This window comes from Oreochromis aureus, linkage group 7 (assembly GCF_013358895.1).
Source record: "Oreochromis aureus strain Israel breed Guangdong linkage group 7, ZZ_aureus, whole genome shotgun sequence".
In the NCBI taxonomy this organism is placed as follows: domain Eukaryota; kingdom Metazoa; phylum Chordata; class Actinopteri; order Cichliformes; family Cichlidae; genus Oreochromis; species Oreochromis aureus.
In genome coordinates this window covers 30567777-30856134 of record NC_052948.1, presented here as the reverse complement: position 1 = coordinate 30856134, position 288358 = coordinate 30567777, and the positions used below count along the sequence as shown (strand labels likewise).

The following is a 288358-nucleotide window of genomic DNA, read 5'->3' as shown; positions in this document are numbered from 1 at the left end:
CTTACCATGGTAGTGTAATTCGGCTCCTCATGCTCTGTCTCTTTGATTCAGTCACTAGACCTGTTTTAGCCCCGAACTAACCTTACTCTTTTATGCAGACACTTTGTGTGAAAGTTACCAGTTAATTCCAAAAAATACCATCTCACTATCAAGTCCTGTCAAACTCTGTGACCTCAATAAACCCATTAAGCCCTTACTCCTGTACCTTGTGCTTGGGCCCTGCTCAAGTTCAGTTCCTTGAGACTGCTACAGTAGGCGGTTTTGTTCTCTATGGATAGTTTGGCCCTTCATAATTACTCTACAGGGGTGAATTTTATCATTCATTCAATTGGATACTGGTAAAGCTCAAAGTTAATGTGCACAGATACCTGCTAGGTGTCTGCTGCATTTAACCTCAGCTAACTAGAGTCCCTGAACTTGACCTCTGGACTCTTTTTGTGCTGCTGGAGCATTTTCAATGTAATTAGCTGAAAAATAATATGACTTCTGTGCAGATAATTATCTTAATCAACTGTTAAAAAGCATGTGCTTCAGTTGTAGTGAGTGAAATTCTAAGCATTACCTGTAACTTAGCATTAGTCTGTCTCTGTGTGATGCACCAACCCAGATTATGGTGTATTTTGTTATGTACAATGGAAATAAAAGTATAATCTATTCTATTCTATTATGGATGCAGCTTGCTACCCAAGTTAACTAATAATGACTCAAAACTTTGTGCGCCAAAGTCTCCAGCGTAAAGAATGTGGTAAGCTAGACTTAAGTTTGAAAATAGATGACATTGCAGTCTACACTGACTAACACCATGGAAGCCTAACGCATTCTGTTTACGAAGGGCAGCCAATCAGCGGAAAGATAACTTAGAGGGGTGGAGCTAAAACAACTTGCAGTCCAGTGTAAGATAAATAAAGATTATTTTTAGCTGTGAATCATACAAAGCTACTCCAGTAAAGTCCAAGAATAATAAATAACTAGAGCTGGAGCAGAGCAGAGTAGGTCGCCTTTAATGATCTTGTGATCTTTTCCTCTAGCTCCACCTGCAGGACAAACCTTATATTTATGTCCACCTTCATACTGCAATGAATAATAAAGGCAGCACATTAGCTCTGAAAGTTGCACATCCCATTTTTCTGGTCCATCATTTATTCTCCCGTCATTATCTCTCACTGAACCCCAGTTATAATGAAGCCTCGTCCTCCCTCTTCCTCCTCTCTGAGACTCTTCGTCATATAAAAACATAAAAGGTTCTTTCCCTGCTGCCAGTAGAAAGAAAATCAGTTTTTTTTTTTCCCGTCTGGGTCCCTGCTGCTTTGCTCTGCTGCTCCCCACCCCTCCTCCTCCTCCTCCTCTTCATCCTCCTCCTCCCTCCCTCCCTTCCTCTGCTTTTGCTGGCTCTGCTTTCATTCCACCCTCCTGCTCCCCCCTCCTCCATCCCTCCCTCCATCCCTCCGTCTTCCCTCTGGAGAATAGGGGTCATTGCACAAATGATTACTCAGACCCCGGTCGCCATGGCAATGCTGCCGTGTAACGGGCGACAGGCATGCAGCACAGCAAAGACGCCGATTAGTGAGCTGGCGATGGAGAAAGCGAGCGCTGCCTTTGTGTGGCTTCGTTTTGCCTCCATTTTTTTCCCCTCTCCAAACAGCCTCTGTTTTTCTGTGCGTCTCCAGCTAACTGGGGTGGAGGGAATGAGGGAGGGGAGCAGTGAAACAGAAAGAAAAGCCTGCAAACATTCTGCTCACAGCCCTCCAGCTTTGTCTCCTCTTTTTACTCGCCTTCTGTGCCTGAATGAAGGCTGCCGTTGGCTTATTTCAGCAGCCGTTATAACGGTTCTGCCGGCATATATCAGTATATTTGCTTGCAGCTGTTAGTCAGTGTCTTTCTCTAACATGTGTGGTGGGGATGTTTTTGAAAATGAATACTTTATGTTTTTGTGCACCACTACCATTCAAATGAGTACCCAGGTACCCAGATATAACCAAGAGGATTAATTACTCATCCATCGTTGTATTAATGAAGCATAAATCAGCAAAGATTGAATAGGCGACCTCTAGTGGTCATGCAAACTTTAAAACCCCAAAAGTTTTTGGTGCAGATACTGGAGACTATATATAAAATACTATCTATATACCCAAGTTATCTTAAAGGCTGTTATCATCCAGGTGTTTCGGAGCCAAGTGAAATCTGATTTGGTTACATTAAAACTACTTTAAGACATGTTAAAACCATAGACTGTACATAAAAGACAGACATAGCAAGCGTGATATTGCGTATTAGTTTTGAAACATTAGTACCAGCATTTTTGCCACTGCCATTGTAGGTTTTTGGAGCCAGAAGTGACCATACTTGCATGAGATTGTGGAATAGTAATACATCAGCTCAAAGTAGCTAGCTTTGTCAACAACTGATCAGTATTGTTATCCAGTAATCCTGGACTATAATTTGCAAATGTGTTATTAAAACCTCCACAAACAAAGGAAGTGCTACTCCGCAAATATTTCTACACAATTATGTTACTGCATCATTGTCTGGATTTAAACACTATCACTGTGGGACAACAGTGCCACCATCAGGCCAGACAGGCCTGATGTTATAGGGTGCCCCTCATAAACAGAAGTGGGTGGAGCTTCTGTGTGTCTGAGATGACCATATTAGGAATACCTAGTCTTTATGACATCAAACAGATCCAAGAGTTGGAAAAAACAGTCTGAAACTAAATTATTAGATTGGTGTGAAGCCTGAGCTTTTTACTCACATGGATTCATTCTATAGACCTTTGATAAGGTTCAGTATTATCATGAAATTGAAACAGGAAATGCATGAGAGAAAATGAGGAAAGTCGTAGCAGGTCAGCTTTAAAGGACATATCAGGGAGCTGAGTACTTAACTGGAAATAAAGGGTGAATTTCACAGGATGCTGTATCTATGCATATCAGGGTTAAGTATACTTGGCAACACAGTAAAATATTCAATAGCAGAAAAAACTGCTTCACTGCAAGTGTATAGAGGAAGAAAGAAATCATCTGAATGTCTCTATCAAACATAGTCATTATGCATTATAGCCCCATTGAAAGTGAAATGTTATCATACACAGAATTACTGAATTATCTGTGAGAGATAGGGACACCAAGGGTACCAAAAATAGAGCTTTGCCCTTAGTGAATGCCTGCAGGAAACATTTGTGACTGTGGCTGATACAGGCTGTTTGAAGCTATTCCCCATTCACAATCCAGTGCACTATATTTACCCCGGGCAGTTTTATTTGAGCGCCTGAATTCTGAGTGTGAAATTATGGTGCTAGTGGAAGTGTACAGCACTTTTTCATTCTATTGTGGCACTATCTGGCATGGGTGCTACTTTTTGCTTACACAAAGACATTTCCTGCATTTTCCAGATGTTTGCAGGGCTTACGAATGGTAGCTGTACTCTGTGAGTTCACAGAGTGAGAGAGTGTGTGTGTGTGTGTGCGTGCATGACTCAGATTACCACTGAAACCGCCTGAGATAGAAACCATTCCCATACTGTCAGGACACTCACTGTTATGTCTGGACAGCTGTTTTTACCCCCTTCAGATGCAGACAGAGATCGTCTGAAATATATGTGTGTGGAATTCAGTTTGGACAGATTTGAACAACAGTTACAGGGAGTAAATTTTATTCTTTATTTGTGCTCTTTTTTTGTTCAAGAATAATGGTATCCTAAGACGTGGATTTAATAATACATACGCCCGTGATTAAGCTGACTTGAAATAATTTCCCGCAGACTATCCCAACATTAAACATATTTTATTGCCAGCGTCTAATATGCAATGTAACCTAAAAAATTAGTCCTTTGCTGAGTCTACGCTCCATGTTCTCCATGCGTTCGTGTGACATGGCTGGTAGTGGTTCCTGGAGGTTACTAACAGGTTTCCACTGTTGCCTTCAGTTTTTCGTTTTTATCTGCAAATACTCACTAACTCCTAGCCATGTGGTAGTAAAGTTGGTTTAACTCCAATACAAATTGGAAATGGAGAAGGTTTGCCTTCAAAGTCAAAGTTGTGCTTCAGTGCTGTAACCGACATATTTCAAAGTGTGCAACTTTTACTTTGAAGGAAAACAGTCTCTACAACTCAAAGAGTATTTGGAAAAAGTCTGTCAATGACTAAGATATTAGCAGTGTTTTTCCCAGCAACTGCCATTAGCTTCCAGGAACAACTTGTAACTGGTTGGAAAATATACATTTTTTCCTCTTGACCAGTGGTTGGCAATCGATTGTGGACCAGTTCATATTCCTGTGTCCCTGGGCCTTATTCACTTGAACCTATGTTGTAACATCTCCAAAATGGCAGACTAGTTAAAATATGTATCATCAGTGTTTACATGTCTGCAAAGCCTCAACATCATGGATTTGGGATTGATTTTGCTTAAAAATTTAAACAATGTGATTCTCGTGTTTGTTACCGTATGTCTCATGTCCTATCTTCTACTCCCAGCATCAACGGTGAGCGAAGCTAGCTAATGTTAGCTTAGAAATGGAGTCCACTAATCACTTGTGTCACACAACATAGAGCCCATCACAAACTCCAGATAAGGACAAAAAAGTAATAAGGATTTGGACAAGGTAAGTCTCATACATTTGGATGCTACAGTTTTTGTGTTAAGTGTTTTGGGTGTTCCAAGCACAGGAAATTGAAGTAGACATGCAAAATGTTAACCTTAGATTAATCAACATTTAGGGTCAAGTCTTTCAGTTAACAGCAACCCCTTTGTTACCTGTTTGGAACCACCTAACAAAAAAATTTTTTACCGCAAAATCTTTAGCATGTAGCTAAAACCCAGAACCCAGCTGTAACACTAAGCGGGTCAGTAGTGACTTAGTCGATGTCAAATTGGACATATTGCATTATACCTAAGAGCTGTTGGATAAGGAGAAGACAAATATCTGAAAGGCAGCCAGGAGCTGAAAAAGGTTTACCTGTGGAAATCTTTTAAATGACCATTCGGAGTGATCCATCCAAGAAGTTTAAATTTATGTTAAAAAGAAAAAATGTCCAGTTTGGGGGGACGGAAGCAATTTCATGGCTACCTTGGTCCTGGATGACATTAGTTGTGACTGAAGTTGTTGCTGTTGCATCATCAGAGAGTTGTGGGCAATGAGCCGGGCCGGGCTGGGCCGGGCTGGGCCGGGGTAAATGTTCCATTATGATTCAATTACCCTGCGTGGCCAATGGTGAGTTAGCCACAGTATGTGAGCTGTGAGTCTTGCCAGTCAGGTGTGGAGGTCACCAGACAAGTAGGAGGACGTTTTGTCCATCAGCTCTGCATCTCCAAGGACATTCAGGCTCTTACACAGAACAAGACCTTGAAGAAAGGAGACAGGAGGGGGGTTGAAGTACTCAGTATCTGTGACTACCATATAAATACCAGACATCAACCCTATTTATTTTTTATAAGAGGGCACTTAAAAGTCAAGTTCATTTATCCAGACCTCCAGCTTGTAGTGCAGACTCTTGATTATTGCTCTTTCTGACATTATATACATTTGAGATAACAATCAGAGGGTGTGTTTAGTAGCTCTTTTGGAGTTTCTGATACAGTCACATGACTGTAATCATAACATAGGCTTCCCAGTAGACTGTACGTCTTCTAATGTAAACTTTTCATCCATGTTGTATTAAAATCTACTGATGAAGACCATGTGATATGACTGAAACAGTATCTGCCGAGCTGTGATCTGACCATTTTCTAAGCTCTGTTTCAAGGTCAGTAAATTCATATCCACTGCATTTCATCTGGAACAGGATATTGTAAAATGTGCAGAACTTTCCACACCATATGTTTTTATTTTTGCTTTTTCTTGCTGTTAAAACGAATCTTTTTAGGTTTGCCCAATTTGTTCTTTTATTAGAAATACCAGTCGCATGAGTTACAGATGTGAGGATTAGTTGGACCACTACACTGCTGAGTTTTTATCTAGTGCCACCATCAGAACCATCTAATAATGCTGTTTTCATCACTGGTTAGATTAGCATGCTAATGGAGCCAGGTTGGGTTGCTCTGGCGGTAACGGTGAGAGGAAGTTGATAGTGACTGGTCATTTACTGTTTCTTTGGCAGAACATGCACGTATGCTGCTGTAATGCTTTGAGCTATCGTAATAGGTAATTAATGCAGTTATTGATGGTGAGAAATCATTGATTGTATAATATCAGGCGAACAGTGTCTGCCTGTCAGCTGATTCAAGATAAACGTAAGGGCACAGTTCACTTACTAGTACTGAAAATGGTTTTGTTGCATGTCAGTATTTGGGTAATCCTTGGTAATATTAGTTAATACATCCCCTGCAGCAACCTCAAATGTTCTTCTTTTGAATTTTCAGAATTTATTAGGATGAAATTGATATATTCCCCATGAAGCACCACACACCCATGGATGTTGTTTTCTAGACTAAATCAAGATGCATTCATGGCCTTTTAAAAGGATGTGCTTTCAAGTTATTACGTTATTAAGGCAATTACAAAGATGTGAATTCAACCTAATTACATTCACCAATCACATTCAGCCACTGAGCAATTTTCTGCTGATTAGAGGTCTAACAACTGTCCAAATGGCACAAATAAATGGTTCAAATTTGGTTCAAAAGGGAAGGTTTTGCTTAGATCACATTGTGTTGGTGATCCAAACACTGGTTAATTTAGTTGTGATCAAATGGCCACCTAATGTTCTGTGGGGTTATTTTTCATTATGAGCTTCTTCCCAGCAGTAAAGACTGTCTTCTCAGTTCAATTCAATGTAATTCAATGTAATTCAGTTCAATTCAATTCAGTTCAATTCAATTCAATTTAATTCACTTTTATTTATATAGTTCTAAATAACAACAATAGTTGCCTAAAGGTATTATATTGTAAGGTAAAGACCCTACAATAATATAAAGAAAACCCCAACTATCACGCAAGCTCCTTTTACCAAGCACTTATCATCCTTTTAACAGGAAGAAACCTACAGCAGTACCAGGCCCAGGGAGGGGCAGCCATCTACTCCAACCACATGAGGGTGAGGGGAGCAAGATGGGACAGTGTCTGGTCTTGGTTGAAAAATTGTTTGAAGATATAATGTGCCTTTCCTGAATGTCACCTAGAAGTGATTTCTTTGCTTTCTTGGGTTTCCTAGCAAGGAGAAGCTTTTGTTCTATAATTATTTGTTTCTTATCAGAATAAAAACAGTTTCACAGTAAAACAAATGAGGCATCTTCTGAAGTCTCAGACATCATATTGGTGGTAAACATATCCCTACCATAACCCTGAAAAAAGAAAGGTGAATTTTTTTTCTTTTTTTCTTTTTTTTTTTGATGTGACAATTAGGATGACTATTTCTTTCATTCTCTGAGTTCATTAAAAACAAAAATTACATATCCTCATTAGTCTTGATCCATGCTCAATTATCCAGGTAAGGAAATCCCAGAAACTTGATTCTGCTCATCTGGACATAGTGTTTTCAGTGGGAGAAACATTTCGTAGCTCATCCAGGTGACTTGTTCAGTCTCAGCTGAATGCAGGTTTCCCCAACCTTTAAAAAGTACACTTGCATAATTGCTGAAACTAGCTCCACTGATTAACAATGGGTCGTGCGGTCAGTTTCATGATCATTAATATGCAAATTTTAATGACCTTTGATCAACAAGCACTGATCAACGACCGTTGATCAGTGGCCATGAGTACCATTCACAGAGAGTTGGGGAATGGCTGCAATCACAGCATTGTAAGATTGTGAAAGATGTACCCTTAGGCCTCCTCCTCGATTCAGAGATGGTCTTTCCCTTTTCATGTAAATGGCCTCCTTGACTCCCCGCTCAAACCAGCATTCCTCCCTTTCCAGGATGTGTACATCCTCATCGTTGAAAGAGTGGTCACTGGCCTGTAGGTGTAAATAGACTGCAGAGTCCTGGCCTGACAAGCTTTTCTGTGTTGTTCCATCCACTTAGCCAGAGGTTGTTTGGTGTTCCTCCTGGAACTTAGCAGTGTACACTACATTACTCTGATTATACCAGGGTGGACCAGCTTTGGGGTGGACAAATTTTGGGCGCAGCATGTTTTGGGGTTTGAAAGCTACAGAGATGCGGTGTTTAGAGAAAATGCGTCTCAGCTGTTCTGATACTGCTGACACATAAGGGATCACTACGGGTTTTTACTTAGGCAGCAGCTGTCCTTCTCTCCTGGATCACCAGGAGCGTTCTTCAGGTGGCTTCCCAGCTTTGACAAATGTCCAACTGGGATAACCATATTTACACAGAGCCTTCTTAATATGATGTTCTTCTGCTTTCCTGGCCGCTGTATCTGTGCATGTGGATCTGTGTAGTTACCAAAAGAATTGGAAATCAGATTTTGTTGGTTTGGAAGGATCTGGGTTAGAAGCTGCTGATCATGAGGAGTTTGCTTAAATATCATAAAGCGTATCTTGGATGACGCGAGAAGACTTTTCCTCAACATGTCTTCAGATGTGTTCAGTTTTTTTTCTGTAGGACTCAAATGCAGGTGAACAATTGTTATTAGAAACTGATCATTGGCAGTTTGAGAAGGATTACATGTGTTTGACCATTCTGTCAAATAACATGCACCTGGCTACCTGTGACCTATTAAGGGTTAGGATTAGATACACACATACCCAGTTGTATGGAATTTTCAACTATTTTGCATATGCAGATAAAAACCTAAAACCTGTAAAACCCAAATATCTGAAACCTTGATGACCATGTGGCTAACCTAACCTACCTCTTAACATACCACTAGGTGGTTAACTGATAACCAGGTAGCTGTTAACCTCCTAGCATTTAACCCTAGATAGATCATAGGCAACACAGGCTTCAGTTTAATTAATACCATCCCCTGTGATTAGTGCCTAAATTAATGTATGATACCTAGATTGAAAGAATAAAAATGTAATAGTTTCTGAAAATCTGTCTATTTAGCATACATCTAAACAAACCCCAGTCCTAATCCTACCTCTATAGACAGGTTTCCTGTAACCTGGTGGATGATAAGACAGTAATCTATCCCTCACAAGTCCCCTGAGATTATTGGAAGTGCGATACTTGATGAAGTATCTTTTTAAGTGGGTAATTAAAGTGATCCAGAAACAGGCTTTCTTCTCTTACTGAAATCAGGGGTGAGGGAGATAGGAAAATTGAACTAATGAGTGGGAAAGATGGAGGAGGAGTGAGGAGACAATACTCAGTGTTCCTGCAAGAATCCAAATGCACCGCACCGCTTTTTTCACATTTGCTGTTTAGTGCAGCTTGGTGTATTTTGTCTGTGTGTGGTTCTGTCAGCTTTGTCCCTCAAAGAGCTCTTTCTCCCCCCACACTTTTCTTTTCCTAGAGAGGGAGAAAGAAAGACACACAGAGAGAGAAAGAGATGGAGAGGGAGGAGGAGGAGGAGGAGGGAGGCTGGAGCCAGCAGTCTGGAACAAGCATGACAGAATTTGAATTATAGAAGCAGCACAGCAAAGAGGAGAGGGAGCAGGGGAAGGAGGGATTGGGGTGGTGGTGGTGGTGGTGGTGTTTCCAATGTGTGTCTCTTTCTGTGTGGCAGGGAAAGAGAGAGAAAGACAGAGAATCGTTTCAGCGGCAGAGGCTGTTATTTTCAAGGCATTGTTGAGAAGCCGCTTCATAGCAAATTTATTATTTAGATGGGGCTTCTTCTTCTTCACTCTGCCATAATACGGAGTAAAACATGAAACCTAAGTGTTTTAGTAAAACAGATTTTACAACAATACTGAAAAAAACCTCTTAATATTGCCCATGTAAACCTTAATCATGCCAACATCTGACAAAGTGCTGAACTCCCATTGTTAGATAAGACCAGCGATCACACAGTGCAGATGTTGAATGCAATGACAAGCTCAAGGATAAAGGTGATCTAAGAGAGACAGTCCACTTCCTTTTTATACTATTATATTTAAAATGTCTCCAATTTGGCTGGCTGTACTGCAGGGGGCGCTTCTGAGATCAGTCCTCAGTGAGTAAACTGTTAAAATCATTATTACACACAAGGACACACATAAAAAAGTGTGTTCTTGTGTTTTGGTTTTAATTTCACAAATCCGCAAATCTATTAATGTCTCCAAACTGAAGTTAAAAAACAAACAGGTTCTTCTTACAGGGAACTGGAAGAAATAATCATGCTTATTGGTTATTAAAGGACACAGTCAGGCGATGCCATTTTCCATTTGTTAACTAGATGTTTCTAGTGTAATTAAATCCCAACAGACACTTCCATGTCATTATAAAGGGGCATCTACAGAAGAAGAAATTCACACGTCCTTTTGTAGCTAATGGTCACTTGCTAGCACACAATCCTGGCTCTGGTTGCCCAGGTAACCAGTAATGTTCAGTGGTGGTCAGAGGTTTCCATACACTGATCATGGCTATGAATGCCATGGTATTTTGGGGCTTTTGATGATTTGTTTGAATTTTTTCTTTTTCCAGGATGGAATGACTGTAAAGCATAAGTCTTTCATGACTTAAAAAAACATGAACTGGTTTGACTTTATTTTGGATTTTCTTTAATCCACACAGGCTCAAATATATGCATACCTGAAGTGATATTTGCTTAAATGTCCCTGAGCAAGTTGCACCTCGACCAGATGATTTGGTAGTCATCAACAGACTTATGGCATGAATCTGGCTAAATATTTCACCAATCCTCCTGTCAGAATTGGTAGAGTTAATTTAAATTAGTTAGATTAGTTAGTGGATCTGGCTTTTAAGCATAGTCCACAAATTTTCAATAGGGTTGAGGCTGAAAATTTGGGAAGGCCATTCCGATGCCTGCTTTATCTATTCCAAAACCAAATAACTCAGTTGTTGTCTTCTTTGACCATAAAACTTCTCCAGAAGGCATTCAGCTCGTGCATGTGAATAGCTGCAAATATCAGTCACCCTTGAAGGTGTCGTTTTTGGAGCTTCTTTCTTGATCAGCACCCTCTTAGTCCATGTCGGTCTGAAAAACTGGCTTCACTGTAGACGGTGACGCTTGTGTTTCAGCAGTTTAGAGTTCATGGCAGGTTTGAGCCTTGGTGGTTCCTGAAAATTATGACTAACTCTCACTTGAGGTTGACTGTTTGGGCCTTCTTCCAGACCTCGGCAAAGGAGTGACACATCGGGATAACTTGTACTTAAGTATAGTTGTTTGATCTGATGATCTGGGAATCTGTAGTTCTTTAGAAATGACTCCAAGAGACCTTCACAAATTGTGTAAATCTAAAATTCCTTTTGGATATTCATTAAGTTCCCCTTCCCAATAATGAGACTGTCCCATTGTTCTGAGTACTGGTTAGTTCAGTAAGTGCTGTCAAAAAAAATTATTTTTATGTTAGCAAAGTCAGTTTACCAATTTTAGTCAGTCATGAACAGTACTAAGAAGTTCACAGGTCTTAGCCTTGTCAAGTTAAAAGGCATTGTAGATTCTTCAGCACCACTTATTACAATATTTAAATGAGTGTACGACTCTGTGAGGATTAGAGAAAATCCAAAATAAATTCAATCTTGTGCACCCAATTGTTTTGTTGTATAGTAATTAAAGTTTGTCTGTGAAGGTTCTCAGTCATCCAGGTCATCGTAGTCTAAGGAGCTTGTAAAGAAAAGCGTCTGGACTTCTTTAAGTGGCTTGAAGACGTTTCACCTCTCATCCGAGAAGCTTCTTCAGTTCTAAGGGTCAAATGGCGGAGAGTCCCAGATTTAAGCCCTGTGGGAGTTTCCCCCCAAAGAGGGACAAAGGACCCCCTGATGATCCTCTACCTAATCACATGAGCCAAGGTGTGAAATGGGTGTGGGTCACAACCAGCCAGGGTTTCGGGTGAGCTCATTGTGAAACCTAGCCCCACCCTATCATGTGATTTCCTGAGGTGAGATGGCCCAGGGTGTGAGTGAGCGTTAAGGCGTCTGGGAAGGGATCTCAAAACTGGATTATAGATGGCAGACAGTTGGTGTCGTAAACCACCGCCGCTGTTCAAAGATGGTCACTCACAGTGGACATTAATGGCTTCTTTCACTCCTCTTTCAAACCATCTGTCCTCTCTGTCCAAAATGTGAACGTTGGCATCCTCGAAAGAGTGACCTTTGTCCTTTAGATGCAGATGGACTGCTGAGTCTTGTCCTGTGGAGGTGGCTCTTCTATGTTGTGCCATGCGCTTGTGAAGTGGCTGTTTGGTCTCTCCAATGTAGAGGTCTGGGCATTCCTCGCTGCACTGTACAGCATACACCACATTGTTATGTTTGTGTTTAGGAGTTTTGTCTTTGGGATGAACCAGTTTCTGTCTGAGTGTGTTGCTGGGTCTGAAGTACACTGGGATGTCGTGCTTGAAGAAAACTCTCCTGAGTTTCTCTGATACACCGGCTACATAGGGGATGACAATGTTGTTGCGTCTGTCTTTCTTATCCTCCCTCACTGGTGTCTGATCTTCTTTTCTGTGCATCTTTGCTGACTTTATGAACGCCCAATTAGGATAACCGCATGTTTTGAGTGCTTCCTTTACATGTGTGTGTTCCTTCTTTTTCCCTTCAGACTTAGAGGGAACATGTTCTGCCCGGTGGTGTAGGGTCCTAATTACTCCAAGTTTGTGTTCCAGAGGGTGATGGGAGTCAAAGAGGAGGTACTGGTCCATGTGTGTGGGCTTCCGGTAAACTTCAATGTTGAGGTTGCCATTCTCTTCAATGTGCACAGCGCAGTCCAGGAAAGGCAAACAGTTGTCCTTTGTGTCTTCCCTGGTGAACTTGATGTTTTTATCCACGGCGTTAATGTGCGCAGTGAAAGATTCCACTTCTTGTGTTTTGATTTTGACCCAGGTGTCGTCTACATATCTGTACCAGTGGCTGGGTACTCTCCCTTTAAAAGAGCCAAGAGTCTTTCTTTCCACTTCCTCCATGTAAAGGTTGGCTACAATAGGTGACACGGGGGAGCCCATGGCACAGCCATGTTTTTGTCTGTAGAAACCCTCGTTGTATTTGAAGTATGTAGTGGTGAGGCAGAGGTCTAACAGTGTGCAAATCTGATCGGGTGTGAAGTTGGTCCTGTCTTCCAAGGCGCTGTCTTCTTGTAGTCGTTTTCTGACCGTCTCCACTGCCTCCATGGTGGGTATGCAAGTGAAGAGAGAGACTACACCAAAGGACACCATGGTTTCATTAGGACCCAGGGTAAGTTTCTGGACCTTGTCGGTGAAGTCGGTGGAGTTCTTGATGTGATGTGGGGTGTTCCCCACGAGAGGTGCTAGGATGGTAGCAAGGTGTTTCGAAATGTTGTAAGTGGCTGAGTTTATGCTACTGACAATGGGTCTGAGTGGGACCCCTTCTTTGTGGATCTTAGGAAGTCTGTAAATGCAGGGTATGGCATCCCCTGGGTACAGGCGGTGATATCTAAGGCGGTCAATGATTTTGTCCTTTTCAAGGTCTTGAAGGCAAGCTATAACTTTCTTTTTGTAGCTGCTTGTGGGGTCTCCCTTTAAGGCTTCGTAGGTGACCTCTTGACGTCTTCAAGCAACTTAAAGAAGTCCAGACGCTTTTCTTTCCAAGCTCCTTAGACAGTAATTAAAGTTGTATGCCAGACAATTATTCCACCCTGGAAAAAGAACAGTTAAAAGAAATAATGTCAGATGTTGGCACAACTTTCATTTTTCAACTTTGTTTTTGACCAAGACATCATAAGAAATGATTAACTGATGGTTACATCAAAATGTCTGCTTGGCATTCCTGAAACATCAATATTATCTTCACTGTCAGAACTGGTCATAGCATGACGGCAAAAAACTACACCTTAGAGAAACTGACAGTTCCCACAGACAACAGAGGTCTAATTCGGACATCTCTTACAAAGCAGGAAATGTTGTTGATGTTGCATTTTTTTTTAAAAAAGCAAATAAATGCGTCTTCATTTTTTAAAAAATGGTATTTGGTGGGCAAAAGTATTTGAAATGTTTGTAAGCAGATAGCCATATAGCATCCACTCCATGCTCACAGACATGATAAAGCAAACATTTTGAATATAAACATGTTTAGACTATTTATTTATCTGTCTTTTGTCTGTCTGTAAATGCTTTCTTATATGTTCCATGGTAAACATGCTGTTTTGGACTTACAGTCTTTAAGCTAATTGGCGTCATCATTATAAAAGTGGTGTGACTTGTAATGGTAACGTTACATTTTCAACATCAGCGTAATTTTCAGTTTGGCACTATCAAGTCAGCCGATGGTTATTCATCTCAAAAAATGTTTACTGGGTATCAACAGAGTGCGTCGTCTAACACAGCTAGTGCTGGAGCTCCAGCTTCCTTCAGAGGTTAGGTTCAGCAGATCCACTCAGTAGGTACTGAAAATAAAGTGTTGCAGTGTGTGGAGAGTTATTTCAGGCGCCCCTGGTCCCAGAAGTAAAAGGACAATTTACCAGCTGGAGATCTTGATGTTGATCTGAGGTCAACTTGAAACTCCTCTTGTGCAATCGTCAGTCCAAACTGTATTAAAGATTTAAAAAAAAAAAAAATAAAGTCAAGGTTTTCAGGGAAGAAGTTAAGTATGACTTCCAAAATGAATTTTGTGAGGAAAGGTCCAAGCTAGAGAATTTATAATAACCTAGTCATTCTGCCTCTTACTGGTTTCCCTCTCCACAGAGCTCAGCAGAGCTCACTGGTACTGCAGTATTTAGTACTGTCGTTTTTTTTTCCTCTCACAAAATGTAGGAGGAAACATGATATCTCAAAGACAAAGTGCAAATAATTAAAACTCCTTATCAAATGATGATTTAGCCTCTGGGGACTGTTGCCAGTGTCTTGGTAGACAGAGGACGTACTCGTCTCCACAGAGACTGTTTGTGTGCATCAAATCAAAGCCAGCTCAAATGTAACTAGTGAAAATGAAAACTAGAAAGGTCCTTCAAAAAGAAAATAGATGGATTTGGGCAGGTGCAGCCTCAGTGTTTAACTCTTCTCTCTTTACCAGTATTATGAATATTTTTGAAAAGGAAGGGTATGTTTAAACCGGTTTGCTGTGCAGTTAATTATTAACTTAGGATGTCTTAGGTAGATGTTACTTAGGACTCATTAGCAGGAATCTGCACATATCTGATGCACCCATTCTGTGGAGATAGTTTACTAACCAAGCATTCACATTTAACTCTGCACTTCACCCGCTCATTGTAATATGGTCATTTGTGACTCTTAAAAGTTAACATTGCCCACAAAAACAACAAACAATATCAGAATAATAAATAATTTGAAGATGTTGTGATGTAGTGTGGGATCTCAGGAGGGGCTGTACTGAGGTGCAGAGGTGCAGCCACTCAAACACGACTAATGCTGCTTTCTCAGTTGTAATTTTCATCTGGAACACCCCCTCAACTCAGATTTCCAACTTGAAAAGTCGTAGCAGCCCCACCAGCCCAGAGTTAACAATCAAACATGGCGGCACTGAATACAGACAGTAATAAAACTGTAAAAATAAGCCATTCACGCAGCACAGTTATCTTCATGCTGGAAGAAATTTTAAAAGGTGTTTTTTTTTTCTTGCTTAAGCCTGAGGGCTTGCAGCCTCCATTTCTACCTGTTCTTGTTTATAAAGTAGAATAACTGAGGCAATCGCCTGAAAGTCTCTTTGTCTGGTTTTTAAACTTCGTTTTGTGTTCATACATAAAAATGTTACGGTGTGGATTTGTTAGTGTGTGGAACTGTAGCCTTATGTTTATATTGTCAACAGTGTTGGGGAGTAACGGAATACATGTACCGGCGTTACGTATTTATAATACAAAATATGAGTAACTGTATTCTGTCCGTTTAAAAAGGTGGTATTCAGAATACAGTTACTTTGTTGAAATAAATGGATTACACAGCGGTATTTTCCTGTTTCATATGTTAGGCTATGCCCTCTCTATTTTGGGTAATTCCACGCAGATGGAAACCCAAACAAAACATGCATAAAGAGGTTCTAATGCCTGTGTCTCAATCTCGTGGCCCATGTCACCTCTACTTGCGACCTGCATAATGACGTGAAGAAATATTTTTTAAAATTATTATTCAAAAAATTATTTAATATGAAAGCAATAGGCAGAGTGTTACAGCCACAGCCCTAAAGAATGTAGCCTCATGTGCAGTGTAGTCCGTGCTGCAGGGAGAATGGACTACCATACCCGTTATGTGTCTGTGAGGGAGTGAGGAAGAAAAAGGAGAGTTGAAAAGTACGAGTTGTCACTGACCAGAAATGGGAGATGGAAGCATGTAAATATAATAATAACCACTGCAGCCAAAAAGAGTGCCTGACGAGCCCAGTTGTAAATAAGCTATTAAGACTCGACCGTACACCGTGTTCGTCCTTTCTTCCAAAACCTTTCAACGCCTCTCTCTGTCTCTCGCTAGCAAAGTTGACCCAGACAACAAAGTAAAGCTAGTTTTTGGCTATGAGCCCGACGTATTAGGCAGAGGTCCCTTTACTACAGTTCGGAGCTGCGGACCTGTTTTACATACGTGCGGAAAAGTGCAGCCTTACCTAATGTCCATCCTACTGTTACTCCTTTTATATTAAGATTTAAAAATCTAGTTGGTATTGGTATGGCGAGTAACCTTCAGTAATAGTAATAAATCACACAGCAATAGTACATTCATGTAGTTGTAAAAAAGCATGATAATATATTAAGTAATCCAAAGTATTCAGGATACGTTACTCTCATTGAGTAACGTAACGGAATACGTTACAAAATACATTTTGGAGCATGTATTTTGTAATCTCTAGTGGAATACATTTTAAAAGTAACCTTCCCAACACTGATTGTTAACTGGTAATTATGAGACAGTGTTATTCAGGTCATTTTACAGAGTAATGAGAAAGTTATGTAATGAATGATGAAACTAATGACTTTCTTGCTGTGTAATTAAGTAATATACTGGATCACTTTTAAGAAAAGTAATGAGTAATGTGTAATCCATTACTTTTTTTGAGTGATGACCCCAACAGTGTCCATTAACAACAGATAACACTAACAGTAGCTAATAATATCCATTAGTTAACTATGATAGGTTGTATATTTTTTAAAAAGTTCAATATATGATGTTTGCCTCTAAAAAATTAAAGTGGAGCTACAAATTCTAATGTTGAGTTTTCAAAATGTGAAGTACAAAAACAACAGTTGCTACTTTGATGTTTTATATAGACTTATTTTAACATGGGGGTCTCTGGGGGAGGGACGCATTTTTGGAGCCACCCTCAACTGGACATTAGAGGATGTGCAGTTTTGGTACTTCAGCGATGTCTCCTTCTTTTGCCTCTTTGCACAGGAAAATGTGCAGTTTTAGGATGCAGGTCATAAAAAAGGCTTTGAATGCTGATTAGCTTTACTTCGTAATACACCAGCTTAGCTACAGACACATCTGTACCACCCCTGTATGTTTTATCATCTTTGCCCTGACAGAGACGGATGAGGAGTGAAGCAGCGAGGTAAACAACTGAACTCTCTCCCTCCTCGTCTTCCCGCTTGGCTGTTTGACTCTCCCTCAGTCTCACACTATCTATTCACAGTCAATCCCGTCAGCGCAGCAAGACAGAGCCTGCAGTTGTTTCGCCGTGGTTATTTGCTGGTATATAATCAGCAGCAGTAACACCCTTTAGCCTAAGACACACAGACACACACACACACCCGTCAGACTGCTGTGATTCCACCAGCTCCCCAATTCCAAAGCTATTTCCTCACAGAAGACTTTCACACAGGCGGAGAGACAGGGAGGGAAGGTGCTGTAGGTGTGCGCAGTGTGCTGGAGGAAAATTCCAGAGAAAGGAGACAAAAAGGGAAAGAGAGAGGGACAGATATCATTGTAATGACTGCATGCAAGTCGATACTCTTGCATACTGAATATTCCCCTAGAGGGCTTTTTCCATTACCCCAGAACGGGGGGGTCGTTTAGCTGATCCAACACAGCTTTTCCTCACTTTCTTTCTTTCTTTCTCTATTTCTTTTTTTTTAGCACTCCCTCCCTTCCTCTCTCTCTTTTCTCTGCTATTTTTTTTCACAGACACATTGTGCAAATGTAACCTTTAGCAAGCCCCCAACCCTCCTACCCATCCACCCTAACCCACACCCCACCGCACCACACCGCTCCCCATCCCCAGGAAGTTGGCTAGCCACTTTGCTGCCAAGAAATATGAAAAACTGGCAGGCTGCCCGTTTCATCTGCAAACACACAGCAAAAAAAAAAAAAAAAAAAGAGGGAGGGGGAGGATGGAAGCAGCAGGAGATGGAGGGGAGAGAGGGCGGGAGGAGGGAGGGAGTGGAGGTGACACAGAGGAGAAGGAAATGCTGCCGCCGCCGCTGCTGCTGCTTTGCCACGAAGAAGAAAAAAGGCTGAAAAGCAGAGCGAGCAGAGAGAGAGAGCAGGCAGCAGAGAAATAAGGATGAATTTTACATGCATGACAAGGGGCGGCATTACTGAGTGAAGATAAATCATATGTGGACGTTTTCTCAGTGAGCTGGGTTCACACATGAACATGCACACACACACACACACGAATCCTGCTCTGCATGCCACGTGTGTGCAGAGCGAGACTCGTGTGGTAGGGAAAAGTAAATGAACCCTTTGGAGCCATATTTAGGCTGGTTCTTTAACTTTGTGGGTGCATTGCATTGACACAGATACAATTTAAAGCTATTTATTAACAGAGTAATAAAATACTAGATTTTTCCCCATCATAACTGCAGTGCAGACTTCTGTTAGTACAATTATCTGGACTTGTAAGTCATTTTATTTGCATTAAAAATGTTCCAAAAGGCACCAGCGTTGCAAACGCATGGGAGATGTTCTGTTCGGTGAGTTCAATCAGCTGAAATGACAAAAAAGTAAACTTTGAGTTGAAAAAAGAAACTACATGTTGTAAAGTTGTTATAAAGGGAAAATTAGCTCTAGAGTACAAACCCATTTTTGTTGCATGTTGCAAATGTGTTTATTTCTGCTGTGAATCTTGTCTTTTTAACATGGGATTCTAAAGGGACCAACTCACTTTTGGAGCCAGCCTTCAACTTCACATCAGAAATAAACATATTTGCAGTCAGATTTGTAGATTGTTCGTATTTCCGCCTCCATGTATTTGCACCCTGTGTTGTTTGAAAGGGGTCTGCTTCTTTACTTACTGTTTTGTTTTGAAGCTTACTGTCTGATTGAATTCACTTGTTCCTTATTTACCTTCTTGTCCTGATGTTCCTATTCTCTCCAGTGTATACCGCCACCTCTCTAGGCTCTCTTTTACCCGCTCCCTACAGACGACAGTATCATCTGCAAACATCATGGTCCACAGAGACTCCTGCCTGACCTAATCTGTCAGCCGCTCGATCACTACTAGAAAACAAGGAGGTCAGAGAAGATCCCTCTTGTAATACTACCCTACCTTGAACCCATCTGTGACCACACACCTCACCACTATCTTACTATCTTCATACAAGTCCTACACCGGCCTCCCAAACTTTTCTACCATTCCTGACTTTCTCATGTAGTACCATCTAGTGTGTCATGGAGTAAAGCATTATGTTCTGCATACCAATGTTGAAGCACAGTGGAGGTACCATGATGACTTGGGGTTGCTTACCTGTCTTAGCCTGAACAGCTTGTCAGTGTGGAGAAGGAAAGAAGGAGGTGTTTAACAGGGTAATGTAAGGATGGCCATGTGAATGTGCTGTTTCTGATTCCGAATACAATCATCTACTAATCAGAAGGTTGGTGGCATCCTTGGAAAATATACCGACCCCAAGTGGCTCCCAGTGCTCACTGTAGTGTGAATGTCAGATAGGCGACACTTATATGTAGAAAAAGTGCTTTTGTGAATGGATGAATGAGACATGGATAAAGCACTTTGCGTGCTCAAGTAGAGTAGAAAAGTCCATATTTGCTGTACCCCAAGTCAAGTCCACCTCATGACTTTTAAACCATATTTGGCCCATTTCCTAAACTGCCCAAATATGCCTGCTAGTTTGGACTTGAGATCAAAACAATAACAAAACACATAGCTTAAACAAGCAGTCTTCACTAGCCATCCAAGTGAAGATATTTGTAAGGAAACTAAGGAAGAATAATCTTCACGGCCAAGTTAATTTAATTATACTTTCGTCATATTTTCATCTCAGTTATTATTACATTGAATACATGTATATATTTCTTCTGTTTTAAATACTGTGAAAACACCTTGGATAGTAAACGCGCATAAGTCAACAGAATGTTAAAAGATTTTGTTATACTGTTAATTTTTTGAAAATCGGCAGCTCCAATTTGCCCACCTCATGTGGAACGTGGAGCTAAAACCTCCTTCCACTGCAAACCAAAACTCAAAATCTAAAATACAGCAAAGTGTTTACTGACATACAGGAAATAAATGTATGATGACTGAAAACAAGAATTATGGCTGTCACAGTCAAGTCCTGAAGTTGCTGTGGGGAAACGTGTTTTGTAACCACTCTGACAGTCTGACAGGTGTGGAGCTTATGGATTTCATAAGGTGTCACTGATGAGGACACTCTGCTTTTTGGATTAATATTATTTAAGCGAAACTTTGCCTGCAAAATAAACTATTTCCTATTCTGAAAAAGGAAGGCTGAGGTCAGCTTTAGCCTGCTATATTAGGGTCCACTTGTAAAACTGATGCAAGTGTAGGTGTAGCCCACAGGTTAGAAAAACTTGCCCTAGAAGGCCAAAGGATTGCCAGTTTGACACCACATACTGCAATTACCATTTTATACATACCAAACAGCCATTTTTTAGCCATAGTCATTTTTAGCCATTGTGATGTCTCCCAGCGTCTGAGGACTCTTCATTTTAAAGCCTCACTTCAGCATTTTGGCACTATCAATCTGCTAGAAATCATCATGTTCGACTAGAGGTTAGGGTGAAAAGCTTCCCAAACATTCGGTCCTTCAACTAAAAGTCCCCAACTAAAGTTCTCAACCATCTATCCATTTTCATCAACTCCCTCTTCCCAAACACCTCCTCGAGTTCTTTCAGTTCCCAAGTCAGCTGAGAGACATCTTTCAACCTCACCTATGAGGTATTTCAGGCATGCTGCTCATGCTCGAGGATGCTCTGAGACCAACTAAAGATGGCTAAAACCTAATATATAACACACTAATAAAACACAAATCACCAGGTAGAGGGTGAGGATCTCGAGAAGGAGACAACAAGGTGGCCATAACTAATCAAAGAATGAGGTAATAATGCTTCATTGCACTGAAAAACATATGGTCATAAAACAGGCAGGGCATCAAAACTGAAGTAGGATCTAGGAAGACAACTCGGACTCGATACAAAAAGATGTCCTCTTTTTGGGACATCATCTGGACTCCACATCTTTCCCACTTGCGTCATATTTGGACATGACGGTGTGTGATACAGATACCTGCTAGCTAGTGTTAAGTACTATCCAAATAGAATATCAGACAGAATGTCACATAATTGCCTTAAAAAGGCTCCAACAGCACAAACACGGTCCAGAGGTCCACTTCAGGGACTCCAATTTAGCTGATGTGAAGCCTAGCAGACAGCTAGCAGCTATAGAATAGAATAGAATAGAATTCAACTTTATTGTCATTGCATATGTCACAGGTACAGGGCAACGAAATGCAGTTTGCATCCATCCAGAAAGTGCTTTAGTCGTGATACAGATATATTACAATATAAATTAGCAATAATAGAGATGTGTAAGTATATTACAGAAATGGGTCTATTATGGTATGTTATAATGTACACAGTGTGAAGTATGTTATGAATATTCTATAACTAAGTATGTACAGGCTGTAGTGAGTACAAGCTATGTACAGGCTATGAACAGGATATAAATATGAAATAAAAACTATACAGAAATCTGAGATATACAGTTATACAGAAATGTGAACTATGTAAGTTATAAACAGTTGTGGGATTAAAAATTATCGTATGTACAGAATGATTATCTACACAGAACTATACAGTAGTGGTAAAGTGCTAGTGGTTGTGTGTATGTTCAGTCCATGAGTTTAACGTGGGTCAGATGTCAGGAGGCAGAGTTCAGGAGTCTGACAGCTGTGGGGAAGAAGCTGTTCCGGTGCCTGGTGGTCTTAGTCCGGAGGCTCCTGTAGCGCCTCCCAGAGGGCAGGAGGGTGAAGAGTCTATGTGATGGGTGACTGGGGTCTCTGATGATTTTCCCAGCCCTTTTCAGACACCGCTTCCTGTAGATGTCCTTTATGGCAGGAAGTGGTGCTCCAGCGATGCACTGGGCAGTTTTCACGACCCTCTGCAACGCCTTCCGGTCCGAGGCAGAGCAGTTCCCGTACCAGACTGTTATACAGTTGGTCAGGATGCTCTCGATGGTGCAGCGATAGAAGTTCACCAGGATGTCTGAGGACAGGTGGTTCTTCCTCAGAGTCCTCAAGAAGAAGAGGCGCTGGTGAGCCTTCTTGACCAGCTTGGAGCAGTTGGTCGTCCAGGTGAGATCCTCGGAGATGTGGACTCCCAGGAACTTGAAGCTGCTCACACGCTCCACAGCCATCCCCTTAATGTGGATGGGTGGATGTGGGTCAGCATTCCTCCTGTAGTCCACAATGAGCTCCTTAGTCTTCTCGGTGTTAAGCAGCAGGTTGTTTGTGTCGCACCACTCAGCCAGACGCTCCACCTCCCCCTGTAGGCGGCCTCGTCGTTGTCACTGATGAGGCCAATCACCGTGGTGTCATCTGCAAACTTAATGATGGTGTTGGAACCATCAGCAGGTTTGCAGTCGTGGGTGAAGAGGGAGTAGAGGAAAGGGCTCATCACACAGCCCTGTGGTACACCGGTGTTCATTGTGATTGTTGATGAGCAGCGGTTATCCAGTCGGACATGTTGGGGCGGTTGGTCAGGAAGTCCAGTAACCATTTGCAGATGAGGGAACTGATGCCCAGGTCTGTCAGTTTCCTGATGAGTTGTGAGGGTGGATTGTGTTGAATGCTGAACTGAAGTCTATAAACAGCATTCTGGCGTAGGTGTTGTTGTTGTCCAGGTGTGAGAGGACAGAGTGCAGTGCGATGGAGACTGCATCCTCTGTGCTCCTGTTCTGGCGGTATGCAAATTGGTGGGGGTCAGGGTGGGGGAGACAGGATTTGAAGTGTGCTAAGACCAGCTGCTCTAAGCACTTAGTGATGATGGGGGTGAGGGCTACTGGGCGGTAGTCATTGAGGCTAGATGGGTTGGAGTTTTTGGGTATCGGGACGATGGAGGTGGATTTGAAGCAGGCCGGTACCACAGCGTGGGCCAAGGACAGGTTGAATATGTCTGTGAGCACTCCTGCAAGCTCCCAGAACACGCTCTGAGAACACGCCCGGGGATACCATCAGGACCTGCAGCCTTGTGGACATTGATCCTGCTCAGCACCGCTCCCTACATCGGTGGGGAGAGAGTCAGAGGTTGGTGGTCTGGCGTCATGTCTGTTATGGTTGTGGTTGTGGGGTTCCCTCACTCAAACGAGCATAAAAGTTGTTGAGCTCGTTGAGGAAGGAGGCATCAGAGGATGTGGGGAGGGTTTGGTGGTCCTGTAGTCTGTAATGGTCTGGAGTCCTTGCCACATGCGTCGGGGTTGGAGTTGGAGAAGTGTTCTTCTACCTTCTTTTTGTAATGGTGTTTGGCTTTTTTGATGCCCTTCTTTAGATTAGCCCTGGCTGTACTGTAGGCGTGTGCATCGCCTGACCTAAAGGCGGTGTTGCGGGCCTTCAGGAGGAGACGAACATCCTGGTTCATCCAAGGCTTCTGGTTGGGGTACATGGTGATCCGTTTCTGGGTGGTGACACTGTCTGTGGTTTCGAGATGTAATCCAGTACAGATGAGGCGTACTGGTCCAGGTCTGTGTGGGTGAACATATTCCAGTCTGTGTTTTTAAATCTGTCCTGGAGCACTGCGTCTGTCCCTCTGGCCACACTTTAATTGTCCTCACAGCAGGTTTCACACGTTGGATGAGTGATGAATACCTAGGTGTGAGGAACAGGAGAGATGGTCCGATTGTCCAATGTGGGGAGGGTGTTGCTTTGTAGGCTCCAGCCAAGTTGGAATAAACATTGTCTAAAGTCTTGTCTCCTCTGGTGTGGCAGGAGACATGTTGGCGGAATCTGGGAGGACTGTCTTTAAGTTGGTGTGGTTGAAGTCGCCAGCAACAATAAAAGCAGCCTCGGGGTGTTTATTCTGGTGTTTGTTAATGGCTGCAGAAAGTTCTTTCATGGCCAACCTAGCATTAGCGTCAGGGGGGATATAATATAATATATATATATAATTTAATATAAATGCACAAACCTCCACCTCTGGTCTTGCCGGAGTCATCTGCTAGCCTGTCGGCTCGGTGTGTGTGGCGTCCTGCTAACTCGATAGCATTGTCCGGCAGCTGTTGTTCAACCATGTTTCGGTGAAAAACATGACATTTGAGTCCATAATCCGTCTGTTGTTAGTGATGGAGAGCCGTATCTCATCCATTTTGTTTGCCAGAGAACGGACATTGGCGAGGAAAATACTGGGTAAAGGCAGCCGATGTGGTGTTAGCTTTAGCTTAGCCCGTAGCCCTCCGCGCCTACCTCGCCTTTGTTTACGTTCTCGGCGCCGTCTGCGTGCACTTCCGCCCGGCCGGGGAGAGTGGGCAGCCTCCGGTGTTCTGGAGATCTCTGGGATGAGTCGGAGATCGGCGATAAAACTGTTGGAGTTATGAGTCCAGATGTCCAGAATCTCTTGTCTGCTGTAGGTCAGCAACGCACAGCAATTCTGGATGAATAATCCGGTTAAAAGTAGATAAAAAACCGCTAAATAGCAGATTCTGGAGAGACACTGAGCCTCGCGTTGTTCACGCGCCGCCATCTTGGTGCCATTAGCTGCCTGGTTCACCATCCACCTGCCAGTCAAAGAGGCCACGCCCCTAATACCATCAGGGCAAACTGGAAGCCTTGATAATATCCAGATGGATGGATTATAACAAAAACAACCCCCTGATTTTAAAATGGGAGTCTATGGGGATTGACTCATATTTGGAAACAGCCTCAAGTGGCCACTGGAGGAACTGCAGTAGTTTGTTTTGTCAGCTCGATGGTGCGATTAAATCAGCTTTAACAGATCAAATGTGCATATTTTGAGGGATTTGGGGGTTTTCATTGTTCCTTTTAATCACATTCATACTACGTGATACACTTATGTTGACACTATTTTAAAGATCATGCCAGTTTCCTTTATCGTTAAATTTGTTTTCATTTAAGGAACAGTGCATTATCCTTTGTTGCCAGTTTATTCATTATGGACTCTTTCAGCCCACTGCTGTGCTGGATATAAATAACAAAGCATTTGCTCCCATACACAGGATGAGCTGTGCTGAATAAATTACCAAATCTGAGTTCCTCCTCATTGTGTTTACATTTGCTACGGCCCAAACGTCCTCCTTGACATCTTTCTTGGACCCCGTGGCATTTCCCATCACGGAGAGAGGCGGTTTTATTCGACTAGACCCTCGATGTTTCATGGCACATCTGCGTGATGCGTCTTTCTGTGAGCTCTTCCTGTGGTTTTGACGTCTCCAAGTGATGCTCTTCCTGTCTGTTGCCTGGCAACAGAAGGGGAAAAATAGATGAGGTGATGAGTGAAGGTGAGCCCATGGGAGATAGGAGGAGAGAGAAAGAAGATATGGGAAGGGAGGGGGAGTAAAGCGCTGGTTGTTATTTTCTTCTTGGTGAGCACTCGTGGATTGCTCTGTTTCTGTTCTGTACCGTTCATCTAAAATAAAATTAAAAAAACAGAAGCAAACCGCTGTTGAATGTGAGATAACATCAAAGGTTAACACATGTCAGGAGGTGGATTTTTTTTAAATTACATTTTAGTGCGTGAAGCAGGGTTTTGTGCTGCTAACCACTATAAGCATGATAAATATGTCTTGTTTGTGTAGCTGTAGTTAGATGCATTCCTTTTAAATTAATCGATCCAACTGTACAAATGCACAGACTACAGCGTATAACTGCCGGAGCATGCATTTGTTTGCCTTTTTAATATAATATGGCTGTGCACTCTCCCTGCGCTATACTGTGTACTGTTTACAAGTGACTTTCAGCTAATTTGCAGTTAATAGATTTCCTTTATGTGCATTTTAAAACATCCTTATAAGTTTTTTTTGTTTTGTTTGTATGCTGTGCAAATGAAGGTATTTCAAAGTTTTTCTTTAGATATTGGCTGCTTTTTCACACTTTGTACCTGACAATTTTAAGTCATAACCCAGACTTATTACTCATTCAAGCATTAAAAAAGCACCTAATTTGAGGGATGAACCACTGTTGTGTCTACATATAACAGGAAATTTGGCATAGAACCAATTTTAATTTTTATCTTTAGGTGGTTTGTTGCAGTGTGCAGCAAAAACACATAATGTGGTCTCATTTCTTTAATTGAATCCAAGAAAAATGCCAAAGGCAACACAGTTTGACAGCCATAAAATAGCTTTTCTGCATCAACAAGGCGATTCCCAAAGAGCTCTTAGCTGAAAACCTGGCATATTTCAGCATGGTGTGCAGTGTGTCCTTAAAAATAATTGAGGAAACTGGACAATTGGAAGACAAAAGAAGAAGGCAGACCTGCAAGTGCTATCTACAGAAGATAAATAGTATCTGAAAATCAGGGGGGGAAATCCACTAATAACACCCCAAAGCTCTTCTTTGAATGTTTCTGTGTTTGTTCCATTCTTAATCAGGATGATCCCACACTGCATCTGTAATGTTGAGGTCGGGGCTCTGGGGAGGCCAATCCATGACTGGCAGTGTTCCACTCTGTGTTTTTCTATCCAGATATGCTTTTTCTGCACTGACAGTGTGTTTGGGTCATTACCATCAGTTTCATCATTCTAAAATGTAAGATGTTGCCCTTCCTTAAAAATGGCTTCTTGACAGCTGTCCTTCCACTGAGACCATTTCTGATGAGGCTTCAGTGAACAGCATATGGATCAGCTAAAGGACTAAATGATCTCGGGTCTTGTGTCAGGTCTTTCCTGGAATTGTTCCTATTTCTTAAGGACATGACTTTCAGATCATGTTCATCTGCTGTAGATAGTTGTTTGGACCTGACACTTCTTCATTGTCCAGTTTCTTCAAAATTTTTAAGTACACAGTGCACACCATGCTGAGATATGCCAGACAAACTGTTATCTGTTGAAAGAATGCAGGTTTAGGGTAGTTTCATACTGGTGTTACCTGTCTTTTTACATACAATCTATGTTCACAATAGACATTTCACATAGTCATCCACCCTTCTAACCAAGATGAATAAAATGTGTCTTTCATGTTTTTTGTACTGATCTCTATCTATTGTGTTTGGGTATTAGTTGAAAGTTTACTGAGTTAAGTTTAGTCTTTCCTGTTTTATTTTGAAAGAGTTTGTTTAGTATTCTCATTGACTGTGTTTTCATCTACTTACAGCTGTGTTTGAATGGCAGGCTTGTTGAGGGGCTGCAGATCTGATGTCGCCCTCGCAGACTCGTCACAGCAGGAGCTGCTGGCACGACAATGGAGCTTGTCTGTGGTGGTGGCTGTCAAGTCGGCAGCTCCTTTAGTTTCATAAAAGTAAGCCAAATCCTCACTTCTGTCACGCTTCTAACCATCCTCAACCACCATTGTGCAAATGTTCTAAGATTTTTGAACATTTTAAAACTTTATTGTTTTTACTGACTGCTTTGAGCTACAGAGGAGCAGTGGTGCAGAAAAATCTGAACTTCTGTTAGTCCATGTGTCCCTCCCAGTGAAACTCTTGGAACTTATGACATTTATAGAGAGACCTCCCACATCACATTGTTAAAAGTGAGAGGACAGAGTTCAGTCTGATTTTCCTCCACTGAATAAACCACGTTCTCATTTCTGGGAACTCAAACTGTCTTGTCAAACCAGTGGCACGTTGCAAGTTGTCCTGTGCCAGGACATAGTAAACATGACGTGAGCCAGTCACTCCAAGCTTGTTATTTTTAAGGTGCAGGGTTACCGTTTCCTAAATCTAACAAAGTACGTTTTAGGATCTAGACCTAAAGAATGAGTAAAAGTAGCCAGCAAACGTGTGGATGCTGAATAACCATCTGCTGGCAGATTACTGCAGTGAAGGAGTTTCTTGATAGACGTTTATTCTGAACATTACAAAAAAGTGTAATTCATAGTTTGTAAATGCAAAACAAAAATAGCCAATATATTAATCAGTTGTATATTTAAAAAAAAACTTCAATTTTATCCTTAAGAGAGAGTAGGAAAAATATAAACATAATTACAGCCCTCCTTTCTGTCTATATTCATCTCATTCTCTCGCCTTTGTGTTCACAAATGTAATATATCGATATATACACACATATATACATGTGCACCCATACTCAATTACCTACAACACATAATCTTTCATTTATTAGTAATTTAATAGTTTTAATAAATAATCCTATTTATATAATAATATTTATTATATAAATATATTTACTTTTACACGTGCATGTATATATATGTATATACAAACACGTCTATCTGTATACGCCTACCTACAAATATCTATATGTGTATTTACACATATGGAGATTCAAATACTTCTTCTACAATAAAAAGCTATTCTATTCTATTCTATTCTATTCTCAGTGCCTGATAAAGTCCTTCCTCATCCAATTTCTTTGTGAAAATTGTTTCTTTTAATAAATTTGTTAAATAACAATAACTAAGTTAGTCACCAAATGGTCTCGTGCTGGACATGCTGGACCATTACAACGTGAAATATTTCATATTTGTGAGGGGAGATTCTTAGCTCAGTAAGATGATTAGTGGTCCTCAGTGAGATGAGTGAGAGAACAGCTGCAATATACATATTCTTTTCTTGCTAGCAGGTCTAATAGGGATGGTCAGGTAATATTCAATGACTGCGTCGAGAGATCATTGCGACAACCTCAAGATCCCATCGATTTTGTAACTACTTTTATTCAGCGTTTTACGGAAGAGGATTAGGGCCACTGGAAAGAAAAAAAAAAGAATTCTGACTTTAATCTCAGAATTCTGACTTTTTTCTCAGAATTCTGATTTTAATCTCAGAATTCTGACTTTAATCTCAGAATTCTGACTTTTTTCTCAGAATTCTGACTTTAATCTCAGAATTCTGACTTTTTTCTCAGAATTCTGACTTTAATCTCAGAATTCTGACTTTTTTCTCAGAATTCTGATTTTAATCTCAGAATTCTGACTTTAATCTCAGAATTCTGACTTTTTTCTCAGAATTCTGACTTTAATCTCAGAATTCTGACTTTTTTCTCAGAATTCTGATTTTAATCTCAGAATTCTGACTTTAATCTCAGAATTCTGACTTTTTTCTCAGAATTCTGACTTTAATCTCAGAATTCTGACTTTTTTCTCAGAATTCTGGAAAAGAAGAAAAAAAACATGTGCCCACTCTCTTTTTTTTTCCCCAGTGGCCCTAATCCTCTTCCGTAGCGTTTAAATGTTTGCTGGGTCCAAGAAGGATATGAACTGTGGTCTCCTGGCCAATAAACCACTGACCCTCCAACCTCCTAAAATGGAGTGACGCAGTGGCCAATAATGTGACAGCTGGTGACTCACACACTGCCACCAAAGGACACTGTTCATTGGCTAAAAAAGGACCCTCTCAAAGTGCATTGGTTCAGCGCAATGCTAAAGGAATCCAAGTAGATGGTGGTTTCTGTTTTTGTTTTGCTCTGTGAACACTATCACACTTGGAGTTCATTTGTTCATTTGTGAAAACTTGTAGATTTTGTTCTGGTTTGGTTTCCTTTCATGCAGAGAAAAATACTGAGCAAACGTGAGAACGTTCAGTCTTCTCATTGGCCAGAAGATTCTGGGGTGGGAGCAACAGAAGTAAATACAGGAAGAAAGTGCTGTGTTCTGGACTAGTAGATAACATCTAGAGTTTACTCCTAATATTTGCATTTATCTGGGCAATATTTCAGGCAAATCTGTAGTCTGGACGTCTGCCGCATCTCAAAATGCAAAGCATACCTGGTTGAGTGAAGGTGTTTAGCTTAAACTTCGAGTTGCATTGAAGTTGCATCACATTCTCACCATCAACAAACTGCTCTGGAGTTCTTTTGGAATTGGATCCAGACTACTTCCTCCAAAGGGTCTGGGTGTGGTTGTTTTGGTCTGAACGAGCATAATGTGCACAGCGTGAGCAGACAATAACATAAGTGCATTACATGAAGGACAATTCTCAGACCACAGTGCACAGTGGGACTACCATAGAATGTATAGTAAAAGTGACTGTGACCACTGAGACATGATCCATTAGTTTTTGAAGCCTCAATGTTAGCATATAGGCCTATACTGTTTTGGTGTTTTAATCCAGCAGTGGTTATATTTGAATGAGCGGGATGAGTAATAATTAAGCGATAAGGACTCAAAGACAGATGTGAATAAATTACTTACCAGGTGGAAAGCAGAAGTCCATTAAAAAAGAACAAAGTACTGGGGAACAAACGCAATGCCTGATCCAAAATCCAAAACATATTCAAAACACACTGAAGGGCAGATAAACAGATACTCACACAAAGAACAGAGGGAAATAAAATACAAAATACTATGATAATGTAAATACTCTCAGACACAATGAGCGCTAATCAGAGAGAGAGGAAACACCTGGGAAACAAGACACAGCTGAAACTAATCAAGGACAATGAAGCGGGAAAGTAAACCTGAGTAAAAAAACAAGAGACGAAATGATTGTCAAAATTAAACAGTAAGCAACTAAACATGGAAAAAAAACAACACACAAATGGTGACTTAAGCAAGAGGAGACAAAATAAAAATGAAGAAACATGAGAGATAACAAACCAAACAGAAACCCACAAACACGACCGTAACATCCAAATAAAATCCCACTGAAACCAAAGTGCAGATGGACGGTCTGTTAGTACAATTAACTGCACAGCAAGCTGTATTATTTTCAGATAACTGCATTAAAAATTTTCCAAATGGCACCAACAGCACAAACACAGTCCAGGCGTCCAGTTCAAAGACTCCAGTTGACCAGTTATTTTGCTAAATAGGCTTAATTATCAACTGTACTACAGCCTAAATTTCAAAGTCAAAGTTTCTGGCGATTTAGTTGGACCCCCAGTTGCCATAAAAGTTGAATATATTATAAAGTAACACCAAACATGCAGGATTTGATTTATATTGAATACTCAGTTCAGGCTTCAAAGCTCAGCTCTTTTAATTAACAGATCATGGCTCATTTTTAGACCTTAAATATGGTTTTAATAAAGAGGTAACACAGTAGGAATGCCAGCTGAGCTGACAACAACACTCCCATTCAACAGTGAGAGGCTCGACTGCTGAAGTTCACACAAAAGGTTTGTTGTAGAGATTAATTTGTTGATATAGCGAGCATGTCTACTCTCAGACTGCCTCTTGCTTCCAGGAACTTTGGGTTTTGTGTAGCTGTGAGCGATACACAAACGCACACACTGTGCTCAAGCGTCCATGAGTCACCACAATGACGCACGCCTGCTGAACATTTGCTGTGTGCTTCAGCGTTTCATATGTACACGATGGCAAAGGAAGAAAGAACTGCAGGGCTGAAGGGAGAAAAACAAGCCTTGAACATTTTATGTCCATATGTTCCTGTGTTGCATTCATGATCGCATTTTAAGGGGAATTAAATCATCTGTGTGTTAGAAAATACAGGCTGTGCAGAGAAGTCTGTGCTTTAAGCTGAATAACTAAATGTTCCATGTTTGTAGTCTGTGTTTGCAGTGCTCAGTTTTGAGACTTTTGCAAGACTTGATACAAAAAGCAGGCACACTCACGTCTGTCAGATTTATTACGGCTTATAAGAGGTTAGCAGCCTTGGTTAGCAAGCTTCATCCATAAAGCACCAGCAGCACAAACATGGTTTGGAGGTCAGCTACAGCCGCCTGTGTCACCATCCACCTGTGGGAGCCAGCCTCAAGTGGACATTAGACGAACTGCACTTTTTAGCACTCCAGCGCTGGCTTCCTTTCTTTAAGCTCCAAAGTTTAAAAGTAGGCCTCCTGCTGGCCAGTAGGAAGAATGCAAGATTGAATGTTAAACTGTGTGCCAAAAAGCCTTTTGAGAAACAAGATTACATTAAATAGTGATTTTTAATGGGGTTTTTTTTTATGTTTTTCTAGAAGAGTTACACTTCATGTGTCAGACAGAGAAGCATGTCTGCTAGGTCATATTTTTCTAAACCTAACCTTAGCTGGATGAAATGATATTACATCTTTTATGAAAATGTTCTTTTATTTTCATAAATTTTGTCTTTTCCCACTGAGTCTTAATTAAATATACACCTAAGTATAAAAAGACAATAAGGCCAATAATATGCTTCTATATCTTCCCAATTAATAAAGAAATAGCTTTTCAGAGCACATATAACTGACTAATCTGAAGGTGCATCAGTTATTCTCTCCTCACGTCTCTCCTTATGTCCTAAGTGTGAGGATGCAAGGGGTGGAAGCAAGGATGCATAAATGAGAAGAATCCCAGTCGAATGAATCTCAAGAGTCAGAAGGACTAAATGAAAGCGAAGGGAATGTGTGCAGAGCCAAAGGAGGAGGGGGAGGAGGTGCAGGATCAATATCTAATTTCAGTGCTGAGCTCACTGTAGAGGCTTTTCCAATAAGGCTGGGATGGAACAGCAAAGTTTGAATAGCTGTGTATCTCTGTCTGCCTCTTGGTGCATCTCTGTTTGTCTCTTTGTCTTTTCCTTCTGTCCGTCTCTCCATCTGCAGCCTCATGGGTGGACCACACCTCCATCTATCTTTAGGTCCAATGTGAGTGGTGTGGACTGAGTAACACAGGCTCAGAGGGTTACTTTTAACATCTTAACATCCACCAGGTCACTGGATTAGAGGATTTCTATTAGGTTAACATCCAGCTCTTTTTATGGACACAAACAGCAAAGAGCCAAACAAATGACCAAAAATACCCACATGAACTCATATTCTTTCACTTGTTTAGCTAACTCAAACTTTAATACCAGACTACTTCACTGAATGATTAAAAGCATTGCAGATATTTATTACTTATGAACACATTCTTGTATATTTGCAGTTTCCCACATGTGGAATTTTCTTGGGTGGGTCTCATGGGTATATTTTGAGACTTATTTGTATTATTTTCACCTATTTGAGACAACACCACAATCATTTTACTAGAGGACAGTATCCCAGCTCTTATTCTGGCCAGTCCCAAACAGCAGGCTCGTAAGACTACAACTCATCTGTTTTGGACTCTAGCTGGTGATGGCTACTACTGGTGTTGGTCTGCTGGACCAAGAGAAACTACAACCTCCCAAGGATGAATTAGAAAGTTCATCTCAGGTACTTTGCCCCATGTTTTTCCTACCGTCTAATTTTATGAAGGCTGTATAAAATTCAAATATAATTTCATAACCTTCACCTTTGGTCACAAGCTCTGTGTGGCGACCAAAGCAATGAGTGCATGGATACAAGGAGCTTTCTCCGAAGGGTGGCTAGTCTCTCCTTTTGAGATAGGGTGAGAAGTTCAGTCATTCAGGAGGGACTCAGGGTAGAGCTGCTGCTGCTCCACATCAAAGGAGCCAGCTGACGTGGTTCGGGCATCTGATTAGGATGCCTCCTGGGCGCCTCCTCAGTGAGTTGTACTGGGCATTTCCAACTGGGAGGAGGCTACTGGGTAGACGAGGACATGAGAGATTGCATCCCTTAGCTGCCCTGGATAAGTGATGGATGGATGGATGGATGGATGGATGGATGGATGGATGGATGGATGGATGGATGGATGGATGGATGTTATCAGTGATGTAACTTTAGTGTTAGGAGTACAGTATGGATTAAAAGTCTCTCTTTTAATTGTGTTTTCTTCCAATTTGTGTAACTACATGGAAACACCTATGACAGAAGAACTGGCCAAGATGTAACAGGTGCCATTTGTTATTCAATCAGCTGTTAAAACATAACCAAACTGCCTACCCTAACCCAACGTGGGTCAGCAGGTACCTGGTGGAAGTTTACTGATTAAGAAATATGCTCATCTTGACGCCCTGTCCACAGAATGTGTAGAAAGGTCTGAAAAGCCAACAAAGACCTGCCTTAAACCTGGATTCCTTCTAACAACCAGCAGGGTTACAAAAATTGGGTAGAAGTCTGTAAGAAAATGACGCTTCTTCTCCTTTGATTTATGACCTTGGTAAACTGCTGTTGTAAAGTCTTATTGAAGATGACATGATGGTAATTTGGTAAATGATGGACCTCATTTGAGTCAAAAAGAAAGATAAAGCAAAGTAGCCTATGAGCAGTCTCCCTCCCGTCCTGGAAAGGATCTGATTGACCAACCGAGGGATGGTAGCAACCTGCTAATTATGAAGAAGCCCTGCCCCTCTTTTAGCCTCCTTAATTAACAGTTTCCTAGCCTTATTGTGTTTGAGTCAAAGGTTTATTTAAAGTGCCAGTAACCTCTGATCAACCTCTCAGGGAGCCGTCATTAAGTGTTTTATAGGTATTCTTATGAATATGTTCTTAAGACAGTTGGCAGCTGAATGAATTTACCTCGCCTCAGCCTTTCATATTTGAGGAAAATCTTGCTCTGATGAGTGTTTCGAAAGCTCATTTTACAGTTTATCATCCAGAGTAACTTACAGGGTTGAACAGCCTCAACAATGCAACGGACCCACCGAGCTTTGGTCATTTCGTTTCTCTTTAACTGCAGTCCAAACCACAGCAGTGAGTGCAGGATGGAGGAGTTTGAAGAGGCGAGTTTACCTTCCTGAAATATTTATAAGAAAATGCACCAGTGCAACTCTGCAGCAGCCACAGCCACATTGTTGCCTCTCAGCTGTTAGGATCTTGCTTTCTTCACATTTATTTTTGCTTTTTTGGCCATTGTGCACCTGAAGTCATGTTTAACTGGGAAAGTAATCCATCAATTTGTCCCTATAAACATCCACCCCATCGGACTTCAGGTAAATGTGCTGGTTCAAGTAAACGTGACTTATAGTGTTTTATTTATTTGAATGAAATCAGACCCAATGTAAGCTCACGTTTTCATATTCATTCAGCCAACTATAACTGCAGCCCTTGAGTCATAATGTAATAAGCAGCAACACATACAACTGACTTTGAATTCATTCTCAACCATAACATAACATCTTCAAAACCCTGCTCGTCCTCGGGTCATTAAAACCCTCGAATTCTCCAAAACAATACAGAGGCCACGACCTCGGTCTCTTCAGCGGTGCCCCTGCTGCCCTGAAGATGTCTTTGCAGATCAGCTGCACTTATCTCTGGTGGGTCTTTAACATTTCACATTCCAACATCCAACATGACATTTCCCTGACTTGACGATGCAAGATAGATATATAGCCCACATTATCATACTCATATCAAGGTTATTTATAAGTTCAGTGTCGTAGGCGTTTCACATGATACCGAACCATCCTGGATTTGGCTTGTTGTAATTATTGACCTTTCTTCATTGGAGAATTCTTTCAGTTACACGATGCTTTAGCGTTTTCTTCCAATCAAATCCCCCCTCAGTGGTTTAGTGGTACGGTTTTGACCTCCAGGGCTGAAAAATGAGGTCAGTTCTTTTAATGTCCATTTGAGGCTTGCTCCAAACATGAGTCAATCCCCTTAGACTTCCATGGCATAATGTCCAACTTTACAGCAGAAATAAACATGCACGTAGCCTAGTATTAAAAAAAATCAATTTATTTTTTTTTTTTTAGCTGACCTGTTTAAGGCATCAGTCATCGCTCAGTGACCCTCTCATAACCAGCAGTGACTAGTGGGGTCGCTTGGGAAAAAAGTGTATGCCATAACCGCTAGCAGGATGCCGTGGTCGCCAGTGAAACTGTGTAAAACATCAAAAAGTACAATGAAAACCGGAAGCAAAGACAGTTTGCTTTCAAAATAAAAGTGGCACCTTTTGAAACATGTTGGTTGCAGTGATAAGGAGCAGCTTTTACTCCTTTTTTAGTCCCTTGAAAAGAGTAAACGGCAAGTGACAAGTTGGTGTCCTCCACGCAAACTACAGGTGACCTCAGTAATCTCCCAGCAACCAAAACAATGGCAAAGAGGTTATTGATGCAGCTACATCCACCTGTGTCTCTAGCTTTAAGACTTAACAAAGTCCAAACATGTCAGGTGTATAAATATTTAACTTCTGTACAGCTGATTTAGCTCCAGAGACCAAAACGGTTTTTGCATCAGCCTGTAAACGTAATTATTTCTGCTGTAAAGTTGGACATTTTAACACGGGAGTCTATGGACTCAAGTGCTGGAGCCTCAAATGGACATCAGAGAAACTGCAGGTTTCAGCACTGGTTCAAATGTCCTCTTACAGCCCTCAGGTTTGTGATACTGTTGCTTTTTAGCGCATTTTATTGCAATCATCTGACAAATAATATTTTGCTATGTGATAATTGTACTTAGAGACAGTCCAAGAAGTCTGAGCTCCAGTTTGGGGAGTAAAACTCTAGGATTTCATCAGTCAATAGTCAAAGTTTTTGGATGCTGCTTTGCATCATCTTATCCAAATATGGTCACTTTTGACTCCAAAGTCAGCCAAAATGCTAACAAAGAAGCTTCAAAATGTATAGGTGGGTGGGATGGGTGACATCACAGTGGCTGTGTCCTTCTTTTACTTATGTGCAAACCAGCAGAATACACCCACACCAAAACCTAAGGCTGGTCTCACATTAGCTTCAGTCGCTCTTTAATATGAGTCCCTGATGTGGCCAATGAAGCCCCGATCAGAACATTTCCAGGCTTAGTTTGACCTTCTCTGTTCCTCTTTCTCAAAGGCCTGGTCTTTGCCCCGAGCACTCATCGTCAAACATCTCTTTTTTCTGGCACAGTCTCCTATTTATTGTTGCTCGAGGTGCTGAATTTACTGGAGCAGCCAGTCTTAAATAATTAAAAAAATTAGTAACCATGCTACATCATTTGTAGATGATTTCACATGCAGTGGAATGATTGATTTCAAGTGGTCTAAATATACTTTTATTAGCCTGTTACTTAGCACTGTTTGGCAGGTATCTCTGTCTGTGTGGTGCACGAATACAGTCTGTGCACGCAGCTTCATCACTCCACCCTCTCATCCTCATTTGGTCACTTCTGACTCCAAGAAAACCAACATGGTGTTGACCAAAACACTGATGCTGAGGCTTCAAAACGAGTCCAAAACCAGTGGGTAACATCAGTGATGGTGATTTAGAGCATGAGCACACGGCTTCACACTGAAAAAAGAAGCAAATTTAAGTCATAACTGGCAGCTCGGCCGAATCTGACTGCTGGGTCTCTTTCAAATTTATGACATGCATCCAGACTTTGTTCAATTCCTCTCGGTTCAGTCTTGATATGGATATGATGGACCCATCAGGCAGTGAGAAATAGGATGATTTTTGGCCACTTTAAAGCTCCTAAAAGGAAAACAATGAGTGGAAATTGTCAGCTGTGAAGGACGCAGAGAAGGAAAAATGTAAACTTCAGAGTGGAATGGACTGCTTTTCAGAAAAAGCAGTAATGAATCCTCTCTTTGTCTTTTTCATGTAAAAGTAGCAGTAACAGCTGTTTGTGTGCACAGTATGTTTCCTGAGCAAACAGTATGTTGTACATACAAACATGTGTCATATCCTCACAGAGCATCCCAGTTTTCTCATGATTGTTTGATATGTGCTGTCCCTGCAGGTTTACTGAGGTTTGCTGTGTGTTCAGTGCAGGAATGAACAGCTCTTCAGCACTGAATCCTCAAACTGTGACAAAAATGAACCTTCTCTCTCTCTCTCTCTCTCTCTCTCTCTCTTCTCTCTCTCTCACTCTCTCTCTCTCTCTCGTTTTCTTTTGCACTGGAGCTCCTCTCACTGGTGACCGCAGGGACTGACTGTGTGTCACTTGAATCGCAGCAGCAGAGTGGATGTGACTCAAACACGGGATTATTTTCACGATGGTTTTAAATATTTCAGAGAGGAGGCCTTTCTCTGGAGGTATAAAACAGAAATAATCAGTTATATTTTTAATGAGTGCACATGTGCAGGAATGTGGCTGGTTGTATCTGCGCAGTCTAAACGCCGAGGACTGGATGCAGATGGAGACTGGCTCTGCAGGCTGAACTTTCCAAATCATCACAGTGAAGTTCTCCCCACCTTTTCCTTTTTTTTCCTTTAGCTCTATACTGCACTGCCCTCCTGTGGTTCATTGAAAACACTGCAGTTGTGATGTTGTAATGTGAGCAGCTGAGGTGGATTATTGTTTCTGATTTCTTTTCTCACACATCTTGTATGAAGAAGTGAAATAGTTAAGCATGGTCCTGTGCATGCAGTGAAGGACGGTTGTAATGATCGTTGGCTCTGCTGCAAAGATTGCCCGGCAAGCTCTGCTCTGAAGGAATTTGAACACTATATACTGAAACTGTCTGTTCACTTTCTAGCATGAGCTGTGCTTCGTATACAAACTGAACTCGGGAAATGGGATTTAAGTAATCTGCTGCCCAAACAACAAATGTGAACTACGGTCTTTGATTTAAAGGAAGGTTATATTTATATATCTCCGGTTTCATTTGTCACATCTATTATGTGATGTGTTTTCCTATTTTGTTTGTATGCTTTTAAAGTGTATATAAGCCTTTTGTACATGGGTCAGTCTGGGAAAAGAGATCTCACTTTCAATGATAGGACTCTTACTCTAACTCCATTGTCTAACTGTAAGATTTATTCCTTTGCTGTTAAAATTCCACCTAAGTTTTAGAATGAGAAGGGCGGTGGTGCTGTTTTTATGTTACAAAAATGAAACAACAAAAAAGAAAAATGAGGATTTATCCATCCATCCATCCATCCATCCATCCCCACCTCTTCCAGTGGTTCCAGAGAGAAAATAAGGTGTTTGCGGTCTAGAACACTGGAGAGATTTTAAACTCCCTCTGTCTCCTCTCACCTAGGAGGTATCCAGGAAGAAGCCTGAACCACCTCAACTGGTTTCTTTCAGTGTGGAGGAGGCTTTAACAACCACCTTATTAACGTCTCACCCCATCTCTAAGGCTGAGCTCAGACACCCTTTAGAAAAATTTCTTCAACCTTAATACAGTAACACTACTACTACTACTACTACCACTACTACTACATCTACATCTACTGCTACTACTACTACAGCGGAGTAGAGCTGCTGCTCATGCGTGTGGAAAGAATATGAGGTTGTTCAGATATCTGGTTAGGACGCCACCTAAAGCAGACCCAGAACCCGCTGGATAAATTCTATATCTCGTCTGGCCTGGGAACACCTTTGGATTCCCAGGAGGAAGTGGAAAGTGTAGCTGATGAGAAGAACGTCTGGAATACAGACTTCAGGCAAATTATGGGCTCAAAATGTGGTCATAAATATTTTGTACTTCTAAATCAGGATTTGTATGTGTAAAAAGAATTTGTGCGTGCGTAAAAAAGATTTGTATGTGTAAAAAAGATTTGTGCGTGCGTAAAAAAGATTTGTATGTGTAAAAAGAATTTGTGCGTGCGTAAAAAAGATTTGTATGTGTAAAAAGAATTTGTGCGTGCGTAAAAAAGATTTGTATGTGTAAAAAGAATTTGTGCGTGCGTAAAAAGATTTGTATGTGTAAAAAGAATTTGTGCGTGCGTAAAAAGATTTGTATGTAAAAAGAATTTGTGCGTGCGTAAAAAAAAGATTTGTATGTGTGTAAAAAGATTTGTATGTGTAAAAGAATTTGTGCGTGCGTAAAAAAAGATTTGTATGTGTAAAAAGATTTGTGTGTGGACTTAGCCAAAAACCCCCTGCAAGTTACAAGTACGAATTTTGACCCTATTTTTCTTCCTGTCATCTGATTGGTCAATGTCATGTCAATCACAAATGTAACAATCCAATCAGAGAACAGATGGGTTTGGCTGTCGGAGGGCACTTTTTGAACTGCAGGTCCTTGAAGGAATAAATGCCCTTTACATGCCAACCCAGCGTTTTCCTTCATCACCACGAAGGAAAACAGTCTGTGGTCGTCCGAGTTTGGTGATTTTTGTGTCACAGGTCTATGTGCTTTATACAGGGACTTCCACAGCCTTTTCAACAGCGCTGCGGACCGCGGGGGGGGGCGCAGTGTTTTGGAAAGTCTTCATTACAAAGCTTTCTTCCTTATGAATTAGCATACATGTTTTTATTGAACATTTGAAGAACTAGCAAAAAAACCAGAAACTGTTGTAGAGGACATAAAGTCAGAGATAGAAACGACAAGGAGCAGGTGCATCTAGTACAGGTAGAGCTGCTGCAAAACCCACAGAGCTCAGCAGCCAGCGCAACAAATTCTGGATCCTTTGCTTTTTAGTTAGCAGTTAGCATTAGCAGCACATCCTGCGTCTGATGTGAAAGGACCTTTATGCTGCGCACTGTGACTCACAGCAATGGTCCCGGGTCAGCCCTGACTTTGTGTTAAACTAATCCTAAAGTAATAATGGTATTTCTAACCACTGACATACCACAACTTTATCCTTTCAACAGCTGCTGAAAGTTAGCGGACCTAGCTGCTATCGGATATTTATATAGAGATCCTCCAGCTTCAAACTGTATTACCCTTCAAGGACCTGGGCCCTGTTTCAGAAAGCCGGTTTAGAAAACTCAGAGTTAAAAATGATACTCAGGGTTGAGTAACCCCGAACTGTCCAACTCGGAATATTCGGTTTCAGAAAGGCTGATAACAATTAGTTCAATCAACGCGGAGTTGCTTTAACCCCAAATTAAGCGAGCGCATAAAGCCCTGATTAGTGGAGCACAGATTAAGCGAGTCACCATGGAGACGGAGGGAAAGAAGGCGCGGTCAATGTATTTTACAGCGCTTGAGGCCGAAATTCTGATGGCAGCATATGCCGATAACATGCAAATTTTGCGGAAAAAAAGTAACACAGCCTCAGCTGCAAAAGAAAGGGAGCATGCATGGCAATACATAGCCGACAGAGTCAATGTGAGTGTTAATTTAAACATTGATCTAGGGATTTCCACCCATTTAACACGTTATTTTATTATATTTCATTTTATTTTTTATTTTATACATTTTATTTTGTGATGTGATGTGAGCGCAGGTGCAACCCAACAGGCCCCAAACGTTCCTGGCAGCAAGTAAAATGAAATATTAAAATATAGTCCAAACAGGTAAGGTGTAATTGTATTATGAGCCATAGTGCTTGGTCTGTTTGTCCTATGTAAATCAATTGCAGTTAGAGGCTACATTAATTTTCTTTCTGTAAGCACTTGAAATTATCTGAGCACATTACAAGTACATATTTTCTTACTCTGTATGCTCAAATGTGACCCGTGCCAACAGAAAAAAAGCGGAGGCCCGAAAAACAGGTGGGGGCTGATGTTATTCAAATAAATCTATAATTTATTTGAATAACATCCTCAGGCCTTATATGAGCAATATAAGGCCTGAGGATGTTATTCAAATAAATTATAGATTTATTTGAATAACTGAAAAATGGTAACGTTCACACAGAAAATCATCAGGAAATGATAAAATGTCCAAACGCGCTCTAATCACTCTCTCCCGGTGGAGAGCTCTGCGGAGAATTTGGGCTTCAACATCTACTGGCTCTTCAAGGAAGGGGTACGCCATGTCTGACACTTCCTACAGTCAGGTTTCCGACAAAGAGGCGGAGAAAGTCAGGGTTAGTTGAAGTAAACCTGCTAGGGGGCAGGTTAGCTTCACGGAGTGTGTCGTCATAGTAACTCACTCAGAATTAATCTAAACTCGCTTTGTGAAACCGAAAACCCAGAGTTTTCGTTAACTCAGGGTATACTTACTCAGAGTTTGCACTAAACCGGCTTTCTGAAACAGGGCCCTGCAGTTCAAAAAAGTGCCCCTCCGACAGCCAAACCCATCTGTTCTCTGATTGGATTGTTACATTTGTGATTGACATGACATTGACCAATCAGATGACAGGAAGAAAAATAGGGTCAAAATTCGTACTTGTAACTTGCAGGGGGGTTTTTGGCTAAGTCCACACACAAATCTTTTTTACACATACAAATCTTTTTTACGCACGCACAAATTCTTTTTACACATACAAATCTTTTTTACACATACAAATCTTTTTTACACACACACAAATCTTTTTTACACATACAAATCTTTTTTACATACGCACAAAATTTTTTTACACATACAAATCTTTTTTACACGACGCACAAATTCTTTTTTTACACATACAAATCTTTTTTACACATACAAATCTTTTTTACACATACAAATCTTTTTTACGCACGCACAAATTCTTTTTACACATACAAATCCTGATTTACAAGTACAAAATATTTATGACCACATTTTGAGCCCATAGCAAATGCAAGATAATAATAATAATAATGATAATAATAATGATAATAATAATAATAATAATAATAATAATAATAATAATAATAATAATAATAATAATAAGTAGTAGTAGTAGTAGTAGTAGTGGTAGTTTTATTATTTAATTTTTAACATCCAGAGATGACTGGAACCACTGAAAAGTGAACAGTGATTTTTAAGGTGAGGCAGACGGGTGTGGAGCCTTTTTGTTTTGCTCAGCTTTTTTTTTCACTTGTCCTGCCCCGGTTCTTATAGAAAGTCATAATAAGTGACCCTGACAGGAAGCAGAGATGATCCTGAGCTGTGTTTTTTATGTTTCATCCTGGGTCTGAAATTACCTGGTCCAAAAGCACAGGTGAAAGAAGTGGGTCTACGATGGGCAGCAGGGGGCGCTGTGGCCGCTTCTCCTCCCAGGAAACCAAAAGAGGAAGTAACGTATTGCGTGACGGTCTCAAATAGAAAAGTGAAGCACAGCGGACACCGGGAGTGGGTTCACGAGGGGGCCGAGGAGGGAGCGGGACCGGGTGCTGACTCCAGACCAGGTCGGTGTGATCACGGAGAGTGAATCTATCGGGCTGATAACCGGCAGAGGCGGGTATTTAACAGCGGAAACAGCGTAACGGCGGCGGCTAGGTGCAAGTTAGCACGTGCAGAGCGTCAGGCGAAGGAGAGAGAGAGTACGTAAAAGTGACAGAGAGCGACAGGTGGAAAGTTTCTGATTAAAAACGACACAAACAGGCAGTTATTTGTTGTTGTGAGCAGGTGTGGGAGGCAGATATAGGTGCAGCTGTCACTTTAAGATGACTTTGTGAACTTTATTAACTGCTCGGTTAAAGCAGAAATCTTCATAAAGAGTCATTTACTTCCACTTATAACACAGTTACTCGGATTTGGAGAAAATATTGGCTGCAAAAAGCGAGTATTTCGTTCTGTAACTGTAAATCAGTTACAAAAGAAAACTGTGCTAAAGCCTGGCAGTGATTACGTCCACAGCCCTGGTGTGAAGTACTATTATTATTACTATTAGTATTATTTTTATCAATAATAATAATAAATAGCAGTTTTATGGTTTCATGTAGCTGCTTCGTTCTGTAGTCATGCTGTTCCTGTGTGAAACACACAGATGCAGGGTGAGACTAAAAACACACAAAAGCTCTGCACATTTAAACCATCCACTCTGTCCTGCTCACAAGACAGGCGCTGACAGCTGAACTGCAGCCACATGATGCCACATTTGGCCTGTGTGTGTGTGTGTGTGTGTGTGTGTGTGTGTGTGTGTGTGTGTGTGTGTGTGTGTTCCCCGTTCATGATGAACAGGTGATAGACCTCATGTCCCACTGTCCGGTGCCAGAGAGTGAGGTTTGCCGCTCAGAAACAGGAACTAGCCTGTTTATTTCTGCACAGGTGTGTCTTTATTTATTTTTAGTGTGGCTCGCTCTTCTGTCTGGACTGGAGACAATAAAAAGCATTTTGCTGTCATCATAACAATAAAAGCAGCACAACTAAAACAATCTCCTCTCAGGCTCCTTTAGGCGGGTATTTAAATGTTTCCCACAGGAATGTGAGTCAGCCTGACCATGACCTGAAGCTCGAAACAGTTGCGTGACCTCAAGGACGCCACAGCAGAAATCTTTCTGGATCTTTTTTAGAGCCACTAAAGTGCAGACTCCAAACAAAAATCCAGCTATTTCACCCACCAAAACTAGAGCTCAGACTTCTTGGATGACCTGTTATTACAATTAACCGCACAGCAGCCACATCATTGGTCAGATGATTGAATTAAAAACACTAAAAAGACACCAGCAGCATGGACAGGACCTCTGTGGTCCAGAGGTCCTGTCCATGGAGCACCACGCCCCTAATAATTCAATCTTTAAGTCTTGCAGTGTAAACAAGCGGATATACTCTATAGCAGGGGTCCCCAATCCCAGTCCACGAGGGCCGGTGTCCCTGCAGGTTTTAGATCTCACCCTGGGTAGACACACCTGAATCACATGATTAGTTCATTACCAGGCCTCTGGAGAACTTCAAGACATGATGAGAAGGTAATTTATCCATTTAAATCAGCTGTGATGGATCAAGGACACATCTAAAACCTGCAGGGACACCGGCCCTCGTGGACTGGGATTGGGGACCCCTGCTCTATAGGGAAGAAGCAGCTGGTTAGCAGCAGCTGAACTTTCACAATAAGAGTGGTCAGTGACATTGCATATTTAATCTCCTTCAAAAATCCTTGAATCTCTTTTGATGAAGTTTTTTTTTTTTTTTTTTTTTTTCATAATTCAGCCATTGATTGATTTTCACATTTTTGTGCATTTTCCTTTCAGGATGGGGGACATAGTCGAGGACGAGGCGAGTTTCTACTCCAATGCTCAGGACTACTGGAAGGATATCCCACCCACGGTGGACGGCATGCTGGGAGGCTACGGCAGCATCTCCAGCATCGACATTAACGGGTCCAAGGCCTTCCTGCAGAAATTCCTTGGCGTAAGAACCTCTAATAAGACTGTAGCATGTTTGAGTTAGTACTCTGAGTACAGGGAATTCATGGTTTTCAGACATTTGAGTGGTTGTTAAAATATAAAATTAATAATGAAATGAAAAACCAGAGAATGAGACCTTTCATGTGCCGAGCAGCCACTAATCCGACATGCTGATCTGACCCTTGTAGGGTTCTCCAGTGAATTGTTATCATTATGCTTTGGATTAAATGCAGGAAAAACTCATTATTTTGTAATCTGGGAGTTGTAATCTGTGGATAAAAATGGGTGATAAAAGCTGTATGACCTTCAACGGGAGCGAGTGCTGCTGTTTCCTTGTTTGTGATGCAGTTGAATCTGAATTGTGCTTTGCTTGGGTCTTTGTGTAAACCCTCATCATTTTTTTTCTCTTTCCTCTGCAGGATGGCGAGGGGAAGACTGGCTCAGGCTGCGCTCTGGACTGCGGCGCGGGCATCGGGAGGATCACAAAGCGCCTGCTGCTGCCACTGTTCAAGACAGTTGACCTGGTGGACGTGACACAGGAGTTCCTGGACAAAGCCAAGACGTACCTGGGAGACGACGGCAAGAGGGTGGGCAACTACTTCTGCTGTGGCCTGCAGGACTTTGTGCCGGAGAGCGGGCGCTATGATGTCATCTGGATCCAGTGGGTCATTGGTGAGTCTGAGTCGGAAAGCACATGAAAAATGGTGCCCGATTAGATGACCTAAACTTCCCTCAATCTAATCCATCTTTTTGTTCTTCCCACCCTTAGGTCACCTGACAGACGACCACCTAATAGACTTCCTGCGCCGCTGTCAGAAGGCGCTGCGGCCCAACGGTCTCATCGTCATCAAGGACAACGTGTCGTACGAGGGCGTGATCCCTGATGAGGAGGACAGCAGTGTGTGTCGCGATCTGAACATAGTGTGCAGCCTGGTTAGCAAAGCCGGCCTCCGCATCGTCCATCAGGAGCAACAAAAGAACTTCCCAAAGGAGCTCTACCAGGTCCACACACTGGCCATCAGATAGAGGACGAGCGGCAAAGGGGGTGGGGCTTTTTAATAGTCTGTTTTCTATCATGGGTCGCTCTCTAACTCTGGGCTTTCTTTTCTGGGATGAAAAGCAGCGTCGGGTAATGATCACTCCTGCTATAAAATGTTTCTGCATCACCCACAAACGTCACATCCTGTGCGGGACTTTCTCAGGACGTCCGCCGGATGCAGCTGCGTCGCTGTCTCCTGAACGGTTTTATCTAACGGACGTTTTCTCCGTGAGGATTTGCTGCTTTTATATCACAGAGTATTTTTAAAAAGCTCACTTTAAAGAAAATGTGACGGACATTTTTGTTACTTTTGGACATTTTATAGGAAAAATGTCTAAAAATACACCAAACCGCAGATTAACAGTCAATAAAAATGATGTATTTATTGCAGCAGTCGATTTTTGATCTGTGAGGCTGGACGTTCTCCTTAAGGTGTTTTTATACATGTGAACGGTTAGCTAACTGAGTGGTTGTATCCGAGTTACCAGGTTTGTACTACGGTTCCTACAACCCTGCCTGCATCTGGTGGACGGTGACTCAGCGTGGGATGCTGGGAGTTGTGTAGTGGGATTGTATGAAGGGGCGGAGTCAGTGCTGAGAGCCATTTACCTCAGGGAAACTGGAAGATAAAAATAAGGAAATGGAGTCGGTGTCGTGTGTTTCTTTGCTTTCTGTTCACAGCACATAACCAAGGATGTTTATTTACTTTTAGAAACCTGTGGAGCTGTGTCACAATTGGCTGTGTAGTTTCACATCAAAATGAACTGATGCAATGCCCACATCAGGCTTTCAAGCACTACGTGAACAAGAATTCTCTCAATGTGAGCTTTATACATTAGATCCAGTCACAAACCCTAATGAAAGCCTTCACCTTAATCTGCCGTGCGCCTCCTTATAAACAACTGCATGTCGTGTTTTCATGGTCGATGATGACTGTGATTGGCCTGTTCAGTTCCATTGTTTCTTCCTACAGATGCCAAACCCACCATCAGCCAGCTGTGGGGACTACATCGTAGACTTGCCTTTGCTTGGCACGTCAGCATAGTAACAGCGAATAATCCCTAAGATTTAAAATTTAGACTGAGCTAGCCACTCGTTGCTTTGGCTGATTACTCACAATGATCAACGTCTGTTGATGTTTTCATAACATTATTTGAGTGGTCAGCAGCAGTGCTGTGGCGTTTGCATGATTTGATTGGCTCATTCCTGTAATGATCAGTAACTTAGTCACTGGAGTGCTCATAGTCGGCTAATTTCAGATGCAGCCTGACTGGATGCATCTTGTATGAATTATTAATTTTCAGGAAGAAACCAGAAACAAAAACACTGGAGTTTTCAGATCCAGACAGTTTATTGTGACATATTTTACTCAATGCTTATAGCTTCATTTAAGAGGCTAGGACCTCACTGACGTATTTTAAGGCAACACCGTTCACTTGGTTTCACTTTCTGGTCAACACACTTAATAAAGCTCAAGAAAGGCAATAAATACTTCACAGATTACCGTTATAACTCCTGTTCAGGAGGAATGAACATGCCCTTTATCTGCAGTACATACAGTCCCTCTCAAAGGGTTTATGTGACTAAAAGTTCACACCAAATGATTTCATACAGGTTAGATGCAATCAGGCAAACTGATGTGATGAAATATTGTGATCACCACCTGCTGAGATTCTCCTGATGCCACAGACGATCAGAAATGGAGGCAGGAAGGAGGAGAAGAGCGACTTGTTCCTTAAACTGTTTCTGTAACTTGATTCCAGTTGTGAGATGTAATCCTCTCTGTCCCTGTTATTGGGTAATATTCAGTGATGCTGTACATCAGAGACTGTGTGGTGACTACAGTACTTTTCCACAGAAAAAGCTAAAAACTATTCGGTGTGTCCTTCACGGATCAGGGTTTAGATCTTCTACTGCTTGACTTTAAAATGAGATTTCATATGTTGGGGGATCAGTGAGGGTTTTCATCATGACCTCCAGAGACTTCTCATGAATGAAAGTGTAGGAAGCAGCAGATTTGGTTTGTGTTTCCACAGCAGGGCAAAAGCAGTAGAAAGAATTAAAGAAACTGGTCCAATGATCTACCGCAGCACATCTCTGTGGCTGCGTCACAATAACAGTCGACTCAGAAGCTCAAAGCAAAGCAGCCTGTTGAGGTTTTTAAAGTAGTGTGTAGAAAATATGCAGATGAAGCTAAAGCCCAACCCTAAAAGCATCCGAACCCACAAACAGAGCCAAAGTGTGAACTTTCTGTGGGGTGAAATGATCTCGTTCTATGAAGACCGTGTCAAACAGAGACTTTTGGTTATTCTTTCATTCGTTGGAATAAGTTGATTCTGACAGCTGGATGGATCCCAGTGTAGTCAAAAGGTTGTTGGGGCCGGGCGATCACGACCACGTCTCGCTCTGAAACCGACCCGTCTTCTCCATTGTCGCCAGCATCTGCTCGGCTTCCTCAGCGGACACACCTCCCGCCTGCTGGAACGCCTCTTTGAGGGCGTCGCACACACTGGCTGGCATCTGTTTAGCGTTGCTGCACAGAAACACAAAGAAGACCTGAAGGTTAGTTAAAGAGGAATCAAAACTAGATTCCAGATGTGATCCTTAGACAACAAAAGACCAGGGTTTTTGTTTTGTCCCAGAACTGTATTTAAAGTCAGAGTCTGAGATTACAACCTGAGTTTCAGTGGGGGGGGGGGTTTACTCACCCAGCGATGTAAAAACAGGCGTTTTTATTGGCGATCAGGTCCCACAGGAGCTCGCCGTTCTCCCTCACACGGTGCTGCACGTACACCTTCGCCTCCTGAAGAAACACAATAATGCTTGAAGGTCAAAACCTGCCGAACTCCTGGACACTGGAAGTTTGATCATTTTCCATTTACTGAGTTCATATTGGTGATTATTTACAGGGTTAAGAGGAGCGTGTTTCTGACCTGGTCTCGAGAGAAGGCCGTGAAAAGGGTGAGGAATCCAGCCTCCATCATCTCCTCCCACTCCGACCTGAAGTAGAAGTCTTTGGACTCGGAGCGGCAGCCGAAGAAGAGGACGTTAGCTGCCGTGCAACGAGAGGATGAAGAGACGTGTCGTCACGTGAGCTCTGAGAGACTGGAGTGATTAGGAAATTTAATCAATCAGATATCTCACCAGTTTTCCCCTCAGCGGTCCTCTCCTGTAATGCCGACCTGAAGGGGGCCACTCCCGTTCCAGGTCCCACCATGATCACCGGGGTCTCCTTCTCTGAGGGGAACTTCAGACTTCCCTTCTTCACCCACAAAGGCACATACACATCGCCTGGGACACAGATTAGGAAAACATTTTAATTCTTTAATTAGAATGACTTCTTAATCTTATTATTATGCTATCTACTGTACAATACTAAAGCGCCTTGAGGTGACTTTTGTTGTGATTTGGCGCTATATAAATAAAATTGAATTGAATTGAATTGAATCTGATCTAATTATTTAAAGTTCTTCAGGATTTCAGCTGAACTTTATTTAATGAAGCCTATCCTTTACCACAAATAGTTTCAGGGTTACAGGCCCTTATATTGCATGAGGTTTGTTCAAAATTAGAGCTTTGTATCCCAAATGAATTTTAAAAAGAGTCGTCATTTGATGTCAGTTTACTGCTGGAATTTGATTAATCAGCGCTACCCTAATCATCAGTCTAATATGTAGGTGGCTGCTAACAGTTACCGTGAGCATACGCTACAGATAAGGTGGAGTACCTTGTGCAGGATCCAGAGAGGCTAACCAGGAGGAGCAGAGGCCTTTTCGAGGTTTATACAGTTTGGTTTTGTAGCGAACGACAGCAACCAGGACCTGAATCCTGTTTGGGTGAGCCTGCAGGCAGACCGCATCTTTATAGTGACGGCTATAACGCAAAAAATATAAATACTTTTTAAATCTAATAAAGAAGGATGATCTACCCGCAGAGAGGAGGCGATGGAGAAGGAACGAGGCTGGATCTCAGGGAAAAGGTCCAGGAGATAGTCCACTTTGAGTTCTGCTGTGGTGTGAGGGAAATCTGCCAGAACCTGCAGCAAAAAGGAGAGCAGATCGGAGTTAAAACGCAGATGAAGACAGGCTGTTTTATTACACCCGAACAGGTTTGAATCCTCAGAGGTCTCAAAATTGCAAAAAAAAGCTGAAAAACTCAAGGTTTCTAAGCTCCGCCTCTTCAACAGTTACCTCCAGCGCAGTGCGTCGGGGTCGGTTGCAGTAGCTATGCAGCTCATCCTGGCCCACCGCTGAGCTGAACTCGGCCAGCTTCTCCCGCTCCAGCTCATTGGTAGCGAAGGTGGACAGCAGCTCGAAGAAGGAGCGGCGAGGCACAGCGGCGATGTCCAGGTAACTCTCCACCAGGTGGCGCACCGTGCAGGGCTGAGGAAGCCAGGCTGGGACTGAAAGATAGACTCAGACTGATCAGTGATTGTCTTAAAATTACTTCCAACCTGCTTTTAAATGAACACAGTGAGGTCACTGTATCTACCTCCATCTTTTATATACAGATTACAGATCTGACTAAGAGAGTCATTAAAACATTCAGAGGTCAGATTTATTCAAAGGAAAGGAAGTGCATTGATAGGAAGGGATATTTAAGACACAGGGACCGACCTGCAGTGTTGTCTGTGGGGCTGAGAGTGAACCGGGTCTCTGGGTCCAATCTCAGCAGCTGGCAGAACTGCTGCACATCCTCAGGGGCGTTACAGGGGCGCATCATCACCACGTCACCGGCAGCAAACCTGGAGGACAGCATCACAGCTGGAGACAGCGGCAGACCAACGAGGCTTACTGCTTTTACTTAAATACTGAAACTCAGGGTCATATTCAGAGCAGATTCTGCTCCAAACAAGGCGTTTCAGGACAAAAAAAACATGCTGGTCTGAAAAGTAATCTTCAGGGGATCAGGGTTACGTACTCAATGTTGGACCCAGTGACGTCTAACTCAATGTGCCTGACGTCCTGGAAGTGCAACGGCTCCGTCACTCTCCTGTTGAACACCATTCTGGCAGGAAACGGGTGAGACTGGGAGGGGACAGTTTGATCCATGGGAATCCTCAGCCGGACCTCCTCCTTCTCTTGCATGTCGTCCAGGCAGTGGAACGTGTAGGTTGGAGGAAGTCTGTTGCAAACAAACACAGAACAAACCTATATATTAAATGTACGCCTTCTGAGAGAGGGACACGTGGAGCGGATACTCACGGCTCGTCTTCCCTCAGCGGGATCACGCCGGACAGAGTCGGGTAAAGGGTCGACACTTTCCCCCAAAACAAAGCAAACCAGGGGTCGATCACAGCGTCCGCTCTGCGTCAAACACACCGTCAGCTCAGCACACGAGCAACAAACTCTCCACCATCTTCATGTTTACACGTGTCTCTTACCCGAGGTCGTGCTGGTCATCAGCCAGCCCCACAGGCAGCAGCACGCAGGCACCGAGCTGCAGGAGGCGCTTATGGAGCTTCTTGGCCACAAAGTTGAACCTGCGGTGCACACAACATGCACACACTTTAACAAAAACCAGATGAGTCACTGTAGACTAATGGTGAGAACAGCGAGCATAAACCCTGGACTGACTTTGGATACGAGGAGTCTCCCAGGCCCAGGATGGCGCAGTCGAGCCGACTCAGAGAGCCGACAGGTAGAGACTTCTTAAAGAGGAACCGCCAGAAATTCTTAAAACAAAGAACACATGGATGTCTCAGACAGAGGTAAAGGTTTTCAAAATATAATTGGCTGTGCATGAAATATTTTATCCTTCTTCAGAAAAACCACGGAGGTTCTCACTGACCCTCAGAATTAGCTTCTTTGTTTAATATAACTTTACTACATTTAATGGAGCCATACAACACTTTACCTTCATATTCATAAGTCCAGGAGAAATCTACCTGTTATGTCCGACAATACTGATGCTACTGATAGTGTACAACAGTTTTAAAAAAGCTTTAATGTCTCTCTCACGCGAGAATGTGTTTCACGTGAATCTGATCTGATTCTAATATGAGGATTAGAATCTGATTCATTCTGAAGCTTTGGCCATGACTGACTGACTCAAAAACCTTATGGACAGACCTTAAAGATCCCTACATTTAGCAGGAAGAAGAGGGGAAACACTCTAAACTTTAAAAAAAGAAAACTCTTGTTTAATTTCAAACTGGAAAGACTGGAAGTAAAAAGGTAATTGTGCTTAAAAATAATGACATTTCTTTTTTGGAAGGTCACCTTTCACTCTTCCAGTTTTCATTTTTCTTACCTTCATGTTGTCGGGAGGGTCTCCCTGACCAGTAGTGGAGCAAACAAAGACGACCAGAGACTCGGAGATCAAGTCCGCCTGTTTGATGGGAGGAAAAAGACACGCTGTGAGGTTGAGGAGGAGTACTCAGGAGCACCTCTGGGACTAAAGTTGGGTATAAACATGTGAAACACCAACTGTGACCCCACAGTTATTCCACATTTATCGAGTCACAGCTCTGAAAACTTTAACACTCCCCCTTACGTTTGAAAAACTTCGTCTCACTCACCACGTTGTAGTCGTCCAGCGGCATCACACGGACCCGCAGCCGCCGTCTCTGCGCCTGCCGGGCGAGCCTCTGTGCCGTGTCCTGAGTCGTCCCTGTCTGACTCCCGTACAGAATGAGCAGGGCGGGATTTGACATGACTGCTGACAGAAACACGAGAACAGAGACTCATCATGTTTTGGATACAAAAAAGCCTATGGGGCCTAAATTAAACATGGAGCAAAGAGTTCGATTCTCTCTGGTCCACTCAGCATGCAGTCCCACCACAGGAGTTAGACCCTGGTACACTCGCCCCTGGCTCATGTGACACAGCCACTTATTTTTCTCTTAACTGGCCCCAGATGGAGCCTCAGGTTCAGTTTTCCTTGGGTGACGCAGGCAGTGGTGAAGTTCCCAAATGTGACAGTTTAAGTTTAAGTTCACTGTCAAGGTTAATAACCCAGAGTTTAATGGACAGGAAGCTGCATTTGTTCAGCTGCCTGCTGCGTACATGTAAACAGATGAAGTTCTGAATGAATGTTTTGGTGAAACAAAGATGATGCTCGATTCTAGCGAAGAATAAAGTTTTATTCTATTCTATAATAGATACTAGACGAAAACCGTGCTCATAAAGAGAGGACTCGAAACAAAGAAACGTGAAGCAGAGCTCTGCTGTTAGTTTATAGTAAAAACAATCAATTAAACAATACAAACGACAACGTGACTTTAATTCTAATCATCTGACTTTCATCCTTATAAGCATGAGACTGTCTTTGCACATGTACACATGTCTGTGTGATGATACATGCTGACAAACAGGAAACGTTGGCTCTGAACACATTGATTAGCAATACTTTAATTTTTCACTCAGAAATATGTTCAGAGCATAAATCTCTTTGTTTGGGTCACAATAAACCATTTTCCGTGACCAGCAGGTATCTCGGTTACTTTTACAGTAGATATAATGAAATAAATAAAATATAACAATTAAACAGGTAAACTACCAGGCGTTCACCTTCACTCAGGACTACATAACTGAGCTGCTAGCTAACGTGCTAGAATACTAGTTAACCGACTGATAAAAATCTGATCCGTTATTTTACTTATTTTTTTTTTTCGTCTATAAATAACATTTATGACCACAAGCAAACAAACAAATCGACTCACCGTCGCTGTCTTCGTCGACAATTACCTAGAAACTTATACAAATGAACCAAATAAACTAAGAAGCCGGGCCGTAACTGGTCATGCCGACCCTCAACGCCACACTTTACGGCAGGCACGCTGTGATTGGCTCACAGGTCGACGCTGCGTTCAGAGCCCCGGAGGAAAATCAGAAATAACAACGTTTACGTAAAAATTCTTTCACTATCAACTTCTGCTGTTTATTCTTTATTATTTTCTATTTTTAAAACATAATTCTTGATGAAGATATACTTTTCCTTTAAGTATTAATTAATAACAGCTACAGAGTGACTTATTTTTATTGACTTGTCTTAAATTTGAGCCTAAAACATCTGAAATAAGCATATTTTTTTATTGAATTTCCTGATTTATCCACTATGTAGCTTCATTATGTCTCATTTAAAAATTATATTAGCCTACAGTGCTTAATGTTGTCTTATGTCAAATATCAAAACATCTGCAGACAAACAAACAGTGACTGCTCTGTGTTTGTCTCCACCTCGTGGTCAAGTAGATTTCCTGCAAACCTCATGCACTGGTTTAATAGAGCTGAGCTCACATTAAACTCACATCTGAGTTCACAGAAAGCGGCGACCACCTTCCTCCTGTGAGGTCTTATTCACCACGCTGCCTGTTTCGAGAAGGGTTCACTCAGACATCTGAGGACATGAGCAGGATTAGAAAAGCCTTCTCTGGATCTGAATTAGTCTAGGATGCAAGGATTGCATATTAACAGTCCATAATCTGCAAACTCTGGTAAGAACCGAAGGTGCTTGAAGAACCATTCACAGAGTGAATTCTAACATTACTGTCATAACACTTAAAGCTACGCACATAAAGCTTCATCCACATCAGGGAATCACCTGACAGGCACACCACCACCAGCAGCAGCCTAGATACCAGAGTCAGGTACCGATCAACAGTTATTTCATATAATTTCACATTAAATTCAACCACAAACTATGAAATCTGAACCTCTACACCTCAACCACAGGGGGCAATCAAACACACATTAAACATTTGTATGAAACAGTCGTGTTAGATCCAGATATCTTGTGTTTATCCGGCTCATCTGATCCTAACATGATGAAGTGTGTGTATTAATTGGTGACTTGTCATCTATGGAATAAGAGCTCCTTTTTGATTGATCTGATGGTCACTAAACCACTGAAGAAATACAAAATACTCTTTCATAGTCCGAGAAGCAGATTTTGTGCCGAGTTACAGGAAACAAGATTCACACTTAAACTGTGAGAGCTTTAGATTTTTAATTTCAGTGTCACTCTGTGGAAGAGCCTAGCACACTATGTCCAACATATTATAATCATTTCAATGTACAGTATAGTGAATAAGTTTAGAAATGGTGCTGTCACTGAGTGAAAATCCAGAATATTTCAAGGCTGGGCTTAGATCCAGGTAACATCTCTGATCACACTGTTGCAGCCTTCCAACTTTATCAATAGCTCAATAAAATGGAACTCAGGACTCAGGATTTAATCAAATCCAAATGTTAAACCCTCAAATTGACGTTAAAGGTAGAAAAAAACTCAGAAATGAGTGTGTTGATGTTTTATAGCTCATGTTTATATACATACACTGTGTTGAGATATCAGCCTGTGTAGCTAAAATCAATAAAAAACACTCACTCTGACCACAGGAAATGACACGTATGGATTTTATATTCATACAGTCAGACGATATGATCACATTGACACTGAGGTGGAATCTCTGACACTGAACAAACTCATGTGGAGTTATTAAAGGAGAGACTTTGCTGAAGCATGCGAGAGGTTAAGAGCACCTTGGTAAAATACACCAGCATTAGGGATGCTACACACAGAAGGTGACGTGTTACATGGTACAGGTGAAACAGACGGACCAAAGGAAAAGCAGCAGTAAGAGGCCGAATCAGAGATGGAAATGATGAGCAATGAGGACAGATCTTTAAGGATCACCAGATTATACTGAGTTATTTAAACATTCAGCTTTGGTTACAACACAAGAATTTAAAATTTAAAAAAAAAAAAAAAGTCCTAGAAAAAGGCACGCATCAGTCATGAAGGCAGCGAACAGTCAGTGAGTGGTGTCATCCACTCGGCTCTTTATATATCACAAACAATAAAAATTACACAACTTAAACAGAACAAACAAATAAATCCACCAGAGACAAACACGTTAAAAAGATCTGAGAATGTCCTTCACAGAATACAGTTTGGTGATTACAGGAAAAGTGGCTCAGCGCTTTAAAAACCTGCTAAAAGCTTCTTGACACGACACAGCAGCGGCTTCATCGTCATGCATAAATACGTGAAAGTGACAGTCGGTGAGGGACAAGCGTGGCGGCACTGCCGCGGCGGGTCTAGTTTTGGTAGAGGCGTATGCGCTGGGATATGTTGGCCCGGCACAGAGGGCAGTTCTGCAGGGCATCGTTGCACACCTGACAGCAGCACACATGACCACACGGCAGGAAGATCACCTGAGACTGCAGAGAGAGGAGAGACAGTGAGTAATCTGAATTTTGAATCCATCTTTCAGGCTGTACTGGTTCTCACAATCTTGAATGAGCCATCAGCACTTCCTGTTTCCTCTGTACCCATGCAGGTGGAGACAGTTATTACCAAAATACATAACAGTGGAAAAAACTTAAAAACTAACACCTGTCATGGCAAAAACTGCAGTTCTTCTAGTGGCCACACGAGGCTCCAAAAGCAAGTCAGTTCCATTGGATCTTAACTATACTGAAGCACAGTTTGCATTAATAGCAGCGTGGCCTCTTTGACAGACAGGTGGATGGCCACACAGGCAGTGTAGCTGCTCGGCTTCATCTCAGCTAACTGGATTCCCTGAACTGGACCTCAGGACCACGTTTGTGCTGTTGGAGCCTTTTCAGTGCAGTCAACCAATAATAGGGCTGCTGTGAGGATACTGTACCAACAGACTGACCGAGAAGCCTGAGCTCCAGTTTTGGTGAATAAAACTCGTTAAGTTTTACTGCCATTTAAGATCAGAAATGAGGGAAAAATCTGAAAATCCAGGTTTCAGAGCACAGTGGTGCCAGCGTTCATCCTGATAACACCTCCTCCTCATTTCTAATACATTAATGCTCCCAGCAGCAACTTGTAGTAAACCTCAGTAAATCATGTTCGTATAACTGAGATCATGCCTGTCAGTCAAACCTGTCCCTTTGCCCCTTTATTAAAACCCCAAACAGTTATTTTATGCCAAAAGCGCGTTTTGTGCTCTCAAATCTGACATCTGATCTCAGATCTTATAATCTCACTGAGACTAAACTCATGACCATTTTAGCATTTCTTACCCCGGTCTCCATGCAGACCACACACTCTGAGCTTCCTGGTCCTTCCACGGGGGTGGGTGCTGACGGGGTGACGGGGGTCCCCGGGGTGAGTGGTGGGCTGGGCATTTGGATGTTTGAGGTGCTGGGAAAGAACGGAGGGGGGGGAGGAGACGGCGCAGAGGGGGTGACTTCTGCTTCCGCCTCCTGCTTGGTGACCTTACAAGCTCCTGCTAGAGGAGGAAACGGATCACGTGATTTTCCATATGCTAAATATCGAAACTCTAACATTTACTGTCCCATTAAACAGTTGCAGTGTGTCAATGTTACAATGTGACTAACGCTCAGCTGTGGTGTGATGTGTGGACTGTACCTTCAGGCTGGCGTTCCCGGGCCCAGTTCAGAAGAGCTTTCTGGATTCCTGCTTCATTGATGCCCAACTGAAAAAAAAGAATTCCATAAAGCTGATGATTTCATAAACCTGGATGTGACATGGCACCATGGATCCAAAAACCGAAGCTTTAAAAGTTACACTGAGATCATCTTTTAATGCAACATGATCCAGTTGGAGTATAGAAACCTGCAGATGGCTATGTCAGCTACTCAGTGACGAAGGTAAATCAAGACACCATTCACCTTCACAGAGTAGAGACCATCAAAACAGCACCTCCCTGTGTTTCTAATTTTACCCGATTTATGAAGATAACAACACCAAATGTATAGTTTAGTCCGATCTGTCAAAAGTAAGAATCTATCCAAAACACTGCTGGATCAAGAGCCAGGCTGAGCCCTGTCTCTGGTAACAATCTCATCTTTAATGTTCAATAAGGCAGAAGTAATAACTAAATGATGGAGTGAAATAAACAGATTTTCTGTTTCATTACCCTGGAGATTGATTATTTGATGTTGATGTTCATATACAGATGCTGGTGCAGAAACTAGAGCTGGGCCAATCAAATGGCGTCCAGTTAATATGACAGATAATCAAGATAAAAATTTGAAAAAATAAAACAAAATAAAAATCAAGCAGCCCTGACAGAACCTTGCGCTGCAGACGCACCTTCTTGAGGTCGGAGGAGCTCATGTGGTTAAGCGCCTCGGTCGTCACTCTATGATGAGCCAGGATGGGCAGGTAGTGCTGAGCGGACAGTTTGCACAGCAGGTTCACCAGCTCCTTCTCCACACCCGCTTCCTGTAGAGAGATCACAGCTTTAGGTGGGACGCCACACTCTGTTTTCAGATGTTACAGATGTTAATCTGTGCTATGTAACCTGCATGCGGAGTGACAGCGGCTTAGCGTCCAGCAGCCTCTGGTACTGGATCATCCAGTAGTTCTGCTGGTTGGACTCAGACTTCAGCTCCATCTCAGCCTGAAAAACACAACATGGGTTTTGATTTATCCTCAGAACAGGAAACACAAACTTTATACAAACAGGTATAAAGTTTATTTATAAAGCAGTTTTCACAGACATCTGGTCACAAAGCCATCATAACAACAAAAGGAATAAAAACATTAAAATATAATAGAAAATTAAAATGCATTTAATTGCGATACAAAATGTAAAAGTTAAAACTGAATAAAAGAAAAGAAACCAGAGATCTATTTGTGAAAGAAACAGGAATGTGAAACAGATTTTTCATAAGTTGAAGCTCAAAGAAGAATCAATTATTATGAAAAGATCACAAACACTGGACTTGTGAGAAGGTAGAAAGAGTTTGACTGACATTTATATAGTTCAAGAGGACCAATAATCACACAATACCCAATAATCTCAGTCTCCTTGGAGTTTAAATCAAGATCATTGATGGAGAGACAGTACAAGATAAACGGTTAACTGTCCATCCACTAAGGCTTAAAAAGACCCACACAGCAGAATGTCATCAGCATAGAAATGATTAAAAAAAATGTCAGAAAATGACTGAATGACACCACATAAAGGAAGGATGTAGAAAGCAAATTATATTGGATTCAGCACTGAGACTTGTGGAACTTCTTGGTCTTATACTGAGACTTGCAAGACCTGCAGCCTTCATCCACTCTCTGAAACAACCTGTTTGAGCTCCTCCCCCTTCAGGCCAACTTTCTTCTGACTGGCTGCCCCTCACAAACAGTGGATACAAGTTGACTACGCTAAGCCCATTCTGTTTCAAGTCACTGTATGAAACGGAGTACTTAGAGTAGACCAAAGCCTTGCTGTATGCAGCCTGACCTCATTATTTGAACCTTAATGTTTAATATGAACACCCACCACAGGAAGTGGAGAAACATGACAGGAAATTAGGAGAAGAAGAAGAACAAAACCGCCACGAGATAATTCCTCACCAGAACCTGCCGCAGCTCCTGCTCTCGCTGGTCTCTCTGCTTCAGCAGCTGCTGCAACATGTCACTGAGCGCCGTGCGCTGCTCCACCAGAACCTCCTGCACACAAACACACACAAGTGGAGTGACGTTACACACACACATTATTATCAGCTGTGGGCAATCAATGTTTATTAGTAATAAGGTTTATTTATTCAACCTTACAAAAACACAGACTTCAAAAATTAAATTTAAATATTACACAAAAACATTTTTTGATATCAAATACAAAAGACCATGCAGGACTCGAGTGCAATGTTATAATAAAATACCATAAAAAAAATGCAGTGTGACTACATCGTTAAAAATAAGTTAAGTAAATAAAAAATAACTAATATGAATGAGTTAATATCAATCTTTTCCTCTGCACCAAAGCAGACAGCAGTACAACCAACAGCAGTCGCATAAACTAGCAGCACACACGTGACTATACACAGCAAAAATACACAACATGAAACAGTTTCATCAGTTTACTTTTGTCAGCATAAATCACACAGGTTGTGCTGTACTGTATAAAAAGCTGTCTGCTGCTGACAGAGGGGTGGTCCTGAGGAGGTGCAGAGCAGTTCATCATCATGTCATCAGCATAAAATCCAAGTTTTCTCTTGTCTTATATGACTGAAATTATTTACATATAAAATAAATAGCAGTGGTCCCAGAACTGAACCTTGGGGAACACCTTTTTAGTCTTCATCATCATGCAGTTTTTTTGAGAACCCTGCATTGACAATTCTTTGGATTTTTATTGATCACAGCTCAATCAGTTAAAAGGACTGCCCAATGTTGTCTGCCGTTTTGCTTTTAAGGTTTCTTCCTGAAACCTGACTGGTAGTCAGTTAAAACCTTAACAGTTTGTTTACCGTAGTTGCCTCTGTCACTCGTTTAAAGTCACACATTTAAAGCTGCTGATCGTTTTCTTGAAATGTTGAACTGCTGCCATGAAGCGATGACATGGAAATGAAAATAAACATGGGAGGGCAAACAAAGAAGGCGGTGACACCCACCTGCAGGTTCTCAGCATCCAGATTGCGTCTTTTAATCTCCAGTTTAGTCAGCTGCATTAACTCACCCTCTATGAGATGGATCTGAGGGACAGTGGAGAAGCAGACATGAGGCAAGCAAGGAGAGGGGACATGCTGCCGAGGCTTTAATAATCTGTGAGAAGCAACTTAAACTGGACATCTTCATTACTGTTAGGATGAGTAAGATGAGTAAAAGTAAAATGACGTTAATGCCCAGTGTCTTTTCATTTTCAGCTATTTTTTTTTTTCCTTAAACCTGACTTAACTGAGTTTTTTGGACCTCTGGCAGAAACGAGCTGTAAAAACAAAACAAAACAAAACACAAAAAATAGTGATGCATCATCACCGACCTGGTTACGGATGTACCCGTGAACGGCGTCTTTTTGAAGTTGCAGCGCCTGGAATGCTGCCTTCTGCATCTCCTCCTGCAAAGACAACCAATCAAGACAGGTCACCGAGGTGGGTTACCGAGTCCAGCAGCTTTAAACAGAGTGGGGGTTTAATTTCTACTCATCCTACCTCCTGTAAGATCTGGGCGATGGCTTTGGACTTGTCCAGAACTTGGAGGGACAGCATCTTGTCAAACTTCCTGTCTAAATTCTCTAAACTGTTACATAAGGAGAAGAGATTACAACATGTTTCCAAAAGCTGTCACAGGTCTCCTGTTTATGGTTTGTGTATATGTGTGTTTCTGACCTCCTGCAGGCCTCAGTGACCAGGCTCTGTCTGCGGTAGTCACTGGCCTCCTGGAGGAGGCTCATGGCGCAGCTGTCTGACAGCATCTTCTGCATGGCGGCTAAAAACAGAGAGCGAGGAGAGGGGAAAGAAAATACCACGTGAGGAGCATGCTAGCTACGTTTTTGTCTTTTCCAGCTCTATGTATTCATTCTTAGACTCTGTTAGAGTAGCTTTGCATGATTCCCACTTCAAAATAATCCTTCTTTATCCCACACTTTAAGTATTAACTTTCCATGCCTGAGATGACCATATTAGGGAGATCCCCTCTCTATGACATCATAAAGAGCCAGAGTAGAAAAAAACTGAGTAAAATTATGTGTTTTAATGCCTGAAAGAGACAAGCGCCATACCTGCCACCTCCTTCTTCCTCAGTGAGTTAGCTTCTTCCTGCGTGATGGCAGTCAGATGTTCCATACGGATCCTGAGGGGAAAACATTTTGTTTCAGCATTTCACTGCAGACTCACAGGAACTTTCTATAACTTCCTGTGTTTAAAACGGCTAGGTCCTAAACAGGATGTGAAGAAACAATCACTGTGACTTTATCGACAAAACATCTTTGTAATGTGTTGACAGTAGGGCTGCACGATTAATCGTTAGAAAATCGCGATCTCGATTCATACTTATGTGCGATCTCATTTCCAAATGACAACAATTTAAAAAAAAGAAAAAAAAAAAAGAAAAAGAAAAGACGACGACGATTGTACCGCATTTTGATCCGGGACGTAATCTGCATGAAAACAAGCGCTCCCTCTTCCTGCTCAACAAATGACAAGGGCGGAGCCTTATACCACGTGATACAGAAGCTGTGCCGTGATGCTCAAATTGGCAGGGAAAAAACAATGGAGAACACGTCAGGGATGACGAGAAAGTGACAGGAGAAAATCCGTCCCGGTCAACCAGCCAAACATCAATAACGGGAACCTTATACAGCGCTTCCCCATACCCGTCAAACTCCCGCAGGTACAAAGAAATTACGGAGGCTATTACTCATCACCTGACCAAAGATATATCAACACTGTGCAAAACGAGGGATTTAGGAAAATGATCAACACCCTAGACAAACGCTACACAGTGCCGTCCCGCAACTATTTTTCTATTGTTGCATTACCTGCTCTATACACGCAGTGTCGAGCAACGGTGGAGACGGAATTTCAAGCAGTACAACATTTTGCGGCAACGACAAAATGTGAGGCATTTATTGTTTTTATGTTTATTTTTTTTTTTATGTTCAGTTTCAACTGTTACGAAGTTGATGTGCAGTTAATAAGTGCAATAAATATTTATATTGGAAAAGAAAATCGTGAGAGAATCGTGATCTCAATTCTAAGCAAAAAAAATCGCGATTCTCATTTTATGCAAAATCGTGCAGCCCTAGTTGACAGGATATCAACTGAAATCCAACTAGGACAATGCTGTAACCTCATGTATTACCAGTTTGTACCACAAGATGGCGCAGCCTAGTCAGAATGAGCTTTATTTAACCAAGCAAAAACAAGATACTGAAAGGTTTCATCTACAAGCTACACAGGTCTAAAAACATTTGAACACTGCCCCCCAGTGGTGAAGGTTTTAGTTGAAGTCAAAATTTGTAGACGACCGTTATAAAATGTAATGTTAAGAGTCATCAGAGACCTGACAATTGTGGTAAGATGTAAAAAACACAAACAAAAAAAATTCACCTTCAGTTACGTAAAGCGATGTTCAGTTAGTTATCAGACCACACAATAGTGAGTAAAGTAGTTATTTGGATGTTAGCACTAATTGGCAGGCATCTCTGTGCGTGTAATTGTAATGTACGTGTACAGTCTCGAAAACACTGAGTGGCATCTTTTATATACAGTCTTTGGTTTTGATGTATTATTTACAAAACTGTAGTATGAAGTATACAAATATGAAGCCTTAATCCCCAAAATAACTCACAGGATCTACAGAAAGGCATCACTATCCAAAGTTTCGTGTAATTTGTAGCTCTCTAAAGAAAAAAGCTCATATTGCTGCTCCAGAACTGAAATATCTCACACAACTACCAGCACCTCCATCACAATACAGCATCGCCACTGGCTTTGATGGAGTCAGATTCCAGACAGGAGCAATGCAGCAACTCCCAATCTGTATTCCATTAAGATCAGAATATGAAAATCAAGCCCTCCAAACTGGTTTGTAAAGTGTTCTTTTGTCCTGCTGTTATTTTTTTCCTCCCTCCCTTCCCTGAAAGCACTTTATGCATCTCCTTCACAAAGTGCTCCAGAAATAGACAGCTAAGTGGGAAACAATTGGATGAGTGCTGCTGTGTTGTAGAGTCTTATTTCTCTTCGCTGTGTGTTATGGATCATTGGTCAGAACACTCACCGATCCTCCTCCATGGCTTGGAGGAACTCTGCGCTCTTTTTCTGCCTGCAGGGATGCAGATGAACACACTGCAGTTAGCACAGACTCATCAGTGGAGACGCCATATTTAAAGTATCCACAGAAACCCCTCCTTCAGACCTGTTGTTGTCCATCAGCAGGCTGCTGATGCGACTGCTGATGTTGTCTTCAGCTTGTCGGACTTTCTCCAGCACCAGTTGCCTCTCAGCCTCCTGAGCTCTCTGCTGCTTGCTGACGCCCTGCTCGACCCGCTCCTGCTCCTAAAAGGCACACACAGCATATAAAACAGGCAATTTTAGGAATTACACACAGAATCATCATCATCATCAGGGAGAAGGAGCTGGCAATTAAACCTCTCAAGAAGACTTCTGGGCAGTTGTTAGTACCTGTCGGACTGAGTTGAGGATGTTCTCCTTGTTGGAGTTTTTCATCATTAGAAGCTGGGTATGCTCTCTTTGCTTCTCCTCCAGGTGCTTCTCGAAGGCCAACTTCTCCTGCTGCTTCTGCTCCTGCAGGACATACAAACCAGTCAGAAAACTTTGAAAGTTCAGCTGCTCAAACATGGGTCAGCTCATGTAAAAATAATGTAACACCTCTGAACAGAAAGCCTTTTCTGCAGATTCTCAGCCCTCTAAATAATAACTACATAATAATAACTACTACTACTACAGTCTGCAGCCATTTTCCACAATAATAATTTAAAAAAAAAAAACCTCTGTGGGGACAGAACAAGAAAATGTAATAAGAATAAATAAAAAAAAAGAATATTTAATATCACTGAAACAATTAAAACACAAAAAAGAGCAGCAAGGTTTTACAAGAAATTTCAAAACTTATCAGAGTCTAGAAATGGAAAATAAATCGGGACCTAAAATCAAACCTTGGGGTGCACCATGGTAATGCTTCAGTTGAGAAGTTGGTGGTCAAAAAAGATATTTTCAGAAGACAGAAGGAAATCAGATACGTGGACTGTCCTTTATGGCACCCCGTGTTTGAAACCGACCGAAAAAATTACATCAAAACTGCGCTCTCTGCTAGGAGAAGGGCGCGTTTGTTCTCTCTGTGTAATGTACTTAAAAGTTGGGGGATAAAAGCTAGTAGTTGTGTTGAAAGATGTGCTATAACTTTGTTCTTCACCCTGGTGTTGCAGAAAAACAACACAGGAAATATTGTAGAAAACTCGTATGCCTGAAAAAAGTAGAAAAGGTACTAGATAAAACTAAGGTATTAAAAGATGTTGAAGAAAAAGGAGAAATGTCTTGTCACCAACCTTTCTCTTCTCGTAGTCACTAAATTTGTTCTGCAACAGAAAAAGAGGAAACACTGAAAGACACTTGTAGTATCTCACACAGAAATCCATAAACGTATCAAAGAAGCTGGTGTTCGTGTCCTCTACACACTCAACAAGAGAAAGCAGTACCTGCCAGGCCTCATCCAACCCATCCAGGCAGTCGGCGCTCTGCTTGCCGCTGTCGCTCTCCAGCACCGGCAGGAGGTACTGAGAGGGCGGGCAGTACTCCTCTCCCAGCTCTGGAAACCAAACCAACCAACCAGTCAATTCACCTTCATGCTGCCCAAACCACAATACAGCACATTTTTAATTAACACCGCGATGTAACACAGAGACGCCTAGATATTAAAACTTCTAACTTGTGCCAAAACAACAGTTTTCGTCTCTATAGATGGGTTCCACCTTAATAACTGCTGTTCATTAACCAGGAGGGAATTTGCAGGTCTTTTGAGTTCATGATCCTCCTGATATCTAAGGAGCTTGGAAAGAAAATCAACTGGACTTCTTTAAGTTGCTTGAAGACGTTTCACCTCTCATCCAAGAAGCTTCTTCAGTTCTAGGGTCAAATGGTGGAGAGTCCCACATTTAAACCCTGTGGGAGTGTCCCCCCAAGAGGGGGGGTTTAAATCTGGGACTCTCCACCATTTGACCCTAGAACTGAAGAAGCTTCTCGGATGAGAGGTGAAACGTCTTCAAGCAACTTAAAGAAGTCCAGACGATTTTCTTTCCAAGCTCCTTAGACTATGATGACCTGGATGACTGAGAACCTTCACAGACATAGATCCTCCTGATGCTACAGTCAGCAAAGTGTACAATGCTGTTAAAGAGGAGGCCTTTTGTGGTGGAGCTGCAAGCTGGACCAGGAATTCTCCCGGCCTGATTAAAACAACATGAGGTAATGCCAAGTGTCCAAATCCAGGATGAAAGTTGCTGCCTCAGCAGAAGTAACCGCACACATACGAGAGAGGGGGAAGTGAAACAGTAAATATATACATGTATACGTTTTGATTTCAGATTCAGTGTCTGTGTTCGTGTCAAATCTGTGAATTTTACTGAACTCCTTGTAGAATTTATTGCCGTTTGTTTAGAGTAACTGTGTTGTGGAAGACCTTTTTTTAAATTTTTTATTCTTTGCCTTTTTCAGCTTTATTGACAGACACAGTGAAGAAAGGAAAGAAAGCCGAAGGAGAAAGAGAGGGGATGACCCACGGCAAAGAGCTGTGGGTCGGTTTCGAACCTGGGCCGGCCACTCTCAGCCTAATCTCTCGTATGGCATGTGGTCGCCCGCTCAACGCACTGAGCTAAACCGGCATCCTGGACCTTAAGCTCATCTGATGTTTTTCTACAACATTTCTTTTATATGCAATATATTGTAAGTATCTGAAATCTTTAAACTAATTATTCATGTTCCATTCATGTACAACACCATCAGTTCAAAGACAAAGTCATAGCTTTGTCTCTTTTTCTGTGACAGGAAGTTAAAAACATGTAGACCGGGCACCCAAAGCCAACAGATATGATCGAGGTGTAAACCACATTCACACAGACGTGCTGACGCTAACCAGCGAAGGAAGAAGTCTACTGCTGCCAGAGCTGCGAACGTTAGCCACACTCGGCTCATATCACGTTTACATGAAGGGACATGCTGTTACAGGAAAGGCCGCACAGTTCCTGCACTACTTAAAAATATAAAAGTTTTTCCTTTTAAGACCTTTTTAAAGACCTAATAAATAAGGACTAACACGCGTGGAAAAAAATATTGTATTTTTAACCCCTTTTTAAACCCTATTTTTTTAGCAGTTTTTTCCTTTATACTGGAAATTAGAAACAAACTCCCTGCTATCTTTCCTTTTTCTTGTGCACTTCTGCATTTTGAACCGAACAACAAATCAGCATCATCATCTGCTTACCTCATCTGTGACGCAGCACGGGAAAACACAGAAAGACCAACATTTTCATTTCTTGTTTCCTCAAATTCAGGGTTCACATGCCTTTTTCAGGATCAAATTCAAGCACTTTTTAAGCACTTTCAAGGTCCCTTTTCAAGCTTTTCCAGCACATCCCCCGCCCGCAAAAAAAAAAAAAAAAAGAATGCATGTTTCAATTCGCATCACCTCAGTAAGACCATGTGAAAATTAAAACAAATCATCCTAGGTGAACTTAAACACCTTTGTTCCCCTTTTGTTAAGACATAGGAAAAACGCACCACACAAAAATACTGCAAAAGGAAACGGTCGCCTTATATACATAGTGTATAAACTCAAAATGCACATTTCACTTAAAAATTAAGATGTGAAAATGTGAACAAATCAACTTGTTAGAGATATTCTTCTCCTGTTGAAAAAAAAGAAGAAAGAAATATGTCTTCTCATCAGATATTGATGCTTCTTTCCTGCGTGACAAAAATAGGAGACAGATGTTTGTTTGTTTGTTTTTTTAAGTTAATTCCCAATAAAACTGTTTTATTGCTAACTACATTGCTGTCTGTCGTTTTGCTGAAGTCCTAAATGATCACCTTTAAAGTGTTTGTGCTAATAACATCATGTACAGCCAGACAGGCATGGAGAACAGCACTGACTGGGAGAGGCTTTGAACAGATCACATAGTTCAATTCAACATATAAGACTTTAAGAATGCACAAGCATCTACTTAAAATCTACTGAATTTATCATGTATTTTGTTCATCTCCCTTAAATAAACAGGCAGCCTTAAAGTATGAAATATTCATATACAAAAACATATAAATGTGTGTACTGTCTCAGTGGCTGATAGTGCCCCACAGGCCTCAGTGTGAGCTTGAAGACATTTATAATGTTTAAGTAGTTTAATGTGTAGGTGCTGACGATAAACACATTTTGAATGAAAGCCGGGGAACTTCGGTAGCACAGAAACAAGTGGCTATTCTTTGTGACCATATGGATCAGTCCCTCATATTACCATTATTTCACCCAAAGGCACCAAGTTAATACTCAAAAAAGCTGCAGCAATACACACAAATATAAACAGTACTTGGTGACAACTTTGCTTTTAGCCTTTAACCCTCTGGAGTCCAGGGTATAATTGGCCGTTTTTGACTACTTTTGATTTGGCCTCTATATTTCACCTTTAAAAACTGTTTATCTTGCTGATCTGTTATTCACTCACTTTGACATACTGTATCATCACAATTTATCTAAATTCAGACAAAATTTAAAATACGAGTAGAAAGTGATATTTTTGACTGTAAAAACCACAAGCATGTTTAACGAATCATTTTCATAACTTGAAATGCAAATAGAAATTGTACATTTTTAAAAAATATGCACAAGTTTTGCAAACAACAAAGTTATATGGTACTATTTACCTAAAAATGCAGCCAAGGTCAGACGTTTTTTGTATATCCATTTAAAACTATTTACAGAACAATCAAGTGTTCTGCATCAAATAAAAAGGCACACAAATTATTTATGCAACTCCAAAAAATAGTTTGTGTCCACTATAACACAGATGAGAACAGCACAGGGATAAACCTGCAGGTCTGACAGCAGGTGTGTCGCTCAGCGTTTACACTGCAATCTGCCTTTGGTGACTTTTTTGCAGCAACTGTGACGTTCACTAGTAGAACTGACACACAAAACAAAACAAAACGACTACACTACACACTAACTACACAAGATAACACACTAACTTGAGACTCCAAACACGGTAAACGTCACAAATCTCTCATGTATCAAAACTCACTCTCTCTCTCTTTCGCTCACTCCTAAAACTTCCCCCTCTTCCCAAACAACCAAATGCCACATGTTGCCATGTCATTTTTTGATTGGGCTACATGGTACATTTTTCCACCAATAGGGAAGGAGTGTTTTTTCTTTTTCTTTTTTCACTCAAGCAAAGCGTGTTTGCTAGCGCTCTCCACCGTTTTTACCGTTTCTTCCCGGAGTAAACGCCACTGTTTTATTCAGAAAAGAAAAAAAACAACCAAAACATTGGTTTTACTGGCCTATCAACACAACTTAAAAACTGGTATATAGTTTGAAGTCCGCACGTTCGACCCAAGTTGAAATGGAGACTCTGGGTCGACCCCAAAGAGTTAATCAGAAAGCCTTAAGTTAGCTAGTTATGTATCGGGCTAATGCAGGGGTGTCAAACTCAAATACACAGTGGGCCAAAATTCAAAACTGGAACAAAGTCGTGGGCTAACATTAATATTTATTGAAAAAAAAATCTTCCTCCAGATATAAGAATGAATCTTTTCTTATGGACTCAAACAAGTTTTGCTGAAAAACTGAATATGGAACAAGCAAAGCTTAATACTAAACGATATATATATTAGCTGTATAATACCAGTAGGCCAGCTCTAATAGTAATTTGGCATGGCTTCGCGGGCCAAATGTAGTTAGGCTGCGGGCCAAATTTGGCCCGCGGGCCAGAGTTTGACACCTATGGGCTAATGTATAAAGCGTTCACTTGAGTAAATTAACTCATATTACTGCTAAGTAATGTTAGCTAAGTTCACAGCATATTATTCCATAATAGTGCTGCCACACTGCATCACACAGTGCATTTCAATCATTTCTCCCATAATTTGATAGCTAGCAAAATAATAATCATAATTTTAAAAAATAGCATGTGTAACGTACACGTACTGGAAAATTATTTACTAGGACTCACCTATCACGCGACTGGAGAACGCAAACTCCGCTCTTGTCGTTTTCCATCAAACACTCATTAAAACAGGAACCTACAGGTATGTTAGCGCACTCATCCCCGACTGTCCGAGGGAGGGCCGGGGTCTCATATTGAAACAGACGCAAGGCAGCCCAGGCGGGGAAATTTTGCTTTTACATTTTGCGACTCATTTTATTTCTCTATCTGATAAGAAAACTATTCAATCAGATAGTTATTTGTGGTGAATGAAATACAGTTACACTTTCAAGGACTTTTAAGCACCACATCTGAAATTCAAGCACTTTTCAAACCTTGAAAAGACAACATTAAAATTCTAGTATTTTCAAGGATTTCAAGCACCCGTACGAACTTCAAGATTAATGTGTGAAAACAGATTTATTTATTCATCATTGTCTATTTTCTATGAATTCTGAACAGACTGTGCCTTTTTTATTATTGTTGTTTAGTTTTGATGCAAATAGATAAATACTCACTTGAAGCATGTTTAGAAAAGATTAAACTTCTGATAAAAACTTCACTGTTGTTACAAGAAACCATCAATCGATTACAATTTAGTCTGCATCATCGCCACAGGCTTATTATTTCCAACACAGCAAAGAAGCATCAACATCTGCGCCCTATGTGGTAAATCTAAGGACCTACGAAATCTCAGTGAGCCAGTAGAAAAGGCAGCAATCAACAGAATTCTCACCTACAGTTTGGGGAAATAAGACATTTTAAGATTAATTTTCTTGGCTGTGATCTCAGACAGGAACCCTGTAGCTTTATGTTTTTCTGCCGTTAATCGACCAATAAATGAGTCACCAGGAGCGGCAAATCCTACCCGTGCACAGGAATCGTTGGATGCTCTCTGTTCCCTCTGTGCACACAGACGAAGGTGGGAAGGACATCATGGCAGCATCAAGACTAAAACTCTGTCACAGAAACAAACACACACACACACACACTTATAAAACACCAGTTTGTTTTCAGCCTTCCTGTAGGTCTGAATCAGTGGACACCTCACCTCTAAGGTGCGGATGTAGGCCAGCGCTTTGGGAAGTGTCACAATGTTGTTGTCACTCACGTCGAGTGTCCGCAGGCTGCTCAGAGAACCAACAGAGGACGGCAGCTCAGTGAGGCAGTTTCCTGTTAGAGAAAAAGAAAATACACAACTAGCTTCTTGTGACTCATCATCTCGCTTCAGAGCAAGCAAGCAGGACGCATCTTACCCTTCAAATTAAGAGTCTGCAGGAGGCGCAGGTTCCCGATGGACTCTGGCAGGGCCTTCAAATGGTTCTTCTCCACATTCAGGATCTGACAGAAGAAGAAAAACAGCAGGTGGATGCTGACAGCGTTTATTCACATTTACTTCCTGTATAACTGGAGAGCAGGCTTTACCTGCAGTGCTGTCAGTTTCCCGATGTCCTCTGGCAGAGAGGTGAGCTTGTTCTCATGCAGGTCTAAAACCTTCGGAGGGTCACAGGAAGGTTTTCTCAGAAAATAAATCTAGCACTAACATCTGCATGCTAACTCTAACAAACTCTAAGGTAACACTGAGAGTTAAAAACAATGATGATGAGCGATGAGCCTCGTGCTGAGGTACACATTCGAAATGCAGTACGTTTAAAAAAAAACAAAAAAACAAAAAAAAACAAAACACAAGAGAAACACCATCACCTATAAAGAGGATATGATGATGTCACAGGGTCCCAGGGCTTACTTTTAATGTAATGAGGGTGCTGATGTCAATTCCTTTGGGCATCAGATGCCGCAGCTCGTTGTTGTGGAGGATAAGTACCTGAACGAAAGAACCAGAGGTAACATTTTCATTGCTCTATCTGCTGTTAGTCTGTGAGGGGTGACCAGTCAGAAGAGAGATAGCTAAAAAGAGGAGGAGCTAAAGCAGTTGTTGAAGTTTTGAGTTCTGGAGTCTGAGGAATATTGTGAGTCTGAGATTTCAGGATATACTTTTAAAAGTTTTGCAGAAACTCTTCACTGAGTAAATAAACATCAAACCACTTAAAAGCTCTGCGACTCCGTCTCACCTTCTTATGAAGCACTTTGCTGATGGAAAAGGCACTCGAGGGGACCTGTGATGTAACACACAAAAACATTAGCTGTAGCCAGCACAATTTCATCACATCTTAGTCAATCTCAGGAAAAAATGGGATAAAAGACTCAAAGAAAAGATGTAAAGAATGAAAGAAAAATGCTCTTCTGTAGATGGCGGCACAGCTGGATCAGCTGTCTGTGAGAATGTAGCACTCTGAGATTGTATTTAGCTTTACAAGATTACTACCTGACATAAATCCATGGTTACATCTTAAGCAGAACCTTTTTAGTTTAATTTTAAAGTTGCCCATTTTAACTTGAAAGTCTGAGGAGACGAACTAACTTTTGGAGTCAGCGTGTGCTAATTTATGATGGAAAAAAGATTAACCTAAAAAAAAAAAAAAGAAAGAAAGAAAAGAAAAGAAAAAAAAAAAAGTCATCTCTCAGCAACGACCAAAAATAAAACACACAGTTTAGCTCCAATTTGGCTTCTTTTATAGAAGAAAAAAAACTGCTAACTAATCGATTCACATTGTGACTCATTAGTGCTCCCACTAATGACTCCCTGCTCTCTTCTGTTTCTCTTCTGTTTGCAGAGTTTTTCCTTTGTTTAGGATAGATTAGGACTTTTTTGGTCATAACACATGTATAAATACAGGGTAACGAAATACAGCTTGTTTCTAATCAGAAGTGCAAGAGCAGTAAGTGCAATAAGAGCAGATTATATACACATAAGGGTAGTATAAAAGGTGGGAATATTGATGAACAGATTATCCACAAATAGGTTAAGTAAACAGATGTTTATATAGCTATACAGAGAGCAAAAGTACTAGTAGTTTAGAAGTATTAGTATTAGTTGTTTGCTAACATAACAGAAAAAGAGAAATAAAGGCTACTGTTACTCATCAGGTTAATGTGTAAACCACAACACAATAGCTGTCAGGGATCAGTGCAGCTTTCCTGCATCTCACCTCTGAGAGCCCGCAGGCTGAGATGTCCAGGATGTCATCAGCACCAGCTTCCTTAGACTGAGGAGGATAAATAAGAGTAAGTGGGTGAATTTGTGATAGATAGATACGTTAACACCAGCAGCAGAGGCTCTCTTCTTCTTCTTCTTACCCGGCACAGCTGATACTCGAGTCTCTTCTGGCAGTCCTCGTTGGGCTTCCTCTTCCTGAAGAACAGAGGCATCCTGACCCAGGGTGTTTTCCTTCCTGTCCCCTCCCCCTCCACTCAAAGAAGAGTCACACGGAGGTCCGACGGACAGGTTGGAAAACCCTGACCACACCACCTGCACTCTGGGAGAAGCAGAGACATGAAAGACTAATCAGATAAATATGAATTTAACTTGTATCACAGAAACACAATAAGCTGTAGTATGATTACTGAATGGTTTAAAGGGAACGATTCCGCTCGTTTACAGCACTACATTTTTATCCCGGGACTAAACTATTTATGGTTTAGTTTAGGAGGTATATGAAGCCTTTCAGCGTCTGTCTGAGACAAGCCGTTTTACCCCTAAAGCCTTCACAAAGCTCTGTGTAGGCGTTAAAGGTGTTTCTGTAACTATGGATTACACTCCTCCTCATCCTACCAGTGTTTAGAGTAGAACAATTGCAGATTTCCAATGGAGATGTATTCACACAAGTAACGTTAACCAAAAATTTAACTTCATCCTTGTTGTGAATATATCAAAACTAGTAATATTTGTCTATTACAATGCTCAGAGAAATTAGGAGAATACTTAAATCACCCATCAGATCTTAATAAATAAAATTCCAAAGCTGGATCGATCTGCTCCCAGCTCCTGGACCCACCGACCACAACATCCCAGACATTTTCAGCTGGATTCAGGTCTGGTGAATGTGAGGCTCAGCCAGTGGGATCGATGTCTTTGTCATCCAAGAATGTCCTACATAATCTGACTACATGAAGTGAGACATTGTCCTGCACCAGCAGGAACCCAGGGCACTTCTACACCAGCATGAGGTCTGACAGAGGATCTGAGGATTTCTTCCTGGTACCTGTCCGCAGTCAGACTACCACTGGCTGTTACATGGAGTTCTGTGTGACCCTTCAAGAATCACTGACCCACTGCCAAACTACTCATGCTGGATGATGTTTCACGCAGTATATCCCTTGCTACCCAATCTCCACTCTTTCACATTCCTCATATGTACTCAGTGTGAACCTGTGAAGGGGCACCCACGGTGGACCTGCCAGTTCTCTTGTTTTCTGGTGAAGTCCCACTAAAGCACATCAGGCCCAAACAACTCAGCAGAAAACATGCATGATGTTTGAGGTCAGAAAGACCAAGACAAACAGCTAGAAGACACTAAAAGAGGTTTGTTTCTGTATATAAAATCAACGCTTTATGTTAGAAATATAATAAGTAAACTATGTCTGCTGCCACCACCACAGCAGCTGACTGCATGAAATTAAAATAAAGACCATCTATGGAAAACCAGAAGTAAATAATTCAATAAATTAATTAATTCACAAGTCGTTAAATGTAGCTGTTTAAAAAATACACACATGGGTGAATAAATTAATAAAATGTGACCTCAAACACAGTTAAACTCACTAGAAAAAATGAAAAAATAAATACAAATCTTCCTATTTGCCATATTTCATTCATAAGACTTTACCAAAACAAATAAAGACAAAACAGTAAAGACTGTAACTGTGTGTGGTGACTCCAACTGTAAAAATGTTTTACCTGTACGTTACGTTTTCTCACCTGCACTTTTTAGGCCAGTTAACTGGGGCTCTCATTCTTTATTCATCCATCAGAACATCTGCAAGTTTTGCCTCTTCAGTGCTGCTTTCATTTCTCAGCCCTGGGGTTTGATGCTTGATCTAAAGTGGCCACAAACAGCCAGGCTTGGTCTTAAGTGGGCCAGACCACTAGAGCTAATGCCTCATAACCTATTTAAAATAAGAAAGCTCACCTTTTTTGTGTAAAGCTGATGATAAACAGCTTGAGATGTCTACGAAAAGTAAAACGCCTCAGTGTTTCCACATTCAGACAGTTCAATGTGAATGTGAATGCAGCTGCAGTAAACAGCACGGCTCCTTGGGCTTACACTTTCAAAAGAAATCCATAAAATTACAGAAAAAAAGAGAAAAATCTGCTATTTAACATAACACATTCTGGCACTTAACGGTTTACTTGTGTTGAAAAAACAGGGCGTTGCCTGTTATTTAATGGGACATTTACACCTAAACAAAAAAAAACCCCACCTAATTTTCTGGGTTTTTAAAAATATTTTACTTTCTCACTTATATATAATATGCCTCTCCATGGATGATGTCTTTCTCAATAAGAAGGTTGCAAAAGTCTTGATTCAGACATCTACTTTTAAGGATGAAATACAGTTAAATACCAAAATCCATGTCCCTCTCCTTTGGAATTTCCACATTGTGCAAAGCCATCCAGCAGGGAAATCCACCCAACCATCTTGGTACTGCATCCTGGTCGTGGTGCAGCTGCCAGGAGCCACTAGTAACAGGATTTTAACACTAATGGTTCATATAAGTCTTCACTTTAGGTTCACTAACCTCCAGGGCCCGTATCCCTAAAGAATCTTTGTGCAAAAAGTGGCTCCTAGCGGCCAAATTCTAAGAAAATTCTCAGAGTCATGACGTTTTCTTAGAATTTCCCCTAAAAGTGACACGATAATCCCAGTTAATATAAAAGCTATTCCTCAAGATTCCTAGCGCTTAAAAGGGCTCCTAAGGCGAGATCTGCTAAGAGCAGGGAAGAGGACTTTTAGTGGCTTAAGAGTTCCCCTAAGCAGCTGCACAAAATGGCCAACAGAAGAGGCAGGAGAGATACCTTTATGTTCGTTCACCAACTGGGCCAGCAACAAACCTTGCTCCTCAGTCCAGTTCGGCTTGCGAGTCCTTTTTTTTCTCCATTTTCTGTGTTTGTAGGATATTTGTTAACAAGCCTTTACAAATAGACCAGCCAGCAATGACAGACATTGATAAAAGCTGAGCCGTGTTACCCTCGTTAAGACCACACTGGACTTGTAACGTTGTGATTTCTTCTTCATTACGGACAGCCCCTTGAGATAGGCCATCTTGTTTTCAATGGGGTCCATATGTGAGTGAAAGTACAAAATATGCCAGCTAGGATATTGATATGAGCAAATAAGACACGAATCATTATTTGAACAGGGTGTAATGAGTTTAAGTTTTCATATATTTTAGATTCTAATGTTAGGCTATAACCCCTACAGCTTACTATTCATTTTCCAGATATTTTCTTGAATGTGAAATATTTACAATTACAGTCAGCATAAGATTAGAGTGTATAATTATGTTTATTGATTTGAGGGTACATCCTTTGCTCATTCTCACCAAAAGCTCATTTCCATCAAACTTGTAGGATCAACCAATCACGGCTTTTGAAATGATGACTCATACCTAGCAACGGGGTCAACCACACCTCCTCACTAAGATAGGATTTTTCATCCATTCCTTGCTCAGAGTTCACTGAAAATGTTCTGGAATCACTTCTAAGCTAAAACTCCTGGCAAGGATCTTTTAGGTTAAGTTAGGAGCTCTCTGAGAGGATTCTCAGAATCTTTAGGGATACGGGCCCAGATCTGAGAAGTGTTTTAACCCTACACTCTATTTCATGGCCAGTAGGGAGCGACTCCTCAGGTTGTTAAAAAAAAAAGTCCAATTACAGAAAAATCTATGGGAAAATGATGTAACTTCTCACTTAGTCAATGATGAGTTTATGGACTCAAACACTAGTTTAAAGTTCTAGAGGAAATAACGAGAAGTTCATTTGGTAACTTATGGTCCCATTGGAGCAAAACAGGCGGACAACGCAGATTAGTGATTGACAAAGTAGGCAAGTGCTCTTGAACTGTTCCAGAACGGGGCCCTATGGTGTACACTCATTTAAAAAGCTAAGCTCATCAGTGGGCTGTGCCATAGTGCTTACTTCCATCATTTTATACAGTCTTTCAAATTGAAACAAATGAATACAAATTCAAACTAGAAATACCAAATTATGTTTTACTTTTTAAATTCATAAACAGCTACACTGATTTACAGTGTCGGGTGTATTTAATGGCATTATTTGGTTTATTTATTGACTTATTTGTTTATGAATAGACTTTAAAGACTTGGTTGCTCAGTTCATTCCTAGATGTCACAGATGTTTCACAATGACATATGTGATCTGTATGATCACAGTCACGGGGAGCTTGGCGTATGGATTTTCCCACAGCTGAAGGCCCTTGTGGGTGTGGGTGTGTCTTTGGGGAGGGGAACGGAGGATTACCGTAAACTGACATGACGTTAATCAGGAGAATTAGAAAAGAATAATAAACCTCAGTAGACTTTAAACCTGATGACAACCACCTTTAACCCACCTATGCTCACCTTTTGACAGCCGACACGTTCAGCTACATTAAACTGTGCTGATGGATAAGCTAACATGCTAAATAACAACATTAAACTGTAGCCAGTTGGAGTGTGTGAACAGCAGGAAGTGGAGTCAGAGTAATGTCAGGTTTCAAACTCACCTTGTGATTATTGAAGTCTCTCCTATTCTTCTCTGTTCTCAGGATAAAACTGTTTAAAGGAAGCTCCGATGTTTGCTAACATGTAAAGTAGCCGGTCCAGTTCGTCGATTTGAACTATTTAAATTTGAACTCCCCCCTACTTTACCTTCGTAGCTCATAAAAAGGAAGCCATACGGTAATATTTCCACTCAGAGCGAATGAACCTGACTGCTGCTAACCTATACGAGCTGATTAATGCAATCAAAACAAACAGTTAACTGCATTTTTCTTCTTCTCTGCCCCGTTACCCGGCTCCAGCGTGATAGCAAGAGCTTGTCGCCCCCTACAGTTCAGACTGCGCATGTGCACATACGTCATACCAGGTCTCGCTGATATTTCAAAGAGTGGTATATGTTTCTTTAAAAGCCTGTTTTTGCTTTGCTCCCATCTTACTCACTTAATTATAATAACTGAAAAAGTGTTTGTTTGTGTAGATTTTCAGTCATCCACTTTAGGGCGGTCTTGTGAGTCCTAGGAGTTACATACCTGGGACCTTCCACCTTTTGTCTTAAAAATGAAGACTCCTCTTGGAGGAGAGGTGAAATGTCTTTACTAACTTAAAAAAAAAAGCCCAGGTCCTTTCCTATTTAAAGCTCCCATGAAAAAAGTAGTCTGCCCCGAAGATTCAGACTAAATTTGGCAAAAGAACATTCAGATCTAAAACTTTTTGAAACAGCCCGAAGGCTGAAAATGCTCCGTCTGAAAATTTGTTACCCCTGTTTTTTGGCCTGATGATTTAGAAAACACGCTGCTTTAAGCTGTAGTGCAGCTTCTTTGCACTTACCCCGCACGTGAGCACTTTGTCCAGCAGGGGTCGCGCTAGGCACGTTTATGCCACACTTATGCCCGGCTGTTTGCATGTGGCAGTGATTATAACCTCAGAGGTGTGAGCATGATGTTTTTGTTTGTGCTTTTAAGTGTCACCCTCTCTGCATGCTTTATAACTCCACTGACTAAACACACCTGGTTGGTTTAATAAAAATATTAACATAACCAGATAACCTGCAGACCTGAACCCGAGCCGTGTTTATCACAGCCCTCTGCAGGTGTGATGTATGACTCTGAAACCACAAGAGGCGCCCGCGCAGCTATAAATAACCACATAATTAAAGGTGTTGACAGGGAACTGACACTGTGGTTAGAGCTGCTCTCCCCGGAGCCCCCCTTTAGTTTAAAAAGCTTCACGCGCACTACAGACCCCCCCTCCAACAACACCAGTGTCCTCAGGACAGGATCATGTGTGGGCTTATTACCAGAGCAGGTGTTACATGTGAGGCTTGTCATGGTCTTATTGTGCATACTAATGAATCTTCAGTGAAGGAGGGAAGACTTTGTTACCTCTGCACATGTTACTTTTTCAAACCTGATGTCATTAATGTTTTTTAATAGACTTAAAGTCAGAAATTAACTTCAAAGGTTCATAATTACCCTCATCCGTACACTGTATACAAAAGACAGGTGAAACGTGCTTAAAATGATAATAAGAATAATAATAATAATAATGATAATGATAGACATGCAGTTTACTTCCTTACTAATTGATTTCACTTTTTCTTCTTTTCCTTCCTTTCTTCACTTTCATCCTTAAATCCTTACTTCTCTCGCTCCTATACCTTCCTTCCTACTTTTCTACCTTTTCTCTGTTCCTCCTTTCTCTCATTCCTCCTTCTTACTTTCCTTACTTACCTTGTTCCTAACTTCCTTCCTTCCATATTCCTTCCTTTTCGAGTCCTTCTGTCACCCTTTCTTCCTTCCTTCTTTTCTCTTTCTTCTTTAATTCCTTACTTCTTATGCCTTATATCCTATCTTACATTCTCTTTTCCTACTTTACCTCACTTCTCCTTCTTAATTTCCTTATTTTCCATGTTCCTAATTTCCTTCCTTCCTTCCTTCCTTCCTTCCTTCCTTCATTACCTGTTGCTCTTTAATTCTTTCCTCCCCTGTTCTTTTCCATTTGAACTGTAATTTCCTTAATTTTTACATCCTTTTCCCCCCTTCTTCCTAAATGCCTTCCTTCCTTCCCTTTTCCATCCTTCTCCATTCCTTCTTCCTACTTTCCTTCCTTTCTTCTTTGTTTCTTGGTCCCCGTGGACTCCTTTTATATCAGGATTGGCTCTTCACATTCAAACAATAAATTTGAAACATGCCCATTAGTATACATAAATACATAAATAAAATTAGATTTAAATAAATATTTAAAATCTGGAACAGAAAGCTGAACTCTGTAAGTTAAACTGATTTATGTTATTTATTGGTTCTGTTTTTATTTAGTACTAAATCCCAGTTGGTGAAAGAAGAATGATTTCTCTCTTGAAGCAAAGCGTCATGTGAATAAACGACTGTTTGCAGTCACAGTCAGGAGATAATTATGGCATATTTAGATTTTAGATCAGCAGTCATCCATCTTCCTGACCATAGGCAGGAACCACGCCCATTTCGTGACGCAGAGGAGGCGTGGCTATGGGTGGTTTAAATCGGGGAGGAGCGCTCCTCCGTGAGCAGCTCAGTGCGGGAACAAAGCGCAAGGGGTGCTGGAGAGAGAAAGAGAAAGAGAGAGCGAGTGTGTTCAAACATCTGCAAGAAAAAAAGAAGAGGAGTGAATGGAAGAAGAGCGGAGAGGAGCTCCTTCACAGGAATACTGAGCCGAAAAGTTCCCAGCTGTTTGACCTTTGGCACAAGCATTAGGTGGACGAACAGAAAGATTCAATTTCAAAGCGCTGAGGTGAGTTCACGAACCTGAAAGGACTATTTTCCTGTCAGCGGAGTGAAATTAAACGAGACTGAAATATTTACCGCGATTTAAGCCTCAGATTTGATGTTTTTGTCTTTAATATTTGCACTTTCTCAGATACTTCTTTTCAGACAGCATTTTTAAAACTTCTGACTCTTCAGAAACAAGCAAACGCACAAACATAGTTTTGTCTTTGCTCCAAACAGCATGATATTATCAGAAAAGCATCAACACCGAGTCTTTATTTCACACTGCAGCATGGCAGTTACACAGGCAGGGTCCAGGACATGAAACCAAAGTCTTTCCAAGCTCATGCGCCTGTTTTTATTCTATGAAATGACAAAAATCTGAAGTGAAAACAGGAATGTGCTGCTCCATTTATGTTCATAAAGTGATGAAGTAGAACCAGAGAATCTGCTTTGTCCTACTTTGTTGTGTTTACAACATATCTCATCAGACTTGTAGGAACACACGCTCATTTATGGTTATTTAAAAAGGACTGTGCACATGGATTTAAGTTTAGATGCTATAACACTTGCCCTGTTGTCCTCACTAGCTTAATATATTCACCCACTTTTAAAACCAGTCTCAGATCTCATTGAACCTTTTTCGTTAAACATAACTGCAGATTCAAACTCTAAAAACAAATAAAAAATGTTCACCCTGAGAGGCAATGAGATAGTTGATATGATAGACTGTATGTAAAAGATGGCAGTAGCCACTGTGACATCACTCATTGGTTAGCTGCTATAATCATCTTGGTGATTTGAAATCAGGTCATTAGCCAATGAGCATCCTCTCTTTTATCATCCTTTTTGCTTTAATTGGCTCGTAATTTATTAAAAATTATTTAATAATCAGTTTTTGGTAAATTTATTTATGTATTGATTTATTAATTTGGACAAAGTGTTGTTGGGTCGGAGATTGCGGGAGAAGCAGGTCGCCCCCTGCTGGCCATTATAAAGAGTGCAGGTTTAAGGTTCAAGGCTTCAGGTTTGAGATGGTTTACACCAGCAGTGACGGATGGAAAATCGAAGCTCTGGGATCAAACGTGTACAAAAGTAGCTGCGATTTGCTCATGAACAGTCTAAGCGTGACCTTTAATCTTTACTGGATACTCAGGATCATTCCTCATAAAGGAATGTGCGTTTCTGTTTCTGCTTCACATTGCGACTTTCATGGAACAAAACAGCCCGAGGAGGTTGGAACGACTCGAGCGTCATGTCCTGAAGTCTGTGTTTTTCATTTTCATGCCGCAGCGTGTAATAAATGCTCCGCACTGGTAATATTTTGGCTGGTTGTGTTTATGTGTGGGGTATGAAACATTTTGTGACTTTGAGCAAACACTCAGTTTTGTAAATGTAGTTTAAAAAATGTGTTTTTAAAAAAATTGGAAAACTTGAAGAAAAATGTGTTAGCAGATGTGGGCGAGTCTACTCAAACTCAGCACTACACACACTTTATTTAGAGCTCTTAAAATGAACAAAAGCCTTTCAGAACGCTTTTTTTGGTGCCACACACACACAGGTTGGAGCTTCTGATTGGTAGACAACCCCCTGTGCCACCTCAGCCACAGCTGACCTACACAAAGGCACAACTATATAACACATGAAAATTTATGACCACATGATGATTATCCTGTTTTATAAATGAGTTTAAACATAGAATACCCAAAAGCACCTTTTCAAAATGCCGTTTCACAGCCTCTGCTGTAAGTGAATGAGTTTTTATTCTGTGTAATGAATCGTTCAGAGAGGAAAATTACGCTCAAGTAAAATAAATATCTGCTGACTTGTTCATTCAAACCTATGCTTTAATTCAGTTCTGGCTAAATATTTTTTATTCTGACTTCACAAAAATAACAAACATAAGCTTATGAATAAGAATCCAAATCAAATGATCAGAAAAGCTCCTAAAAATAAATAACTAAAAACCAAGAGTTGCAATAAATGTAAAGAACATGCCAAACTATTGATTATTGGCATGTATGCTTCATCCATCACTGTTGGTGTCAGCGATGCTCTTTATAAAAAAAGACATTATTGAAAAGTGAAGCCGCTTAAACCTGCGTTCTTTCTAATGACCAGCAGGGGGCGACTGCTCTGATTAAACAGTCTGTGGGAAAATGACGCAGCGTCTCTCAAGATCTTCATGATGAACTTATGATCTTGTTTTTAGTTCATATTCAAAACAGTGTTGTTAATTATGGGTCCCATTAAGAGCCAAAAAAGGTGGGAAAACACTCAGAACAGGACTTCACTAACGAGGGACATCACAGTGGCTATGTCCATCTTTCATATACAGTAAACCTGCTCCATGCAGTGACCTTTCATCACGTCGTTACAGGCGTGTGTGTCGGTGTGTTTAAGTGATCTGAGCTGTACTCGTTCAGCTTTCAGCACCACAGGAGAGTCACTGTGGGAGAATCTGCAGCTTGTGTCTGAAACTGTTTTCCTAAACGAGTGACTGACTGAATAAATTGGTCAGAATATTTATTAAAAAGGATATTTCTATCAGCTTTTGCTTCTGCGGCAGAGCTGCGTCTTTTTAATTTGACTGAAACTGCGAGCAGGATCGCTGCTGCCACACGAACCCGTGCCCTCGGTGTTAATTAAAAAGAGGCCTGTTTTAATGAAACGGCACGTCTCTCTGTGAGAGTCTCAGGAGAAGAAACTGGATCTGTGTGACCGGCGCACCCTCGCTCGAGCTCGTTTAGTCACTTTTACCCCCTTAGACTGAAAGCAGCTTATTTGTTAATTACACCTCTGAAGAGTGTGGAGGAAGCTTCACTGAGCTGTTTTGGAAAAAGAAGGAAGGAGGCACTTAATATTTTCAGAATAAAGCTACTCGTGCACAGTTTGTCCTGTCAGCATTCAACGGGGGCTAAGTGGCTGCAAACCATTCAGGGCATCCTTCCTTTGTTCCGTTTCTTTCTTTCATTTCTTCCTCCTATCCTGTCTTTTACTCTTACCCTTCCTTTTACCCTCCTTCTTTCTTGCTTCCTTTTCATCTTCTACTCTTGTTCCCCTTGTTTTTCTTCTTACTTTCCTTACTTTCCCTTCCTGTTTTCTTCTTTCTTTACTTTCTTCCTTCCTTCGACCTTCCTTCCTTTTTGACTACCCCATTTTCCTTCCTTTCTCTTTATTCATTTGTTTCTTTGTTCCTTGCTCCCCTGTCCTTATTTTTCTTACTTTTGCCTCTATCCTTGTCATCTATCCTTTTTTCTTAGCTTGTGTCCTTGTTTTCCCCTTTCTTCTTTCTTTGTTCCTTAGGTTCTCTCCTTTCTTCTATTGAACTTTCCTTTCTTCGCTCCTTTCTTCCTCCCCGTCTTCTCTAAACCTAACAGGAAGCCAGTGGTGAGATGTCAGAACTGGGGTGATGCTGGAACCAGTAAAAAGCTGCTGCTTGGTTAGTTTGAGAACAAATGGGGACTGTGGGTCTATGAATGAGTTACAGTGATTGAGCCAAGAGCAAAATAAATGAAATATTGACCGTTGAGCATAAACACCTTAAATCTCTTATCAAAACAGTTTTTCAGCTCTAATCTTTTCAGGTTTGATCTAAAGGAACAAGTACAAACCTCTGCACGGCCACAGGGTCTGAAATATAGTCCTAATGGTCACAAGGTTAAATGGCAAATAACTATTAAGTGCTTAAATAAAAAAATCAGGCAAACTCGATGTAAATGGAATAAGAAACACTGAGTGAAAGAAATGATTAAAAAGATTGATTAAAAGGGAATATAAGCCACTCAAACTGGGAGTCCTGTGGACTGTGATGAATTACTGGATGACATATCAGCCATAACTTGATACGCCCTGTGACACATTATACTCTTAAACCTTTTCCTTTTAGACTAACCTCAAGTCTGTGCAGAAAGAAGATTTTTCTTAATATGAGAGACATCCGTCAACTGCCAGGAAAAAATGAGCTGTTATCAACCCCATCAGCTGGAACTGGATCTGATTCATCAGTTTGTGTCTCTTCATTAGCCCCTGTGTTTATTCACTGCTTCATCACACACAGCTGTTCCTTTACCGGCCACTCTTTAGGATTAAAGAGCTACACGAGCTGCTAATAAAGAAAGAAAAAGCAAAGGTGGGAACAGTTCAGTTTGCTGGATGTCATCATAATGTTTGTGTGACGCTCAGAAGTCACACAGATACTCATCACAGCCTGAATGTTCTGTCCAGCTTTCACTCAGATTCCACTAACTACAGTCTGACACCAGAGCCAAATATCCAACCAGAAAGACTCGAAGATGAAGACTCGTTTGAAGAGCCAAGCTTCAGCGAGTGTTGTGGTGGTTCAGCCGCTGTGCAGCAGAGCTCAGCGGCAGCAGAGAGAAACTGTTTGAAAGCCTGTAGTGTTTGTTGCTGGCACCCCGAGGGGAAGTTCAGAAAGTAAAGCCCACACAGGTGAGTGTGGAGCTGGAAATGACATGGTCAGACATGCGTGTGCAGGAAGGAAGAATCGGAAGTCTGTGCAGCATTTTATCAGGCTTTAGAGGAAACTAAGAAGTAGACGGGGGAAACTTTCTGCAGGAAACGTCAAAATGACATTTCCGGTAAACAAAATGGGAAAATAAAAACAACCTGACTGCACCAAGGCAAAAATCTGGAAAACACTACTTCTTCTTTACGAAATCATGATGCCATTCCAGAAGAAGTTCCACTTCAGGAAACACATTCAGGAAACCACGTGTCCTGTACATGTGACATAGCAGCAAAACCAGAAATATGTTTCAGAAATCACATTTCTGCAAAAGGAACATTAAAAAAAGTAATTAATATTAGGAAAATATGAGAATAACATCAACAACACAGAAACCTAACGAGGGAATAGTTCAGAAAACACAACATTCCAGAACTTTTCTGAGAATACAAAAACACAACAGCAAAACATGACAAATGTTTCAGAAACTGCAATGTTTCCAGAAAACCTTTCAGATAACTTGCAAACAAAAAAAACATCACGCCCAGATTACACAACAAAGCAGATTTTCCATAAAACATCCAGAAATTTCTGATAAAGTTTGTGGTAACATTCCAGAAGGCGATAAAACATTTATGAAAACACAATGACTGAACCCAAAATGCGACAAACTTCCTGGTAAATATGGCGACATAATTACAGTTTACACAGACGCAGCTTTTGTTTAGACAAAGATATTTACTTTCTGCAGATATATCGTACGACCTGCTGCGTATAAATCTGAGTATCTGTAGCCTGAAACGTCCCCGTCACCGTCTCAGCGGTGAGACACGCTGAGGCTTTGTGTGCTGCAGGAGATGATTAAAAGCAGGATTTGCATTTTAATTGGATAAGAATTGTATCATAGAGGTTTTTGGCAGCTGTCTCGAATCTTCTCGAATTAACACAGGTGTTAGTGTGATGATTGCATTGGCTGCTGCTCCGCAGTTTTGTTTCGGGAACATTTGGACATTTTTCAGGTTAAAGAGGTGTGTGTGTTTGTGTGTGTGTGTGTGTGTGTTCTTTTAAAGGTTTCAGACTCATTAACTGAGGTTTCTTATCCTCTTTAGTCTGCATATGAGCCGGTCAGGTCTGATTCACCAGCTGAACGATATCCAGAGGACAGGGTTGTGTTTGTATGCCACTGTAGAGACAAACTCGTGACAATGTACAGGTTTTTCCTCTCACTTTATTTCACAGGGGTGGGAGGGGAGCTGTTATGCTTTGCAGACTCGGGCCGCTAATTGATTTCACGGCTGGTGATGTGCCGCCCAGAGGAATCTGGCACCAAAGACAGGAGGCAGAAGGAGGAGAAAGAGACGTTTAGGCACACGGTCACATTAAAAACACCAAGTGGGAATAGATCCAGAATTATTGACCTTGCGATGACCTTTTGGATCTATGCTAATGGAAGAGTGAGGTCAGAGGTTGAACTTCAGGATAGGTTTAGTAATGAGTTGGTCAGCTATAAATGCTTTTGATCCTGGTTGGATGGAAAAGCCCACTGAGGTGGAAATGGCTCAGTTTCCAACAGTTTGTAGCTAACAATTGGCGCTACATTATTATAATGATCAGTATACTTCACTCTTATTGGACGTCACTTTAATCGCCTCCAAGTTGAGGTTACTTTTACTTTCTTCTGATTGGGTGCCCCTCGTAAACACATGTGGGTGTGGCTTCTGTCTGTCTGAGATGACCACATCAGGCACGCCCCTGTCTTTTGCTTTTACAACCCTGATAATGTAAACTTTAATACGCAGTAATATTTAAACAGGTGGTTAAGAAGGAGAAAACTAGCTATCGAGACCAAAGTAGTTTATTTCTGCTGTTAAAGTTGAAATGGGAGTCTATGGGGATTGACTCACAGGAGCCTCAAGTGGGCGTTCGAGGAACTGCGGCTCATGTAGCCCCAAATATCAGGATAATGTACTGATTATATACAAACTGAATTTAAAGTATACCAGTGATGCAGGTTTATGTAATCATTCTTGTCTTTCATTGTCAGCAGACACATCACGAAGGACCTGGCGGCTCATTTCCAACTTCTTTAATTCTATTTTTGGACTCTAATAAAGCAGCTTTGCATGATTCACAGTTCAAAATAACCCTATCTTATACTGGGCCTTCAGTTCATCTTGTCTAAAACAAGCTATTCTACATCCTCCCCCTTTAAGCAAGCTTTCTTCTGATTGGCTGCCCCTCATAAACACATATGTGTAAGGTCTGACATCAAACAGAGCCTAGAGTAGAAAAAACAGCGACTAACTGAGTGTTCAGCTCACAGGGATTACTTGTACAAACACTGAGCTCATTACTTGAAACTTTGGACGTGTTTAATGTGAAAATCCAGCTTTGGAACAGGAGATTCATGGCAAGAAGTAGAGGGGGAAGCACAGAGTCCAGGTCCACAGATTTGAATGCAAACCCCAGACTGTGCACTGTTTAGTTTTATGTCTTTCTGTTAGAGAAGCGTGGATTTAGTCACGCTTTGTGTCTGTGGTTTGTCCTGCTGCGCACTACAAGCCGTTATAAACACCTCGAGGAGAATTTAGGGCTAAAACGACGAGCTCGAGTTTTCACCCGTTTCAAATTTAAAGGTTTCATTTGTGGATTAAATAAATGGCCTCACTTCTCATTCAGAGGATCGACTCATTCATGACTGAGCCGTCACTAATAAGAAGGTTTGGTCCCAGCGCGTGTGGCTGTTTGTGGTTTGAACGTAGCCTTGGGCTTCTTAACATGGTGTTCCTGTGGTTGATTAGAGCCAGGTGTCTACTCTAGAAAATGAGGGTATTGAGGGCAGCCCGCCTCGCCGCAGAGGACCAGCTGCTGCTTGCTGCAATCTCAAATGATCTTGTGGGAAGGCTAGTCGTAAAGCTAAACATGCCCTTGCTGAAATTAGACGCTCTGGAGGACAAATTGTGCTGCTGTTGCTCATTTGGAAAATGAAATCTAGCCCTGCAATTATTTTATGTTGTTGTTGGCCCTAATTATAAATCATGGAAGCGGCTGAAGAGGCAGTGTTGCTGACTCATTGCTCAGCGGCACACACACTGCTGTGGTTGTACTCAAAAGCAATATTATTCCCAGCTGTGCATGAAATCAGCTCAGTTCTGTAATGGAAAAACGAGAGTGAGGAGGAATATGCTGAATGCTGCCCGACGGTACATGTGTTTCCGTAATGTTTAAAAAGAGATGATGAAGGAAAGAATTAAATCAAGGCCCAGATCCTGCACAGATTCCCTGCTGGTGGGGCTCGTTTATCGGGTTCAGAAGAGTGTGTGTGGTTTTGTTTTACCATCTTTGAGCTTGTTTGGGGATCGTTCTTGTGTTTGTGTATTACATTCATATTTGAGGATATGCTCCTGCCTCATGCACTGTTTTATGAGCCTTTAATTATTCAGGTAAAAGTCTCACTCCATAAGTGGGCCCAGACCTCCCTTCAACCTGTCAAGCTCCTCTCAAACCAGGGTCTACCCCAGCATCTCCTTCCATGCATTTCTTTTTGCTCTTGAGGAGCAGCGTCTCTATTCTGAGCTCCCACCTCCTCTCTAATAGATATCCAATAGATGGATACCAGATACCCAACCTAGTCTCCAAACTAAGTACAAACACTAAAAACAGTGGCTACAGAAAAATATTCAACTTAGTTTTGTTTGGAGGAGAAGAAATATGTCATTAGCTGACAGTTGGTGTGTCAGAGGACTTCTGGTGGTTATACAACAAGAGGCAGCTGTGGCACAGGAGGTAGAGCAGGTCATCTACCAATCAGAAGGTCGGTATTTCGATCAAGTATCCTTGGGAAAGAAACCCAACCCAGAGTTGGTCCTGATTCGCTCATTGGAGTGTGAATGCGTGTGAATGCTGGATGGAAAGCACTTGGGTGTAGAGAAAAGTGCTTGCGTGTGTGGGTGAATGAGACATGTTGTATAATGTGCTTTAAGTGCTCGAGTAGAAAAGAAGCATTTACAGCTAGTTTAGAAAAATATCATGGTCCAGTCCAATCCTGGTTTTCTCACCCTGCCACGCTGTCCCACACTGATCATCAGTTAGGTGGCAACAACTTCAAAATCTGAAAGTAATAGAAATTAATATTAGAAAGTGAGTCGCAGCCTCAGGTTTGGAGTTAACATCACTGACACGCTTTTATTTGGTCTCATCTTTGACACCTTTTTTATATCTAACCTCCAATGGTTCCTCTTTCCTTTTACCCTCCAGTGGCGATGGTGAACAGCAGGGTGGAGGCACCCACAGTAGCGGTGATGGGCAGCGGCGGCGGGACAGCGGGCAGGTCGTGCGCAGGATGCGGGGGTCGTATCGCGGACCGCTTCCTGCTCTTCTCGATGGAGCGGTACTGGCACACGCGCTGCCTCAAGTGCTCCTGCTGCCACGCTCAGCTTGGGGAGTACAGCAGTACCTGCTACAGCAAAGGCGGCATGATCCTCTGCAAGAACGACTACATCAGGTGAGGCTTTTCAAAAACACAAAACGTGTGTGTGCGTTAGTGTGTGTGAGGGAGGTGCAGACAGGGGTTTTGCGGGTGTCTTCGGGAAAAACTGAGGGCTGGATCTGGAAAGCTGCTGAGGAGGACCCTGAGACACAGCAGACTTTGTGCATCAGGCCAGTAATAATACAGCAGCCTCTCATGAAATAAATAAAGCTCTGACTGTACACTCGGATTACGCCACAATCTGCAATAAGATACACTGAATAATCATGAGAGGTCTGCTGTGTGTTGGAGGAAATTCCACATTCGGTCCAGCCGTAAAATGGGATGTTTATGCAGGTGCATATAAATGTCCCTGATTAGTATTCATGCGGTTTTTGCACTGGTGTGACTCCAAATTAGAAGCTGGACTCTCACAGGTTCCTATGCATTCATGACTGGCTCATGCGTAAGCTCATTCAGACTCATCCAAACTGAAAAAGACTTCACTGAAGACAAAAATCTGCTTTTTTTACAAAACAGACTGGTCAGTCGAGTCATAATCAGACTATGATTCTAAACTATCAGGGAGCTCTTCAGTTGTTGAATGATTCCTTTTTTTTTTTTTTTTTTTTTTTTTTTGAGAGCTTCAGGAACGTGTGCCAAGTCAATACACCAGTTTCGTCTCAGGAAGCTCAGGTCCTGAGATGTGATGGCTTCTCATGCTAGAACCTGCAGTTCCTCTAGTGACCACTTGAGGCTGGCTCCGGCATTGAATCAGCCCCATAGACTCCTGTGTTAATGTGTCTAACTTTAGAGCAGAAATAAACATGTTTACAGCCTTCTACAAAAATACCTTTGGTTTCTATCGCTATTCTCTCATTTTTAATAACTATAGATGTTTTTGGAATGTGTCTGTTCAAGCTTCAAAATACAAAACCTCAAAGCAGTGCAAGATAGCATGTTTGCAGTGTCAATCTTTTATACACTTTATGATTTCTGGTCATTGCAGCACCCTCTAGTGGTCAAGACTTTACTGTGGTTCCTCCAAAATAAGATTAGCGATCCCATGAGCTACGTTTTGTTTTATGAATGCTGCTTTGTGATGTCACTTCCTATTTTGCCTTTTTTGATTGGCTGAATGCTTTTGAATTTATTTTTTTTTAAAAATCAGCTCATGGCTTTTGTTACTCTTCGTGGAAATTGAAGTCATATGTGCTTTTAACTCTGACAATACCTCTTATTTTTGGCCCGATCAGCAGTGATGGAGCACTTGAGCAGCAGTCCAGTCAGTGTGAAAGCTCTCCTGCTTTGGTGGCTTTTGAGAACCAGCCTACATTTTGATTGGCTTGAAAGCCAAACGTTCACAGCATCATGTGGCCATTTTGTACTGATGTTCAAGTGCTAGCTTTTTGGCACCTGACACCAGCCTAATTTTCACAAAAAGAAAAAACCCTGCCTGTGTTTCCAGCCGCAAACGAGCTGAAGAAACGTCTGATTTAAATCCACTCTGGACTTCCAGTGCCACTCCAGAATTACAGCCGCCTCAGATTTCTCGCTTGGCAGCCGTTTGTTCCGTTCTGTGGCAGGAGTGCAAATAAAGAGCTCAAAATATGTATAAATAGTCCTACAGTGGATTTCGGCTAATTTGTGTTTGAGTGGGGAGGACCTCCAACCGCCATCCATCCCATGAAGTCAAAGCTACAGTCACTGACCAACAGACAGGAAAGCCATGGCTAAATTATCCAAACCCTGAGCTGAGGTGGACTTACCTAAGGTCTGGTTTGGGGTCGAGTCCTTAGATTCGTCATGCTGCTAAAGAAAGATGAGCCTTAACTGAGACTCAGGAGGAGTGTGTGTGTGTGTGTGTGTCTGAGGGTTAATTAAGGAGGACAGGGATCCTCTCAGGCACACTCATTAAATGACTGTTTGGATTAAGATAAAAAATTCATTACTCTGTGGAGTCATTGAAAGGGGAAGACAAAGAAAGAGGGAGAAAGAGAGAGAGACGCCAAAGTGGTCAAGTGAGTATCGCAGGGTTTCACGTGTAGCTTTAATGATGACAGCAGCTTCCTTTAAAGGTTCAACACAGGCGCTGACCTTCCTTCAGGTTCAGACTGATGAGGACCGGCTGCTGTGTGCCACCACACTGAAACGACCCGGAGCCGATACCCTCTCATTGGACCTTTTATGGGTGCTAAATACAGACCATATATATAACTGATGCATGAAGACTTAAAACCATTTACAGCTTTAATCACAAACTTTTGTTATTATCCTTCTGCCCAAGCTTCAGTGGTCCCAACATGCTGTGTTTATATAAGGCAGGGGTGTCAAACATAAGGCCTGGGAGCCAGAATCTGCCTCACAAAGATTCTAATCTGGCCTGCTGGTCTGCTTTTGAAAATATGGAGGAGGCCGAAGATTTTAGACTTGATTGTACTTTAACAAGTTTTACACTATTAAAGACCTCCCTCATGGCCATTCAAACTACACCTAAGTAACAGATAAACAGTTAAATAGCAGAAAACTTCCTGTTTTTACGATCTACAGAAAAAGCATCTGTCTTTTACAAGGAGTCTACAGTAAAACCTTCAGTTTTATAATAACTATAGGAGAGTCTTTTCTGTAATTTTCTTACACTTGAAGCCCAAAGAGTCATCTGACAGATTTCTTTCATTTACTACATCAGCATGTAGAAAAACTGACACTGCTGTGATTGCACCATTTTTTTCTGGCATTAAAATATCTTCAGGATTAAATGTGCGGATAAACTTCTGTACAGTCACAGATAAGGCAGCTTCACCGGTCTATCCCACTGAAGATTAAAGTGGGTGAATAGGGACGTATTTGGTGGCATTGAGCTGATGTCTTAACATTTCAACATTTCACAGGTACCTGAAATAATAGAGATGGGATTTTAGAATCCACGACATCTGCTTTATGGCTGTTGTGTTGATGCATGACTGTTTGGTTTCATGTGCAGGCTGTTTGGACACAGTGGAGCCTGCAGCGCCTGTGGACAGTCTATACCTGCCAGCGAGATGGTGATGCGAGCACAAGGCAGCGTTTACCACCTGAAGGTGAGCGTGGTCTTCTACCAATCCAGCATTGTCAACCTTTACATGTTTTCATCTTTTCAGACCGGTGAAACTTTTAATCTAATTTATTTGTTTTTCTTTAGTGTTTCACGTGTGCAACATGCAGGAACCGCCTGGTTCCCGGCGATCGCTTCCACTATGTCAACGGGACAATCTTCTGCGAGCACGACCGGCCAGGAGGAGGCCTGCTCGGCGGACACTCTACTCCACTACAGGGCAACAACATCATGTCTGACCAGAAGGTGAGAGGCAGTTTCTGGACTCAGATTTTTTGGGCAGTGACATCATTTTCATTGAGGAAGATTTTCATGAAGCAAAAATATGAGCTTAACTGCTGATGAATTGGCAAGTACTATAGAGTTTGATAGTTCAGTCAAAAGTTGCTTCATCAGCAGCTGAGAGTAATTTTCATTGTTTCTCCGTGGTGGGGAGAAGATCTGGAGATGATTCAAAATGTGGTGTTTGCACCTGGAAGTAGTTTATGTGGACTAACAGCATGCAGATAAAAAGAGTTCTTAATGAAAATGAAACAGACCGATCCAGTGGATTGGAATTTTGTTTTGTTTTTTTCCAGTCAGTTTAACTTTAATGCAGACTCATGGATGTTTATCCAAGCTGGTGGTTGGTTTCGTTTATAACCTCTCCTCTTTACTATTTACAGGTCTGCTGAGGAAGAGGATGGAAAACCAAATGTGTGCCTTCTCCCCCACCTTTCTCCTCTTCACCTTCTCCCCCTCGCTGTAAATCCCGCCGCTGGTCGACTTCCCTCTGATCTCGTGGACCCTTGCCACTGGTTCAGATTTTAACTTCCCAACAGAGACTCAGAAGATGACGAGGAGTAAAATCTGAAAGAGTGCTGTTGGGATTTCACTGATTGGCTGTGGCCTGGCTGAAAGAGGAAAAGCGGAACTGTCCCATTTGTGTGATTTTAATTTTCCCAGCCAGCCAGTTACTGTGGACATTGAATGAGGAGAAGACAATGAAAGCAATGTGACTCCTGCAGGAGGTGAACTATATTTGACCACATATTTGAGTAAAACTCGTTTGGGTCTGTTGTGTCGTCATTTTAGCTACTCGACGTTTCCTTCGACACGCTGAGAGACTCCTGGACACCATCACATCTGTACTGACTTAAAAACGTGTACTTCTCTGTGTACTTCTCTGTGAAATATTCACATTTTAGCCAGTTAGTGAAGAGAAATTGCTCCCTAGTGGCAGTGTGAATGTCACAGACAATAGGATTGATTTCTCCATGAATTTTAAGACTGTCTTTTCCCAGTTAAATCAGCTCGTTCTCCTCCACATGTCTCATATCAGTGACTCTGTATGACCTGTTTTAGCCTGTGCAAGCTGCTTTGGAACCCACCTCCACCCGAGCTTCTCTTTTTAATGCCGTTTCTGACTTTTTCAGTGTCATATCTGCTGTCATTGATACCTACTCTGTTCTGTATGCGAAGGGAGATGTACTGCCATAAATATAAATGACTACAAATGGAAACCAAGAACAGTCGTCTTTTGACTGTAGTGTCAAAAACGAGGACGGACCCTTTATTTAACTTTCTTTATTTAGGACTGGCCTTGATTTTTAATTCTCCCTCAGGGGGAGGGAGAATTAAAAATCTCCCTCCCCCTCAGGGAGAAGCTACTATCACTGAGTTTCTGTTGTGAATAAAATATCAGTTTTTGCATATGTGCAGTTCCTGGCTCCCAAGGTGAGTCAGTCCCTATACACTCCCATGTTATAATGTCCAACTTTGAAGGAGTTTCCTCCTAAATAACAGGTGTATGGTGGGGTTCATTTGTTTATAACTCACCTGTCTGGATTTTATTGAGGCTTAAAATAACTGGCTTGCTCACTTTTAGCTGATAACTTGGCACGCCACCTTCTCCTCCAAATATGGTCACTTCCAGCTCCAGAAAACCTTCATGGTGGAGGCCAAAGAATGATAAAGTTAAAGCTACAGCAGTGGGTGACATGGCAGTGGCCAAGTCCAACTTTTCCTTCTACTAAGAAGAATTAAGAGTGTGAAGGTAATACTCTTTTAGCAAAACAATGTTTATGTTGTTGTTGTTGTACTGATGGCATTAGTGCTGTGGAAGCTTTACCATGTGAACCATTGTAGGATAAAGTTATAGTGCGCTACAGTTGATTCCACCTGTCTCCGTGTGCTGATGGCAATTAATAAAACAGCTGAGACTGATTATTTGAATAAAGTCTCATTTGACAGTCTGAGTTAACCATAATCCGTGCCACAGTTTCATTTTCTAATTTTGTTCCCTCATCTCCAGTAAACATGATAACAACGAAGTAAAAATGCTAACATCCTTTATTGATTTAGGAAACTGTATTTATAGCAATATAGTCTTTAAAGCAGGCTTTGTTATTTATCTCCTATCATGTTTGCCCTGTTCCACAGCTCGATAATCATGTCATACAGAGTAGATGAGCCCTTCCTAAATCTCATCATATCAAAAGGAAATGAGAAGGGAGGGGCTAAAACAGGAGAAAAATACAGTGTTTCACAGGGGTTTTTTCTATTTCTGGCTCTGTGTGATGTCATGATGATGGAATGAGCCCTGCCCACTTCTCTTTACATGGTCCAGCCAATCAGAAAAAAGTTGAAAGGGTGGACTTGTTTGAGCGAGGCTGCACTAAGGACCAAAGATCATTTAGGCTTCAGGCTGCTCTAAATACTCAGTTTCAGACAGGTTTTACTGCTCTAGGATCTTTGTAATGTCATAAAAATGGAATCAGCCCCGTCTGCATCTGTTTACGTGAGACAACAGAAGAACGGGAGGAGCTAAAACAGCAGCTAAAACCTCTCAATACTCACTTTCAGACAGGTTTTTCTACTCTTGGATCCATGTGATGTCAGAGGGAGAATATCCCTAATATGGTCGCCTCAGCCACAGAAGCATCATCGACCTGCAGTCCGGACCTTCTGTTTTTGAAGGACAGTCCTTCAGAAGTGGTTGGGCAATATGTTTGCTGGCATGATCACAAAGCAGCCTAACCAAGCTTCAGTTAGTTCTTTGTTTTTAATGTCAAACTGCACAAACAGTCATCCTCACGCACTCTGTAGATATTTTTTATATGTTGTAGTTTGATTGGCTAGCAGCAGCTAAAGTTAAAGTTTTTCTCAGTACATAAGCGAAACAAAGCAGAAAAGTCAAGATTCTAGAAACATAGTCATTTCTACCCAGGTAAAAATCTCTCTTAGATCCACTAGGAGCACAGCTGCTACGTAGCACGGCAGCACCCATGATGTACCTTTTTCCTAGGATGCTATATGAAAGAAGTATCATCTGGAACATGTTTAAGCTTCATGCAGTAACCGTGTTTGGAAAGATTGCTCAGCAGCAGTGACGTATACTGTGCAGTTTAAATGTTTACTGCAGTACTGTTCACATTTTTACTTTTTATGCTGACGTGTTTTCATTGTGCTGACATTCTCTCTGCTGCAGTACGAACCATCATTTCTCTGTTGATTCTTGAGTATTTGGAGTTCTTTCAGAAGAACTAATAATAATAATAATAATGATAATTCAGTCATTCAACTCACATGTGACAAGTGTGTGATTGGGCTAAAGAGCTAGCTCTGGCTGCCTGAGACTGAGGGGTAAGTAGGGGAGAAACGCTTGTGGTTCTCAGACAAACATGGCTGATTACCCACAGGAATGGGATTTCAAAGGCCTGAGCCGAGGCCATTACAGAAGCAATTAAAGTGGGATGCGCTGGAGGCCTACGCGGGCTTTAGCTGCACTCCAGTGTTGCAGCCTAATGAGGCCTAATCTGGTGAGCTGGTCTAATTAAAAGGGAGGGTTGTTTTTTCCTGTGGGCTCCAGGCAGCCAGCAGTTTGTGGTCTCCATAGTTGTCTGAAACAAAATAAAAAAATAAAATACAAGAGCGAAGACTTGCATTGTTTTCAGCCATAAAAACGTTTGGATTCCTCTTTTCTGTGTCCCTTCAAATTAAAACTTTTTTTACATGCTCTCTGATCCTTCCAGGCTCTCGGTTCTGATTGCTTTCTGGCATGAAAAGTGCCTTTAAATTAGCCTTTTTAAATCTTTTTGGCATGGAAACTACAAGATCATCTCTTCCACGCTAATTTTGGGATCTCTCGTCCCCCTTTTTTTCCCCCTGTATTGTTTTATGCAGCTTTCTGTGGAGCTAAATTAAAGGCTGGAAGTGAGGCACACAGAACGGGCAGAGGCACACATGAGTAGCCAGCTGCGACTCCTCAAATTAACGGGGCCCGGAGAAGTCGGCAGCTCCCTCTCACAGGGTTAGTCCAATTAGCTTCACATTCACAGCAACAATGAGGCTTTTAATGGTGGTGATTCAGAGAGCTCTTTCATAATGATGGAGGGCGAGTGCATTCCTCTGGTTTTTCACTCATGACTCTGGTGTAAGCCCGGAGTCTCACCAGTTTCTCCCAATTCAACCTCAATCCTGTTTAAGGTAGTCAGGCTGTAGGTTCTTATCACAAAAAATATAAAATACAGCCTGCGCGATTGTGTTTTTTTCTCTCATATATATCCTTTTTCAGTGATGTATGTTCCCAATAAAGACAGCTAATGTTTCAAATAACAAGGTCAGTGTGTGAACAAGTAATCCACTTGAGCCAAAAGCCCAGGCTTTAATTTAATAAACACAGAGTTTATTAGATTTTTTCTCCTCTTGGATCTTAATGATGTCAGTGAGAGGAACACACAAGTCCCACCCACTTTCAATTACAAGGGAGGCTGGCTTTATGAGGAGTTGAAAAAGCTTATTTTGGACAGAGGCTCAAAAAAGAGGTCGCCATATTAAATGAAAGTTTCTAACACGAGAAGCCTCTTTTTCTTATTTCAAAACTGAACTTAAGATTTAGTGGTATCTTCATGTTTTATCCAGACTCCAACCTCTCGGGCTGAAGATAAAACTTCAGTTCCTCAAATGGCCACTTGAGGTTCAAAAGTGACTCAGTCCCCATAGACTATGATGTTAAAATGTTTAGCTTTAACTAGGAATAAACATGTTTACAGCCTACTATATATGGAGGATAAACATGTTTATAATACACCTGTTTAAACAATACTAAGCATTAACATTTGCAAGTAATAGGGAGGGGATCTTTTTAATATGGTCCTCACAGGCAGAAAGAAGTCCCACCCACTTTTATTTTACGAGGGGTAGCCAATGAGAAGAAAGTTGGCTTTAAAGGAGAGGGGGGAGGGAGCTAAAACAGAGTAATGCAAAGTTGTTCTAGTACAGTAAAGTGTGCTTCCAGTATTGTGTATACAGAGACAAGAGGAAAGAAAGCAGTTCATTCAGTTCACAGATAAGAACCAGCGCTTTCAAGTCTGAGTCAGAAAACGGTGGAGTGCCCACTCCAGGCTAAAGTTAAGGACTTCAAGTATCTCAGGGTCTTTTTCTCGAACGAGGGGAGCACTGAACGGGAGACTGACAGAAGGACTGGTGTGACATGGGGGCATGATTTCAATGGTGAAGAGTGTAAAAGTGAATCTGTTTCATTACATTCCCGCTGTCAACATGAACATGAGCTTTGGGTCATCACCAGAAGAATGACATCACAATAAAAGCAACCAAAATGAGGTCTGTGAGGTCAGTCATTCAGGAGGGGTTTAGAGTAGAGCTCCTACAGCTCCACAATGAAAACAGGACCAGGACCAGGACCAGGTGAGGTGTTTCAGGGACTTCCAGCTGGGAGAATTCTCCAGGACAGACCCAGAAGACAATAAGGAGATTACATCTCGCAGCTGGCCTGGAAGCGCCTTAGTGTCCTCCTAGAAGACATGGAGAGAGCGGATGGATGGATGAATGGATTGTATTTATTATAAAACTTCATGTTAGTATTAAATCATTTATTGATTTAGCTTTGATTGTGTGACAGCGACTAGCGGAAAAGTGAATTATTTTGATACAAAGATATACTGTATATCAAAGATGTCAGTTTCCTTAAACATGCATTCTTTTCAGTGGCCAGCAGGGGGCAACTCCCTTGAAGGCTGTGCAAAAATGACCCTCCTCCTCTCTTGATCTATGACTTCAGTGAACACTGATGCGTCCATGGTCTCAGTTGTTAGTTTCATTAATTCACGATTAACCAGGGTATGTTCAAGGGCTGGTTTCAGAACACCATGATGGCGGCAAAGAAGTCTGCAGATTGAAGCTTCTCAGAAGGACTTCACTGTGTTGCGGTGGCTTCGTTCATCCTTTATATGCAGTCTGTGAGAAGAGTCCAAGAATAAAAACAGGAGAGGTGGACGCAGAGCAGGTTCCTTTTAATTCCTCCAAATCCCACTCTCCAGCATGCTTCTAGTGTTATTCAGCAGCACATTTTTCTTACTGTGGCTAATCTGGGTGGTGGGCAGAAGTAGGCGTAGCGCTGATTACTGCGGTGCCTCACTGGTAATCCTGTATCTGTGGACAAAGATCCCATTGTTTCTCCATTTTCCCCAAGAAATCTGCCCAGGAGATACATTAAAAGTGGCCATATGTTGAGAATAGAAACATTTAACTTTAAAATGAAGTTAAAATGTAAACTAAAACACTGCCTGATCAAATCTAAAGCTGCTTGGTGCAAAGACATCACCAAAAGTTTGTGTTTTGTTTAATCAACAAAAAAACCCACAATTTCTGCCAAAGCCTTTGGTGATTTGTGCCCATAATAATGTGAAGTGTCTGTTCCCTAAAGTGTAACAGAAGCATAAGGAGAGGAGGATTAAAGAAACATAAAATTGCTTCTCAGCACTGGAACATGCTTCGTTCTTCATGTGTGTGGTGTAATACGAGGACAAATGTAAGTCATACCCTCTGAAAACTTTCATTCTCCTCGTCTCACATCTTTGCAGTGCTGCTAATTGGTTCTTGAATTCATCGGGCTAATTAGCGAGATGCAGATGAGGCTTGATTGGCTCGAGGCCGGCATGGAACTCGCACCATGGAGGGAGGTTGGGAGACCCCCCTCTTTCCTTATCAAGATATGGAGATAATTGCAATTAAACTCATTTGCATGCATTAATGAATTTGTCTTATGCTTTTCAAGATCACAGACGTGGAGTAAATAATTGATTTCCTATCAGCACGGACAGGCTGAGCACGTCAGGCTGCCTTCATCACGACCGTGTGAAGTCACCAAACTGAAAGCTGCCCGTGCTGTTACACGACTCTCCTCCTAGGCTTTATATTCACTCACACGAGTTTATTAAGATTCACTATAAACACAGAAATATGAAAAGGAGACATATCAAAAGGCTGGATTAAAATAAATAAATGAAATTGGTGTCCAGTCCTGTGGTGTAACAAACCTATTATATAGCTCAGTGAGCCACTTTGAGATGAAATATTAGAGAAACTTGTTGAATAATTTCATAAGTTGTAGGATGAATTTCCACAGCAGGGACTTTTTCTGTAGAAAAGAAACTGTTTGAAGGACTCAAGGTCTCAATAAAGTGATGGTAGATGTTTGAAGGAGAACTGAAGTCAAAATTAGGACCTACTCATCTGGCAACGTAATCTAAACATTTTTATATCTTCTTCTATCATAAACAGTCTTGATCTTTGTAGCTTTATAACACCTGCCCAGTTCTTCTCTTTTAATATTGTTAACACTTAAGGTTTTCATTATTAGCAGTGTGGCCTCTTTGACTGACAGGTGGATGGTGCCTTTCCACAGCACCTGTTGTCACTTTGATTTCGACCAAAGAAGGTGGCACTGATCTTCTAATCAGACGGATATCGTTTAACTGACTTTGTATTGTACCAGTTATGATGATGATAATCATTATTATTATTTTTAGCAGTGCAGATTTCAAATAACAACGCGCCAAACTTTACTCCAACCAAGAGAGACATTAAATAAAATCACCCTAGAGCCTTTGAGGTTATCACAGCATACATGTTTACTCACACACTGAAATACTCTCTCTTTTTTATTGGCAATAAAACTAATACTGGACTGTAAAATAAAACTGGAATATTGTCAGACTGACCCTTTAAGACCTGATCAGTAATGGGAGATAATGTGAACAATGATTATGTCGAAATGAGGGCTCATGTCAAAGTCTGGAATGCACTAAAGTCAGTCGCACAAGAAAGAAAAGGTTTAAAGACACGAGTGTCTTTGACAAGGTCCTATAATTACAACCAGAAGACTGCAGCTCCAAACTTAAATGGCACTTCGTCTTGCTAAGGTCAGCGTCCCATTTTGAAGATTTAAAGATAATGGATTTAAAGGTTCCTTCTTTGCTCACCTTTTCACAGAGTTTGGCAGTTTTTGTGAAATCTGGCTGATGAATAAACAAACAGTGTTGACAATAATCTCACAGTGAGCTGCAGAAGTTAACTCACAAACCGTTGAGCTGTCTGAATCATCCACTGAGACTCCATTCAAGCACCAACAAGCAAGCAATGATGGTTAATAAATAAGGAAATGAAGATAATTTGATGTTTTCTCATGAACACCTGCTCTAAACTGAATCAGGTGAGTGCTGACAGACTGTAACAGAAGTGAAGAGCATCAGTGTTTTGGTGCCATATGTGGAACTTCCTGCATCAGTGAAAAGTGCCACCCTCAGGAGGTTTCCGCACATATTGTACACAGAGTTTAGAGCCATGTGATGAGTACACCAAACATGGACTCAGCAGTAGGTCTCCACTGATGTCACAGCCACTCAAGCTAATTGTATCTTTGCCACTAAAGCAGAGTGACACTGTGGATTCGCTGGTTAGTCAGTCAGAAATGTCTCAAGGAAACCGAACGGATCACCGTGAAGTTCAGCGCTGCTTAAGCTCTTAGCATCCGCCAGGTCAACAGCGACTCACCTAGGGTGGGTGGAAAGCAACTAAACACTGAGGTACCACTGATGGTTAAAAGATGAATTCCACAACTTCCTGTCTCGTGTTTCTCTACCAGTGTCATGGAGGAGTAATGGTTCAATCCCTGCTACCTGGAGTTCATTGAGGATGCAAAGCAGAACAAGGAGAGTCAGTTGATGCTAAAATGATGGAGTTGTATCTAAAATAGTGTGGGTGCTCCTCTTTTTACAGCTTTTGTCAATGTTTTTTGGAAGTACTTTAATGTGTAATGGCGAACAAAGTGATGCAAAAACAATAATGAAAGGATGCAAAACAACCACAAAAAGATATGTTGGCTACAGAAGACGATAAATGACCACTAAAGGGTGCAAAACATCTTCAACAGACTTGTAAAAAAACTACAAAGGGATGCAAAATGAGCACACACAGAGACAAACTAACTAACTAACTAGAGCAGGAAACAGAGACATAATACAACCACAAAATCAAAGAGATGTGCTGGAAACAAAAGATACTAAGTGAGTGTGAAGGGATGCAAAACACCCACAAAAAACACTAAATAAGCACAAAGGAAGGGAAAGCAAAAATCAGGAGACACAACAGAAGTAGAATTGGACTCAAACTACACAGGGACCATCGGCATCAACTTTTCTCAGGAAACGTTGATGCTGAGGGTCCTTTATGGGCAGAGGCAGACCTCTAAGATAATCCATCCACATTGTGAGGTTAGTCATTAATAAGTTGCACATGGTTTGGATTACTCGATATGGATATTTGGTGTTCAGGATACCGTGAGTCCATGAACAGCTCTAACAGTTGGTATGATATGAAATGGATATGATGTGAATTTGAGTCTGAAGTAGACATGTTTTGGTAGGTGACAGAGGGAGGGGGGATGGGACGGTAATTCCATCCAATCAGAGTACTTTGAATAATTAAACTGATCAACTTAATTAGCTCAATTAAGTTGATTTGACCACAGAACATTGCCATATGGTGCAAGGAAACAAAAGAGGGGGGAACTAATTAAAAGTAAAATAATGAGGATTTTAATTAACTGGTTCCCCAGACGTCAGCAAGCAGGGATGTGGAGTTGTAATTAAAAAGTCCTGTAGTGCTGGCAACATCCTCTCCCTCCCTGTTTTAATAACGGCAAGGGCTCCATCCATCTAATTAAATCTGTAAATGAATTAGTAACATTGAGGGTCCCTGCTTGAGTTTTACACCCAACCTCCCAGAGCAAACCTTCCAGATACTTCTCATAATAAAAAGGAAGGAAATGAGGATAAATAGAGGCTTCCCCTGGACAAAAAAAGGAAAGAGAAGCAAGTTCAAACATTACACTTAAGTATAATGTGTGCGCATGGCTTCTTCTGACTTAAACCCAAACACATAAACCTTGGAGTGAGGCAGCGGGCTCAGGTGACCTTGTGTAAAGGAGATATCGATAGCTAAACACCATATGCAGATTACGATCAAGAGGCTGATAACATAGAAAAATATACTGCTGTACCATCTGCTGCAGCCACGTCGTATAGGTACTCTTTAAAATGTGACCTTCAGGCAGATCTCGAACTTGAAGAAACACTTGAAAAGAGAAAGAAGCCTTACTGAAATGTAAAGTAAACCAGAAATAATTAGAAGTGACAAGAATGAGTGATGACTTCTCTTCTCAGGAGGAGACAATATATCACCCTACCTTCCTCTGAAGAAAGTCCTAACACCTTATGTAGTGTTATGTGCAAATACGAACAGGTTAGATTTAGCTGAGAGAAGTGCCTCATTACACAGAGTTGTCATGGACAGCATGGATGGTCTACTGAACAGGAATAAGGAGCAAAAACATCAGGGTCCAAGAGGTCATGAGGCCAGAGTGTCTCACAGAAGTAACTGTTAAAATACAAAGGGGCGATAAACATCCACAATGTAATTCAAAATAACTACATATGGATGCAAAACAACCATAACTGGATTCAAAATTATTGCCAAGGGATGCAAAAGGGCAAAATAAAGATTCAAATAAGTCAAAAAGTCCCCAAACTGACCACAAAGAGATGCAAAACAACCACAGGGAGATATCAGATACGTATAAAAAGATCACATTGACACAGTGACAACGAAAAGACTCAAAATGACTACAAAGAGATGCAAAATGATTCTGAAGGGATGCAAAACAAACACAAAACGATCTACAAAAGACTACAATTGGAAGCAAAATCAGCTTAAATAAACAAAACACAACAACACAGCATTACCTTAAACAAAAAATCTATAACAGACTTCAAAAGGAAGCAAAATTACACCAGACAGCTGTACTGCAAACCCAGATTAAACTCAGACTTACTGAGGTATGTCAAGCTTAAAACCTGAGTTTTCAGTCACAAAAGTCATCCTTTTCATACCTGGCTAAATCACCATGGTAACTTATGCTGGGGCATTTCCTGGTTGGGAGCAGATAATGTTCCAAATTCAGTTTGAAATCAGCTGGAAGTGCCATCATCATCATCTGATAACATCTCTGATTGGAGTAGATGGTGCTCATAGGGATAGTTCTGTGTGAATGGCACACACAGAGCCAGGCTTAACAAACAAAGTGGAAATCACCATCTTGATACCCATTAAATCTGTCAGGGGTTTTAAGTTTTGCCAAACCAGCTAAGGCAAAGAAAGCCTGACCTTGTTGAAGTTCATTTGTAGTGCATCCCACTGGACAGAAAGAGAGTAACCACAAAAGGGCACAAAATGACTACAAAGAGTCTCAAAATAACCACGAAAATACTTAAAATCCAAAGAACTTCAGAAGTTATAAAATTCCATCAAATAAAGCAAAAAGAGCACAAGTGAAACAAAAATGTGTTACATGTGATGGAAAGCAAAAGAAAAAGTCCCCAATACAAACCACTAAACAAAGAAATTTAAAAATAAAGCACACAATGATGGTATAAAATGAGAACAAACAAGCACAAAATACCTTCAAAAAACACAGAGAACACAAAAATATGCATAAAGAAAATGATAAAAGATGCAAAACAAGAATAAAAGTGAAAACAAAATGAAAACAAAATGACAAAACCCATAATAATAATAGAAAAAGCCCAAAGAAAGATGCCAAAAAGACCGCAAAACAGGGTTTCCTGTTTCACATCAATCTGTTTTCAATCAAACCAAAAGTTGTCAACGTGGTCTCTAACGTTGATGAATAGGTTTGAAAAGCTTTAAACTAGTTTAGCAGCTTGAGTTATGGCTGCTGTCAGCTGCAGTCAGAACCCTAATCTAATCTGGACTTATTATAGAGATCTGCCGGAGATGACGAAGACGAGCCACGCAGCGACAACCAGAGGAGGACGGCATCTGTCCTTCAACAATCAGCTGTTGCCCGTCACGTTTGCATCTTCATCAGTCTTCGGCACCCACTGTATGTTCTTCACTTTGTTTACGACTGCATGTGCCGTCAGTCGCTTGCCTCCTTGGAGGGGCGGAGGCGAGGTGCCAAGCCGGTCCTCAGTAGGCCCACCAGGAGTACAGGCTTTCATTAGCACTCTGTAATTAGGAACAGATGCAATTTGCAGCACGGCACTCGGCTCTCACAGTGACTCAGAAACCTGCACACATGGAGGCAAACTTAGAGGTAACGTACTTCCTCCACTTACACAGACCTGTGCCCTGTTTCACCTCCAGCAAACTCACAGGTCAAAGTGTGCAGATGACCTGCAGGAGGACATCGTCCCATCTGTTTGAAGGCTGTTTCTTTATAAAATACAGTTATTTAAACCTACAATAACCCATGTTTTACAGTTTTTCTAAGCCCTTTAGTGTCTTTAGCTCAGTGTTTTGGACTTTTTGGCTCATTTATGGCTTGGCTCAATTTCATCACCCTCATCAACACAGATGTCATTAAAGAACAAAGGAAAAATAAAACAGGTCAAAAAGGAGAGCATAAACTGGTCACAAAGTATAAACGACAGGAGCAGCCTCGGTTGCAACATATTGATTTCTGGAGCCATTTTGAAACCTCAGCATTCTCATTTTGGGGTTTATTGTCAGCCAGATGTGACCACATTTGGACAAGAGACGATTGCTGCTTGCCGCACAACTAAGGATTTTACATTGCCACATTGCATCACCCTCCATTACCTCCAACCCTCAACTAAATCTAACCAAGTGACCATTTTTGGTGAGTGGTAAAAGGATCACAGAGACCAGAAGCATTATTTGTAACAGTTACAAACATGTAACATGGGAGCAGGTTCTCTTTATTTCTTGACGATGACTGAAAACTCTGGTAACAGTTTTATATTCCTTAATGGTTCATTCCGTCTCAAATCAACCGAGCCTTCTACTCAAGTTTCTCTGATTTATATAAAAATTTTAAGGAAAAAAATTTAACATTTATAATGACTCCTGTGAAATTAAACTTTTAAGATACAGAAGAAATACCTGTTAAAAATCCAGGCTTTTATCTGCAATGGGTTTTGAGATATTCATGTTCAAACACTGCCGCAAATTTCAATGTGTGAAAAAGGGAAAATTGGCTAACGGAGCATTTATCAAAGAAAACATATACTGAAAAGTATATTTGATATATGAAGCTAAAATTTCTGTTTTACAACAGGAAATGTAAAGATTGGTGGATTTGAGATAGAATGATCCTAATACAGTGTAATCTGATCCATGTTTAAGCCCCCCGTGAATGTTTTCTTGCCACCTAGTGGCCAAAAAATGGCTAATGCAGCTTGAATATATGCAGCTATTCACAGTATAGATATACGTGAAAAAACATGAATATCAAAAAACATGAATATCAGACATTAGTGAAGCTTATTAGCTTATTAAAATAGTATAATAAATGATTTTAAAGTTTTAAAAAATGAGGCCAGTGCATGTACATGTGATCCCTGTCAGATAGAGGTTCAGCATACTGCTCTAAACAGTCAGTTTATGTCATCTTTTTTAAATCCCTGGGACCATATGTTGTCAGCAAGAGGGGGATGGTCCTAATAAGCCCCACCCACTTCTGGAGCCATTCAGAAGCAAGCTGGCTTAAATGGGAGGAGCTGATAGAGGATGCATTTTGAACTGTGAAGGAATAATTTGAACAGTGAGTTATGCAAAGCTACTGAAATAGAGTCCATTAATAAAAATATGTATGGAAATGAACACAAGAGCTCCCCTTTAAGATGGCAGAACCTCTTTGTTGTAACCTGTTCATTACATACTGTTATGAAGCACTTAAAAGGAAAAAGGTCAAATCAGAAGTCCCTGTGAACCATTTAAAGCCTCAGATTTGCAGTAGCTACTGTACTTTGCACATAATTATCCACAGAAGCTCCACGAACCAGTGTTTCCCTCTTAAACTTTTCTTTAATTAACTTTTTCTTCTTTTTTCCAGTGGGTCATTGCTGGAGCCTGCACCAACACGCCTGCAACTCTACACCTCTGTCCTCCCACTGCCCCCACAGCCTGCACTACACTTCCCAGTTCCCCTCAAATCTCTGGTCCAGATACAATATCTCTAATATCCCTAATTGCCTCATTAAACTGACACACAAGCCAGGACCACGGCTGAGGCAAGGACCCTAATTAGACACCTAAACACGAAGCCAAGGGCGTTTTAACGGAGGGGCACTTTGGGGAATGTTTTAATGAGGACACGGTGCTGAGAATAGCTTTAGAGTCATTTGTTGACGCAGGAGCTGCACCCGGTGGCCAGCACTCCCTAACCTTGTTCACACACACTTACACGCACACATGGACGATAAAGACAAAATAGACCAGGCTAGAACCCTGCTGGTGCCCCCTGGAGGTTGCACTGCTTCTTACAAATGAAAACATCAAAGGGCTTTTTTTCTTTTTTTGGTTTTTAGTGGGTGTGAAGTCATAAAGGTTCATCCTCTGAGAAGCCTGAATGTTTAAAGATTCACTCCACTCACTGTTTCAGTGTTAACTTTTAATTAAGTTCGGTAAATGGACTGCTTTTAAATAAAGTCCTCACACTGATGCATCAGTTTCATTTCCATATACAGTTTCGTGTGTAAATGTTAGCATGTTATATTTAGCCAAGGGCAACGCCTCATTATATCCTCACAGAGCCGTCACAGGCAAGCAACATGGGTGTTCTACTGAGCAGATATAAAGAGCAAAAACACAAAATACAAGTGTCCAAGAGGCCAAAACTTAACTTCTCTTCTTGACATGAAACACAAAATAACAAAAAATAACTACTGAAAGATAAATTTAAAAAAAGCAATCCAAAATAACTACACATGCTTTCAAAACAATCACAACTTAAAATTATTGTTGATGCAAAATGACAGCAAAAAGATTTAAAATTGATACAAACAGATGTAAATAAAGCAGAGAGAAAGGCAAGAGATGGACCAGATGTCCAGATGAAGGGATGCAAAACAACTGCAAAGAGGAAAAAATACCATAATGTAATTTGGAACATCTTCAAGACAGCCAAAAAAAGGAAGCAAAATGAGTAGTAGCAGACACGAAACAACTACAAAAGGACGGAAAACAATAACAAAGGCATACAATAAAATAGCCAAAGGGCACAAAATAACTACAAAATAACTAAAAATTACCACAGAGACATGCAAAATAAACACAGAGATTCAAAGCAACATCAAGTGATCTACAAAAGACTACAAAGGGAAGCAAAATGAGCACAAGTGAACAAAACATAACAACAGGATGGACAACACAAACTAAGGGACACAAAACAGCTGTAAAATAATTACACATGGATGTAAAACAACTCATGATAAAAACAAAATTACGCAAAATAATCCCAAATGCCTAAAAAGGAATCAAAAGCAACAGCAAAAACAAGCAATATGACAACAAAAGAATTCTGAAAACGTCTAGGGTAAGCAAATTTACCGCCAATGAAAGAATACAAAATGAATTTCAGCAGATGCAAAACTATCAAAATGATCAGAAACATGGCCACAAAGGCATGCAAAAGCTCTCCAAGAAATTTACAATAGACTAATAAAGGGACACAAAATAAGCACAGACAAATAAAAAATTACTATAACAGGACGGGAAGCAGAAACAAAGAGACACGTTAGAACCATAAAAGGATGAGGAACTACATATGTAGTATGTGCTATATAACATGTATATATCTATTGTTTTTGATCATTTTAAAATTTTCTGATATAGCCCTAATTAATTTTTCTCGCTGGCTCTTGTGCTGCTATAACGTGAGTTTCCCCAATGTGGGATTAATGAAGTCTATGTGTTACAGTGGCAGAAAATTACTACAAAGAGATGTAAAATATTTTTAAAAGACTACAAAGGGAAGCAAAATAGAAACAAAATCATTACAAAAGGATGGAAAGTAAAAGCACAGAACATAGGAGCACTGGGTTACACAATGTTTTTCATCCATTAAACATTATATTTGTTACCAATAAATTAGTTTAAGGTGTTGATCATTCCCTCCAAATTCTTTAGGCAAAACAAAGTGGCCATCAAAGAAAATTCTAGTTTTTAGCACCAGAGGTTGCCCCAGTTTGATCAGAACAATTTCAATGCCAAATTTTTGTACCACAATAAGGTGTATCTTTTAAGTGACGCCTAGCAGACAACTAGTAGCCACACCTCTAACTATAACCCCTAACCAAAGTCAAAACGATGCGTTGAACAAAGTGGAGGTGGTAAGTGGAGTTGTTCCAAAAGGGGAAATTAGCTGCGGAGACCAAAACCATTCTTTGCAGGAGGCTTTAAACATGTTTATTTCTGCTGTAAAGTAGGATGTTTTAAAAAGCGGGTCGGTGGGGATGGACTCACTTTTGGAAGCAACCTTAACTGGAGACTAGAGGAATTGCAATTACGGACTTGCAGGATTCATTTTTCAGCTCTGGAAGTTGAAACTTGGTGAAAACTGATTTAAAAATGTCACATTAATTTCCCAGAGACTTACCCCAGCCCTTACTCTAAACCTAAACTCCCTTAAACTAGGTCTTCATGATTAAATGTAATGATTTACATCATAGGGACTCATTTCCTGACCTCAGAAGCAAGGACAGGTCTCCTTAATGAGACTGTTTAAACAGCAAATTTTAAATTTCCCTGTAACTTCGGCTAATGTCAGAAGGTAAAATGTAGTTTTAATGAAAACCTCTCATGTCACTGTGGCTCTTCCTGCCCTGCACAGCTGCTCCATACATCTCTGCTGTGCCTAACGAAGGAGCCAGCGGGCTAAAGAGCAGATAATAAGGCGATAATAAGGAGGTCATTATTTCCATTTCCCTCCTTGGCACCAGCCACCTCTGTCCTTATCTGCTCCGGCAGTGTCGGCAGCCTCTCAGACAGAGTCCAGGTCTCGGCTCGGGATACCTCAGAGACACGTTCAGTGCGACTGCAGCCGAGCAGAGGGAACAAAGAGCCCATTCACAGGAGGAAAACAGGAAACAGCCATGCATCATGCTTCCTCGCAGACTGTGTTTTTCTGCAACACATTCCCACTCACTGAATCTCAGTTTTCCCACACAGATCAGCTCATATACCAGGTGTAGTATACTCACAGTTTATTTAAAACCCAGCTTAAATGTTTATGAATTATTAGATTAAGCTCTCATGCTGTTTCCAGAAAGTAAACACTGCAATAAATTTTCTTCTGGTTTAAACCAAAACCAAATTAGTGAAGATCAACATCCTGCTTTGATTTCTATGTGTCAACTTGTAGCCATGTGAGCTGGCCTGACTCTTAATTCATAAATAAAGCCATTAAAAATGAGCAAACCTGCAGGATCCAAAGAGGCACGTTTCATATTTCCCCAGGATGAGGCCGCCATCTGTTGAGTAAATAAACCTCTGCGCTGGGTGTGAGGTAATGCAATTTAATTTGATGTAATGTGATAGTCATCTGTAGGAAATTGCTTGTGAGCATCAAAAGCCACCGAGGCATTATGAGAGAAAGCAGCTGGGTGACCAGATGAGTCTGCAGCTCAGGAGCAGGGTTCAGTTTCTGTAACATTTCCTGTCCAAGTTCTTCACCCATCAGCATGGTGTGAAATAATCACGGCTTGAAAATACTGAGATGGAATTTAGGCGTCCTTCTGTTGACTTTATCCAACAATTCAGGAGTCAGTCTGTTTGAAATGCAATGACTTTACTGACAGGAGGGATACTGGATAGCCTACATACTCACAAATCAACTCTTTCTGTAGAAATTTACCATCAAAAAAGAGCTAACTAGAGTTTCATGCTATCGCTCGGGCCACAATCTAGAAATGTTATTCTATATATGCTTTGTTAATACAAGCAATTCATTTGTGTAGTACTTCAAAGAGATACAAAGTGCTTAAAAATTTAGACAAAATTCACTAAATTAAGGCAAGTTAATAAATGCAAACAGGCTGGCTCAGTGTAAACCACAGACTGTATATAAAAGATGGACATAGCCACCCATTGGTTTAGTCCAGGCATAAGATGAATATTTTCACCATCGCCATCTTAGTGTCTTGAAATGTGGTGTTTTGGATCTGATAAGAGAGAGATGGATCTGACTATGAAATTTTATCAAACAACATGCTTATTGTCTTATAACTTGTCAATCGAAGGTTACTAGCCAATGAATGTACCGTGGATAATTCTCTGTTCTGAATCTTAGAATGACCAAACTTGACTAACTTTCCCACAGGACTAAATTAAACACTGTAAAAGAATAGAGTCAGGTTATCAAAATTACACCAGAAACATTGCACAAGCACAAATGCCTGACCTGCTTCTGACTACAACAAACAGTTCACTCCTGACCATGGTGGTCACAAGCATTTATTAGCAGGCTTAGTTATTGGGCAGGTATTACTAAATATATGGTTTGTGGGGTCACTCCTCAGACTGGGCAGGATTCACTAAAAACAAATGAACAAACACAGATTAAACATAAAAAGATAAAAATAACTTCGCTGGCTCAGTTTGTTAACAAGGCTGACTAATGTTGGCTAATGAATGTTTGCAGACATTCCTTGGAGAGAACTGGAGAGGAAGTCAGGAAGTTTTGGTTTTGCTCTTGTGGGTTTTATGAATATAAAATGCAGCTTCCTCTTTTAAACTTATGAATCATGTACAGGATCATTCATCATTATTACAGCCGAAGACAGCTGAATAACTCATTGAGTGCTGCACTTGCTGTTTTTGTTTTCAGTTCCTCTTTAGTCGCAGCCTGAAGTAAGTGCTGTGGCTCTAAATAGAGCCAATAAAGTTTTGCTCATGTACCAAAGCAGCATAAATGAGAAAAGCATACCTAAATGTTGCTGTGTCCACACTGGTTGCATTTTTTCTCAGCCCGCTGCTGAGACAGGCTTAATTGACTCTCAATACCAAGACCTTCCAAAGCCTCCCCCTCCTTTCAGCGCTGACATTAAATTTAACGTGTTTATTATTAGGATTAAATGGGCCCCGTGTTGGCTCGGCCTGTGGGTTTGTGCAGCTTTCATCCTGAAGGCCACTGAGAACATTTAAGCCCACATATGTGAGCAGCTGGGAGTTTGGTTTGGCTGCGCTTGTAACACTTGTGTTAGCAGTAAGCAGCAGTAAGCTGTTTGCAGAGACGGCTGCAGGAGGACTCATCTCATAGAGGGACAAGTAAGAGGACCTATTGGTCTATCAGGAGCTAAATCAGTCACTGACTTTGACATGGACGTGATCTCCTCCACCTCTCAGTAATCTTATTTTTGTCAGTTTGTGCAGTTGCTAGTTAGCAAAAACTAAACTGAGAAGACTCTTAAATATTTAAATGAATTAAATGGTAAGTTTTGCCTTCTAGTTATATTTTCTTTGTGAAAATTATAGATACTATAATTTATCCAAGAGGTCAAGTCTTATAAGAGTTCTTCCCTTATAAACTTTTATGCCAAGCAAGTGAAAAGCCCATAAAGGAGTGAACAGTAACCAAACAAAAATATGGCCAAAACCTCTTTTTGCTCTAAGGACAAAAGAAAAAGGTCAAAACATAGACTGTATTTCAAAGATGGGTGTAACTACCACCAAGCTATTTATTTGTTTTCTGCATTTTGGCTGTCCTGTTTTTTTGGAGCCACAGCAACCACATTTAGATGAGAGTGTGGAGCGCTCACATAAACTCCACAGGTGCATCACACAGTTAATGCATCCCAAGAAAACCCTAGAACATCACCCAACCTGGAGGTTTGAAGTTCTTGGATGGTCTGTTGGTAAAATTACTTTCAGACTTTCTAAAAAAAAATTTTTTAAGGCCATCATCTGATGACCTTTGGTGTGACTGTACAGGTTTTTATATTGGGGTATCATATAGTGTTATTTTGTCAGACCCTGCTTGTGCATGTAATTAATATTAGCCACTGATCACAAATGCCCCTTATTCACTAAAGAGGAAAACATTTAGACCACTGAAGACTGATACGGGCCTCCTGTTGTATCTGCCCTCACCCTGCACTGATGGACGGAAAGTGAAGAAAAGAAGTTTACTTTTCCACTTTGACAACAAGTAAATGTTGATGTACAAACAAGACTTTTTGTTTTGTGGCCTCTGGTCTTTTCCCTGAGGGGAAAACATGTGCACGCTGAATGTTAAAAAGCATTTCCAAATCCTGGCAAAAGGGTCTAAAAACACCAGCAATAAAGGGCAGTTGTCCTGTTGGCAGGCACAGCTGGCCACCGAGAGGGCACTCTTTACTGACTTGGCTGATAGAAATCTGCACTGACATTTCCCTTTCCTTTCTATCTGAAAGAGGCCAGGACTGACATTACAGCTAAATGTTTCAAAGGCCCCAGTCAAATTGCTCTTTTTTGATATGCAGTCAAGGCCAGCACCCTCGGGACCCGCAGCGTGGGGAATCATATAAAAAGAAGAGATGACAAGGAGTATCTAAGATGGAGACACTTTTCAACAAAAGCAGGGGAGGAGTGACCAGACCTCTGTGAACTTTATGAACCCAAATAAATACTAATATAAACCTGTGATGGCTTTGAAAGACAAACACTTTTGTTTCTGCTTTCTACTTACATTTTCATATTGTCTCATACATTCTGAACAACTCTGACACACAACCATATCAGGTGTTTTTGATTTATGTGATTTATTATTAGATCTATTATTACTACTGATTTACATCAGCAGCACAAAGATGGACAATATATCCAGTTCAGTGGCTGTAGTGGCCTCTGTAAAGTCCAAACTTTAAGCTGTAATAAAACCTAAACAAGCATGTACAGCAAGCTGTAAACATGTTTATTTCTGCTGTAAAGTTTGACACTTTAATATGGGATTATGAAGGGACTGACTCGCTTTTGGAATCTCTAGTGGCCAATAGAGGAACTGCAGTTTTGTTGTTTCCAATGTAGTTAGTTCTAAAGCACTTTGAAGCTGCCATTCAGCTGTTCATACTTCTGTTTCAGGTGTAACGATACAGAAGGCAATTTGCATTGACCAGAGACCAACCATCAAATCACTGCTGATGGATCCTACACTAAACTTCTCTCAACTTTCAGGTGAGTAACTGAAGCAACTAATCAGAGTGAAGAATAACCTTTTTTGACATATGACAGGGTGATAAAATTAGAGTTGCCTAGGTAACAATAGCCTAGAATATCCATCAGTACAAAGTAATGCCAGATGACCGAATCACTTCCTGTGTGGATGTTCCTTTAGCCTTAAATCAGGTTATTTACCTCTTGGTTGACTCCTGAGATGATTAACTGATGACGGCTCAGTTTTATTTATGCAGAACCAATCCACAATACTTCTCTAAGGGTGAGTTATATGGCGAGGTAAACACTGTGCGATACTGGAGAGGAAGCCCCAATGATTCGATCCCCTATGGGTGACGCTTGGCCATGATGGGAAGGAACAACTTCTTTTTAAAACAACCTGGATCTGGGACAGGCAGCCATTGGAAAGAGAATAGAGTGCTTTTGGTCATGGTTTTTGGGGGGTCCAAACCCTACCCTGCCAGGACCCTGTCAGAGCATCTTGTTCAGGTGTATCTCGTGTTCTTGTTATTTGCCTTTTGACGTGAAGTGGTTTGGCTGGTCAGTAGGAGCAGGAACATCATTCTTTAACCCAGGGGTGGGCAACTCCAGGCCTCAATGGCCGGTGTCCTGCAGGTTTTAGATATCACCCTGGGTCAACACACCTGAATCAAATGATTGGTTCATTACCAGGCCTCTAGAGAACTTCAAGACATCTTAAGGAGATAATTTAGCCATTTAAATCAGCTGCATTGGATCAAGGGCACATCTAAAACCTGGAGGACACCGGCCTTTGAGGCCTGGAGTTCCCCACCCCTGCTTTAGCCCATCCATGTGCGTGCGTCTGTGCTACGATGCTGGTTCAGCTTGACATGAAGTACCTCTAGCTGGATGTCCAGTGTCCTGATCCTGTAGGAGTTCGAGTTTGATGACTATCTAAAGCTCTGAGGGTTTTATTTAACAGCTGTGGACCACTGATAAATGCACTCTCCTAAAAACTGTGTGTTCCAGTTTAAGAAAAGATGGTGGTTTGGGTTAAAATGAGACTGCTGAGAGCAGAAAAACGAAGAGTTTGTAGTGACAGGCTTGTCTGACAAATACCAGAACCTGATATGCCGCTAAAGGACACCTTGGCAGCTTTGGCAAAACAATATTATTGGATGGGGATGATAACAGGCTGGTTATGTAGATCCTGTCTCAGCAGATACTCGACATTATGAGTGTGGGATTTGGATCTGAAGCAAAAGACATCAGGCTGTGCCTTTTGTCTGGGCTCTTTGACTTTCAGACAAGAAGTGCCACCTCCTGCAGACTCTCTGGCTTTGAGGCTGCCTGATCTCTTGAGCCCAGAGGCTGTGCCAGCTGTTTGCTAATCCACCTGGATGTTTGATCACATCTAAAGCATGGCAGGGATATTTAAGCTGCTGTTTCTAACCTATCCCATGACATCCACACTGACGTGCTGTCTGCGGTCAGCTTACTCCACACTGCTCTCTGCTGGTCAGTGATTACTAAGGAGATCCAGTCTGTTCATACTGAGAGGACTCTTAAAAAACACGGTGCATCCTCCTGACTATTAGCATATTATCGTATTATGAAACTGTTACATCATCATACCATCCAGTGAGAGATGATGCACAGTTTTTACACCACAGAAAGACCTTAAGTCCAAGTCTGTGAGCACTCTGTGAATTAACACACATTTTCCACTTCCTTTTCATCCTTTTCAGATCTCCCACTTTAAAACCCATAAATCATCATCTTTCTCCACCTTGCTGACAGATTGCGTCATGCACTCCTGCTCCATCTTTTCATTTGCTCTGCTTCTCCCAAATGTTCTTCTTTTTGACCCAAACACCTCTGGATCTCTCTGTCCATAACACTCTTTTTCTCCCTCCATGCTTCCTCTGTCTGTGTTCTCTCTCCGGTCTTATTATTTTCCTTTTATTGGTCAGCTCTGTGTTCTTCTTTGCAGCTCTGCCTAAAAGGCTGACATCCCAGAGTCGCCTCTTCACTGTTCATGTCAGGACTGGTGTTTTGCAGGTACCATTTAATGAAGCTGGCAGTTGAGGACCTGTGAAGCGTCTCTCTCTCTCAAACTAGAGACTCAAACTCGGATGTACTTGTCCTCTTATTCCTTCTTCTTTCTCTGTTCTGGTCAGAGCCGGCATGCACTGTTCTGTGAAGGGAGTACACACCATTTGTATGAAATCTTCAGGTGTTTTGGCAGCTGGATAGCCATCATCTGTCAGAACAAGACGGCGGGATTGGTGAAGATGCAGCAGCGTCTTTAAGGACTGTGTAGAAGAGCCACCTTACTCTTTGTATGACTTTTACGAGTGAAAAGAAGATGTTTGTTCTGCAAAACAGGATCCTCCACTTTTCAATCCATAAACATGATAAGATGGATATGTGGGGTGGAGTGGTTGGCTGTGCTGTCATATTTTATTTACAATATAGAAAACATATCAGATGTTTAACCCGAGACATTTTGAACTTGATCATAGCAATGACTCTCAACAAGGATAATAGTAGACTGAAAAAGGAAAGGAAAGAAGTCAAGAAACATTTTGCAACTAACAGAGTGACCGGGCATAACAAATAGCATCTTAGAGAGTTTCTCATAAGTAAAGATGGGTAAAGGTTCAAAAGTGTGCAAAAAAAACCTGCACCTACATGTTATGAAACAACTTCAAAATAATGATCCTGATCTAAGTAGATAATATCCATCCATCCATCCATCCTCGACCACTTATCCAGGCAGTAGCCTAAGCAGAGAAGCCCAGACCTCAGTCTCCCCCGCCACTTCCACCAATTCATCTGGGGTCTGTCCCAGGGCCTCCTCCCAGCAGGCAATGCCCAAAACACCTCACTCAGAAGGTGTCCTAATCAGATGCCTGAACCACCTCAGCTGGCTCATTTGATGTGAAGGAGAAGCGGCTCTACTCTAAACCCCATCAAATGACTGAACTTCTCACCCTCTCTCTAAGGCTGAGCCCAACCACCTTTCAGAGGAAGCACATTTCCACTGCTTGTATCCGAGACCTCATTCTCATTCTTTTCTCTCTTTATCCAGAGCTCATGAGCACAGGTGAGCGTGGGGATACAGACCAGGACAGCATCCACACCACTCTGGACAATGCACCAACCCCTGTATCAATCTCACACTCCCCTCACTCATAAACAAGACCCTGAAATTCTTAAGCTCCCTCACTTGGGGCAGCAATTTGTTCCTGATGTGGTACATAATATCACAAGATTTTGAGAATCTAGAGAAATCTCAGTGCACAAGGCATAAAGCCAAAAATCAGCATTGGATCCCAGTGATCTTCATGCCCTCAGGGAGCACTCTTTTAAAAACAGAAATGATCCTGAAATTGAAATCACTGAATAGGTTCAGAAACACATCAAGGCATCACTGTGAACACAGCTCACTGTGCTGTCCAAAGAGAAGGTCAAAGCTCTGTTGTCCAAAGAAGACGCCGTTTGTGAAAGCGATCCAGAAACAGTTTTTCTTCTAACTCTTGCTAAACCTGTTTTTCATTAATGCCTGAAAACTAAACTTCATTGTAACACTTAGGCGAGCAAACACACTGATCATTTTATTGGAAATGAAAGAATGTGGGCAAGTTTTGACTGTTTAAAAGAAAAAACAAAACAAAAAAACAGAGGAAAATCTAGAGCGACCCCTTGTTTCAGGCACCACTGAAACGAGGGGTGTTTGATTGGGACCTGCAGGAGCATTTGGATCTGTAAGTGGTTAATGATGCAAGACTTAACAAGCAAATTGCTTATCCAGATTTTATGCAGGAAACGAAGCACCTTAAAAATCCATGCACACAAATGTGGTGACACCATGGATGTGCGGTCTGGTCACCGGTGTAGAAACAGGTTGGTGGTTGTCCAGGTGCTCCTCTGTCCTCAGGGAAAAAAATGCATCATTAAAGTTATTGAATAAAAAGAGAAAAACAGAGTTTCTCCTTTTATAACACCAATTGCTTTGAGCAGTGTAACACACACAGCGCACGCCGGGATTTTGACAGCTCCTGTGTGTGTGCCCTTTGATTGATGAGCCCGATTCCAAATGTTTTTTCATCCAAATCAGTGGGAGTTTAAGTGCCTCGTGCATGTTAATATCAAACAAAACATTAGCCCGAGCGGCAGTCCCGGTGTGAACTCCCTCTCTGCTGATTTCATCACTCATCTCTGCAAGGCGCCACATGACTCCGGGACACACTGGGATGTAGGGAAGAGAGAAAGGCGGTCGGCAGTAGAGGTCGGTAATTTTGCACACATGCTGTTTGGAGATTTCTGCAACTGTCTGTGGAAGCTGTCGGCCTGCATGTGTGACCTAGGTCAAAGGGTAACCAATCAAGTTCATCCAAGAAGAACTGAGGAGCAGAAAGGTTTACAAATTTGGCAAATGTGGGTCAGGTATAATCTTACAAATTAAAGACAAAAGTCATAAAGATGCCCAAAAGCCACAGATGTGAAGGTCACAGAGCTCTCAGATGACTGACAAGCTGGCAATTAAACAAAAGATAAAGGACCTTTGCATTACAACAATAACGATGTGCACTGCTAACCCTATAGCACCAAGTGCATCACATACATGCATAATGTCATTTATTAAGGATAAGTTGCAAAAAACAAAGTCAAACTCTCCTACATCAAAGAAAACAATGACTTTTCTCACTGCTTCACTTCTGTTTTGCCCTCTCTGAAACGGAGGATCTGTTTGCTATATCTGTGGGAAACTGAAGCACTCCATTGGACTCTGTGCAGTCCAGTGCCAAACTAACTACACCATGATGATCCATGATTCAGTAGAACCACCTTCAGCAGCAATAACTTCAAGTAATCATTTTCTCATCAGTCTCTTATATGACTGGTGCCTCTTCTTTACACTGATGCTTCAGTTCCTTGAGATTTACGGATATTTGTTTCTGCACAGCACTCTTAAGATCCCACTCCCACTACAGCATTTCAAGCAAATTAAGATCTGGACTCTGACTGGACCATTGCAGCAGCTCCATTCTTTTCTTTTTCTTGCTTGGGTTCCCCGTCCTTTGGCTACAAGAAGAAAGCCCAATTCATCAGGCCTCCACCACCGTGCTGACTGTTGGTATGAAGTGTTGTGTTTGGACAAATATCTCCACTTTGATTTTGTCTGTTTTGTCTGTCCAAAGGCCACGGTTCCAGAGGTCTTCTGGTTCATTCAGATTCAAATTTGCAAACCTGACCGGCTCTTCCAAACAAGCCATATTTAAGTCTTTTTCTAACTGTACTCTCATGAACTTGGTTCCATGGGCTACTCAGAAACAATACCGCATTTCAAAGAAATCCAGAAAAGGGGACCACAGTTTATAAAATTTGTTTTTGGACCCAAGAACTGCATATTGATTTTTTTCTAAATCCATACAGGACATATCTTTTACCCATTGCGCATGGGAGGGGAGAGAACAGTCTTTCCACTTGAGTAAAATAGCTCATCTTGCCAGAAAAGTTTAATGCTCCGAGTCTGGATATGGGCAACTTCACCCATTCTGTGCCGCAGCAAACAAAGCACAGAGTGGCTCTGGTTTAATCTGATACCGCAGGACTTCAGACAGTTCAGACACTTCAGACAGGACTTCAGAGTTCCAAAAGTTGGTCAACAAAGGACAGGACCAGTACATATGAAGTAATGTACCAGGAGCACCCCCACAGCTTCTACAGGTTGGGTCCACCTCTGGGTATATCTGTACCAGCTTATCCCTGGACCAGTGCCCCCAATGAACCATCTTAAATTGAATGAGTGTGTGTCGAGCACACATTGATATATTGTGAACTGGGCCCAGGATAGAGTCCCACAGTGCATCGATGATATGAAAGTTAGGATCTTGTTCCCATTTAGATTTGATGGCAGCTACTGAAGAACATTGTAAGTTGGAAATTAAATTGTACAAGGCTGACTTATGTGTCCTTCTACACATAAGTCTGCAAAAGATTTTAGACCCTTTCTGTGCCAGATGTGAAAAACACTGTCATTGAAGGAACAAATAGGTGGTTTTCTGCAATTGGGCTTTGAAGGTAGAAAGCCCGAAGACCAAGACTCTTCCCAAACTGAGACCAGATTCTAAGAGACTGCTGGACTACTCTATTATTACTACTGGCAAGGCCAGAGGGAATGATGAGCCTAAAGTTGCGGGTAGAGAAATTATCCTACTTGAAGATTCCATGGTGACCCAAACTGGTGATGCCGGGTCAAGGTGGTAGTGTCTCCAATACAAGATACACATGATATTGGCGGCCCAATAGTAATATTGGAAATTAGGGTGGGCTAAACCTCCCACAGGCTTGGGTCTTTGAAGAATAGCATTTTTCAATTTTGGATATTTACCATTCCTAATAAATGAAGTGATTCAGGAATCCAGAGATATAAAAAAGGATTTGGGAATCAGGATGGGAAGGCATTGAAATATATATAGGAATTTTGGAAGTAGCATCATTGTTACTTTCATTTACATCACTGTAAATGGAAGTAAAACTCCAATTTAATCCCAGACACCACTCAGAAACTTGTTGCACAGTTTGTATTTAACGCCATGTGTTTGTTAGAATTTAAATACCACTAATATCATTCTTTGGAGTTGATGTTTTGTGTTAAAAACTCCTCTGAGGTCAGCTTTGAAGAGGCAGCCTCCTGTCTTTTACCAGAAAAACATCCAGCCACTCAGTGTGGATAAGCAACTGGGAGCTGCCATTAACTCCCCACAGCTCCACGAAAGAAAAGCCGCATCTGAAATCTGTCTCTGAGTAGAAGCAGAGGGCTGGAGAGCTACTAATGGCTTGATGTGGCCCCCTCGCTGTGTTCATTTCAGAGCAACCCAAGCTCATCCTATCCCTACTGGGCAGATAATGCAATTACACCCTCGCATCTGCAGGGGGCTCCCTCTGCCTCCATCTCCACCTCTCCTCTGTCACTGAGTGTGTGCGGTGTGTGTGAGCAGAGAGGTAGGAGCTGCGACTGGTAGGTCTCATGCTCGAGATTTAAGTTAATCAATCATCGTGCCGCCTTAATGACACCCTGCTGCTTCCCTAATGTCTTCTGGCAGAGGCAGCCCGCCGCTGGCATGGAGCTCATGCCGGCACACATATGGTCGCCTCGAGTGAGTGACAGGACCCCTTTCATGTGTGCTGCCCTGCACGCCGGATGCCATCAGCCACATACAGCCGCAGGACCGAAATGGTGTTAGAGGAAGGGGGGGCAAAGGAAAGAGAAGGAAGAAAGCAATGAAAACAGTGGAAGAGTACACAGAGGCCTCCCTGAATTTGAAATGTGAAAGTGAAACTCACAGCTTCTAATGCTGTGAAACCAACATTTGAAGTAGGCTGGAATGAAATTAGAGAACCAGATTATTTCCAAGCTTTTACAGACAGAAAACAAGCAAATCAAGAAAGAGAAAGTTCAATTAGAGTTAAACACATGAGCCAGAAAGCTGAAAAAGAAAAATCAGGAGGAGCTCTCTGATGAATCTATGTCTTACAGCAGCTCCAGAAACCATTACATGAACATGTTTCCCAAAACAGTGATGAAACGCACGGGTTTATTGGACCACCTTTAGCTTTGATTCATTTAAATAACCTCATCCAATATCAACATTGATTTCCATGTAGAGTTGCATTAAGCTGTCACTAAGATCCTGCATCGATGATGGGAGAGTCACACCGTTGGGTAAACTCTTCTACAGCACAGACTCTCAGTGGGGTTCGTGTCTGGACTCCGTGGTGGCCAGTCCAAGTGTGAAAATGATATCTCGTGCTCCCTCAACCACTCTATCACAATCCGAGCCTAATGAATCCTGGAATTGTCTTCATTTCCCTGCCATCAGGGAAGAAAAAACTGATCTGATCTGATCTACTGAAGCAAACCCAGATCCCAACACTGCCCCCACCCCTAAGGGATCTCAGGACTGTGCTGCAGGTGGCTGATGGCTGGTGTTGTAAGCCACCACTTCAGTTCACGGATGGTCATTCACTTCTTAATCCATCTGCCTTCTCAGTCCAGAATGTGAACGCTGGCATCCTTTACCCTTTAGCCCCAGAAAGCTGATTCTGTTCTTCTGGACAATGATTGACTTCTTCACTAAAGAAGTTTCTTGGATGAGTTGGGAAACGTTTCTTTCATTGAAAACGTCCAGATCAACAGAATTAACTTTCTGGGATTTCAGCTGAATGATTGAGCATATATCAAGCACTTTACCTGTTAGTTTCAGGTGTAAGGCCGGTCTTGTCCTGTTGAGGTGGCTCATCTGTGTTGTGCCATTTGTGTAGTGGCTTGTGTAGTGGTTTGCCCAATGCAAAGGTCCGAACACTCCTCGCTACAATGCACCATGTTGTTCAGCTTGTGTTTGGATGTTTTGTCCTTCAGATAAATCAGAATCACCTAAAGACAATGATCTGAATGACTGAGAGCCACACCCTTAGTTGTTTTCTGTGTTTGATGGAGCAAATAAATTGAACCTTTTAGTCTGGGACCCAAGAATTTAAAAGTTTTTTCTTCCTTCTCTTCTTGAGCATTATCTGTGTTCTTTTCTCCTTTTTAAAATTAGGTTGTCAGTATTGTTTATATTTGTGTTTTTTTATGTGTTATACTTTATTCAAGTCTTGCATTTTAGGTCATCTTTGATTTGGGGTTGTGTTTGTTTGGGTTAGTGTTCAGCTTGCTATTGATATAACTTGCTGTTTTTTCATTTTGCTCCTTCCACCTCGGTGTGTTGTCTTTTGTCTTTCACTGTTCCCTGTTTTCCTCTGAATTCCCTTTGTTAAGTTAATCTTAATTCCTGTTTTATTTTGGTGGTGGTTTGTTCTCCTGTATCTTGTGTAGTTGAACTTCCCCCTGTTCACTGTCTAGATTTTTTTCACCTGTGTTTAGTCCCCCAACTATTTCATCTTTCCTCGTTACCTCTGGTGTATATATCGTTTCAGTCTTCCTTTGTCCTTTGTTGTGTTGTCTGCAAACCCATGTGGCTTCTAACTCTGTTTCTTTTGGGACTTTGTAATTCCTTCAAATGTTCAAAGATGGTGCGGCCGCATCCAGACCGCTCCGCACAGACTGTGCTCTTTTTTTAGCTTTTTAAATGTATTTATTGTTTTGCTTCATATTCCAAAGTCAGGTTTTTCCACAGTGAAGAAGCCGTTCAGGACACATTTCACTGTGTATTGTACTTGCATGACTTGCATTTAAGTGCATTTATGTGAGAAATAAAGAATCTTGGAAGCTTGCTTTAAATTCTCTCATTTCCTTCAGCCTGCATTTGACTCTCGCAAATTAATCCACATGATCGCAGGCTTTTCTGACAGAATCGACCCAGCGAATGCACACAAAGTTATGCAAACAGAGATTCTGAAAATGAACAAAGTAGGACAAGGCTATAAATATACACATGAGGTAATCAAGGGAAGTCTTTGTTTCTCTGTTCCCTGCTTTCAGTTATTCATTTTCTCCTTTACTTTGGTAATTATGTGTCTCTGGTCTGTTTAGTTTTGCTTCCTCCCCAGTTAGTCTTTATTGTCTACACCCTGATTAGCCTTCTGTGTGTATAAATAGTCCTGTCTCCTGCCTAACTTTGTCTTAGTCAGTTGTACTCACCAGCTTTCTTCCATGTCTGTTCTTTGGACTGAGTTTATAGTTTCCCTCTTGGCTTTTCACTTTGTTTTGCTTTTGGATTGAGCAAATAAAAGACATATTTTTGTTACTCAGTCTGTATTTGGCTCCTTATTCAACAAGCCATCTTTGAGATTCAATCCAGAATTCTTTGATCATGATGTCTCTGCTACTACTTATATCTAACCTGTGCAGTGAACCTCTGAACATGACATTAAATACAATTAAAATAAACCTAACCTTTAAATTTAATCTTTCCAGTTTATCAAATATTGAAAGTAAGGTGTCTTCTTCCTCTCTTTCTCTGATATTACCACACATTAATCTTTTTTGTCACTCTTTGAGTGGGCAGTTTGTGTACTTGCTGATATGTTTTAGCTTTTTCAAAGATTTTAAATTATCTGCCACTTATAAAAAGTTACTGAGCTAGTCCCATATTGAAGTACGGTGTTGGTCTGGACACATCAGCACATGAATGGGATGATAATGGATAAAAGTGTGTAGGCATGACCACACGATGACTCACCTGCCTCTGTCTCGTCACCTGGAAGGACTGCCAGGCTGCAGCGCCATTAAGAATGAACTTGGTTGACATCATTTTGTATTAAATTGCCCGTCAGATTTAATCACACATTAAATGAAGGTGCCGGAAGACCATACGGGATCATTTCGGCAACAACTTTAACACCTGGGAGCGTATATACGGGGCAGTGTGACTAGATAAGTGAACACAAGTGAGACTGAGGAGGGCAATTAAAAGGGAAATGTGGAACAGGAAATGTGATAAAAGCAGGAAGTGAACCTCACAAGGGTGTAAAGTGAGCCAGAATGAACTTCAAGCAGCTTTGGCATGTGGTGGTGTGTACCACCCTGTAAATCACCTGTTTTACTCTAAATGGGACCACATTTTACAAAATAAGCATCATGTTATATTCGGTAAGACTTAAAACTAGCCTGGACAGTGTTTACTGAGGTCAGATAATTTCCTTAATAGACAATTAGATTTTGGCTGAAACCAGAGTACTCGCCCCCTGCTGGCTGTTAGAGAATGCAGCTTCTTCTGGGATTTTGCAGAAGATAAAACAGGAGAACGGTTTTCTTAATGCATATGATGATGAGTTCCTGACCTGGAGACTGTGAGAATACAGAGCATGCATTAGTATTTCCACATTAAATGAACTCCACAGAGCACAGCCACACCAAAAAACAGTAGGCCTGTCACATGGAGGACTCCATGTGAGGTGACATTTATCCCAGTCTGACATGGCAGTTGCCCCTAAACACCCCCTGACCCAGAATATCATCACATCAGTGTGCAGAGCCTTTGGAAACAGTTCACAGTCAGTTCTGATGAGGCTCAAACCTGGCACAGCTCAGACCATCCACCTCTCATCCATACAGATCATCACCATCAGCAGCAGCGGCAGGAGCAGAGAGCCGGGAGTCCATTTGCATGCAGGCGGCTGCAGGAGTCAGAGGCCCATCTGTCCACTGGAGCGCTTTCTAATTTATGTTAGTTGTTGTTGTCAGCGTTGTCTTCACACCCTCCTCTTCAGGAGAAGTGACGGGGAATGAGCTCTGGAACTAAAAGAGCAATCCATCATCTGTAAAGCTCTGCTCTGACAGCGCACACAGACTGCTGTTAGGCTGAGGGGAGGGAAACTACCAGCCCAGAGTGGGTTCGCATAAACACACAGCAGATATACATGCATATTAATAAAGCCTTCCTCTGTTGGCCTCATGTAGAACATCCATAAAACAAATCAACCACATTTTCAGTTGAAAACAAATGTAGTTAATTAAGGTATAAGATTATACATTTAGCACTTCTTAAATTATATTTCATTTTCAAATTATATTACAAAATATATATTATATAGATTATTATATTATAAAAATTATATTATATAAACCCACTTTCTGCCACCAGGCTTCTGACTCGCTGGATTGCTGTAGGTCACTGAAGTGAAGAAGACCCATCTTATTTCTATATATTTTGCTTGGGAAATGGGGACTAGATTCAACGATTTATTATAGCCTGTTTGTACAATTCTTGTGAGCTTGAAAGTGAATGAGCACCTTTATTCTTCGACACGGCCGGATCTCTGAGGCAGCTTTTGTAATTTCTTTAAGTGGTATCAGGAATAGTTCTCCAGGCTTCTTTAAGGACATTCAAAGCTCTTGCTTGGACTTTTCTGCCTTTTCTTCTGTTCTCTGTCAGGATTGTTTCATGCTGTAACGTAGTTCGTAGCAAAGTTCACGCTCAGTAACGTTGAGATCCAGGCTCTGGTGTGTTTTTACTACACTGACAGTGTGTGTCAGATCACTGTCATACTGAAGAATGAAGCTGTTGTCAATCAGATGCTTTCCAGATGGTTCTACATGGTGGATCAAAATCTGTTGGTACTTTTTAGGGCCCGAGCACTGAGAGTGCGAAGGCCCTATTGTATCTGCTCTGTTTATTATTATTATTATTATTATTAGGGCCCGAGCACTGATAGTGCGAAGGCCCTATTGTATCTGCTCCGTTTCTTATTATTAGGGCCCGAGCACCGAGAGTGCGAAGGCCCTATTGTATCTGCTCCGTTTCTTATTAGGGCCCGAGCACTGAGAGTGCGAAGGCCCTATTGTATCTGCTCCGTTTCTTATTATTAGGGCCCGAGCACAAAAGTGCGAAGGCCCTATTGTATCTGCTCTGTTTCTTATTATTATTATTATTATTATTATTATTAGGGCCCGAGCACTGACTGTGCGAAGGCCCTATTGTATCTGCTCTGTTTCTTATTATTATTATTATTATTATTATTATTCAGGCAAAAGAAGGGCCTTTTTGAGGGCTTTAACATGTTCGAAAACTCTTGGAATTTTGCACACATGCCAGGTCTGGTGAAAAATTTTGTATTTTAATGGTTTTACATATGAGCACTGGGAAATGGCTCTGTAGCGCCACCTATGCCTTGTTAAATGCAGCCCTACGAACACATCGTTTTAGCTACATGTATGAAATTTGGGACACATGTGTATCATGCCAAGACGAACAAAAAAGTCAGTGGGACCATTGACGCAAACCCAACAGGAAGTCCGCCATTTGGAAGTGAAGGTGACATTTTGGCTCTAATTTTGCCATTTCCATGCCTCGAACTTTTGCAAACTCCTCATTGGAATTTCATCGTACAGGCTTCATATTTGGTCCGTGTCAACTACACACCTGGGCCATGTTAAATTGCGGAGCTTTTGAGTTTTCGGGATACGGTGAGGCCGTGGTGCCACGGCGAATTTCGATGACTCGCCATGAAAATCTTATTGACTCTCGTTCTGTCATACATTGTCCGACCTTGACCAAAGTGGACACATATGATAAGGCTCCACCCCTGAACATATTTCAACTGCCATATTTGACATCAGGGACAGCGCCACCTAGTGGGAACAGGAAATGTCATGTTTTACACTTTGGGGTACAGTATTGTAATGGGTGACATCTGCAGCCTCAATTTCTCCAGGAAAGCCTTAAGGAGTTGGTCTTGGGTTACAGTGAAAACTGTGAGTTTTCGCGGAAGGGTGTGACCCAGCAGCAGCATGGCGAACATTGAGGTCTCGCCATGAAGAAACAAATTAGTGTAACTCAATGAAATCCAATGTGATCAGTACCAGATTTTACAGGGATGATGTCAGACCCGCCCTGAACAGATTGATATGCCCATTGTCAGGAATACGTAGAGCGCCACCTAGTGGCACCAGGAAATGTCATGTCTTTCATTTTGTTGTACTGATTTTCACAGGTTCATCGTGGCCACCTCAAAAGCGGTGAATATCACCATCAGTCCCTCTTGATGCTTCAGTGAGAAAATTGTGACTATAAACTGAACGGCGCACCCTGGTGGCAACGCAGTTCACCATGAAAGATGAAGTGGCTTTTGAGGGGCTTGAAAAGTTTAAAAAGTCTTGGAATTTGGCCCAAACCTCCAATGTGATGAGGCCTTTGTTGTTATGTGATCATTTTCCTTGAATAGTGCAAAATGGCTCCACAGCGCCCCCTACAAAATTTCAAAACATCAGCCCCTGCTCTGTGTTTTATTTATAAGTCTGAAACCTGGTAAGCTTATGGAGGATATCAAGATGTACAAAAAAGTCTCTTGGAGCAATATCCCAAATCCAACAGGAAGTCAGCCATTTTAAAATTAAGGTGTAATTTTAGCCACTTTTTCGCCTCTTTTCAGGCCTCATACTTTGACGAACTCCTCCAAGGGATTTCATCAGATTAACCCGATCTCCTGTGTGTGTAATCTAAAGACCTTTGTGATGTTAAATTGCGAAGCTTTTTACGTTCAGGGAAACGGGGTGGCCATGGCGGCACGTGGAGTTTCAATCCCTCGCCAAAAAGCAGTAATCTGCTGTCACTCAAAAACACAATGTCCAATCTCTCCCAAAGTTCGCAGGCGTGATGAGACTCGAGCTCGGAAATGTTTGTTATGCCATTTGTCAGTAATGGTTAGAGCGCCACCTAGTGGGACGACTATAATAATGGTTGAATGAGATGAAATTTTAGCTGGTGGTTAAATGCATGAATTCCATCAATGTGACATCAGATCGGAGCGCTGGTTTTAGGTGTTGGGCTTGGCTCGACGCTACCGGGGTGCGAGGGCCCTCATATCGCTGCTTGCAGCTTTAATTATTATTATTATTATTATTATTATTATTCAGGCAAAAGAAGGGCCTTTTGAGGGCTTTAACATGCTCGAAAACTCTTGGAATTTTGCACACATGCCAGGTCTGGTGAAAAATTTTGTATTTTAATGGTTTTACATATGAGCACTGGGAAATGGCTCTGTAGCGCCACCTATGCGTTGTTAAATGCAGCCCTACGAACACATCGTTTTAGCTACATGTAGGAAATTTGGCACACATGTGTATCATGCCAAGACGAACAAAAAGTCAGTGGGACCATTGACGCAAACCCAACAGGAAGTCCGCCATTTGCAAGTGAAGGTGACATTTTGGCTCTAATTTTGCCATTTCCATGCCTCGAACTTTGCGAACTCCTCATTGGAATTTCATCGTACAAGCTTCATATTTGGTCAGTGTCAACTACACACCTGGGCCATGTTAAATTGCGGAGCTTTTGAGTTTCGGGATACGGTGAGGCCGTGGCGCCACGGCGAATTTCGATGACTCGCCATGAAAATCTTATTGCCTCTCGTTCTGTCATACATTGTCCGACCTTGACCAAAGTGAACACATATGATAAGGCTCACCCCTGAACATATTTCAACTGCCATATTTGACATCAGGTACAGCGCCACCTAGTGGGAACAGGAAATGTCATGTTTTACACTTTGGGGCACAGTATTGTAATGGGTGACATCTGCAGCCTCAAATTTCTCCAGGAAAGCCTTAAGGAGTTGGTCTTGGGTTACAGTGAAAACTGTGAGTTTTCGCTGAAGGTGTGACTCAGCAGCATGGCGAACATTGAGGTCTCGCCATGAAGAAACAAATTAGTGTAACTCAATGAAATCCAATCTGATCAGTACCAGATTTTACAGGGATGATGTCAGACCCGCCCTGAACAGATTGATATGCCCATTGTCAGGAATACGTAGAGCGCCACCTAGTGGCACCAGGAAATGTCATGTCTTTCACTTTGTTGTACTGATTTTCACAGGTTCATCGTGGCCACCTCAAAAGCCGTGAGTATCACCATCAGTCCTTCATGATGCTTCTGTGCGAAAATTGTGACTTTAAACTGAACGGCGCACCCTGGTGGCAACGCGGTTCACCATGAAAGACGAAGTGGCTTTTGAGGGGCTTGGAAATTTTAAAAAGTCTTGGAATTTGGCGCACACCTCCAATGTGATGAGGGCTTTGTTGTTATGTGATCATTTTCCTTGAATAGTGCAAAATGGCTCCACAGCGCCCCCTACAAAATTTCAAAACATCAGCCCCTGCTCTGTGTTTTATTTATAAGTCTGAAACCTGGTAAGCTTATGGAGGATATCAAGATGTACAAAAAAGTCTCTTGGAGCAATATCCCAAATCCAACAGGAAGTCAGCCATTTTAAAATTAAGGTGTAATTTTAGCCACTTTTTTCGCCTCTTTTCAGGCCTCATACTTTGACAAACTCCTCCAAGGGATTTCATCAGATTAACCCGATCTCCTGTGTGTGGAATCTAAAGACCTTTGTGATGTTAAATTGCGAAGCTTTTTACGTTCAGGGAAACAGGGTGGCCATGGCAGCACGTGGAGTTTCAATCCCTCGCCAAAAAGGAGTAATCTGCTGTCACTCAAAAATACAATGTCCAATCTCTCCCAAAGTTCGCAGGCGTGATGAGACTGAAGGTCGGAAATGTTTGTTATCCCATTTGTCAGTAATGGTTAGAGCGCCACCTAGTGGGACGACTATAATAACGGTTGAATGAGATGAAATTTTAGCTGGTGGTTAAATACATGAATTCCATCAATGTGACATCAGATCGGAAGCACTGGTTTTAGGTGTTGGGCTTGGCTCGACGCGCCGGGGGTGCGAGGGCCCTCATATCGCTGCTTGCAGCTTTAATTATTATTATTATTATTATTATTATTATTATTCAGGCAAAACAAGGGCCTTTTTGAGGGCTTTAACATGCTCGAAAACTCATGAAATTTTTCACACATGTGAGGTCTGGTGAAAAATTTCGTATTTTAATGGTTTTACATATGAGCACTGGGAAATGGCTCTAGAGCGCCACCTATGCGCTGTTAAATGCAGCTCACACGACTACATCGTTTGGGCTACATCTATGAAATCTGGCACACATGTGTATCATGCCGAGACAAACAAAAAAGTCTGTGGACACATATGACGCAAACCCAACAGGAAGTCCGCAATTTAGAAGTGAAGGTGACATTTTGGCTCTAATTTTGCCATTTCCATGCCTCGAACTTTTGCGAACTCCTCATTGGAATTTCATCGTACAAGCTTCATATTTGGTCAGTGTCAACTACACACCTGGGCCATGTTAAATTGCGGAGCTTTTGAGTTTTCGGGATACGGTGAGGGCGTGGCGCCACGGTGAATTTCAATGACTCGCCATGAAAATCTTATTGCCTCTCATTCTGTCATACATTGTCCGACCTTGACCAAAGTGAACACATATGATAAGGCTCCACCCCTGAACATATTTCAACTGCCATATTTGACATCAGGTACAGCGCCACCTAGTGGGAACAGGAAATGTCATGTTTTACACTTTGGGGTACAGTATTGTAATGGGTGACATCTGCAGCCTCAAATTTCTCCAGGAAAGCCTTAAGGAGTTGGTCTTGGGTTACAGAGAAAACTGTGAGTTTTCGCTGAAGGGTGTGACCCCAGCAGCATGGCGAACATTGAGGTCTCGCCATGAAGAAACAAATTAGTGTAACTCAATGAAATCCAGTTTGATCAGTACCAGATTTTACAGGGATGATGTCAGACCCGCCCTGAACAGATTGATATGCCCATTGTCAGGAATACGTAGAGCGCCACCTAGTGGCACCAGGAAATGTCATGTCTTTCATTTTGTTGTACTGATTTTCACAGGTTCATCGTGGCCACCTCAAAAGCGGTGAGTATCACCATCAGTCCCTCATGATGCTTCTGTGCGAAAATTGTGACTTTAAACTGAACGGCGCACCCTGGTGGCAACGCGGTTCACCATGAAAGACGAAGTGGCTTTTGACGGGCTTGGAAAGTTTCAAAAGTCTTGAAAATTGGCCCACACCTCCAATGTGATGAGGGCTTTCTTGTTATGTGATCATTTTCCTTGAATAGTGCAAAATGGCTCCACAGCGCCCCTACAAAATTTCAAAACATCAGCCCCTGCTCTGTGTTTTATTTATAAGTCTGAAACCTGGTAAGCTTATGGAGGATATCAAGATGTACAAAAAGTCTCTTGGAGCAATATCCCAAATCCAACAGGAAGTCAGACATTTTAAAATTAAGGTGTAATTTTAGCCACTTTTTCGCCTCTTTTCAGGCCTCATACTTTGACGAACTCCTCTAAGAGATTTCATCAGATTAACCCGATCTCCTGTGTGTGGAATCTAAAGACCTTTGTGATGTTAAATTGCGAAGCTTTTACGTTCAGGGAAACGGGTGGCCATGGCGGCACGTGGAGTTTCAATCCCTCGCCAAAAGCAGTAATCTGCTGTCACCAAAACACAATGTCCAATCTCTCCCAACGTTCGCAAGCGTGATGAGACTCAAGGTCGGAAATGTTTGTTATCCCATTTGTCAGTAATGGTTAGAGCGCCACCTAGTGGGACGACTATAATAATGATTGAATGAGATGAATCGTTAGCTGGTGGTTCTAGGCATGAATTCCATCAATGTGACATCAGATCGGACGTGCTGGTTGTAGGTGTTGGGCGTGGCCCGACGTGCCGGGGTGCGAGGGCCCTCATAACGCTGCTTGCAGCTTTAATTATTATTATTATTATTATTATTATTATTCAGGCAAAAGAAGGGCCTTTTTGAGGGCTTTAACATGCTCGAAAACTCTTGGAATTTTGCACACATGCCAGGTCTGGTGAAAAATTTTGTATTTTAATGGTTTTACATATGAGGACTGGGAAATGGCTCTGTAGCGCCACCTATGCCTTGTTAAATGCAGCCCTCACGAACACATCGTTTTAGCTACATGTATGAAATTTGGCACACATGTGTATCATGCCAAGATGAACAAAAAGTCAGTGGGACCATTGACGCAAACCCAACAGGAAGTCCGCCATTTGGAAGTGAAGGTGACATTTTGGCTCTAATTTTGCCATTTCCATGCCTCGAACTTTTGCGAACTCCTCATTGGAATTTCATCGTACAAGCTTCATATTTGGTCAGTGTCAACTACACACCTGGGCCATGTTAAATTGCGGAGCTTTTGAGTTTTCGGGATACTGTGAGGCCGTGGCGCCACGGCGAATTTCGATGACTCGCCATGAAAATCTTATTGCCTCTCGTTCTGTCATACATTGTCCGACCTTGACCAAAGTGGACACATATGATAAGGCTCCACCCTGAACATATTTCAACTGCCATATTTGACATCAGGTACAGCGCCACCTAGTGGGAACAGGAAATGTCATGTTTTACACTTTGGGGTACAGTATTGCAATGGGTGACATCTGCAGCCTCAAATTTCTCCAGGAAAGCCTTAAGGAGTTGGTCTTGGGTTAGAGAGAAAACTGTGAGTTTTCGCTGAAGTGTGTGACCCCAGCAGCATGGCGAACATTGAGGTCTCGCCATGAAGAAACAAATTAGTGTAACTCAATGAAATCCAATCTGATCAGTACCAGATTTTACAGGGATGATGTCAGACCCGCCCTGAACAGATTGATATGCCCATTGTCAGGAATACGTAGAGCGCCACCTAGTGGCACCAGGAAATGTCATGTCTTTCATTTTGTTGTACTGATTTTCACAGGTTCATCGTGGCCACCTCAAAAGCGGTGAGTATCACCATCAGTCCCTCTTGATGCTTCAGTGAGAAATTGTGACTATAAACTGAACGGCGCACCCTGGTGGCAACGCAGTTCACCATGAAAGATGAAGTGGCTTTTGACGGGCTTGAAAAGTTTAAAAAGTCTTGAAATTTGGCGCACACCTCTAATGTGATGAGGATTTCTTTTTATATGTTCATTTTCCTTGAACAGCGCAAAATGGCTCCACAGCGCCCCTACAAAATTTCAAAACATCAGCCCCTGCTCTGTGTTTTATGTATGAGTGTGAAACCTGGCAAGCTTATTGGAGATATCAAGATGTACAAAAAGTCTCTTGGAGCAATATCCCAAATCCAACAGGAAGTCAGCCATTTTAAAATTAATGTGTAAATTTGGCGACATTTTCCCTCTTTTCAGGCCTCATACTTTGACGAACTCCTCCAAGGGATTTCATTAGATTTACGCGATCTCCTGTGTGTGGAATCTAAAGACCTTTGTGATGTTAAATTGCGAAGCTTTTACGTTCAGGGAAACGGGTGGTCATGGCGGCACGTGGAGTTTCAATCACCGCCAAAAGCAGTAACCTGCTGTCGCTCAAAAACACAATGTCCAATCTCTCCCAAAGGTCGCAGGCGTGATGAGACTCGAGCTCGGAAATGTTTGTTATGCCATTTGTCAGTAATGGTTAGAGCGCCACCTAGTGGGACGACTATAATAATGGTTGAATGAGATGAAATTTTAGCTGGTGGTTAAATGCATGAATTCCATCAATGTGACATCAGATCGGAAGCGCTGGTTTTAGGTGTTGGGCTTGGCTCGACGCGCCGGGGGTGCGAGGGCCCTCATATCGCTGCTTGCAGCTTTAATTATTATTATTATTTTTCATTGAAATGAATTGCCTTTTTGAGGGCTTTAACATGCTCAAAAACTCATGAAATTTTGCACACGCATCAGGTCTGGTGAAAAATTTTGTATTTTAATGGTTTTACATATGAGCATTGGAAAATTGCTCTAGAGCGCCACCTATGCCTTATAAAATGCAGCCCTACGACCACATGGTTTGAGCTACATGTATGAACTCTGGTACACGTATGTATCATGCCAAGACGAACAAAAAAGTCAATAGGCCCATTGACGCAAACCCAACAGGAAGTCCGCCATTTTGGATTGAAGGTCACATTTTGGCTCTGATTTTACCATTTCCATGCCTTGTACTTTCGTGAACTCCTCCTTGGGATTTTGTCATACAAGCTTCATATTTGGTCAGTGTCAACTACACACCTGGGCCATGTTAAATTGCGGAGCTTTTGAGTTTTCGTGATACGGTGAGGACGTGGCGCCACGGCGAATTTCGATGACTCGCCATGAAAATCTTATTGCCTCTCATTCCCTCATACATTGTCCGCCGTGCACCGAAGAGCACACATATGATAAGGCTCCAGCCCTGAACATATTTCAACTGCCATATTTGACATCAGGGACAGCGCCACCTAGTGGGAACAGGAAGTGTCATGTTTTACACTTTGGAGTACAGCGTTGTGATGGGTGACATCTGCAGCCTCAAATTTCTCCAGGAAAGCCTTAAGGAGTTGGTCTTGGGTTACAGTGAAAACTGTGACTTTTCGTGAGAGGGTGTGACCCCAGCAGCATGGCGAACTTTGATGTCTCGCCATGAAGAAACAAGTTAGTATAACTCAATGAAATCCAGTCTGATCAGAACCAGACTTTACAGGGATGATGTCAGACTCACCCTGAACAGATTGATGTGCCCATTGTCAGGAATATGCAGAGCGCCACCTAGTGGCAACAGGAAATGTCATGTCTTTCATTTTGTTGTACTGATTTTCACAGGTTTATCGTGGCCACCTCAAAAGCGGTGAATATCACCATCAGTCCCTCATGATGCTTCAGTGAGAAAATTGTGACTTTAAACTGAACGGCGCACCCTGTTGGCAACGCGGTTCACCATGAACAATGAAGTGGCTTTTGAGGGGCTTGGAAAGTTTAAAAAGTCTTGAAATTTGGCGCATACCTCCAATGTGATGAGCGCTTTCTTGTTATTTTACCATTTTCACTGAATAGCGCAAAATGGCTCCACAGCGCCCCCTACAAAATTTCAAAACAACAGCCCCTGCTCTGTGTTTCGTCTATGAGCCTGAAATCTGGTAAGCTTATGTAAGATATCAAGATGTACAAAAAAGTCTCTTGGAGCAATATCCCAAATCCAACAGGAAGTCAGCCATTTTAAAATTAATGTGTCATTTTGGCCACATTTTCCCCTCTTTTCAGGCCTCGTACTTTGACGAACTCCTCCAAGGGATTTCATCATATTGAACCAATCTCCAGTGTGTGGAATCTAAAGACCTTTGTGATGTTAAATTGCGAAGCTTTTTACGTTCAGGGAAACGGGGTGGTCATGTCGGCACGTGGAGTTTCAATCACTCGCCAAAAAGCAGTAATCTGCTGTCACTCAAAAACACAATGTCCAATCTCTCCCAAACGTCACAGGCGTGGTGAGACTCGACCTCGGAAATGTTTGTTATGCCATTTGTCAGTAATGGTTAGAGCGCCACCTAGTGGGAGGACTATAATAATGATTGAATGAGATGAATCGTTAGCTGGTGGTTCTAGGCATGAATTCCATCAATGTGACATCAGATCGGAAGCGCTGGTTGTAGGTGTTGGGCGTGGCTCGACGTGCCGGGGTGCGAGGGCCCTCATAACGCTGCTTGCAGCTTTAATTTGCATTTATAATTCAGAAACACAAATGATGTGTTTCTGTGACAGGCTGCGATTATCCAAGTACCTAAAGATTTTGTAACTTTAGGGTTTCTTATAAGTTTGGACAAAATGCAGGTTCATCCCCCAAGTTAAGACGCCCGTCTTGGTGAAAGAGCAGCCAATGAAAGAAGTTTAGAAAGCCTGGACAAGAGCACTTTGGAGGAAAGTTTAAGGAAAGTCTGGCTCATTGGACAACTTTTGCACACCGCTGCACTTTTCAAATTTCATTTATGAGCACTCATGCAACCAGAAAGCTTATTAATCTAAGAGAAAATGATGTAATAAAGGAGATATCCACAACTTTCACAGGGAAACAACACATTTAACATATTTTTAAACATAAAAAAGTAATGATCCTGGGTCCATGTAACACATTGTTCTTTTAAGTGACATTTAATTCCTGCTTCCTGCTGGGTATCATAAGATATCAGTTTCAAAGCTGGTTGACAACATTAGTTATTTATAAAAAATAAAACACAATAAAAACCTTCTGCTCCTGACCAAAAACCAGGTATGGTATTCTGTAACCATTATTATTAAAAAGGTAGTCAGGAATCAGATTGTGTTTAAAATATTTTATTGACCCAAAATTTCACATTCGAGGCACCGACAGTTCAAAAACACTTTTGTTCAGCGATGCTGGAGTATAAAAAGTTATGTACATGTGCTGTATAAGGATATACAGCGATATGATGCTGCCCCCTGCTGGAGGTACTGCAGTCTTTCAGTCACTTCTTCACATCCTGAAGGTATAGTCAGGCCACACGTGTCAGATCACATGCTGCCAGGTACATTTAAGAAAGAAGAAGAAAAAAAAACAAACAAACAAAAAAAAAAAACAACACACTTTATTTTAGGTATAAATGTCCCTTTGTGTCAGAAGAATAAGTGATCCTGTAAGTGTGTCTTAAATAAAACTTTAACACTGTCTTTATAAATAACTCTGTAATACAGAGAAATGAGTAGCTGTTAAAAAAAAAAAAAGAAAAGAAAAAAAAAAGAAGTTTTGCCTCAAACATGCAGTGAGGACAAGGGGAAAACGTTTGCTCCCAGTTAATCCACAGATGTCTAGAAGGAAAATTGGACTGCCAAGCGTCAAGAACCTGGTTTAAAACACGCGGTCGAACTCTGTCTGGCTCGTGGTGGCCGGGTTCCGGTTCTGATTGGGCTGCTGCTGGGGCATGTGTCCTCTCCGCCGAGGTGGGGCCAGGTACTCAAACATGGACGTGTTGTGGGTGGAGAGCATGTTCTTGAGGTCTGACGGCATCGGGTCTGACCAGAAGAAGTCGTGGTTGAGGGCGTCGTCACTGTCGATTCGCTGTGCCGGGTCCAGGACCAGCAGCTTGTCAATGAGGTCCAGGGCGTACGGGTCTTTGACGTAAGCTTTGAGGCGGTCCTTCACTTTCCTCTTCTGACCTTTGGGCAGCTCCATCTTCTGGTACAGCTCATACTTCTTGTCTACACCGGGCCACACCTGATGGGACAACAGAGGGTTAGTTAAGTTAACACAGAGCTGAGAAACAGAACAGAGTGCGAGAGAAAGAATGAAGGCTCACCTCTGCCGTGATGGAGCCGCAGAGCTGGCTGATGAGGGTCAGCTGGTGCTGCTCCGTGTTCCCCTGCATGATCGGACTCCGTGTCCACATCTCGGCCATGATGCAGCCAGCCCCCCACAGGTCGATTGGAGGCCCGTAGTCTCGCTCACCTGCAAAAACAAAGATAACACAGAAATTAAAAAACTGCACCAGGAGTACATTTGAAATATATTTTACTTTTTTTTTCCTCTTACCCAACAGCAGCTCTGGAGGTCGGTACCACAGCGTCACCACGCGGTTAGTGTAGCGGTTCCCCTGGCTGTTCTTGGCCAGGCTGAAGGCTCGAGCCAAACCAAAGTCGGCCAGCTTCAGGACGCCGTCTCTGGTTATGAGCACATTAGCTGCCTTCATGTCTCTGTGAAGGATCTGAGCAAAGAACAACAGATCATCATTAATATTCTGACAGTGGAATTTCATTTGGTTTAAGTACCCACTGTGTCTCTGAGAGTCTAACCTTGTTCCTGTGGATGTAGTACAGCCCATTGAGCAGCATCTGCATCACCTTCTTGATCTCTGCCAGCGTGAACTTCACGTTGGCATTGCTCAGCAGCCCAGCCAGGTCATGCTCACAGAAGTCAAACACCAAGTAGATGCTGCCTTTGTACCTGTTAAACTGAGTGGCTGAAAAGGAGAACAGAAAATTAAAAACAGACCCCAAAAAACTGAAATCCACACAAAACATGCACTCGTGTCACACTAACCTTTGGTCCTGCAGATCTCGATCAGATTGACAACGTTCTCGTGCTTGAGCAGTTGAAGGATTTTGATCTCTCTCAGAGCTGTGATTGGGAACTAAAGGGGAGGAAAACCAGCTACATTATCATCCACACCAACTTTCAGCACACTGGATTTTAAATGATGCCAAGACTCTGGTTTCTTACCCCTTCTTTCTCGTTTTCCATCAGCACTTTCTTCAGTGCAACTTTCTTCCCTGTCTGTCGGTGCTTCGCTTTGAACACCTCCCTGTACAAGAGACAATTTTAGACAGTCGGCTTTTTAAACTACTCAACTCAAATGGTATATAGCCTAACCTATAGTAGGGTAGAGAAACAACACTGCTGGCATTTGTGTGGTAGACATGATCTCAGTCCACTTCAGACAAGAACTGCTTCATCCACAACATCATGCAAGTGGGTGCAGTGCCGCCAGGAGTACTCAGACCTTTACAGACTAAACACTGGGGGTGGGTTTTGATTATCGATTTCCCAATTAAAATCGATTCTAGCTTGAATAACACAATATTGATTCATTAAAATCCTGAATCAATTTAAAAAAAATTTAAATGTATTTTACCCGAAACGCCAGAATCTCAGGTTAAACCTCACAGAATTTTGACAGCCACCAAACAGCTAAAAACCTAAGTGCGAACCCACCGACGCATCAGAATCAGTGAGATGTCCGCTTTCTCACCCGATGGTAAGTACACTGACACCCCGTCTGGGGTGTGGATCCAAACTACGCTTCACATAAACATCGTCACGAATTCCCTCTTACTTTTGCCGTTTTGCTTCCACCATGACAAAAATGGCACTTCATGCACAGCTCTCTTCATCTCTTCTCTTCCCATCTAAAAATCCCGGTTTTCTGCATTATTCGCTTGCTTATTACGCACAAGTCTACCGTTATGTACAGCGCTGTTGGCCGCTGTGTTTTTTGTTTGTGTGGGGTTTTTTTTTTTCTTCAACCGACTTCCAACAAGAAAGCCTCATTTCTGCTGTTCAATACTGAAGAAATTTAAACTTTTTAAAATTATGCAAAATTGCTAAATGTTTAGCTGTGTCTCTAATTGAACCTCTGTAACTTTGCTCGGCTTCACTTCAGCAGCCTCAGGTAATGTTGATATGTTGATTCACGGTTTTCTTCTGTTTTTGTTCTACTGCAGAATATCTTTAAGGTGGTTATCTGCTATAAAAAAGACAGGCGGGGAAAATCTTCATGTTTTTCTGTGTTTTATGCTCTGTTACTTTGACACAAAGGAATCTGCTGTGATGCTTAAACCTCTGATAAAGTCTCACAAGTGTCAGCTTTTGGAATCGAACTGTGGAACGAATCGAATCCGGACCTTGTGAATCGGAATCGAATCAATTCTAGAAATCGGTGACGATACCCAGCCCTAGAATAACCACCCACAGAAGCATGGCACAGCATCGGAGAATCAGCTCATCAGGACAGAATTCAAGCTGCCTCCCTTCCATCTCAGGGGAGAAGAGTTGTCACTCATTGAGAATAGAACGCAAAGTCTTTTTTGGTGCTCTATGGATAGAGCCTGGTTTGTCTTCAGCATGTGGCTCATTTAGCCAGTCACAAATTATTCCCGTGCCATATCTTTGTGCCCTGTTGTTTCAGTTGATCGCAGCAGAAGACCATAACCCATGAAAGCTTTGCAACTTTACAAACTAAATACGTTTTTAAAAATATGTCGAAACAACAGGTATCAGCTAATGCCTTCCTTAATAAGCAGCTGGACTAATACAGGAAGGGATCTTCCGTTGTTTACCTGCTCTTCATTCACTCCGTGCGGCTAGCAGTTAGCACAGCTGGCGTTTATACGGAATTCGCAAAGCAGTTAAAGATTTAGTCAGACAACCAGCCTGCTGTGTACTACTCACCCAAAGGTTCCTTGTCCGATCTTGGCCATTTTCTCGTACTTGGAGAACTCGTCACAGAAAGGGAACTCCACTCCGTCGTAGTACTTCGACATGATGGCGGCCTCCCGGTCGGGCCTGGACAAAAGGAAAATTCACGAGACTTTAAAGTGGTTACATCAAACAAGGCTTGCACAGAACGCGCCTCAAATGCAGGTGAAACAAACTAAAGCAAACCCGTTTGTTAAATTGAAAAGTAAATAGATTTAGTCTTACTTTTCAGCCCCGGTGGCGTTGCTTGTCTTGTCCCGCTGCATCTTGTCCAACTCCGCGACGCAGTTACGTGTGGAGCGTCTGCGCACGGCGTCACCTCTAGAGCTCAGCGACGCCCCGCCCACTGATCTGGGGGCGGGCTTTAGTTATTCTTTTTTTATTTTTAAATTTATTGTACCCAAAATCAAATACAAATGGGCAAAAAGCTAAAATAATCCCAAAAGAAGCGACAATAAATCAAAACAAATGAAAAATAGTTAAGGCGTCTGGGAATGGATCTCAAAACTGGATTATAGATGGCAGACAGTTGGTGTCGTAAACCACCGCCTCTGTTCAAAGATGGTCGTTCACAGTGGACATAGATGGCTTCTTTCACTCCTCTTTCAAACCATCTGTCTTCTCTGTCCAAAATGTGAACATTGGCATCCTCGAAAGAGTGACCTTTGTCCTTTAGATGCAGATGGAGCTGAGTTTGTCCCATCGAGGTGGCTCTTCTCTGTTGTGCCATGCGTTTATGCGTGGCTGTTTGGTCTCTCCAATGTAGGGGTGTGAGCATTCCTCACTACACTAGCCTATACTACATTGTTAAATTTGTGTTTAGGAGTTTTGTTTTTGGGATTAACCAGTTTTTTTCTGAGTGTGTGTTGAACTTTATGTTTTTAACCACTAATCAAAACCAACGAACGAATCCTTCACTGTTCACATCAACTCTGTGGATAAAAACACCACAGTTCACCAGGGAAGACACAAAGGACAACAGTTTGCCATTTCTAGACTGTGCTGTGCACATTGAGGAGAATGAAAACCTCAACATGTTTGTTCTAAAACATTCGTTTTACAACATTTATAACATTTGTTTTACAACATTTATAACATTTGTTTTACAACAAAAATGGAAGCCACCTTCTTCCCCTTCTCCCAGCACCAATCATCAGATTTGAAAAACTAAATAATTCGTTTTTTAGTTTTCACTGTCAGATCAGTCTTTTAGGTAAGATCCTTAGTATATTTCTGTCTTACCTCCCAGGGAAAACAGCAAAACAAGCAAATATTTTCATATATTGTAGTCCCAAACTCCTGAATTTTATTACAAAATGATGGCATATGTACAAAAGACTCAGGATTTTTACAGTAGTATCATACATAATCTGTATGGTGTCCAATAAAAGCAATGCACAATCTTAAAGTGAAGAAATTATCCCTCGCATCACTGGAAAGTATTTGAATGTTTCTAAATATCCTTCCCCACTCTTGTATTATCCCATTTCAAACTTAAATGACGGTCCCAGGTCTTCTTGAGAGCTAAAAGCTTCATTACCCAGTTTCTGAATCACCAGAGAAAATACACAAAGTATTTTATCAAACCGACTGTGCACAGGTGATAATGGAGGAAAATGAGGCTGTTAAATACCATACTGAAGTAGAGCTGGAGGTTAAGTGCATAATAATAAACAGGATTTTAGGTTCTCCCGACCCCACCCATCATCAGCCAGCCTCTGCAGTATGTAAACAAGATTATTTCGTAATCCCATCAAACCTAAATAAGAAAGGGGGATCCTGAGGAGTGATGTAATGACTGGTACTAATTTTTAAGATGTTAACAATCTCAACTACTGATGAGTTTAGTGCTGCCCAGCAAAGAGTATGTGTGTAGTAATGGATCAAAGTTTGTGCTTCTAACCAGATCTAAAACAAATGCTTTACCCCAAAATGATCTAAAGTTTTTTTTTTAAAGCTTTTATGACCTGAAAGTTACTTCTAGACAAAACAGAGACAAATTATCCAAAGGATCCCCCTGAAAACCTGTTTTTGACCTTCCAATTCCTTTTTTAAAGAAAGGCAGTGAATTACTGTTCACCAGGGTTTAGCCCTGAATTTAAGGGTAAAATCTTAGAAAACCGACATAACTGTAAACGTTTGATCAAAACTATGAGTCAAGATACAGTACAAATTTGGGTCTCCTTGCTTACTAGTTTACCACCACATGGGGGCGCTCTCCGCACCAAACCGGACTGATTGATAAATTAATAAACGTGAAAATACAAACCAAGACATTCTGACGACCGCAAAGCAGCAAAAATGCTCATGTAAATTAATAAATAATGATTATGTGTCATAATGAAAACATATATCAAACTAATTTAAGGAAAAAAATACTGATACTGATCTAATCTCAGGTCGTTCTGAAAATTTCCACAGCTAAAAATGAAAGCATGCCATTTATAATCTGTAGATACAACCGTGCCAAAAACAAACAAACAAACAAACAAACAAATGAAAACATTTATCAAAATTAATAGTGTTATAATGATTTATTATAAGCATATTATTGCGTATAATATATAATAATAATATAATATATTATATACTAAATAACTCCAACCAAGATTCTCAGCGGATCATCTTCCTCCATCTCACCCTGTACCTACCTACTATCCTTCACCACATCCATGGCCCTCATCTCTAGTCTTCCTCTTTTCCTCCTGCCTGGGAGTTCCATCTTCATCATCCTTTGTCCAATATAGTCACTCTCCCTCCTGTGCACATTTCCAACCCATCTCATCCTTGCCTCTATAACTTTGTTTCTAAACAACTCAATCTAAGCTGTCCCTCTGATGTACTCATTTCTAATCCTGTCCATTGTGCTCACTTCCGTTAAAATTATATATTTTATTTGCTCATTATTATTATTACTTACGGTTTTGTTCTTTTCACATTCATATTTTCCAAAACCGTAGAGTAGGTCGGATTGGAGACTGTCAGCCGATTATGGCCCCCCTGGCCTTATCGAACACGCTTACTTTATATTTTCTTTTTAAGAAAAGCTTATTTATTGTTTATTATTGTTCGTGTTTTTTATTTGTTTGCGTTTTCACGTTTTTTTTTTTTATAAATAAGTAAAAATGACGGGGGCGTGTTCTGACGTCATTACGCTTGAAAAACGAGCTTTCCATATTTGGTGTCCCCTTCCTGGGACAGCTTCACGCTTCATGATGCTGTGCATGTCGCGCATGCTGCGGCGGGGCTCGGGCATCGCCGCGCGGCTCGCACGGCGGGACCGGGCGCTCAGTTTGGCGGGTCTTTCGTGCCGGCACTACAGCACCGAGACGGCTCCTCACATCCCGGGAATGGAGTACCAGGTACGCTCCGTGACCGCCGCCGCTCGTGCTCCAGCGGCTAACGAGCTAGCTAACTGAGCAGCGAGGCTGTTTCCGAAAGTTTGGAGGTAGTTTTTGGGCTGTTTGGAGTTTAATGGAAACATGGCTGACAGGAGCGCGCTTTGGCAGCAGGGGGAGAAGGGCAGTTAGCTGCAGGCTGCCCGGAATCTGCTGTTACACGTTAGCTTGGACAGCTATTAACAGGTCGCGATGAGACTATCAGTGTCAGTGGCTAAAAGTCTGCGCTGGCACGTGCTGTGGTATTTCTGTGTAGCCATGTTATTTCTGTTAGTTTGACTCGTGCCAGGCTCACCTGACCTTTTCCTGGATGAACTCAGGTGTTTTTGCTGTTTCCTGTAATGTTAATGTGAGTTTTCCGCAGTTTCAGAGCTGGGACTGTCAGAGCTGTCCGTAGTCTTACCTCCACTCTATGCAAAATTGAGGAGATAAGACCCTTTTTATCTCCTCTTGCTGCTGCTTTCACGAGCATTTGGAACATGAAATTTTACACATGGCGTCCATCATGGATTTCCTTCGGCCAGATATTAAAGAGACTCAATGAATGAGTTTATTGTCACTGCAACAAAATTATCTTTCAGGATTTTCTGAGTCTGTTTCAACTGTAGACTGTATGTGAAAGATGGAAGTAGCTGTCCATTGACCTCTTGGTGTTGTTATGAAACCCGGCAGGCTCAGGGTGGATCAGACTGCCTGCTCTTTGGTTTATGATTGACGAGGCGCATATCCTGCTTTAGGCTCCACTGTGACTGTAATAATGACCATAATTCATAAAATAAACGCCACATTTTCTTATGTAAGACTTTAAACTCCTGATTGGCCCAGTGAACTGATCAGGAATGTGTTCACTGCAGTCACAAATCAATTAATGCTGGTTTATAGAGAACCAGAGGAGTCGGAACCTGGTGGCGATTAAACAAGGTTTAAGCCACTTCTTTATTGGTCTCAATATGTAGATTGTTTTTAGACACAATCTGTCATAATTATACAGAAATAACTGCTAAAAAAATCATTTTTTATTAAACAAATAAACTTAAGTATACTTTTTGTAGTTGCCCTCTGCAGATTTAAATAATTTGGACACTTCAGATGTTTCCAGATGTGTGCTGCTATGAAGTAAAACCCTATATAAAATTTTTACAAAAAAACTTAACAGAATATGAAGAAATGACTGCTATGACTTCATATCCCTTTTTTTTTTGCATGAATGAGTGTGGACCAAACCACTCTGATTCATACAAAGGTGGAGTTCATGTTTTGTAATTAAAAATGTTTTCTATCACCTTTTACCCAGAAGCCTGTAACCACTAAGATTACACCCATGCCTGCAGCTAAACACAAGATTTCTCTTTACATTCCTGATCTATTGCTGGACTCAGCTCCCTGGGATTCACACCTGCTGTGTTTTTGTTGATGATGTTGTTGTTGTTGTTTTTTGTTTTTGTTTTTTCAGAAAACACAACAGCACACCTGAGTTGTAGGAGACACCACCTGGTGGTGGTATTGAAGGGTGTCTGGTAGCTCTTTTTTGAAAGGCTCGTATGCTGTTAACGGTCTCCTGTGGCTGTTTTTAAACATTTCCTCCTTCGTCTTAATCTGTCTTTACCTCTTGTTGCTTTAAGCTGTCAGAACTCCTCCACACCTACTTTTCACAGCGCCTGTGTTTCGGACTATGGCCAGGAGAACAGTTCATTTGCATGCAGAAGTGAAAAAGGAATGCGGCGTCTGTGAGGCAGGGAAATGACATGGAGTGAAAGTAGAGCTGGGCGATAAAACGATAACGATATGTATTGCGAAATAACTTTGTCTCGATAGAAAAATTAAACTATTGCGATAGACCTCATCTCTCTCTCTTCCTCTCTTAAAAAAAAAATTGTTTGTGTTGGAGGTGGATGGGTGCATACCTGCTATAAAAGGTGATCAAGCGTTATTAAACTAGAGGCAGTGATCTAACCATGGATAAAGACAGGACAGCATAAGTGCAATGGTGAGCTGTAAGACTTTATTCTGCTTAATTTCCAGCATTTCTGCTGGCGTTTTTTTTCTTTTTTTGTTTGTTTTTTTTGCATTTCTGTGTCTGTGATTTATATTTATTGTTTTTAAAGTGGAAGGCTTGAGATGTTTTTCATGCTGTGAATCACTATCTTTTAAAAGTACTGGCTTTTTTTTTTTTTTTTGCCTTTTTTTTGTTTTTTTTAATTGAGTGTTCGAACTCTGATACAGAGGAATTAGGTAAATGGGATTTCGGATACATGCTGAAGTTTCGCAATGTTAATATAACGTCTCAGTTGTAATTTGAGAAATCTGTGCTTGTTTTTATTTGCATATCTCAATAACAGTTCCTCCGATTGGCGTTAAACTTGGCTGTTTAGTTGTTGGGGTCTTGAGTTAGCTCGGCGCTGAGATTGAAGTCATTCAGCTCTCATAATGTAAGGAGCTTGGAAAGAAAGTTCTGAATGCTTTATTTTCTTTAATCATTAGAGTGGCTGCTGCTCCACTCTGTGTGTAGGGGGAGGGACTCACCTGTGAGGACTCACACTGACATTAATGCATTCCTGAAATTTTAACTCCCAAAGTTTAACTGATAAGATTTGGATACTGAAGCTGTCATCAATTCTGCTTTCAGGTCTGATTATTTCATAGATTCCTGCATTGATTCCTGATCAAACCAAACATTTATCTCTAAAGACAAAGAAATTTGAAATGATGTCAGAAAACTCTCCAGCTCTGATTAAAGGAATGAATGAGTTGTTAGACACGTGAATCTCATGGAGTGGACAGTTTGAAGCTGACTCTTCATTCCCATCCCATGTGACAGGATGGGAATGAATGAACATGTTGTCCAGATGAAGGCGGGTGGCTTGATGCATTATGTCCCTTCGGGGTTGACGAGGACTAACTACACATGACTAGTTTAATCTCTAATAATATAGAATAAATGATACTGTGGCCATGTTTTGATCCTTGTAATTTCCATGTTCATGAGTCCTCTAGGGCCAGAGTGATGTAAATTTCATCATCAGACATTAACCATGTGGACTTACCTGTGAAGAAGTAGCTTTACACTACACAAACTACGGTCTACAGTGGAGCATGAGCTAAGCATTAGACCCCGCCCGCACCCCCACATGTTGCAGGTATCTCTGTTACAGAGTGACAGAAGAGCTGCTGAGACCTGCAGCAAAGTTCAGAAGAAATCAACCTGATTTATGTATTGTAATTAATCTTTCTGTACTGGAGTTCATGGCAGCAGCTAAAAATCTCACTTTTCTGTCCACACAGGTGATTTGAAAGACATTTGTTGGCATTTTAATGTTAAAAGCTCATCAGTGATAGTTGGTCTCAGCCGGTTTGCCTCACGGGTGTTGTTGGGCAGCTGTTTATACCTCTGACTCACTGACCATCTCAGCATGAAAGATTTCTTAGCTCTGCTTGTGGGAAAGTGTCATTTTTTTTTTATCTTCTGACATGTGCAGAGGAAACAAAGCATCTGCCACTCTTTAGGTCAGACTGATCCTCAACCTGTCCTTCAGAAACTCTTTCCTGCAGATTACTGTGATTACATCTTTAAACATTTTTCTTTCCCCTCAGGACGCCATTTGCACTCTGAACACGTTGCAGACAAATGCCAGCGCCTTGGAGCAGGTACGACGAGAGCGCAGCAATCCTCAGCTGCAGCTGAACGCCATGAGAGCCTTCCTGGAGCGAGCCGGCCTCGTGGTGAGCCAATCAGGGCGGAGAAAACATTGAGAATTACAGTGTTACAGTAGATACGGCCTTCAGTCTTATCTGATGTGTGTGTCTGTGTGTGTCAAAGGTGGACGAACTCGACCATCTCAATATCATTCACGTGACAGGAACAAAGGGCAAGGTGAGTTGATGTGGCACTTTTTTTTTTTTTTTTTTTTTTTTGGTGTGTCAAAAACAGAAAAGGTTACATAACTGTATAAAGATGAGTTTTTCTTTAGAGCTATGTTTTATTGTTCTTGTATATCAGTGTCACTCAATACTCAGTCATATCTTGAAATCAGATTTAAGTCTGATATAAAGAGGCAGTCCTGTACAAACACACCCTGTAATTGGACTTATCTTAAAAGGAACTCTATAAAATATGTCTAACAATGGGGGAGAAATAACCCTCTAAGGTTTAAAAAAAAAAAAAAAAAAAAAAAAAAAAAAATAGACACATTTAAATGGATGAAGTAAGGTCCAGGAGCTCAATATTATAAAATGCTATGGAAAAAATAATATAGAATTTGTGCAGAAAGATCATGTCAGTATTTATAATTTATGGAAAAAATGAAATGGAACAACTTACAATGTTAAACTTTAAAAAATAAATGCAATAAAATATATGTAAATACAATATAAATTCAAGTAACTAAAAAAGAATACAATAAAAAATGTAAAGAAAAATTAAACATGATTAAGTTGCATGATTAAGTCCCCTGTAAAACCTAATGGGTACAGGTGTGAAATTTGTTTTTTAGGGCTTTTATCATTAATTTGGTCTCCCCTGGGTCTTTTCCTGTGTTATAGTTCTGTGTCTTATTTTGGAAAAAAAAGTTACACGTTACCATAGCAACCAGAGAGCATTAAGAGGCAGAGAGGAGGATGTTACTCTCAGTGTTGTTGGCGCATTTCAGGAGAACGCTGATAAGTTACAATAAACTTACATAATTACACAGTGAATTTGTTTATTAATATAATAATAATAATAATAATAATAATAATAATAATAATAATAATAATAATAATAATGATAATAATAATAATAATAATAATAATCATCATCATAATACTACTAATAATAATAATAATATTTACAAAATACCACAGTTTTTGTCTTGGTGCTATCATTTTATTTTGTTGTATTTGTTGTATCCGCGGCACCTTAAAGGCCGGACTGTGAAAATATTGTCTGACATTAAGCCGGTCCGTGGCGCAAAAAAGGTTGGGGACGGCTGTTTTACAGAGTTGACTTAAATTTAAGGAAGTAAAAAGTGTAAATTCAGCAAGTCAGAATAACATAAAAGGAGGTTTTTCTAAATACAAAAACAAAATTAAAATATTGGCCTTCCAGTTTTAATTAGGGTTTAATTTAAGTATAAAACTATGTAAAAAGTTTGATTTTTAGCAGGAAAACATAGTAAAAGTGATCAGTTTGTAACATTTTAATATTTCCTGACTCACAGAGAAGGTGAGGGACACAATTTCATAAATTTCCTGGATTGCTTTCTCCGTTCAGCGAATTTTGCTCTGTCATTCAGATGTTTCTGGTGTTTTTGGTACATTTCCTGACTCTAAAACTCTGAATTCATGAGGATAAGCAGGCCTCATCTGTCTGCACACACGTTACCAACAGGATGTGATGCCAAAGGTTTACTGACAGTGCGAGTCCCATCCAGCCCTGCAGATCTTTGTAGGGTTTGTAGTGATGTGTGGGACTCTGTTTAACCTCGCTGTCATCTGTCCTGTCAGCACCGAGCTCTCGTTGTGTAACTTGAGAGCAGAAGGTCAAACAAACATGTTGGCAAATGTGTATTCATTAACCAGCTCAGTCGAGGGTGCTTTCGGACTTCACTTTTCATTTATTTATTTATTTTTTTAGAGGAAATTTACAACAAAGTGCTGTTCTGTCCCGATGGGAAAAACCCAGCAATGACTGTTTTGTCTTTCAGGGCTCGACGTGCGCGTTCACAGAGCAGATTTTAAGAAATTATGGCTTCCGCACAGGATTTTACAGGTAATCTAAGTGTTATTCTTATTTTGTCAGGGATTTGACTTTAATCTTACATGGTGGATGCTTTAAGATGTGATGCACAAGATTCAGCTGGGAAGTACACACAAGATTTAATAAGCAATAAAATCCTTAATTAGCCGTGAAGGATCACTGCCCTTTCCCTCCTGAACTGATCCTCTGAAGCTCTTTAAAATGTGATCAGGCCGTATTGATGGTGCAGGTGGGTGCAGGATTTAAATGTGTAATGTTAGTTTGACTGGTTGTGTTGAAGTGTTTGTGTGTCTGAACCTGTGCGTTTGTGTGCAGCTCTCCACATCTGGTGCAGGTCAGGGAGAGGATTCGGATCAACGGACAGCCAATCGGAAAAGACCTCTTCACTAAATACTTCTGGCAGGTTTACGGGCGACTCGATGAAACAAAGGTGGGTCTGAAAACGGGAGCGCAGACAGTCACTGACCCTACTCGGGAATGAAGTGTGCGTGTTTGTGTGTAATCAGTGTCACAGGTTGTAATTGAGTTGGTTTTAAAACGAGGCTCCTCACGTCAGGATGAGCGTGAGCCTCATGTGATGGGCAGCACGTGTCGGTCACGTTACTGCCCCCTCAGTTCGACCCTTTAATGCACGCAGCTGCAGGGTTTCCCACAGAATCACAAAAGCAGTTTTATTTATTTTATTTAATTTTGTCCATTATGTTTTTGCTTGTTTCAAAACTCCAGTTCTTAATTCAGATAAGTTTTTTTTCCATCTGCTGATTCCTGCCAAGGTTATTATAGATGTTTATTATTATTATTATTATTATTATTAACATAGGATATTGTGTTCTGTGCAATAACTGCATTACATAGCCAAGATTAGAATTATGGATCAGAAAGTTCATTTTATTATCTTTTGGCTGTAATCAGGCAGTCTTAGTCTTTCTGTCTTCGATCTCCAAAGGATGCCCACGGAGGGACGATGCCGGCGTATTTCCGCTTCCTCACCATCTTGGCCTTCCATGTCTTCCTCCAAGAGAAGGTAACTTCAGAGGCAGGCTTTTTTTTTTTTTTTTTTTTTTTTTATTCCTCACTTAAGTGGTATTAATGTGCCTTAAATGCAGACACCTGTGCAGTTTCTTTTGTCAGTGCGTGAAGTTTAAAGCTCTGATCTCAGATTTACTCCTGGTGTTTTCTTTGGATCTAAGTAACTCTTCTCTTTGCTCAGGTGGATTTAGCTGTGATTGAAGTTGGTATAGGCGGCGCGTACGACTGCACCAACATCATAAGGTGAGATTTTTTTCAATGAAACTCATACAAGAGTATCATTCAGGCCACAGGGAGTTTTTATTTCTAGCACAAACTGAGCACTTGTAAAATGGGCCCACTGCCAGGCTCATGGTAAATAAACATTAGCATGTGGTGCCATGGCCCTGATTGTGCGCACTGGCGTGTATCTTTGATAAAAACGAATATGTCTCATACAGTGGTTCCTCTTTTATCGTGGGAGTTGCGTTCTAAAAATAACCCACGATATGTGAAATCCACAAAGTAGCCAACTTAATTTTTTTTTACAATTATTATAGATGATTTAAGGCTATAAAACCCCTCATGACACACTTTATACAATTTTCTCAGACAGGCATGAACATGTTCACACTTTTCTCTCTTGTTTAAACACTCAAAGTTCAAACCTTCGTTAAAAAAAAGTCCATTATAATAGAATGAATACTAGACTAGACAATCAGGATGCTGTTTAAAAACGAAAAAAAAGAAAACATGGTTGTGCTGTTTATGCCTTTTGGAGGATTTTAATACAATTATCTAACAAAGAACATGGCTACCTTGTAGTTAATTATGTTATCACAAAACGGTGGGTGATGTCATTGTTTCGATTTTATTTGGAAAATTTTTATGAAAACGTGCGAGTCTGTGGGGGATTGGAGTTTCTATTTCTGCAGATAAATTAATCCACTTGCGGTGCTCCAGAGAATAATTTCGGATATATGCATCTTGTTTCATTTTTGTTTTCAGTGGCTTCTGTTTCATACGTTGAGGTTCTTTGTAGTAGGATACAGTTAGTGTTCAGAGATGGAAAATAACAATAATACAAAAAATCGACAGATTTGTCCATGAATTACCAAAATATTCCACCATCAGGAAGCCTCTGCAACACACACACCTCCTGGTAGAACTGTGCTCTGCTGACTATAGGAGTGTGTGCAGTCATGCAGATAATATGCTTCTGACAAGAAGTGCATTTTGTGCATTTGGTTCATTAGAACTGAACAACAGTGCAGTGAGCCTGAAGGTAAAATAACACATGATCGCTTCCAATTTGAGTTCTAATCTAAAGGAAGTGAGTTCCAGACCTTAGAAAGACTTGGAGCAAAATTGGGGGGCAAAAAGTAGGCTAGCCTTCACTTATACAGTTAGACTTCTTTTTCATTTGTTTATATTTAGCATTACTTTTATAGTCCATCTTTCATGAGCTAGAATAAAAAACACTTTATAGTCTCTTGAAAAAGTTTGCAGCGCTTTTAACCAGCGTTTCTCGTCCTGTGTGGTTCCACAGGAGGCCGTGGGTGTGTGGCATCTCCTCTCTCGGCATAGATCACACTCAGATTCTTGGAGACACCATCGAGAAGATCGCCTGGCAGAAAGGAGGCATCTTCAAGGTGTGTCTGTGGTTCAGCTTCAACCCGTTATTTCTTTTTAGTTTCTGTTTATTATGTTGGTAACTCTGCATTATTGTGTTTACAGCCCGGAGTCCCCGGCTTCACCGTCAGACAGCCAGAGGGCGCCATGCCCGTGCTCAAGGAGCGGGCCAAAGAGATCGGAGTAAGAGTCCTCTTTCAGTCACATCACACACTAAAATTAAGCTTCAGTTTTATCTAACATGCTCTAACTGTTGTCACAGTGCCCACTGTGGGTGTGTCCACAGCTCGAGGACTACCAACCGGACTGTGGACCTTTGCACCTGGGCCTTGCAGGGCAGCACCAACGCTCCAACGCCTCCCTCGCCCTCCAGCTGAGTCACACCTGGCTCCAGAGGAGATGCCTACCAGGTGTGAATAACGTTTATACAAAAATCCTAATATTGAATACTGCCCGAGCCTCGTAACCATGTAGCTGAACTGTGATTTGTTTTGTGTTTTTTAAATGTAAAATCAGTGAGAGAAGGTTAGTCTACATTGTTTACCGTGAGGCAGCTGACATCAAATTGTGCTGCTGTCACTCACTGAAGAGCAGTGTTCCTGTGGCAGAAAGTAGCTGATGTCTGTTGTGCTTTCAAAAAAAGTTGCTAAAGAAGTTGGAAAAGTCTCTGAATAAAACTGACAAGGATGAAGGGGGAACTTGAGGTTCACAGGGTGAGGACAGGTTTGCATGATGAGATCCACAGTATATAACTTACACGACCCAGATGTAAAGGTCCTGCCTGTATTTTAGCTCCATCTATCTTCACATCATCTCCCCTATCCCTGCTGTGACAAGCATCCCCACAGCATGACACTGCCTCCATCATGCTTCACAGAGGAGATGGTGTGTTCAGGTTCAGATGCAGTGTTATGTACCCACCACACACAGCATTTGGAAGTAGGTCAAAAAATTCCTGCTTCCATTTGTTTGCTGTGCTCCCTTCATGGCTTGTTGCAAACGGGACTTTCTTTAGGGTGGAGGGGCTAGGTGATGAGAGCGTTAATAGAAACCTGTCCTCTCTCAGCAGATCACAGCTTTCCCATCACCACTGTTGAAAACAACGGTACACTTCAGGCGCCTGCGTTCAGTCCCAGCCCCATCATGGTTAAAGGTGAGTCCTGCTGGGACAGTCAGCTGCCATTACAACCAGATTGTCATCCAGTGAGGTAACTGTGTGTTTGTCCTCAGGGCTGGCAGATGCTAAGTGGCCCGGCAGGACCCAGACCCTGAAGCATGGAGAGGTGACTTACTTCCTGGATGGAGCTCACACCATGCGCAGCATGCAGGCCTGCGTTCAGTGGTTCAGAGAGACTGCAGCTCAGCACGAGAGGAGCGCCAGGTGAGCAAGACTTGTTAAACTCCATGCCAAAGACCACCTCAGACAGCCACGCTCTCTTTAAACCCTGGAAGTGCTTCACCATAAACGTTTGTACTTCACATGCTGATTTGATGCCTCAACATGTTTGTTTTAGTGGAGCTGTAGCCAGAGTGCTGCTGTTCAACGCAACAGGAGAGAGAGACTCGGCTGCCATGCTGAAACTGCTGGTGGTGAGTACAGCTACTTTAATACGCAGACGTTCATGTAGAGAGGAACTGACCCCTATAAATAATTCTTCTGCCCCTTTTTCTTTTTTTTAAATTTCCTTATTTTTTTCTCAGACGTGTCACTTTGACTTCGCTGTCTTTTGCCCAAACATCACTGAAGCCATTGCTTCCTGTAACGCAGGTGAGTACTCTGAATGGGATAGAATTTCTGAAAGGAGAATAAAGAAACTTCTTCCATTCACAGTATATTTAAAAAAAACCAAAAAAAAAAACCATTAAAACTGTAGAAATTAACTTAAAGAAACAAGAATCCTAGAAACCTGACCCAGACCAGGGATCCCAGAGTCCCAGCATGGAGGTACGCACGGCAACTGGGCCTTAACCCATGAAAACTGAACGAGAGCAAGTCACATGGGAACAGTCATCTGTGGCAGCAGTCCATTAAAAATGACATTTGACGGCCACTCGGTACCCTTAATGACGATCTGTGACACCTCACTATATATCAATAAAGACGTGGTTTAAGAACCTTTAGGATAGTGTCTGGGTTGTTCCGAGTGTAGCTTCATAGGCAGAGACCAGCCCCACTAACTTGTGATGCACGTCCAGTCATTTTGTTCATAAGCAGCTTGAAATATAATAGAAACTACTCTATTCAGGAAAGGGCTTCAAGATTACTCCCAGTCAGCTTTCAACGGGGAGAGGGTTAATGTTCACCTGCACAGTGGGAATAAAACCTAACACGGCGCGATCAGGAGGGACAGCCTGTGCATGCAGTTTGTCAATAATAAACATGATGTTCAAGGATCAAGGTGTCCAAAAGAACAGCAGGACACACTAGTTCAACTCTCGATCAAACCTCACATGTCTAGAACAGTCGGGTGAAAACAGGAGCCGAGCTGGTGGTGCTGTTAGATCAGGTAGTGGGACATGATGCTGGACAGGCCTGGTGTAATCACATGCTATAGTGAGGATGCACTGGGAGTGTCTCAGTCCAGGAAACTGAGTGGGACATTGAGTGACCCATGTTCCACACCTATTGCCAGATGCCAGAGATAAAAGAAGCTGTTGAGGTGAGTCTTAGTTGGCTTGTGGGACTCTGTGGAGGCTGCTGGCAGCGAACGTGGGCCAGTCTCAGGGGGAAAAAAAAAACAAAACAAAACTCAGGTGTAGGAAGAGTTCAGTAAGGGCAGGAGCAAGAATTTAGTCTTAACCTCTTCCTGCAGATTTCAATACCACAGGAATTTATCAGACTTGTTGTTTCCTTCTCAGACCAGCAGAACTTCAACGTGTCCGTGGAAAACATGCTGACGCGCTGCTTGGACAACGAGAGGAGCTGGCGACTTCATAACCGGCTGGGTGACGACGAAGGCACCCAGTTGCTGATCCAGGACAGTCTTCCTCGTTTACCTGAGCACAGAGGGGACACCTTAGTGTTCCCATGCATCCTCAGCGCCCTCCAGTGGATCACGCAGGGCAGAGACTCTGTGCTGGCCGACCCGGCCAAGACGACGTTGGCGGTTAAACAGAGTGTCACGGCCAAAGCCGCTCCCCTCCGTGAGGCCGCTGAGATCCACGTCCTCATCACCGGAAGCCTCCACCTGGTGGGAGGAGCTCTCAAACACCTGGACCCAGCTTCCTCTAAGTGACCATTTGCACATGTTTACACTACTGTGGGAAACTTACCTGGACAGAAGAAGGTTTTTCATGCTTTTAACATTTCAGACTTGGGGATTTGTTTCTCTGACAGCTAATTATGAGGACCGAGGCAGCTCTAGCTTCACCCTGAGCCTTATAGCGCAGACGCTCCAGAGTGTCTTACTTGAAGCCGGATGTGTTTACATGAGCTGTAGAAGCTACAAAGAGCTGAGCTGGTCAAACGGAATGATTTAAACTGCATTAATTGTTTCTGACCCTGTTGGGAACGTTTAATTATCACATTTCAGAGATCTTTAAAAGTTGAGAAATATTTGCACGTTTTCTTTATTGTGTCACTTTGGTTGCACAGTGTGCTCCGTACATGTGGCCTCCTTTGTAAATGTATAAATCTGGTATCAGATGGATTCACGAGTTTAAAATCAGTGTTATGTTTCTACATCTTATTTAAATGGGCCTTAATTTAACTTCATGATCCGACTGTGATGCATGCAGTCGGTGTATTTAAAGCTAAAAGGTTAAGACCTTCAGCCATATCCGTTCAGACTCTGACTTTTATGAGCACAAAATGAACATCACTGTTTTAAGTTTCACCTGTGGAAGCTCTATGATGGAGTCCGCTCACATCTCTAAAAACTGAGCCGGTTAGTTTATGGAGACGTTGTGCCAACCATGGTTTAAAACTTTGGTGTCCTTCTTGGTCCTGCTGATGGGAAATGTTTTACAGACACAGTCCACGTCTCCGCAGTGTGATCTACAATAAAAATGGTTACAAAACAACACCTGTGAGCCGTCTCGTATTATTAATACACACACACACACACACACACACAGTTTAACAGGATGAACTGGACCAGCTTGCTGCACTGAGCAGGAACGTCTTTACCTTCACTGAAGAATTAGTGCAATTGTTAGAATTGGAGTACTAGAGGGTTTTCTTTTATTTTTAAAAACCATTCACTGAAAGAAAGCAATAAATCACCATGAAAACACCTCAATGCACACAAAACTGTATAGATATAGAGAGAGAGATCAAAAGTTTAAGACTTGAAAAATGGCATAAAATCATATTTTGCATGGTTTGATATGCAACAAGAAGAAATGGGAGTGAGACCAAACATTTTTTTGAGCATGCAATCTATTGAAAACACGCTTAAACTGAAACAGGCTTTTTACAGCTGATCAAAAGTTTAGGACCACACTTCCAAAAAACCCCATAAACCCCTCCAAAACAGAAATCAAAGTTCCAAACATGAACTCAGGAATGAGTTGTCCATTTTTGTAAACTTTTGCCATCCATCCCCAAAGGTTCTGGATTGGATTTAGATCAGGGGAACACGCTGGATGGTCCAAAAGAGTGATGTTATTCAGACTCAGAAGAGTAAATTAATTCAAATTAAATCAAACTGAAATAAATTCCTAAAAACAACAAAGAAACTTCTTGTAAAAAAAAAAAAAAAAAAAAAAAAATGTTTTTCATTCCACTGATTGATTTACTGCCTGGCTTTGCTCCTGGGATTCATCCGGTTTGTCGGGTTAGAAAGTTGCCACATAGAGTAGAGATCTGTCAGTCACTACATGCTTCCACACCTTAAACACAATAACACACACATTCTTTACTTAAGTAGAAGTGAAGATATGTGTGTTTAAAAAAAAATGCTCTGGTGAAAGTCAAAGTACTGAATCAAGTAAAAGTGAAAAAGTACCAACTCTGAAATGTACTCAAAGTAATTACATAAAAAGTAGCTCTTTAAATGACAATGCTATCAGACATTATTATGCAAAGCTAACTGAACCTCATGCTGTATTAATATAATAATAAAATAATATTAATGCATGGAAGTATGAGTGGGATTCAGCAGGTGGAGGAACCCCAAGTTCAGTTGCAGTAGCTCAGTGTGGGGACAAGAATCGCTGCTCAATCATTTCTACTGTGAGCTCCAGCAGGAGGTCTTAGCGCACAGCCTGTGATCACAGCTAAATTCAAAAATATTTCATGAGCTATCTGGGCTGATGTCCTTCCCCTACACTCACAGCATACAGTTAAATTCAGTGAGTGAATCTCATCATCAGCTTATGTTTGAATTCATCTTTGCATCTCTCATTCGGTGAAATCCAGCAGCTGGACCTTTAACTCGCAGACACGGTGTGGCTAATAGTTTGTGTGTTTGCTGATTTATGTTGAGCTGATAGAAACGTGCTTGCTCCTCTTCAGTGCTGTACTACAAACACAGCTTATCAACATCTGCACAAAAAGTGCCGTTCAGGATCGTCCCAACCTGATCCAAACCCCCAGTTTATGGTGCTATGATAATGCATAAGTTATGTGGGTTTTATTTTGCCTCTTTCATCTTTTTGAATGTGAGACGCCTCACTGATGGATACACTAATAAATTTGTCTATTTATTATTGTTACCTCCTTTTAACCTCACATCAGTTTGAAGACTCACAGTAAAAACTTCCCTCAAATGAATTCAAGCTAAAGTAATGAGCCTGATTTGAAAAAGTAAAGAATAAAAATAAAAGGTTGACAGAAAAATGAATACTCAAGTAGAAATACCTGAAAATTCTACTTAAGTATAGTGACAAATTATTCCTACTTCATTTCACTACACACCTCGGGCAAAAACAAATATGAAACTGAGGAAAAAATTATGCTTTTCTAAGGTGATAAATATCTGAAAGCCCCAAAGACAGAGGCGGGGTCTTAAAGTGGACGGATGAGTGCATACCTGCTGTAACAGAAACTGTCACAAGAGTGTCAGACTGCAGCAGAGCCACCATGGATACAGAAATGGTAAGCTGAGGTTTCTTCTGTTTTAGTTTTTTATAGCAGCTGTTCTTTTATTGTGACTGTGGAGCTGCTGCTTCAAGGCAAAGGCTGGTGCTGTCCAGGGGTTTTTGTTATTGGAGAGGGACACGGCTCTCCAAAAGTCTGAAATCTGTGGGCGAATTCTGCACTGGCAAAAATGCTGGAACCTCCAAAGAAAAAAAATATTGTTTTAAAATAGAAATTTAAAAAAATCATTATTAGTATTATTATTATTATTTTTTATTTTTTACAATTTTGCTTTTCCAACTTGCTGATCATGAAGCATGAATCATTCCTTGGTTTTCATTTTGGAAAGGTTCCCTTTCCACCTCCTAAAATCTAGTAAGAAAACAGAGACTTTTCCACTTTCTGTCACCGTTTGATTTTAGTTTCAGTCAGACTGTCCTGACATCCTGATTCTCAACATTTCATTAAGTTTTCTGTGCAGATGACACCTTTTTGTTTCTTTTGAACTTTTCTGTCCTTCCTTTTGCACTTTTACCACAGGACGCCATCGCCACCCTGAACACATTGCAGGTCTATGCTGCCGCCCTGAAGGAGCTGCGGAGCAAATGTCACCTGCAGCTAAAGACCATGAGAGGCTTCCTGGAACGAGCCGGCCTCACGGTGAGCCAATCAAAGCAGCAGTGACATCAGAGATTACACACAGTTACAGTAATTATCGCCTTCAGTCTTACCTGAACTACACGTGTGTTCTTGTATGCATATCAAAGGTGGATGAACTTGACCGTCTCAATATCATTCATGTGACCGGAACAAAGGGCAAGGTGAGCAGACATTTAGCTGTTCTTTATATCAGAAAGGTCCTTTCTGTGGATTAATTAGAATTAAGTTCAATTCAATTTCATTTATATAACACCAAATCACACCACAAGGGGCTTTATACTACAAGGTAAAACCCTACAATACAGAGAAACCTCAACAATCATATGACCCCCTTTGAGGAAGCACTTGGCAACAGTGGGAAGAAAAAACTCCCTTTTAACAGGAAGAAACTTCTGGCAGAACCAGGTTCAGAGAGGAGCAGCCATCCGCTGCAACTTGTTGGGGTTGAGGGGACGAAGACAGGACAAAGGACACACATAAGAAGGACCTCATGTTTATTTACACACAGAAATCTCCCATTTGTCTTCCACAAAAAATAAAGAAAATCTCTGAAACAAATTCATGTGCTGTGTAAAAATCAGAACATAAAAGCTATGTGAGAAGAGTGTGTGGTATATAAGGTATATGGCTTTAAATTTTATATAGCACACATTTTATATAGCAAACATCATGAATCCAGACAATGACTGTTTGTCTTTCAGGGCTCGACATGTGCGTTCACTGAGCAGATTTTAAGAAATTGTGGCTTCCGCACAGGATTTTTCAGGTAAACCATGGTGCTTACTTACTCAGGTGGTTACCGCAGTGTTATTGCATAAAAACATGCTTTGTTTCAGATTTCTGTGCAGTCCTTGGAAAGGTTTAAATAAGCTATAAAACACAAATACACGCCCATACTTCTATACAGTCTTTTCTTACCCTACATTTTAATGTACCAGCTGTCCAGATGTCGGGGTTGTGCTCTTCTCAAGTAGTCTGAACAGTAAAATGGGTTGTTTAGTTTCTGTAATCAGATTACTCTGATATCTTGAGCAGTTTGAACATACACACACAGAAGGAATTGGATGTAGACACTGACTGGTAATAACAGGCTTCAAGTATTTTCCAAAGACCTGAACATGCATTCTTGGGTGCAGCTCTCCACATCTGGTCCAAGTGACAGAGAGGATTCGGATCAATGGGCAGCCAATTGGAAAAGAGCTCTTCACCAAATACTTCTGGCAGATATACAGACGGCTCGATGAAACGAAGGTGGGTATGAAAAGAGAAAATAGAAAACTAAAATGCCACCTGACACCGCCCTGTCCACTGGACCAAATGTGACACACCTTTATGGTGATCTAGTTCTGGTAATAACCTGCCAACCCGAGAACCCGAGTTTTGTTATAGGAACAATATCTCTAAAACTGGGCAAATCACACCAAACCTTTCTAAATTGAAAGGCAAATGATGTAAATTTAATTTTGGGGATGAACTGACTTTTTAATGTGGATTCAAAGCTCTCAAAGGTACTTTCTGTACCGTATTTTTCGGACCATAAGGCGCACCGGATTATAAGGCGCACTGTCAATAAACGGGTCTGTTTTCAAACATAAGGTGCACCAGATTATAAGGCGCATTAAGTGAAACAAAACAGTCAGATAAGTCAAACTTTGCTCAACTCATTCTTCTTGCTTTTTCCACTTCCATACCATTGATTCAGTAATGTTGAATTCTCTCGCAGCTGCTCTATTCCTGTGTTGTTGAAGTATATTAATGACTAACCTCATATTGTCAATGGATTATCTCAGTTGTTCTCCTGACTGAAGTTTGGTCATTCACAGCATCCTGCCATGCCATTGCATTTGTCCCTAACCATCGGGAACCCTCATGTTCCCATGTGGAAAAAAGTTAGTGTTTATCCTCCAGCTTCACTGTATTTATGTTATGCTAACATAGCTGTGTTGCGAGCAATCACATAGCACATCATCATATACCAGCTAGCCTATGGCGTTATTTTTGTGCCACTATTCTGAGCGCACGTAAAAAAAAACATTTGAGCGCATGTAAAAAAAATTTGCAGGTGCAAGTGTTGCATTTTGAGAAGAAATTTATTTTGAGCGAAGAAAAGCTAAATTTGAGTGAACAAAACTCATTGCTGCGTGCAAAAAATGTATTTCAGTGTTTGCTATTATCCATCACACACAATAGCAGCCCCTCTCGCTCAGTTTTTGCATTTGCGCTTGCTCGCAATGTGTTGCAGCTTTGTGTCTTTTTCATTCTGCTGAAGTACGGGACGAATCGTGTTCCTTCTCCGCTCAATACGGATGTATTGTAATTGGTCCAGCCCAGAGTTGATCATGACCAATTGGCTAATCCACCACCTTTCATTGTTTATACCGTTACAAAAACAAACATAAAAATGAAAAATCACCATCGGCCCACCGGGCATGGCCAGTACAGCTATGCAGTCAGCTGGTGGGTAACAGGCATCTCCGAAAACATTAGAGCACTTATGGAAATATGTGATGTCTTGATAAATCGAGCAGATATTTGAAGTTTACACAGCAACATTCTCACATGAAAATATCTTAAAAGGTTATTTTGTGACCCAGAAAGAGTAATATTTCAAACTCCGCCACTCTGTGTTCCTCCGCCACTGCCTCATTTGAGTTTTGGACGAAATGGATTCTGAGATATTGCATTTCGTCATTTCGAGCTGATTGGAGATGAAAACAGCCAATCGGATTTTTTTGCATCCAAGTCTGTGATTGGCTGGTTTTGTGGCACAAATATAATGGTGTACAGAAAGAGCTGAGCGTGCACGGGCAGAAATGTTGAGAGCGCAAGTAACACATTGCGAGCAAGCACAAATGCAAAAACTGAGCGAGAGGGGCTGCTATTGTGTGTGTGTGTGTGGATAATAGCAAACACTGAAATACATTTTTTGCACACAGCAATGAATTTTGTTCACTCAAATTTAGCTTTTCTTTGCTCGAAATAAATTTCTCCTCAAAATGCAACACTTGCACCTGCAAATGTTTTTTACGTGCGCTCAAATTTTTTTTTACGTGCGCTCAGAATAGTGGCACAAAAATAACGCCTTACTAGCCCAACTTCAGTAACCCTACAAACGTCACTGCTGTTTAGTTTTCTGTCTTCATTTATGTTGGAAGTGATAGCAGAGCTGTACGCTTTCATTTTTTCAGAAATCTCTCAGTCAGAACATGCTATATCATGTTTAGGTGGAAACTAGCGAGTTAACTTCCTGTTAACTTCTAACTCTGTTAAATTTAATAAATTCTGTTTTCATGGATGCCTGGATGTTAAACTTAATTGTTACAGCTGGTAAAGCAGCAACGCTGATGATTTTATTAAAGATGAAAGAGTTTAGACAGTTTTTAACTCTCAGTGATGTTGCGGTGTTCGTTTGACTTTGGGACCTGAAGCGGACGGAGTTTTGGACCCAGATTACCCCGAGTCCGTGAGGCTCCTGACTACGGTAGCCGTAATGCTCCAGCAATCCATCAAGCGGTGCGGCTTTGTAGCTTACCAAAGTCATACTAAAACATTTTTTTTTGACAGATTTTTGAGTGCCGTGTACCACATAAAATCGGTTCGAGGTCAGTTAGCACAACCAGAATCCATACATAAGATGCACCAGATTATACACTGCTGATTTTTGAGAAAATTGAAGGATTTTAAGTGCACCTTATAGTGCGGAAAATACAGTAATTACCCACCACAAATTTTTACCACAGCTTTCGATCTCTCTAACATAATACAGACATGCTTTAGATATGAAAATCAGACCAGCCCCTTCTTCACTTCTGTTACTTCTGGAAGGTTTCAAAGTATTTTTAAACTCTGGAATTTAAAATAAGTGACTTTAAATGATATTAAGATTTTAACTGAGAGTGAGCAAGATAGACCGGATTAGAAAATGAGTGCATCAGAGGGACAGTGCAGGATATATTGGACAAAGGATGATAATATGGAGCTGCCAGGCAGGAGGAGAAGAGGAAGACCACAAAGAAGATTCATGGATGAAGTGAAGGAGGGCATGTGGAGGGTTGGTGTAACAGAGGAGGATGCTGGGATAGGGTGAGATGGAGGCAGATGATCCACTGTGGTGAACCCTGAACAATTCAGTTGAAAACAGAAGGAGAAGAAGCCATCAAGGCTTTTCTTTTAATAAATTTGAGATCGTATTTGAAAGGTAACATCTTAAAATTAATTAAAATAAAACTCTCAGACGGGCCACTGATAACCTGATGTGATCATTTGGAAAAAAAAATAAGATAAAATATATCATCTTTGGTGTATAAACAAACAGACTGATGATTCTTTACTTTTTCCTTTGACCCTTCAGGATGCTAACGGAGGGACGATGCCGACATATTTTGGTATCCTCACCATCTTGGCCTTCCATATCTTCCTTCAGGAGAAGGTACACTGTCAAAAGCAGCCAGAAAATGTTTATATGGAATTTATTCCTGACACATGTTATGTACTCATTTATCTGACTTACATGCAGGCAGTGGTGCAGGTCTTATTTACTATAAACACTCCTTGGATCTAAATGGCTCTTTGTCTTTGCTCAGGTGGATTTAGCTGTGATTGAAGTTGGTATTGGAGGAGCGTACGACAACACCAACATAATACGGTGAGATTTAAACTTAGCACAGCATAAGTCTTTAGCATAACATGCGAAATATCACACACAATGGAAAAGCTTCCAAATCAAAACACAAACTAACGCCTTTTGGAGAAATGGTACCAAGTGGACACATTTAAAAAGCCTTTGTCATAAGAATCACTGGAGTCTGTCTGTCTTTATACAGTTTTTGCACCACTTTATGCAACATTACATCTTTTTTTTATTTTATTTTTTTTAAAGTATTTACATTTCTTATTTATATTAGATTTTTGTTGTTGTTGCTGTTTTTTCCAACATAATTTGCTCAGTGTGACTCTTTGGGTACACAGACCATTTATTTGTGTTGTACAGAGAAATTTGATCAGTGTACAGTCTCGGTTGTCACTATCATGCCTGTGTGTTTCGACAGGAGGCCGTGGGTGTGTGGCATCTCGTTCCTGGACATAGACCACACTGATATTCTGGGAGACACCATCGAAAAGATCGCCTGGCACAAAGCGGGCATATTCAAGGTGTGTTCACAGTAGGAGTGAGTCACTGATTCAGTCTGAATGCGTGCTTTTTTTAGTAATGCTGCATATTTGTGTTTGCAGCCTGGAGTCCCCGCCTTCACCATCAGACAGCCAGAGGGCGCCATGCCCGTGCTCGAGCAACGGGCCAAAGAGATCGGGGTAAGTCCACTTTCAGTCAGATCACACAGGAAAGTGAAGCTTCAACTTTCTATAACTCTCTCTAACCTGTTGTTGCAGTGTCCACTGTGGATGTGTCCACAGCTGGAGGACTACCAGGCGGAATGTAAACCTTTGCACCTGGGCCTTGCAGGACAGCACCAGCGCTCCAACGCCTCCCTCGCCCTCCAGCTGAGTCACACCTGGCTTCAGATGAGGGGTCTACCAGGTTGGGCTTATGTTTAAATATATGTCCAAAAATAAATTAATAAATATTACAAAATAATGCAAATAACAACTGCAAGCTTTGGTCAGTGTACCTTCAATGTACCGACCCTCTCTGAACAGATAACAGCTTACCCTACATCACTGTTAACAACAGCAGGATGCTTCAGGCGACTGCCTTCACTCCCAGCCCCATGATGGTGAAAGGTGAGTTCCGCAGAGCCAATCAGACAACAACAGGACCCAGCCGAGGCCAGCTGAGGTAACAGTGAATGTGTTTACTCTCAGGGTTGGCAGATACCGAGTGGCCCGGCAGGAGCCAGACCCTAAAACGTGGAGCGGTCACCTACTTCCTGGATGGAGCTCACACCCTACACAGCATCCAGGCCTGTGCTCAGTGGTTTAGAGAGACTGCAGCTGAGCACGAGAGGAACGCCAGGTGAGCTAAAAAAAAGATGTGTAAGAATTTTTAATTAAACGTTTAGCCCGGTCCCCGTTGTTAACAAAATGGACCAGAGAGTGTGTTCCAGTTGTTGGTGGATCTACAGGAATATTTTTACATCAAATGCTATGTGATGTGACACTTTGATGTGTTTGTGTTTTAGTGGCCCTGTGGCCAGAGTTTTACTGTTCAACGTTACAGGAGAGAGAGACGCAGGTGCTTTCCTTAAACTCCTGGTTGTGAGTAGTTTTTTGAACCTGAATGCATTTGTGGGTATGTTGGCATGGACGTGATTGTACTTATAGAGTTGTAAAACAATTTTTTTTTACTATTTCTTGTTTCTTTCCAGCCGTGCCACTTTGACTTTGCTGTGTTCTGCCCATGCATCGCTGAAGTTGGCACTTCCAATAGTGAGTTCGCTGAATCTTTTTGCACCTGTACAGATCGTTCTATATAAAATCAGTTTGGACACTGGATCTGAGTGTCCAGAGGTGTGCAGGTGTAATCTAATTCTATCTGATGCACATTTTTAGTTTTTCCTTGTCTGGAGTTTGTGTTGGAGTCTGTGTTTCCAGATGGAGATTATCCAAGAAGAGCTGGTTTTATCCAGTGAATGATTCTGAACCAAAAACTTTGAAGTTATTCTTTCACCTTATTCTTCCTCCTCAGTTCAGGAAAAGAAGTTTGACATGTCTGTGGAGGAGATGCTGAGTCGCTGCTTGGACAACGAGAGGATCTGGCGCCTCCATAACCACCAGGATGACAACGGAGATAATCTGCTGCTGATAGAGGACAGTCTTCCTCGTTTACCTGAGAACAGAGGGGACACCTTGGTATTCCCGTGCATCTTCAGCGCCCTCCAGTGGATCACACATGGCAGGAACTCAGTGCTGTCTGACCAGGCCAAGACAACGCTCCCGGTTAAACCGAGCATCACGGCCAAAGCTGCTTCTCTCCGCGAAGCTAGCGATATCCAGGTCCTCATCACTGGAAGCCTTTACCTGGTGGGAGGAGCTCTCAAATACCTCGACCCAGCTTCCTCCAAGTGAACAGAAGTGTTTTGTATTTGCACAACTGCGAGAGATTTGCTTCCAGGGAAGAGGGTTGTTTGTGGTTTTAGTTTTTCCTGACTTATTTTCCTGAATTTGATTATTTTGTCTGTGACCAAGGTATGAAGGTGATTTTACTTTTTGGATGCTAATCATAAACAACGTTTGAGTATATTTTTGTAACAGTGGCCAAAACTCAAGTTTGTAAGTTTGACTGGATTGCAAATAAATGATCTTTTAAAATGTAAAGTTTTTGATCACAGACTGGATAACGTTGCCTTCAAAGCTTTTCTCTTATTTGCATCACTAAATTCATCGGCTTCCTCGTTGGTTCCAAGTCACAAAGTTTTGCAAGCTGGAGTCCATGGGTCATTTTGACCTTGAGTCTCAGTATTTGATCAGAGTAAACATGAAACTGGACTATATGCTGTGATACACGGACGTAAGATGACATTCTGCTGATCTGCAAACGTTTTCACTAACCCATCCAAATGATTGAATTCAGGTGTTCCAATTATTTCCGTGACCACAGGTGTATCAAGTCAAGCACCAAGGCATGCAGACTGCATGTTCTCTGCAGTGATGAGTCAACCTTGTCTTTTTGGAAATCTGATGTATGAACCTAAAATACTGAGCTGGTTTAAAAAAAAGTGCTTACAAACCTAAACTGAAAAAAGCAATGGGAAAATGAAAAGGTGCCAAACAAGTGCAAAAAAAGAAAAAAAAATGGTTTAACACGCAAGGTTCCACATATGATGTGGGGTAATACTGAGGTACAAATAGTACATTAAAAGTAGTGATGGGGAAAAACAAAAAGGTTGAAGCTTCTAAACCAAAGGAACCATGACAAAACAGCACAATATAAAACAAGGTAAAAGTTTGAAAAAAGAAATAAAGTGCTGAAGGTAAGTCCAAACTTTTCATGTAGTGCAGAAACAAATAGTTTTTTACCCTGAGACGTAAAAGCAGCTTCAGAGCTGCTTGATTTGTGTCAGTTTCATGATAATTTTTAAGTTCTTGTTTTGCCTCTTGTCCTCCTTTTTTCTTTATGCACTTCGTCTTCTACCTTCTACCTTTTTTTGTATTTGCACTTTGTTTTCTTGCTTTATTTTGTCTTTCATGCCCCATTGACAGTTTTTCCTTTTGCTTTCAAGCACCTTTCTTTGTTACGGTATTGGTGACAGTCCCCATGAGGGTCCCTGCACATCATGTGGGAGGCCAAGGTTCAATTCTCTGATAAGGCACTGTTACAATATTAACAAATATGAATTGACTCTTGGGGAAAAAAAATCTCCAAAACACTCACATGGTATTTGTTGCCATGTAAACTACAAGTTTAAACATAAAAAGAGAAACATGGGGCACAAGACTCTGTTAGCTTTTTTACTCCTTTATTCTTAGGGCAAACTGTTTCTGTTGTGTATTTGTCATTGTGTTTATCACACGTGGAAAACATTCTTTGTTCAAACGCAGATGGAAACAAAGTTGGTGGGTAGCTCTAGAACCAGCTCAGTTTTCAGTGGTTTATTTTAGAGTCTGAAGAACAGATTTTGTTCCCCTGATCAGGAAGCAGAGTCCCATTGAACAGACTGAGTGAGCTTAACATATCAGAGCTATTTAACAAAGAAGAGATTAAAAAATGCGAGTTTCACCTACAACAATCTGAAGGAAAGAACTCTGATCAACCTCAAGCAAGACAGCTTCTCTGCATTTCACTGTCAAATCATTAAATCAAGACACTGAAAATTATATATTAATATAATTGTAATTCTGAGGCTTTTATTTCATGGTGTCTTGGAAAGCTGTAAATAATGAGAGGTTACAATAATTATAATATTGATTATTAGTAGTAGTATTCAGTTTAAAGACGTGTTTAGAATTGTTACCTTTTAGCAGCAGTATTAAAACCATGCTGTTGATGAAGCAGTCATATCCCAGCTCACGTTTCCCCTTAAGTTTTCTTTTTTACGTTTTAAACGTTGTTTTCGCTCAAGTGTAACTCGGAAAAAAGCGAGACAACGGTAACATTTCTTCTTTTTTTACTTCGTCTTTTTGTTTGGCTCGTTGAGTTGATTGGCTTTTGTTTGGTCCAATAGTAAGAGAGAATACCACATGACCGCGAGATCCTCAACCAATGGAAGTCTCAGTGGGCGGGGTTCCGTCCTTCGTCTAACGTAAGCGTCGTTAGTAGGAAGAAGAAGCCGATTCTGGAAGCCATTACGTTGCGCACATTAACGGAGTAAATCCTACTATTTTTGCGTACAATACGCACAATTACCTGCCGTAAAGACGCTTTTCTGCACTTATGGCATCGGTGGCCAAAAAGAGAAAAATGAATTTCTCGGAGAGGGAGGTGGAAATTATAGTGGAAGAAATAGAGAAACAAAAGCACACACTGGTTAACCACTTCAATGCCGGAGTCACACACATGGCCAAGAATAACGCGTGGATGGACATCCTGAAAAAGGTGAACCAGGTCACCACCTGTCCGCGCGAGCTGCCCGAGGTGAAGAAGAAGTGGTCCGACATGAAGACGGAGGTCCGGCGGAAGGTGGCCCAAGCGCGGGCTGCCATCGAGGGAACGTCCGCGGACTGCACTCCAGTTCCCGTCATCCTCACCGCCATGCAGCAGCGGATCTGTAACCTGCTGGGAGAGGCCACCATCATCAGCCTACCTGCCGGAGACTCGGATGCTGAGATCTCCTTACCTGTAACCGTCAACGCCGCCGCCACCGTCACTCTGACGGAGGGTGAGTGTCGCACGGTGATGTACGGAAAGTGATGCGTGCCGAAAATAACTGCGCGTGTAACACTAAAAAAAAACCAAAGTGTGAAATTATTATAAGTATTTTCTGAAACCACTGAAAATTCAGACCAAAATAGTGAATGTAAATGTTATTAAATGTAAACGTAAGCATTATAGTTTAGTTACATGTATGTTTCTACCTGAAAAGTAAATGTAAAGGTAAAAATTGGTCTAAATTAAATATTTCCAAGTATGGGTTAATATTGCATTCAAATTCAAAATACTACATGAAGTGCAAAATAACTAAAACTACGCAATAACGACACAGGCTCAATGTTTAATGTAAGTATTTTTAAATGTATTATTACATGTAAACAAAAAAGTAATAGCTTATTAAATTTACATTTAAAAGTTAATAGGGTTAATTAAATCTTTTAAATAAATCTGTGAGATACATACTAAAAAGTAGGAATTACATTCAAACTGCATACAAACATAAATGTACTAAATTCTAAATGTTAAATCTCAATATTAAATGTAAATTTAAATTATTATCTATTATTATTAGATACTTTAAAACATAATATATAGTGTATAATGTATGATTATGAAAACATTTAAATATAAATGCAAAATGTTAAATCTAAATAATAAAGACAGACTGGATACTACCATAGTTAGCTATTGAAAGCCAAGTGGGCTGAAATCAACAGCAACATTTGACACCAAAAATGTAATAAATGTTAAATCCTAGTGATTCCTTATTACTAGGATTATTAATATTTTAATTAAATACTAATTTGGACTGTAAATATGAAATCTGATCATATGAATATAATAATACATTACAAAAATGTAACCCTAAATGTAACACTTAAATTTAGAGTTACATTTTTAAAATAAAAACTACATTGTAAAGATTTGCTGATAGTTTCATTGAGTCTTTAGCTTCTTCCTCTGGTTGTCTTTCAGCTCTTCCAGCCAGTGCCGGGACAGTCTGTGACAACTCAAAGCAGCTGCACGGTACGTTTCATTTCTTTGTAAATGTTCATACTTTACCCGTGACACTTGCAGAGCCATCAGGGTTTCTAATCACAACTCTACTGGACTGTGTGGTGTTGAACTGCTGCGCTTTAAAAGGTGCATTTTGTAATTACTCTACAGATTTAATCACCACTAGGGGTCAAATTTTAACTTTTACTATTAAATGCAAATTTTTTCTTTTTGTCTGGTTAAACGAATAAAGGTTACACTGATTCACTGCGCCATCTTGTGATGGTGATTGGTATTACATGACAGTACAGCCAAGCCCTAATTCCGCTTCAGCTGATATTTCTTCAGCACAGTAGAAAGATGTTTCAGACATGCATTCAGAGCAATTGCTTCTTCATGTTCTTTGTAAGGCTTTTAATAAACATCTGAAACTGTTTCTTGTTTCCAGCTGAGACGACATACCACACTCTGGAGGATGGCGGCGTGGTGGAGTACTGCACCACCACTGAGGGCGATTCCGCCCCGACTGTGGTGGCCGCGGTCGAGGGTCCTGTGGAGATGCTGGCCTCGTCTTCTGCTTCCCCACCACCGCCTCAGAGTCAGGCCAAACCACAGGAGCTGAAGAGCCGCATTGCTCTGAACTCCGCCCGCCTGCTGCAGGAGCAGCGAGTCACCAACGTGCACATCCGCCAGATTGCCCAGCACCTGGAGGGCCAGAATGAGCTGCTGCAGATGATGCGGCGCTCCCAGGAGGCGCAGGCGTTTGCCCAGGAGAGGCAAGCTCAGGCACTGGAGGGCACGCAGGCCGCACTGCTCGCGTTGGTGCAGATGCTCCGACCGGCTCTCAAAGACCTGAGGAAGTTTCTGCAGAGCGGGTCTGAGGCGGCGAACGCCAGTAGCTCTGTGGCGACGCCGGCGACTGGAGCAACCATTGATGGAGCGGCAATGGAGGAGCAGAGCAGGCCCAAAACACCTCCACTTCCTACACAACAGGCTGAGGAGGCGCAGTAGACTCTGTGCGTGCTTGTGTGTGTGTGTGTGTGTGTGTGTGTGTGTGTGTGTGTGTGTGTGTGTGTGTGTGCACGTGTGTGAACCATGATTGCAATTATGCCTTATGAAGAACATGTACAGAAGCAATGGAGAACTATTATTTTTATTTTTTGCCACGACTTCATGTTATTTAATACCCTGAATCTGGTTTTCTGACCTTTTTATGCAACTATTTCGTCAGCCTGATGGAAAATTAACGGGTTGGTTTTTTTAGACCGTGGCGAGCCAGGTTTGTCCGTGATCTGCACTTTAACCAGCATGTGTTCAGACCTGAATAAAGTGAAAAAGAGGCCAAACTCTTTATGTCCTGTCACATCTCTCCTGTCCCAGGGGCAGATGTTCATGTTAAACATGGTAAAAGAAGTCAGTGTGTGAACCAATGATCCCCATGAGTCAAAAGTTGTAAACACTTATTTTCACACAGTTTTTTCTACTGTTAGATCTGTATCATGTCATAGAGAGCAGGCTTTCTATAAAATACTTGAAACACGTCCAAAGTTCCACTCATCTCTTGGTATCGTCTTCTTGTGCAGCTCTAAATTGTTTTCGGAGCTTCCATCCGCTGCAGTGCTCTTATGTTCCTCCTGTACTGTTACTCTACAGTGTGTGATGGATCTTGTCCAGTGCGTCCAAATGTTTGAGGGAGGTGATCGTGATGGCGTGCACCACAGTTCATTTCCTCTGATTGTTCACTATCAGATGCCTCAGAGGACTTCACAGCAGACCTCAGCAATGATGGTCTCACACTGGGGGATGATTTCATGGTGCAAAACTCGTTGAATGTTCAATAAAATGACAAGCTCTTGAAGGCGTGCCTTCAGGCTGGAAAACTGGATTCTGGGTGGATGTTTCGATATATACTAAATAAAGCTAACTATGAAACATAAATCATGAAGCCTACTCTAAAAAAGCCAACAGTTTGAAAGATGGAAATGGAAATAAACAGAGCAGGATGTTTTTTTCTGCTGGCTGTAGTGCTTACAACCAGCCAGCAGAGGTCAGTGTAAGTCAGAGTTTCATTACAGGTGTGTGAGCAGTGACGTTTGAGGTCCTGAGAGGGTGAAAGGAAGGAAATCCGTCTTTTAGTATCAGTATCAGATTAACTTTCACAAATGAGGACACTGTAGTACTGCAGGGTGTACTGGAGTTTAATTTGATGTTTTCATTTAAAAACCCTTAACAAATCAGTTATTCCTGAAATAATTAAAGTATTATTACTTTATAGTTCATCATTTCTACTTAGGGTTGTTTGCTGAACCTCTTTTTCCTTTTCCAGTCATGTGACCTGTCCCTAACAAAGAGCGGTATCTAAAAAAGCCCAGTAAAGCACATTTTACTATGAGTATTCCTGAGTTTAGAGCAAACATCGGCAATAGCTCCTCGACCCTGTTGGCCGCTGACACCATAAGATGAGATCCATATTTATAGATATTTATCAGTTTTTAATCGATTTTTTTAAGACGGCGTCTTCGTTTCCTGAAGCAAAGAGGGCACGAGGCAAACCACAGTTTTGTATTTAGTTTAATTAGTTTCTGTGTTAGTATTATTGCATGGGGGGCATATGTCAGAGGGAAGATTTGGGAAAGTTGATACAGGTATTACAATAAAAACAGTTTTTAAAGCAGTGACTCGCAGTCTTGCATCCAGAGTCTCAGTAAACACGTCCATCAACGTCTCATCAGGGAAGTTTTTATCAAACTACTGATGTACTAAAACTACTATATTAATAGTTTACTTTTTTCAAAGGTGTAGTTTTTATTTTTATTTTAGTCAAAATGTTTTTTCACATCTGGTTATAATAACCTTGCTTATTACATAGCCAAATGGACGGTGTTTTCTGCGTTAAACCTGGTCAACAAGTTGTTAACTTTTATAAAGCTTTAAATCTTTATATGTCTAAATGTACTTGTCTAAATCAAACCTAGCTGTTTATTAAAAGTGCAAACACATTTTTCCTTTAAATATAACACTTGTGACATATAGGAAAAAAATGGGAGTTGGGCTCTGAACCAGCTGCATGTGACACCCCTAACAACGCAAGATTTGCCCCTGATGTCATTTAAAAAGGTGAGTTTTTAATAAATTCATCCCTGTACAGATGTTATGATCATACGTTCCTACAGACTGAAATAGTTTGTGTATCAGGCTGTAAAAATGTTTATTCCTACTGTAACTCTAGACATTTTAACAGGGGAGTCTACGGAGGAACAACTCACTCACTCAAGTAGGACATTAGAGGAACTGCAGGTTTTTTTGGTGTTTTACATGTTTATAGAGGCAGGTCTGTCCACAGTTAAAGCCATTAGATCTAACTGAATTTTCAGACGGTTTGATTTAGGATTTGTTCTTATATTTAGGATTAGAGCATCTGTGAAGGAAAAAAAGTGGGATCTTTTGGAAATTTCTTTCTAGAATTTTGAGGAAAAAAAATCTGAATTCTGACTGTGTTTTTATACTATATTTTTTTCTATTTTTCTAAATATTCAAAATAAATAAATAAAATTAAAATCCAAAAGAGCCCCCATTCCCTTCCAGTGGCCTTCCTCTTCATGTTTGTTTTTAACGCCGTTCTTGGCCCCTCCTCCTCTTCACATGCGCCTCTGCCCAGACTTTGCGGACGGTCCCTGACTTCCCAGTGAGACGTTCAGGGAGACTCACTGCCTGTCGAAGTGTGAGCAGCAGGAGGGGAAAGTTGGTGTGTTGGGAGAAACCACCCAGACCCCAGTCCTCTGCAGCAGTGTCCAGCTGTGCTGTTGTGCGCTTTTTATTTTTTTAACCATGTATGTGGAGCAGCTGATCGTCGGAGCGGTAAGCTTTGTGTGTGTGAGGAGTGGTGTGGGTGTTTGCGTGGCAGCTGTTTTCACCGCGAGAGTCTGATAATGTTAGAGAAAAGGCACAAAAATTAAAAAAATCCACAGATCTGCAAGTGTTTAAAATCACATAGTCGTCAGTTAGGAGTGTGATAAATTGTATTTAAGGGATATTTTTGTGTTGTGGGGAAGGAAAAAAATCAATAAACTTGATCTTTCCAGTTCTAAAAACCTGTAAATGAAAGCGAGAGACTTTCTCCTTCTCTTTCTGTTTCAGAAATGATTAACCTGCAAGCAAAGAAGGTTGTTCCTCCTCCTCTTTAAAGCCCGAGTGTTTGTTGTTTATTCATCTTCAACCATGAGCACCCTCCAGCACCTGGGCACCATGGCCTTCCTCATGAAGAAGAAGAAGTTCAAGTTTCAGGTGCACTTCACTCTGGAGGAGCTGACAGCGGTGCCTTTTGTGAACGGAGTGCTTTTCTGTAAGATCCGCCTGATTGATGGTGGGGACTTTGCCATCTTATCGTCCAGGTATGTAGGACAACGTCCTCGTTGTAAACCACTGAAAGCTGCACTGCATGAACTGACTGCTGTAAATGTCATCCCTCTTCGAGTCTGAGTGGATGTCTCCGCTCTGTCTCTGTTTCTGCCGGTTTTTCCACCTCAGATGAGCCTGAACAGACCTTAAACTGGCAGCCATGTGTTACTTCACCCTTGGCTGTCCTGGGAAAGTCTCCCAACTGCACCTTTCACTACACTCACACTGGGATTTACCCAGAAGTAACACACCCTTTGGTCCTTTTGGCTCATCTCTGGGGTGGTGCCGTGGTGTGTTGTTAGTTTACTGAAGGGCTCCTGGGTAAAGGGGACTGAGAAGCTATAACGTCAAAGGCTGAAAAATGATGCCAGTGTAGTGGATTCCTATAATAGACACTTCAGGTTCCAAAAATGAGACACTCTCCCATAGACTATATATTTAAACGATGGTTGTAAATAAATTCTCCTCCCGCACATTTGTTATTAAGTTGGAAAGCTTTAATTTTTTTTTATTTCTTCCCCCAACATTCCCAACCTGTCACAGCAGATGGTTGGTTCTGCCGGAGGTTTCTTCCTTTTAAAAAGGATTTTTTCCTTCCCACTGTCGCCAAGTGCTTTGTCATAGGGAGTTGTCTGATTATTGAGGTTTTCTCTGTATTATTGTATTGTCGTTACCTTACAGTATAAAGCATCTTGTGGTGACTGTTGTCGTGATTTCCACGATATAAATAAAACTGAATTGAATTGCTGTAAATTTGGGCATTTTAACATGGAGTGTGTAGGGACTGATTCACCGCTGGAGCCAGCCTCAGGTGGGCATTAGAGGAGTTGCAGTTTGTGGATCTTCCAGGTTTACATCAGTTTTGAGCAGCTGAGGTTGTCATTGAAAGACTTGCTAGACATTTTAAAAAACCCACTTGGTCCCTTTGTTTCTCAGAGTTAGTTGAGTAGAACATTTCACCTCATGTTTACATATAAAAGGTGAGACTGTATAGCGAGCAGGCGATAGTGGAAAAGCTTGTCTGTCCAACAGCCTGGCGACCTGAAATGATCCAAACTGGTTTGGTCAGGAATTAAATCTGCCACAAACTCCCCATCAAACCACACCTATTCTTTATTATTGTGCTTCTCTGGGTGGGTTAAACAAATGAAATATAACACTGTAGTGGATACACAATGTGTTGTATCCAAGATGTAACCCCTGGGGCTGAAAAAGTGAGTCTCTGTAGACTCCTGTGTTACAGTGTCCAGCAGAAATAAACATGAGACAAAAAAACTGTTTTGGCCTCTGTGGATAATTTCCCCCTTCATAAAAACTCCATGGGGGTGAATCACATTTTCTAACACTGATTGGATACTGAAAGTAAAAAAAAAAAAAAGATTAGAGGTCAGGGGCAGTAAAAGCACAGGTTTAATCCAGTCTTGATTTATAGCAGAGTTGGAAAAGACAGAAGAAGACAGTGACATGCTAAAAATACCCCGAGCTGAGGGGGAGATGGACAGAATGACATAAAGAAGCACAGAGGAAAGACTTTAACACCGAGACTTTGAACCTTTGACCTGGAAACAGGGAGTGAGCATCAGGAGGATTGACAGTTCAGACAGATATCTGGGCCAGGTGGATAAAAACCATTTAAAGTGATCTGTAAAATCTCCAGGCCAGTGCTGCAGTGAACTGAGAGAACGCCGAGTCGGCATGTTTACTGCATGCAAATAACTCTGTTACTCTGTGTTCCAGGTATTCATGTATGACAGTTGCCTAACTTCCTGTGAATGTAAATGGGTGGTGCATTAAGGCTGCAAGACAAACAACAGAGCAACAGGGCAGAAATGTTATTGTACAAATATATTCATACAGATATTTTGATTGGAGACTTTTATTTTAAAGCACTGTTTGACTCTAGTTTCAAAAGTAAAACTTTCCTTTTGAGTACCTGATTGTATGTACGGGCATAAAACTAATTTATTCTAAATTTACAGAATACAATAATCAGAACCTGCAATGAAGCGTGCAATAGTGTTAGTTTTTTTTTAGGTTTTCGTAGCACATCTTCGTGCATGTAGCCCTTATCAAACCACTATCAGGACCCAGCCTATGAGGTGACGGAAAACATGTCAGATAAACAATAATAATCTGACATATTCTCTGTTGCTGCTGCCAAAAGCCCAAAGAAGGGGGGCTTGTTTATCCTACCGCATATAAATGTCATACATATATAATGTGCATCAGTAACACATTAATGTAGGTCAGTAAAATCTAAACTCTACTAACAGTAAACAAAGGAGAATACATGGCCCAAGTTGTATGTAGCATTATTAACATGGATATCTTATCTTTGGGTTAATTTAAGCATGTCAATAGACTGCATTGGTCTGGCCCTTGATGTGTACCCTGCAAACATGGCAGAATCAGCGATGTTATCACTGACGTCAAAACTGGTCATAATGTGATGGTAAAAGCTGCGCGGCTGCTGCCGGTGTTTCCATGCAGAATAGAGGTCAAGAAATAAATGTCAATCAGATCCTTTCAACAGCCAAAACAAATGGAAATGTCTTTGTTCTTGAAATCAAATTCACTGACCTCCAAAAGTTGAATCTGTTCATCTGGACGTAGCGTTTTGTGGGACAAGCGTTTCGTCACTCATCCAAGTGACTTCTTCGTCACTCATCCAAGTGACTGAAGAAGTCACTTGGATGAGTGACGAAACGCTTGTCCCACAAAACGCTACGTCCAGATGAACAGATTCAACTTTTGGAGATTTACTTTCCTGGATGATTGAGAATGCATCAAGACAAATTCACTGACATTCACAGGCTTGTATTGACGGACTTTTACGCTACTTACTTATACCAGCGTGTAAGCTTTGTGTCATTGTGTTTTTCATGGGAAACTTACTTATCTGGCCTTTCACAGCCATCACCTCTCAGCCTTCGTCAGTGACATAAACACCATGATGCCCCCGGGGTCAGTGTCTTTATCGGCAAGCTCAGGAGGAAAGGTCAGGGTCTCCAGAGAAAAAGGTCAAGAGTTTCTTACTCTTCGCTCAGTGGTGGAGAGTGTTTTCTTTGTTTCATTTCATTCTAACTGATAAAAGGACAACACAACAACATTCCTGTACATAATTTTGCATTTGACTAGACGCAGAGAATAGGTGACAGTTATTCAGTGCTGGGATGGTTGCTGGGTATGCATGCATGCATATGTGTAAAATCATCATGCATGGATCTTTGAAAAGAAATGTAGATATCTTTCCATCCCCAGAAAGAGAAGACTTGTTGGCTAAAAACACATTGGAGTCTTTTTTAGGTTAGACTGAGTGTGCCACATGAATGAAGACATTTTAAATGTTATTTATAAGGAGAGTGCTTACAGTTCTTTGTTTTGGCTTATATGTGTACCTTAGGAAGAGGCACTCCTTCTCAAAACACTGCTCTCGTTCTGTAGTTATAAAAACAATTCCTTATCTAGTCCCAGGTGGTCATCCAGTAGGCATCCATCCATCCATCCATCCATCCATCCATCCATCCATCCATCCATCCATCCATCCATCCATCTTATTAACTGCTTGACCAATTTAGAGTAATAGAGTGACTCGACCCTGTCCTGGTGAGGTGAGGTACACACTGGACAGGCCAGTAAAACCATTAAATGTACACCTAACACCTGCCCACTAATAGAAAATGGTGTATAAAACGACTGCTCTTGGAGTCCTGCCACGGGATTCTTGCATGCATTTTCACCTTAAAGTTTTTTCATTATAACATTTGGGTGTGACAAATATGTAAAAATTGCATATAAAAGGTAGTAGATGTGGATCTGAGCCTAACCCTGAACAGGTGAAGGCCAACCTTGTGTGTGCGAGGAGCTCGAGGAAGCCTCCCACATTCATTTCCAAAGAATAGGCTGAGTAATATCAACCACCATCCAACAATCACATAATTCACTCATCATGAATCAGAGTAGCCATGAATGGGCCATTTTATCGCACATTTGTACATGTGTGGAACGTATTTGTATTTTGGCGTTATATCAAGTCCATTGCTCACCAAGTAAATACCTGTGGAGGTGTACTTGAAGGAGGGAGAGCATCAGTCCAGTCCGATCCGTGCTTTTGTCCTTTTGTGAGGCATGTTTTCGCTCGCATAACTTTTCTTTCTTTCTGTGTTTGCTGGTTTTTGAATGCATCCTCCCTCACAGAGGTGTGCCTCTTTGCTCAGAAGCAAAAATCATACACTGTTATTGATTCTTTGAACTCCTTACCAATTATACAGAGACATCTTGTACTTGAAGGCCATTAGGGATGAACTGTGCGTGATAATCAGTTACTCTTTGTTCTTTGTGATTTGGCTGGAAATTAAATGGTTATCTGTTTGTGCCATTTATCAGCTTCCAAGAACAAAGTCAAGCTCGCATTTAAAGAAATTCCTCTCTTGTACTTTAAACAATAGAAAACAGACGTCACCCGAGACTTCAGCCAGTGTTGCACAATCGACAAAGAACCGATTTATTGAAGACCTCCAGCTCCACAGCACAACAAGTGGCTGATTTTATCAGCAGGGTCCTTCAGTGTTGTTCAGGCATTCCTCTGTAGCCTACAAGGTTAATACTCCAACACTGAGACATACCTTTATATCCACAGATTTGTTTTTCCTACAATCTGCAAAGGCACCAAATCTTTTGGCACTTTCAGCTTTACTGAGATAAAACAGCCATGCTGTCTACTGCTGATAAGAAAGTGAATTAGGCCTCTTTATCTTTTGAGCCCTGTTATGCACTTGACCACATATTCATTTTTTTACACTGCAGCAGCCTCCAAATATCTCTACACCATTGACCTGGAGTGGTACTCCCAATGCACTGCATTTCATTTAAAAAGCCTTAAAGTATCTTTAAGATTTGGCGCTATGTGTAAATTGAATTGAATTGTTTTCTAAAAGCTGGTAGGCACTTCCTTAGCATGAAAGCCAAAAGCATGGTGAATGCTTAAAAAAAAGCATAGCTATACCTACAAGCACCTCTATGAAAGCTCGTAGATATAACCATAGACTGTATATAAGAACAGCATCTACTGATTTTTGGACTGTTTGAAGGTTTGAAGTTTCTGTGACATCCATAGAGATGAATTAGGATGTTTACTGTAGTTATTAGCTATTAGCAGCTAATTCTACTTTGGTTCAGCAAGCTGCATGTGTAAACTTTCCATAAAGTTTCCATTACCGGAGCACAGAGTCACCAAAGGGGAAGATTATCTATAGAGACTGAAGTATTTTATTTTATATCAGGATGCAAACATTCCTGATTTCTCCTGTAAATTTGGACATTTAAACTTTGGAGTCTATGTGGACTGACTCACTTTTGGAGTAAGCCTCAAGTGGACATTAGAGGAACTGCAGGTTTTGCCACTTCTGTGTTGGCTGCCTTTAGTTATCACTATTTTATCATGTCTCATTTGCTTTATCTGTACAAACAGATAGATTTAAAGTGAGGTGTTTCATGTTGGATTCAACTATTGACCGGATTAGTTTCAGGTCTTTTCAGGTCACTTGGCAAAAAGTCATGACTGCTGGACAGACAAACTTTCTTCTGTTTCCAGTCTTTAGCTAAGCAGAGTGCTTGCTGGTTAGAACCTTGCCTTTTGCATATAAACATGAGGATAAATGGTCTATCTAGAAAAGTGACCAAGTGGAAGTTTATGTGTCGTTGGTTGTCTTGGAATGGGATTACAAGTGCAATCAACCCAAATAAAGAAGACCCAAATGCTGACAAAACACAGAAGGGCTAGCAGAAAGGTAAACAAGAAAACGCTTCTCTTAAACATGTCACATGAAAACATATCGGCTTCTTTAGGGCTCAGTCTGATATGAATTTAATTAATTAATAAATCTTGAATTTATTGTCCCACAGCTACATTTTAGCCTGTGGTGTCCAGCATACAGTGCTGTGAGGAAACCTCAGGAGGCACGGTTTCTAGTAGAAGTACTCCTTAAAAAAGGGAAGTGTGAGCTGTCTGGTCTGCTGTGAGTCTGCTGTCTGGCTTCACTAGAAATAGTCGTTTTTCTGTTTGACTGCTCAGCATCAGGTGTGTTTCAAACTGCTGGAATACAACAAACTTTAAAGTTCCTCCAAATATGGCTGGAATTGGGAAGTTTGTTTAAATAGAGACATACACGAAAACATGTAACCGTAATAAAAACATGTACTAGAAAAAGGAACTGAACTCAGTGAGTTTAGCGTACTGGGGCCAAGCTTAGTCATTTATCATGACTGCTGTTCATAGATGATATATATGCGTTGTGTGCCGTAAAACAGGTACCTTTTACAATTAACATGGCTTTTGAAGGATGTGGTTAACAAACCTCTGTCTTTAGATTGTTTCTTCAGTTCCTCTTTTCTGTTTTAAGATCTGGAAGTCTCTTTAGATTCTCAGAAAACCCAGAGTATTCCCTGCATCACTGCACTGATACCATAAGATGTATAATCAGGTTGTGCCAATCTCGCACTTGTGCACGGCCTGTTAAACAGTCAAAATGCATGAAATACTGCAGGCCTGAATGAGGTTTTGTTTAATGTTTTATAGAGCACTGTAAATACACTCATGTGTCGGTTTATTACTTTCAAAGCAGAAATATGGTTGAAACCATGCATCAGGGTTCATCACATGGGATTTAAAAAAAAAAAATATTCCTGTAAGTGTTCTCAGAATTTTCCTGGTTGACTGTCTGTTGGTTGGTTTGTTTGGAGATAATGATGGCTGTCATGGAGAAAAAGTTCTGGTTTGATTACTAGAAAAGCTGGGACGTAGACTCCTGTCTTTAGACACACCTTCATTGTAGCCTTCATCTGCTGACATTGGGTTCCAAGAGGGTCCTGTTTTACAAACCTACACCTATATTATGAGGCTAGAGAGGTGGTGCTGGTATTTGGTGAGAATATGGTTTAATAGCCAAGAAATATCTCGACTTTTTGTTTTGATTTTGCACTTCCCTTTCAGGATGATAATGATGGAAACCTGCATGTGGAAAAAAATAAGAAGTTGATAACTCACTAATTTCCAGCTCCATATTCTTGTGATGGAATGTGTGAGAGTAGCTATGCATGATTCACAATTCATAATAAGACTATTTTTGTTCTTAGACTGACCCACAGTTCATCTGCTGTCTAAAATCTTCTCTCTAGCTCTTCCCTCTTTAAGACAATTTTTTCCATCATCCATCCATCCATCCATCCATCTTTTCAGCTGCTTGACCATCAGAGATGGGCAGTAACGCGTTACTTGTAACGCGTTACTGTAATCTGATTACTTTTTTCAAGTAACGAGTAATGTAAGGGATTACTATTGCAAAAACGGTAATTAGATTACCGTTACTTTCACGTAGGAACGCTGCGTTACTGCGTTACTAAAACCGTGATTTTTTGCGAGAACGTCTCATGACAGTGGACGAAGCGAGTGCGACGTTCGTGACAACAGCTGTCTGCAGATCATAATATATCGAGTGCGGGACAGAGTGTAGCATGCAGCGTTTAAAGCGTGGAAGTACTGACCTTATTTTGAGTTTGATTCCATAAAAGTGACAAAAACATTAGTGTCCGTTGTGCGTGGAAGAAAACTTCTTTTACAGCGAAAAAAACCCTAAACTTCCAAGCAAGCACCGAGTGTACTACGACGTAATGTGAAATTCACAGAGAAACTCATGATTCTTCCACTGACCGCTGCGGCACACCTGCACCAGGGTAAACCTCCTCCGCCTACCCCAGTCCTGCTTTACAGGTGAAAATAGAGCAACAGGACCGCTAGTCTTTGATTTTATTTATTTTCTGCTGTGTTTTACTTGCATCTATTTGAAAGAGTGAGTGTAAACACAAAAAAATATTTTATTTTATGTGCTGGAATGTGCAGAAAATAGGTTTAAATGTTAAACAAATTTCTTCCAGTCAGAGAATGTTGCATATAATTTAATTTTTGCTTGATGCATAAAGTTAAAAGATTAAAACTAATAAAACAAGTTTTAAAAAGAGACTTTTCCATTTGATTACATTTTGTATGATGAATTATGCAGAAAAAGTAGAATTGGGCTGAAAGATCTATCGCTTTATCACCTATTCAGGTTGTAAATCGTGTTTTTAAAAAGTAACTAAGTAACTAAGTAACTAAGTAATCGATTACTTTTGAAAATAAGTAATCAGTAAAGTAACGGGATTACTTTTTGGGGGAAGTAATCAGTAATTAGTAACTGATTACTTTTTTCAAGTAACTTGACCAACACTGTTGACCATTTCCTGCTACTTATCTGAATTCGGGTCGCAGGTATGGCAGCCTAAGCAGAGCCAAACAGCAGCCCAAACTTCACCCTGGCCACCTCCTCCAGCTAATTTAGCAGAAGACCAAGTTGTTTCCAAGCCAGACAAATATAATCTCTGCAGTGAGTCCTGGGTCTTGCCCCAGGGTCTCCTACCGGTAGAAAATGCCCAAAACATGCCTGCATCACCTCAACTAGCTTCTTTTGATGTGGAGAAGCAGTGGCTTTGCTCTGAACCCCTTTCGAATGACTAAATTCTTCACTCTGTCTCCAAGTGAGAGTCCTACCACACTTTGTGTATACAAGAGTTTCTTTCAATCTCATTCCTTAAGTCAGTACCCAGAGCTTGTGTGCATAGGTAAGGGTAGGAATGTTGACTGACCAATAAAGCTGCAGATTTGCTTTTACACTGAGCTCTCTCTTCACCACAACAGCCCCTATCCATCATCAAGTTCACGCTCCACTCTCCTGTTACTGTGAAAAAGACCTCAACATACTTAAACTCTTCCACCTGGGGTAGTAACTCATTCCGGACTTGGACTGGGCACTCCAATCTTATCCCTGAGAACAATAGCCTTGGTCTTGGAGGTGCTGAATCTCAACCACTGATGAAGTCAACAGAACCACATATCTGTAAAGAGCACAGATGAAATCCTGAGGCCACTAAAGTGGACACTCTCCAACACCTGGCTACACTCGGATATTCACCTGGATACACCTAGATAATCAGTGACACAGGAAAGCCCCGGTGGTATCATGACTGCCTCCTGAAAAAAGAAAAAAAATTGAACAGAAGGTGGGTGTGGCCTGGGGTGACCATATTAGGGATTATCCTCTCACTGTGACATCATACAGGACTGAAACTGAGGTTTTGACTCACAGGAATTACTTTTACATACACTGAACTCACTATTAAAAACTTTAGCCATCATTACCATGAAAACAGATAGTGTGCTGAAGCAGTGTCACGGTAGTTCGAATCCACTGACTGGTTGGGGGCCTCTTTGTGGTAGTGGTACTCTGGCCTCCCACAGTCCAAAGAGATGCTTGTAAGGTTAACTGGTGGTTCTGAATGTTTGTCTCTCTCTGTATTAGTCTTTTGATGGATTAGTCACCTGCTGAGGTCTACCCAGCCTCTTAAACTATACCAGCTGGGATCACTGAATAAAATAAATGGAAGAGGATGGATGGATGGATGGATGGATGGATGGATGGATGGATGGATGACATGAGCATCCACCAGTGGAACAGCATATGTGTGACAGAAAAAAAGGGAAGGAAGAATAGGTGTGCTTTAAAACCCCGTCCATTGTTTACCTCAGTACTGGGATGGGCTCCACATGTTAATACCGGCTCACTTTGTTACTCTACCCTTTTTGTTGTGCTTTACATTCCCTAACACGAAGTTGAGGTACAGACTTGCACATTTGGGAGCAGCTCAATATATCACCGCCTGTCTCTATCCCACCTTAAAGCTGCCGTGTGTGTGTGTGTGTGTGTGTGTGTGTTTGTTGCGCTCATTTGTAACTCGGCCTCATTCCTCAGATTCTTTCTCCAGAAAACAACGACAGAGAGTAACCAGGGAGAGCTGGTTGAGTAAAGATTTTGTACCCAAGCACAGTTGTAGCAGCACTTCAGTGTTCATGGAAAACACTCGACTGATTTAACTCGACACAAGTGAGCACTTCCTGCAGTTTGTAACCAAACAAGCTGCAGTGGAGACAAGGCTTTACTGGCCTATCTGTAATGCCTCATTTGCCTCATTGTACACAGAAACTGTCTTGTAGTAAAAACCACACAAAGAAATTATTTACATGCAGCACAACAGTAAAATCTAGATTTATATACTTATTCATGTGTATTTCACCAGTCGCACTGACATCAAATCTTTTTTTTTAAGGGGAGTCAACACATAGAAACTCAAAACAATGTCACAAATTCGATGTCAAAAATCAAGAAAAACAAAATGATATGCAGTTAATCCTACTCATGAACTCTCATTCAGACATGACAAATGCACTGAAGATGTGAGAGAGATTTTAGTGTATTTTTGTATTTTCACTTGAGCCATAAATACTTTATTAGTTTTTATATGATAAGTCTCAGAGCAGCCATAGATTTGTCCTTAACCCTTTGATGCTTAGTGATCACTGCAGTGAACGGCTATTCAAAGGCTGTTTTCTTGTATTTGTGCCAGTGTTGATGGTATAGTTGCACATAAACCGCTAAATTGGACACTGATGTGTCACCCACTGGTTGTTTAATGTTACTATCGATGTATGAAGTGTTTCATTGTAATTATTGTTATTTAACCCTTTCATGCATGAATTATGACAACTTCAATCAGGATTTTTTTCTTAAGTATTTTTATTCATCTTCTTATTCCTAAAGATGAATGAAAATTCTTAAGAGAAAAATCCTAATCTAGATTGTCATAATTCATGCATGAAAGGGTTAAATGTGTCAATGACTCTGCAATCATGAATTTTGTGCAGGGTGTGGAGAGCGGCCTGGTCCCCGATGAATCTGTTAACGGACCGTCTTTCCTCCAATAAACATGGCTAAGACTTAGACATGTTGACTGATTGCTCCCAGTCTCTGCACTAGGTGTGATTCAAGGTTACTTTAAAGCATCAAAAGGACTGCAGTGCAATTTTGATTTGAATTCAGATGCTGCGTGGACGCAGATATAATGCACTGAAATGTGTGTGTGTCACTCTAAGTGTTTTTATTTTCTGAACTTAGTTAGATTTTGTTTCTCCACTCTCCATATTTGTCACAAAGTGACCATGTGACCTGTGCTTGTATCTACCTGTCATACAAAGGTGCATTGGCGAGGGCGGACGGGCTGTAAGAATAGAAGCTGCAGAACCAGTCTGACCGTTTCCTGCCTCCGTCAGGCAGCCGGCTGCCTCCGAGTGTTTCATGAGCTGCAAATTTCAGGTCACCCTTCAGATAAGTGAAGTGGGAAAAGTTCCAGCGATAAAGCTAACGTGGGAAAAGAATGCCTCAGATACTGAGTCATGTACTTATCATGGTTTGCATTAAAGCAAACAAAAAAGTAAAAGTTATGTAACGCAGTGTATGTTTCTCTCTGGGGCTGTTACTCAGAATTATTAGGAAGAAAGGAGAGGACAGAAACGGCATAAAATACCAAAGAAATTTGTAATGACATGTCCCAGCATGCAGTGTTATCTGTTTTTCATTTCCTGTTTGTCTAAAGTTGGAGTGGTGTTTTAAACAATTGAGCTTTTGTTTCACAAATAGTCTATCTATAGGGATTTTATATAAACTAAACCTCAGCAGGCCTTAACAATAGATAAAATACCACTGTGTGTCCCTTAGCTACATTTTTTCATGTATAAAACTCTTATTATTACCAATATGTGAACAATAACATAACTTAAAAAGGTAAGACTGTTTCCAGCTCCCTCCGTTTGGGCTAAAGGCCAACAAACTGATTCTAAGACTTAAAAATCTAAAGGATACAATGATTTTGATGCAAGTCAGCACAACACAAACTCCATATGCAGTTAGGTTATTTTTTGCCTCTATGCACGGCAACAGGGGATACATGAACCAAACGATCAAGATGTGATTGATCAAAATTAGTGTGGAACCCATGGACGTCATTAAATGCTGTGTTTCCTCACTTCAGATGCTCTGGCAGGCCTTTATTGTGGCCACCTTCCATTGCTGCTTGTTTGTGTCTCTCTGTAGTTTTGCATATAATAACTGAAAACTGCTCTGTTACACTGAGACCAGGTAGTTGGCTTGGTCCTTGTCTGTGCGCTGCGTTGTGAGTTGCTTTTGCAGTTTGTCTGTTTGTTAGCAGTCTAGCCTGCACAGTTTTCATGATATGATTTTCCAATTTTGTGTGATGGTACATACCAATGACAGCTCAAAAATTGGGTCAAGGTCACATCAAATGTGAAAATCAGTAAAAACTCAGCATGAGTACTTTGGTTGGCTTGACATTGACTTTCATTGTTAGCACCCAAGGTAAAGATGACCATAAAAAACAATTTCAACTATAGCACTTGCCCTTCGGGTGTAGCTGTGCTCTTGTTTGCACTGTGAATCTCTATGTGGAGAGTTTTGCAGAGTTTGAGTATGTGTTCATCCTGCTGCTTCATCAGTAAAACCAGTGACCTGGGTCCACTGGCATAACACTCCCTCCACCATGTTTGACAGATGATGTGGTGTGCTTCAGATCATAATCATGTTTTTCTCCTTTTCCAAACTTTTCAACTTAATCTTGGTTTCATCAATATAATAAAATAAAAATATATTTTTTCCAGATCCATTATGACTCTTTTAGATATTTTCCACCGGAGTCTGATTGTCCTAATCTTGAGTGTAACCAGCGGTTTGCAACTTCTGGTAAACCTTTTGCATTTCCATACTATGTCCACCTTAGAAACAATTCAAAGAGCTGCAATTCAGATATGTTAGAGACGTGCGTTGGTGTACATAAAATATAGGGAAGGGTCAGCTGGAGCTGCCTGGTTTGCATGTTCCAAAGGGCAAAAATACGGGACAATCTGTTCTCAGCAGAGCAGCCGGCTGAGTCGGCATATGTGTATGTTGTGTAAGTGGACAGATCTCATGCAGCATTTCCTTTGACATGAGCGATGCAGGGAGAGATAACAGCAGAGTTTAACTTTCAGGTTGAGACAAGCCCGGCATGCAGATGGATGGCCTGCGTGCAGAAAAGTGAGCTTAACTCATTGACTGCTTTAGTGTTAGTTTACACTGCTGCAGTTTCTTCCTCTTTGTAGGCTGACAGCGTGTCTGCACAGGAGGGGCAGTGTGGGCAGCAGCGGCTTCACTTCATAGGTGCAAAGCTAAACTACTGTAGTTAAACACAACAAATAGAGCTGTGCTTTTGTAGACTCTCAGACATGCAGCTGCAGGAAAAGTGCATTTCTGTCACAGCAGGTTCATTCAACATTAATGCGTCCCCTTAGGCCTCATTATTGGAAACCATGTAAAGGTCCCCAAGCTGTAAAATGTACATATTTGCACTGTTTATTCACCAGGTCAACGGTGGTCCTTCCAGGTTATCCATGTGAGAACCCTATCTCATGCACTCACAAAACCCTGTGGCACAGATATTGAAGACTGTTTTTTCTTACAAAATTTCTTTGTGTTGCATCAGAGTTTGTACAGTTTGTCCAACCCTGTTTTCGCCCCTTCGCTTTGGCTTATATTTTAAGTTATTTATGACACCTATAGTGTTGTTCGACTGGAAACCGTGAGGGCAAGAAATAAAAACAATATGCTGATAAACACCAAATCTGTTTCCAATCAGAGCAAGTGGAAACCCCCTCAGCAGAGTCTGACGTGCCACGTCCCGGGATGAGATCATCTGGCCCATCAGCTGCTCGGCCTCAAGGACATTCTCTAGAAAAACAGCCAGAGAAAACAGTCTGTGTCGTCCTATTGATCCTGCAGATAATAACACTTCTAATATAAACACATTTGCTCTTTCACATGCTCAGCCTCCAGCATATTTCCCCAGCTGTTACAATACCCACAGTTCACTTTGTGCTAATGGGCCAATAAATCCGCTGCAGCCTTGTTTGTTTTCCCCGCATGATGAAGGCTGGGGTTACATTATTCTGGCTGCCAAACTCTATAATGCTAGAATGCTTTTTAATCAGAGTAAAGCATCACGTCAGTTAAACCTCTGGGATATCGATTTGGTGGTGGAAGGGTTTTACAGGTGGGGGCCACTGATGCTTTTTCCCTCCTCGTCTTTTCTGGCTGTTTTTTCACTCGTTTTGCATTCAGCAAGCATCAGTGTCAATGCTGGTAGCACGAGGCGATACCTGGACTCTACAGAGGTTTCACAGGTAGTCCAACTCCTCCAGGAAGGCACAGCAATACATGCCACTGCCAGAAGGTTTGCTGTGTCTCCCACAGTCTCTAACGCTTTGATTTTATCTGTAGATTTGATCCTCAGAACCATTCAAATGAAGGTCTCCAAAGATAAAATCATAAAGATGATAATATTTGAGCTGCTTTTTAATAGATGTGTGGTAAAGAGAGGACCCAAATACAGGGCTGGCTGATACATAGGCCATAAACGAAGTCCAAGAAGGTGAAGTGAAGCACAACTTTATAATATTATATGGTATGAAGTCAAGAGGTCTGATTAAAGCCTTAACTCTCTGCAGTTTGGCTTGTAGGGGGTGAAAATTGAGGTAAAGGTGCAAACATTTATGGTATAAATTCCAGGATTTACTCTTTACACCTGTAGTTAGACTGTGTGACAGTCTAACTACAGCAGGTACATCTGTGTGTGTGTTTGCAGGGAGGAGGTGCAGCAGAACTCCGTCCGATGGAGGAAGAAGTTCTCCTTTGTGTGCAAGATGAGTGCCAATCCGATCAGTGGAGTGTTGGACCCCTGTATCTGCAGAGTGTCTGTACGCAAGGTAAACTACAACTCCCATGCTCCTCTGGGACATAGAGTGCCTGATTACTTCAACACAAAGCCAAACAATTTTTTTTTAGATTGTTGCCGAAAATGAGCTCTGTGGGAAATAAAACAAACATTTAGCTGACACTAAAGTTTTAAATGAACTACATCATCAAGCTTTTCAGGCAAGCAGCATCCTCCTTAATTCAAAGGTGATGCCTGCACCTGTTCCAATTTCAGCTCCATACTGGAACCATGTGATGCGTTATGAGATGGTCAGCAGGCTGAATCAGCAGTGTTTCTGTGTCTCTGTGTCTCTACAGGAGCTCAAAGGAGGAAAGGCCTTCTCAAAGGTGAGTTTATAGCCTGTTTATGTCCTAAAACTGTTGGATGAACTGTTGGACTCATAAACTTTACAGTGCACAGATTCACAGTGCATTAAACACAGTAAAGTGTTCATCTGACAGAGACATGTGACAGGACAGTCAGAGGGTGATGACTATGAGCAGTAGCCAGTAAAACACTGTGTTTACTGTCTGCTCATGTAGGTTACAGTCAGCTGTTTGAGCTACAGTAGCTGTGACCAATGACTGGAATATTGTCACCTGACTGCAGAGCCATTTTATATCTGCAGGTTGACTGCAGGGCTCCCTCTATGCTGAGTAATATGTGTGTTTATCTGTTTGGGGTCCTTTAGTCCCTCTTTACGTGGTTTAATGTCTCCCTGGGGTTGTTTTATGGCTCTTCACCATTATTTCTTGCCTTTATTTGATTCTTTCGTGCAGTTTTGGTTTTGATTTAGTTACACTTTGAAGTGTTTTGGCAGCTTTGAGATTATTTGGTGTTGTTTTGGATGGTTTTCTGTCTCCTTGGGGTGGTTTTTTGTGCACATTTGAGGTTTTCTTGTACTTCTTTTGGGTTGTTTGGTGTCTCTTTGGGGTCATTTTGTGTCTCTTTGGTGGTTTAATGGTCTATTTGGGGTAGTTTTGTGTCTGTGTTTTGTGCCTCCTTAGGTTCCTTTGTGTACCTTTGGGTTCATTTAGTGGCTCTGAAAGATTTAGTGTTTCCTTTGGGTTGTTTTATGCCTCTTTAGGGTTTTTTTGTGTACTTTTAAGTCTTTTAATTACTGTGTGGATCTTTGTTTTGCTCTTCTTGGTAATTATTCTGTTCCTCCTTTACTGATTCAAACCTCTTTGTAGTTTTGGGCTTATGTATCTCTTTTTGTTTGTTTCCTGTGACAAACTGTGGAAAAGACAGACCAATCAGATAAAAGCATGCTTGTAGGCTGAGTGAAGGAACAACTATTTATTTGGTCTGGGACAAATATTGTTGATATTTTCAGATTCAGTCCAAGCAGAAATTAGAATTTACGGCAGCAGTTTTGCTGTTTGTGTAAACTCACACACACGCAATTCACCACCATGAGCTGTGGCCCGTCCAGTACGAAGCAGAGCTGAGTGGGCAGAAAACAGTGAGTGAGGAGGTTAAAGGAGGTCATTGACTCGCACATAGAGTCACTCTCTCCTGTTTTCCTTCATTGACTTCCTCACATGAGGGCATGGATTGTCAGCGGCAGACAAAAACAAATATTTTTTAACCAAGTGGTAGAAGAAGAGGTCCTGTTGCTTCAGATCTGTGAGGGGAACAAATTAAAAGCCCATGAGCCACAGCTGATGGAGACCATGGTCGTTACAACATGGCTTTTTCATTTTCTGTTGCTTTCTGACGTCTGTCTGTCTGTCTGTCTGTCTCCAGCTGGGTTTTGCTGATCTCAACATTTCCGAGTTTGCTGGTTCAGGCTCGACCGTCCGCTGCTGCATCCTGGAGGGCTATGACACCAAAAACACTCGGCAGGACAACTCTATTCTCAAGGCAGGAAAACATACACACACTCACAAACACACACACACGCACACACACATACACACAAACACACACACTGACCTGATTAGTGCTCAGGTCTAGTAACACATCTGGGGGTTTTTTTATAGGTAACAATTGGGATGACTCTTCTGTCGGGGGATCCCTGCTTTAAAACGTGAGCTCCTTCAATTTGTCTGAGCGACACATGTAACAATTAAAGCTGTGGCGATTTTTCTTTGTAACACATAAATTATATTTCCAGGCCTCCCAGTACGGCCAAATCCATTTCCATTGGGGATGAGGACCCCAACCTGCAGCTGGACTGTAAGGGGGAGAGCACAGACGCCACTTTGCAGCCACCAGGGGGCATCGTGGAGGGACCTCGGTCCTTCAAACCTCGACAGTCATCAGTGCGCAGCTCAGGTAAGTCATTGGTGTAGATGTACCTTGATTAATGTAGCGTATTTTTAGGGATCCTAAGGATGTTTTCAGGGTTCGAGGTGTTAATGCCAGAGCTGTGTTTGTGTGTGCAGGGCTGCCCGAGGAGGGAGGGAGTGTCTCCAGTCCGGACGAAGTCTTTCAGATCGGTCATTTTCGCAGCTCCAGCTACGCCAGCCAGCACAGCAAGATATCAGGTCAGAGAGCTTTAACTTCCTCATGCTGTAGGAAACGTGCAAAACATGAAGGAAATAAACACAAATAAACATCCGTTTCCATTCTTTCCTTTCTATCTCATCCACCCTGTTCACTTTACTTATTTTTTTGTTCCTCTCATCATCCCCTTCCTCTCTTTTTTATTCCTTTCCGCTTCCCATTCCTTTCCTCTTTTGTTCTCTTCCTATCAATATTCTTTTTCCTTTCCACTTCCTGTTCCTTTCCTCCCTTTTTTCTTTTATTTCCAATTTCCATCAACCTCCTTTTATTTCCTCTCCTTTTTCTTCTTTTTCCCTTTGTCTTTCCTTTATCCTTTCCTTTCCTTTCTCATGTCTTTTCCTGTTCTTCCTCTGTTTTTTCCTTTCCTTTCCTTTCCTTTCCTTTCCTTTCCTTTCCTTTCCTTTCCTTTCCTCAGGTTACAGCACCGGTCACTCTCGCTGCTCCAGCCTGAACGATCTCAGTCACCACAGGAATGCCTCCTCCAGCAGTGGCGCCTCCTGTGGGCTTGGCCACCCCTCCCAGCCGCCTCCCTCCACCCCCACTGAACCGCACCACCAAGCGACCCTCACCAAGCCGGAGAGACCTCCTCCCCCCTCTGCTGCGGCCATCTTGTCCAACAGATCCTCCAGGTAGATAGACTCACACACAGCTGCACCTCAGAGGAAACCCACCTGCCGCTGCATGTTCTCAGCCTCGGTGATGTCACGGCGAGGCATGTCAGGACTGCATGGCATTGATAAAAGGCTGGAGATGATTCTCAGGCATGTGTGAACCTACATGCCTGCGATTCTCTGGAAGAGTGTGAAGCATTTGGCTGGAATTCACAACACCAATACATCTGCTACTCGGAGAACTGCAGTTTTCAGCTTCATCTTGCTTGCACACACTTGCATATATCAGTTAAAAAGTTAACAAGGAACCAACCAGCTCCTAGCAGCCAAACCCTTTCCTCTCCCCACTGATTAAAAATATTACTATGTCGATTTTATTTTTTATTAGTAAGATATCAGTAGATGATTTATGAAGGTGAAACGACAGGTGGGGCAGGTGTCACTGCAGAAGAATTACAACCCACAGAGCTCCAGAATGAATTTGTCAGTGCTTCACTGTGAAGCTGTGTTTGTGTTTCAGACGTGACTTTTTCTCTGGTTTGTGTTCGGTCCAACAAACAGAAGGAAGAAGGAACCCGTGGAGAGGCAGCCTAGCTGCGTGGACGACACCCGCATCGATGCAGACGCCATCGTGGACACGATTGTAAAGAGCCAGGACTTTGACAGCAGCAACAACGAAGGTCAGCCAGAGTCCCGCTTAGTTGGACTTAGTTTCAGCCACAGTATAAATATCAAAGCCAGTATCAGCTTCTGGCTCTAAAACATGTTTCAAACTTGCATGAAATCCTCCTGCTGGCCACCAGAGGGCGACTCCTGCAGCAGCATAAAGAAGTCAGCACAGAACTCATCACTTTCCTGATGAAGTCCTGATGAGAATCAGGTTGAAGTACTGGCTTCAATATGATGCTCATTTTATAATTTAATGTCCCCACGAGCGTCCAGGAGGACAGTTAATCCGTCTGCTGCAAAGCTCACGGGATGATTTTGGTTAAGAAGTGTCTGACACTTTTACACTTTTCATTGTTACAGTGTACACCTGTAGTTGGGTCAGAGCAAAGTTGGGTTAACCTCTCAACGTACGAGAAACACCAGAGTTTGGAACTAGCTCAAGGCTTGCTCCTCCACAGGGTCTTAGTGTGCTTGTTTTGGTTCACCTGCACAAGTGAGCCACACTAAGGGGGGAAAAGACCCAGAGTTTGATTTAAACTGACTAAACAGCGCAGGTGTGAAAACAGAATTTATCCTCTTATAAAAAACCTGGAAAACATTCCACTTTTGAACCAAATTTAACATAAAGGGATGGGTTTTTTTTTTTAAAGACTAACAAGTGGCCAGTCAGATTTAGCTCAGAAATCAGTGTTGAGGGAGCAGTAGCACGAGGCCTGATGGCGGTGATGGTCTGTGTGGGCTCAGTTTCACTTCACGACAAAGAAATTCTTTGTGTATTGTGACCTCAGTTTTCGTGAGTACTCATTACTGGACGTTCCACACTTTAGGATATCGCCCCCTGGTGACTGTGCACAGCTACGACATGTAGATACCCGCTCACATGAATCAAAACTTGTAAAAATTAAAAAAACATAAAAAGTACAATTTTAGAAAAGATGAAAACTATTTGAAAAAGTATTGTGTTGGAAAAAAACCTTTAACTTTAGTCTTTGTGTCATTGTGGGCAAAGCTGTGGAAATATTTACTGCTATGGGGATGAGTTTTACTGCAATATCGTTTCTGAACTTTTTAAGTCTTGTTTTTATTAAAATGAAGTTTCCACCTTCATTTTAATAAAAACGTGCAAACTAAACCCAACAGATTGAGTAAAACTAAACTGAAACAAGAAAAATCACTCTGGAAACCAGGTGTGACTAAAAGGAATAAAAAAAAAAAAAAAAAAAAAAAAAAAAAAAAAAAAAAAGCTCAAAATTAAAGTTATAACACGTCTGAACTCCAGACAGACACAATGGTCCCTGTAGCAAAATAATGGGCTACTGTATGTCCATCTTTTATATGCAGTCTGTGGCTTTGGGACAACATGTGAGCGTCACCACAGTAACGTCTCCTCTGGGCTCATTTTTTTTTCAGACAGCAACTTGAGACTGTTTATCAGCAAAGACGGGACCACAGCCCTCAGCGGGACGCATCTGGCCAACAGGTATCATCTCACTCGTCGTATCTTTCTCTCGACCGTGATCACCTTTCATAAAAACTCACCTGTTTCTGTTCTTTTCCCAGAGTAACTCCTGGCATCTTTGAGCCGGTGGTCATCGAGACTCACTGATACCCACGTTTCTCCTGCCTCATCGCCGTCTCTCTGACGTCCGATTGTCTCCGTGCATGCAAACACGTGCACAAAACTTCATGTGTGATCACCGTGGTGCAGATGTTGAGCCTTCTAGTGTTTTTAATCAGGTGGTGGGACGGGTGTAACACACGGGTACAGTGTTTTCTGAGACAGTAGACTGATTTTAACCTGTTTTTAACCTCTAACAGAGAAAACCGGCCATCATTTCTAATTTTACTGGTTTTAAGCACTTTTAAAATGCTCCAGCCTGCTTCTGTATGTCGCGTTATGTTACAGCTCTTTTGGTTAGACTGTGCCCTCTGTTTTAAAGTGAAACTCTTCCTCATGGAGTAGCCTGTCTTTTTTGCGGCTGAAGCCTCTATTTTGCGGTTTCTGCAGGAAGTGCTGATCAGGTTTAAATGTGATGTTGAAGAGCCTGATGAGTACCGGGGGAAGCATGCACAGGAATCAGTAATTCATGCTCTGAAAGAAACTAGGTTATGGGCCTAAATCTACAATTTAACCTGTAAACCCAGCAGTAAAACTGTAACAAAAATGGCAGTGAGGCAGATATAAAATAACTAAAAGCAGATCCAGAAAACAGCTTTCGAGTGACAGTGAAATGAGATCTAAGCAACCCCAAAGAGATTTGAAATAAAACATAAAAAGACATAAAATGACCATAATAAGCAAAAATTAAAAAATTAATAACTACACCAAAGGGTCTGAAACTGCTATAATCAGCTGCACAGTTACGTAAAACAGCCTCAGAGACACAAAGACGTGTCCTGATTACTACGTCAGGCTTGTGCTCAGAGGCGTGTTGTCTCATAATCCGTCCATGAGTGCAGCGCAGCATCAAGGGAGACCTAACACATACGAGGCCATGGAAAATCTCAAAGTGAGCCACTTGGATTCAGACAGATTTCACCTGTTAAACGTTAATCAGTGATGCTGACATTTGAGAAAACCTGTTTATGTTTTCTTGACTAAGCTCGGAGGATCAATTACTAATTTGTGTGCTCAGGTTAGTTTTTATTTTTCCCTTTTGTGACTTCAGGACTTTTTCAGTTTTTACTGTGTTGTTCGGCTTTTCTTCTTTTCGTTACACTGGGTGTGTTTCAGATGAGTCCCCGAGGACTAAAAGCTGTTGACTCTGTGACATAATCAGTCACTGAACACTGGTACCAGTAAGAAGCACACCCAGTGAACCTCTGACCAGTGCTTCGTGCACACGTTACTTGAACAACACCTTAGGAACCACTGCATTCTGGGAACTGTAGTGCGACACTGAAAAAAGGGTACTTCTGTCAGCTGGTTGGGACTTCAGAGTTTCTGAGAAAATACAGGACAGAAGATAAAGTCAGACTGTGAAAGCGTCCCTTTAACAGATTTATGGTTTAGTGTTGTGTTTTAGTCACATGCTAAATAGATATATTTTCAACTTTCAGATAAAGTGTCATACACGCAAGGACGTATTAGGGCTATTGGAGATGTGGAACAAAGTACGAGGCTGCTTGAGGTTTGTCAGGGGTAAAATTCAGAGGCCAAACTGAAAAATTTACAGGACAAAAATGGCAAATTTGAGAAAGAAAAAGAAGGATAGATTAACAAGAAACTGTCAAATTTATAAGAATTAACCTGTAAAATTTCTGAGAAAAACCAGGCAAATACTAGAGCAATCTTGTCAAATGTAAAAGGATAAACGGGCAGATTTATGGGAAAAAATTAACAAACTTCTGACGCATTTACAGGAAGAAACATCTCAAATTTATTGAGAACAAACAAAAAAATGGTGATCTCCTCTGAATTTTACACCCCTTATGTTTTTGTCCCTTCAGTGCTTTCAATACGTCCCATTTCATTTCTGTGTGAGAAGAAATCGATGCTAACTTAAGCCTGGATAGATTTGGGGGAGTAAATATGTAGGAAGTCATGAACAACATGTAGAGGCAGTAAACAGGAGCTGAAACGTCACGTTACAGATTCACCCCTGTTATGACGCTATCTCGTCAATATTTCTGCCTTTGGATGTGATGAGGACACAAAGGTCCCCGAGAGACGCTCTTCAGTCAGGCTGAGAAAAAATCAGCCTGGAACTGAAACTGAAGCTTTTATCCTTTTATTTTATTTTAATGTTATTTGATCACTGTGTTTATACTTATTTACACTGTTTTGCACATGTGAACTCTCTGAGGAGAATTAGAAACCACTAAAAGGAAACAGAGGTGGCACAGTTGTCCGAAACAACATGAAATCTTCTGTTTTTAAATTTCTTATTTCATTTCTATTGGCTTAATGCCTGCAGAGCCTATGTTCATATGGCTGGCCATATGTAACCATCCATCCTCTGCACTTATTAAGTACTTATTCACTTTTTAAATTCCAATGATGTCATAAACCTGTCATAAATGTGAGGTTTTGTGGGGTCTTTACTTCCTTTCTCAGCCACATTTTATTTCCAACTTTGGCCTTTCTCAGATATTAAGTACACACAAATAAGCTGAATCCAGAATGTGTGCATTATAAGGCAGGAGATCTTTATTGAGGGCCTGTTCTGCTCCACTGGAGTAGCTTTTAATGGTACTAGCCCCTCAGTTCATCCACTCTCTAAAAGAAATTGTTTAAGCACCTGTCTCTTTATAAGAACCCTCTTGTTAAAAGCCAACTTTCCAATGACTGGTCCGCTTCTGGAAGCCTGCAGAGGGGCATATCAGGGTTTCTGAGCTGTATTGTCTATTTTGTGCAAAACTGACATCAGCACATCACGAGAGCAGAATGTTGTTTGGCTCACAGGAACTACTCTTATCAGTGTTTACCTCATTTTTGTAAAATATGTAACATTATAATATTATATATTTAACAGAAAGTAAGAAATAAATCCTCTTTAACAACAAGTGACATTACAACAAGCTAAACAGAAATTGACATTAGCAGGAAAAATGGCTATAATCACAATATTAGCATTAGCAAAAAGTTGCCTATTTATGCATCCATGCATTTAGGCGCTCATTCACCTTTAGAACCATAGTTAATGTCGTTTTACTTGCTCACTGCCTGCCAACGTTCTGGCTTCACACTGACAAACAAAGCAGTGTTTTTACCAAAAATATTAACTTCAATCAGAACTCTTTGCAGTTTGTAGCTTTGGACAGTTTAAGTTTTGTGCATGTGCAAGGAAAGTAAAACTCCTTTTTCCCCATTGCTTTTGCAAGGCTTGTGCAGACTTAGCATGTTGAGCTAGCAGTGATACTGTGGGCTGGTGTTGGCTGTAGTGAGGTCAGTCCCACAGCTGCAGCAGCACAAAGCCTCTGTTGTGTGAGTACTGACAGTATACAATAGATCTTCACCCCCCCACGGGACTCATTTGTGCATTTGTGATTATGTTCATGCTGCAAGATGTGCATGCGGGCCATGCATCTCTGACTGATATGAAAGGATGTACTGTATAAAAGACAGTTTTTTTAAGCTTTCTGGTGCATCAAGTCTTGCAAAAGTATAAGTAAGTTGTAAGCAAGTACTGGATACTTGGGACATCTAGAGGTTTGTTAGGTTCACCACTCCTCAAAAGTTTGGGATTGCTTAGAAAAGTCCTTCTTTCTGAAAATAAAGTAGATTTTTTTATTTAATATAACATTAAATTCATGTTAACTATTTTATATAAAAATTTGTGATTAATGAAACTGTTAATTATAAACCCTCTGATATTGTGTTAACCATTGGAAGTTTATCATATTAAAAAGCCTACTAATCATTAGATAAAGTAGTTAGACTCTGGATGTTATCCACAGCTTTCATAATTTGTCGAATGTGGAAGCTTGTTTCTGTTTCTGTTATTTTCTCAGACGTTTGAACTAGTAACTTGGATTCTTTAGATAATAACCTGAAATTCTCACTTAATCTGGCAAAAACTGTTTTTGTTTTTGTGTTTATTTTCAGTAATGGGACAGGCAGAGGTACAGGCAGACATTTTCATGCAGTCATGTGTATTATTCCCTCCACAGTAACTGGCTGTCACCAGAAAAGAAAGAGGTTCAATACTGACAAAGTCCATAAGGGTGTTTGGATAAAAGAGGTGACAGGTGTTCAGACTGCAGCTTCATTAGACGGAAACCATAACAGTCAGACTGAAGGGAGTAGTACACACTGTTGCATTAGGTAACAGTCTGTCATAGATACATGTACAACATTTCTGATTAATTTTATGATACATTAATTTTTAAAGCACTTTTCTAAGTGATCCCCAACTTTAACCTGTACTATTTAATAATTATACACATACCTTTATTGCCATATTTTCCATTAACAGTCCACATTGGGGGGTGGGTGGGTGGGTGTGTGTGTGTGTGTGTGTGTGTGTGTGTGTACGAAATGTGTGATGTGGTAACCATATAGTCTATTTTCCTTTTATTTCCAGACCAGCAGGCTGGTCTGCAGCACAGATCTGTGTGTAAAAGCTTATATTTTATGGTAAGATGTGACTAAACAGTAATTATTTACAGTGAAGCCTGGGGTTACTGGGGAAAGTATGCAGTAATGGGATCTGTCTGCCACTGTGATTTGTTCTAGAAATACTTACTCTTTCTTTGTACTTGACCATATGTAACCTTGTGATCTTATTAAGCAAGTGTTTCTATTTCTGCATGTGGTGAAATGTTTTTTTTTATTATTATTATCATTTCTGATTATTTGAAATTAAATTGTTGGGGCCAGGGTTATATTGCATTGGTAGCTGTGGTACTGATTTAACAAGATGGGGTTTGGTAAAGGGAATATATACTTCACAAAACATTTTCCACCATATTTTAAAACGTATTTATATTAAAGGTAAAATCACTTAATGTGTAGAAATATAATAAATGCATATAAAATATCTAATATAAGCATTAATGTTGGGTGAAAATAATTTTGTTGCATAAATTGGTGCATTTCTGGGTTTTTTGAGAAAGAAAAATCAGTTTTGTTTTATTTTCAAATGCTTTCTAACTCCATGCACACATATTTTCACTCCTTGTGTTAAAATACCAGGAAATATTTCAAGAATTCAGATGATCTGACCTGTTAATAACTACATGTAAACAGAGGAGTTGTGATGAACATGAAAACCAAATAAACTGTCAAAGTCTCTTCTTTCTTTAACTGCCGAAGATTCATCTGTTTGTTTGCACGTCATGTGATACTACACCTTAACACAAGCGCTATTATATACAGTCACGTACATGTAAGTACATGCAATGAAAATATGGAGACAAACAAAAGTTGAACTGATGCCTTCAGGAGAACGTGGTATATTTGAACAACAAGAGGGAAACTTGACTTTCTGATCATCAGCTAAACAAAACTTTTATCGTTTTAAGTGAAATTATTCTATAGAAAAGAATAACTACACCTCTGACATCAGAAGTCACTTTTGCCATCTTTAGTAGAAATTACTTTTTGGCGTTTTGCATGATTGTTCACCAGTCTCTGATGATAACCTGCCAAAATCTTTCATCCACTTTTCAAAAAAAAAAAAAGGAAAAATTATCTTTACTTCTAGATCTGTGCTTTGAATAAGGCATTATTATCCAGGGTGCCACAAACTCTCCGTACAGATCAACCCTGCAGCCAGGGAACTGTGGACCTGATTGGACCTTCTTGATTTGCACTTGGACTCTCTTTTCTCACCTACTGACCTCCTTTTTTGCCACTCACTAATTAGGTTTAGGCCCTGAGAGTTGTTTGGTTTAGGCACGACAGCACCAAAGGACACCTTGTGCATACCTGAAACGCGCACGCAGCAATGCCAAAACGCTGTTATTTGATGCTCCAGGTATGAAAGGAATCTGGTTCTCATTCCTTTCTTCTTTTTGAGTCCTCCTTTGGTGGATTTGTTGTACTAAGGATCATTAGTAGTGTTGAAAAGTCCAGTTCTAATTCAACTTTGAACTTTCAGATGGATGGCCTCACATCACTGTTTACAGAATTCACAGAGTGGTTCTTCCTCTTAAAAGCTGTCTTTGCTCTGCAATAAAACATGTCAGCTGTTATTGTGATGATCCATCAGGACATCAAAGGCCTGGTTTTGACTTCTAGATTTACTGTCAAACTCCAGACATGGAACAAGAATGGGGGAAAAATTCATCTCATAAAAAGCATCTCGAAGAAAACCAGGGGCACTTCAACTTACTGAAATATCTAAATGGCCTGAAACCAAAGAGCTTTAATTTTCTGAAGGACAATAAGAATTTTTCTGTTGTAGCATTTCATTTGCTCCTTACTATTTTCCACTTCAGTGCAGGTATAAAATCATTATCTAATTATTCTGCTTTTATTCACATTAAAATAAAGCAAAAATTTATTTTTATAATGTCTGTCAACAGTATTTTATGGTTTGTGGGGTGATTATAAAATATTTTTTAAGATTCTGAATACAACGTGTCAACCAAATGAATTTTTTCGTTTGTTTTGTTTCGCTGTTTTTATGGTTATTTGCCTCAAACATGCGTGTGTGATGCTGTGATCTATGAAGCTGCAGTAGCAGGTAAACCACGAGAGGGCTTTACAAGGACATGGTCAAGATCATCCAACAAAAACTATTTTCCAACCATGCTGGGAAAAAGAGAAAAGAGAATTGAAGAGCTTTGGGTTGACAGAAAGCAGCTGAATTTAATTTGGACAAGATCAACATAAGTCAAACAGTACTGTTGCCTGCAATATCACCTTGGATACTCCCTGAACCAGTAGTATATTTCACACTATTAAACAAAAAGAATATTATTCTGTATTCACATACAGTGCAGGAATATATTAATCAGTATTACAGTTCTGTCAAAATCTACACAGATGCATCAAAGAATACAGCCAACCAAAGCGGGATAGCCTTTATTGTTCCTGAATTTAATATCAAGGTAGGGAAAAGGATCAGTGATGGTAATCAAATGGTGTCAGTACTGTTAGCTGTCCAGTGGATTGAAGATACAAGACCACTAAGATATGTGATATGCTCAGACTCGAGTTCATCATTGGCTAGTTTGCAAGACAGTCACTCATACTGCAGACCGGACATTGTGATAGAAATTCAGCAAACATTATTCAGAGTTACTATGATGGGGCTTATGGTCACCTTCTTATGGGTACCAGCACATCATGGAGTTAAGGGAAGTTAAATGGCAGACAGAACGGCAAAGGAAGCTACAAAGAGACCGTTGGTGGATATGGATATCAGTGTTAGGATGGAAATCAAGAGTGGAATATGGCACAAAATGAAGGAAAGGTGTCAAAGGCAATGGGGGGGTGTTTACAAAATCCAAAGGAAAACAGGAGAAATTAAACAGGAAAGATGAGACGGTTATATATCGACTTATATTTGGACACACTGGTTTGAATAGCACGTTGCTTTTAATAGGGAAACACTGTAGAGGGGAGTGTGACTGCAGTAGAAGACAGGAAACAATAGAACATGTTTTATTGCATTGTCAGAAATACGATGCTGAAAGAAGACAACTGATGAAAAAGCTTGACAGTATACTGGAAACTGGAATTGGTTGATTTATTTTGCAAGAACTTTAAAAGTGAAAGTTTTCAGGCCATATTTTGGTTTTTAAGGCAGACTCATTTGTTTGGGTGGATTTCAATGTTCTTTTCTTTTTTTTGGTCATTTTGGTCCACACTCCACACCAGTTGTTGGCGGTAATGCACCATTTTGCTGTTTGCCAATAAACACTATAAAGAAGGAGAAGAAGAAGAAGAAGAACCACGAGAGGGCATCAGAGACCATTAGATGAATCGTATCAACCGGATTACTCAACAGGAAGAAGAGCACCAGGCTACGTCAGCAAATAACAACATTACCTTTTTGTGGATGAGAAATGGTAAGAAAGCTGCTGTGATTACTTTTAAACAGCTGATAAACGAGCAAAGACAAATTAATACTTTAATGAAATTCCGTCAGTTTAAGCGTAATTAGATTCAGAGCTAATCTTTGCTGTTTGGCTGTGACATTTATTTCTTTTAGCTTCATGCTAGCAGTTAGCTTCATGGTTGGTGTAAAACTGATTATAGGTTAACCGACCTGGTAACATTTTTCAGCCCCGAAATTACAGACAGTGGGTTTTTATTCGTATATTGCGTGTATATGAAGTTAGTAGACCGAGTATCTTTGATAATTATCAAATGAACTGAAACGGTGAAGGTTTGAATGAAGTTTGGTGCGGCTGCGCAGTGCCGTTGCAGATTAAAGGGGATTCTCTCTATTGTCTCGTTTTAATGCATCTTATTGTGGAAGTGGGGGAACACCTGGTGGCTGCAGATGCTTTTGTTGGTTTAGTTGTCAGAGTCGCCGTGCTACGGTGGAGGTAGTGTTGTAGCTCGAGCTGTTAGTTTAATTGGCAGGTGCTGATGGAGTTAGTGTGAGGATGCAAAATGCATACACGCATCAATATTATCCTAAGACAACATTTAAATTGTTTTAATTTAAACAAATAAATAAACCATGAAGTCTTCCGTCTGGTCTCCTAGCTCTGTCTTTCTTTCTTTCTTTTCGTAACATAAACTAAGACCCTCGAGTTTACCTGCGTAGATCCTGTTCACCTGTCAGCTGTTTAACACCTGCTGATTCAGGAAACACGCCCCCGTTACCTGGTGACAGTCACAGTTTAACTTGGGCAGCTGCTGCAATACAACGTGACGTCATGACAATATTGTGCACAAAATAAGTAAATGTAGTTTGTTTCCTCAGCGGAGAGCTGCTGGAGCTTGTTCCCCCTCAGAGTGACCGATCTGGATTAAAGATGACAAACAGGATTTAAATGGATGGAGCGATGGACCACTTTATAAGCAAACCTGTTGCTTTAATGAGAATTTGGGCTGTTTGCATATGAAATAAATAGAATTAATGACCCACACTGTTTGGATTAGTACCTGTGTACCTCAGTAATATAGCTCTGCCACTGATCTGCTGAAATGACTAAAAATCATCCTTTCAAGATCCGAGTATATTCAGAAAACTCACCAAACTCACAGCTGAATTACAAAGCACTTAGCAGCTTATCAGTCAGCTGAGAAACAGGACGTAGGTTTAAGTGTGTGTTTCTGACCTGCTGCTCAGCATCCATCGCTCCTCCTTTAAATCCTGTTTGTCATCTTTAACTCAGATCAGTCACTCAGAGGGGAAAGTGGAGGTCAGCTGAGCTGATTGGTGGTGTCCTGAGAAAACGTCAGCTCGCTATTTATGTTAAAGAAAGACAGGGGTACGAGACCAGGCAGAAGACTTTATGATTAATTTATTTTTTATCAAAATCATTTATTTGTTGTCTGAAGATAATTTTGCTCTGTGTGTGCATTTGCACAAGCTGCAGATGGAGCCTTTTTTGTTTTTTTGCCAAGGTCCTTAATCTTGTCAAGCTGCAGACTCACTGACAGACAGAGGAGACAAATCTGCAGATCCAACATCTGGAACACGGAGAGTAGAACATGTAACCAAATCTAACCAGTTAACCTGGAGCACCAGAGTTAGTTGCAGGTGTAGTTGCAATGGTGAATTTAGATGATTAGTTGGTTTAGAGGTTGATTTAGTTGAAGATGAATGATGAAGTTGAAGCTGCTGTAGTGTCAGTGGTTGTTTTAGCTGCAAAGGTTGTCATGTTTAGTTGCAATTGACCTTGTAGATGGAACAGTTGTTTTCGTGACCTCATACTGGGTATCTTTTGATTCGAGATCTATTGAATCAACGTCTTGCTGAGTTTTTATTTATTTGTTGATTGATGCTCGTTATTTTGATTACATGACTTCCTTTGAAATGTGGGTTTATAAAACCGGGTTCGTACGGGTGCTTGAAATCCTTGAAAATGCTGGAAAAGCTTTAAAAAGGGACCTTGAAAGTGCTTAAAAAGTGCTTGAATTTGACCCTGAAAAAAGCGTACGAACCCTGATAAAAGTGCCTGTACATAGAGATAACTATTTATATTGATCCAAATTTTCTTTAGTAAAAGTTAACCTGCAATTTTTGTTGTTATTTACTCGTGTTGCTGTTTGCCATTTATTTTAAAAAGGAAGAATCACAGTTTATTGGTCAGGATGTGATGTAAAGTCTTAATGAGTATTTTTAATTTGGCCAAAACTGACAATTACAAAGCTAATGTTTGCCAGGGGAGGACTGTGTCATGATGTGTGCTCAATATCCAAGTAACAACAAGGAGGATCTCTCCAGTTGCTTTATGGGAAATTTAGTGTCTCACCTCTGACGACAGCCTGACGTCTGGCTTTAAACTTTTAACCACATTGTCATTAGTCTGCATAAAGCTTCAAACGACCACCAGTTCCATGTTTAACACCGACGTCCTCGTGCTCAGTTTTTCTGTGTCTGTGTTTTCAGGCTACTGGAGTGGATCAAGCCGCTGGCATGAGTCTTGTTGTCTTCAGCCTCGTGCTGTTCACGTACTACTCTGTCTGGGTCATCGTCCTGGTAAGTTCTCTTCAGTTTACTGAAATCACATCAGTCACATGGATTGAAAGGCTTGAATACGGCTCTGACAGGTTGGAAGATTAATTTACTTCAGCCTCACTGAAACTGCAGGTTACACATATGGAAGCTGGTGTTTTTTGGGGAGTTAAATTGTTGTTTTAATTGTGGTTGATGTTAAGTAGCCTGTGGGACAACAAAGCAAATTCCCGAGCTGGCGCTACATAAACTACACCAGCACATGCTACAAGTCAAGCACCCAGCTCATGTAACTGAATATGTCACCCCAATCTTTTTATTTATTTGAGACTTCCGTGTATTCTTTGAATTAATTTAGTCCAGGTTCCAGCCAAAAGCTTTTAATTGGTGAGTTTGTTGGTTTGTGGATTGTGGAAGCCGTGAGATACAGTCGGTTAGCACAATCTCATTGTAGAGTTTATGTAATGTCCTAACTTTGCTGTGATCCTCTCACCATCCTTTTCTTTGTTTAACTTGGCTCAGCCCAGATGTAGTATAAAGGTCACCAGAGGAAACAGGAGAGACTGAAAAAGACCTTTGAATAACAAGCACATTAAATTAAAGTACACAGTCATATTTATATTGAAAAAAACAGTCTGTTGCCTTTGTTAGCATTGTGATTCACTTCCATCCTATTCCACCTTCCCCCTTTTTTGATGTCCTTTTTCCCATTCACATAAAAAAAATACTGAAATAGATCTCCGTCTTGAGGGAATTTTTAAAAAAAAAAATTTAATTTCCAGAAACTAAACAGATTTTTTTTCATAGAGTAGCCTTCTATCTGCCTTTTAGTGCACCATTCCTCATGTTTCTTTTTGTAGACTTAGGTGTGGAACTGCGTCATGTGACTCGCAGACAGTAATTTTGACACCACATATTAACATGGTCGTTTTGGTCCTTTTTCCAGCCTTTCGTCGACAGCGATCACTTCCTGCACAAGTATTTTCTTCCTCGGGAGTACTCAGTCATTCTGCCTGGAATCGCAGCAGTAATACTGCTCATCTGTATAGGTCAGTCCACCGTGTGAACTGCAGGCCAAGTTATCTGCGTATCTAATTCAATGAACATTAATGCCTGTTATCCTCTCTGCAGGAGCCTTCACCGTTGTTGTCATGTGGAAGAATCGCAAGCCAAAAAAAGTGGACTAATGTCATAAAACATCAACCAAAATCCAGCCCTATTTTGTAATAAATACTCCTCATGATCACTTTTACAAGTATTTTTGTTCAGAGGAAAGCACTGAAAGAAACTCATTGAAGAACGGAAGCTTCAAGATTTTTGCCTTGTCCTTTAGAAAATGCGACCTAATCTTCATCTCATAGTATAACACCCGTAGTTCTTTGCGTTATTGAGAAGCCTTTGTGCTAACAACTTCTCTCAAGACCATCTGGAAGTTTCTCGACATTTTTAAGTTATTGCTGCGTGGACAAATGAGACAAAAAAATTATGTTTGGAGGGAAAAAGGCACCAAAACTGCATCATGACTGTGAAGCAAGGTGGAGGGTGGAGCCACGTGGAGGTCCTGGACACCTTACACTCAGTGAGAGATCAATGGTTATAAAACTTTACAAAGACGTTTTCAAGGGAACATCAAAGCAGGAGTTCATGAGCAAAAGCTTTTGAGAGGTGGGGTGATGCAATAACTCAAAGACACCAATGAATAAAGTCCAGGGATGTTGTGGTAGGACCTGAAAGGGGCTGTTTGGTAGGAGGAATTGTTCAGAATTCCTCTTCATCTTTTTGCAAGTCTCATACGAAGTTACAGGAAATGTCAAAGTCCTTATAGAAGCAATGCTGACCCCTCAGCAGCTGCCCTGAAGCACCTTCGAGCACTTACTTGGGCAAAAATTGAAATAAAGTTTAAAAAGACGACCTTTTAATCTGTTGATTTGTATTTCTGGGTACAGTTTTCCATTGTTTTTGTCATGTTCCTGAACACAAGTTTTCATCTGTCTACCAGTATATGTACTTATATGTACAAAATTATTATTTTCACTTAAAAGTTGGAAAAGTCTGCATGTGGAGGCTGGAGCAGTAGGTGGTAGAGCTGCTCACACACACTCAAGTTTGAGTCCCACATGTGACAGATTTTACAGTTAACTTTAAATATTTAAATGATTTAAAATGCATTCATTATCATTTGGAACCACTTGGTTTAGGTTAGAAAAAAGGTCACCGCTTCCGTTTCTTTGAGGTTCATTGACAATGCCATGAGACCATGCTGCTCTGTCGTAATGAGAAATTTTGATGGAGGATGTTGTTGCTAAACAAGCAGTAATTGTGTTTAATAAAAACTTGAACAACACAGCCGTTTTTCCTGTTGTGTGATCAGTTTTGTCAGATTATGTTTGTTTACAATTCTAGCTCAGTTTGAAATCAAGGCACATTTTATGCAGAAATCCTGACTGACAGACTGTTTAGAAAGTATGGACGTAGCTAGCAGGACCCCTTGGTGTGTAAAGCTCTGTCCTGAAGCCTCATGCTGAACGTTTTCACATATCAGATATATCAGATGTAACAGGACACACACCTTCCAAAAAGTTCAGCTTTTGTTTTGTCAGTCTACAGATTATTTTCTCAGAAGTCTTGGGGATCATCAAGATGCTTTTTGGCAAATTTGAGAGGAGCCTTTGTGATCTTTTTGGTCAGCAGTGGTTTTATCCTTGAACTCTCCCATGTTGTTGCCCAGTTTTGCATTGTTGAATCATGAATTCTGATCTTACTGAGACACGTGAAGCCTGGGATTCTTTAATATTGTTTTAAGTTCTTTTGTGACCTCCTGGATGGGTTGTTGATGCGCTCTTGGAGTAGTTTCAGTCGGCCAGTCATTTCTGGGAAGCTTCCCCAATTCCCAGGAATGTCTTTGTAACTCTTTACAGACTGATACATGTCAGTTACCTTGTTTCTCATTTGATTCTTCTAGCCTGCTTCACTTTTTCACACAGGTTCTAGTTACCTGATTTCTTGATTCAGCAGGTCTGCCAGTAATAAGGCCTGAGTGTGTTCAGTAAAACTGAACTCGACTTTCCAAATTAATCACAGTTAATTCATGTTTCAACAAGAGGGGCAATTACTTTTTCACACAGAACCAGGTAGGTTTGGATACGTTTTCTCCCTTCAATGAAATCATCATTTAAACAAATGCATTTTGTATTTACTTGTCTAATATTAACATTTGTGTAATGATCTGAAACATGTAAGTGTGACAAATATGCAAAACACTAGGAAATCAGGAAAGGGACTAAACACCCACCACTGTAGCTGGAGGGACAAAAACACAAAAAACCTCATCGCAGCTGCAAAGCGTGGCAAAAGCAGCATCGTGGATTGGATTGGGTCGAAGCAGCATGGCGGAAATTCCCGAGCTGATGCTACCTACGTGCCGCTCTTATCCATCAGCACCACATCTTACAGGTTTAAGACGTTCAACAGTATGTAACCGCCATGCTTTTACTACCATTCGTTTGTTTTGCTCTTCCCACTATCTTTTTTTGTTTACTTCCTGTGCTGCTGTACAGTTTTACCTGTGCTGACGTGTCATAAGGGATCCATCTCCTTTATTTAAAGGGCAACAATACATTTGGTAAATGGCACAAACCAAACACAGTGGGTAGTGTTTCCTAACTATTTTAGACATCTTACAGACTCAAGACTTGTTGGAACTGATTTCAAAAGTAAGACCTGATTTTTATCTTTTAAAGTGTTGCACTCCTCTCTCCCCAAATCACATTAACTCTACTGGAAACGACAACATGGCTTTGGCCCAACAAGTATACAAGTCACCAGAGGAAACAGGAAGGACTACATATGTAAATACCAGCTTGCTGTATTTGTCAGTGTTGTGATTCACTCCATCCTGTTCCACTGAACATTGTTTTAATGTCCTTTTCCCATTAACATGAAAAAATACTGAAGACTTCTGTCTTGAAAGGATGTTAAAAAAAATGTTCTTTTTAGAATCTGAGAACTTTTTAACCTTAGAGGAAATTCAGTTGTATCTACTCTTTTGCTCTCCAGTCCTCATGTTATATTTGTCGTATTAGGCATCACATGTGAAATCCTGAATCACAGGAAGTCCGCTCTTCTAACACCACAGTGTTTAGTTAGGTTATTGTATAGCCTTTTGTGGACAACAATCATTTCCTCAAAAGTATTTCCTTCCTTGGAATTTGCTCATCCACACGTGGCAGAGCACAAGCAGATACACATTTTGATATGAGACAAGACTGCCAGGATATGTTATAGTTTAGTCAGACTGTTTTTGCAGATAACTGATTTTGATTAATTATTTTATGTGGGAACAATGCAGAAATCCTGACAAACCAAAGACTGTTTAGAAAGAATGGGCCTAACCACCGTGACCCACCTTGTGTGTGAAGCCTCATGCTGAAATATCTGGCCATTTCATTTGACTGAGGTACTAAAAGAATTTGCATCTTAACAGACCAGCTAATGGTCTTTCCATCTTTCACTTTTCAGAAAGAATGTAAGTTTAAGGGACTTCAGGTTGAGCTGTCACACTTGGGGGCGGCCTCAGTAGCTGAAAACTGAATCCAAGGCCGAAGTGCTAAAATCTGCAGTTCCCCTGATGTCAAAAATGAGTCAGTCTCCACAGACTCCAGTGTTAAAATGCCCAACTTTAATCATTCTCTGACTCATTCATCTAGACAGCAGAATTAGGAGTGTCTGCAAGACCTCATCTACCACTCAGACATTAAACTGGGTTTTTTCACTGTGTGTGATGTTTTTGCCTCTTTGTGGTGTTTTTAACGGATTTTCCAAATAATAAGATGGTGTTTGTGGTACAGACCAGAAGAAGTTTGTGCTTCAGTGCTGATGAGTGAAATTATTAGTTTGATTAGTTTAGCCCTTCTTGGCTGATTTGTTACAGCGCTCAGACGCTTTATGAATGCTGTCTATACCAGCGGTCCCCAACCTTTTTTGTACCATGGACCGGTTTATGTATGACAATATTTTCACAGACTGGCCTTTAATGTGCTGCAGAGAAATACAACAAAATAAAACCAGTACCGGTACCAAAAAAGAAGATTTCTTCATAACACACGGAAATGACTGAGTGAAACAGAGTTAATGATAAAAACGGTAAAAAAAAAAAATAACGCTAAAAATCCCGAAAACCATGAGTTTCACACCAGAGCCATAACTCTCGCGGCCCGGTACCAAACGACTCATGGCCCGGGGGTTGGAGACCACTGGTCTATGCTATAAATGCTATATATGTAGATGGATATAACTATCCACATGAGGTAACTTCTGGCTTCAGAAAACCGTACAGATGGTCTCACATTTGACTCTAGAATAATGTATGGTCGACTCAGTGACTGTGAGGTGCCAAGGTGTTTGGTTTTCGCCAAATGTGGCTGCTGAGTTAAAACACTGTCCACTCCAGGGAAGATTATGATACTTTCTTAACACATAGCTGAATATGCCACAACTGCAAACTGCCAAAACAGCTGCACCGCTGATGAAGGTGCTCATGCTTGCTCATCATTGAGTAACCAACACATTTCATTATCAGCACTTGGCTCCTGCTTATTTTCTTTGGAAGCAGTAAGGGTGAGTAAGGTAATGCATCTGTTTTTTATTTCTTTGTGTTACCTTCCGTAGCTCTGACGCAAGTCGATGATTCAGATTTTAAAGAACTATAGCCTTGACATAGAGAATACAATTTTCGGGGGGAAAAAGTCCAAACATTTAGATTTGTGTGTTTGATTTTGTAATTTAATTTTGCTCTTATCAGTCTGACATATGATTCAGCCCATGGCTTTCCCCTCCTTTGCCTTTTATCGGTGCTTTCTTATACAGAAGCTGACAAGGAAAATGATTCACAAACTTTTAAAGACACCACTGGAAAAGGCCAGTAAGTTTAAAATTTAGTAAATGATGTATATTATTTTAAATTCATGCCAGCATTTCACCTGCATCCTGCTGACATGCTGAGGGCTTATGCAGTGGAAATAGAGCAGATTTACAACAGTATAAAAGAAACACAGATTTTTTTTCTTCCACTTATTCACAGTTCAGATCTGCATTTCATAATTTCCATTGTGCTACATTTATCCAAAACACTTCTAAAATATAAGTTTTGGTTGACAATAAAAAAAAGGCATTTAAAAAAAAAAAAGAGTTATGTGGAATTATTCTGAAGTGGTTCAGGCTTTACAGGGTTAAGCTAGGATTTAGGCTCCAGTTATGTCAGGTTTACAACATAACAGGTTACTGCATGCACATCACACCACAAACATAACTAAACTAAACTTCTTACCAAAACATGATCTGGCATCCTGACATCCATCAGGAAAACAAAAAGTCACAACCTGTACTCTCCTCCAAGATAGCATCTCAACCTGAAGGGTGTCATCTCAGTTAGAGATCCAGCTTTTCAAAACCATGCTATATAGGCCCTACAGGGAGTGCAGAATTATTAGGCAAGTTGTATTTTTGAGGAATAATTTTATTATTGAACAACAACCATGTTCTCAATGAACCCAAAAAACTCATTAATATCAAAGCTGAATGTTTTTGGAAGTAGTTTTAGTTTGTTTTTAGTTTTAGCCATTTTAGGGGATATCTGTGTGTGCAGGTGACTATTACTGTGCATAATTATTAGGCAACTTAACAAAAAACAAATATATACCCATTTCAATTATTTATTTTTACCAGTGAAAGCAATATAACATCTCCACATTCACAAATATACATTTCTGACATTCAAAAACAAAACAAAAACAAATCAACGACCAATATAGCCACCTTTCTTTGCAAGGACACTCAAAAGCCTGCCATCCATGGATTCTGTCAGTGTTTTGATCTGTTCACCATCAACATTGCGTGCAGCAGCAACCACAGCCTCCCAGACACTGTTCAGAGAGGTGTACTGTTTTCCTCCTTGTAAATCTCACATTTGATGATGGACCACAGGTTCTCAATGGGGTTCAGATCAGGTGAACAAGGAGGCCATGTCATTAGTTTTTCTTCTTTTATATCCTTTCTTGCCAGCCACGCTGTGGAGTACTTGGACGCGTGTGATGGAGCATTGTCCTGCATGAAAATCATGTTTTTTTCTTAAGAAGGATGCAGACTTCTTCCTGTACCACTGCTTGAAGAAGGTGTCTTCAGAAACTGGCAGTAGGACTGGGAGTTGAGCTTGACTCCATCCTCAACCCGAAAAGGCCCCACAAGCTCATCTTTGATGATACCAGCCCAAACCAGTACTCCACCTCCACCTTGCTGGCGTCTGAGTCGGACTGGAGCTCTCTGCCCTTTACCAATCCAGCCACGGGCCCATCCATCTGGCCCATCAAGACTCACTCTCATTTCATCAGTCCATAAAACCGTAGAAAAATCAGTCTTGAGATATTTCTTGGCCCAGTCTTGACGTTTCAGCTTGTGTGTCTTGTTCAGTGGTGGTCGTCTTTCAGCCTTTCTTACCTTGGCCATGTCTCTGAGTATTGCACACCTTGTGCTTTTGGGCACTCCAGTGATGTTGCAGCTCTGAAATATGGTCAAACTGGTGGCAAAAGCATGCATCTTGGCAGCTGCACGCTTGACTTTTCTCAGTTCATGGGCAGTTATTTTGCGCCTTGGTTTTTCCCACGCTTCTTGCGACCCTGTTGACTATTTTGAATGAAACGCTTGATTGTTCGATGATCACGCTTCAGAAGCGTTGCAATTTTAAGACTGCTGCATCCCTCTGCAAGATATCTCACTATTTTTGACTTTTCTGAGCCTGTCAAGTCCTTCTTTTGACCCATTTTGCCAAAGGAAAGGAAGTTGCCTAATAATTATGCACACCTGATATAGGGTGTTGATGTCATTAGACCACACCCCTTCTCATTACAGAGATGCACATCACCTAATATGCTTAATTGGTAGTAGGCTTTCGAGCCTATACAGCTTGGAGTAAGACAACATGCATGAAGAGGATGATGTGGACAAAATACTCATTTGCCTAATAATTCTGCACTCCCTGTATGCATGATTCAGCGGTGATGGTTGTGCAGATAATAAGTAAGGAGTGTAAGTGAGAAAGATTGAACTGGCCCAGGAACCAACATGACCCAGATTCCGGTGCTCCTACTTGATGAGACTTTGTCATACAAATTCACACGAATCATTAGAAAGGATGAGGCAGAAAAAAATAATGACAACAATCGTGAAAATGTTTCTTAAGAAGTCATTTTGGAGATCTTATCTCCTCTGGAAAGTCATCCTAAAGTCGAGGACAAAAGCACAGTTCTTTACAATAAAGCTTAAACCCAGCGAAGGGTTGAACGTTTTAAAGTCAGTTCTAAAATGTAAAAGCAATCACGGGAGAGAAACCAAGACTGTGGGACGCCAACATTTTTAACCAGTTGGACTTTCAGATTATATCAGATAGGAGAGAGTTGCAGCAATCGTGCCTGTAGAGGAAATGAAAGCAGGACTGCACGGCCTTGTCCCACTGCTCAGCATCCTGCTACTGGATTCACGTGAACACTGTCAGAATGAGTAAACACACAGAGAAAAGTAACCACAGTTATGAAAGCACACATATCTGTCCTTGCAGGAGCAAAGATCAACAAGCTCACCACACACTCAGACATCTGAATGCGAGTGCACAGTAATCTCAGCACGTTCCATTTGTTTGACAATTCTGAAGGCTCCTCCTTTAAAACTAACATCACAGGCTCGTTGTGTTGTGATTGGCTGCGCTTTGAGGGTCACCACCATTGCTAAGCAGTCATTACATTCATGCATATTACTTGCATGCTGTCTGGTCAAATGTTTGCTGCTGTTGGAAGTATTTCACCTCTTTGCTGTGATCGGTGTCAGGTTTGTTATTTTAAAAATGAATTCTTACACAGAACAATTTTCTGAAAAGTAATGCACCACGTTACTTAATTACACCCAGGAAAAAGGCATTTTTTATACTCCTCTTATGTCACTTTCAAGTTACTCTGTAAAATGACCTGAAACTGGTAATCACCATTTAATATAAACCTGAGGCTACAGACCTACATAGCAACACAAATATCTGTCCTAATGAGACATTGGGACAGGGGCACATACGATTTTCCTCTTAATATTTAGGTATAAACACAAAGCCGACAGCACAAAGCCAAGATGAAAACTGATGAGCCTGACTGTTCATCAGTTTGTTACCTGTGGAAGTTCAGGGTGTGGCTGCTGGGCTGGGTGTTGAGGTTTTTCATGCCCATACTGTATGAATTGGTACTTAAAATTCAGCTGAGGGGGCACATTGACCGTTCTGGGCAGGCCTGGACTCTGGAGTCAGTCCATAAAGCTGGTGCTGGATTGATGAGATTTGCCGACAGTAGAAAAAGTGCAGTTCTGATTTTAAGATGTTTGACTGAAGAAGTGTCCTCTGTGTAACTGTGAAAGGACTTGCTGCTAGCTCGGACTAACTCCCCATTATTTGCAGTGTAGTACCGCCAAGCTGGGTACTACTGCCGATCTGCCTGCAGGCTGAAACCAGGTTGTGGTTACTGCTGGGAATTGTCGTTTATGACTCATGAAATATAACAACGAAATTGTAGCCGGTGGTTTTATCAGATCTGACAGATGTCTTAAGTATCAGTTTACTCCACACATGAACACATTTCCTGTGGGTAGATTTCCTTGAAGATTGTATCTTTGCTTGGCTTTTGTTAGAAAAGGATATTCCACTTCAGTAAATTGGACAATTTACTGAAGTGGAATATCTTTCACTGCTCTGACTCAGTATCCTAAAGTTTCGATTGTTCATTGTGAAAATTCATTGTGAAAATTCAACTGATGAGTTGCAGGTTTTCCCCTTGAAGCGAAGGAGAACTTAATCGGTTCTGTTTGTTTGCAGTCTACAGTTTTTAAGATATATTTTTCAAATGTTGTGCAATAGTAAATATCAATAACAGCTCGAGCTGATTTAATTTTGTTGAAAATCAGTTCATAGTCAAGATCAAGGTCACAGGAAATGTGCAAGTCATTAATCAATATCAGTAAATCGGTAATATGACCTTCATTGTTAGCACCCAAAGTCAATGCTGACTATGAAAAATAATTGAGTATAACATCATATGAAAGGACATGGTGAGAGCTGCACAACACACTTTTTATTTTTCCAATATGACACCCTACGACATCACAATGACATCACAAGTTTCACAATCTCACACACACGATATGTGTATCTTTCCTTGGCTTTTGTTAGAAAAGGATATTCCACTTCAGTAAATTGTCCAATTCCAGTGATTAGTATAACTTTCTATTTGGTCTAGACATTATAATGTGACTTAATTACGTTCCATCACTGTCAGCAGTTAGCAGCACAGTGGCACAGTGGTTAGCACCGTTCCCTCACTGCAAGTTTGCCTCCACTAGCTGGTCAGGGTCTTACATGTTCTCACCGTGCCTGCGTGGGTTCTCTCTGGGTACTCTGCCTTCCTCTCACAGTCCATAGACATGCAGTTAGTGAGGTTAGGCTAAATTGCTGTGGGTGTGAGTGTGAATGGTTGTGTTTCTCTCTGTGTTAGCCCTCCGTCAGGCTGGTGACGTGTCCAGGGTGTACCCTGCCTCTCGCCCTATGGTAACAGGGATACCCCGACAAACATAAGCGGAAGAGAATGGATAGACTGTTATCAGTGTTGGAGTTGTTAAACAAATAAAGTGATGTATTAGACATTGCTCGTCACTCTAAAGTAATGCATTATGTTACCTAATGACAGAGGCTACAGTCCCACAGAATCTCTTAATTTTTGTGTTAAAGTTTTAACACAACGCAAGGATGAAAAACCGCCCAAAGAGACTTCACAACGATCACAGCGACGGCTACAGTGCTGCAGCCTGACTGCTCATCAGTGCCCTTGTTTAACTGATGAAAATCAGCCTGTGGCTGCTGGGCTGGGGTCAGCATGCCCTCAGCTGTGACATCACTCTGGGTTCTTCCCTGGATTTGTGTTAGCATTGGGTGTAACATGTTACTTTGTTAACACGTTATGTTACACATTACATTTTTCAGTAACATTGTAATGTTAATGTTAAATTCAGCATTTACAATACAATTACAACAATGTTGTTACTTGTGTTAGAAAGGTTCTCCAGTCATCTGTGTGCTGGGTCAATATAAATTTGATTAACTGATTGGTTTATGTGTTTCAGGCCATCTTGCACAGTAATGTGAAAGTAATGTAACAAGAAGTGTAACAAATTACTTTCTGGTGGGAGTAATTAAGTAACATACTGCATTACTCTTACAGTTTTTTCTGATGGCTTGAGCACATTTTTTGTAACTATTGGCTATTTTTGCAAAACTCTACACACAAATAAGAAAACTCTTCACCCAATCAGCAAAACATTGTAGTTTACTTGTAAAAGCGAATAACCTTTGCTTAACTCACCACACCTTTGTAAAAATGGTGTTTTTGTATCAGACAGTAACCACAAGCCATCAAATTAATAAGCACACAATGCACCAACTACACACTGATGGTATGAATGAAAAACACACCTGGCTTTTGCTTTCTCTGTGCACAAGGTAGGCTATGTCAGTTTGAGGTCATACTTTTGTCATAGATCCATAAGCATAGAGGGATCCAAACTTCAAGTACTGGTGTTTATTCACACACATCAAAACAAACACAAGTATTTATTTCCAAGTCAAAACGAAATAGTAATTTCACTGAGGCAAAAAAAGAAATCAGTCTACATTGTGTCATCCCTGTGGATCTGGCCACAAAATTTCGTCTACATCACATGAAATGTCCTCTAGTCCAGCGGTCCCCAACCTTTTTTGTGCCATGGACCGGTTTATGCCAGACAATATTTTCACGGACCAGCCTTTAAGGTGTCACGGATAAACACAACAAAATAAAACTAGTACCGGTACCAAAAAAAAGAAGATTTATTCATAACACACGTGAAAAGACCCAGGAAAAGCGAGTTAACGATAAAAACGATAACAAAATAACGCTGAAAACCGATAAAAACCCTGAAAACCATACATTTCATACCTGAGCCTCAACTCTCACGGGCCGGTACCGGTCCGAGGCCCGGGGGTTGGGGACTGCTGGTCTAGTCCAAGGCACAGGGGAAAATATCTTCTGGAATTTTACATCTATGGTATTGTTGTGTTTCTCATTGGCATATGGCAGTGCTACAAATCTTAGTGCAAAGTGACTGTACTAAGTGATTCTCATTTCGAAATGTCCTTATGATGCTTGCTACAGTGTAGCGGTTCAAGTTAGACTGAACCCGTTGGCCAGCTTCCCTCAGGGTCACTCCATGGTTGATTACATGGTCCACTATTGTAGCTCTGATGTCATCAGCAATTCTATTTCTTACTCTTCTTACCCTTCCTCTCCCCCCTCCTCGTCCTCCTCTTGCTCCTCCTTGTCCTTGTTGTCCTCTTCGTCCAACTTCTTCACCTCCACGTCCTCTTCCTCGGCCTCCTCTACTTCTCACTCTTCCTGCTCCCTCCACTGTACTCCACACACACAGCTTACCTGTATTATAGTGTTTAGGCTGATTGCAAAGTGAACTAATTATCTAAAAAAGTTTTCACATGTGACAGTGTGCCAGACAGTTGGCAAAATACTGTAAACAATGGCCATAAATGTGTATAGTTTTGCTAGGAGTGTGTTGATCCTTTGCAAATTGAGTGTAAAGCAATGAGTTGTGTTTACAGTTCTGCAAATAGAGTGCTGTGCAGTGGATTGTAGCTACTAGTTTGCAAGGTGTGTGTTACAAAATGGCAAACTGAGTGCAAAGCAGTGTTTGTGCTTTTAGTTTTGCAAACTCAGTGAGTGGTTTTGCTATAAGCATTAATAGTTTTAGAAATTGTGCTATAAGAATCACAGTTAGGGTTTAAGCATTCAGAAAAAACTGTAATAGAATAGAATAGAATCCCTTTTATTGTCAGTATACACCTTTACAATGAGATTCTGAGGAACTGCTACCAGGTGCAGATATGTAGAAAAAAGGGGGATAAAGTCAGGTGCACCTTTCTTAAGAGTAAAGCAATGCACATGAACTGAAATCAGCCATACAAAACTGAGTGTGGAAACCAGATATTCAGAGATTTATTTATTTTTTAAAAAAACCTTTGGCAAGGGATGACAGCACAACCAGTCTTCATACCAGCACTGATACAGAAATGAAAGAACAACGGCTCCTTTATACTCATGGGGATAATCTTTGTTTGATCAGTTGTCGGGCGTTTTCTTTTCACAGTCATGCAGGCATATGCCTGATAATGAAGAAAGTCCGTCATGGCCTTCAGCTATTATGGTTTGTTTTTCTCTCATCTTAAGAAAGTTACACTAACACACCAACAGTACAGTGAGGATAAATGAGATGAAACACAATTTCCCCCCCTTTTGATTTTAATTAATTCCTCATAGCATAACATCTAAAACCATCAGTGCTTGCACACCTGGGGTTTAAGTAAGCACCCTAAACTGGAAGGTGAAATGACCTTCCTGATGGTCACAAACTGTACAGAGATTTAAAGATTTACACATGTTCATTTTTTTTTTTTTTTTTTGCTTCATCTTTATGATTATGATATGGAGATATCCAGTCAGGTGCAGGTCAGGTTGTTCATTCATGAGGCTGTTTGGTGTGAGACAGATTCATCAGACCTCACACATGCCGCACAGTGTGGCTCATGAAGTTTCCCATATTCTCAAAAATCTGTCAAACTGCTTAAACGCCGAACTTCCTTTGTGATTACATTTAGATCAGCTTTTGTAAACAAGCCATCAGCTGAAGTAATGTTAAGAATAAATGTAGAACATGTATCACCAAACATTTTGCACACACCTCCTTTTCCAGCTAAGAAAATACTAGAGAAAGAGTTGCCTGTGAAGGTTCTCAGTCATCCAGGTCATCGTAGTCAAAGGAGTTTGCAAAGGTCAGAACTTAGAACTTAGAACCTTAGAACTGAAGAAGCTTCTCGGATGAGAGGTGAAACGTCTTCAAGCAACTTAAAGAAGTCCAGACGCTTTTCTTTGCAAACTCCTTTGACTAGAGAAAGAGTTAAAATTCTTCTCCTTGAATCACTTAGACAAGCTTTTTCTGTATCTGTGATGTTTGAAGAGTCATGTGGATGTTTTGTCAAAAGGCCGAGTTGGCCAGAGCAAAGAGGCAGACCGAAAAGCTGACTCAAACAGAAAGAATATGTCACAGGAAAGCAAGTTGGGTTTTTTTGTTTTTTAAAAATCTTTTCACAGGAGACTTGACTACATTGTCTGGAGGGCAAACTAGAGTTACTGGTGAGGAGTTCACAGAAGAATGTTTTCCTTACATTGTTCGGCAGAGTTGAGAGGCAGGTGGGAGAGAGACGTCCAGGTAAGATGTGCAGATAGAAGAGGATCCAAGGGAGGAGTTCTTTCAACAGGTGTTTCCAGAAGCAGAAGGTCAGGCAGGTGAGTGACCAGGGAAATCCCAAGCTTTGAGAGCAAGCAGGTGAGATGTTGAGCAGCCGCTGATTTTACAGGGTTGTTCAGCAGGACAGTGAGCCAAGAAGTTATGGAAGCGTACAAGTATTGGTCCTTAGGCATGGAGACTGTAGCACAGGGAGACAAAATATTAACAACTGGAAAAACAAATGGGAGTTCAGACAGGGAGGTGGATTTACCACCAACAGTAGCAGATGACCTGGCGAAGAGTGGAAGTCCACGCTGGACTGCAGGGCTGCTGATTCCTGCTGATGGCTTGCAGGTGAAGCTGTACCAGCCCATATCCTCCTTCACAGCATGAATCTTCTCTAAGGCCTTCCTCTTTTCCTCATGCCGTGCAGCTCTATCGTCATCATCCAACTCTCCCTCCTCTGCACATGTGCAAACATTCTCAAGCTTGAGTCTTTAACTTTGTCTCTAAACCTGAGCTGTGCCTCTGCTGCACTCATTTCTAATCTTGTCCATCCTGCTCACTCCCAATGAAAATATTAAATAGGGGGTGAAATATCTTCATTTCGTTTTGTATCTACTAAGCTCGTATCTAGTATGAAGTTGTGTGCTTCACCATCTGCTTCTGTGGGAGAAGTGAAGCACCACAGGCCTTAACAAATAATCAGATACATTTTTACTTTTGGTGTTGCAGGATCAGTGACACAGAATGTGGTACCAAAAGAGTTAAATCTGAGGAGCCCACAAAGATACCTGAAGCTATAACAGCTCTTTTTAGCTTGGATGATGAACATTGTGCGGAATGACAAACACGTCATTCCTCACTATCCTGCAACAACACGTACACTGTCTGAGTGAAGGATTTGTCAGGATTTTGTTTTCTAGATTTTGTCTGCATCGTCGGTCCACGGACTGCACGTGTAGTTTATCATGTGTTGTCAGTCCCCTCCCAGGTGTCATAAACAACAACGCTTCTCACGCAGGATAGTTGGGTATTAACAGACAGCAAAATGACATCAAAAACTTTGAATTCTTTTCTTTGTGATTCAGAATGGATTTAATCACTGCAATTCTTTTTGGAGAGAGAGATATTTACCGTCTAATGTGATTATGTGTCCCTGATAAGAGAGATTCTCTGAAACCCAAAAGTACTTTGGAGAGGCTCTTCTTGTGACTTTTCTAAAGAGTGAGGTATTTCTTCTTCTTTTTTTTGCCTGTCCTGTTTGGATCTTTAGCCATCAGAATTGTTGTCTGAAGGCCAAGAAAGATGCCAAGCGGATTTACTTTACCAAGTGGACCATCATGGCCTTGCCATATTGGTCCATTTGATTGACCTTTATTATAATTATATATTTATTTGATTTGATTTTCGGTTGTTACACACGGGACAGACATGACTGGGGGATAGGACAGGGAGAAAGAATGAAAGAAAGAGAGAGAGAAAGAAAAATAGACGGTAGAAGAGATGGTGAGAAAGGGAGGAAGAAAAAAAAGAAAGAAAAACAAACAAAACACCTGGATCACCTGTATGGAGATAAGAAAAAACAGAAGAGAAAACAAACAAAAAAAGAGCAACATAATAAATACAACACCATCACAATAAACTAGCTAACAGTAGATAACAGTAGATACTAAATATTACATGTTATTGTGCAGTAAGCAAGATCGACAGCGCACAATGTGCTTTGAAGTAGCAGCCAAGAAAGGTTTAGTTTGTGTCTGTGAACACCCGTGTGTACACCTGTGTGCACACCTGTGTGCATCAGCATGAAAAGCATGCTGATGCACACAGGTTTCTCCATGTAATGATCTCCAGGATTCTCCATGTAATGATCTCCAGGATTCTCCATGTAATGATCTACTAGGGAGTGTGGGGAGCCATAGCCCCGTCCCCCAGGGCATGAAGCAGGTATGGAGGAGATCCAGGCCCCAGACATCCAGAGGCCCCAGAATACGAGGACCCAAGGAGGCAACTGTGCCACCCTCCTGGGAAGAGCTGAGGAGAGCCCCAAACAAGAGGTCACCCAGCAGCCATGGAGCAGAGGCCAGAGGGGGTTGCAGTGATGTGCCCGCGGGCTCTGCCGGCAGCCAGCTGTGCCAGAGAGTACCGGGCCTCAGGCCCAGAGGCCTGAGGGTGCCACACCCCCCGGAGGGGGCCCAGCCGGGCCACAGGCGCCAGGCCCCGCCATCGGCCACCAGGAGTGAGTCGATACATACATGAGCGCCCAGCCCCAGACACCAAGAACCACCAACACACCAACGTCTGAGGACATCAGCCACTGGCAGGGAGTGTGGTGAGGGGAGATAGGTCTCCATACCTCGGAGAGCCTGAGATGTTCCCAGAGAGGTGGAGTCTAAGACCCAAGCTGACATATAGACACAGACGAACAGGCACACGCAGACACAAACGTGCATTCCCACCACCATATACACAAACAAATACTCGGCACTCACCCGACGTGGAGACAGACACAAATAGACACTGTACACACATTCACACTCCCCAAACATATATCCCAGGTCCGGGTACCCCCGCCCCTAGAGGGGCAAACAGTACCTAGACCCAGGAGATGTAACCCTTCTCTCTGGGGTGGAGGCAAGCAGACCGCCTCCTTATCTGCAGTAGCAGGGAGGCCCCGCATCCCAGACCCCAATCTGACGGCCAGCACCTCCTCCCAGCCCCCCAGCCCCGACGGTTAACAGAACGGGGGTGAGTGAAGACTCCAAACCTTCCTCCACCCGCTCATATGTAGTGTTGCTGCGTGCTGTTCTAAAGTGCATTAAAAACACAGGAGGGCATGGTGCTTCCTGCCAGAGAGCAGCACGGCTCCTCCCGAAAACCCTCAGTGTCTATATGCATTTAAAATTGAGGGTAGGGCACCAGCGTCAGAGGTGGGTTTGAACGCACAGACCATCCTCTGGACGCTGTATAATGTGCCCACCTCCAAGGCCCTATATGTATGTGTTATGAGAGTATGAGTAATGTGGATGTCTAGGTTGCGGAATAAAATTGAGGCACAGACGGCCAGAAGGGGACAGAGGGGGAGTGAGATATTTCATAGTGAGTGAAGAAGAAACACGCAGTGCACCATGGGTATCCTCCAGCAGTCTAGACCTATAGCAGGGTCAGCTGATCCAGCCCTAACTATATGGTTTAGCAAAAACGAAAGTTTTGAATCTAATCTTAAAAGTAGAGATAGTGTCTGTCTCCCGAATCCAAACTGCTTTAGGGAGGTACTGATTGAAAAAATAAAAAACAGCTTGCATAAGGTCCAGATGAGCACACATGAAGCAGTAAAAGAACTGCTTTTAAAATGATGCAACATTGTCATGGGTGAATAAGGGCGGAGTGGAAAGATGATAGAGATCAGGGTCCTCATCCTGTAAGATCACTCAACTGTAACATGAGGGTTTGCTGTGTGGTTTGGAATCTCTCTGAATGATTAGAAACAGTGAGATGGAGACGGATAACTATCTTAGCAGCCTCTTTACTCTCAGCACACAGCAACAGCAACAAAACACTTCCTGTTTACAGCCCCTCAAGAATAATTCACTGGCCACTCAGAAGCCAGGAAATCCTATACACGGATCAATGCAGGGAAGAGAACTAGATAGATTCAACACATACTTCTTACTGCTTTGTAAACATTCAGATGTGTAAACATGTAAATATCAAAACATGTAACCACCAAATGGATACATAACTAGCTCTATCACTCATGTAAACACCTCTTTGTGTATCAAATGACATATAACTTTACTTCTACACTTTACACAACTAAAATCTAAGATTTTAAACTGAAATCTAAACGTGACAGGATGCCAGTGCAGAACCTTCAACAACAGGTGATATGAGAAGGTTTATGAGAGTCAGTTAAAAGCCTTGCCACCATGTTTTGGAGTTAATTGATACAATTTAAAGATGCTTTAGACCGGGGATGTCAAATGCCTTTAAAATTACAGTCCACTTTGGTCTTAAGTGAAATGTACCAGCAAAACTCACCCTTCTGTCAGTGTAAGGTGTTAACTACACATTCAATCCTTTTTAATAAAAAAAGTGACTTCAGTAGAAAGTCAGTTTCTCTTCAAAATAAAGAAATGCTGATGTAGGAAATGAAAATGTTGTCAACACAAATAAATCAATGTCTAAAATTTACAGTAAAGGTTCTGGCAGCTCATTGCCAAGGTGAGTTTGTCTCTTACTTAATTGCTTTGGTGTAGTATGACTGGCAGCGTGGGAGGTTGTAATCAGTGGGAAACCTATGAAACACAGTTAAAGGTCCAAAATCTGTACTATCCTTCATATTTTCTTTATCAGGTTTTCCTCAGAAAATCCCACCCTCGTCACGAAGTCTGTCATGGAAAAATAAACTGAGCACTGGAACAATTTATTGAAAGAAACATTTCTTACAAGCACCTTTATACGCACTGTGTGGATTCAGTCTGATCAGCTGTAGAAAGTTTTCTTCTCACAAAGGCTGGGTATCGTCACTGATTTCTATAACTGATTCGATTCATTAGATTCAATTTTGACTCAGTCAGAAATATTCTCACTCTTATCATGTATCAGTACAAATCCATATTTCTATATCTATGTATAAAAACAAAGCTGACACTTGTGAGACACTTTATCAAAGGGGTAAGCATCACAGCAGATGCCTTTGTGTCAAAGTAACTGAGGATAAAACACAGAGGGTTTTTATAGCAGATAACTGCCTTAAAAATATTCTGCAACTGATCAAAAACTGAAGAAAACCATGAATCAACATATGAACATTACCTGATGCTGCTGAAGGGAAGCAAAGTTGCCAAGGTTTTTTTTAGAGACACAGCTAAGTGTTTAATTTGGCCTCATTTGTAAAAGTTTAAATGTATTTGGTATTGAACAGCAGAAATTAGGCTTTCTTGTTGGAGGTCATTTTTGGAAAAACAAACAAACAAACAGCAGCTGACAGCAAACGACAGTAGGCTGGTGCGTAATAAGCAAGCAAATGATGCAGAAAACAAAGATTTTTGATGGTAAACTGGTAAATTCATGACAATGTTTTTCAAATATGAAGTGTAGCTTTGATCTTCTTTTGCTGCTGGTTCAGTGAAGTTTGGTCAGAGAGTGATGAAACCTAAAGCTTCAGATGTCAGCTTTCAGCACTCGACAGTGTGTCCAGGTCTTCAGCTGTTTGATGGTTGTTGAAATAGTTTTGTGAGCTTTAACCTGAGATTCTGGTGTGTCTGGCAAAATACATTTATATTTAAAAATCGATTCAGGATTTAACGAATTGATATCGCCTTGTTCAAACTAAAATTGATTTGAAAGTTGATTTTTTAAACTCACCCCTACTTCTCACCATCATGCAGACACCTCCCTGAAAACGAAGACACAGGAATCGCCTTGTGACCTTGAATGCAGCTTGCAGTTTGTTTTTATACCCGTCATCGCTCCCGCTCTTTGTACAAGAAAGTTACACTCACATACTAAAAGTACAGAAGATTCTTTGTAACATAAGTAATTCTAACATAACATAACTGCAACTCTAATGATGTGATTGTTACTGTTTCACCGAAAAATGTAATGTGATTAGTTACACACAGCGAATGGCTGTTAATACAAGTACCCTAACAGCAAGCCTGAATATTCACCAGATGATTGCATAAAAAAAAAAAACAGAATAAAGGTCTCAAACAACATGGAGTCAAAGGTCAGCTTGTGGCTCCAATTAGCAGGAGTGTGGCCCTAAAGCTGCAGCCGCCTGGATCAGACCAGTCAAAGTGGCAATTAGCCTTTCATTTAGTTTATAGATGCTTGTTATAGAAAAATAATGCAATTTTATAAACCTCTAAACAATTCATATTGTTTAGAAACACATTTATATCCGTTGCATAGCTGGACATGAGACTCTGCACACACTGACTCACTTTTGAGATGCTGTTTAAAAAATGCAGTTTTGGTTGTATTGTCCAGTCTCATTAGTCACTCCTTTGCTATCAGGTTAGAGAAAAAAATCTTTACCTGAGTCCTAAAAAATGAGTGAAATCAGATATAATAAATGTGTTGAACATCAGCTCACTACAGCCATTTCAGCTCACTGAACTTCATATTTTTTCCACAAGCTGGGACTGCATTTCTCCAATCCATGCATGCTTTATTGATAAAATGGAATATGAAACGTTTTGTCCTCTGTTCACAATCAATCCCTCTTCTTCAATTAAAGCTGTAATACGCAACTATTTTAATTGGAATTGGATGAATGGCACTCTTTTATTCCCCAGCCCAGCATCTCCAAGCGTGTTCTGTCAGTTTGTCATGCAGGCGAGTGGCTATGATCTCCGAGGAAAAAGTGCATTCCCAAGGACACATTCCCTAGAATGCGTTCCCAAGGATGCATTGTCAAGGACGCCATGAGCAGAGCTCTGGAGATGTGAAGCCTGGCAGCAGGGGAATGGAGGAAGCTGCACAGAGTCAGGAGGAAGAGGTGTGAGCTCAAGGCTAACATAACCGGCAAAACCAAAAAGATGAAGAGCTGCTGGGTTTTCTCCTGACTGAACCGTGGCTCAGTAACAGCTTGTCAGACTCATTTAAACTGGAGACGTCCTCTCTGAACGGATCAAGATTCCTGGCTACACATGAGAGGACTCTGAGCCCACAGACCATTAGGTTGGTACATTTACTACTCTGTTATTAACCAGTATTGTTCAAAATTGTTTGGTATTTGGCTTTTTGCAAAGGTGTCGGCTCACTAATTGTTGATCCGAAGTCAAATCAGTCTATTTCAGAGGATTTTTAACTGCTAGACAGTGGAAAGACAGAAATACTGGGAAACTTGCAGATTATACCTGCAGGAGCTTTTAAGGCTTCCACTCTTCTGTGAAGGCTTCCTACAGGATTTTTGTGTCTGTGGGAATGTTGTCCATTTATCCAGATGAGCATTTGTAAGTTCAGACACTGATGCTGGACGCTTGCACGCTCCCTTCTGGTATGATCAAAGTGTTTGATGGGGTTGAGATCAGGGCTCTGTGCAAGCCAGTCAAGTTCTGCCACATCAAGCTCTTTCAGTCATGCCTGTTTGGACCTTTCTTTGTGCAGAAATCATTTCTTCAACCAGTTTCCACAAAGATGAAAGTTCCAAAATGTCTTGGTGAGCATGATTTACAGGTGTAGTCTAATGCTTTTGTCTATAGCGTGCTATCTTCTTCATTCAGCTGGTAATAAAAAATCTAACACTTTCTTCTACTACATTTTATGAACAGGGTTTGATACAGGAATGACATTTTTCCTTCACTGCTCTGACTCAGTATCCCAAGGTTTCAATGGTTCATTGTGAAAATTCAACTAATGAGTTGCAGGTTTTCCCCTTGAAGCGAAGGAGAACTTAATCAGTTCTGTTTGTTTGCAGTCTACAGTTTTCAAGATATATTTTTCAAATGTTGTGCAATAGTAAATATCAACAACAGCTCGAGCTGATTTAATTTTGTTGAAAATCAGTTCATAGTCAAGATCAAGGTCACAGGAAATGTGCAAGTCAGTAATCAATATCAGTAAATCGGTAATATGACCTTCATTGTTAGCACCCAAAGTCAATGCTATGAAAAATAATTGAGTATAACATCATATGAAAGGACATGGTGAGAGCTGCACAACACACTTTTTATTTTTCCAATATGACACCCTACGACATCACAATGACATCACAAGTTTCACAATCTCACACACACGATATGTGTATCAATTCAGTCCGTTCTGCTCCAGTTATCTTGGTAAAGGCCAGTATTTTCTGGTATTTGTTTTCTTAATGTCTTTGTATTATTTGAGATCCCAATCTCAGTGAGACAATCGGGTAAAAGTCCACATCCGAGAGGTTTTTTTTTTCACACCCTGAAATCTGAGGCAACATTTGAACGTGAATATCTCAAAGACTTTTAAAGAAAAGGCTGAAAATTACACTTGTCTTTCTTACTATAAAAATTAATCAGAATCGATAATTTGGGACAGATAAAAGACCATTAGTGATGATCTCTGAGTTTTATGTAGTTTAATTACACAATAATGTAAAATAAACGTACTTTCATGTTAATACATAAAATCCTTTGTCACAAAAATAAAGAAAGACCCATTTTATTCAACCTTCACTGCATCCTTGAACCTCCTCTGAGGTCGTCCTCGTTTCCTCCTGCCTGGCAACATCATCTTCATCATCCTTTGTCCAGTATATCCACACTCTCTCCTCCATACATGTACAGATCATCACAGCCTTCCTTCTCTAACTTTGTCTCCAAATTGTTCATCTGAGCTGTCACCCTGATATTTAACTAGCATCCAAAAGAATGTGCAACAAAAGAAAAAAAGGGAGAAAAAGCAGAATAAAATCCAATAACTCTGGTGTCTCCAAGTGGAAAATCTATGTTGAAGGTATTGTATGTTTGTAGATCGTCTGAGAAGCATTGGGGTTTCTTGTCTGTGGAGTATTGGGTGTGTTTTCAGATGGATGAAGACTCGAGTCCAGTTGGCTGGAAACCCTTCAGCAGTGAGTCAGCAGAGTTTGTGCTGCAGTTGCATTCCCACCTCCCCAACAAACCTTTTATTTCTGCGCCTCTGCTCGCTTCATATTGACTGCAGTATCAGAGCTGCAGCCGCTGGCGGTCGTGTCTGCCTCGGACAGTCAGTGCCAGTGTGGGTGTGACTGCTGGATGAGCCGGGCTATGCTCCGATGTCATCACACGGTCATTCTGCTGGCTGACATGTGACACACACACACACAGTGAGTGACACACACTCGAAGAGACACGGACAGGCCGACCATCAGCTGCTGTACAGAGGCAAGTAAAACGCTTTGAATCTGATTGCTTCCATAATGCATGCAGTCACTGCTAGAGATCAACTGTGTGAGGGATTTCACCCAAGTTGCTGATGAGTAGTCACCTCCCCAGGCTGCTGTGCGCAGTTATTAGACACTGTCAGCTTTGTTTTCATTACAATCATCAGATTCTCATTTAAAGATGAAATGTCCTCAATTCATTTTGAGTTGGCTGTCTGCTCACAGCCTTATAGTGACCAAATCAGTTGTTGCAACTTTGCTGTGCATGAAAACAGCATCAACTTCTGTCTGTTTGGAGGTTTCACCAAAACACTGTCACTGCTTTTGACTGCAGAGATGCCTCTGTGGCCATTAAGTGCCATAAATGTTGACCATGCATTGACAGCGTTAATGGCTTCCATCATGACGTTAGTGAGCGGTTACATCCCCATCACATTAATCAGCTAATCAATCCACAGACAGGATCTACCGGGGCTGGGATTGTATTCTGAAGATCGCATAAAACAACAAATGTAAGATAATGTGCATGCAGGATTATGGGCATCAGTGTGAAGGTTGTTGTTTCAGCCTTTGGCTTGGATGAAGTTAAGTTCTTAATGTCACGGTCCTAAGTCTGTGTCTCAGTGTTTTGTGTTGTTTATTATTAATAGCCTTCTCTTTTGAGTTATTTAAAGTTCTTAGTCTGTTGGTTTCTCTCTGTGTTCCTTGCTCTGTAACCCCTTGTCAAGTCTGCATCTGTATTATATTTCCTGTTTTACTTTGACAGTCTGTGTCTTATGTTAATGTTTCTAGTTTTGCTTCCCTTGTCTCGTCCTGCCTAATTACTCCCAGCTGTGCTCTCCTCCTGTGTCTCATTCCCCTCGTTATCCCTCAGTGTATTTAAGCCCCATGTTTCTCTTTGTCAGTGTTGTGTTCTCCCTCATATATGTCTGTGTGTTCTGTTTGCCAAGCGTATGAGGTTTATTTTGTATTGTCTAGTTTAGTTTTTCCCCGGTGTTCAGCAGTAAAGCTACCATTTTGAGTTTTAGCTTGGCCTCTGCATTTTCATTTCATGCCTCCCTGCAAACAGACCATGGCACTTAACAGGGTCGTGCTTTATTTTAGCCACATGTTAAATAGGCACGCTTTCACAAATGGAAGATGTTCCCTTTCATCCACTCATACTGGCGTCACAGATTTTCTGCAAAAATAAATAAAACTTTTGTTTTGTTTTGTTTTATAGACTAATTATTTATTAGAAGGGTTGGAAGAAAGGTTGGATGCTAACTGTACCAAAACCCTAATCCTTGATCATCACCAGTGTCATGGTAGATGTTAGGAGGTTAAAAGCCTGCAACACAATAATTCATGCAGGAAAACAGGGAAAAGCCCAAACTAAGCTGTGCCCTGCTTCTCTGCAGGTTTTACACTTTTAAAGCCATCCAGTGGGCTGGATTGGGTCTTTCAGTGGGCGAGTTCAGGCCCTCGGGCCATGTATTTGACTCAGTTGTCTTAGCATTGGGACATGATTCTGTGCTAATAAGCAAACTTTGTGGTAAATGCACCTGAGCAGTTTGGACTGACAAGAGGGTGAAAAAAAATGCAAATCAGAGTTCAGTGAGTGTATTAGTCAGGAAGTAAGCATCTATTAAGATGGGTTTATTCTTGTTGGTACACCAAAGAAATCTTAAAATATCCACCAAGATCTTGACCTGATCAGTAACACCGCATACTTACACTGTTCATATGAAAGATAATCAAAACATTTTAATGTTGATAATGATGGTTTTCAGACATTTTTATATCCTGACTCATCTCTATCAGTTTAGCTGTTTTCATTGTCATGCTGTGCATTACTCTGCAAAACATCACAAGACCAGGGAAATTACAACTGACTCAAATCCTATGATAGTTTTAAAAATTTAATTTGTTTCCTCGGTTCCCTCACAACCTTCCACCTATCATCTTTACCACAGCAATGGGCCTGGAAGCCTGGAAAAGGTGGACTTCAAAAACCACCAAAACGTGTATTAGTTACTATATTTTTTTTTCATTGAAAAGGTTTCTATGTACCATAAACCTTTTATGGTACATAGAAAAAAAAACAGTTGGGGTAAAAAATGACGTTAAAATCTTTTCTATACTTGGGTTTATAAAAACGGCAGGGTGTTTGCCAAATCCAAACTCTATCTGTAACGTTATTATTGTGGCGATCTCAGTCACGGAGGAGACAAAGGTTTCTTTGGGAGCACCCGTTTATTTTATAACCGGCCCAGAACACTGCCGCTACCTCCCTCCTCAGCGCGGCAACCACATAAACAACAAAAAAAGGCGCTCTCTCACCGGAAACACAGTCGCCGAGAGAGCGCGTTACTCGTCACCATAACAACATGACAACAAACACATAACTGTAATAACAGAACAAACCCCGAACAGCCCTGGCCCGCTACATAGCCCCCACCTAAGGGGTCAGTCGTCCCCAACAGCCCCATTACCCCACACAAAGTCCTGTAAGTGTCCGGGTGCCTTCTTCTGGCGCACCAGCCGGTCTCGACCGGCAGGGGAAAAGTCACTCGGATCAGAACCTGGGGTGTCACCAGCATCCCCTGCCCCGGCGTCTGCCGGAGCGAGCGGTCGGTACGGTGAAAGCCTGTCCCGGTGCAACACCACCATGCGCCCCGGGCCTGGCATGCGAATACGGTACACCACTTCCGTTAGCTGCTCCACGACCTCCGCCGGCCCTTGCCAGTGACTGCACAGTTTGGGGGACACTCCTCTCTTGCGAACCGGGCAGTACACCCAAACCTTGTCGCCAGGCACAAAAGCCTCCCCCCGGCACTTGGTGTCATAGGCTCTTTTCTGTCGTACTCCGGTGCTGGCCTGGGCCTGGCGGGTGTAGTCGTGAACCACCTGCAGCCGCTCCCTCAGCCTCCTGTAGTAGTCCATCTCTGGCCCACCGTCAATCTCCGGCTCGGGGGGGGACCCAAACACCAGATCCACAGGCATCCGGAGCTCCCGCCCAAACATCAAAGTGGCAGGCGTGCACTGGCTGGACTCCTGAACCACAGTCCGATACGACCAAAGGACCAGGGGCAGATGTCAGTCCCAATCCCGCTGGTGGCGGCTGGTGAGAATGGCGAGCTGGGTAGCCAGTGTGCGGTTAAAACGCTCAACCAAGCCGTCGCTTTGCGGGTGGAGTAGTGTGGTTCTTGTCTTCTCCACCCCCACCTCTCCCCGAAGACCTTCGATTCGAAGTTGCGCCCCTGGTCACTGTGGAGCTCAGCTGGGACCCCAAAACGGGCGAACATCTCCTCCACCAGCCTCTCTGCCGTCGTCGTCGCACTCTGGTCCGGCACCGCGTAGGCCTCCGACCACTTTGTGAAATAGTCCATCGCCACCAGCATGTACCGGTTCCCTGACTCCGTAACGGGGAAAGGCCCTAGGACATTCACTCCCACTCGCTCCATCGGGGCCCCCACCAAGTACTGCTGAAGGGGGGCAGTGGAGCGTTGAGTGGGGCCCTTCTGCGCCGTGCAGGTGTCACAGCAGTGCACGTAAAGTTCCAGATCCCGTCGACAGCCAGGCCAGTAGAACCGTCCCCTGAGGCGGCAGAGAGTTTTGGCGGTCCCATAGTGGCCTGCCCCCACCAAGCCGTGGACAAGCTCAAGCACCTGCGACCGCAGCGACCAAGGCACCAACAGCTGCAGGAGATCTCTGCCCTGACCGGGGGCCCGCCATCTCCAGTACAGGAGGCCGTCGTGGGTCTCCAGGTTGTTGTGCTGGGAGTAGTAGGCCTTCACCTCGGGCTCCTGACCCGACACCCCCGTCCAGTCTGGGCGTTGCGCCGCCTCCAGCCAGGCCCCCACCTGACCCAACGTCGCGTCGGCCTCCTGCTCCCGCTTCAGCTGCTGCGTTGTCAGTGGGAGTCACCCCCCTCCGCTGGCTGTGGCCTGAGCAGTAGCCACCCCCAGCGCCTCCTGAGCCCACTCCTCCTGTCGCAGACAGTAGCGGCACTCGACGGCCATGCAGGGCCGTCTGGAGAGGGCATCAGCGTTGCCATGCTGCCGACCTACCCGATGCTGGATCTCAAAGTCGTAGCCCTGAAGGACCTCCAGCCAGCGGGCCACCTGACCTTCTGGGTGTTTGAAGTTCAGGAGCCAGGTCAGAAATGCATGGTCAGTGCGCAGGTGGAACCGGCAACCGTGCAGGTATGGCCGGAAGTGCCGCACCGCTAGCACTACGGCCAGCAGCTCCCGCCGGGTCACGCAGAGTCTCGGCTCGCCCCAGGGCACGGCTGAAGTATGCCACCACTCGTTCTCCGGCCTCGCCCTGCTGGGAAAGGACCACCCTGACTCCTACATTGCTAGCGTCAGTGTCCACAATGAAAGGTTGCCGGGCGTCGGGGTAGGCCAGAACTGGGGCTCTGGTGAGGGCTTCCTTCAGCTGTGCAAAAGCTGCAGCGCAGGCATCACCCCAGCCAAACGGCTGGCCCTTGTCAGTCAGGCGGTGGAGGGGGCTGGCTATCGTCGCGAACCCCTTGATGAACCAACAGTAGTAGGAGGCTAGGCCCAGGAAGCTCCGCAGTTCTTTGACGTTCGAGGGAGTCAGCCAGTCCCGGACCGCAGCCACCTTTGCGGAATCGGTGGCGATACCTTGAGCGCTGATCACATGGCCCAAGAACGTAGTCTCTCTCGCCAACAGCCGGCACTTCACAGGGTTGAGCCGCAGCCCAGCTCGATGGATGGCACTGAAGACCTCGCTCAGGTGAGACAGTGCACTGTCGAAGTTGCCACCGTGCACCAACATGTCATCCAGGCACACAACACAGCGGCTACGAGGGATGTTCACGAGCACCCTCTCCATCAGCCTCTCAAACGTTGCTGGCGCATTGCAGAGCCCAAATGGCATGACCCTGAACTGCCACAGCCCCTGTCCAATGGTGAATGCAGTCTTAGGCCTTGCTTCGGGGGCTAGCTCCACCTGCCAGTAGCCGCTGCGTAGGTCGAGGGAGCTGAACCAGCTGGAGCCGGTAACGTAATCCAGGGCCTCGTCGATCCGTGGAAGCGGGTACGAGTCCCTCTTGGTGACCGCATTGAGACGGCGAAAATCCACGCAGAACCTCGGGCTGCCATCCTTCTTCCCCACCAGGACCACGGGTGCCACCCATGGGCTGTTGGACGGCTCGATCACCCCAGCCGCAGCCATCTCATGGATCTTTTCCTCTGCCACCTGCTGTTTGGAGAGGGGCAGCCGGTGTGGGCGCAGACGGATGGGTTGAGCAGAGCCGGTGTCGACGGTGTGCTGGACCAGCCCCGACGCCTGTCTCGTCTGGCTCGGGTTCCCTCCGCTCCCTGCTTTTGACCACACTGGAGGGCAAGAGTCTCTGTGCCAAGAGTGATAGCCCGCTTTGCAGTGTCGACGCATGCCCCCCAGCGGGTCAGCAGATCAAGGCCGATGATGCACTGGTCTTGAATGTCAGCAAGCCAGAAGTCGTGCACCAGCTCCAGATCCTTCACTCGGACCCGCAACGGTTTCTTTCCCCGCATATCAGCCCTCTCACCCGTCACCGTCATCAGCTGGGTGTCGGTGGGTGACCAACCCTTCACCATAGGCCCGGACGTTCCAGGGAGCACGCCAGGTCGTATCAGGGAAATGGTGGACCCCGTGTCCACCAGGGCCTGGCATGGCAGGTCCTCAACACAGCAGCTCAGGTAGAGTCCCTTGAGGTGCCCAACTCGGCCCACCACCGTGCATCGTCCTTGGAGGGGGGCAGGAAGCTGGAGCGGTGGTCCCGTCACTACACCGCTCCCACCCCGTTTCCCTGAGGCTGCGTAGTCCTGGTCTTGGGGCAGGTGCTGGGCAGTCACGCGCCACGTGGCCAGGCTCATCGCACCGGTAGCAGCGGTCGGTCGGTCGACGGGGACGCCTCCGGGGCACTGAGGGTTGCAGCTGGCATATCTCTGCGACCTCCCCCTCCCCGTCGCAGTCTGCGACTCTGATTTTGGGGCAGTTTGGGGGGGGCACCTGCTGGTTAGTTTGCGGGGTGAACACCAGCTCGGCCCTCTCAGCCTCAAGGAGCGCCTCACGGAGAGTTTGAGGCATGGCCAGGCGGACGTGTTGACGTAGTCGCTCTGGAAAAAGTCCTCACAGAAAAGCATGCAGGCTAAGCTCCTCACGGGCTGCTGCTGGGAACTCCAGGTAGCCACGACGAGCATGCAGCAACACGTCCGCTGCAAAGGTGCCCAGGCTCTCCCCCAGCCGACGGCTCCGGTTGGTCAGCTGCTCTCTGCTCTGATCAGTGGAGCGCCGCTGCCCGAATTGCCTCTCGAGTGCTATGGTGAGGGTCTGGAGCTCATGCTGCTCTGACGGGGCTAGGTCAAGGAGTACCTGCAGTGCATCTCCTTCCAATGCTAGCGCTAAGTGTGTAGCAGCCTCTTCGTCGCTCCAGCCATTATGCCTCGCGGCTAGCCATACTTGTGAGAGGTAGGGCTCTAGCGGGGTTAGCCCGTTGTATTTCGGTACCTTAGCTGGCGTTGCAGGCGTCACCACTCGCTGTCAGGGGCTCGGTGTGTCGGTCGACAGAGGCAGCCCATGAAGCATTGCCCTAGCGTCTGTCGTGACGGGCCGCCGCCCGCTGCGCGCGCTGTGGTGCGCTCGCGGCCGCGGCGCGCGCCAGGCCTTCTCGCGCCGCCGGGACCCGTCAGGGGACTTACATGGCCGCTTCGCTTCCTCTCTCCTCGATCGCCAGCTTCCCAAGCAGCGGATGGTCTCTCGACAGCTTGCTCCAGCCTCCGAATGTCTCTCTCCATTATGGCGAGGGTGAGCAATCCCACTTCTGACACCAATGTGGCGATCTCAGTCACGGAGGAGACAAAGGTTTCTTTGGGAGCACCCATTTATTTTATAACTGCCCAGAACACTGCCGCTACCTCCCTCCTCAGCGGCAACCACATAAACAACAAAAAAAGGCGCTCTCACCGGAAACACAGTCGCCGAGAGAGCGCGTCACTCGTCACCATAACAACATGACAACAAACACATAACTGTAATAACAGAACAAACCCCGAACAGCCCTGGCCCGCTACATTATTTTATTTAATATTTAATTCCTTTTATTTGTTTTGTATTTTTATTTGCCTGTAATTGGCATGCACTTCTGGGTTTTATCCTTTCTATTATCATCATATTGCTGACTTTTTCATCAATTTCTCATGAATCCTCCTGCTTACATTTGAACACGAACTCAATGTATTATCTACAGTGATGGGAATAACGGCGTTACAAGTAACGGCGTTACTAACGGCGTTATTTTTTTCAGTAACGAGTAACTCATTACTATTCCTATCGTTACAACGCCGTTACCATTACTAACAAGAAAATGCAGTGCGGTCGCGTTACTATTTTTCAACAAACAGACGGCTGAAGCTGTCTTCAGCTTACCGCATCCTATAGTTGCACGGAAGTAGTGGTAAGTAATCTGGGCGCTACAGCTTTAAGCAGCTGCGCGCTCCCGTAGACGGCAAACACTTTCTGGTAGACGATCACTTTTTGGCACAACACCTGGAGCTAAGGGGGCAAAACAATCGCATGACTGCTGCTGTCGTGGTAAGCCAATCACACGATCACTTTAAGATGACAAAGCAACAAGGTTATATTTACCAGTTTTTAAATTGTGTTGATAGGCCACGTAAAACCAGAGTCATGATAAACAATATATACACGCCGTTTTTCCTTAATAGTTTACTGTCTAAGGACAGCGCTAACAAGCACTCTCTGCTTATGACCAAAAAATAAAAACAAACAAATAAAAAACCCACCCATTTCATGTTGGTGGAAAAATGCACCATGTTGACCAATCAAAAAATGATATGGCAACATGACATTTGGTTGTTTAGGAAGAGGGGGAAGTTTGAGGAGTGACGGCGAGAGAGTGAGAGAGAGATGTGAGATGTGAGAGATTTGTGACGTTTAGCGTGTTTGGAGTGTGTAATTAATGTGTAGTTAATGTGTAGTTAATGTGTTGTCTTGTGTAATTAGTGTGTAGTGTTGTGGATAGTTTTGTGTTGTGTGTCAGAACAATGAGGTGACTGCTTAATCAAAACAGGAGGAGTGAAACACCTGCTGCAGTCAGGCTGTGATGTTCTCCTTTATAGTCGACAGAAATTTTTGAAGTGGCACAAATAATTTGTGCGGCATCTTATTGAATGCAGAACACCTGATTGTTGTGTAAATAGTTTGATATGGTTATACAAAAGGGTAAAAGGTAGATGGCTGCAAATAACTTTGTTGTTTGCAAAACTTGTGCATATGATTTTAAAATTGACAATTTATATTTCCATTTAAAGTTGTTAAATATGATTCAATAAACATGTTTGTGGTTGTTACAGTAAAAAATATAACTTTTTCTACTCGGATTTTATGTTTTTTGTCTGATTTTTAGATCAATTGTGTTAATACAGTATGTCAAAATGAAAACATAACTGTAAATTCAGACACGTGAGGTTGTGCTGAAAAGGATGATACCAAACAAGGCAAAGTAAATCGTTTTTAAAGGTAAAATGTGGAGAGAAAATCAAAAGTAGTTAAACATGGCCAAATATACCCTGGACCCCAGAGGGTTAAACGTTTTAACGCAATAGTTACTTTTCAAGTAATTACTTTTAGAATCTTGTAACTCAGTTACTAACTCAGTTACTTTTTTGAAGAAATAACTAGTAATTATAATTAATTACTTTTTCAAAGTAACTTGCCCAACACTGATTATCTATAGCGAGATGTGCTGCGGCCTCTGTGACAGCTCATGTTTTGCGAATGAAATGTGTCATATTAAGTTTTGCTCACTTCTGTTGCTTTGCCACACTTTTATTTTCGTTGGTGAAAGTGAAACTCTCTGGAAGGGAAAGCTGTTATGCATTCCACTGGAACCCGTGTTTGTCACAAACAACAACCGCCAACTTAAGGAGCAAGTCCTAACACGGTCTAATAATGCTAATTTATGGCAGGCTGGTGTGCACATCAGCTGCTGTTCTACTGAACATTATTAATTTCAGGGATTTAATAACCGCCACTTGCAAAGTTCAGACCACAACAAGCTGCTAAGATAGAGCCAAGGGAAAGTAAACCAGACAGTTAAACGGTCTTCCTGCAGGGTTTTCCAATAAAGTCTGTAGCAGAACTTCAGAGGAAATCCAGGGACAGATGTGACAGCTTGGCTAATATTCTTTTCAAGATGTGGGTGTGGGATGGTGTTCGATTACGGCTCCAGAGTCACCTTCTTTATTGGGGACTACCACTTCATTGTCCTCCAGTCTTCTGTCTATTCAGCCTGGTGTCATAGCAAAAATAGTCGCGACACAAAAAGTGACGTATTTGTTGAGTGCAATTTTAAAATAAGTGACAAATTATTTTCAATTAATAATGCATTAAAAATGGTAAAAAATGGAAAATTATGCAATGCAGCTAAGTTGTTGCATTTTGTCAAAAAGCAGAAGCAAAGAGCAGACAACAGCTGCAGGTTTAAAACGTTGTTTATTGATAAGTAGATAAAGAGTTATGGAGTTTATGGTTTGAAGGCAGTAGGTGGGGGAATTCAGAAGCATAACGGACTAGTACATGGAGAGGAGACAAGACGGTTAAGAGGAAGATATGATTCACATGAGAAAGCCAGTGGGTGTTTAATAGTCTTACTTGAGTTTGATGTCATGTGCCGACAGCTGGCAAGCATCAGAGAGTTGGCAGAGAGGCAAGAGAGGAGGTAAGTCCTTCCTGTGACAGGTTACAGGTAAGTGGTTTCAGAGCTGGTAAGTACAGCTATAAATTTCTTCAAGCAACAGGTAGACAAGTTTCCAGATAAACAAGTTTCCAGATGAACCTTCTCCTTCTGTGGAAGTTTGGAGCTCCAAAGCAAGGACAGCCACCTGCCTCGTGACATAAATGATATAGTTCACTCCCTCTCTACTAGTTTCTCTCTTGAGTGTGGATTCACACTTCCTGCAAGTTTATCCAGATCCAAATTTTAGGCTAAGTCTAATTTCTCTCCTCGGACCAGTTTGCCTTGGGAGACCTTACCTGGGGTTATACAGTTTAGGGGGTTTGTGGTGGCTTATCAGTTATTTAGTGTTTACACTTGATTGTAATGGATGTTTGAGGGTTTCCAGTCTTGCTGTAATCAAGACTGAAACGTAGCTAATGGTTCTTTTAATTAATTGAATACAGCACTGTTTCAGTTACAGTTAGATAAAGGTATAAAGGTTATAGCTTTTCATAGTTTAGAAAACAAATATCGAGATCATATGCAGTAACGCTTATTATCTACACAGCACCATACTATAAAAATTAATTGTAGGTTTCAGGAGGTCGAATGTAAAGTAACATTTTAATGCCGGCACATCCAGCTGCCAGTACTTATTATGCTTTAACTTCCAGAAGTTGCTCAAAAAAATGGATTGCCCGTGAATCATCTCCCAAGAGATAGAGACCAGCTCTACCATCTCTGCAGCTTTAATGAGCTCAACACATGAACCAGCTCTCCACATGCTGCGCTAAATACTTTTTATAATGTTAGAAAACCCAGTCTACCCAACAGACAAAGTCTCTCCAGCATGTCCTGGATCTGGCCTGAGGACTCAAACCAAGACAGTTAGAAGGCATCCTGATCAATCCACCTTAAGTCTTGCCTTTTGATGTGGAGGAGGAACAGCTCTACTCTGACTGATCTCTTTCTACCTCTGAAGCTGAGCCCATCCACCCTTCAGAGGAGGCTCATGTCTAGCACACGTACCTCACCCTCATGCTTTCAGTCTGTACGCACAGCACAGACATGGAGCGTCGATCGACCAGTAAATCTAAAGCTTTGCTTCTACGCTCAGCTCTCCACCACAACAGATCGTTAGAACGGATTCTGCAGATGCTGCACCCTCTGCTCTTCCACTCAATCCTTCCCAAGACTGCGAACAAGACCTCCTCTGTCCCGTGCTGCTGTTCTGCAGCTTCGATGAGCCTCGATAAGGTTTCAAAATAAGAGCGACGGATTGTCCACAAGTAATCACAAGACGTTGTTGTCCTCTTAAACAGATTAAAGATACATTCTAAACGTATTTGCAGAATATAGCTGTTAACATACCTAGGTGACTTACAGACATGGGCAGTAATGCGTAATCCAATTACCTTTTTCAAGAAATGAGTAAAGTAAGTAAAGTAACTTTCCCGTAAGCAGGCTTTGTTAAACTATGCTAAACCGTGATTTTGTTTGTGAGAGTGTCTCATGACAATGACATACGAGCGTGCAACATCCATGGCAGCAACAGACGTGTGTAGATCAACAATAGATAATATGGAGTGCGGGAGAGAGGACGATCATGTAGTGTTTAAAGCATGGAAGTACTGACATTACTTTGAGTTTGATTCCCTAAAAAGTGACAGAAACATTAGTGTCTGCTGTACATTCGGGGTTTCCTGTAGGGGGCGCTTTGAGTGTACTGGGTATCAGGCCTGTTGTTATGGGACATCTGGTCCCTGTAGCGAGAGCCTGGTTTGCACTGCCAGCAGTAAATCCTATTTGTTGAGGGTGGGCGTACTTTATTATGTATTTGTTTACAGAAAGTTAAAGCAGAACAAACAGGAAACTGAATGAAGCAGGACACCTGTCCATTTTTACACCCTATGAAATAGTAATATGTCAGTTTCAGCATTATAAGAGCCAAGTAGGGTTTAATAGTGAATAGATTTCCAACGTTCTATAAACATCAGTTGCAACTTTACGGGATGATGTTCTACTTACTAATTATGTGCCGGTTATTAAACATTATTAAATATGATTTACTGCAATTAATTATTTTAATTTTTTTTTTTACCAGTTATTAACAATGGTTATTATAAATTGTCACCATTGTTAATGACGTGCTGAAGCCGAACACTCAGACCATCAAACAGCATCAGGAGAGGCTGTGATCAGACAGGAAGCTTTTGTTTCTCAGTCAAAGTGAAGAACAGAGAGAGGAGCTCAAAAGGTCCAAGGAGCGCAACGTCATCCATGTTGCTATGGACGCGCCCAATGGCATGGCAGGCTAATTTACAAAAGGAAGGTAAATCTGTGATGTAAGTGGCGAGGCACTGTTTTCTTTTTTAAAGCACCAGCTGATAAAAATGGTAATCTCAGGCAGGTTTAAATTGCAGGATAAAGACTCTGTAATAACAGATCTTAATGTTGTTTCTAAAATGAAGGTTTTATTACTGATGAAGTGAATCTTTATTTGAAGCCAAATACAAGCATTTTAATGAAGCTATTTGTTTCTTTAGTTTCTTTGCAACACTGAGACTGCTCAGACTGACACCTCCTCACATGTAACCACATCATCAGGACCCACTATCTTCATTGTTCACTGAGCAGATATGAAGTTTTCCAGGAGTGAATTATGACCCAAACCACCATCTAGTGTCTATTTTCATTCACAAGTCACTTTATTAGATACACCTGTTCAGCTCCATGTTAATGCAAATATCTAATCAGTGAATCACATGGCAGCAACTCAACATATAGAAATGGTGAAGATGAACTGCTTAAGTTCAAACTGAGCATCAGAATGGGGAAGAAAGGTGATTTAAAGGTCTTTGGACATTGCTGGTCAGCTGGTCTGAGTTTTTCAGAAGAAGCTGAGATCTCTAGGGTTACAGAAAATGGTCTGAAAGAAAAATAGAAAGCCTTGTTGATATCAGTGGTCAGAGGAGAAAGGCCACACAGCATGCAGAAGAGCTGCTCTGAAAGCACAGTAGCACAGCAGATGGGCTACAACAGTAGAAGACCACCCAACACACCATTTCTTTTAGCTAACAGTGAAACTAGGAGTACAATTCCAAAATTGCTTATCAAAACTGGACAACTAAGGCCTGGAAGAACTTATGAGTCTCAGTTTGTGCTGTGACATTTGGATAGTAGGGTCAAAATTTGGTGGAAACAACAACAAGGAAGGGCGGAGCCATCCTGCCTCTATCAAACGGTCCAAGCTGCTGCTGACCATGTCCACCAGCCTACCTTTCTACCTGTCTTTTGGCGGTTGTTTCCAGCAGGATAAGGTAGTGTTTTTCTACTCAGTTTGAGCTCTCAAAGGTCTTTCTTGCTACAAGTATCTCATTCACGCATTCACACATTTATACAAGTGCTTTTTTCTCTCCCTAAACGCTGATGAACACATCATTCACCATCAAAAACTTTAAGTTGCTATTTAGTGCTTTTGTTTCTCTGAAAAACAAAGGCTTAGTACTGAGTGGCTCAGGTGTGTAGAGCTCACAGGGTCAAACATTTACTGTAAAACACGGTCGACATGACCGTGCAATTAAAGTGTTTTTCTGTGGCATTCAGAGGAGCAGCATTATGGCATTATCCACAGCACAGCCCATGAAGCTTTTATCCCTTTGTGTTGGTCTCCATAGTTACTCTGTTAAAGACTCAACTGACAGTCAGCTGTCTTTTGTGTTAGTCGCTGGCCTCTCTGGCCTCCACTCACACTCTGATTTCTTTTCTCCTCTGCGTCCACAGTGGAGCAGTCACATTTTTTGTCCTCATCAGGCTGTTTTTCTCTATCTCAGATGGAGATGTCGACAGGCGGTCCGGGGATGTCGAGTCACCAGCAGCGCTCCATGAAGAGAAGGCGGTGGGGAGGTCTGAGGCAGCAGTGGAAACTTCTGGGCCTGTTTGAGATCGACCAACAGCACGAGTTCTACAGCCTGACCTGCATGATGAAGGAGGGCTTGGCTGCAGCCATCCAGAGCACTATCGATAACGCACCCGCAGTGAGTAGCTGTCAGGAAACAGTTCAGCCACCTAAACATATTAAAAAGCTGCCTGCTTTGTAGTGAAGTGGAGGCAGTTAGCTAAATAAGCTGAAAGGTGTCATACCACATATACTACAGCTACAGCAGAGTAGTTGTGGGCATTTTGAAAGGGGCCCATTTAGTTCTGGGGCACTTATTCATCATAATGTCATAAATTTTACCTGTCATAAGTTTATGTTTTTGAAACTAGACATGATAAAAAAAAGAGGGTTTGATCTGACTGATAAATGGAAAATACTGCATTCTCAAACAACTTCAGTCATCCTTTTTTCCTCTAAATGGGACATTCATTTATAAACTTATTAGGAAAGTGATACTGAGGTCATAAATCAAGTGACTTCAATACAGTCAGACTTTGGAAAAAAAAAACTTGGCGTCTCCCCCCATTAAAAATGATAAACTCTTACATACTAAAACATTAGCTTTACTTTTGTATATGAAAGATGAACAATCAAGCCTTTATGGCTGTTGTCATGTTGGGCTTTAGAAGCCCAAAGTAACCAAATTAGATGGTGAGTGAAGTGTAACCCTATGGTTACATCACACAGACAAAGATACCTGTTAACTGGTGCTGAGTGAAATTAAAAAAAAATATAAATAAAATTTCACTCATTCGCCTTATTATTTGTCAGATAAGACAAAGTGGTCCAGTTCTAGGATTTCAATTAAGTAAGGTGAAGCCTAGCAGCTACAGTCACCTTTATCACATCAACCTCTCAGTCAAAGAGGCTGTACCTGTAAAATTGTAAACTTAATATAATCCTCCTAAAAAATGAGCTACAGAGACCAAAATTGTTCTTTATAACAGGTTGTAACATTTTTATTTCTGCTCTAAAGCTTAAAGTTTAATATTTTAACAGTTTTTCCTATTGAACCCTCTAGTGGACATCAGAGGAACTGCAGTTTGTGGTACGTCCACGTTAGCTCAGATTTCTGCTTGTTTTTTTGTTAGTAGCAGTAGTAGCAGAGTCAGTGAATCCTTGGCAGCATATTACTTGTTGTTTACCTTCCATAAATTAAAAAATAAATGCAGATTATCCAAACTGGAAGTTCTCTCGCTATATTGCATTAATGAGGCCTGATTATCCTAATCTTTTGTTTTGTCTGTTTAGTTTCATGTGAATGAGCCATAAGCCCCCCCCCCAAAAAAAAACCTTATGATCCATTTATATCATGCAGTTCTTCCACAAAAATGTGCTGCCTGTGTAAATGTATTGCATTACAAGTTGGTATTACATTAAAATACCACTGAGCTGTGATGCTGGACTGTTGACACAATGTTCAGAGTGCCAACAAAAAGAGAGTGAATGAAAGCTGTTGCATAACATTTCTACATTGTCAACTATAATGTGTCACATGGCGTTATCAGACTACAAAGGTCATCTGTAATGGCATCTACAGCGACACCACAGCTGTGAAGGCATTGATTATTGGATTACTGCACAGGACCTGTGAGCTGCAAAAATCACAGCTTCATGCTCATTCCAAAGTGAGGAATGAAGGCTGAGGAATTTCACTGTGCAGATTCACACAAAAACCTAGTTAAGAAAAAAATAATTAACAGTTTAAAGAAAATATGTATGTGTAGCTCAGCGGGTGGTGCAATGGTGTAACGGTGTTCTTGGTAATAGCCAAAACAAGGCCAGGCATTGTTGTTAATGTAGGGACACCAGAGCTACAGTGACTGAACAGCTTGTCTAAACCAAGAGACAGATGAAACCGCTCACGAAAATATAAATATAATATGATGAATACTTACATAGCTGAGAAATATAAATTAATGTTTTGTTGAAGTTTAACTGTGTAACATGGGCTAAAAACGGTTAGACTTTGAATATAAAAGGTCATTTTTGTAATTACCCTCTGCAAACCTGTACTATAACTTCCACCACAGGAGGGCAGTATTGTAAAACTGAGATCTGAAATCTAAGAAAATGCAATATTGTTGAGACTGAGGTGATGAAGTGTTACCTGAAAGCAAGAGGGTTAATGGTTGGACTGTCCTGCTTGGTTTAAATGTGTTCATTTGGTTTTCCAGCTTCTCAAAGAATTGCTCAATAATGCATAGAAAGTTCAAGAAAATTATAAACTTATTTCCACTCTGAGGTTGAGCGAAAGAAGCTGACACTTCTGACCAATTCTGGGAAAAGGCAGATTTCGGAAACAAGCAAAAGGTTAAATACAAGGGAGGTTTAATTAAGTAGAAGAAAGAGGATCTAACTGATTCTAAAAAAACGGAAAGAAAGATAGGGAGTGTGGATGATGAAATCCTCTTTTCTCTGATTCTTAGAAAGGCCAAAGTTTTAAAAATGAATCACGTTTTAATCAGTTTGACTCGAAATGAATGAGTCAAACCATAAAATTGTAAGAAAGTGTTTACAGAGGTCAGGGCTGATGGTTCCTTGGACTGAAAGTCGTTTTTTGAATTTATCCCTGGTGGCCTTTAAAAAGAATGCAAGCTTAAAGCATTTCTGCATTTCCTGTACTTTTCAGACCTACAAGCTAGGTCCATCTTTTATATTATATTTATTTATATATTTATTCCAGTGAGTATTTCCTCACTGGCACACTCAAACTGAGACTGGCAGAGTGGATGCCGTCATGAGTCACTGGGCCTTCTGTCATGGTTGGCTGTGTGGCAGGCAGGCAAGCAGGACTGGTGGATCCAAGCAATCGAAAAACCTCTTACTTAACTAAACTCACCAAAAGACAAACAAAAACCCCGGAGGACTAAAACACTGGAACTGAAATACTAAACAGGAGCTGGAGACTAAACACTGGAAACACAGACGCAAAACACACAGCTAGTGGAGGGTACAACGCGACACTGACACAGAGAAACACAGGGCTTAAATACACTGGGAAGTAACGAGGGCAATGAGACACAGAAGGAGAGCACAGCTGGGGGAAATCAGAACTGACGAGACAAGGAAGCGTAAACTGAACACATTCACATAAGACACGGACCTTCAAAGTAAAACAGGAAGTATGACAGAGACGCGAACTTGACACGGTGGAGACAGCAACTAAGAAACACAGAGACATAACCAGTAAGGCAGAGGACTCGACGAACCAAAAGACACAGAGGGAAACTCAAACATGCAGACACAGACTTACACAGAACAGAGGGGACACAGAGAGCGATGAAGGGCAAGGGATCAAAACTAGAAACCATAGAATAACTCACACAAGTACAATAATACAAAAATCACAAAGAACTAAAAACGCTGGGTCAGGAGACGCAGGACCCTGACACCTTCTTACTGTATGAAGTCATGTTGCTTGTTTCTTTGCATTTTGTTGATCAATTTAGTCATTCTGAAAGGTTCTTAACTATGTGTACACTCTATATTTTCCAATGACTACCTTTTATTTAATGCACTGGAATGTCAGTTTCCTAAATAATAATTCAGTAGTTCGTTTTTCATGTGCTGCAGTTTGAGGCCACAGAGAAATGCTTACAAATTATGAAGTAATATTTTCCTATGCTCCTGCTCCCTCACTCAACAACCTTTTTTCATTCCCTTCATGTTGAAGTCAAAGTCATGGTTGAAATACATATCTTCAGTATCTAGCTGATTATATTATATCACTTAAGAAAAACAAAAACTTCAGAAATTACTTAAAAAGTAGGGGTGGGACTCAACTAAAAAATGTATCTAATTCATTAAAGGCTTTGTACATGAATTAGTAGTGACCTGAATAGTTGTCAAGGGTTAGGGTGGGGTTAATGTTTTGTTTTAACCACAAAAACAAAACATTAACGACCATGGCTCAGGGGGTTGGGAAGGGCACCTGTAACCGGAAGGTCACCGGTTCGTTCCCCGGCCTCTCTGTCCTGGTCGTTGTGTCTTTGGGCAAGACACTTTACCCTACCGCCTACTGGTGTTGGCCAGAGGGGCCGATGGCGTGATATGGCAGCCTCGCTTCTGTCAGTCTGCCCCAGGGCAGCTGTGGCTACAACCGTAGCTTGCCTCCACCAGTGTGTGAATGTGAGCGTGAATGAATAATGTCATTGTAAAGCGCTTTGGGTGCCTTGAAAAGCGCTATATAAATCCAATGCATTATTATTATTAAACAGGCATATTTTTGGAAATTAAAAACAGTTCTGAACTCAAACTATTCAGTGGAGACGTCTTGGTCAATTGGTTGGTTAATATGGTACCTCACTATAGCTCCTCTAAGCTAATTAATGGCTTTGGTGAGAACTGTCTCTGTGTAGGTTCTCATCCACTAAAACTAGAGAGGGTGTCTGTCTCCCAAACCAGAAGCTGGTTCCACAGAAGAGGGGTCTGAAAGCTGAAGGCTCTGCCTCCCATTCTACTCTTAAATACTCTAGGAACAACAAGTAAGCCTCCAGTCTGAGAGCAAAGTGTTCTCAGACTGCACTATAAGGTCATTAAGACAGAGCCAGATTAGTCAAGATTTTGCATATGAGGAAAAGGATTTTCTGTGCACCACAAACTGAGAGAATGTCCTGCAGTTTGAGCACTTTGGGCCAGACAGAGTAGATTGGGGTTAGTAGGACTGATTGAAAAACTAAGTGAATGACTTTTAAGTGTGTGGTTGTACGTCAATATATGGTTCTACAAAAATGTTTGAATAAACATGGTAAACACAGTGTTTAGCAGTGTTGGGGAGTAATGGAATACATGTAGTGGTGTTACGTATTTAAAATACAAAATATGAGTAACTGTATTCCGTTACAGTTACTGTTTAAAAAGGTGGTATTTAGAATACAGTTACTTTGTTGAAGCTGGTGGAAACCCGAACAAAACACGCATTAAGAGGCTCTAACGCCTGTGTCTCAGTCTCGCGGCCCATGTCATCTCTACTCGCGGCCCGCATAATGACGTGAAGAAATATTTTTACAAATTATTATTCAAAAAATTATTTAATATGAAGGCAATAGGCAGAGTGTTACAGGCATAGCCCTAAAGAAAGTAGCCCCATGGGCAGTGTAGTCCAGTTGTAAGTAAGCTATTAAGATTCGACTGTACACGGTGTTCGTGTTTTCTTCCAAAACAATAAGTTCCGTTGGAGCAGCCTTTCAACGCCTCTCTCTGTCTCTCGCTAGCAGAGTTGACCCAGACAACAAAGTAAAGTTAGTTTTCAATTAGGAGCCCAATACAGAACCCGACGTATTAGCCAGAGGTCCCTTTACTACGGTTCGGAGCCGCGGACCTGATTTTATACGTGCGGAATAGTTTTCTATATGAGATCGCTGCAAAAAGTGCAGCCTTACCTAATGTCCACCTACTGTTACTCATTTTATATTAAGATTTAAAAATCTAGTTGGTATTGGTATGGCGAGTAACCTTCAGTAATAGTAATAAATCACACAACAATAGCACATTCATGTAGTTGTAAAAAGCTTGATAATATATTAAGTAATCCAAAGTAATCAGAATACATTACTCTCATTGAGTAACGTAACGGAATACGTTACAAAATACATTTTTGGGGCATGTATTCTGTATTCTGTAGTGGAATACTTTTTAAAAGTAACCTTCCCAACACTGGTGTTTAGCAGACACAGTCATGACATGTAGTCATATCTAGGTTGAGAAAATATACTTTAAGTGGGAATTGCTATATTTAAAGTGCAAGAGTGGGAACTAACGAGTGTAATTCTCCAATCCAATCTTTTGAAGCTAATTTATACAATAAAATAAAAGCTACACCAAAAGTCTTATGCACAAGCCTAAATGCTTCGATAAATATGTCTAAATGGTCACAAAAATGTAAGAGATCATGCAACCTAAATACCTACAATTCTCTCTATGGATAAAGGATTTAAAAACATACAACAAAGCCTTAAAATCAATCCTAAAACGGGTTGAACTGGAGTAAAAGCAGGTATAACACTCAAAATTATTAAAATATAAAGTTTGACTTTAAAAATAAGCTTTAGTTGGTAAAAAACGTGATTTTACAATAGAATTAATCTGTTAAATTCAAGAATGGAACATGTGAACACAAATATCAGAATGTTACTTTATGTAAATGTAATAACTTTCATCATTGGATACCTTGCACTCATACTGAATTTCAGTACTTCTTTAAAGCAGCAGTGCAGGCTGGTCAGACTGACGGTTTATGGAAAGGAGGACTGTGACTGTGAGAGTAACTAGGATATTAAAAAGGAATAAATGGAAAATGTGAAATGAGAAGAGTAAAACTTCAGTTCTATTTTCTGTCTGAGTTGGCATCCAGAGTCCTGTTCCTCATAGTTTTGAAATTTCTGTGGAAATATTTGAGTTTGGACTTCTGTGAAGTTTTTATTATGACTCTGAATGTTTAAAGTTTTGAACTTCTGGTTTCTGGGTTCTTATGTTGATTGATGTTGATTATGAGAGCTTTATTTCCAGTGACATTTTTGAGTCTTTGATTCCTATTTTTACGATTTATGATTAATCTAGTGGTGAGTTTAATTTTTTGTTTCTGTCTTTGTTTCTATTCAATTGATTCTTTGTTCCTTCAATGTATCTTGGTGTGTCAACATCTTTTCCTCCCTCTGTCTCATCTTTCTGTGAAAGTCATAACTCTTACTTTCAACACTTCACATTCGAGCTTGATTTAGACTTCTGCAAGAAATCTAAATCCTAACTTATGACATAAACTGAACCCCTCTTAACCCTCCACACTTTTTAGTCATTGTGAGCTGTGTTGATCCGATGTGTAATTATGTTTCTCGGGAGCTGCTGTTACATGGAAGCCTATGTTGTGGGCTTAAAAGGCGTTCCTCGCTGCATCTTAAGGTATGAGGAACTGGAGGCCACTGCCTGATGAAGCCCACAGATCACATTGTCCATGAAAAGCAGAGATGAGTTTCTGTAGGCCACCAAAGTGGAACCCTTCCTCCACTCGGCTCTGCTCATAAATTATGTCCATAAAATTTATTAACAGTCAGTGGCAAAGGGCAGCCCTGGTGGTGTCCACCACCCACTGGGAGCAAGTCCAATTTATTACCGGCAATGCGGACCAAGCTCTAGCAACAGTTGTACAGGGATTGAAAGGGCCAGACACTCATTACTGCTGAAGCACCTTCCACAGGATACCCCGAGGGACACGAGCAAGTCCAAAAAAACACATACAGACTAGCTGGACAAACTCCCAAGCATACTTGAACATTTTCAAGAGGATGAAGAGCGGGTCCAGTGTTCCTCCAACAGGACCAAAACCACATTATTTCTTCTTCATCCAAGCTTCGACTAATACACAAACTCTCCTTTCCAGTACCCTGCAACAGGTTTTCCCAGAGCAGACCCTCATGTCCCCCTTCTTAAAGATGGGTACCACCAGTCTGTTCGGCTAATCTAGAGGTGCAGCCCCAGATCTCTGCGCAATGCTGCAGAGGCATGGCAGCATTGCACATATTTTATGTGACATTTCTGAGTCTTTCATGCCTGTTTTTACTTTATGATTGTTCTAGTAGTGAACTTCAGGTTTGCATTCTCAGTTTTGGCTCCTGTCTTTGTTTTTATTAGCTATATTTTTAGTTCCCTTAGTGTCTCTCATTGTGTCAGCATCTCTTCCTTTCTCTGTCTCATCTGTTTGTCTTTATCTTTTTCCATTGTTTTCTTGTTTCTGTCTGTTACTCTCTATGAGCTATTTTTGGATTTCTGTTTGTCGTTTTGGGCTTTGTCACCTAAAAAAACATGTTCTACATGCGGCTCCCCAAAGAATGAGTGAGATCAGGGAAGTGAAGAGTCTGCTGCTAATGTGTTACCCAAAGACACTTTTGTATACTGTTCGACAAGACTGGAGAGAAAATTTTTTGACTGGCTCAGGTTCGAGTTATGGTTGAAGTCACCAATGACTATTTAGATCACTTAGAGTGTTTTTGTGAAACTGCAAGTCGATGACCTTCAGACAAAGTGTTGTACATTTATTTTTCCTTTACAGGTTTATCTTAAAAGCTTTTCCATTTGGTTGTTCGGTAATGTCCATAAAAAGGATGAACATTACTGAACTCTTACCTTGGATGGGTAGCCAATGAGCTGCAGAAGTTCCGTGGGCAGAGTTACATAACTTTATGATCACACACTGTGTATGTTTGATGTGGAACATTCGCCCTGTTATTCATTTCTTTTTAGGCCAGAACAAGTCCAGTAATAAAAACACACACAAATCAAGCTCTGACAGTGATGACAGGCGTTTTGCACACAGAGAACATCTCATCAAAGCTAAAGTATGAATCCAGAGGTGCTGGAGGGTTGTCCCGGTTTGTAGATTCCCGGTTACAGGTGTGGTTTTGGTTTTGTGGGGAGTGCCTGTCTCATACTGTTAAAGCTTCTGAGTGAGATCTCAATTATATCCTGTTTGAGCTCCAAAACTAAAAACCTAAAATGGTAGGTTAAACAAATGGCAGCGTTTTTCCTTCCTCATGTGAAAGTGTGTAAATAACACACCCAAAACCCAACAAGACCTTAAACCACAGAGAGCTCTGCAATGCCTGCTGTGATGCAACCGTGTACTGCTGCTTCACCCTAATCCCGTTTAAACACAGTATGCTGGCTCAGCAGGTAGAAGTGTGACAGCTCTGTTTGTTTCATCCACAGGGTCTCATGTACTGACAGCATTTCGTTTTTGTAGCCCTTTGGTCCAGGCAAGTCTGACAGGATACAGGTGTAAATGTGAGCTAAAACAGGTTGGTGTTTAGTTAGGATCATTGGTGATCTGCCAGCAGTATTACAAGAATTTGTAATACAGACATTCTAAATAAACACATATTCAAACGCTAGTAGGTTTTCCTTTCAAATAGACTCTCTAATACTCGTTACCTCATTCACCGCAACAATGCAGGACTTGAACATATAAAGAAAAGACGATAAGTCTAAACAAACAGGCTAGTAGGGGGACAGACAGCAGGGTGTGTCGTGCATACAAAGCTGTGTGAGTATGATTAATTACATCCTGTCCATAACTGATTGAGATTATTGAAGGAGTACAAATACCAAGGCTCTTATCAGTGTTAGTGTATGCGATAAGAATTTTCCTTCAACCACGGTTTGACAGCTCGGAGCTGTTCCCAGACCTGATCAGAGGACGCTGGCTCGTGGCAGGACTACCATGAAAGCAGCCCTGACAAACTGAGGTGGGCCTGTTTAAATAGTAGTCAGCATGTCCAAAAACAAATGCGTACAAATGTAAAATAAATAAATAAAAATAGTAACAATGATATCTAATAATTTAATATATTAACTTTAAGTTAATATATACTAACTTATATTTTATCCATCTTTAACCGTTCCCACACAAAGAAGGATTATAAAAGTAAAAACATGAATCTAAATACTGACTGCACAAGTTTGAAATCACAGCTTTGTTAGGGCCTTATCATTGCTACTGTACACACAGAACTTTTAGTATCTCCATTTTTTGAGTTGTCCTGTTTTTCTGTTTGACTTGCTTTTGTTTGTTTTTATGCTTTAGAATGAACTGACAGATGAAGATTTCAGGTTGGAGGTCACTCAGATCCATAAGGTGGGTTCCTGTGTGTTTCTCTGACAGCACTCAGATGTATTACTGTGGAGAACGCTTCCCTGTTTGATTTCTGTTTGTGTGTAGGACTTTACAATGGAGACGTTTGCGGGCCCCGTGTTTGCCACGCTGCGTGGCTCTTTAGGAATGACTGAGCAGGAGTATCAGCAGTCACTCTGCTCTGAAAATTGCTACCTCCAGTTCATCAGCAACTCCAAGAGCAAAGCAGACTTCTTCCTGACGTGAGTTACAACAAATCGGCTGATCATCTGCCAAAATGTAGACGTCTGATAAAGTCAGATAAATCTAAAATCTAATCAGGCCTGCAATAATAAACCCGAGTAATAAACTTTATACACAGGTGTGCCTTACAGGTGTGACTTATTTATGCTTTTCATCAGTCAGTTATTTAATTTTTCAAATTACTTTTGAACCTATGAAATGAAGGGATTGTAGTAAAAATGCTTTAGTTCCGCACATTTTTATCTTTTTGGGAATAAGTGTTAAGTATTAATACTTAAGTATGAAAGCTGAAAGTCTGCACTTGAACTGCATCTCTGTTGTTCCGTTTGAAATTCACTGTGGTCTTTGTCCAAATATTTCTGGACCTGACTGTATATACAGCAGTGGTGTAACAGTACATGTGTATTATCAATATGATAATACTGTAAAATAATAGCGTAAATGTTCTTGTTGGCTACAGACGCTTGCATCACCTTCATAACTTGTATTTGGGTTTCATTATTTTAAATTTTGTAAGTTGGATGAATTAGATTTTTTAAATTCTTATTCTTTTCAAATTCTGATAGATATTCAACTCAACTCAAAAAAACATTGTGATAATATCATGTTGTGTTTTGAGTCCACGTGTGTCACTGATAAGAGAGAGATATACTGACACTGTGTTTTTGAACTTTTAGGAATGATAAACGCTTCTTTTTAAAGACTCAGAACAAAAGGGAAATTAAGTTCCTTCTGGGCAACCTGAAGATCTACATGGAGCACCTGAGGAAATACCCACATTCACTGCTGGTCAAGTTTTTAGGTACCACACACACACACACTGAGAAATATCTCTGTACTGTACATCACTCAGGTACACAGGTATAATCCCCAGGGCCCGATCAAACAGACCTCCACATCACACTGGATGCTTCTATTCACAGTGTTACGGTATAGTGGGCACATTTTAAGAGTCCGAGTTCAAGAGTTTAGGTCATGGCTTAATATTTTTAATACAGTGTGTAATTCTTTCTTATGAATTGTATTTTAGCTCTGCAAATATTTAGTGAGTCCTTTACACTCCACTGATTAAAATAAACAGCAGTGGTTATTGGGCTTCTCTTATTTTTGCTCTTATTTTCTTGTGGAACCTGAGTTGAAAAAAAATGGGCTGAGTTTATAGGTGTGTGTGTGTGTGTGTGTGTGTGTGTGTGTGTGTGTGTGTGTGTGTGTGTGTGTGTGTGTGTGTGTGTGTGTGTGTGTGTGTGTGTGTGTAACATGTAACATGCCCCGGGGCCTACCACAGCGCTTTCTCACCTGTGCCAAGATACACAAATGATAAAATGCCACCTGGGTTGACATTTATAAAACAATATTAATGTTGTGTCCAATTTTAATTTGTAATACCTGCACTCATCCTTTGTATATCTTGGCACAGGCATTATATCTCTGTGGTAGTCCTATCACGGCAGAATCACTTGCAGCACACCTACAGCTTTCTGATGAATGATCCCTTTTTTCAGTGCAATATTAAACAAACTCTGCAGGGGAAATTCCACAGAAAGGCTTTTATCTTCACAATGACACATTTTTCTTTGTTGCAGTTTGACATTTTGAAATGTCAGCAACGATTAAACAACAGCAGTTAGCTCCCTAAAATAAAAACACCAAACAGTGGGCGAGTGAAAAGCAGAGACCCGTGCTATGCAGAAGGTGTTCATGTGTGTAGGAAGTAACTTCAGGTTTAAACTTATCTTGCTTCTGATGCATGCCTAACATGCTCTGGAGCAGATTAAATTCGAGACAACAGATCAGCATGAACAAAACCAAAACCAACCCAGCAACTCCACAGAAAGTAGTGTGGTGTAGTGCAAGTGGCGTAAAATCCCAGTAAAATCTGTAGTGAATGAAAATGAGTAATAAATATGAATTAGTAGAATCAACTTTATTGATTTTTCCCCTGTTAGCTTCAATTTGAAAAGTACTTCATTACTGAATAATGTGATTACTGGAACTCTGTCAGCTTGAACAGCTGGGATTTTTGCTGCCCTTCCTTTCTGGTTAAAAAAAAGGTTGTTTGTTTTCCAGTCTTACAGAGCAAAGCTCTTAAAGTTTACACAAAGTCCTGTGAATCATTTTCCTTTCACTCACACTGTGCTGCTTTGTCTGCAGTAGCTGTCACTTTCAGCATATCATGTGTTTGACCTCTACTGATTTTTCTAATTTTATCCTCCTTTGTCCATGTATCTGACTGCACACTTGTTAAAAATTTGTATCTTATCTTAGGTTCGTGATTGATTGGCTCAATATTTATCATCTGTTGAGCACACTAGTTTCCATTATTGTGCTGCTTTTAATTTGTATTAACACCGCTCCAAAAGAGGTCAACTAGCTTCTTATTGTTTTAGGATCTCACGAGAAATGAAAGGAACTTTGTTTTTGGGTAGGACCTCTTTGTTCATAACTTTAAACAATAAATTTTAAATAATAATTTTTATGAAACGCTTTTCTATGCAAACATAGCCAGTGACCCAAGGAGCAGGCCAAGTTCGTATATAGATGAGAAAAAAACAACTGTCCGTGGAAAACAAGAAGTGCCTGGAAAATAGCATAATGAGAGCAATTTCCAAATAAAAGAGAAAGTGATTGACAATGAAACTTAAAAAAAACGATTCGTGTAACTAGTGAAATGTCAGCCTTCAATGATCAACCTAGACTGAACACTCAGAGGGGAAATGTACGGAGCCCTGAGGGTGAAATCTTTTATTTTTTTTGTAGAACGTAATGATAATGTTTGACGATAATTAATATCTTTGGCGCAAAAGTGTATTATGATGTCCATAAAAAATAAAAATTCCCTTTATGGGACTTTATAGTCCTGTAAAAATGTGTGTTTTGTTCACTTTTGAGGTGTAGGCCACATCCACACACAGATCTTGTTTTTCTTGTGTGCAAAGTTTTCATTTCTTCTCACAGCATCTTTGTTTTACTGGAAATGTAAGAAAGAAGTTCTTATGTTCAACCCCTGTTTTTTTTTTTTTTTTTAGCTATAAAAGATCTGACATAGCACTTCTGTGGCCAAGCACACAGGTCATGTTCATTGTCTGTTCTGCCATTCTGCAGAATGGCTGCCCACACCCGCAATCAGCTCACAGTATTCTTTTGAAAAAACCCATTGGTCAGATGTCTGAGTACTGATAAATACATTCATTAATAAGTCATTAATTATGGTGAATTTCCTGCCTTACCAAAATGTCTGCAACTTACGTATGTAACAAATGAGCAAAATGAACAGATTGCTGTGGCCGACTGGAAACCACAATATGTTTCATAACACTACTCAGGTTATGGTGAGTGAAGTCCACACAGTGGAAAATTGAACTGAAACATGGCACACACTGAAAAAAGACCATGTTGGATTTACTTAATTCAATAGTGGACATTGGTTGCTCACAATTGTTTTGCTTTGGCAGAAACTTAAACAACTTAGTTAAATCAACACAACTTATTCATATTCAATAAACCTGTGCATTTTGTGTTGATAAAACGTGATTGAAACATGTTTAGAGAAAGTAAATCGAAAATTAAAATTTTAATTTTAATTTTGTCACTTTATTCCAACAAACTCTGGATAACTTTTACCCCGATACTACTTGGTCACTTAAATTCTACATGTTGTCTTCATTTTACATAATGTTCAACAACGTCTAGAGTCTGGTTAACATAAAAAGTAAATGGATTTAGACAACTACCGTCCTCCTATCATTATCTGGGTTGCCGGGGGTTGGGGGGCAACCCAGAAGTGATAGGTTAAGAGGCAGGGTACACGCTGGACAGCTCACCAGTCACCATAGAGACAAACAACCATTTGCACTCACGTTCATGGGTAATTTACACCAATTAACCTAACTCTAATAACTGCATGACTCTTAACTGTGGGAGGAAACCAGAATACCCAGAGAGAAACCACTGCAAATTAACCAGATTGTGGCTTTGAACCCAGGACCTTGACAGGTTAAACCACAATGAATAGCGATAGTATACACGTGGCGTGTGTGTAGTGTGTGTAGTTGTCTGCCTCTTATAACTCCAGTAACTCATGTGATCTTGTGAATTTCAGCCAGCAACTAACCACTCTTACTAGACTGTATCATGTCATCTCAACAAGAACAAATTAAGTTGTTGAATTTCATACAGATCCTACATCATTTAATTATGTTCACCATAGAAACATGAAATTATTTTGTTCAAATTAGAAGTTAGACTTTGTAAATGTAACAACCATCCAGCGGCTGCTCGACTTGACTGAGATGGATGCCTTCCTCAAACCACGATCCGAAGCCCTCGAGATGAAATCCCGTGCGGTGTCGTGAGATTTAACATTGCAATATTATTGTTTACTTCACTCGAAAAAAAGTATGAACAATTTAATATACCCTCTCCACATATCATATAGTTTCTACACTATATAGTTACACTTAACTTTAAAGCAGGAGGCAGTTGTGTTGAATACACGCAAGATGCTTACATAAATCCAAGAGATGGCCAATGCCTTTTTTTTTCAGTGCACGCAGTGACATTAAATGTGACAGAAGGCTGTTTTCCAGGTCCTTGGCTCAAACAGTAACTTTCAGTTCAGTACATCTTACAACTTTCTTATTCCACTGGATGCAGAGGGCATTCATATTCAGAGTTCATAAACAAACACACTTGTAATACTATATACATTTATTGTAATGCTGACATAACAATATATGTAGATAAAAACACAAACCAAACACAATTCAGTTTTATTTATACAGCACCAAATCACAACAACAGTCACCTCAAGAAGCTTTATATTGTAAGGTAGACCTTACAATAACACATGCACAGAAAACCCCCAAAATCATATGACCCCCTATGAGCAAGCACTTGGGTGGGAAAGGAAAACTCCCATTTAACAGGAAGAAACCTCTGGTAGACTCAGACTCAAGGAGGGGCGGACATCTGCTGCACCGGTTGGGGTGAGAGAAGGAAGACAGGACAAAAGACATGCTGTGGAAGAGAGCCAAAGATTAATAATAACTAACTAATACTAATTATTTACACATTATGAATGAGAAAGGCGAATGAGAAGAACAATCCATGTGTTATTGCTTGTTTAACATTGGCTCTTTTTACTTGTATGAGTAACTTAAACTTTAATAATACTGCAGTACAGAACTTCAGTGAATAATTGAAGAAAAGATTACGACAAACACATTTTTATGAACGATCCCTCGGATGAATGAGACTTGTCACCAATTCCATGCAACAGCAGCACATGGAAATCAAGAACAGTGCCCTCGGATTGGCAGACTAAGGTGGTGAACCAAGGGATCATACACCTCAGCCTCCATAAGGAAGCTACGCCGCTGTCCTGGAGCACAGAGCCCATCTGTTTGTTGAATCATAGAGCAACAATGCAGTTTTCATTAGACAGGCATGTCCTATGGGGGACAATTTGCTCAAAATAAATAGTTTATTTGACATTTTCATTTCTATTCATGAAAATGAGTATCACAAGTATTGGATGTTATCATAAGTGTATTTCTGGTGGACTCTCTTTCTGTTTTACCTAGAGCTGTGATTTCCATCTCATGGTGGTTTTGTCTTTATCTCCTGTTACCTCTGGCTCTCTTCCACAGCATGTCTTTCATCCTGTCTTCCTTCTCTCACCCCAACCGGTGGCAGCAGATGGCCCCGCCCCTCCCTGAGCCTGGTTCTGCTGGAGGTTTCTTCCTGTTAAAAGGGAGTTTTTCCTTCCCACTGTCACCAAAGTGCTTGCTCATAGGGGAGCAAGGAAAATCCATATGATTGTTGGGTTTTTCTCTGTATTATTGTAGAGTCTACCTTACAAAATAAAGCACCTTGTTTTGATTTAGGGCTGTATAAAGAAAATTGAATTAAACTGAATTGAACAGGTGACAGCGATTTCTCATTTGCAATAAACAGTAGAGTAGGTTTTAGAGTGAGAGGTTTTATGTTGCAAATCCCACATCCCACTTAAAATAAATCCCACTTAAAATAAGTGTCTCAATTGAGTAACTGGTTGCTTGTTTTTAGGTGTTCACAGGATCCAAATCCCACGAAGACGAAAGGTACAGATACATTTTACGCCTGTTCAGTTCTGTTGAGAATTATAATGTGAAACAAAGAATTGTAAAGTACTTTTTCCCATTTATCTGTTCCAGAAGTACTTCATTGTCATGCAAAGTGTGTTTTATCCAGATGATCGCATCAATGCCAGGTAAGGTTGGAAGGATGTCCTTTACAAGCATCCATATGCGAAAAGTTGAAGTTGACTATTGCTCAGGAACTACAAACCTTCCGATCTTTTACATAAAGACTAGCACGTGCTTGCATAGCTTTGGACGCTGATGCAGCAGGTGCTTTCCGTGACTCTCTAGTGACTTTTTTTTCACGCTTGCACTTTTTAGACATTTACTTTGTAGTGCCGTCTATGCGTTATATACCAGGGATTGGGTTCACCTATACCAGGTAAACCTTGTTCCCTGAACTTTTGGGTCACGTTTCGATGGTCCAAGCCTTTAGCAGAACTTTGAAAACATCAAGTTATGCCTGCTTTGTGTTGTCAGGTATGACATTAAGGGCTGTGAGGTAAGTCGCTGGACAGAGCCTGCACCAGAGGGAAGCCACATCATCGTGGTTCTCAAAGACCTCAACTTTGAGGGCCAGTTCATCACTCTGGGTAAGAACATTTATGTATTCTGGGTATAAGTTCAAAAGGTAGCATTATTGCACCTTCTTCCAGGCCTGTCACTGCAGTATCTCACTGCAAACATCATGTCCATGTGCTGGAGTAGCAATTAAACACCAGTTTTTGTGTCAGTATTGTGTTTTTCGAGCTGTGCGTTGTTTAATTGTTTAGACCAGCAGCGTTCCTGGCTCCTGCGACAGGTGGAGATTGACACACACTTCCTCCGCCAGCTCAACGTGTTGGACTACAGCCTTCTCCTGGCTCATCAGCCCCTACACCATGACGAGCGCCACCAGGGCCTCTCCTTTGCTACGCTCATCGTAAGAGCCAAAAAGTAAGTTTTAGTACCCTGGTTTACATTTTTGTTGCATTTAGAGCAGCCGTTCCCAACCCCCGGGCTACGTGGGTCGTTTGGTTTATGGTTTTCAGGGGTTATATTGGCTTTTGTCGTTATTTTTTAAATTGTTTTTATCGTTAACTCGGTTTCCCTGGGTCTTTTCCCATGTATTATGAATAAATCTTCTTTTTTTGGTACCTGTACTGGTTTTATTTTGTTGTACTTATCCGCGACACCTTAAAAGCCGGTCTGTGAAAATATTGTCGGACATAAACCGGTCCGTGGCGCAAATAAAGTTGGGGACGGCTGTTTTAGAGAGTTCTGATCGGGTATTAATTTTGGGAGAATTCCAGCAATTTTAAAACACAGAAAAATGCAACTGGAAAAAAACTGGTTCCCCTTAGCTTCAGAACTGCTTCAATTCTTCATGATTCAAGAAGGTGTTAGAAACATTCCTCTGAGATTTTGGTCCATATTGACATCACACGTCACGTAGTTGCTGCAGCTTTTTAAGCTCCCTTTTCAAAGCATCCTAAAGCTGCTTTGAGCTCTGGTGGCTGTGGAGACACACGGAACTCATTGTCATGTTCAAGCAGCCAGTTTGGATGATTTGAGCTTTGCTATGTAGTGGATTACCCTGCTGGAAGCTACCAACAGCACATGGCACACTGTGATCATAAAGAGATTCACATGATTAATAACAATACTCCGGTAGGCTCTGAGTATTCCCCCACATCATTACACCACCAGCAGCCTGAACCTTTGATCCAAGGCAGGATGGATCCACGCTTTCATGCTCTTTGTTGTCCAGTTTTGGTGTGATAGAACTGATTGGTTGGATCCAGATCGGTGTGATAGCTTTCAAGCTGTTTACACCAAATTCTGACCCAACAATCCAAATGTCAAAGCAGAAACTTAATCGATCACGCAACGTTTTGTTTATTTGTTTTTTTTATTGTTGCCTTCCTATCAGGTCAAAGCAGTCTGGCAATTCTCTTTGTCATCCTCATCAACAGGACATGTTTATCCAGAGAACTGCCTGGCACTTGATATTTTCTCTCTTTTCTCAGACTATTTTCTGTAAAGATATGGTTGTGCGGGAAAGCAGTTTCTGGAACTCTCAGATCAGCCAGTCTGGCACTAATGGCCTGAGACCTCTGTCTCAGCCAGTGCTCTCTGAACTAACAACCACAGAAAGTACAGAGAGTCTCATCAGCAGACTGGGTTTGGTTTGTTTCTTTGCTGACATTACGATAAATGTAATCTCTTGACACCAGATTTATCCATACAATAACAAATACCTGCAGTCATGACAACATGCAAGCATGGAGAAAGTGAAAGCACAGCATGACATCATTATGATCGTTAAGGTGTATGAAACAAAAGCTCCAAATGAACACAAAAACAATGAAAGGTGTTTTAAAATCCAGCTGCTGTATTAACAAGGTTAACACAGCAGATGGAGCACTACAGACAAAACAAGAGAAAACAATCAGAAAACATCCCGCTGGCCAAATGTGCTGATGTCACAATCTTGATTTATTTTTTTTTCATTCCCAAGATATAAGTGGAACATCAGGAGCACCAGACACCTCATTCTAAAGCAGAAATTGTAATTTCCATCATGTGTGACTCACGCTGCTTCATCATGCACTCACATCCAGAGCAGTGGGATGGCTCCCAGACTGCATAGGGTCTGTTGTAGGACTCCTCGACTTAAGTTTTTTTTTTTTCCACTCGGCCTTAAATTAGAGGAAAACTGAGTGATTACTAAATTTGCTCAGTTACAGAGTGTAGACACAGCTATAAAATTCAGTTGCTGCTACAGACACTGAGTCATGGCTGCCTTTTTGTTTTTGGCCTACAAGTGCTTGATATCTGGCTTCCATTAAAGCATAAGCCCTGAATCACAGAATAAAATAATGCATATGGAGCTCAAACATTTACACTGAATATTTTGTATTTGAGTTGCATGCAAACTATTTGGCTACCCCTTGATATGTATCTAACTGTTATATTTCATATTTTGGGTTTATTAGAGTTGTTATTTTTGCATTTTAGGTTTCTCAAATCAATATGTCGTGCCTAAAAAGAATATTTTGACGTCCATTAGTATAAATGGGCCTTCATGGTCAGTGTCTGAGGTCTTCTTCCCCAAGCTGTAAAGCCTGCCTTATTTAGCCCTGTAAAGTCTGACTGATATGCCTCTAACCTCTTTGTTGCTTTTCTCGTGAACATATGTTTACATGATAATATAGAGCCAATGGTCTAACTAATCATTAAACTTTTTGTATTTAAAGTAAATGAAGGGTTAGTTAGATTATTTGATTCCTGGTTGAATTTATATTTTTGCTCACTTACAAAGAAATGAACAGATTCTAACTTTTATGGTACTTTCATTTTAATGAAGAGAGACAGAATATCAAAAATAGCAAAAAGCCAGAAAAAAACCCCATTACATAAAGATTATAAATTGATTTGCATGTCATTGAGTGGCTCATCCAAATTTCAATTTGTCATGTTCCTAAAGCGCCCCTGTCATTCCAACCTCTCCAACACTGTGATAAAGACCAAAGAGCTGACAAAGGATGTCAGGGACAAGATTGTAGACATGGATAAGGCTGGAATGGGCAACAAGACCATAAGCAAGAAGCTTGGTGTCGAGTGTTGATGTGATTATTTGGTAATGGAAGAAATATGAAATGACCATCAGTGGCCCTGGGTCTGGAATGTCATGCAAGATTTTGCCTCATGAAGGGAAGATGATCTTTAAAAGGTGGTGGATGACCCAAAACTTAATGAGAGGAACTTGTTAATGATCAGGTGACCACCTACACTAAATGCCTTACCTCTGTGCTTGTCAACAAGGGTTTCTGCACTACTTCTGTGGTGAATCTTTGTAGACCTTACAACATAACCTACAGTAATGGCTGACACCATTACAAGGACTCGTGCTTTTCTGTGGTGTTTTATGTGTTGATTACTTTGTGGTTGTGTCCCACAGTTTTATCTGTCCTTATATTAAAGTGATGATTGTTATTCTCTGTCTGATAAAATTAAAAGCTGCAATGAAAAAGTAGCCTGAAATCCACAGCAGCAATTGACAGTACTGAACAGCAGTTATGTTTCCACAGCAATGCATGTCAGCTTTAGTGTATGTTATGTGACAGGATTACAGCGGCCTCTGTGGTTATGATATACCTGTGGTCTGTAAGTCCTCAGTGGTGGACTCTGCTCTTAATTTGTTTGCATTTGTAAAATGTTTCTTAGCGACTTAGCAATCAAAAATATAATGATTCTACCTAAAATACATTAGAAACATGATGTTTTGGTTTACCATGTGAGTGGTACGCCAAATGCCTTACCAGCCCCAAGCCTAAACCCAAATCAACATTCACAAGCATTGTTTAGCAATTAATTTAGGAAGGTATGTAATCTCAGCAAACCAGCCCCAACAGTACTTTCTAAATCTGTTGGAAACTCCGTCATCAGTGTCTCCTGACATTTTTTTTCCAAAGCTGGTAGGGTTTGATGTGTTTTACCACAGCTGTTTAAGCCCTGACTACAAAGCACCACATAAAAGATTTAATAAGGCCAACTACTAGTTAAGGTGAATATCAAGACCTCAACTATAAAAACATGAATTAACATACCTTCCAAAGAAACTGTGAATGCGTAATTGTCTTACTGTTAAATCACAACCCACAGGTCATTAGCAGCCCATTTGTGGTTAAGGTTAGAGCTAGGTTGGGTTCCCAGTTTCTGAAATTGACACCAGTGCCCAGTTTTTGAATTATAAATAGCTTCAAGCACACATTCAGCCCTGTGTGTCTAATTTAGACACTCAGATATTGAAATTGTACTGATCTGAAACTGTAGTCTTTTTCAAGGAACCAATTTATCATTCAGTGTTATCATAAAAGCCTTATTTTTTACACAAATAATGTTTAAGGCCTGGACAAGTTTGAAGCTTTTTTTCCTCCACAATGGAAAATGGCTGAAAATAAAAAGGGGTATCACTTTAGCGCGCTCCTAATTTTATAAATTCTGTGCTCAGCTTTGAGTCTCCAACATCATTAAAACGTAGCCGGCTGCTGCTCATTTTACATTTTACGCTTTTACGCTACGTCTTCACTTTTTCCCAACACGATGAAATTGAATTCGGTTCCCTGTCTCTCTGTCTCTCACACCAAGTCAATTTAATAAGCCCTTTTTTCCTTTCTGATGTTCAACCAGCAGCCGTTTCAACCATGTCCACATGCCTTCGTGCATTCTTCTGTAGGAGTGATGGATGAAATATTTGCTTTACCATCTTGACAGCCATTAGGCCAGCAGTAACCAGTGTGGGATTTTAGGTAGACTCAGGGTTGCTTTTGTTTTAGGCATGCACTGAAAAAGGCACATTTCTCAGAAACCCAAAGGTATTACCTTTCAGATTTTTGACCTTATAGTTTTTCTCTTAACATATTTTCTTATTAAGTATTTCAAATATGAATAAATATTATAAAAAATGGTAGACTGTAACCTAACCCATGCCCCAGGCTTAACCCTAAATGAGTCATCAGTTACCTGGTGTTCAGAAGTTAATGCATCAGTATAATGGCGTGAGAACTCAAGGTGTATATTCAATCTGGATTCACTTAGTCCCCTAAACTCTGTTGTAATCTGTCTAGACTTCACTGAAAGGATTACAAAAGGGCTAATTAGGGTGTCTGTACTCGAACGAGTCAGTGACTCATTCTCGTCTGTATGGCTCTACTTTACAGGTCTGTGAATCCAGGCTCCAGTCCAATCCATATGAATGCAGCCACAGTTCCTGGAGCAGTCGTGGACGAGGACCAGCTATCCTTATCTGAAACAGACAGCGGCTTAAAGAAACCACACTCTCAAGATGCATCGAGGAGCAGCTCTCCTCGAACATGTGCAAAGGATGCTGGGCCAGCGATCGCCGAGGCTGAACTGCAAGACTTCCAAGCCCAAAACCGACGTCTGCTGCCAAACTTAAAGAATCCTCTTCACATCATTGATGGCCCCGAGCAGCGCTACTTCGTCGGCATCATTGACATTTTCACAGTTTACAGTTTTAAGAAGAGGCTGGAGCATTTGTGGAAGAGGTTGAGGCACCCCGGTCGGTCCTTCTCGACTGTCAGTCCACAGACTTACTGCCTCAGACTGTGTCAGTGGGTGCAAGACCACACCAAGTAGAGCCTGAACAAGAGGTGGAAACTCACCTCCACCTCTCACCGAGCAAGTCTAAATAACCAAAGTTCAGACACATGGCGTAAAGCATGTTTCCTCTCCTCTTCAACCTTCTCATCATTGGAACTTCAGACATGAAATGTGGGCCTCACCTCTGAGCCTTTCGCAGATACCAAAATGATTTTTGCACACATGTAAATTAGATTTAGTAGAAAATGGATAGATGGCTGATTACGAAACAATGCAATGAAACAGGCTGTACGCAAACAGTAATTTCATTATTTATTTGAACATTTTCTTTGAGAAGCAGACACGTATTACTTCTTTATACTTCTTTAACCTGCCAAATAGTTTTAAGACAAGTATGCATTTCAGCCCACTGTGTTCAAATTTCAGAATTATATTCTGGTTTTGAAGCTTCGAGCTGAATGTTTTGGCTATCTTAGCTTGCTATAACCATGAAACTAAGCGGCACTTTGTACTTGGGCCCACCCTAAAGCATAAGCTGCTTTATTCTACTTTTTGATTCTGAGTGGGACAATAATTTACAGACTAAACACCATGTTGTGTTCAAAATGGTTTAAATTGGGTGACTCTGACCACAAACTCATCAGGAAAGTGATTAGAGAAGTCATGAATCCAAAAAAACGCAGGTTTTCTGATTTCTCTTCTATACATTCATACTTCTTTTTGCAACCAGAGGGTTTCAAAAGTAAAGCAGGTTTAAGGCCTTTAATACTGTGATGTCCTCTATCTAGCTGTTATTGTTTCTATCCACTTCTTCTTCTGTCACTGCTAATGCTACCTCAGAAATGAGAGATTTAAATACATGGGTGCATTAAAGGGTTGTGTTTTGCAAACCAGTGAGTTTGTGAAGCAAATATATTTGCAGCACAGGGAGTCTCGTTCCTCAAGATCACAGCATACATGTTCTAGCATCATGGAATAAAGCTGACTTGCAATTGTTTTTTCTTTTTGATATATTTTCATTGTTATTGACTTCTGTAATGTAGATGTGGAAGACTAGAAGGTCCATGGCATCTTACTCTTACATTTGAAAAAACATTTGAGAGAAACACCTTAAAAACAGGTAATTGAATTTTCTCTATAAATTATGTTGTTCAGGAGTGTGTTGGCATTCCTCAGAAAAACATTTTTTTCTCCTAACTCAGCTACGCTAATGCAGGGCCAACCCAAACACGCAGGGCCAAGCTGCACTGCTGTCAAATTCCACTCGAAAGTCATCCCCCTTGTGCCTTGAAAGCCTCTGTGCTGACGTCTTTGAGTAAACAGAATCCTAATTTCCATTTTGGAACAACAACACCTGAATAAATAAAAACATAGCGAGATGTTATAGAGCTAATAGTAAAAGAGCTCAGTGTAACTTCCAGAAAACCACTGCTGTTAATAACATCCATTAAATTAACTGCAGTAATTAATCTGGTGCTTCCAACCAATGCCAATGACTTGAAAGAACCATTGATTGATAAAGTGGAAGAAAAAGTGCTGCATGAATCTGATAAACTGACTGGAAGTTTTTGGCACTGAAAGCAAAGTGAGAATGCCTTAAAAATAAATAGATGGAGGAAAAAAAGGAATAAAAAAGATTAAAAAATAATAATAATTAAATAATTTAATAGATGGGTTTATTAAGCAGCTAAATTAATTGAAAGTGCAGCAAGCAGGAAAAAAAGCTGTTAGGGAGTTGTTACTCTTCTCATGGCTGCACATTCTCTTTGTATGGCTCTGTTTGCACTTAGTGTTGTGATGTTGAATACATTCTTGATTCTTTCTCTGACAGATGAGAATACAAAGATCTCACAAATGCATGAAGGACTTAATGTGTGCAAATAAAATTAAATAAAAATGAAGACATGGGCAGCAGTAATTCACCCAATGGATACATATATGCAAACATACAAACACCCCCAACAGTGTCTGGTTTCCTTTCCCACAGAAAGAAGTAAAGTGTGCCCACTGAGCAGATGGGCAAGAGCAAAAAAAGTCAATACAGGAAGAAGAAACTGGACTGGATCACAATTTCACCATAAATTAACCGCTCCGGAGTTCGACTGTAACCGGACTAAGACCACCTACTCCGAAGGATTTCAATGCAGTCGTTTTAGTCCACACCCAAGTTTGATTACCGTGTTGGCATCTGCACAAACTAACTGCATTATGGTACAAAATGATTGAGAGTTTGAAGTAAACAGTGCAATGCCTCATTAAAGGTGGAGAAACACCACCCTTACTTCAAAATGCCTCTCAGCAAAGTCACTGGCACAAAAAAAACAACGTTTTTTTGGCTACTTTCTTTGTGTGGATCTTTGCCAATCAAACCAGCCTCTGTTTCTGACCATGTAGTGTTACAGAGCAGTCAGCAGACTCAGGGGTTTAAAATGTGGTCGTATCTATCAAGAGGTCCCCCGCGGGTTTGTGAAATCCTGGGTGACACTTTATAATATAGCCCAACAGTAATTTCCCTATAATTAAATGGACTTAGTTATTTTATTTTATTTATTTATGCATTTTATTTGAATTTCAATGTAAGTTGTGCCTAAATATTTTACAGGGAAGGAAATACAAGGTATAGTGTGAGTTATTTGAAGTACTATATGAGTAATTATAATTATTGCTTAATTAAATTTACCATAAAATTTTGCAGAAAAAATTTCACCATTTTTCACTGTAAGTACAGTGTGCTTTTTGGGGTCCTTATCACATTATATTGGTAAAATAAAATAAAAGTTAAATAACAAACCATCCAGCTTGCAAATCAATAATGATTTGATATATTAAAAAGACAATAGATACTAGATTGATAGATATTTAGCGAGGCAAATGTAATGAAAAAAACAATTTAAAATTGGGAATATTTTGTGTTTTGTTTTGTTTTTTCTAAAAAAATTACCATGATACTAATTACACTACTTAAAATTACTTAAGCTGTACTTAAATGTAATTAAGGTATAATTATTGCTTTGTTTCCTGTAAAGTCCGGTTATTAACTCTGGAGCTGAAGATTTCCACTGTGGCTGAGCCAGGTGGTGAAGAATGAGCCAAGACCCAAGGACACCAATCACAGCACATAACTGATTGATTGATTGATTGATTGATTGATTGATCATACTTTATTCATCCCGAGGGAAATTGGGTTAAGGCTGCCAGCCGTGCCAGCGCCGTCTTACCCTTCCGACCATACATACATTACACAAACATCACATGGGGAAGACAGGTCAGAGAGGTATAACATTGAAAAAGCACCACATGAGGAAAGATAAGGAGAAAAAAAATAACTCCCCAGACTGAGCTCCAACAGGAGATCAGTTTGAGAAAAAAACACCTCTGCACATAGCACATGAAAAAACTCTTAATACACCAAAGAAACACATGACAAGCAACAGGGATGGGTAAAGGGTGAGAGACAGCCGATGTAGACAGTACATCCGGGCCTGCAGCCTATGCGCTGGTCTCCTTGATCCACCGTCAGCATCGGAAGGGAATAAGCGTCGAAGGCGTTTGGAGGGGGAGGGGGGATGAGTGTACATCTGCATGTGTATATATGTGTGTGTGTGTGTGTGTGTGTGTGTGTGTGTGTGTGTGTGTGTGTGTGTATGTCCAGAGTTCAGCTGAGACAGTGTCCTTCACCCTGCCAGGCTAAGTAAACGGTCTTCCAGCCAACCCAGGTGGCCTTGCATGGAATGGGAAGAACAGTCTAAACACAGGCGTTATCAGTGTGTTGTTGTTCAGCTCCAGCCTTGAGACCGCAGCTGGAGCCAAAGGGGTATCCGCATGAAGCAAGGGCATAGATTTGGTTTTGGCATTGGTGGGGACCGATGATTCAACCACCGAACCCTGCACTGTTTTTGTCTTTGCTTCTTGATTAAAAAAAAAGGAGAAATATACTTGCCTACATATGCTATTCTACATGCTTTTAAACCATTTAAAATTAAAATTCATAGTTTTATATGTGAATTATATAATGTTAAATTACTATTAAACAAATGACTAAGTATTTTAGACTTTAGTTTACTTCAGCCATATTCCATAAAAATCAGGTATCATACAAAAATAAAAATAGCTTCAAATACAGTCATGACAATAAAAGAATATGACTTTAAGGACCTAACAACATTACTTCAGTTATAATACACAAACATCTCTTATACATTAGCACTAAGGGAACACTGAATGACCTGGTGGTTTTTGTCCATAAAACTACTCATCTAAGATTACCACAAAAAATTAAACATCTCTCAGCAAAATTCTGCAACATTTTAGGCACTATTGCCCCGATCAACTCAGTGAGCTGGGATTTTTTATTCTAAACATGAACTACTGTTACAGCAACAGACATGGACTACTGGTGCCCCACACAACAACTCAATGTCCACTATGTGAAGGAGCCAAACACATGTCTTCTCCTCTCGTTAATCTATAGCACCAAATCATCAGTCAGTCACCTGTGACCTCGCCTCTTCACCTCTGTCCAAGCTACAACATGGCAGAGCTGCCTCTGTCACCTGATAAATAACAGTGAGACATTCCAAATACATGCAGTCACACATGTGCTTCAAATACAGTCATGAACCAACAAGTCATCATCCAATTTCACCTGTGACCTTGTATCACCATTACTCTCTGAGCTTTGTGTTGGTTCTTCTGTCACCTGACAAATAGGACATACATGACAATAAGAATAAAATGTGTAGCTGCTTCAGTGTTTCTGTCAATTTGTGCAGATCTTGACTCATCAGTAATGTTTGTAGGGTGAGTGCATTTTTAAAACAATTTGTGCAAACTGCACTACAAGGTGGAATATTTGCAAAATCATGACTACCTCATATTGTCTCAAAAATTAACCCTATGAATATGTCAGTACCATTAGGATGAAATTATTGTGTCACCAACATTTTAACGTTAGCCATATCATTTTAACAGCCTCTGTAAACTAATATCCTGGCTTGCTCGAGGCTCCGTTTTCTCTGACAGTTTCAATCAAAATTAGAAATGCTACTCTGAGACTGAGGTAACTAATAGTGCTGCCTGTTGGGCAGTTAGTTTCCAAAACACGTTATTCATGGTTAGATACAATTTTAGACTGATGTGGGCCAAAGCCTAGCATAGCCTGTAACGTTATTATGACGGACACATTTTACGAGTTAACTTGGCTTTAAGGGACTTACAAGTTTCTTTGAAAAATACTTTCATATATCCAGGTTCTTCCTTTTTGCTGCCATCCTCCTCTCCTCCTTGCAGGTCCTCGCAGTGCAGGCTTGCCGCTGCTAAAACTAAACAGAGCTCCCTGAAAGGCACAGCCAATCACATTGGCCATATTTGTCACATGACGTAGGACTCCAGTAGCGAAAGTAATTTAACTCTTTCTGCACCGCTGGGTGAATGAGACGTTGACAGATCGTTTTTTTCTTTCTATCGGGTTTGTTTTTCTTTACTCGAGGAGAACAAATTATTGGTGGGGACAATTCAATAATCGCTGGATATTGGTGGGGACACGTCCCTTCCATCCAAGCCAAATCTACGCCCTTGGCATGAAGTGAATACAGATTTTGGTGTTTTTTACTTTAGTGCGAACAACTCATATGAATTTCAAAGCTGTTCTAACAGTCCAACACTGGTCTCTCAATCTCCCGTTGGAGAGCCGTGAGCTTCTCCATGATGTTATCAAACTTACGCTCCGTGATGTTGTCATTCTTGTGCTCAAAGAGCCGATTCTGAGAACTCACGACCGCAGTGAGCTTCTCCAAGATGTGATCCAGTTTGTGGTCAGAGGTCTTGTTCTGAGTATTCACGGCAGCCTAGCGCTTCTCCAAGATCTTATCCGTGCTGCACTCAATGAGCCCATTTTGAGAAACTCACGCCTCGTCCCATCGTTTCAATCCCAGCGGGCAGCCTTGTGGGGGTTTGAACAGCCGGTTCCGCTTTCTTAATTCTTCGATAAGCCAGGGCCAAGCCAGCTCCGATCAGCAAGAACCCTGTTATCACGGTTCCGAATAGGTAGATATCTTCATTACTCAGGCTCACCCGAGCCCAGACTTCTCGTTGAGAAAAGGGTGTCAATTGCATTCAGGGACCAGTTGATCAAATCCATAATTCCTCTTTAGGTTTTAGAGAACAGACTGTGAGAGAGTGTTCCAAGGAGTTGTAATAAAAAAAAAACATGAGACTAGACAAGGACACAAGAGGCTAAGCAGGGAAGCTAAGGAAGAGGAGGAGAAGGAGAAAAGTCCTTAGCCAACGAGGATACCTGGAATAACTTGAATTCTGCCTGTTATTATGACCATAATTTACAAATTAACTTGATATTTCATGGGGACATATCAAGTATTGGGTCATGGGGGAAGTGTTTACTAAGATTATAGATTAAAGGAGCTGAGGGCCATTTTAGTCCATGTGATGCTGTCTGATGAACTGTTGTAACAGCAGTCTGGCAAGAAAGGAGCGGCTAGCAGGTCCAGTGGGCATGTGGTGTGGCGGTTAGCCGGATAACTCGAAGCCAGTCAGTTAAACCAAACAACAGACCTTTATTCCTTGTCAGCAACATAAGACCATACAAGCCAGGTCTCCACGGCTCTACTCGGTCCGTACATACATGTGTGAGATCGATAGTCGCCGGCGCCACCCCGTTACAACGGTAAGGTTTCTCCAGAACAGACACACGAGCAGCATGTAATGGCTGCTGCTATACTCATATACCCACTAGGAGACTCCCATAACTACTACAATAGTAGGGCAACCCCCCCAGTGGTGCTATAATACAATAAGGGTTGTTACACTGTGTTCCCTTAGAAAATAGAATTGCTTACGTCACTCTCTTCAGATTTTTATTGATTTAAACCTTTCTGTGTGTGATGACACAGTTTGATTAAATGATAATGAAATGCAGCTGCTAGCACTCATTGTGTTGTGATCCATGTTAGGCTGGTTGGCTTTGTTGTCATGTCCTCTGATTTCTGTGTTCCCTTTTTATTGTTTTTATGTTCAGTATTTCATGTTTGGATGTTGTCATGTTTTAGTATTATTTGACTTCCTGTTGTACTTTGACCACTTGTTTTCTCATGTGTTATGTTTGCTTTTACTTCCTTTCTTCTTCCACTTCCTATGCTTACAGTTTTTGTGGTTTGTGTTTTTGCCTTTTCTTGTTTGGCTCTGGAATTTGGCTTATCAGCGCTTCAATAAACCTTCTTTTGTTTTTCTTTGTTGTTATTGTTTTTAAATTCTTATTTTGGTCTGTATGCAAGTGTAGCTCTTTATGATGCCTTTACACTCCCACTTAAAAGTCTCACTTTCTGGATCACAGAGATTGTGATTGGTTCTTTGGGTTTTGTTTTTTGTTTTTTTTTGTAATAGTCTCTGAAAGTCTTTTGGGTTCAGCAGTGCAATTTTAAAATCTCATAGCAAACATTAATTCACTAACAATAATACAGTTTACATGCCTGAGCATCAGATTAAAGTCGACCTACTAATTATGTCAATGCCAACAAACGCACCGTCAGCAGCTTCAGGAACTCTTTATTTCCTCCCCTTTTTCTACAGTATGTAGATGATTGTGTATGACATCAGCTGTTTGCACAATATGTGCAGTCAGCTGATGTCTACATATTGGGTGATTTAGACCCTGCGTCATTTTCAAAAAAAAGGTTCCATTGTTCTTTTTTCCATCAGTTTCGCATCCTCGAGCAGATGATGTGATGTCTCATTTAAAGCCACAGTGGACAACAGACTTTAAATGAGCAACTTGTGTGCTAATCTCAGAACACTGACAGTGAGATTATGCAACCTGATTTATTTTTTGTTCATCACTTTAAAGGAGGCTGTAAACTGTAATTTTGTCCAAATTGATCATCATGATTATTTTGATTAGTGACAGAATAATTTTATTGCACTTTCCTATAATATTGACCTTTTAGAAACAAAATGTAAATCTTTCCCTTCGTTCACTGTGCCTGCATGATGTGATGTGAATAAAGCTCTTAGCAGCGGTGAGACTCCTCTCCTAAATCCCCTGTGCCGTTTTGAATACATCACAGATATTTCTACTTTGAAAAAATAATTGCAGGCGATAACATATCTTTATTATCGCTTTCATTTATTTACCCATTTTATTTTTAGTTTTTGCAAAAACAGAGCAATGGCAACCCAACACCTGGAAATACAAAAAAGAAAAGGACATGATAAAACAAAGAGGACCGATGTCATTTGAGTTTCTTTGAAGAGTTGTGAGGATCGATGGTGTTTGAGTTTTGCTCCCTCGTCTGCCTTCACATATGAACTTTAGTGACAGCATATTCTTAATCCATGGGGTTTAATAAGATGCACAAGCAACGCTTTTGAGAACTATAGGCGTGCTGTGTGGTTTAGTGGTCTTAGCAGAGGCAGACCCACCCACAGGTTTAAGGTGTAGCTGTAGCACAACCTCACATAAGTGAATTTTATATTAATGCAAATACATCACATACTTACAGCCCTGCACATCGCTAAGAAAACTATCCTAATGAACTGGAAATCAAAAAACAGTTTGTACAGTATAAAAATTTACTTCTAAATCGCATTAGTTTGAAAAAAATGTGAGCCTCTTCAAAAAAAAAACAAAAAAAAACCTACTGGATCAATAGGAATGATTTGGATGGATATATAATATAATATAGCATTGTTTGTATTATTTATAGTTTTCCTGTAGTATTCAGTTTAGTATCAATTTTGTTTTGCATTCTGGTGTCATTTCTGTTAGCCGCGTCTCTCCTTTCACTTGTGTTTGTCTTTCTGTTTAATATTGGCATTGCCTGTGTCTTGCATGAAGTTTCACTTCCTTTGTTTCGTTTTTGTCCTCCCACCTAACACCTCTCTCTTTGTTGCCCGTACAACTAAGTCAGTACATTTTTATGTCATTCCACTTGGTCATGTGCTCTGCTTTTTTCTCTTTTGGTTTGGAAAAGTTCATCTCTCTCTCTCTCGCCCTCTCTCTACTGTAGCTTTCTCCTTATAAAAACATTTTTATTAAACTTGGCATGTTTTCAGATGAAACCATCCTAAATGTACATAATAAAAATAATTTCCTATCAGTTATTGGTTCATTTTCTTTTATTTTTTTAAAATTTAGGATTCGATCACAACAATTGTACAAATGAAGTACAAAAAACACAGTACACAACTTCTGTGCTGTAACTGAGGGTTAGTGGGGAGTGTTATGGTCTGGTTTCATGTACTTCATATACATCAGTCATAACATCACATGCCTGTTTAAAAACAATAAAAGTTCCTCTCAGTGACTAAGAGCCGTCTCACTGTGTTTTAATGAAGCCTTGTCTTCATTTTTGATGACCTAGGTGAGAGTAAACCAAGTTAAAAGTATTTATTAAAGTGTCTCAGATGTCATTTGTTTGTTTTTCTTTGTTTGTGAAAAAAGAGTATGTCTTGATAAATGTTGTGATATTTTCTGTTATATTTTAAAGCCAGCAGTTTTCATTGCCTAAACTTAACTAAACAAAAAGTTTTGTTGTTAGCAACATATTTAAAAATCATTTAAATCATATGTAAAAACGCAGAGAGGTTTGAGTCAAACTTCAAGACAAAAATGCCTTTCAACCAGTGTATTTGAGAATGGACTGTTCAGCATTCATGTTCAGAACAGAATAGCCCTTTAATGTCATTGTACATGCACAAAGAAATTAAGGGCGTTCCATGCCAACTGTGCATGGAATAAAATATAAAAGGTAAGACAGCAGGAATAAATAAACAACAGGAGAAGTATATACAATCAAGAGAAAGGCACACATTGGAGAGCAAAAGGCTTGGAAGTGGTTCAAATGGACTTGGAGTGTAGAGTCCGTGTGTGAGTGGCCTGAGTGATGAAGGTTACTCAGGCCATGGCTCAGATTGGTGAGGTGGTGGGCAGGGGTGGGGTGTGGGTGGATAGGGTTTGTTAACAGTCAGAATTGCGCAGGGGAAGAAGCTGTTAGTGAGTCTGGAGGTGTGCGACCTGATTGACCTGAGGCGCCAACCAGAGGGCAGTGGGTGCTATGTTGGTAGTAATTTTAATAAACGAGAGCAGCAAGCAAGAGAAACACGCCCTACAATTAGCTGAAACATTAACTTATTTTTTTCCTGCCTTTATCATTTTTGTCACTCATATTGTGACATTTGTCTGTCCCTCACGATTTATGAAAACATTCTGGAGGCGCCCCCGTTCTCAGTAGTTGTCCCCATGTACCAAACACCCAGGGACGCAAACTAATGCTCAGTTCAGTTTTATTTATACAGAATTACAACTACAGTCACGTCTAGGTGTTCTGTAACCCACATAGCAAAATTGGTATGGCCCAGATCTGGCCCACACAATGTCCTTACACATGGCCACATACCACAAAGAATGACGGGCCTTTGGTGGCCCAGATCTGGTTTGCCAGATGTGGCCAGCACAAGGCCAGTTGCAGACACACTGCTGGCCTTGTGCTGGCCCAGAACAGTTTCAGCTCTGGCCCCAGATGTCAGCCTAATGTGTACCTTAATCAAACCATGTGATAAAAACGTGCTGGAACATGATAGCGCAAAAGAAACATGACAAAACTCTGTTCTTATATAACGCTTTTCTACTCTCCCAGATTACTTAAAGTGCTCTATTCAACATGCACCCAATCACACACTGTCTCTAAACTGAGTGCTTCCTAACTACGTTCATACACATTTACATTCTTGACATGCAGACTGGAGGAGCCAGGGATTAAACCACTAACCTTCTGGTCAGTAGGTGACCTGCTCCACCTCCTGAGATACAGCCACCCAGTGGGTAGCGTGAGTAAACCGTCACTAGGTTTTGGATAAAGTGTACACTCACAAACCTGTCAAACCTGCATTTGAAACGTTGGCTACCATAGCAGTATAGTATTGCAACATGGCATTTGAGTCTTCTAACTAAAATAGGAAAATAGGAACTTCTGACCACTCAGTCAGAAGTGCCAGCTTGATGCTGGATCTGGGGCAGGCCTGTTTTCTATGAGCCTGGGCCACATACACCAAACCATAATCAGGCCAGATATGGCATGCCATCACATAAACAGAGCCATCTACACCAGGCCTGGCCTATATCTGGATGAAATACCACTTACCATGCCAGAGGTCAGACATCAGATCCAGGCCAGACCTGTCTGCTATGTGGAATGTAAGTAAAGACCCTACAATAATACAGAGAAAATCCTAACAATCACACAATCCCCTATGAGCAAGCACTTCGCGACAGTAGGAAGGAAAAACTCCTTTTTAGCACAAAAAATTGGGTCCAACACAAATCAGTCGATTAAACATTGTGACTACATGACAATCTGATAATCAACTTATATTGGTTAAACTGCTTTAGTAAGCTGTATTTGAAACCATATTTTTCACTTCTCTTCAAAGCTTTTCCCGCATCTGTCCTCCTCACAGTCATTATTATTCATCACGATGGCTGAGGGATTTCCCTCTGATGTTGTCACAATGATTCTGCTCTTTTCTTCCACAGAGGAATACGCTGTTCGTTGTGTTTCTGCCAAAGTATGTTAAAAGCAGTAAAATAATTTTTTTATCCTTATTATGAAAAAAACTCAATTATATTTAGACACAAGTGATAACTTTCACACACATGTTTAAATAAGGACATCTAAAAAAAAGTCCTATGGGACAAGGCAAAGAAAAAACAAATTTCTGAAAATGCAAATCACCAAAAGCTTCTACAAACACATTTTTTGTCTAAAATTCACGCCATTTAAAAAAAAAAAAGATTAATCACACAGCATGTGCTCCCGTGGATGAGGCTGTTCAGAAGATGGTTAAAGATAAGATAAGATAAACCTTTATTAGTCCCACATGCGGAAAATTTGTTTGGTCATGGCAGAAAGTGGACAGTTAAGTTAGTTAATTAAGAAAAAGACAACAGAGCACAATAGGTTAAAACAGAAAATCATAGTATATGAGAAAGTGCACTTGGTAATCTTCCACATCAGGGAGATAAATATGGTCTCTCTGCAACCGTGGCTTAGAAACAAGCAGGTGAGCATTTTTAAACAAAACTCACTCATGCGGAGCTGCAGGGGCTTCCTATAATTCTCTTAATACAGTGCAGGTGAATATTGGGTTATTTATCTGATGAAACACTGAGGGGAGGTCGTGCAAAAATTACAAGGCTCATTTGAGGTTTCCCAGCCATAAGCAGATCAGTACAATATATTGCAGTGTCTCTCGCCAATGGCAGCGGCCTTTCTTGACAGGAATAATGCATTTTCATCCCATTTCCTGATGTAGCTGCAGCTGTTCCTATTTAAAAAGACCAGAGTCTAAATTTGGAGGGTGGAGATGGTGGTGGTGGTGGAGTATGTCCAGGAAACTTTTTGTATTTCTTCCCCTCACATTCATTATTATTCATCACAATGCCAGGGGAATTTCCTAACACACCAATCCTTTTCTTGCCCCACAGAGGAATACTGTTGTCCTTTTTTTTTTCATCAAAATGTGTAAAAAGAAATAAAAGAAGATCCTAATTGCGGGATAAAGTATCTCTTATTATTACCATAAAAACAATTAAATTCTATTTAGAGAGAGTTTTGCTTCCATTCACATTTGACTTTCACTTCAGTCTGTGGTTGATTTGAGTGATTAGCACACAAAAGATCACACAGATGATTGCACAAAGGATGCCTCCAGAAATTCCATCTCTATGCAAGTGTTCTTGCTGACAACAAAGTACTTCTGAAGCTGTTGTTTGCTGTCCTAGCCAAAGAGGGCTTGGCCTTACTGTGACATGACAGTTTCTAGCATAACCGTTAGGGAGTGTTGGGAATACCTTCCCTTTTCTGTTGAGTATCAGATAAAAAGAGGAAGAAAAACAAGCTCAGATAATCCCAATCTGCAGCGCTGCCAGCAACAGACAGAGCACACAGCAGGAGATGAAATCAATCACCAACAGAGCCACATAAACCAGAGCTGGTGGAAAGGAAACCCATCTAGTAACTCAGTGGTGGTGACCCAAGCCAACCTTAGACACCTTGTAAGCTTAGCAGCTAAACCCATGCAACACCACAAGAGTCTTGCAGTGCAGTGCGAAGTACAAACCCTGAGTAAATATATGCAAACACCGTATGATAGCTCAAGTACAGGCCTGCACTGCCCACCAAACCCTTCTCAAAAACCTTCAAGGCACCACACTATGCAACAAGAGCTCAAACTGAGATACACAGCACAGGGTAAAGACACACAATGCTGTGACAGCATCCTACAAAACTCAGTGTCACCTGATTAGCTCACTGAGCAGCTCTCAATTTTGCCCACCTAGCAGAGGGGAGATGTAGCTAGAATCAGAATTAAGTTTATTGCTAGTTTTATGCACAAATGAGGAATTTGTGTCGTGGTGCACAACGTAGTTAAATATATATAATATATACATCTCTATGTAAATATTAATATAAATGCAGTACAAGAATAATGTCTAACAACCCACAGATATTAGAATATTAGAGTTTGGTCCACTACCAGGATAACCACCAATCACAACAAGAACAAAGCTTTATGGGAATGGCGGAGCCAGCAAAAGAAGAGAAGAAAGTACCTTTAAAACCAAAACCACAATGTTTGAGTACAACTTATCGCAAACAAAAAGCACATGCGAAATGTCATTATGATACGATAGTTTTTTGGTTGGCTGGGAAAATCTTCTCTTTTTTTCTTTTGGTTGGTGGTAGGAAGAAAAATACAAGTTCTGTTAAATCCACTGTCTGCTACTCTGCTACCTTCCCAGCAGCAAACAGCACTGCGAGGCAGTCCGGGAATAAGAGAGAGAGAGAGAGCTGCAGAGCTGGAAGAGAGTCAATTCTGGACAGTTGGCCATGTCTCGAAAGTCATCCTGCTGACTATAAACAAGTTGAATCTGTGACTTGTTAAATTTCATTTTAGCTACTTGTCTGTTAATCGTGTGGAAGAAAGATGGCTCTAAATAAGTGCTGATATTATTGCACTTTTCCAAAAGAAAACATTTAAGTTCACGAGCCACATCAACCAAGCAATTATTTCTGAAACCACAAATCAAAAAACTTCATAGCAACTTATATGAATTAATATTGCAGTTTGTGTGCACTGTGTTTGAGTTTAAAAACACTTTAAAGACGGCCCCGTTTTTTCCTGTTTTTGACTGCAAAGTCAAAGGCTATCATCACACTGTTTACTTTGTTGGAATCCAGGAACCTGCATAGCTGGAATTCCTCATTCCAAAATGACTGCGCCAAAGAGCAATATCCAGAGTGAATAATCATCCAACTGTGCTGTTCTCCTCTGCTTGTTAATTCTGGTTTAACGCAGAATTAACAAGCAAACAATAACCACTTCAGTGCTGAAGCTGGACCACCAGTGATGGTGCTGGATGAGGAACTGGTGTAGGCTGGAGCAGACCGAGTAAATAAAATCCTCAAATAGGAAATTCTCTGATGTAACAGTTTTACACAAAGAACCATTTAATTAAAAGCTGGCTGGCTTGATGTAGACGTAGGCATCCATTCATTATTTGGACTCCTGTTACTCCAGACCTGTGGCTGGGACTGAGAAATTTATACCATACTAATATATACTTAGGATATCACATAATTTTACTCGAATTATGTGATATCTCCCACATAGACCTGTCTCTGTCTCCATAGAAAGACCTCACAGCAGAGCTGGGTGCAGTACTTGTTTTTCTTCATGCTTTCAGCAGACAAGCTGTCTGCATTATAATCGGTACTCAAATATGAATTAGTTTCTGTTTTCCAGACTGACCGCATTCTCACTTATGTTAAACTGTGACGAAATCAAGCTACGTCTGTGACGATGTTGAGTCGCCCATGAATGTAAGCAGGAGGATGGGTAAAAGTTTGAGACGGCAGAGGAAGTAGTGTTCGGTTCAAGTCTACACATTCAGAGCAGCAGAGGCTGACAGGACTTCTCCGTTAGCAATTCTATTAAAAAATTCATGAACTATCACAAACATACATCTGTGCCTGTATGCATTGAAAATATACACACCTGCTATTTCATTACGTATCATGGTGCTGTGCTTTTGGCACAGATTCAACAACGTGCTAGAAACACGCCTCAGATATGGTTGCATCATGCAGTTGCCACACAGCTGCCCTTCCACTCCATTTCAGCAGTGCTTCATTGGATTAAGCTCTAGTGAAACTGGAGGCCATCTGACAGAGAACTCATTGTCATGTTCAAGAAATCAGCTTCAGATAGTTTCAGGATATTGCACCAGTTTGTGACATGGTGCAATATCCTGGAAACACTGACTAGAAGATGTAAAGTAAAGTATGATCATACAGGGATGGCTGCGGTTAGCAACAATGCTCAGCTAGGCTCTGGTGTTTAAATGATGCTCAACTAGTAGTAAAGGGCCCAAAGTGTGCCAGAAAATATCCCCCACACCAGTACACCTCCAGCAGCCTGAACTGTTGATCCAAGGCGGGGTGGAGCCCTGCGTTCATGTTGTTTACATGACTTGGCACTCCAAGAATGTTGCAGCAGAAGTTGAGTCATATGAGACCAGGACTTGTTTATTTCAGTTTTGGTGAGCTTGTGTGAACTGAATGGCACCTGCTGCTGTAGCCCATCATCTTCAACATATTTTGGTTATAAATAATAATAATTTTTCTTTCTGTTTCCTTTCTATCTGCTCAAAGCAGTGTGGCAGAGAAATGCTGCCCACTGCTCACTATTTCCTCTTTTTAATGCCATTCTCTGTAAACCCTAGAGATGGTAATATGGGAAAATCCCACCAGATCAGCAGTTTCTGTAATTCTCCCAGCCAAGTCATTTATGTCTGCATTTAATCATTAATTATTATAAATGTATTGCTCTCCTCCACAGCATGTCTTTTGTCCTGTCTTGCTCCTCTCACACCAATTGGTCGCGTCACATGGTTCTGAGCTTGGTTCTGCTGAAGGTTTATTCTTCCCACTGTCGCCAAAGCGCTTGCTCGTAGGGGATCCTATGAATGTTGGGGTTTTCTCTGTTGTGTTGTTGTAGGGTTTGGCTTACAACATAAAGTGGCTTGAGGCTGTTGTTGTGATTTGGCAGTGTATAAATAAAAATGAATTGAATTTAAAGTCACCTTGACCATTTCTACATGATATCCATGTAGTATATTATATCTACATGAGATTTGTTCACAAGCAGTAGAACAGAAGTAGTTAATCCAAAGTCAAATCTGAAGTTTGTATGATGCATTTAAAACTTTAACTGCTAAGTTAATGTCCCACTTTACTGGAGTTCGCTAAAAATATTTAAGCTTGTAGCCACCATTAGATTGGAGTGAAAACAAAGTTGTGAAAAGTAGCAGGCTCTCGTCGTAGCAGGGTGTGGCAGGTTTCCTCTCCCCAGCACACCTGATCTGCATTTCCTCATCACCTGCTGGGGATTTAAGGACCATGACATTCCATCACTCCCTGTCAGATTTTTATAGTGCTAATCAAGCATCTGTCTTGATTTTCTTCTTACCTCAAGACTAACCTCGAGCTCCCGTCTTTCCTCATCCTGTAGTTCCCTCCTGTTGTGCCTGAACCTGGGGGAAAGCAGCAGCTGGAGATGGGGCCATGGATTCTTAGAGGAAAGCTTACAGGTTATACAAAATACACACTATACATGACAGTCAATAAATCAACAATAAATATACACTATCATAAAAAAATAAAAACAGAAAGGAAATAAGAATGTGTTTGCGTAACAAATGCCAGCGTACCCTGCTCAGCTAGAACTTGCTAAAGCAAGCAAGAGTAAATAGGTTTTTAAAAGTGTTTCAAAATGATAGAGGGACCAGGCAGCTCTCACATGAAAAGGTAGGTTGCTCTCAAGTTTAGGAGCCACCACTGAAAAGGCTCCATCACCTCTGCTTTTAAGCTGGGATATAGGAACACTCAAGAGCAGTTGGTTCATACACCTCAGTGCTTTGGTAAGTGTAAGTGTACGTGCAAGTGGTTTGCATGCAGTTTCTGTGGTATTAAAAGTCTCATGTTAGCCTTCTTTGTGACACGTAAAAGCTTAAGAATTCATGAGTGGGGTCTTTTCTAATTAGTGTTATCTTTACCACAGTCCTTATTCCAGAGGAGGAGATCAACTCAAACTCAATTTACTCAGACTGCAAAAAATACAAACTAATTTCAAGGTTTTAAAACTCAGCAAGTAAAACCTGCAACTTTCCAAGTGATAACATTTAGTCACGTGTGGGCCAAACAACCATTCATTGTACTGTGAAACTACAGTCTGTGTAGTAATAAGTCATAACCTCTGTAAATAAAGTAATAAAGTTATAAAGTGATCATAAATGGAGCAGAACAAAAGGAATTACCCTGCATTCTGAAGCTGCAGGACATCACGCTTTGTAAAAAAGGGAAATAGCTTTGATGGAGAAACAGATTAGTTCAGTCAAATGAATGTAATACTTTATGTGACAGGCCATAAACATGTTTACGTCTAAAGAAATTTGATGATGATGACTTTTAACTGCAGACCCGACAATCTGGACATGATTATTAACTCCTATTGTTCCATGTTTTCATCTATTATTCTTGTCCTAAGGATCTGTGAAATACTGGTGAGTCATTAATTCCAAATAATCTTTTCTTTATTAGGTTTTCATTGACATAAGATCAGGTAGAGCTGGTTGCCTGCTTATTGGAAGGTTGGTGGTTCAAACCCCATGCATAAGTGTCTTAGGGCACTAACTGCTGGACCCATTGGATTGGGGATTATTTCATAAAACACTAACTGCGATCCAGAAATTATTTAGTCTTAACCTTTATCTCTGGGATAGACAATCCTACCCAAATAGAAGAAGGATTTTTTAAGGATTTTTTAAATAGACTAGAAGGGGGGAGACTAAAAAGAAGTGTGCCTTAATCAGAAATATAAATTGGTATAGAAAATGTGGCATTACACATGGCTGCACATGACTTTAAATAGATTTGGATTTGTAAATTAAATAAAGGGTATAATCCTGTTTAAGCAGTTTAACAGTAAACAATATGTAAAATCTAAATATGATTAAATAAGTCTTTTAATTTTTTTATTTTCATCCCGTTTGGTTCTTTAGCATGCATGGCAGGCATGGCGGAGATCCAGGCCCCAGACATCCAAAAAGTGTACATTTGTGTACATTTTACGGTGTACGGTGTACATTTTAGGACATCGTCAGGTCTCAGGAAAAAAGATGTCAGGTCTCAGTTTCAGACGAAAAAATGTCAGGTCTCAGACTCAGACGAGAGAAACTTGCGTATCTCTGTTCGGGAATAGCAGATAGAGCGTAGGCTCTGAGAGGAGGGCCAGCGTTTACGTTACAAAACACGACCGAGTGTTTTAACCTGACAGCCTGAGGTGTTCTTCAGTAAACTGGACTACCCGACAGAAGGACCCGAGGCCCCGCTGCACTTTTTCGGTAAGTTAAACGTGTTTGTAAGCTAATCCGTAACTACCGTCCTTAGCTAGCTCCTGAGACCTAGCTAGCTAAGATGAGCACTCGGCTGTCAGGGTTCGTTTAGCTAATCTGTGCAGGTGAATGAATTTACTAAAGAAATCAAGAGAAACGCCCCGGGCTACTCAGTCACTAATTACTGTTACTGTACTTTTATTACAAGTATTGTACTGTAAAAGCAACAGGCTGCACCCTGCTTCAGCTCCTGTGCAGAGCTGAATATTAAATATGTGCAAACAACAGCATGTTTTCAGTCTCTTGCCACATCTGTAAAGACAGCAACATCTTTTTTAAAAGCTTGTACTTCGGTAACTCCTCATTAATCAGGAACTATGGATTGAAGTACTGTAGTGTACTGTAATACTGAAAAAAATGTAAGAGAAGAACTTCAGATCCTGAGTGTGTGAGGACAGAAGAATCAGCTTTATTTCAATTTTGAGGGATAAAATTTATATCTAGGTTTGATGGTTCTGTTCTCTTTGTGATTACAGGAGCTGCCCTCAGATTCAGACCTCAGCCCCATCGAGTGACAGCAGACAGATCATCCAACATGTTCACATGTTAACTGCAAAATGAACTGATAATAACAGTACAAAGGTTAAAGTACCACATGTGCTGTAGTGAAGGCTGCAGCTTTATTGATAAAGTTAAAGACAAAAAACAAAAGGATTAATCACTCATGTAACTGTGTCACTATATATCAGCATTAACAGGACCTCAGTTTGTATCTCAGACCTGCACAGCTTCCGTTTTAAACACTTGATGTACTCAGCTGCATGAAGAGAATATGAGCTTTTGTCTAACACAATTAAATAAAACCTGATGAAGGTCAAAGGTCGTCACTTGTATGTTGAACTACAAACTTGTCATCTGGAATTCTTTCACAGTTTTTTGCAGATAGTGTGTTATTTACCATAAAGTTATTCAGAGTTATTCATAGCAGAGTAACCAGAGAGGATCATATATTTTTAAATATATAACTTTCTACAGGACTGAATATAATATATTTATGTAAAAGTCCAGAGCCTCTGGGGAGTATCCGAGTATTTATAACATTACACAAAGCAAAGGTCTCCATCACAGTGTTCATGAAATGCTGGGTTTATCCATCTCCTGGATCGGGCCTACGGAGGAGTGCTGAAGATTTCCCTGTGAGGGAGCTGCTGGTGAAGATCATGAGTCCTGCTTGATCAATGCGATGAGCTTCAGTCTTCCTGGTGTTTCTTAAATGATGCCTTTTTGAGTGGGTCAACAGAACTTCTGGCACAGGACAGCTGTGATGAAAGAAAGGGAAGAAGTTTCTCCAAACCTCTGGACCCAGGAAACCCAGCTTGGTCCTGATGGTCTCCCTCACTAGTTTCTCCCCAGGGTGAATGTAGATGTTGATATAATATTGACTATTATTAAATGAAAAGAACAAATTACACTACACTACTGAAACGTTCTGCTGATGTTTTTAAAGTTTCCATGTTACCAGGCTGTAGAGGGCTCTGAAGATTTAAACAGTTTTAGATCCATTACACTCACAGTCTTATGTTAAAATCTCAAAGGACAGCATTACATTTTTGATATTAACAGTAACTCTGGGCTTCTATGGAGTGTGCAGATGATCTCATCGCTGTCTAAAAATGGATATAAAAAAAACCATAAGAAGTGCTGAATCCTTCAATAACACAGACTATTAGAGTAGCAGGTGTGTAGCATCGCTAACTAGCTAGCAACAAGCCTCCAACACAGCGCGTATGCTAGCGGCTAATCTAGCTAACGAATTAACAACAGAGTGATTTTTAGAACTATAAGATGATAAGCTGTGTGTCTTTTTTTATAACAGTGACATGGTTGTATTTACCTTAATTAAACGAGTCGTCAGTCGTGGTAAACCAGCAAAAAAAACTCAAGCAGCCGGGGTTACGTAAAAAGTGTAGAGGGGCGTGTTTGCGGTCACGTCCAGCGGGTGTGTGGCGGGAGCGTTACACAGTCGCTCCACCTCAAGTCACTACTCCAAATATGCAAGATGGCAGCTGAGACTGACACCTGACATTTTTTCGTCTGAGACTGACACCTGACATTTTTTTGTCTGAGTCTGAGACCTGACATTTTTTCGTCAGAGACTGAGACCTGACATCTTTTTTCCTGAGACCTGACGATGTCCTAAAATGTACACCGTACCAGAGGCACCCAGAGCACAAGAGCCCAAAGAGGACCATCAGAGGAGCAGCCGCACCACCCTCCTAGAAAGAGCTGAGGAGAGCCCCAGATGTGGGGTCACCCAGCAGCCATGGTGCAGAAGCCAAAGGAGGCTCCATTGGCAGCCAGCTGTGCAGAGTGGTCCAAGACGGGCCCAGAGGCCCGAGGTCCGAGGGCCTCCCACTCACCGGAAGGGGCGCCAGGCCCTGGCAAGCAGCCACTGGGAATGAGCCGGTACATACCTGAGCGCCCAACCCCGGCTCACCGAGAACGACCAACGTACTAATGGTTGAGGGAATCAGCCACTGGCAGGGAGTGTGGTGCAAGGAGATAGCCCCCCACACCTAGGGGGGCCTGAGATGTTCCCAGGGAAGTGGAGACTAAGATCCGACCTGACATATAAACACAGACAAACAGACGCACACAGACACAAACATGCATTCCTACCCTCATGCACACATATACAACTCGTCCAAAGTGAAGACAAACAGAGATGGACACTGTACACACTCACACACCCCAAAGTTAAATGATCTAGAGATAACATTCATGATTTGTTAATGTGTACAGTCTCCCTCTATGATGTTGGAGTGTTCGATAATTTTATGTATATTTTGCTAGCTACCTCGATCTATAAAAATGCAATTTATGTGCAAAATAATAAGAAAGTTGTGGAGGTATGTAATAACGACATGAGAGGTCTCAGTGTCTCACTCCAACTTTATTAACTCACTCTCCAACTTCACATACAGCAAGCGCCAAAATCTCCACCCCAGCACTTCCTTTCAACTTGGGTGTGAGTGGAGCCACCTGGTGGTCCGCCACTGTTACGGGTTCGAAATTGAGGACGAGAGTAAAACAATGATGGTCCAGAAGAGGTCAATCAAACAATTGATTTTAATGAATACACGCAGCGTGGGGAGATGTAAACTGGAAACCATCAGTTGTAAATCCCCACCCAAAAATACACTTCAGATTGCTTTTATAACATCAGGGTATTATGACGCCCCCTCATGCGTTTACAAGCACATAATTTGCATCTTAAGAACATTATTTGCCTCTTCTACAGACACTGATCTATTCTAAGAGATAACTGCCGAGACAGGAGTTCCCCTTTCTGGCATCTTCTCCAAATAAGGCGATGGGGTCCCCATGGACTTGTCCTCCTCTTTGGCCCATCTTCTGTCACCTGTTACTAGGCAAACTCAAATGCAACAAGAAGCTGAATACATTCAGGCCTTTGCTCAGCTACTATTTTACTGTAACAATATACTCAGCATATAAGCTTTTAAGATTATAGATTTAACTCAACGATTTAAGTGGTTGTAACTGCACCTGTAATAAACATGTTAATATTTGATTATGATAACCCCTGTAATCAGTGTTGGGGAGTAACGGAATACATGTACCGCCGTTACGTATTTAGAATACAAAATATGAGTAACTGTATTCCGTTACAGTTACCGTTTAAAAAGGTGGTATTCAGAATACAGTTACTTTGTTGAAATAAATGGATTACACGGCGGTACTTTCCTGTTTCATATTGTCGCGGGTCAGGATTATTTGGGTTTGTTTGACAGCTATGTTCTGTTGTTCCAGGCGGCAGCGTTTACGGTTGCCATGGTTACAGGGTGACGCTCTCTCTCTCTCTGCGTGTTTCCTGGGTGAGAGGCGCTTTTTGTTGTTGTTGTTGTGCTAAGCTAAAGGCAGAATGCTACAGGCATGGCCCTAAAGAATGTAGCCTCATGGGCAGTGTAGTCCGTGCTGCAGGAGAATGGACTACCATACACGTTATGTGTCTGTGAGCGAGGGAGGAGAGAAAGGAAAAGTCCGAGCTGTCACGGAGCAAAAACAGGAGCTGGAAGCATGTAAATATAATAATAACCACTGCAGCCAAGAAGAGTGCCTGACGAGCCCATTTGTAAGTAAGCTATTAAGACTCATCTGTACACTGTGTTCGTGTTTTCCTCCGGAAAAATAAGTTCCGTTGGAGCAGCCTTTCACGCGCCTCTCTCTGTCTCTGGCAAGCAAAGTTGACCCAGACAACAAAGTAAAGCTATTTTTGGCTACCAGCCCGACACAGAACACACTGTATTAGCCCGAGGTCCCTTTACTACTGTTCGGAGCCGCGGACCTTCAGTAACAGTAATAAATCACAGCAATAGTACATTCACGTAGTTGTAAACAGCATGATAATATATTAAGTAATCCAAAGTATTCAGAATACGTTACTCTCATTGAGTAACGTAACGGAATACGTTACAGAATACATTTTGGGGCATGTATTCAGTATTCTGTAATGGAATACATTTTAAAAGTAACCTTCCCAACACTGCCTGTAATACAAATTATAACATAATGCCAACAACTTCAATAAATGCTTGGATAAAATAATAATTAATCTAATGATAAAGATGATGGTTATGTAAAATAATCCCTATAATTCTACACCACACATACCCCCCCTGAACACACAGTTAGGTCTCTATTCAGTCCAGGACCCTGGGCCTAAGCAAACGGCCCGAACGACTGAACCTGGGAGGGAGAGAACAGGCAGAGGAAGGTCCATCCTGTGAACGAGGCTGGCGAAGGCGAGCAGGAAAGGCAGGAGGAGGTTCAAACGCCGGTGGGCGGGGTAGTCCTGGGGGGAAAACCAGAGTCTGTTAACCCCATCGAAGGAGGGCGGCCACGGCGAGGGGCCTGGGCCGGCACTACATGACTGTCCGGAAGAACATGTGCAGGTTTAAGTCTGTCAACACACACAGTCTCCCTACGACCCCCAAAATCCAAAACAAAATGTTTCTGGCCCGGTTCGATAACCCTGAATGGGCCGTCATACAGCGACACATAGCGGTGTCCGGTGGGCATCGTGCCTGACAAAAACAAACTTAGCAGTCTCCAAAGTCTTTGGAACAAAAGTGTCAGGCAGGCAATGGTGCACCGGACCAGGAACCCGAAGTGAGTGCAAAAGCGGGTTGAGAGATAGCACCGATAGATCGAAGCAGGGGGGAGGGTTCTCGGGCAAGAATTCCCCAGGCACGCGGAGGGGCTGACCAAACACTAGCTCAGCCAGGGAAGCGCCGAGATCCTCCTTAACCGCAGAGCGCAGCCCAAGCAAAACCCACGGGAGGCGGTCAACCCAATTTCCATCCTTTAAGGAGGCGCGAAAAGCAGCCTTAAGCGACCGGTGGAACCGTTCACACATCCCATTAGCTTGCGGGTTGTATGCGGTTGTGCGGTGGACCTTGGCCCCCAGTCCATCAGCCATGGCCGACCAAAGCTCGGAAATGAACTGGGGCCTCTGTCCGAGGTAATGTCCGCGGGGGGCGGCGAGACCCAGGTTGACAAAACGCCTTGGCCACCACTGCTGCGGTAGTGGGCGCCAGGGGACCGCTTCCCGCCAGCGGGTGGTGCGGTCAACAATAGTCAAAAGGTGCGTAAAACCTTGTGACTGCGGCAGAGGACCCACCAGATCGACATGCACATGATCGAAAGCGTTTGCGGGTATGAAGAACTGCTCCAGGGGCGCCTTGGTGTGTTTATGAACCTTCCTTGACGCTGGCAAGGAATGCACGCCGCCGCCCATTCCTTAACCGATTTGCGAACCCCCGGCCAAACAAATTTAGAGCTTACCAGTTTAACAGAGGCCCGGACCCCCGGATGAGAGAGAGCATGTACCGAGTCAAAAACTTGACGACGCCAGGAAACGGGAACCACCGGGCGAGGGCGGCCGGTGGAAACGTCACAGACCAGGAGGGGACCGCCGTTCTGCACGGGTCTGTCCTCCAGTATGAGGCCCGTCTGCGTGGACTTAAGCGCGAGGATGTCTGGGTCACCGCTCTGATCGGCAGCCATGGCCGCCGTGCAGCGATTCCAGCCACCGTGGACGAGTCGGAGGGCCCCTGGAGCATCGGTGAGGGGGCGGGGGAAACGGCTGGTGAATCCGGGACAATCGCCTGGACGCCGAAACTTCTGGTAGCCAGGAGGATGCGGTCCGCCTCTTCCGCAAGGGAGCGGTAATCTTTCGTGGCCAATAGCGGGGAGTTGGCAAGGCCAGCGCGCACAGGAGCCGGCAGCTGTCGGAGAAAGAGGTGGGTGAAGAGGAATCCTCCGTCATCCGCGCCCAGTAAGGACAGCATGCTCTCCATGAGCTCGAGAGCTGTGCCGTCGCCCAAGCCCGCGAGGGAAAGGAGTTTCTCGGCTCGCTCAGCATCAGAGAGGGAGTAACGCCGCAGCAGCAGCGCCTTGAGGGCGGTGTACTTGCCTTGGGCTGGGGGGTCCCGGAGGAGAGTCATCACGCGGCGGGTTGACAGCGGGTCAAGTGAGGCCACCACATGGTGGTATTTAGTATCGTCGGCTGAAACTCCACGAAGAGCAAACTGAGCTTCTACGTGCACGAACCATGAAGGAGGGTCGTGAAGCCAAAAATCCGGCAATTTAAGCGCCACAGCAAACGCAGCCATCGGCGGAGGTGGAAGTCCGGCGGCAGCCGATGCTCCCAGGCCGGAGCTGGCTTCGTCTTCGAGCCTTAGCATGTTCGCCACAGGGGTCACCAATGTGGAGGTATGTAATAACGACATGAGAGGTCTCAGTGTCTCACTCCAACTTTATTAACTCACTCTCCATCTTCACATACAGCAAGCGCCAAAATCTCCACCCCAGCACTTCCTTTCAACTTGGGTGTGAGTGGAGCCACCTGGTGGTCCGCCACAAAGTAAGGCTTTAAATGTACTCAAGTTACTTCCCTAGTGGGCCTATCTTCCTGTTGGGTGCTGTTCGGAACTGTAACATTCATGCCTATAGTTTGTTTACTGTCAGTTGATGAGTTTGTAAACTTGTAGCTTTTCCAAGAAGCCAAGGCTACGTCCACACGTACACGGGTATTTTTGAAAACGGAGACTTTCCATTTTCGTTTAAAAAAATAATCCCGTCCACACGTAAACGCAGAAATGAAGGAAAACACTGCTAGGAGCATGCCAAAGCAACAGGTGGCGATATATTCCTAACCGTGTAGAAATGTTGGCCAATCAGAAGTCTAGAAGCCTCGGTGGGAAATAGTAAACAAAGATGGGTCATAGAAGCAGAACCGAGTCCTATGTGTGGAGGGACAGTAACTGTGTGTGTATATGTAAGCATTTAAACACTGCAGAGAGTAAAATTAACAGTAACAGTATTGTAGAAATTCATTTCACCGAAACAATAACGTGGCGCACAGTGTGATGTTAAAAAAGGCGCACACCTTTGACGCTGCGTTTTCTCCGTTTTCCTCGTCCACACGTAAATGCAAAAACGGAGTTTTCGAAAATATCCACCCTGGCAGGCGTTTTTAAAAATCTCCGTTGTCAGTGACCGAAAACGCTGTTTACGTGTGGACGAAAGGTGCAAACGCATAGAAAAATCTGCGTTTTCAAAAATACCCAGGTACGTGTGGACGTAGCCCAAGAAAAACTGAAATCC

At 41.4% G+C, this 288358-nt stretch overlaps 11 protein-coding genes and 1 long non-coding RNA gene across 24 annotated transcripts; 8 read left to right on the top strand and 4 right to left on the bottom strand.

The window, feature by feature from the left end:
- Positions 1–25049: 25049 nt before the first annotated feature.
- LOC120441321 lies at positions 25050–30542 on the bottom strand. Of its 3 annotated transcripts, none has more exons than XR_005613984.1 (3): positions 30406–30542; positions 29980–30123; positions 25050–25556 (listed from the first exon to the last, which is right to left on the bottom strand). It is a non-coding gene; the product is annotated as an uncharacterized LOC120441321 (long non-coding RNA). The 3 variants fall into 3 exon arrangements; XR_005613985.1 differs by having other exon boundaries at positions 30043–30123; XR_005613986.1 differs by lacking the exon at positions 25050–25556 and adding an exon at positions 27409–27539.
- Positions 30543–42732: 12190 nt separating this feature from the next.
- Positions 42733–46494, top strand: ntmt1 (N-terminal Xaa-Pro-Lys N-methyltransferase 1). Of its 3 annotated transcripts, none has more exons than XM_031757486.2 (4): positions 42733–42869; positions 44655–44814; positions 45230–45482; positions 45580–46494. In XM_031757486.2, exons 2-4 carry the CDS (start codon positions 44656–44658, stop codon positions 45834–45836), a joined length of 669 nt encoding a protein of 222 aa, XP_031613346.1. In that variant the 5' UTR covers positions 42733–42869; position 44655; the 3' UTR covers positions 45837–46494. The 3 variants fall into 3 exon arrangements, with proteins under 3 accessions (XP_031613346.1, XP_031613348.1, XP_039471283.1); XM_031757488.2 differs by lacking the exon at positions 42733–42869 and adding an exon at positions 42872–43004; XM_039615349.1 differs by lacking the exon at positions 42733–42869 and adding an exon at positions 43645–43731.
- A 671-nt stretch (positions 46495–47165) lies between these two features.
- On the bottom strand, positions 47166–53631 carry ndor1 (NADPH dependent diflavin oxidoreductase 1). 3 transcript variants are annotated; one of them, XM_031757458.2, is made up of 15 exons: positions 53513–53631; positions 52370–52509; positions 52102–52179; positions 51426–51523; positions 51233–51331; positions 51054–51155; positions 50770–50973; positions 50466–50593; positions 50040–50251; positions 49778–49885; positions 49577–49691; positions 48994–49140; positions 48783–48901; positions 48558–48652; positions 48238–48382 (listed from the first exon to the last, which is right to left on the bottom strand). In XM_031757458.2, exons 2-15 carry the CDS (start codon positions 52502–52504, stop codon positions 48238–48240), a joined length of 1785 nt encoding a protein of 594 aa, XP_031613318.1. In that variant the 5' UTR covers positions 52505–52509; positions 53513–53631. The 3 variants fall into 3 exon arrangements, with proteins under 3 accessions (XP_039471282.1, XP_031613318.1, XP_031613316.1); XM_031757456.2 differs by having other exon boundaries at positions 52370–52506; XM_039615348.1 differs by lacking the exon at positions 53513–53631 and having other exon boundaries at positions 47166–48382; positions 52370–52504.
- Positions 53632–55191: 1560 nt separating this feature from the next.
- lrsam1 (leucine rich repeat and sterile alpha motif containing 1) lies at positions 55192–77166 on the bottom strand. 2 transcript variants are annotated; one of them, XM_031757454.2, is made up of 25 exons: positions 76852–77166; positions 72425–72603; positions 72277–72333; positions 71299–71343; positions 70974–71051; positions 70652–70720; positions 70483–70567; positions 70278–70399; positions 70095–70185; positions 64730–64839; positions 64580–64609; positions 63696–63818; positions 63430–63569; positions 63292–63336; positions 61292–61362; positions 60900–60999; positions 60723–60810; positions 60554–60628; positions 60186–60266; positions 59146–59241; positions 58094–58192; positions 57883–58014; positions 57196–57262; positions 56847–57055; positions 55192–56012 (listed from the first exon to the last, which is right to left on the bottom strand). In XM_031757454.2, exons 2-25 carry the CDS (start codon positions 72494–72496, stop codon positions 55890–55892), a joined length of 2208 nt encoding a protein of 735 aa, XP_031613314.1. In that variant the 5' UTR covers positions 72497–72603; positions 76852–77166; the 3' UTR covers positions 55192–55889. The 2 variants fall into 2 exon arrangements, with proteins under 2 accessions (XP_031613314.1, XP_031613315.1); XM_031757455.2 differs by having other exon boundaries at positions 56847–57052.
- A 2238-nt stretch (positions 77167–79404) lies between these two features.
- Positions 79405–93865, top strand: lmo4a (LIM domain only 4a). Of its 2 annotated transcripts, none has more exons than XM_031757490.2 (5): positions 79405–79612; positions 88313–88559; positions 91507–91603; positions 91705–91863; positions 92283–93865. In XM_031757490.2, exons 2-5 carry the CDS (start codon positions 88318–88320, stop codon positions 92289–92291), a joined length of 507 nt encoding a protein of 168 aa, XP_031613350.1. In that variant the 5' UTR covers positions 79405–79612; positions 88313–88317; the 3' UTR covers positions 92292–93865. The 2 variants fall into 2 exon arrangements, with proteins under 2 accessions (XP_031613350.1, XP_039470146.1); XM_039614212.1 differs by lacking the exon at positions 79405–79612 and adding an exon at positions 85049–85083.
- Positions 93866–135349: 41484 nt separating this feature from the next.
- cdk9 (cyclin-dependent kinase 9 (CDC2-related kinase)) lies at positions 135350–139366 on the bottom strand. The gene is made up of 8 exons (XM_031757470.2): positions 139246–139366; positions 138994–139107; positions 137266–137347; positions 137086–137176; positions 136839–137005; positions 136579–136750; positions 136346–136494; positions 135350–136263 (listed from the first exon to the last, which is right to left on the bottom strand). The coding sequence occupies exons 1-8, from the start codon at positions 139284–139286 to the stop codon at positions 135898–135900; spliced, it is 1182 nt and encodes a 393-aa protein (XP_031613330.1). The 5' UTR covers positions 139287–139366; the 3' UTR covers positions 135350–135897.
- A 2830-nt stretch (positions 139367–142196) lies between these two features.
- LOC116334119 (folylpolyglutamate synthase, mitochondrial) lies at positions 142197–154815 on the top strand. Of its 2 annotated transcripts, none has more exons than XM_031757443.2 (15): positions 142197–142382; positions 146010–146138; positions 146236–146289; positions 148100–148164; positions 148468–148582; positions 149099–149176; positions 149363–149424; positions 150710–150812; positions 150898–150975; positions 151055–151202; positions 151862–151945; positions 152023–152173; positions 152307–152382; positions 152494–152560; positions 153652–154815. In XM_031757443.2, exons 1-15 carry the CDS (start codon positions 142233–142235, stop codon positions 154026–154028), a joined length of 1737 nt encoding a protein of 578 aa, XP_031613303.1. In that variant the 5' UTR covers positions 142197–142232; the 3' UTR covers positions 154029–154815. The 2 variants fall into 2 exon arrangements, with proteins under 2 accessions (XP_031613303.1, XP_031613302.1); XM_031757442.2 differs by having other exon boundaries at positions 151859–151945.
- A 1992-nt stretch (positions 154816–156807) lies between these two features.
- LOC116334143 (folylpolyglutamate synthase, mitochondrial-like) lies at positions 156808–164806 on the top strand. The gene is made up of 15 exons (XM_031757478.2): positions 156808–156832; positions 157355–157474; positions 157582–157635; positions 158176–158240; positions 158611–158725; positions 161826–161903; positions 162058–162119; positions 162523–162625; positions 162707–162784; positions 162863–163010; positions 163130–163213; positions 163295–163445; positions 163612–163687; positions 163798–163858; positions 164118–164806. Exons 1-15 carry the CDS (start codon positions 156818–156820, stop codon positions 164495–164497), a joined length of 1590 nt encoding a protein of 529 aa, XP_031613338.1. The 5' UTR covers positions 156808–156817; the 3' UTR covers positions 164498–164806.
- A 1101-nt stretch (positions 164807–165907) lies between these two features.
- On the top strand, positions 165908–170121 carry naif1 (nuclear apoptosis inducing factor 1). 3 transcript variants are annotated; one of them, XM_039614447.1, is made up of 4 exons: positions 165910–167247; positions 168216–168266; positions 168685–169252; positions 169890–170121. In XM_039614447.1, the coding sequence occupies exons 1-3, from the start codon at positions 166803–166805 to the stop codon at positions 169245–169247; spliced, it is 1059 nt and encodes a 352-aa protein (XP_039470381.1). In that variant the 5' UTR covers positions 165910–166802; the 3' UTR covers positions 169248–169252; positions 169890–170121. The 3 variants fall into 3 exon arrangements, with proteins under 3 accessions (XP_039470382.1, XP_039470381.1, XP_031613328.1); XM_031757468.2 differs by having other exon boundaries at positions 168685–170121; XM_039614448.1 differs by lacking the exon at positions 168216–168266 and having other exon boundaries at positions 165908–167247; positions 168685–170121.
- A 1789-nt stretch (positions 170122–171910) lies between these two features.
- fam102ab (family with sequence similarity 102 member Ab) lies at positions 171911–197900 on the top strand. Its single transcript, XM_031757432.2, has 12 exons — positions 171911–172094; positions 172374–172627; positions 187251–187371; positions 187679–187708; positions 189111–189227; positions 189347–189393; positions 189481–189641; positions 189752–189853; positions 190288–190501; positions 191045–191163; positions 192563–192632; positions 192713–197900. Exons 2-12 carry the CDS (start codon positions 172455–172457, stop codon positions 192756–192758), a joined length of 1200 nt encoding a protein of 399 aa, XP_031613292.1. The 5' UTR covers positions 171911–172094; positions 172374–172454; the 3' UTR covers positions 192759–197900.
- A 2590-nt stretch (positions 197901–200490) lies between these two features.
- On the top strand, positions 200491–205527 carry dpm2 (dolichyl-phosphate mannosyltransferase subunit 2, regulatory). Its single transcript, XM_031757446.2, has 4 exons — positions 200491–200614; positions 203116–203205; positions 204128–204230; positions 204313–205527. The coding sequence occupies exons 1-4, from the start codon at positions 200612–200614 to the stop codon at positions 204366–204368; spliced, it is 252 nt and encodes an 83-aa protein (XP_031613306.1). The 5' UTR covers positions 200491–200611; the 3' UTR covers positions 204369–205527.
- Positions 205528–224057: 18530 nt separating this feature from the next.
- On the top strand, positions 224058–263198 carry pip5kl1 (phosphatidylinositol-4-phosphate 5-kinase-like 1). Of its 2 annotated transcripts, none has more exons than XM_039614352.1 (10): positions 224058–224280; positions 240002–240205; positions 249686–249736; positions 249821–249975; positions 250654–250778; positions 256043–256077; positions 256171–256226; positions 256576–256688; positions 256869–257031; positions 261801–263198. In XM_039614352.1, the coding sequence occupies exons 2-10, from the start codon at positions 240002–240004 to the stop codon at positions 262237–262239; spliced, it is 1341 nt and encodes a 446-aa protein (XP_039470286.1). In that variant the 5' UTR covers positions 224058–224280; the 3' UTR covers positions 262240–263198. The 2 variants fall into 2 exon arrangements, with proteins under 2 accessions (XP_039470286.1, XP_039470287.1); XM_039614353.1 differs by lacking the exon at positions 224058–224280 and adding an exon at positions 225372–226439.
- Positions 263199–288358: the final 25160 nt, after the last annotated feature.

Bases quoted from the DNA above. Each gene is read 5' to 3' on its own strand.
- ndor1 (XM_031757458.2), bottom strand. From the start codon at position 52,504: ATGTCAAATCCCGCCCTGCTCATTCTGTACGGGAGTCAGACAGGGACG. The intron at 52,180-52,369 runs GTGAGTGAGACG...CCCATCAAACAG, and splicing joins CGCTGGACGACTACAACGTG to GCGGACTTGATCTCCGAGTC. The intron at 49,141-49,576 runs GTACTCCACCTT...TCTGTGTCCCAG, and splicing joins CTCTCTGGATCCTGCACAAG to GCGATGTGTATGTGCCTTTG.
- fam102ab (XM_031757432.2), top strand. From the start codon at position 172,455: ATGAGCACCCTCCAGCACCTGGGCACCATGGCCTTCCTCATGAAGAAG. The intron at 187,372-187,678 runs GTAAACTACAAC...GTGTCTCTACAG, and splicing joins GCAGAGTGTCTGTACGCAAG to GAGCTCAAAGGAGGAAAGGC. The intron at 189,228-189,346 runs GCAGGAAAACAT...GTTTTTTTATAG, and splicing joins AGGACAACTCTATTCTCAAG to GTAACAATTGGGATGACTCT.
- pip5kl1 (XM_039614352.1), top strand. From the start codon at position 240,002: ATGGAGATGTCGACAGGCGGTCCGGGGATGTCGAGTCACCAGCAGCGC. The intron at 249,737-249,820 runs GTGGGTTCCTGT...GTTTGTGTGTAG, and splicing joins AGGTCACTCAGATCCATAAG to GACTTTACAATGGAGACGTT. The intron at 256,078-256,170 runs GTACAGATACAT...TATCTGTTCCAG, and splicing joins AAATCCCACGAAGACGAAAG to AAGTACTTCATTGTCATGCA.
- lmo4a (XM_031757490.2), top strand. From the start codon at position 88,318: ATGGTGAACAGCAGGGTGGAGGCACCCACAGTAGCGGTGATGGGCAGC. The intron at 88,560-91,506 runs GTGAGGCTTTTC...TTTCATGTGCAG, and splicing joins TGCAAGAACGACTACATCAG to GCTGTTTGGACACAGTGGAG. The intron at 91,604-91,704 runs GTGAGCGTGGTC...GTTTTTCTTTAG, and splicing joins GCAGCGTTTACCACCTGAAG to TGTTTCACGTGTGCAACATG.
- dpm2 (XM_031757446.2), top strand. The intron at 203,206-204,127 runs GTAAGTTCTCTT...TCCTTTTTCCAG, and splicing joins CTGTCTGGGTCATCGTCCTG to CCTTTCGTCGACAGCGATCA. The intron at 204,231-204,312 runs GTCAGTCCACCG...TCCTCTCTGCAG, and splicing joins AATACTGCTCATCTGTATAG to GAGCCTTCACCGTTGTTGTC.
- LOC116334119 (XM_031757442.2), top strand. From the start codon at position 142,233: ATGATGCTGTGCATGTCGCGCATGCTGCGGCGGGGCTCGGGCATCGCC. The intron at 148,165-148,467 runs GTAATCTAAGTG...GTTTGTGTGCAG, and splicing joins TTCCGCACAGGATTTTACAG to CTCTCCACATCTGGTGCAGG. The intron at 151,946-152,022 runs GTGAGTCCTGCT...GTTTGTCCTCAG, and splicing joins CAGCCCCATCATGGTTAAAG to GGCTGGCAGATGCTAAGTGG.
- ntmt1 (XM_031757486.2), top strand. From the start codon at position 44,656: ATGGGGGACATAGTCGAGGACGAGGCGAGTTTCTACTCCAATGCTCAG. The intron at 44,815-45,229 runs GTAAGAACCTCT...TTTCCTCTGCAG, and splicing joins TCCTGCAGAAATTCCTTGGC to GATGGCGAGGGGAAGACTGG. The intron at 45,483-45,579 runs GTGAGTCTGAGT...TCCCACCCTTAG, and splicing joins CTGGATCCAGTGGGTCATTG to GTCACCTGACAGACGACCAC.
- cdk9 (XM_031757470.2), bottom strand. From the start codon at position 139,286: ATGCAGCGGGACAAGACAAGCAACGCCACCGGGGCTGAAAA. The intron at 139,108-139,245 runs GTAAGACTAAAT...CCTTTTGTCCAG, and splicing joins AACGCCACCGGGGCTGAAAA to GCCCGACCGGGAGGCCGCCA. The intron at 136,495-136,578 runs GTAAGAGGAAAA...TTGTTTTTGCAG, and splicing joins ACCTCCAGAGCTGCTGTTGG to GTGAGCGAGACTACGGGCCT.
- naif1 (XM_039614447.1), top strand. From the start codon at position 166,803: ATGGCATCGGTGGCCAAAAAGAGAAAAATGAATTTCTCGGAGAGGGAG. The intron at 167,248-168,215 runs GTGAGTGTCGCA...GTTGTCTTTCAG, and splicing joins CACCGTCACTCTGACGGAGG to CTCTTCCAGCCAGTGCCGGG. The intron at 168,267-168,684 runs GTACGTTTCATT...TCTTGTTTCCAG, and splicing joins CAACTCAAAGCAGCTGCACG to CTGAGACGACATACCACACT.
- LOC116334143 (XM_031757478.2), top strand. The intron at 157,636-158,175 runs GTGAGCAGACAT...TTTGTCTTTCAG, and splicing joins TGACCGGAACAAAGGGCAAG to GGCTCGACATGTGCGTTCAC. The intron at 158,241-158,610 runs GTAAACCATGGT...TCTTGGGTGCAG, and splicing joins TTCCGCACAGGATTTTTCAG to CTCTCCACATCTGGTCCAAG.
- lrsam1 (XM_031757454.2), bottom strand. From the start codon at position 72,496: ATGCCTCTGTTCTTCAGGAAGAGGAAGCCCAACGAGGACTGCCAGAAG. The intron at 70,721-70,973 runs GTAAGCCCTGGG...GACCCTCCGAAG, and splicing joins GCACCCTCATTACATTAAAA to GTTTTAGACCTGCATGAGAA. The intron at 61,000-61,291 runs GTATGGCGCTTG...CTCTGTTTTTAG, and splicing joins GAGGAAGAAGGAGGTGGCAG to CCGCCATGCAGAAGATGCTG.